Consider the following 288358-nt stretch of genomic DNA (forward strand, 5'->3'; position numbering starts at 1 on the left):
CTATGGACGTCTTTTGTAAAAAAAATGGTCATATAACGGACGTCCAATGGACATCCGTGTGCTGTCTGGGTATTAACAAGCAAAATACATTATAGTATGTGAAAATTTAGTTGAAAATGGTCGCATTAGAAGAATGTGTCCTATAAATCTTCAAAGGACACCTCAGGGATTCTCCGGGCACAAATCTCCAAAAGGCATCCCAGCAGCTAGATTCTGTAATTCGTTATTGGAGTTAACGACACTTCCGTTATCGTTGCGCAGCTTTTCTACGGTATATAAAAGCTGCGCAACGATAACGAAAGTGTCATTAATTCCAATAACGGGTTACAGAATCCAGCTGCAGGGATGCCCCGGAGGTATCCTCAGGACATAAGATGTCCTCTGGTCGTTCCTCGAAGATCTGTACTGTTTGAAACAAGAGTAGAAGTTTTAATATGACAACCCTAACAGCACAGATGTCCAGAGGATGTTCAAAGTACGTCTTAAGGACGTCCTGGGGACGTTTCTTCATCCTCAGGACGTCCATAGGACATCCCCAGGAGATCATGTGCTGTCTGGGAAATATATTTATGACGGTTCAGATTCTTTCATTGTTACAATTAAACACCGATTATTACCGTAATCATTTTGAAAGATATATTTGTCGCTACACGTGCTAACTTTCGTTTACAATTTCACAGATAACGTTTGAACGCTATTTTCTAAACAGACGAAAACACATATGGACGTTGACATTCATAGCATGAAAAATAGGCAGCTGATCTTAGAATATTCACTATTTGGATTATATATGTGAATGATTTTTAAATAAATAATCAGCTGGTCTGTATATATATTTGCATGTAATAAAGGATATGAAAGTATAAGAGACGATTTCAGACATGGCGTTTATATCGATACATCTACGCAGACGACCCGCGTAAAAATAATACTGTAGATAGAGATGTAGGCGAGATGTAAAAAGTTGACCAAGCATGAGTTGCAACAAAGATAACGCATGCATTTCGGTGCGTTTTCAGATCGATCACGTCTCGTTATAACAGATAGGGATCTAGGTTATTTAAATCAGCTGTTGAATGTATGACATATGTTTTGTTTCATTTTGTTGAGTCACATCGGTTCTGTGATATGTCAGATGGAATAACGAAGTAACATCAGTAAGTTCAATGACCGTCTTCCGACTGAATATGGCTGAGAATAATCGTATCTTATAAAAAAAAGAAAAGATAAAGAACGGAGAAGTTAGACTTGCAAGAAGAAATCAATTTTGATAAAGTCACGCTGACACAATCCTCAAATGTAAGTGAAGTAACAGACTCAAGGAACATTGAGAGACATATGCATATATTCGTGTTTTATGATATATAAAAATATATATGGTTTTTAATGATTTATCTTGATGATCTCTTTAGAATGAAACATTATAACTCATTCCAATGTTTTATTGAACTCAATTAATGACAAATCATATTTTTTTGTATTGTTTATTATTCTGTTATAAATTTCACCTAACTGTAAATACTTCTAAAAGGCAAAAGTCATAATACTGATATATATTTAAATATTCTTCTGTGTTGCTTATCATTCTGTTGTAAATTGCATTGAGTCATCAATGTTTTTACAAAACAAAGATCACAGTATAAATGACATAAATTTATATGACTTTGATGTTATAACATGTGACACAATATAACAATTGTAAAAATCTTCCTTGAAAATATTAGAGCTATTTTGCAATTACTATTGTGTATATAATTATTATTATGTTATTTACATGACAAGTTCAATATAAATACAAATAGTTCAAGCATAGTTTTATTATTTTATTGAAAAGAATTAAGTATATATATTATTCAAGTAATCAAATTTTGACAACTGAATTATTTTATTTTAATAGATTGATAATTTATAATATCTATTGATAATCTATGTTGGATATATATTGGATTCTTCAAAATAGTGAGTTTGTCTTACAATTCTATTTCTTTAAATAGAAAATAGAATGATACAACAGTCTTAATGGATCGTTGCAAGAAATTCTTCACCAGAAGGTAAATTTTACTTTAATTTTTTCCAAACATTAAATATTGAATTAAATGTTTATTATTTTCCAAATATAAATGATAACTAGAATATCTATAAGCTTTTTAAAACTTAATTTTTTTATGCTCTAATCTTCTAATTCTTTATCATCTAATATATTTTCAATTTGTAAATAGATATACCAAACTTTTTTAGGCATACCGAACCCTGTCTTGATGATTTAGAAACTGAGTTTGAAAGAAAAGAACGATGGAGAAGTATATATGCAATTTACTTTACAATGTTCTTGATGTCTCTTGGCTTCAGTATTATATTGACTGGTGTTTGGCCATACTTAGACAAGGTGTGTAACAAATATCAAAATATCTATCAGAAAAATCATGCAAGTTATATACAATAAATTCTTTAATATGTACACACTTGTATATTTCAGTTGGATCCTACAGCAGGAAAAGAATTTATGGGATATGTAGTGGCAGCTAATCCACTGGGACAAATGTTGTTTTCACCTCTGGTGGGTTGGTGGGGCAATAAAAGAGGATCAGTCAGATTACCACTTTTAGTGACCCTAGCATTGTTCACTTTAGCATCTGCAGCTTACAGTATCCTTGAGGTGATACCTGGTGACAGAAAAATTTACATGATTGTTGCCAGATTCTTCGTTGGAGTTAGCTCCGGTTAATAAAATTCCCCAATGTTAAGATTATATCAGTGTAGTACAACTACATGTTAGAGAAAACTGTTTTACTTCAATTAATAAGCAACTCAATCTTCACTTTCATAATTTAATTTCACTTCACAAGTATGTATTATTTCTCTTTTGCAGCCAACATAGCAGTAGCAAGATCTTACTTATCTGCAGCTACAAAACTTTCAGAACGTACACATGCAGTCTCCATGATATCTCTTGCACAGGTGATCTTTTACAATCTTTATTGTGAAACTGGCTTGTCTACTTTTATACAGAAAACATAGAAAGCAAACAATATAATATACTTTTAGGTATTGGGTTTTGTAGTGGGCCCTGGACTACAAGCTGCTGTTACACCTCTCGGAGACCATGGTATTACATTTATGATGCTGCCTTTAAACATGTACACAACGGCTGGTTGGATTAATGTAATAATGGGTATCTTTAATTTCATTTTGTTCCTCCCGTGGAATTTCAAGGAACACAAAATCGCCATAAAGGAAGCCATGCGTAACGAGGGAAAGGCTACTGGTAATAGACTTGCTACTTTGTATCGATTGCATACATATGTATTTATATGTAATGAAGTTCACTGCATTTATAGAGAAAGAAACTTGGAAGTCCTTAAAACCTGACTACCTAGCATCGTGGACTTTAATTTGCGCATTCTTCGTTTTGGTATTTAACTTCGTTCTTCTTGAAACGTAAGTATATTTACTTGCATATGAAATGTTGATGTAACATAATAGAAAAATTGCTTACCAGATAAAAGATTTCAATTAATAAATTCTTTTTTCCTCAGATTGGGTACCTCTCTCACCATGGATCAATTTGCTTGGACCAAGCAAGAAGCAATGTACTACATGGGAATATTGATGAGCGTCGGTGCCATAGTAGCATGCATCACATTTGCCATGATTGGACCACTCTGTAAGAGGTAATTGCAAAAATTTCAAAATATATTATCATCCGTTCACTTATTCAACTATAAAATTACAACTTGCATAGTAACAAGTTAGTTATAATACTTGAGTGAATCATTATCATTCATTTCATAGATTATTGAAGTATACAGAACAACTTTTGGTTTTAGATTCGAGGAACGTAAAGTGATGTTATGGGGTGGATTCTTCTTTATGGTGATTGGACGAGTGTTATGCATCCCATGGGGTCCCAATCTTCCTAAGATTGCGGATTTCGGACGTGGGTATTAATTTCAAGTTACACCAACATCTGATAAAACTTACGTTACATTATGCTACACGATAATAATGTAATGTAGTATGTAATCGATGATTCTCTGTAACACATATCTGCTTCAATATCTTGTAGCGTACAATAATATCACGGAAGACGTCAATGGTACAGAGATTGTGGGCTGTCCAATTACTCAGGAATGGTGTCTGTACACTCCACAAATCACGGTTACGCAATTTCTTGTTGGTTACGGCTTTACCGCCGTAGGTTATCCCTTAGGAGTCACTCTGATACAGACGATATTCAGCAAGATTCTTGGACCGCGCCCGCAAGGTGTGTGGATGGGTTTAATGACAGGTGCTGGTTGCGCATCTCGCGTCATGGGTCCGGTTTTCGTTGGTTTTATTTACACTCGCTTAGGTACATATCATACATTTGGTGTTACCGGCGTGATGTTAATCATCTCCATGTTGTGGTTACAACTTGTGAAGAAGCGTCTGATTCCACCAGAGTTGAAGAAAGCCGAAGAGATGCCGAATGAGAACGTAAAGGATGTCGAAACTCCATTAGTACATTTAAGATCTGATAGTACTCAAGCATCGCCTGAACTTCGGAGGTCTAACGGCACATCGAGCGGTGATAAGGTATAACAATCGTTGACGGAATAAATTGATCTTTCTTACGGGTGCAATAATGATACGACTGCCACTACAAATTGTATATAAAGTAGCAGGAGACAATATTGCAATCATGATGCAAATGGATTTTATATTTTTTATGAATATATACATAATACTACGAAGTTACTATTACGGAAATTATACATTCTGTTTCAATGCAATGTAGATATTTTATACAATATTATATATTTTGTTTCGAATGTGAACAAGACGAGGAATACGCTTACTCGGAATTGTTATTAATTTTACTACATTTACAAACAACTTTAAACTGCTTATACACGTTAGATACAATTACAAAATGTTACTTGTATTATAAAGACAAGCTTGCCATAGATAATTTAATCAAAAGTGGCATTTACCGACTATTCTTATTTTGTTTTCTTGAAGGAAATTGTCAATTATTAAATTAATATAATTTTACCGGAGGAATAGTTGGTAGATCAATTTTGATACAAATGACTTTTATATACATACAATTGTATTATAAGTACGGATTATAAGTTGCGGATATGTACAAATCTATTAAGCTGCCATAAAAATGATGATTACATTTAAAAATTTTGCGAAGTTACTGAAAATTGACTAATCGATCGACTGTTAGTCTCAAAGATTCCTACTTGTCAATTTTATACTGCAAATATCAATATGACACATGTTTTTGCTCAAAATATATTTAGATGTTAAAATGTTTAGATCGTTTTGTTTTCCAATATTTTATTAATTTACATAAATAAATGAATGAAATGGTCTATCTTTCATCTAACTTAAAGAATAAAGTCTGACCTAAATTGAATAGAAATCCAAAAAATGTAGCTTTAATTTAGGAAAAATGAAAAAGAAGTTCAAACGATGCGTTTAACAGATATATAAATATAATATTTTATATCAAAATGAGTACTTCAAGAGAGATTAGTATAAAGATTTATAATAAAAATAATACAAGCGCACATAATGTTAGAAAATTATTATTGTTAAAGATATAATTATAAAAAATTATATATAAATATATAATTATATATAAAAAATTATAATAGGAATATATTATATCATGAAAACAAGTACGAATTGTTACCCAAAGTGCAATTATATTTATAGCACACAATGCAATGATTCATAACTGCAGAAAGCAATATTAGAAAGTAATATATGAAAATGTATATTTTTTTAATGTTTCTACGAATAATAAAAAATAGACTTAACGCGATTTGCAAATTAGAATATACATTGTACTTATATATGTATATCTTTCTATACAAATTAGTGAAAAAGAAATGTCAAATATATAAAACTGAGATCAATATTATGCATCGCCCTATATAATGATATAAGTATCTAATTTATTTTTGTTTTATCTATTCCTTCCTTGAACGACGATGAAAATTGTTAAACTGCGTGTATTCATGTAAAATTTTTAACACTAATTAACTATATTCATTCGAACAAATATCAAATATTAAATTTTTACTTTTATTTTTCTGTGATAGAAATTATATTTGGTTATATAAATTCATACATGGTCTTATATATCCTTAACACGAATATAATCAAATTTTAAAACCTAAAAAATGCTGCATTGTCAAAAAATTGACTTATTATATAAACATATAGATTCTCATGGATGTTGTGCTATTACTTATACTGACATAAATGCTAATGATACGATAAAAGTGCATAGTTGTTATGGATTACAAAAATGATTAATATGTGTCCTCTTACATCATATATGAACTGTAGAAATGCAGATCCATTCATATATAAATAATACTTCTAATTACAATTAATCTTTTTTCTTTGGTTTCTTAGGATTACGCGAGCGTGACTTTGCTTTACACAGTGGACAAATTGGTGCATTCCTATGAATTTGTTGATGGCATGAAAGGCAGGATTTCATAGGTGGTGGTTGTTGCCTGTAAAACAATTGAAATTTCTTTGTTTTATCTGCTGCAGCAGCAGTTTCATAGATTTATACTGTGGACATTTGCCATCTAGTTAACTTTCTATTCTTATATAAAAGATATAATAAAGGGGTCGAGATATACCAGTGGTACCTGAATGTTGGAGCTGGGGGCCCTGGAGCTGGTGGCAGTGGTCTGGGTTCTGGTTTGCTAGGTCCTTGAAGCGGTTGTGGAGCAAGGAAAGGTGTAGAACCACCTGGATGTCCAGGATGGTGTAATCCAAGTGATGGTAATAAATCATCACCTCGTACCTCTACTCTCCATTCTGCTTTCTGCATCGGACGCTCAAAGTAGCTATGAACAAATCGTCTACACAATAAAAGTTTAACTCAACGCAGTCTACCATTTGATTTTTAATTTATTAGATGACAGACATTATCTTTCCATTCATAAATTCTGATAGCTAAATAATGGTCAATGTACTTACTCAGGTGAAATAAGATCTGACTCTGTCTCATATAGCTCTGGTAACCTTTCCAAGCCCAAGAATTCTCTCCGCATACGGTCAATATCATGCTTTAATGGCTGATAGTCATTATTGTGGATCAATTTTGCAGTTTCCCTTGCTCTATTGCGAGCTTCTTCTGCTTGTTTAATTACAGATTCCATCTAACAGAAAGAAAAGAAGCTTGTTATCAGTTTATATATATATATTTGTGCGATATATTTCATATTAATGTTGACAGTTTAAAAGTTTATATACTATTTCTCAATGTTACATAAGAAACTTACTGCATTTATATCTGCATGTATCTGACGTAGCTCCTCTACATGTGCCATTTTCTCCTGCATTAGCAGATCCATTTCCTGCTTATACTCTAACAAACATTTCTCCTCCTGTTCAGTCTGTTCCACCTCTTGCAATATTCTTTGTTTCAATTTCTCCAACTGAAGAGTTTTCGACCTGATGGAACATAAAGGAAACTCTTAGTGCATAATATGCTTAATTAAACAAATTTTACTCAAATATTCATATATATTATGTATACCTGATGTCTTTCAAAGCTTCCAGCTTCGCAAATATTACCACCGTCTCGGACGCTGACATGTCGGAAGTTAATCCCGGATATTTATCGCTGTTACGAGTCTCGTGGAATTTTTTAGCAGCGACTTTTTGCTCACCGAATTACCGCGAATACAGAACCGTAGCAATTAAAAAGGTTCAAGGGAATCAAGTTGGGCATGGCATTTGGAATAATAATTCGATTACGGATAGATCCTCGGCTCCACCAGCTGATAACTGTATTTTGGAGAACTATCTGTCAAACCTGTCAAACAATATCTCGAGGACACAACGAACGAGTTAATTAATCGTTTTCGTCGGTTTGGTCTACCCGCATGAGATAGTAAACTTCGAATCTTTTCGACGCGTGAGATAAAGACGCCCGCGCCATCTGGGATGCTGGGACCGGTAATCGCGACCGTCGTTCCGAGATTCGATTTTCTCCATTCGTCTCCGCCCCTTTTTATTCCTAATTATATTTGTTGAAGACTCTCGATTCCGCAAAATCCCCGTGTCATCGTCCCGTGCCCGCAAATCCCACACTTTCCACACGCAACGTTAACAATCACTCATTGACTTTTGTACTCAATCTGTCCGATAAAGAAACATTTGCAATCTCCATCACGAGTCATCGGCCGAGCCCGGTGCCCAACGGGCGAGCTCGTTCCGTAGGGATTTCGGCGATCGCCTCGCGGATCTCCCGTCCGGCGGCGGCCAGAGAACAGCGGAATCCGTTCTCGATGAATCACAATTAATGCACAAAGAGTCGCGCGTGCGTACGGCGGCGGCGGTGGCGCTGCACGAGATTGCGCATGCATGGTTTATCGGCTCTCTGGAGGGGCGTAGAAAGGAGGCCATATTGTACAGTTAAATTGAAAGAACGAAAATAATTGTATCTCCGTGTGATCGTTCATACGTGCGTCCGTGCTGTTCCGCCGACGGTTTCCCCTATTTTTATCGCGCACCGCGTCGCGAGGACGACCCGTCCGCTCATAATCGCGCGTGGCAGCGAGAAAAGCAGCCTACAGGAGAGCCAATCGGCGGCTCTTGGCCACCTCCGTCTTTGTATATAAGCCATACATCGCGCAGTAGTACGGCTCGAGCCTAGAGTCAACCCGAAATCGGCTCGCTGAAAGGTGCTTGTTGCTGCGGTCGAAATGGGCACTCGGGACGACGAGTACGATTATTTATTTAAAGGTAAATTATGACTCTGCTTCTCTTCTCTCTCGTTCTCTTTCTCTCTCCCTCTCCCATTTCGTTCCTCTCCCTCTCTTGCTATCTCTCTCTCTCTCTCTTTCTCTCTCTCTCTCTCTCTCTCTCTCTCTCTTTCCGTACTCCGGGACACGATTGTCGCGAGTGCTCGGGACGATCCTCTTCGGAGCAGCCCTCGGCATCCAGCCGACGAGGCATGCAGCCGGGGGATCGCTTCCATTTTATGGCAGGACCGCGTGCCGTATAACGTCACGGCGAACGTCAGTTCGCACGGGCTTAAACGGTGTACGGATCCGTTGTGTCGCCTGTCGACAGCGATACGCGCGCGCGATGACATCAGAGACGATGACCCACCACACGGAGAGGCGGAGAGGAGGCCGATGCTTGCTCATCGCTGCGGGCGACCTCCCGTCGTCCTCGCCTTCGCGGTGTCTCGCGAATTTGAATTTTCTCGCCGACAGCGGCGACGAGGAGGACGAGGATGTCTTGCCGCATCCGCCGATCCCCGGGCTTTTCCCTCCTCCTCTTCCTCCTCCGCCTCCTCCTCCTCCTCCTCCTTCTCCTCCTCCTCGACGCAGCCCTCCTCCCTGCCTTGGCTCGGCGCGCGAGGGGCTCTCCTCTTTTCCGCCCCGCTTGAAAAAGAAAAATAATGTCGATGTACGGGTCGTGATTATTGCATTACGTATGTAATTGAACGAGTAAGAATATGCGAGCGCGATATATGCGCATGTATCGAATGTATCGAATGTATGCGCGATGCATGATTGCGTGTCCACGGTGTTACTAGCCGCTGTTGTGTCCCTGTGTATGTGTGTGTGCGACGTGTGTATGTGCATGCGTGCGTACATTACGGATACATACAGAAGTTTTTTCGACCCTGTCATGCCGCACTTTCGAAAGCAACGGGTGCTGCCGCGTGCACCAGGGCACTTCGGTCTCGGGGCGATTTTCACGCCCTTCTGCCGGGGATTCCTTAGGCGGCAATTAACGTTAATGGATTAATTGTGCGTCCATGAATGTAGGTTTATTCGACTATTTCGCATTATCATTCACTGGGCGATCCCCATTAGCTTTTCTCCTCCGCTCTTGACCCTTGGCTTCGCGAGAATTTAATATAATCATGTACTTGGACCTATCATTGCCGCGATTTGAATACACAATGTTGTGCTGTCTAGTTAGCCGTGTCTTCCTGCCTCGTTTGAGCGCTTTTGAAACATTTAGCATTGTGTGGAAATTATATATAATTATACATAGCTTTTTGTAAAAGTAGTAGAAGAGATACACAGCAAAGTTCCTATCTCTGAATTGTTTTACTAGAATAAATCATCACTAATTTCTTAGCACAAATAAATAATAATGATTCTTACAACAAATTAATTAATACACTTGCAAATATATATTCATTTTGTGTATTAACTTCATGTGATATATTTATTATTGCATTTATTTGTTGTTATATTATGTTTCTCAATTCTACATGCGTTATATTTCACTAATGATATAACTGGTATCACAGAAAGACCAGACATTTACTTATTTTATCTGTTTTCTTTCTCTGCTTCTGCTATGCTTTACTTCCAAGACATCTGAGTAGTAATCAACAGGAAAGCACATGCATACATATGACTCTGTTGTATGATGTGGCACTGTTTCACTGATTCACTGATTCTGCACTGGAATTTTTAGTCTTGCAGATAAAAAGTTTTATACGGTCAAGCTACTAAGTCAGCACTTTTGGTTTTATAATTTTTTTATTCATGAAGCAAAATGATATATTTGGTCTTCTAATATTTCATCATTCTTTGAAAGAACTTTTCAAAGAATTTCTTAAAATTAATATTATTATCTTCAACTGCTTCATACACAAACAATTTTTATACATCAAGCATCCGAAGTAAAAAAATATTAAATATATGAAGAAATATCTTTAATTTCATTGCATATATCTCAGCAATATAAGAATATTAATATAATAATAAAATAAATAATCTAAATAATTCTTATAGTTATATGCAATCTTGCTGCAGATGCTAAAAGAGAAAGATATCCTTTTTCCGTATATAATTATCATTATATATAATTATTATATTAAATAATTGATAGTTGATATATTATATCGATAGCTATTGATATCTGGGAATAAGAATAACCAAGTATCTTTTTCTATTTATAGCATAGTGTTGATAGGAAGAACAGTCATAATGCCTGAAATATTTCTTATGTTTTCCTTTGTCTTTCTAAACCTGTTGCCTGATTTACTCCTAAGACTCTACACATATACTATATTTCAACAATCAGTTTCACAATATATAATAATATGCATATTATTTTTATCCTTATTATTCGTATCCATATTATATTTAATCAATTCTCTTTGTCTTTTCAGTTGTTCTCATTGGAGACTCTGGAGTAGGAAAAAGTAATCTTCTATCTCGATTCACAAGAAATGAATTCAACTTGGAGTCAAAGTCTACCATCGGAGTTGAATTTGCAACACGCAGTATACAAGTAGATGGTAAAACCATCAAAGCCCAAATTTGGGATACAGCTGGGCAAGAGCGTTATCGCGCGATTACTTCTGCGTAAGTTTTCACACTCACCCTGATTTATCATATTGTTCTTAATAATATCATGTTGTAATGTGGATTATGTATAATATAATTTTATAAGTCACAATCCTTAACATGAGATCATATTGACAAATTAATGCAGATACTAAAGCTGAACAAAAAAGAAAGAAACGCATCCTGTTTCAAGTAAAATTGGCGGGACACTCGGTATATAATTATAAATTTTACATGCAATATTAATAATCCTTTCCGAATTGTTAGATATTACCGCGGAGCAGTTGGTGCGCTACTCGTGTACGATATTGCAAAACATCTGACGTACGAAAATGTAGAAAGATGGTTACGAGAATTACGGGACCATGCTGATCAAAACATTGTGATCATGTTAGTGGGAAATAAGTCAGACTTAAGGCATCTGCGTGCTGTTCCGACTGACGAGGCTAAGGCGTTTGCTGAGAGGAATGGCTTGTCTTTCATTGAAACATCCGCTTTAGACTCTACTAACGTTGAGACAGCGTTTCAAAATATATTAACAGGTAACAGACCTCGTTCACAATACCATCATAGGGAGCTAGTGTACCACTGAGCCGATTGTTGAAGATCGTAGTCCTTGTTAGATCTATAGTACAGCTAACATCATGGTGTATGTTTTCCTGAAGACAATCGCCATACTTTCATATGATTATCAATGCTATATGTGTGTGCTGTGTTATACATAAGCTCCTTTGGATCATAGGATGTAGAATTTATTTTTATGTAATTTTTTTATCAGCATATATTTGTTAGAAGCACATTTTTTATGAATCGCAGGAAGCGATGAACTACTAACATAAGTTTGATTTTAGTTAATCGAACCATGTTTTATTCCATATTTTTATATTTCACATACATATTAACAAGACACACTATTATAATTTTCTTTAATTTTTCAAAGGAAATTTTAATATTGCAATAAAGATAGAATTTAATGATATTTTTCCTGCACCAATGTTAAAATATTTATCATATACTAGATGATATACTAGATCAATATTGCAATGTAATATAACAAAATATGTTCTTTTTACAGAAATATACAGAATCGTATCGCAAAAACAGATACGAGATCCACCTGAAGGTGATACAATCCGGCCACAAAATGTAGAACAAATTGAAGTCAAACCAACGATGAATGCCGAGGGAATGCGTAAGCAGTGCTGCCAGTGACTCACCTTGTTGCTTAAAATGTGTGTACACATAAATACAGTATGAATATCACGGAAGTACAGTTGCATAATATCTAATTTCTAACAAAAGAAAAGATTTAGTCTGTGATGCAGTAAGAAAATGAAAAAAAAAATGAAAGTTTCTGGGATAATTCTTTGTATGCTAGGATAGATTTAATATAAGGAAATTGTGGTTAGTTAATTATACATGTTAACTTGATTGTAAATTGAGTTACTTTTAACATATATCACAATTAAATATTACTAAAGACACTTCCATCACGTTTTTTTATTCCAATAATTTCTGCTCTATATACTATTTCCTTAATAACAAAACAAAAGTCGAAGAGTCATTCACTATTTTTTATTTCAAGTTGGGTTTTTCCTTGGTTCTCTTTCTCGAGATCGCTTCAAAAGCACATCCTTCAGGATCATTGACTCAGATTAAGTTCAAGATTCTGAAGTTATGCTATATTTGTAAGAGTCACTCTTCTTGCTATATTATTAAGCTCTCTCTTTTTTCTTTTTCCATTTCTTTTTTTTTTTCTATATATTTTTGTATGGTATATCTATAGAGATATTTTCTAAACTGTAGCCTTTTCAAGGTCTATAGTCCTCATGACATAACACATATACAATATTTGTTTAATTGGATCAGTTATTTGTACTTCAATAGAGAGTACGTTAACACACTCACACATCTAAAGTATGTTCGAAGAGAGCCAAATAAAAAGGAAAGGTATGTTAATGATACGCTAGAGAGCCAATGTATATTTCATATTTTTATTAAGTGTTATACTTGAAATGCTATGGTTTTTGATTGCGCAGATTGATCTGTATATTTGCGATATATTTTTGTTTTAGATTAATATATTTATTTATAGATGATTCTATATATGTGTGTGAATTATAGGTATAATACTCGAGAGATACAAGATATACAAATATTTTGTTCTAAATTATCTTCTTTTCATAAACGACCTTTGGTAATCGATCAGTCCCATCAGTTACGGCATTAGATCAATTATATTTTTATTATATTTAGAATGACTTCTCAGGCACACCTGTTGCTTGCAGTTTGACTGTTATGACAATTTCGTGAATTTTCTTTTGCAGAAGCGGTTATACGGCGGAGGAGATAATGGAAGTACTAGCTGATGGTAGATATAGCAGGTGCATCACAGAACGAGAGTTAAGACTATGTGCGCGAGCATGTAATCTCGTATGCTAGAAGAGGTTTTATCCTTACTAAATTACCAGGACATCCATCAGACCATATGTGAGAGAGCGTTGTATATGCATTATATATTCATGGTAATAATCAAGTAAGGATAAGCGTCGAAAGAGAAACTGTACGATGTACGCTGTAAACGCGAATACACGCGCGCGCGCGCACCATTCTACCCGCGAAAAAAAAGGGAAAAGAAAGGAAAGATAATTCATCTTTACTCTTTCTGTCTCTGTCTCTCTATCTGTCACGATATAAATTATGTTATAATAAATGAATGTTGTATTACTGCTTCTTTGTAATACATATATAAACAATTCTTCTTAACGCGTAGCGTGATCGTGAATATGTGAAAAAGCAGTTTATGGTTGTATATGCATTGATGAATATCATGAACAAGTTACTATCGTGCACTGCGTAGAAGGAAACAAACTAACGATAAGTAATGGGCTTACGGCGAATACAATAAAACGCGCCTGAAAAAGTAAAAAAAAAATAAACGGAAAGAAAAGAAACCAGTTGACTCGAGATAGTCCTTTCTCGTTGCTCACTCTCGGCTCTTCGTAAATATAGTACTAGTCTGTACAAGCTTGGGCACTACATGCTTCGGGATTAACTTTATTTTTACACACGGAGCTTTCCATCGAGACTTCTTACCAGTCGAAATTGTATTTAAGAACGAAGCTGTATAGTAAGCATTTTCCAAAACTCTAATAACGTTGCTTTCTGTGTGGTTGTATTGTAATATGTTATCGTCACGCGCTTTTATTGTATCCTAAATAAAATGGAGAGTGAGTTGAGATATATAAAAAAAGAAATGTCCATTTCTCTTGATGAGTTACGATGCGAAAAAAAACAGTTCTCAATCTATCACTCTTTGCATAATAATCTCTAGCAAAATTATTGAATAAAATGAAAAAAAGAAGCAAGATTAATAAAAGATAATTATAGTGCATCGTGCGTGCGTTTAACCTGATTTATAGTACGTCTAATTTATATATTATCGCGAATTATATATAAATATATATATATATATTCGTTGTAAGAAAATGAGAGAAATAATACAACGTTGTTTCTCGAAGCAATCTTAAAAATAATAAGGTAATCACGAGCATAATTATTATTTGATATAGCAGGCTTATTACTTTATTATGGACAACTCAGAACTGTAATGTGTATAAGCAATGTCAAAGTGACCATAGTTTTCTACAGATACCTTTGATTTATTCTGTATCCTTAGGCTGTATCGAGCTCTACAAAACTTAGGGAATGCGAATTTTATTTTCTTTTATGCTAAGTGAAATAGATTTATACGGTTGAATATTGAAGAATAATTTAAGCTATTATAAGATTGTTTTATCCTCTCATTTCATTGCATATAAAAAAGGGATATTATATCTACAACAGCATAGATTATTATTAATAATACCTTGTATTTCATTATTTTATTAATAAAAAACCAAATTTGCTTTTAAAAAGGACGGATATTTGTGACGAGTGTATCTACAGAATGCTTGAATGGCGTAAATCCTATTTTCACGTTGTGACATCGTATTCACGTACGATAGAATCAATCGTCGCTGTTTTCACGAAGAAAATATCACACTGTATCAGCTATTCAACAGTCTATACTATACTTTTACAAAGCCACTGTTATCGCGATAGTAAATCACAAGTAAAATATAAAACTTGTGAAGTACAATGTACTGTCAGATATAAAGATCAATTGTAGTTGAAAAAGCACTTATCCTGATAATATATGCATATATATATATACACATATATATATATATATATAATTATTTTATACAGTATATAATATTATATATGATAATAATAATTACAGGACATAGATTATTCATACACCTACACATACAAATAAGTTTGAAACTTATTATATTTTTAAATTAATATTGCAAGAATATACAAGAAGCCACAAAAGTATGGAACATACAGAATACATATTTTATAAAAAAATAAATCAGTATTCTGTCAAAAATGAAATTAACAAGATGTTTATTTACTTTAAATATATATAATATAGTACCTAGTAAATTATGTATTTTTAGTAGTAAATCGCGAAATATTTCAGATATTTAATTAAACATTAATATCAATTATCTAAATAATATTTATAAATAAGATAGTAATAAACACAAACAAAATTAAATAAGATAGTAATAAATACAAAAAAATTATTAAATAACTAAATGAGAAACGATCTATTGCTATTTATTAATTTCCGTTTAAAATGTTATCTATAGGATATCTTTATTTATAGATTTTCTATGAAATTTTTTTACGGAAATCTCGAGCAAAATGTTAAACAAGATTATTTTATAATATATTTTAAAACGTTGCATATCATGTTTTAATCAAACATAACTTGCATCCTAAAATGTTAATACTATAAAGTCAATACCGTTCAAGTTTACTGAAAATATAGAATATTTTGCATTATGTTAAAAAAAGTCAAAACATAGATACCATATATTTTTATACTGCTACTTACAAGTAAAAAAGCTACGGTGGTAGAGTTAAAGATGCTGGTTCCAGACGAATCGTGTTCCTTTGCGAATTACTGTGATTTTTCTGCCTCCATTCGAGCCACCGCATTAATTCTGGGTTTTGAGAGGTTTCATTAACGTCACTACGAGCTTCTAACTGTTGATAATACGCCTCTCGAAGCAATCGGAATGTCTGTATGTTTTTATATGGTAACTGTGTCATGGGATCCAAATATTTAGCAGGCAGTCTAAAAAGCAATTAAAAAATATTGGATATTTTAGGGGTATTCAGTTAATCTCGATATAACTTATTACCTGCTTAATATTATTTTTTACCTTGTGACTGCACATAAAGGTTTTAACGGAGCTCTTTGCTGTGTAGATTTCTTGAATACGCCTTGGTATGATTGATCATTTTCGAAAGTAATAAACGTGCGTTCATAAAACGTCCCAGTTTCTTCGCCAAAAATATCTTTCTTTTTAATAGAGGTCAAGTCTGTTGTGTCAGCAGATTCCTCTTTTTTATCATCCGTACAGTCTGCCTTTGATTCTGTTCTACTACATCAAATAAATAAAATAAAACATATTCCGTATTGTTTTATATATTACATACATATAACAAATGTTATGTAAATATTTACAGAAATAAAATAATTAATTATGTGAGTAAACACATCACTATGATAGTATAAAAAAATGCACTGTATATTATATACATACCTTCCTTCTTTTATGAAGATGATGTCAGAATTTGTATTAGAAACTGTGGTTGTATTTTTGTCACCATCACCTTCAACATTAATTCTTTCATCTTTATCATCTACAATGGTTTCAGATAGCACCATAACTGGCATAGATAGTGACTGATACCTGATCATTGGGCCGACGTGTGTTTTTCTTACAGTCCTGGTGTTTTTCTTTTCACTTTCTAACTTCTGATATTTTTCTATAACAGAAAACAAATCAATTATAGTTATTCTTCAAATAGAAAAGAAAGTACTTAAATAAAAATAAAAAGGATATTAAATGTGTATTTTATGTATACCTAGTGACTTCATATTAACTTCTTCTGTTTGCAGAGCTTCTTCCAGTAATTCCTCCTGCGTTGGTTTCCATACATCATGCCTTACAATCTTTGTCTTCCGCTTCTGATCTTCATTTCTTTCACGCAAGCGTTTTTGTGTAGCTGCAGACTTTGCAGCAGTAGAACGACGTATTGACTTTCTTCCTATGCAAAATATCACAATGAGTGTATAACTATGTGTATGTATACTATGAAAATAAACCATTTTATAATATATGTATATATTATAGTATATGTATACATGTAGTACATATATATTACCTATACTATCTATAAAAGTTTTAGTTTGTTTTGGCTGTTTTATTTTCCTTTCCTTAGGTGTTGATGTAGTATGTGATGCTGTAGCTTTAGGTTCCTTATAAGCCTTTGTTACCAGTCTACGTTTCTTTTTTGGCCCTTCTTGCTCAGTATCAGATACTGGCTCATCGTTCTCATCGATACTAAAATCTGAGTCTACCTCATCTTCTCCTTCATCTTCTTCCCTGAAGAGAATATTTATATAACCTGTCATGGGTTATCACATAGACATTATATATGTGTATATATGTAGATATATGTAACAACATGTAATCATGATCCTGCTCCACTTCGTCAAAGCCACCATATGTAGTTTTATAAAATTCATCCTCTTCCTCCTCATTTAATAATCTTGCCATTTTATTTCCTGCATTTGAACGTCTTTCTCTTGTTGCAGCCATCGTACATAAAACTTCTTGATCTCACTCTTAGTAGAATAAATATGTACACTTAATATTATCTAATTTCACGTTTCGAAACTTTAAGAAGAATAACAGATATTAAATATTTTGGTAATTATTTAGAAGACGAGTCTCACCTTGGATTTCGTTCAAACTCACTTATCTTACGTATTTTGACGTGTAAAAGCCGAAGTTGAAAATTAAAATCACCGCTCGGCTCTACTTTGCGAGAAATAAACTGTTAAAAAATGATACACGCGAGGTTAGGAAATCTGTCATGCCGGTAATATAGAGACTTGTGGGTTTGTAACTTTCCACGCGCAGCTAATGTCCGTTTCTACTGACTGTGGTTGACTCAACCAGCTGTTCATTCCAACGGAATGAACCAATCGCATCTGTCGTTAACCAATATTGGCAAATGCGATTGGTCAATTCCGATAGAGTAATCAACCGATTAAATTAATCACAGTTAATAGAAACGGGCGTAAGACGGGCAGGGTGCGGGAGAGGGGTCGAAGGCCTCCCTTGCACCCCTGTGTGTGTGTGTGTTTGTATGCACTAAACTATATTATGGTACTATATGTATACATATGTTTGAGACATTTTCATTTATTAAACATATGAATTTTTAGCTTATGTATCAGTGGTTATTTTTGTTGTGTAATAACCACTGATACATGAGCTAAACATTTATATGTTTAATAAATGAAAATGTCTCAACATATGTATACATACAGTACTAAACATAGTACACACCACACACACACATACACACACGCGCGCGCGCTCACACACACACCCTCGTGCCGCACGGGAGAGTGCAAGGGGGGCCTTCGACCCCTTTCCAGGTGATGACAAGACGTGGGAAAAGTCGCGCATGCGCACTAAGCAAACGCTGTGGTAGCTTCACGGACATATATATTTGAAGGTATCGTTAGGTTCCTACTATGAAAGAAATGTGAAGGAAATTATAGGGAAGAGAAAAGTTTCTGTTCAATAAATATAATATAGTTTATATATGAATAATAAAAGATAACGGTAATTATCCAGTTTAGGAGCTCCGCCTTAGAATTCGATAAAAATAGACTCAATCAATGCGTTTTTTAATAAGGAGCAACTTCTTCCTCTGCGAAAATCGTCGCTCTTCACTGCGAAATAAAAATAGTTAAAGTTGACTGGTATAACAGGTTAGGAAACCTGTCAAGATTTCGGATGGGTTCGCAACTTTTCACGCGCAACGAGGGGTGGGTGCGGGAGGGAGGGCCGAAGGCCCCCCCTCGCACCCCCGTGTGTGTGTGTATGTGTGTGTACATATGTTGAGGCATTTTTATTTATTAAACCAACGAATATTGTACACTCATTAATTTAGTAAAGCAGAAAATTTTAGTACAATTTCAATAAGATAAATTAAAAAAATTAAAAATAAATGTGGAATCGATAGTTATGATCTTTAATTGTTAATAATTTTTTTATTACGAAACTGATAAGTTAATGACATTTGATGAAAGATATTCACCTTATTAAAATTGTACTAAAATTTTCTGTTTTACTAAATTAATGAGTGTATAATATTTGTTGGTTTAATAAATAAAAATGCCTCAAACATATGTACACACACACACACACGGGGGGTGCGAAGGGGGGCCCCCCGCCCCCCCCCCGCACCCAACCCGTCCTCGTTGCGCGTGGAAAGTTGCGAACCCATTCGGAATCTTGACAGGTTTCCTAACCTGTTATACCAGTCAACTTTAACTATTTTTATTTCGTTTCGCAGTGAAGAACGAGAATTTTCGCAGAGCAAAAGGTTACTCCTTATTAAAAAACGCGTTGATTGAGTCTATTTTTACCAAATTCTAAGGCGGAGCCCCTAAACTGGATAATTACCAAGATAACAATAAAACTTATTAATTTATAATTTTTTTACATCTGCAGCCAATATATTATATTTATTATTCCTATTGCAATTATTATCACTGTTCTTTCTTAACTTATCACTATACTTATCATTACATTTATCGCTACACTTATTATAACATTTTACATTATGAACATACAGGGTGTCCCATTTTAAGTGTCCACCCCAAATATCTCTTATTTTTGATTTTAGAAAAAAATGGTTCAGACACGTTTTGTATGGTTTCGAGGGGGCCATAAGATGGTACCATTGATTTGACCTTGAAGAGTCATTTGAAGGTCACGTGAAGGTTACTTCAATTTTTTTAGATGGCATCCCCTATTTTTCATTACACATTCTTGTAGCTGACTTCGAGAGCTTCCCAAAACACTATAATCAAATGTTTTTTGGTGAAATACTTTTCGAGTTATAAAGCTCCAAATTTACAAAATTTTGATAAAAATACAAAATATTTCGTAAAACATTCACATTCCGATAGTCTTATCTTACATGATCCAACAGTCAAGGCAAGATCCGAGCATGATCCAGCCAGTCAAGGCAAGATCCGAGCATGATCTAGCCAGTCAAGGCAAGATCCGACCATAAACCAGCCAGTCAAGGCAAGATCTTCTTTTGTGTACAATTACTTAAAGTGTTCAAAAACTTGGCCATTTACTTTTATGCATAGCTCTAGTCTATGGTGAAAGTCGTCCCTAACTTTTTCAAGAACACCTACATTAATATTTCTGCAAGCCTGTCTGATCCGGTTTTTCATATTTTCAACGGTTGTAGGCTTTTGTGAATAGACTATATCTCTAATTTAGCCCCAGAAATAAAAATCTAGGGGTGTCAAGTCGGGTGATCTTGGGGGCCATTCTTGAACTCGGCTGCCCATACTAATCCACCTATTTGGGAATCTATTGTTTAAATATTGTGTAACAGCTCGAGATCTATGAGCCGGTGCTCCATCTTGTTGGAACCACATTCGTCTGAGTAAATCATTGTCGACATGTCTCAAAAGGTTGAGCAGGTTATCTTGAAGAAATTTTAGAGATTGCCGCATTGAGATTTTCTTAAAAAAAATATGGACCAACAATAACATCTCCCAGGTTACCTGCCCAAACGTTAATGGACCACTGCCGTTGGAACTCTTGGCTTCTCTGCCAATGTGGATTAGCATCTGAATAATAATGGCAGTTATGTCTATTAACCTCTTCTATTACAAAACGTGGCTTCATCAGAAAAAAGCGTATTAGCAATGAACCGGGGATTTTGTTGGATTTGATCTCGAGCCCAGTTACAAAAACGTACACGGCGTAGTTGGTAGTCCCTCTCTTCCAATTGCTGAGTTAGATGAATGTGATATGGGTGAAACTTGTTGAGCTTGAGCACACGATTGGCTGTTGATTTAGATATACCGTATTACCTCTCAATTTGTCTCGTAGAGATTTGAGGATTCAAAGCAACGGCACCTATAACAGTCAATGATGTGACTTCATCAAGGCCTGATTTTCACCGGTTTCTTCTAAGAATACCCTGTTCAGCTCTGTCGCAGAGTCTTTTTATTACTTTCCTATCAGGATGGCGTCTGTTTGGAAATCTTTCAGCATAAAGCCTTTCTGCTACCGAGTAATTATTCCTGGCCTCACCCAAAATGTAAATCATGTCCACAATTTCATTTGGTGGGTAAGCAGTCATAATTATAAAGAAAAAAAGCGCCAAGAAACCAAAAATTCCTGTCCTACCAAAAAAAAGTCAATGGATAATAATATGCATCTGTCTGAGACTTCGTCCAAATACCGACAGTTGCCCAAGTAAGAAATTTGAAACAAGCCTCTTGATATTTGTTTCATTAAAAGAATTGACAATTGCACTTTCACAATTGTTACAGTTCATTGATTATCAGGCAATATAGGATCTCGTCTTGACTGGCTGAATCATGCTCGGATCTTGCCTTGACTGGTTGGATCATGCTCGGATCTTGCCTTAACTGGTTAGATCATGCTCGGATCTTGCCTTGACTGGTTGGATCATGTAAGCTAAGACTATCGGAAAGTGAATGTTTTACGAAATATCTTGTATTTTTATCAAAATTTTGTAAATTTGGAGCTTTATAACTCGAAAAGTACTTCACCAAGTGAAGTACTTCACCAAAAAAACATTTGATTATAGTGTTTTGGGAAGCTCTCGAGGTCAGCTATAAGAATATGTAATAAAAGATAGGGAGTGCTATTTATAAAAATTGAGGTAACCTTCACGTGACCTTCAAATGACTTTTCAAGGTCAAATCAATGGTACCATCTTATGGCCCCCTCGAAACAATACAAAACGTGTCTGAACCATTTTTCTCTAAAATAAAAAATAAGAGAGATATTTGGGGTGGACACTTAAAATGGGACACCCTGTATATATATATATATATATATGTGACATTCCACGTCAAGTGGCCCCTCCCTCTGTCCAAAAATTGAAGCGAGTTTAAATATTGAGTTTGGGCTTAAAATGTTCGTATAAGCGTTCGTATGGTTTCGATTATAGGGGTTTAGAAGCTTATGGGGCTATATGGTTATGGGGTTATGGGGTTTTGAGGGTTATAAGATCAAGGGGTCATGGGATTAATAGTTTATGAGGGTTTTAGGGCCAAACAGCTTAATTAAAGCGATTATTGAGATGACAAGTCGTATAAATAATATTGTAAGATCACTTCATCAGGTTTTTGAGTTATTTTGCTTATGGAGTCATGGGGTTATGTAGTTTTTCAAAAAGGCCACTCAAATTTCGAAAGCCCTCGCTTATACGAACATTTTAAGCCCAAACTCAATATTTAAACTCGCTTCAATTTTTGGACAGAGGGAGGGGCCACTTGACGTGGAATGTCACATATATATATATATATATATATACAGGGTGTCCCATTTTAAGTGTCCACCCCAAATATCTCTCTTATTTTTTATTTTAGAGAAAAATGGTTCAGACACGTTTTGTATTGTTTCGAGGGGGCCATAAGATGGTACCATTGATTTGACCTTGAAGAGTCATTTGAAGGTCACGTGAAGGTTACTTCAATTTTTATAAATAGCACTCCCTATCTTTTATTACATATTCTTATAGCTGACCTCGAGAGCTTCCCAAAACACTATAATCAAATGTTTTTTTGGTGAAGTACTTCACTTGGTGAAGTACTTTTCGAGTTATAAAGCTCCAAATTTACAAAATTTTGATAAAAATACAAGATATTTCGTAAAACATTCACTTTCCGATAGTCTTAGCTTACATGATCCAACCAGTCAAGGCAAGATCCGAGCATGATCTAACCAGTTAAGGCAAGATCCGAGCATGATCCAACCAGTCAAGGCAAGATCCGAGCATGATTCAGCCAGTCAAGACGAGATCCTATATTGCCTGATAATCAATGAACTGTAACAATTGTGAAAGTGCAATTGTCAATTCTTTTAATGAAACAAATATCAAGAGGCTTGTTTCAAATTTCTTACTTGGGCAACTGTCGGTATTTGGACGAAGTCTCAGACAGATGCATATTATTATCCATTGACTTTTTTTTGGTAGGACAGGAATTTTTGGTTTCTTGGCGCTTTTTTTCTTTATAATTATGACTGCTTACCCACCAAATGAAATTGTGGACATGATTTACATTTTGGGTGAGGCCAGGAATAATTACTCGGTAGCAGAAAGGCTTTATGCTGAAAGATTTCCAAACAGACGCCATCCTGATAGGAAAGTAATAAAAAGACTCTGCGACAGAGCTGAACAGGGTATTCTTAGAAGAAACCGGTGAAAATCAGGCCTTGATGAAGTCACATCATTGACTGTTATAGGTGCCGTTGCTTTGAATCCTCAAATCTCTACGAGACAAATTGAGAGGTAATACGGTATATCTAAATCAACAGCCAATCGTGTGCTCAAGCTCAACAAGTTTCACCCATATCACATTCATCTAACTCAGCAATTGGAAGAGAGGGACTACCAACTACGCCGTGTACGTTTTTGTAACTGGGCTCGAGATCAAATCCAACAAAATCCCCGGTTCATTGCTAATACGCTTTTTTCTGATGAAGCCACGTTTTGTAATAGAAGAGGTTAATAGACATAACTGCCATTATTATTCAGATGCTAATCCACATTGGCAGAGAAGCCAAGAGTTCCAACGGCAGTGGTCCATTAACGTTTGGGCAGGTAACCTGGGAGATGTTATTGTTGGTCCATATTTTTTTTAAGAAAATCTCAATGCGGCAATCTCTAAAATTTCTTCAAGATAACCTGCTCAACCTTTTGAGACATGTCGACAATGATTTACTCAGACGAATGTGGTTCCAACAAGATGGAGCACCGGCTCATAGATCTCGAGCTGTTACACAATATTTAAACAATAGATTCCCAAATAGGTGGATTAGTATGGGCAGCCGAGTTCAAGAATGGCCCCCAAGATCACCCGACTTGACACCCCTAGATTTTTATTTCTGGGGCTAAATTAGAGATATAGTCTATTCACAAAAGCCTACAACCGTTGAAAATATGAAAAACCGGATCAGACAGGCTTGCAGAAATATTAATGTAGGTGTTCTTGAAAAAGTTAGGGACGACTTTCACCATAGACTAGAGCTATGCATAAAAGTAAATGGCCAAGTTTTTGAACACTTTAAGTAATTGTACACAAAAGAAGATCTTGCCTTGACTGGTTGGATCATGCTCGGATCTTGCCTTGATTGGCTGGATCATGCTCAGATCTTGCCTTGACTGGCTGGATCATGCTCGGATCTTGCCTTGACTGGCTGGATCATGCTCGGATCTTGCCTTGACTGGCTGGATCATGCTCGGATCTTGCCTTGACTGGCTGGATCATGCTCGGATCTTGCCTTGATTGACTGGATCATGCTCGGATCTTGCCTTGACTGGCTGGATCATGCTCGGATCTTGCCTTGACTGGTTGGATCATGTAAGATGAGATTATCGGAAAGTGAATGTTTTACGAAATATCTTGTATTTTTATCAAAATTTTGTAAATTTGGAGCTTTATAACTCGAAAAGTACTTCACCAAGTGAAGTACTTCACCAAAAAACATTTGATTATAGTGTTTTGGAAGCTCTCGGGGTCAGCTATAAGAATATGTAATAAAAGATAGGGGGTGCCATCTAAAAAAATTGAGGTAACCTTCACGTGACTTTCAAATGACTCTTCAAGGTCAAATGAATGGTACCATCTTATAGCCCCTTCGAAACCATACAAGACGTTTCTGCACCATTTTTCTCTAAAATCAAAAATAAGAGAGATATTTGGGGTGGACACTTAGAATGGGACACCCTGTATATATATATATATATATATGTACTTTTTTATTTAGCTCTTGATAACACAAATGAGGTATCAGTTGATGCTATGATTGACATGGAACACGCAGAACATGACATATGCTGCAGTATGTATTCAATTATAGTAGGACTTATATTGGTCTATTGTAGCGTTTTAAAAGTCAGATTTTGGACGGTTTGCACATGAGAAAATTTATAGTATATATAACGTGAACTATAGATTTTCTCGTGCACATCTCATTCGCACATCGTCAAGAATCGTTTTTGAGGTAATAGGGTACTTATTATGTTATTTATTTTTATAATTGTTTTTATATAAACGTTATTATATAATTTGTCGGAATCGATTCCGATCGGAATAATTCCGTTTCTCCTAGAAAAAAAAATATGATAAATTCGCAAAAATTTAGTAAAAATTCGTAATGATTTTATTCATCAGATTTTCGTAAATATACTGAAATATTTTTTCTACTCAATATAGGTGCATGCCGTAATATGCAAACTATATTATATAAAAATATTAATAAAATGAATCGAAAAATGGATATTATAAATTTACTATCAAATTCAGAATCGCATATACAAATTGATAATATCGAATCTGATAATACCTCTCTATTATCCGATTTTCCACTTTCCACAATGGAAGAAAGCGTGAACAGTAAGAAATGGACCAACCACAGTTGATTATTTTTGTCATAATCGTCTGTGATTGGTTTATTTCTTACCGCTTACGCTTACTTCTTATTGCTTATTGCCATTGTAGACCACGCTTAAGAGAATGGTTATAAAGAGGATAGCACACAAACGAATTTAAGCAATAAAACGTAAGCAGTAAGAAAGTCGATCAATTACAGTCGAAATTTAAGGAAGCCATTTTAAAACTTAAAGCGTCGTCTACAATGGCAGTAAGCAGTAAGAAGTAAGCGTGAACAGTAAGGCCTGATCACGCACAATACGTGTCGTAAGTTGTAAGCCGTAAGAATTGGCGAATCACAGTCGATTATTACAAAAATAATCAGCTATAATTGGTCAGTTCTTACGGCTTACAGCTTACAACACCTATTGTAGACCAGGCCTAAGAAATGGACCAACCACAGTTGATTATTTTTATCATAATCGACTGTGATTGGTTTATTTCTTACTGCTTATGCTTACTTCTTACTGCTTACTGCCATTGTAGACGACGCTTAAGAGATTGTGATTAGTCAGTTTATTTATTGCTTACGTCTTATTGCTTTTTACGATCTAAAAAAAATCTATTATGATTGGGCAATTTTTTTCCTACTTACGTTTTATTGCTTATGTTTTTCTGTGTGCCATGGCCTTAATTGACTGTAATTGATCAGTTGCTTACAACAACTTAAGTTTGAAGCTTAAATCCTGGTCTATATTCGGTGATTTGTCTTAAGCCTTAAAAATTGACCAATCACGATCGATTGTTCTCTTTACGATCGAAGAATAATCGACTGTGATTAGTCAATTTGCCTACTGCATACTACTACAACCTCGTTGTAGAATGACCTTTAAAGCTTGTCTACAACAACTGTAAAAATATTGCTGTAAGTCTGTAAGCTGTCAGCGAATGAAAATAATTCATTTCGCGTTTTACAGTCTTATAGCCATATTCTTATAATCATTGTAGATGATTGTAGGGCTTTTATAGTGTGTTCGATTGAGACGGGTTTGGAAAGTTCAAGGGCTTCTTGAAAATATATCGCATACGATATTTCATAAAAAACTATAGTTTATGTTAAGTTTACTATAGCTTTTTACTAAATATCGTATGCAATATATTTTCGAGAATCAAGAAGAAATTTATAAAAAAATATATCAATCAAATACAAGAGCTCACTGAGCGTTCAATGATTGATTCTGGATACACCTATTATATAATGGTAAACATATGTTTGTTGGGTAGTTTTCCAGATAGCATGGTGATATCAAATGACATTTTAATGATGTTTTTGTGGTCAATAAGGTGTCATTAAGGCGTCACCGTTCTACTTGGGTATGTTAGCGGTTGGTGTTAGCGCTCAAATATGCTTCAAAAATATCCTTCAGAGATGCGTTTCAAATCGCCTCAGTTGAACATGCTATAATCTATGATTTTGTTGTGTGAGTTACATATTAAGATGCAAAACAATATATATGTTATTTATAAAAAATATTATCTATTTTAGGATATGTTGCAGATTCAAATATTGCAGCACGCTTTCTGAAGTGCAGAAAGTGATTCAAGAGTGGCTATGGCATTCAACCGACCGTATTGGATACGCATTAAAAAATAAATAATATATATATATATATATTTGTATTTAATTGTGTTAATTTGTGTTTAATTTGTGTTTAATTTGTATTAATAAATATCATATATTGGGAGTGAGATTAGTGAGTGACAGGGAGAGAATAGGGAAAGGTTATTAGTAGGAAATAGTGAGAGTGGAGGAGAAGGGAAGGGTGCGGGAGATTGCGGGAGGGAGTAAGGTGGATGGTGAGAAAGGGCAGGAGGGGGGAGTAGCGGAGGAAGTAGGGTGGAGGAGTGAGAAGGAGGAGCAGGATATTGAGGTTAGGAAACGAGGAGAGAGGGAACGGAGGAGGGAGGCAGGAGGCAGAGAGAGGTGGTGCGAACTGGTGGAAGAGACGGGAATTAAAGAGAGTCGCGGGAAATCCGAAAGGAGGTAAGGTGAAGAAGGGGAGGAAGGAGTGAGAAGGAGGATGGAGGAAGAAGGGAAAGGAGGGAAGCGGGTGTAGAGGAGGGGAGGAGGAAGGAGAGGGAGACTAACGAATGTGGAAAGGTTGAGGAGAGACAGCACGAGTAGTATAGGAAGTGTGGGGAGTTTTATAGAGATGATGTAGGAAGGGAAAAGGAAGATAAGGGAGGGGGAGGAAGAGGAGGAGGAGGAGAGGAGAGAGAAGAGGAATGTGGAGGTAGGAAGGCATCGAGAAGGGGTTATGGAGGGAGGAAGAGGGAAAGTAGAGGAGGAGGAGAAGGAAAGGGAGAGAGGAGGATGGAAGAGGGAGGAGGGAGGAGGAGATAAAGGAAATGGTATGGAGATTGATGGAAGAAGTGAGAGGGTATAAAGAGGAAGTTAAGAGGGAGGGAGAGAAGAGAAAGAGAGAGAATAGGGAACTAAGGGAAGAATTGAGAAAGGAGAAAGAAGAGAGAAGGAAGGAATGGGAGGAATGGAGGAGACAGAGGAGGCAGAGGGAGGAAAAAATAAAGAAGATGGAGGAAAGGATGGAGGGATGGGAGAAGCGAGAGAGAGAGAGAGAGAGAGGAGGAAGGAATAGGGGAGGAATAGGGGAGGAGGGAGGAAGAAGGATTAGGGAGCTGGAGATAAGGATGGATAAAAAGGAGAGGAAGGAAAGGAGAAAAAATATGGTGGTGAGGGGGGTAGAAATGGAGGAGAAAGGGGTGGAGGAGGGTATTAAGGAAATATGGAAGAGAATGGAACTGGAGGTAGATATGAGGGAGGTGAGGAGACTGGGGGAAGGGCAAAGAGAAGGGGAGGGGACGGTATTGGTAAAGTTAGGTAGTATGGAGGAAAAAAGGAAGGTGATGGAGGCGAAGAAGAAATTGAGAGGGAGGAAGGAAAGGATAGAGGACGATTTAACGAGGGAGGAGAGAAGGACGGGATGCGGTCTTTTGAGATGCCTACTGTCTCAGCTATCTCGCACACCTTCAATCGGCGGTCTGCCAATACGAGATCGTGGATTTTTGTCATGTTATCCTCCGTGGTAGCCGTTTTCGGGGCACCTGGGCGTGGCTCATCAAAAACCGACGTGCGACCACGTTGAAACTCGTTAAACCAATTTTTGACGGTCGCCATCGAAGGAGAAGAGTCACCGTACACAGCATCCAAGCGCTCTTTGATTTCGCTGCGCGATTTCCCTTCCAAAAACAAGAATCGAATCACCGACCGATATTGCTCTTTTTCCAGTTTTCTAAAATCCGCGGACACGCCCGCTTCCACACGCAGTCAAAACAAAACTACGAGTCCGATTCGGCTGAAATTTCGACAGTAGCCGTCTACGAGAATGTACTACACGATAGTAAATTTCTCTTGCGATAGTGGCGCCATCGGGCGGTGAGGCTAAGTACTTATCGGACCGCCCTCGTAGAAATATTTTATCTCCACACGCTCTCTCTCCTTGCTCCTATAAATAATCTGTAAATAACCTGAAAATAACCTGTAAATAACCTGCAAATAACCTGAAAATAAACACCTCTCACTAAATTAATGATCACTTGCTATCGCACAAAATACACAAAATTCCTACTGCTCCAGAAAACTGGTAAACAGTAAGTGTCCAATATGGCATCCGACGAGTGGTAGTGGGGAACCGACTATGCTGCCCTCGGCCTACGTACCGAAAGAATAAGCGAACTAATCACTTCCGTCACCACTAAAATACGAGGAGTTTGTAACCCCTGGCGGGGAGGAGTGGATGAGGGAGGTGGAGAAGTGGTGGAGAAAGGGGGGTGAGGGAGAGGAAAGAGGGATAGAAAGAGCGGCGGAAACGGAGGTCAAGGTATGAAAGGAAAGGAATGGAGAGTGAGAGGGAGGGAGTGAATGGAAGAATGGAGGAATGAGAGTGGGCGTGAGGAGTGTTCTCTCTCTCTCGCGTGCGGGCGGAGATTAGTTGTAAGAATAGATTTAAGGAAGTAGATTGTAAAAGATAGGGGGAAGGGAAGAAATGTAACCCCAAGGGGAATCAATAAAGTACGATTGATTGATTATTGAATATCATGTATTGCATGTTATATTATATTAAATAAAATCATATTTTATTAAATAAAATTAAATTTTATTATATAAAATTACAATTATTTATTAAAATTATAGTTATCTGTATTACCGACTATTAGATTATAAACGTCTTAAAATTATCTTAAATAAGACGTTGTTTAGACGTCATAAATTAATGTTTAAAAGTCGTCTTAAATTAATGTCTTAAAGATGTCTTAAAATAATATCTAAAAGACGTCTTAAATCGGGACATAAGACGTCTTAAAGACGTCATAAAGGCGTCATTCTGACAACATTTTAAGACGTCTAAAAAATTTTAAGACGTCTTTTAGACGTCTTTTAGACGTCTTTTAGACGTCATATTGTTGTGTGAGTCCCTTTGATGTTTTCTGAACATATTTGCTATCAGGAATGTACGGTGCAGTTAGGGTAAAATATTGAATAAAACTTTTATTTTCAAAAATAAATAATGATACTTAATAATAATAACATATACTAATAAAGTTTTAATATACTTTTCATATTTTATTTCATCATTGATTAAAATATAAGAAATGGAACAAATACCAGGTGGTTCGAATATGAATTTAATTTAATTAAGTAATTTTGTGTGTATATGTGATAAGATATATATATATATATATGCAATATAATATAAAATAATATTTACCCATAATTTCTTTTAAATTCATATGAATTTTCACTCACTTTACCACTCATAATTAATCAAATATTTTAATAGCATTAGCAAGAACATAGATACGCTAAAAATAGAAAACGTACACACGTCATTATACAGGGTTTATTAAAAATATGGAAACTTAAACCCTTAAATAATTTTTGTAAAAATGAAAATATCAAAAAACGGTAAAACATGTATTTTGATTTTTCAAAAATGCTACCCTATGACATGGATACCGATCATTCCTCACCCCCTGGTACGTGGGGGTAAAAGGAGGGTTGAAAATTTTAAATTGGACTAAGGGTCGAATGGGGGCTCATTTGAAAGGTCTTTTCATAACAAACACGCTCTTAAAATTTTAAATCGCTACAACACCCCCATTAAAAATGGCGGCCGTTCAAATTTCGAAATTTCATACACTTACAAATAACACTACTCAACTGATACTCACCGATTTGAATGAAACTTAACATACTTATTAAATACCGAAAAATATTAAACACGTGTTTTTTTGTTTCGGCTAAATACGCTTTTTAGGGGTAGAAAGCACCCCTCAACCCCTGGATGCTTGCTCAACGACAGTCGGGAAAATAATATTAATTGATCATGTCCGAATGAAATTCTAATACAAAATAAAGAGTAAAAGGTATTGTGGATAACTTCAGAGTAGCAATAAAAATTTAAAAAAGTTTGAAAATTTCTAATATAGCATGAAGGTAATGTTTAACTTACAATTAGAGTGACATTTTATGTTTTCTTATCTTTACTTTTATTCTGAAGTTACTTACAAAACTTTTTTCTTCTTATTTTTTCTATAAATTTGCGCCTATTTTCCCATTACGTCAGGTTATTTTCTTTTTTTAGGAAAATAACGCAACAAATCAATTCTGAAAACAGATTTAATCAACGCATAAAATTACTGATTACAGATACAGGGTGTGGTCAAAGTCCGGCAACGGCTAATAATTTCCAAATTTAATTGATCTTGAAAATCGACCTCAAGGTCGACTTCTATGTCGCCATAAAGTGCATCATTTTGAACTCTACAACTTTGGTCCTAAGCACTTTTTTCAGAAAATGTATCGTTTCAGAAACAATTAGCCATAACTGTTTCCACCTCCAAGGGTTGAGGGGTGCTTTCTACCCCTAAAAAGCGTATTTAGCCGAAACAAAAAACACGTATTTAATATTTTTCGGTGTTTGATAAGTATGTTAAGTTTCATTCAAATCGGTGAGTATCAGTTGGGTAGTGTTACTTGTTAGTGTTATCCAAGATCAACCGGCTACTTAAAATCAGTTGTTCTCACTGCTACTTAAAATCAGTTGTTCTCACTGCTACTTAAAATCAGTTGTTCTCACGGCTACTTAAAGTCAGTTGTTCTCACGACTACTTAAAATCAGTTGTTCTCACTGCTATTTAAAATCAGTCGTTCTCACGGCTACTTAAAATCAGTTCTCACAGATCTTTTAGGCAGATTAAAAATTATATGTTTTAAAAATGGTTGGCGAATTGTCGGAACGTGAAAGAATCACTATTCTCATGATGCGTGGATGGGGTGATAACGAGCGGTCGTACGCTGCTGTCGCTCAATTATTTAATGAGACGTATCCGAATTGTCGAATTAATAAGTCCACTGTCTTAAAAACAATGGAACGTTTCAGAGAAACTGGTAGCGTAAACAATCGCCCTAAATCAGGGGAGACCTGCCATTAACGAAGAAAAACAACTTGATGTTCTGCAAACATTTATTGAAGATCCCAATTCTACTATTAACAGAGCCGCTCAACTCACGATATTGCTACCAAGTCCGTCTGGAGAACTTTAAAGAAAAACAAGTTCCATCCATACAAATTACAACATGTTCAAGAATTGCAAGACGGAGATGTGGAACCTCGTATAGGTTTCTGTGAAAGAATGATGGCACTAATAGATGTCCGGCCCATGTTCCCTTATCAAATTGTTTTTACAGACGAGGCAACTTTCACGTTAACGGGAGAAGTTAATAATCAAAATTTTCGTTTTTGATCAGATGAGAATCCGAATTTGGTGCGGGAAACTCACACACAATACCCACAAAAAATAAATGTATGGTGTGGAATAATAGATGGCTACTTAATAGGACCGTTTTTTTTTTTAAGAAAATCTGAACGCTCAAAGGTATGACAGATTACTTGTAGATCAAATAATTCCAGCCATACGAAATATTTTTCCAAATAATTTCAAAGAAATATGGTTTCAGCATGATAGAGCTCCTGCTCATTTTGGTTTAGGGCCACGTCAAATTTTAAATGAGACTTTTCCATTACGATGGATAGGAAGAAGGAACAGAAATGAGGGAAGAGAGGATTGGCCACCTCGGTCAACAGATCTAACTTCTCTTGATTATTATCTATGGGGACACCTGAAGAGTAAGGTTTACAAAACAAAACCTGAAAGCATCCAAGAATTGATACAGCGAATAAGGGATGAAATAGATTTGATACCTTTTGAGACGAATCGTAGAGCCATTTCTGCATTCTATCAAAGATTGGCATATTGTCAGGAAGTAAATGGCAGCCACTTTCAGCATTTACTTTAACACACTGAGTAAAATTTATTTTAAAACACGGAGTAAAAGGCGTTGAATCATTAAAGAGAGATGACAGTTTTCAATCATCTGTTTTGCAACCTATCACGACTATACATACAACACATTCACACTTGTTTAGCCACACGCACGCACATACATACACACGCGCGCACACACACACACAAACACACACACACGCACACACACACACGCACACACACACACACGCACACACACACACACACACACACACAAGGGATCAGATTCATGCCACTTCCACGCAGTTGATCCTGAATAACACTAAGTGTATGAAATTTCGAAATTTGAACGGCCACCATTTTAATGGGGGGGAGGGATCGTAGCGACTTAAAATTTTAAGGGTATGTTTGTTATGAAGAGACCTTTCAAATGAGCCCCCACTCGATCCTTAGTCCAATTAAAAATTTTCAACCCCCTTTTACCCCCGCGTACCAGGGGGTGGGGAATAGTCGGTATCCATGTCATAGGGTAGCTTTCTTGAAAAACCAAAACACGTATTTTACCGTTTGTTGATATTTTCATTTTTACAGAAATTATTTAAGGGTTTCCACACTTTTGACAAACCCTACCTATAAACCCTACCTATAAACTACCTCATAAAGGTTAGGAAATAGAGATAGAAAGAGCTATGAAGGTCTTTCTATTGCCAGCACTTCCGATGACAACCGAAACAGCCCGATGATGCACGATTCTACTTACATAGTTACTTTCTTTATATAGACAGGAAATTTCTTTCTATTTCTTCTATCATTTTACGTAGTTCCATTGCAGGCTTTTGCATAACACATAATACATAACACATAAGAGAATAAACCAATTAGTTTTCTTCATTTCCCTCTTCAGGACAGAAATGAAGAACTCTGATTGGTTGATTCTCTTATGCGTTGTGTATTATGCGTTATGCAGAAGTCTGTGCTCTGGCCCATAAGACTGCGCATTCTTATGGGCGCGCTGAAGACTACATTAGAGGACAGAGCTATTGCGTGAGTGAGGCTCTCTCTCTCGCTCTGTATTAGGAGAGGGGAGAAAACGCAGTGTTACCAGATTGGGGGTTTTTTCCCCAAAATGAGGAAAACTTATGTCAATGGGGAAAATTTTGGGGAACGAAAATTTGTGGGGAAAAGTTTGGGGATCATTTTAGACTTGGGGATTTTTTTGGGGGAAAATCTTTATATAATAGGTTTTCTTCTTTTTCGTCATTTTATGAACAAATAAAATATGATTGATAAATGTAAGGGCCTGAGCATATATTTTTACATAATATATAATGCATAAAGGCTCGTCTACAATAGCTGTAAGAGTAAGGCTGTAAAGTTGTAACGTAAGCTGTCAGCAAATGAAAATATTTCATTTCGTGTCTTGCAACCTTACAGCCTTACTCTTACAACTAATGTAGACGAGCCTTAACGCATAAAGAAATCAACTAATCCCCATAATAGAAATTAAGAATTCTGATTGGTTGATTCCCTTATACGTAATGCATTATGCGTTATGTAAAAGTCTGTGTTCAGGCCCTAAGGGTCTATCAGACAAATTTGCATAAGCGCGTAACGCATATGCATAAGGAAATTGACTAATCGTATGTTTAATACAAAAAATATTTTTTTACTACACGGATCATAATTAGTCAATTTCCTTATGCATATGCGTTACGCGCTTATGCAAGTTTGTCTGGATAGGCCTTAAGAGGCGTAGATATTCTCATTTGTTTTATTTTAAGATGATATGGACTAGATAAGTAAGTTAAGGTTATTTTATATAAACTTATAGTTGAAATTTAATATATTTGAGCATAATATAAAATTTAATATATTTAAGAATAAAATAAGAATAGAGTTTAATATATATTTAACCAAATAATGCCTAAAATAAAAAGAAATTATAGAAAAGCTTGGGAATTACTTGGAAAAATTGAGGAAAATTCATTATTAAATTTGGGGAAATTTGGGGAAAATTCATGTATAAATTGGGGAGATTCAACTTCAGCCATCTGGCAACACTGAGAAAACGACACAAAGGGAAAGGTAATGTCGAGTGCGGTCCAACGACCGCTACAAATGCTTCGAAGCGTTTCTCTGTCCTATTCTATTTTTCGGATAAGTCGTAACAGTGATTAAAGCAACTAGAGTTTAAACTTAGCAAGGTCAATTAATTTGCGAACCATAACCTTTGTATAACTGTCCTCCTATTTGTATAACTGTCCTATTCTCCTCTTCGACTTCTCCCACCAAGACGCATGTTAAACAGGGACACACTCACTCAGCTATCGCTCCCTTCACTTTAATGTTGTCTTCAAATCCTCTCATGGAACGCGCAGTCTATCTGTATAAGGACAGGTTGTTCCAACTCCTTGGTAAGTTAACTGACAGTTAAATCATACGTCTGTCTTCGTTTAAATTGAAGGAAAAACAAAAATAAACATATGATTTAACTATTAAGGCTCGTCTACATTAGCTGTAAGAGTAAGGCTGTAAGGTTGCAAGACACGAAATTAAATATTTTCATTCGCTGACAGCTTACGTTACAGCCTTATAGCCTTACTCTTACAGCTATTGTAGACGAGCCTTCAGCTAATTTACCAAGAAGTTGGTACAATCGGCCCTAAGTCTATGAAATGCACCAATCAGAACGCAGTATTTTCACCCAGCAAGCAATTCAGCACGAAAACAAGCACTCTATGCCGCTGACTTTATGCTACGTCTACAATGGGGTCGTAAAGTCGTGAAGTCGTAAAGTCGTAAAGTCGTGAGCTGGGTCCTATGGCGATGCCTGTACAAAGTTCAATTAGTCGCTGGATTGGAGTGTAAACCAATCAGAGAGCAGGATATTGCCCATACAATAAAACGAATGATCAATTGTGTTTATGTGTGTTATTGAAATAGAAATATAATGGAATTCCATGCAATTTGTAGTATTTCTTTGTTATTAAATGCTTACCATTTGAATTTAATATCGATATATTTATATCTAAAACGAAAAAGACAAAGAAGATAGTGGATAAGACCTATAAATAGAAGCAGAGATTATTTAGGATATTTCAATAAACAATTCAAAGAGGTATATGAGATAGATCATGAAAAATTTTTTAATATGACACGAATGACACCGTCCAATATGATTATTTATGCCATATTGTCAGACCTTTTCTTAGAAAAAGGAGATATATAAAAAGATATATAAAAAGGAGATATATAAGATGATATATCTTATGAAAATCTGTTGATACCACAAAGCAAGGCTATTGTTTCATGATTAAACTGTATGTTCCACAAAAGTATTACTTTTAATATTCATATTGAGTTTTCTTCTTTTAACAGTACAATTGTTGTATAGAGAATATAGAGAAGAAAGTTTTGCAACTGTGTAAAAATACGAGAATCTGATTGATGGTATGCTTTTAATCTTGATTGAATTTAAAAATATATACCAATCAGATCAATTTTATAACATTTACATAACTTTCTCTGCTGATTGCTGACAATATTCCATATAGCATCCAATACATTATAACATATGCTATAATAGGACAATTATATTTTTAATATTTTCTATCAGCATATATAATTATTCACTCATGCTGAAATGATTCCAATATTTCCAACAGTTTGATAAAACATTTTATTCTTTGTTGCATAGGTACACGTTTTATTCCATGTAATAAGACTGTCACCATACTTTTCTCTTCTTCTGTATCTGGCGTAGAAGTTGTACTGTTCAGCAATGTTGGCAAAGCTGAACAGGCTGCAGTAACAGCCTGTGATGATTCCCTAATTAGAGAATTCACATCAAAATTTATATTCTTTCTTATTCTGATATCTGTTTTAGGCACTTTGAGGTTATGTTTATTTGCTGGATCAATATTTTCGCTATTTGAAATTTATTTAGAAGTGTTAAGAATGTAATTAATGATTAAGTTTTCTGTGGAAAATAGTAATTTATCAATCACTTGCCTTCAGAAATATTAATAAAATTTTTATTGCAAGTAGGCGATTTTGCTGATAATTTCTTTATCATTGATCCTTGTGATACTGATGAAATTTGTGAAGGTGGCTTTATCAAAAATGAATAAATAAGTGCCGTCCACACACCGATATCATTTTCCCATATTGTTCACATAGCGTGATATATAAAATCTTTCCTCTGATTGGTCTATTGTAGCTCAAGTCGTTACAATTGTCGCTGAAATTGGATTGGAACCAACTCAAGCGACTGTGCTTGCAAGCATTTTGCGATCGAAAATAACTTTTAAAGGTGCCTTTACATGGGAGCGTCGAGCGTCGAGCGTCAAAGCGTCCAACCAATCAGTTTTTCATTTCTTATTTCAGGGATAAAAACAAGGAACTTTGATTGGTTGGACGCTTTGACGCTCGACGCTCGACGCTCCCATGTAAAGGCACCTTAATACCTCGTCTACAATAGAAGTCGTAGAGTCGTAAGTCGTACAAATTGACCAAACGCAATCGATTATTTTTCTCTTACCGGACTATGATTGGTCAATTTCTACGACTTACGACTCTACAACTTCTATTGTAGACGAGGTATAAAGGTCATTCTACAATGAGGTTGTAGTAGTATGCAGTAGGCAAATTGACCAATCACAATTGTTCTCTTTACGATCGAAGAATAATCGACTATGATTGGTCAATTTGCCTACTGCATATTATTACGACCTCATTGTAGAATGACCTTAAAGCGTGGTCTACAATGGCAGTAAGCAGTAAGAAGTAAGCGTAAGCGGTAAGAAATAAACCAATCACAGTCGATTATGACAAAAATAATCAACTGTGGTTGGTCCATTTCTTACTGTTTACGCTTACTTTTTACTGTTTACTGCCATTGTAGACGACGCTTAATGCCCGTTTCCTTCAAAGTGGTTCAATTCTGAGTTCCTGTGAACTGCGTTCAATTGTGAACGGAGTTTAACTTTCAGTCAACTTATTTTGCTTTCCATCAACTTTACCTTCGCTCCGATCAGCTGAACGTATACCTTAAGCCCGTATCAGACTACGGATTGGGATTGAGTATTGGATTGAAATTTAACCAATCAGGAGTAAGTTTACTATACTTGAGATTATTTTCTCTTTTTCAATTGGTCAAATTTCAATCTAATCTCAATCCCAATCCATAGTCTGATACGGGCTTTATGCGTGCTAACTAAAATTATGTTTGTACCGAGTGATATGATAGGTGCATAGCACTAAGAAGTGTATAAGTAGTGGTGTGAATATATAATCAAATATAAAGGCCCATATTCAAAATGCGCTAACATATACGCTTCTAAATACGCGAGATGTAGATGCGCTTGTAGCGCTCGTATGCAGAACGCAAGAACAGAGCACTATTACCTAAAGACGCAATGGCAACCAATAAGAGTGCTCGTTTCCGAGCAGTATGTAGCTGGTTCTTTTCATATCGCGTAATGTGGATGTGGCAAGAGTACGAGACGCGCGTCATCCAGCGATATTCAAATGTCTGCTGACGATTTTTGCGAAGTGGAGTGCTCTGATATATTGTCAAATTGTGTATAGTAAGTTTATTTATTATATTAATTTACATTTCATTCTTATAATTTTGTTACATTGCTTATTTATTATTCATTGCTTGCTCTTAACAACGGATAATTTTAATAAATATATATGTTCGTATCTTTATAGATGAGTGACAAGAGAAGGGAAAATTTTTCTGCCGAAGAAAATAAAACAATAATTGATTTAAATTATTATTATTATTTAAATTATTATTATTATTTCTTTAAATGTGACAGGAGCTGTTAGTGCACTTATACATGGCTCTGACCACTTTTATCGCGCGCTGCTAAGATATCGATATGTTAGCGCGCTATTACGACTTATTCGTGGTTCTGAATAGGGATTTTGCTCTAAACACGCGTGATTATCGATATGTCCTAACAAAACGCTGCTATCATCGCGTTGAGAATATGCGCGCTAATAAGAGCGCTAACATCTCAGCTTGTTAGTGCGCTAATATCTTTGTTAGCGCGTTCTGAATATAGGCCAATGACTTTACGACTCTATTGTAGACGATCCTAAAGGTCATTCTACAATGAGGTTGTAGTAGTATGCAGTAGGCAAATTGACCAATTACGATCGATTGTTCTCTTTACGATCGAAGAATAATCGACTGTGAGCAGTAAGAAGTAAGCGTAAGCGGTAAGAAATAAACCAATCACAGTCGATTATGACAAAAATACTCAACTGTGGTTGGTCCATTTCTTACTGTTCACGCTTACTTCCTACTGCTTACTGCCATTGTAGACCACGCTTTAAGGTCATTCTACAATGAGGTTGTAGTAGTATGCAGTAGGCAAATTGACCAATCACAGTCGATTATTCTTCGATCGTAAAGAGAACAGTCGATCGTGATTGGTCAATTTGTCTATTGCATACTACTACAACCTCATTGTAGAATGACCTTCAAGCGACTACCGCCACGACTCTACGACCATATTTTATGACTCTACGACCCCATTGTAGACGAGGCATTAAGGTCATTCTACAATGAGGTGTAGTAGTATGCAGTAGGCAAATTGACCAATCACAGTCGATTTTTCGTCGATCGTAAAGAGAACAATCGATCGTGATTGGTCAATTTGCCTACTGCATACTACTACAACCTCATTGTAGAATGACCTTTAGAGTGAGACAACTACACTTTTTCTCATTCCAACTTACTGCACCAGTTCAGCAGTGCAGCTAAAAAGAACAGGCCCATACTTTCTTCATGATATGGCCTGCATATTTGTGTACTTCATCTACTAATTAATATGTAATAAAAAATATATGATGGGATATATTTAATTTATGATCGAAATGTATCACAACATAACTTTATATTTTCTAATTCAGAGCTTGGCAAAATCGGCACTTTTCGTCCGATTTTTAGCTCTTTCCCACTATTTCTTTTATATTTTTCCCCGCGGGCGGCCTCCGAGTCATGCAAGACTCTAATTTAATTTGTGAACTAATTCTGTTATTATAATATTCCATGTAAAATCAATAATAAAACAATTTAAAGTTTTTAGCTTTCTCAATGTATTTTTCAGATTGTTTTGTATTGTCCTGTATTTTTAATCTCTTATCAATGTCATGCCTTATTTGTATGAATGTAGAGGGGGATGATATCACATGTTATAAAAGCTCGTGATAATATAAATTTCAAGGTTATCAGTCAAGTCTCAGACCAGCTATTCAGGAGATATTCACCATCATGTACGAATTAACTCTTGAGGAGATCTTAGAGAAAAATATACCAGAAAAAGAGTTATCTGAAGTAAAGCGTGTTTTATATGGACGTATTTTTGCGTAAGAATTTTTACTTTTAAATATACAATATATTCTATTTTTATAATTGACATAAATATCATACAATATACCAAATGTATTTCTCTAATTTAAGTTTGATGTTGTTAGGCCATTGGTTATACCAGAATGGGAAAATAAAGATTTCGAAGTAAAGGGTTATTTCTTGGATAGTACAATTCAAGAACAACTTCGTGAACAACGTTTTGTGCGTGTAGGATTGGTACAACACTCGATTGTGTTGCCCACATCTAAATCCATCATAGAGCAACAAAATGCTCTCTATCAAAAAATTGAATCCTACATAAACTATGCAGCTAGTGCTGAAGTTCAGATTTTGTGTCTCCAAGAAGCATGGAGTATGTAAAAATATCATTTTGTTATATGCACAAAAATGTATAAAAAATTTTCTAATTGTAATAATTGGTATATAACATTATTGCAGATATGCCATTTGCTTTTTGTACGAGGGAAAAATATCCATGGTGCGAGTTTGCAGAGGATGCTGAGACTGGACCATCGACATTATTCTTGTCTAAATTTGCCCAGCAACATAAAATGGTAATATTATCGCCAATTTTGGAGCGAGATTCTGTTAATGGAGATACTATCTGGAATACTTGCGTGGTAATTGATGCGGATGGCAAAGTCCTTGGAAAACACAGGAAGAATCATATTCCCCGTGTGGGTGATTTTAATGAATCTACTTATTATATGGAGGGTAACACAGGCCATCCAGTTTTCAATACTCGTTATGGACACATTGCTGTTAATATATGTTATGGTCGTCATCATCCATTGAATTGGTTGATGTTCGGTTTGAATAGAGCAGAGGTAAGAGATTTTGTAGGTGAATCTGTATGCCTATCTCAATAAACAATAACTAATAGCAACATTACATCAATATTACAATTCTTCACTCAGCATGTACTGAGCACTATAACGCATGTCATACATAATACAGTTATATTATTGAATGAGAAATTATAATATGTAATTGTTATACGTAATATGTTACATTGCTAGTGTTTACTGGGATATTATTTGCAGGATTGACAGATGCAGATACATTATATTTATTTATAATGTCTGAGTCTGAGTCTTTCCTAGAGATCACATCGAGTTGCTTTATCCTTTCTGATACTTATGTTTTCAGATTTCAGTGTTCGATGTCTCATTTAATGTATTGATAATAATTTTCCATATCTTTTTCATTTCAGATTGTTTTCAATCCGTCAGCAACAATTGGAAATTTGTCCGAGCATTTGTGGGGGATTGAAGCTAGATGTGCTGCAATAGCAAACAGCTACTACACTTGTGCGATCAATCGCGTGGGAACTGAGATGTTTTCCCATAAGTTTACATCTGGCGATAAAGGCGAAGCTCATAACGATTTCGGACCTTTCTATGGCTCTACTTATATCACCGCTCCTGATGGCTCGCGAACTCCAGGCTTAAGTCGGGAGAAAGATGGGTTGCTCATTGGAGAACTGGATCTCAATATGTGTCGGCAGATGAAAGACATATGGGGATTTAGGGTGAATATTCTTAGAAACTTGAAGAAACACACCAGACAATGTAGTTAGAAAATTAATTATCTAATTGCTATTATACTATTATACATATATCATGTTTCATATTTATTAATATGTAGGTTGTTTGATAAGTTAGTGACTCTGACAAGAGATGACACTCAAGTCGCAAGTCTAATTTTATTTTTGACATTTGCTATCTTATTTAAGTATACACACCAAATTTCAAATAGATCTGTCAAATAGAAATTTTTTGACAGTGTTCTCAAGCGGATAAATTTGTTTCTTTGCTATAATGAAAAAAATGAATTCCGTATGCTAATAAAGCACTACTTTTGCGTAAAAAAGTCATTAAAGAAACTAAAGAAAAGCTAAAAATGTGTTATGGGACTCTGCTCCGTCGCATGGAATGGTTCACAAGTGGTTCACTGAATTTCGTTATGGGCGTACAAGCATAAATGATGATAAGCGCTCAGAACGTCCGAAAAAGTCACAACTGAAGAAATGATTAATAACATCCATGATATCATGTTGGACGACCGCCGAGTAAAGATACGTGAGATAGCTAAGAGGCAAACATCTTAGGCGAACGTGTTTTTATATCTTGTACGAACATTTGAACATGAGAAAGCATATCGGCAAAATGGGTGCCGTATTTGCTCACAGTTGACCAAAAACCAAATCACCTGATCATTTCGAATTAGTGTTTTGGACGGATGTTCAAGCGCAATCCAAATGAATTTTTGCGGTGATATGTACTCATTACACGGCGGAAACATGCATCCATCATTACACTCCAGAAATGAAAGAGCAGTTAAAACAATGGCTTCCTTCTGGCGAACGTGCTTTGAAGAGAACAAAAACGGTTCCATTGGTCGGGAAAGTCATGGCTACAATTTTCTGGGATCCGTATGGCATAATCTTTATCGACTACTTGGAAAAAGGCGAAATGGCCAGAGGATTATGCTTCTTTATTGAATCGATTTCATGTTGAATTGATGGAAAAACGCCCCTATTTAGCGAAGACAAAATTTTCTTTCACTATGACAATACACAAGCTCACATGTCTGCAATTGCCATGTCCAACATTGTTGAATTGTGCTACGAACTACTCCCTTATCCATTCTATTCTCCAGATTTAGCCTCTTGCAATTTTTTCCTCTTTGCAAGCGTGAAAAAGCAGAAAAAAATACATATCGAACGAAGAAGCCATCGCTATTTTGCAGAATTTGAGAGATCATATTTTTTGGAAAGCTTAAAGAAGTAGGAAAATTGTTGGGCAAAGTGTATTGAGCTAAAAGGAAACTATGTCGAAAAATTAATTGAATTTCGGTAAAAAAAAATTCTTATTTCCAAATAATTGACTTGTCAAACAGCCCTCATATATTATATAATATATATATTACATAAATTATATATTAACAAATTTATTTACGATTTATATTTATTAAATGCATGTTTTATGGATGTTTCAGATGACACAGAGACTTGATATGTATGCCAAAGAACTTGCTGAACATGTTGGTCAATGAAACCTGTTATTGGCAACGGTTATATGTATTTTATGCGTAAAATGTTAATCAAAAATGCACTGTGTGCATATGACGAGTGCATTTATATATTTTTGTTTCTTTCGTCTTAATAGACAAAATATGCAGAGAATATATCATAAAAGAAAGGGAAATACTTTATATTTTTCTATGTCAAATATTTCGTGTGTATGATTATAACATCATACAAAGGCTTATACCAAAAACAATAAAAATATTTTCATATATTTAGTTATAAATATTTCACCTTGAAAGTCTAATTTTGTCTAAGTTAAAGTTAAAGTTAAAGAAAGTCTAAGTTAAGTTTGTAACCTACCGTTTAGAGTCTGTCCTTACTGTAAACTGTCTGTCCCACAAGAACGTGGTGTGGAATATATATGGTTTGAGAAGAGAAGGTTCAAAAATTTGATAAATAGAAATATCCTTTGCCACACATCCCAGTTATGCTTGAAGTTAGACACTCCACAGGCAAGATGAGTGTAACATATTTAAAGCGTTTCGAAGTAGTGTTCTTGTGTTCTCACCCTGCATATTGGATTGAAAACGTTTAAGGTTTAATAAAGAAGCTTCGGGAAAAATGTATATTCACTGCAAAACAGTTGTTATTACATCTTCGAGAAATCTAGAGCTTACTTTAGAGTATACTGAAAAATTAGTTGAAAGTATGCTTAAATGGTGCCAAACAATAATCGATAACAATGAAAACTGGATTATCTACAAGATGATTGCGTAACAGTCCACAAAGAATACTTTTTTACTATATGCACTTTTTTTAATTGATTTTTTTGCAGATATAGGCTCCATGTTCTTATGGGACAGACTGTACATTGTTTTAACGGTTTTTTCAAGTCTATAGTAAACAAAATTATGATAAATATTTTACATATTTAATAGATTTCCTTCTTATATTAAGGTCTGTCTGAAAAGTACTTGATCCATGGCGATATTTCTATGCTTGAGTTTATTATTACAAAGAACGAGTCTCTTCTCTTTTTGAAGAAACTTTTGTAAGTATTAAGTCAATCGGAAAGTTCCGTCCGTTTTTTGTAAAACGTATGGCTTTATTTAAGAAACAAAATGAAAAAGTACATCATTCAAAATATTGTTAATCGTTAGCATTGACTTTTTTTTATCTTTCGGTCAGCAAGTGAATTCTGCGGCGAAAAAATAACTCATCTTTAGAGGTATCCAGTCAGAGACCCATTTTTCGACGTCTTCATAAGAATTGAAGCATTCGTCAGCAAGTGCATGTGCCATCAACCGAAACAAGTGATAGTCGGAAGAGGCATAGTCTGATGAATAAGCCACATGGGGTAACACTTCCCAGCGAAATGCTTCTAATGTTTCCTTGACAGATTTTGTGACGTAGGCTGAGTGTTGTCTTGAAGCAAAATCACTTTATGCTATCTCGTTTCATATTCTAGTCGTTTTTCACTCGGCAACACTCGGCTCAAACGGATCATTTGTTCTCTGTAGAGATCCTCTGTGACTGTTTGACCACTTTTCAACAGCTCATGGTACAGCACAATCTTCTGATCCTACCAAATACAGAGCATTGCCTTTTTTCCGTAGATATTCCGCTTTGGCGTCGATGTTGAGGGTTGGCCGGGATCGTAAATAGTTTTTCGACATTTGGGATTGTCAAAATAAATTCATTTTTCATTCCCAGTGATTATACGATGTAAAAACCCCTTTCTTTATTGCCTAGCAAGCAGAATTTCGCAGGTAGTTTTTTGCCTTTCTCTGTCTCTGTTTTCGCCTGTCTCTTGGCTTCAGTTCATATGGGACCCATTTTCCTTCCTTGTAAACCTTTCCTAAGGCTTTCAAACGATCGGAAATAACAGATTGAGCACAATTTAATGTTTCTGCAAGTTGCTTTTGCGTTTGACATGGATCTTCGTCCACCAATGCCTGCAATTCTTCGTCTTCGAATACTCTTGGCCGTCCAGAACGTTCTTTATCCTCTATATCAAAATCACCACTTTTAAAGCGTCGAAACCATTCTCTGCATGTTTTATCGGAAGGAGCATTATCACCATAAACTTCTACAAGCATTCGATAAGCTTCAGCTGCAGTTTTCTTCCAATTGAAGCAAAAGATTAATACTTCGCGCAAATGACTTTTATTTGGCTCAAATTTCGACATTTTCGATGCAGTAAAAAATAATGTTATTGATGCAAACATATACCTTTATGTACTGAATATTATTGACAGATGTCAGAACAAACTGTTAAGCTTCGTTTAGTTCTGGTTCTCTGGTTCAATAAATAGCTCTGTGCAGAGCTGTTACAGACAGAGCTCTATCTCCTATGCCAGTCAACGATTACGAAAGTAAAAGAAAAACAGGTACAACACGTACGCAGTCCCCACGATCAAAAATATGCGTAGTTACGAGAATCACATCCAACCGCCATAGATGCGAACAAAAGATTCTATAAAACCAGCAGCACACGATGCTTGTTTTCGTGCTGGATTGCTTGCTAGATGAAAATACTGCGTTCTGATTGGTCCGTTTCCGAAGATGAATGGAAATGCACCAATCAGAACGCAGTATTTTCATCCAGCAAGCAATCCAGCACGAAAACAAGCACCGTGTGCCGCTGGCTTAAGCCGTAAGCTCTAAAGGCTCGTCTACATTAGCTGTAAGAGTAAGGCTGTAAGGTTGCAAGACACGAAATGAAATATTTTCATTCGCTGACAGCTTACGTTACAGCCTTACAGCCTTACTCTTACAGCTAATGTAGACGAGCCTTTATAGCCGATTATTTTTATAATAATTGACTGTGATTTGCCAATTCTTACAACTGACTTTAGAAAAAGTTCCCTAGACTAATCCGATTTATGAAACGTGTCCTCGAAGCAATCCGATCAGATCCGATTAGCTCATGACGAGTAGAGAAGGACGTGGTTTATTTACTTGTGATTTACATTTCAAATCATATTAATACGAATCAGACAAAATATATAGGTATGTACTTTATGAATCTTATAATTACTTTCCTAGCCAAAGCAATCTAATGTGAAAACCAAAATTGTCACTTTGCACTGTGAAATGAAATATGAATAATTAAAATTGAATAGGTTAACACGTTCACTGTCGGACTGAAAATTTGAATTTCGTGTGGTGGCCAAAGTTATTTTTTCTTTTATTTATTTTTAGTTGTTTTTTTGCACGATTGAACTGGCATTGAACTGAGTTTTTTCGAGGGTCCTGGTTTGTCACTCATAATAAAAAACAATCGCATAAACGGCCGTTTGATGAGGGGCCGTAACACGCGATATCGCGTAACCGACAGTGAACGTGTTAAGAAACCTGTCATAATAATGAATTATAGCAGTTGTTTCATTTACTAATTTTTTTTGTAATTAAAACAACAAGGAAATTAGCGGTAGCCGCAGCAAAGTACAAAAGAATTAGGCTAAAAAAGTGCTTTTCTGTTAATTATACAAAAAACAGGAAAGTTGGGTGAAACTAATTAAAAAACTTAACTCTTTTGTCTTTTACTACGACTATCCCAAATCTCCTTGTTATTTGATTTATTTTTTTTGTTTTAAATAGCAAAATATTTTCTTGTCCTAATGACTTTGTACTTTGTTGTGACTATCTGAAACCTTCTTGTTATTAGTTTTATTAAAAAAAAAATTAAATAACAAGGTGGTTTGAGGTAAGTACAAAGTATAAGGGAGTTAAATTTTTTACCGATTAGTTTCACCTAATTTTCTTGTCTTTTGTGCAATTAATAGCAAAATACTTTCTTCTTCTAACTTGTACTTTGCTGCGGCTATCTTTAACCTCCTTCTTATTTGTTTTATTTAAAAAAGAATAAATGAAACTGCTATAACTTGTCGCAATAACAGATTTCGTAATCTGTGATATTAGTCAACTTTAACTATTCATATCTTGCTTTACGGTGTAGAGCAACTATTTTGACTTTCAAATATGATAATACGAGTACCTCCTCGACGTCTAAATTAATAGCTTCTATAACAAGAGATTCTTCGACGTTACTGTCGGATGCAAACCCATTTTCGGCCATTGTGAAACAACATCATTTTAGACATATTTATTTGAACCGTCATATTATGCATGAGCAGCATAGAAACTGTTCCATTACTCAAAGCGCATGGTCAGTGCATGAAGAGTATAAGGCCGGTATTCATAGTCGGATCTTATATTTAAGACCGTCTTAAGTTTATCTTCAAACTCTGTACAAAGCATTTCATTGGCTATAGAGTATCTGAAAGTGAACTTAAGACGGTCTTAAATATAAGACCTGACTATGAATACCAGCCTAGGAGAAACGGAACGGGCTGTGCACTCTATGCCCTGCGCTAGGCATCCATGCGTCTCATGCGAGAAACGGAACGTACCCCTAAAGGCTCGTCTACATTAGCTGTAAAGGTTCGTCTACAATAGCTGTAAGAGTAAGGCTGTAAGGCTGTAACGTAAGCTGTCAGCGAATGAAAATATTTTCTTCCATTATTTTATTGCAAGGCACGAAATATTTCATTTCGTGCCTTGCAACCTTACAGCCTTACTCTTACAGCTAATGTAGACGAGCCTTAAGAATAAGGCTGTAAGGTTGCAAGACACGAAATGAAATATTTTCATTCGCTGACAGCTTACGTTACAGCCTTACTCTTACAGCTATTGTAGACGAGCCTTAATATCTCCGCTAAGCGATGTGGCCCTAGAATAGCACCCTTCACTGAATCGACACTGATACGTGTAAGCGTATAAATCTGTGACTGTCACACGCAGCAGCTCATTCATTTCATCTTTATATAGAATTTTTTCACCAAACACGGCATAACACAAGTTTATCAGTTTCCGTACAATTCCGTATGACTTTTGGCTATTCCCGAAATTTAAATCTCTCTTGAGAGGAAATTTGAGAATTGAGGAAGAATTGAGTGGAGAATGACAGAATACAATGAAGCAGTTGGAGCTGCTCTGAAAGCTAAGTTCAAAAATTGCTTCAGGAAGTGGGAGCAGTGCTGGAAAAAAAGTTGAAGCTTTCAAAGCAGAGTACTTCAAAAAGAATATAATTGCCATTAATCCAGAATTGCTCTTTCTTTTTGTACAGTGTAAGCTCGGATACTGTCCAGACATACTTCTTATATATAAGAAGATAGTCTTATATAAATACGATAGATTAAAAATTTATAAGTATGTGCAAATATAAATATTTCTTATGAATATTAATATTCATAATTAATATATTAAATATTTATATATTATTTAAATGCAAGAATCTTTGTAGATACTTTTATATAATTGTTAATCTTTGATGTTCTTCGAATATAATGAATACATATTTCAGCAAGTCTGAATTAAATTGAAAGGGATACTCGAAAAGTAAAAGTCCATTGTTTTTTTGTGATAAAAATATCATCCTTTTATGTTTATTAGATATAAATCAATATATAAAACTGAGCTCTAATTATTACATGTAATTATTGTATGTAGGAATCACAGAGATAAAACCGATACCCATACGATCTCTCCTTACAATAAATTAACTTTATAATAAATTGGTACAAGAGCTATTTATTCACAACATCCATAGTTTTAACATCAATGTTTATAAAACTTATCCGTTTGACACACTATTTAACATAGTGTTGTGTGTTTGTTTGCGATAAAGTAAAGCTTCATGATAAGCTTTCTTTACTGCTTTCCTATCAGCAGGTTTGCGTGACTCAATCAATTTTGCATCATCCAATTCCTGTGACACTCCAAGTTTTTCTAATTTCTCACCTGGCAACCATTGCCTATAAGATGAAATTTGCCGTTACCATTAAATATTTTCTCGATTTAGTATTCAGTATTCTAAGTTGGGAACTAATAATACTTACCATGTGCGCTTTGTGTCAAAGAAAAGCACAAGGAAAACAGGATCCTTGTAATTGTCTGCAAGCGCTAACACGTCATCAGGCGGTGCTGGGATCGGCACTCCTTTGTGCACGGTGCCCCGAGGTGTGTTAGGATCGATGATCAGAGCTGGGTACCAAGGATATCCACGACACTTGGCCCAGACGAGTTGCAACGCTTCCAGGCTTGTCTGTTTACTTTCGTTCTCTTTCTTCGTTTCGACAATCTCTTGTCGCTGCTTCTCTTCTTCTTGATCGGGGGTAGTAGATCTGCTAGTAGGGCAACTACTGCAGCTCGATGATTGGCTTTCTCCCTCGCCAACGTCGCTATCCATCGTTCCGCTTCTGGAAATTTTAAATGGTCCGGTGCTTGTGAGGCAGTTATTCAAAATACAGATATTCAAATATTATCCAGATAGACTTTTATGATTAATATAAAATATTTATATCAGGTTGTATCTTCTTATGTGTAATGTAAAAAGAAAATCTATTATAAGTAAAACACTTATAATTTTGCTTATTATACCTTACATACTTAATACTTTATATATTATACTTCATATCTAAAAAAAAATTGGATATAATCTAAGACTCGATATTTAGATACATGTTCTCATTAAAGAGAACCAAATTGACTGAGTTTTTGCAGTAGTTTCTTTGCTTAGCTAACTAAAGAAGGATCCGTTTCTGATTCGATAACTGATTGACGATGACAAATGAATTCTCCTATATAATGTCCAATGCAAGCGGACTTGAAGAAAGAAAGATGTATCCGGTCAGTCCAAACCTGACTTGACCTGACTTCAAGAGGTGATGTTATCTGTTTGGTGGCATTACAAAGATGTAATCTTATTTCGATTGCTATCCGTTAATAAAATGATTAATTTGAGCAAATTGTCAACAATAACTGGATAATTTAAAGGTTGTAATCCATGGAAAACGTTCAATTTTGGAATTCAATCGGAAAAGTGTCACTTTTCACCACAATAATGACAGATCTCACGTTTTGCGCAGACATAGCACAAGCTGAAAAAGCTGAAGTAGGATTTTGTATTGCATCCTCATTCAAAACATTTTACATTATACATTGTTTTAAACAAATTGTATTTTTTTTTCATATTGATTTCATATAACGTGATTAATACGATTAATCACCATATGAATTACCTATACAAGGAATATATTTACAAATTGACTGATAAAGTTTCTGCTGAATTTATGTATATCTATTTGGATATAAATTATAGTATATAAATTATCGATCAATATTAATATAGAAATCGAGTTAATTTAGAAATAATTCAGGAATAATCTAAAAACAATCAATTTAGAAAATTTTCGTTATTACATACCTGTACACTTTAAAGCTATCACTTTGTTTTTTTCTATCGTCCTCTGGAACAAATATTTGGCCGCTTCTACTGGCGCGCGCTCTAGCTTTACGTGTAAATAATACCGCCGTTCTTCTGTTCACCCCGCCGCTACCGATCTCTTTTTCGTTGGACTGTGATTCTGTTTCCATGCGGCTACGATTAATTCTTTCTCGTTTTCTGGATTTTGAAGCGACTTGCTCAGGTTCAACGACTGGATCGAGGTCAGGATACTCCTTACGCGCTTGCTCTATTAGTGCTCCACCTTGCTCTCTCATTTTCACTCCAGCTCGATAGAACATGGTATCTTTGCGATTATATTCGAGGCAATTGCTTACCATCAAATTAAAATCTGCCTCAAAAGCTCCGATGGAATCATACTCCTGCCTTTCTAATTTCACCTATAATAAAAAATACATGATTGTATTTTCAAATATATGATTGTATTTTCTTTATTCTCAACAAATTTCATTGGATTTATAAAACTTTGTAAAAACTTATAAAATTTTATACCAACTTTGATAAATATAAACAGATGTGTGATATTATGTATGTGTGTGTATGTGTGTGCGTAATCTTTAATAAAAAATTACCTGCATAGTAGAAAGGTCCATAGGATGTGACACAATCTCGAGATAATCTGGAACTTCTTTGATATTAACTGGTTGTCCAAATACATCGTTTACGTCTTTCGCCTTTATGGCTATGAGTAGTATATTTAAAATGCATTCTAATGGCTGCAATTCGTACCATAAACATCGCTCTTTTCTGCAAACAGATTTTCCTTAAATTGCTATAAAATTCTCTGCGTCATTAACTATTTAAGAGCTACATTTATTTCACTCTGTGAGAGACTTTAAAAGATGCTACATAAATGTAAGTGCACTTATTGATATTTATTACAGAATTAAGTACTAAGATTAAGTACTGTCTCAGTTTCATTTCCTATTTTTAAAATTATCTAGTATTTTCATAACAAAATAAAAAATAAGTAAACTGGAGACAAAGACAATTTCATTTTTTCTTCTTAATTTGCCACTATATACTATTACTATTATACTATTAATATTAGTGAAAGTACGAGTTAATTTCGATATTCAAGCGTTATTTTATTAATGAGAAAAAGTAGTGCTTTATATATAATTATTCATAAGTGTTTTGGTCTAATATGATGTGATTCTTTGTTGTGATTTTTATAACCTTATCCTAAATATCATAAAAAAATATTTAAACATGATAGTTATTTAAACATGATAGTTAATATTTTATTATGTCACCTATTACATTTAATATTTTAATATTGATATTAATATTTTAAATAATTTATTTTTAAGATAATAAAGATAAGAGGCTAACTAGTCTAACAAAGATTAAGTATAATTAACAATCATAAAAATACTCCAGAAATTTCAATGAAGATATTGGCAGATTTCGTTACTTTGTATTCCATATGTTCATAAGCTGTTTAAACGATTACCGCGCAACATCAAAGATCTTGATATTCGCACTTTATGTCGTTTTAAATAATCTCAATATTTTTATGAAAATATATAAAGATAAATGATGACTTCTACAATGGAGTTGTTTATCGAATCAAGTCTAGATTACGACGCGTCATATATATCGGGCAACAAACAAACAAACTAACAAACAAACAACTAATAACTCGTATTAAGGAATACTGCAATCAATTATATCAGATACAGATTATTTAGTTGTGTCTTAAGGTAGATCGGATGGATATGAGCTCAATCAGAATATCAAGATTCTAGACAAAAAATCATCAAACGATACATCAAACGATATCTCTCTCTCTCTCTCTCTCTCTCTCTCTCTCTCTCTCTCTCTCTCTCTCTCTCTCTCTCTCTCTCTCTCTCACTCTCACTCTCTCTCTGTTTTTTATGAAATATTAGATCATGACGTAGATTTACAACAAGATGTTAGTAATCTAAATAAAGATTATTCTTGTTATTGAGAAGTTTCATGTTTAAAAATTGAATATTTATATTCTAAACATTTGGATTTTATCTGTTTTAACTTTTACATGGATTTGCTTCATAATATATCTACTTTTATAAATATTGATGTACAGTATATAGTGTGTTATTTTTTGCTGAAGAAAGTTCAATTAGACCAAAACGTGAAAATATGCTAATCAAAAGTGCATGTTAGAAAAATATTATATATAAGCATAATTTTTAGAAATTTTATAAGTTTTGAATTATAAATTGTTTTTTAATTATATAAAATATTAAAAATTATGTCAAGCATTTGTTAATAACTATATGTTAAGCACTATTTTCTTATACTAATAAAATTTCGTTTACTTGCCTTATTATTTGTTAAACTGACTGTATATCTTTTGAAAAGAGCTTCCTTTATATTAAATTATGTAATAGTTACAATAGTATAAAGTGTTTGATATAGTGAATATATACAACGGTTTTTATTATGTTAAAGGTTAATATTAATAATGAATGCTCACACTCTGATGTACTCTTTCTTCAACTTCTCGCGCTTCCGCACCAATTCACACAATAATCGTGCACGTTCCAAGTCTTGACGCAGGCATTGCCAATACTTGAGTTGACGATACAATTCTCCTCGTAATTCGCTGTCCTGTGTCGGCGAGATGTGTTCCCCGAGCGTAGGCGTAGGTCTCGATTGCGGATGTGAACTTTGCAACCGCCTGAGAAGCGGAACACCGTTCCTGTATTGTCGCTTCAACGTCCAATAGGCAATCAGACGTTGTATCAACTGACTCTTCTTTGGTAATCCGTCGGCAAGACTGTGGTCGGCAAATTTAATAACATAACATAAATAAACTCGGTGATATATTAGATAAGCACATTTCGTTTATGTTATATAATAATTATTACGTAGCAATTATTATATACATAATACATTACGTATAACAAATGTAAATTATATATAAGTTTTATGTAATAAATGTAATAATTGCTATAAAGATTAGAGATAGGTAGAAAGATTAGAATAGGATATAGATTAAAATTACATACGCACAACAAAATTCAATGTGTTCAGGAATGTTAACTTAATTAATTGTTACCTAGCGATTTCTCGGATCCTCTCTGGTGGTATTGTGGGAATAGAAATAACGGGTGCTGATGAGCTTTTCTTATTAGCTATCGCTCTCCTCCTTGCGTCCGTAGGATTCGTGGAGGGCTGATAATCGACGGGCGTGTGAGCCTCGCAATATGCGGTCTTTTGTACCAGCATTGGCTCGCCGTTATTCGGTTGTACTGTCCGCATCCGCATACATAGACCAGCCTGTTGCGCGCAAGTTACATGGAATGCCGCGTAACAGTTGCTCTTATGACACTGAATACATGCGCCGGCTCCTTTGCGTTTGCAGACACAGCATGTTAGTTTCCAACGAGCTTGCGGGATGCTCTCTATGCTATCGATCGGTTCCAAAAATACGGTGTTGGCGAATCTTACTTCCGGTATCCACAGAGCGCATACTACATGCGCCCATTTCGCAGGAACATCAGTTTGCTTGAAAGCACCGCCTCTGTTTGGACACAGCACGCAATCCACGGCTCTAGATGGACTCTGCAAACATCTTCTACATAGCCATTGTCCTTCTGGTATATATGGTACACCGTAGCAATCTTGATGGACGGCTAGATTGCACATGTCGCAGAACAAGATTGCATTACTATTCTGACATTCTCCGTCCATGCAAATACAACAAACTGCATCTTCATCCGCCGCGACACCAGCTCCGCCATTGCTTTGTTGTTGAAAATACGACTCTTTCTCCAGTCGGTCCATCAGTAGCTCAAACGTATCAGCCTCTAATGGAGGTGACAATCCGGAGGCTAGTCTTCTTTCATTAACAATAGAAAGCCATGCAGTATCCTCCTCGTCCAGATCATATTCCACCTCTCCTGTCGGAAGGATAATTTTGGTGTTATTTTTAAATAATAATATAGTAATGATCTTGTATAGCTGAAACAAAACTTTTAATAATTAAATATCTTAGTGTCATAGAAGTCACGTGATATTATAAGTCTGTTTTTTTGTTTTAGTCAAACTAGTATTATACTAAAACTTCATTCAGTAAACTTTCGTATTAATGTTCCTACTTAGGATGAACATGTGTTGTCAAGATTATTGTCCTGAGTAACATTTAAAAGATCTTAGCTCTATATTGCTTATTTATTTTAATAAAATAATATATTATTGAAAATTTATTGAAAAGTTATTAACAAAACAAGTTTAAAGAATGTAATAATTAACTTCAGCACTAAAGACCATATTCTGTATATAGAAACAGTGCACATGTATGAGCAGAGTGAGGCTAAAAAGTCAAATTCAATCTACCGGATGTTTCAGACCACCCGGGTCACCCGATTTTTTCGTTAACGCGACATTTTAGAGAAAAATATTTCAGACAAAAGTTGTAGGGCTTCAAAGGATCTATTTACTGATGCTATGAATTTGACTTTGGAATAACCTTGAAAAGTTCAGTCAAGATCAACATAAAAATTTTAAATGGATACCCCAATTTTTTATTACATCACCTTTTTCTAGCAATTAATTTAAACAACTTTTGTCTGAAACATTTTTTATTTACCTAATATTTTTTGAGATATTTAAGGAGAATTTAATAACTTTTTCAATATTTAACTCACGATACCTCGCTAATTATTTGTCAGAAGAAAAAGTGTTACTAGATTTTTTTGCTCTATTTAGTCTCAAGAATATATTGTTCCAATAGCGCCCTGAATTTGGTTAATTTGATGATTTTGAAATTTCAAAAAATCAGCAAGTTAACAAAAGTCAGGGCACTATTGTAAACATATATTCTTGAGACTAAATAGAGTAAAAAAGTCTAGTACCACTTCTTCTCCTGACAAATAGTTAGCGAGATCGTGAGTTAAATATTGAAAAAGTTATCAAGTTTTCCTTAAATATCTCAAAAAATATTAGGTAAGTAGAAAAATGTTTCAGACAAAAGTTGTTTAAATTAATTGCTAGAAAAAGATGATGTAATAAAAAATTGGGGTATCCATTCAAGATTTTTATTTTGATCTTGACTGGACTTTTCAAGGTTATCCCAAGGTCAAATTCATAGCGTCAGTAAATAGATCCTTTGAAGCCCTACAACTTTTGTCTGAAATATTTTTCTCTAAAATGTCGCGTTAATGAAAAAATCGGGTGACCCGGGTGGTCTGAAACACCCGGTATATCACTGGTCTTTGCCATATAGTCGAAGAAACTTCAAGGTGGACTGAAGGCATTGATCAATCTAATGGTAATCTAATTAATTACACCAGAAAAATATCACTAATATTAATGTATATTGTGAATAGAATACAAATGTATATAAAAGATATGTAAGAAAAAGTATAAGATATATAAAAAATGGAAATATATATATTTTAATGTTCAAGTTAGAGTCATAATATTAATGTAAAGGTTTATCTTTCATTCCTTTTTTTTTAATATTATATTATATACTTATTTCACTCTAAAGATAAAAATGCAGTTTAGTTCAACTAATGAAAATAGATCTCATACAAACTATACTCTATTACATACCATCAAGTTCTTCACCACTACGTTCCATAAATCTGATGTAAGAATTTGGAAGTGGCTCAGCTTCTCCTAATTGATTCTCATAGCCTTCTATTTCTTTGACTGTTGCAATAGGCAAGGTACTAAGAACATTCTTCTCTTCCTTTTCCTTCTCTACTAATACTATATTCTTCTGTACCTTTTCATCCAGCATACTTTCATCTAAGGGAATTATGGGGATAGTATCTGAGATACCTAATTTAATTGGTTTACTGCCTTCTTCTCCAATAGGATTTACCTTAAAATAATAAAATATATTGATGTTATTTAAGACCTTACTTCAGCTTATTTCTCATAAGTTCCATAATACAAACTTACTAAAAGCTTACATCATGGAACCATTATGAGAATATAACAAATGAGTAACATGAAGGAATATTCACATTTTTATTTAAACGTACCAAAACAAATTTTGCTAATTCTTGACTGCTGAGCGTTTCAGCATTTGGAGGACTGGCGCTTTCGTTCTGCATACCTATCCTGTTCCTGCCTTTCTTCTTATTAGAATGTGGCGTATTCATGTTTCTTTTTTACTCACGATAAACGCGTATATCTAATATAATATTATCTTCAAAAGTTAGATAATATTGTGTTGTATTTTACAAGTTACAATGTTGTATTTTACGAGTTTATTACTTTCTTTAATCTCAACTATAGATTTCTAACTTGCGATACGATATAACGATTGACTCGATCAGCGATATTTCAGCGATAAATCGTAGAAGGAATAATCAAATTTTTTCATCAATACTTCATATATCGTGTAAAAGAAATTAATATCAAAAGTTAATATCTAACTTGTAATAATGATACACATAACCAAGATACCATACCATTCGAAAGACAAATGATACACAAATGACCGCTAACCCCTCTTGCACAGAGAACGCGGCATGTTTTCCGTGCGGTGGAAATTGGCTAGGGAATATCATGAGGTCTGTTCTTTTCCTCTACACCGCTGCACTAGTGCATAAGTTCGAGTGAGACAAGTATATATTTGTCTCACTTTAACTTATTGCGCCAGTGCAGCGGTGCAGAAGAAAAGAACAAGGGGTGCGTTCCGTTTCACGCATATGAGCGCATTTATCTATAGTTTATGTCACATATACTATAAAAAATGCGCGCATATGCGTGAAACGGAACGCACCCTAAAGGCCATCACACGTAGAAAAATTTTAACCGTAACCATAAGGTTGTAAGAAAACTGACCAATCACAGTCGATCCTTTCTCTTGTGACATTATAATAATCGACTGTGATTGGTCAGTTTTCTTACAACCTTACGGTTACGGTTAAAATTTTTCTACATGTGATGGCCTTTAAACTTAATTCCTGATGGCCTGCGAGTGAGATACGTATGCGAAAATGTATAGTTCACGTTACATATAATATAGATTTTTGCATGCGCATCTCATTCGCACGCCGTCAGGAATCGAGCCCCAGACCACTAGGCTTAAAGACCGTATCACACTGGCGACTCGCGACTGCGGCTGCGGCTGCGATTGCAATTGCGATTCTTCCTCGACCAATCAGAAAGCAGCGACTCGTGGCTGCGACTCACGACTGTCGTTTGGACGGCTGTCCATTTTTCGAGTCGCAGCCGCAGTCGCAACCAATCACAGAACTCCGTATAATCACGTGACGCACTCGTCATAATTACATTTATTTAATAGAGCCAGAGTACAGACTTCTGCATAACGCATAATATACAACGCATAAGAGAATGAACCAATTAGTTTTCTTCATTTCCCTCTTCAGGATAGAAATGAAGAACTCTGATTGGTTGATTCTCTTATGCGTTGTGTATTATGCGTTATACAAAAGTCTGTGCTCTGGCCCTAAGGTTATATCTAGGGCCGATTGTTCCAATTTCTTGGTAAGTTAACTGATAGTTAAATCATATGTTTGTCTTCGTTTTTCCTTCAACTTAAGGCTCGTCTACATTAGCTGTAAGAGTAAGGCTGTAAGGTTGCAAGACACGAAATGAAATATTCATTCGCTGACAGCTTACATTACAGCCTTATAACCTTAGGGCCAGAGCACAGACTTCTGCATAACGCATAATACACAACGCATAAGAGAATCAACCAATCAGAGTTCTTCATTTTCCTCCTCAGGACAGAAATGAAGAACTCTGATTGGTTGATTCTCTTATGCGTTATGTATTATGCGTTATGCAGAAGTCTATGTTCTGGTCCTTAAGGCCTATCCAGACAAACTTGCATAGGCGCTTAACGCATATGCATAAGGAAATTGACTAATCGTATGTTTAATACAAAAAATATTTTTTTACTACACGGATCATAATTGGTCAATTTCCTTATGCATATGCGTTACGCGCTTATGCAAGTTTGTCTGGATAGGCCTTTAGGGCAAGAGCACAGGCTTTTGCAGAACCCATAATACATAACGCATAAGAGAATAAACCAATTAGTTTTCTTCATTTCCCTCCTCAGGACAAAAATGAAGAACTCTGATTGGTTGATTCTCTTATGCGTTGTGTATTATGCGTTATGCAAAAGCCTGTGCTTTTGCCCTTACTCTTACAGCTATTGTAGGCGAGCCTTTAGACAAAAACAGAGATATGATTTAACTATCAGTTAACTTACCATGAAGTTGGAACAATTGGCCTCTAGTGTTGTTTTATGTGTTACATATTTTTTTTTAAATATCAAAACAATTTAATAAGGAGATAGACTATTATTTAGTAGATCTCATAGAATGTAAACCCCTTCTCTGGGATTGTACGGTCGCAGACATAAAGCTAGCGGCACACGGTGCTTGTTTTCGTGCTGGATTGCTTGCTGGATGAAAATATTGCGTTCTGATTGGTACATTTCCGAAGATGGATGGAAATGCACCAATCAGAACGCAGTATTTTCATCCAGCAAGCAATCCAGCACAAAAACAAGCATCGTGTGCCGCTGGCTTTAATAATATGTGCCCGTTTTTTTGCAACTTTCGGAACGCATCCCGACTCTAAAAGAATGAAAGTCACTGCTCCGCTTGCGGAGCACGCCTGCGTAGTAACTCACAACGAAAGGCGAGAAATGAAATATACGCGGTGAGACATATTATAATAATACAGACTCAGATGAAATGAATACTCCAGCATTAAATGGAAATGAGGGAACACAGAACAGACAAGAATCATCCGATGTAAGTCTTATACTCCGGGGGACATCCGAAAAAGGTAGAGATAAATAAACATGTTTATGTTTTTAAAACAATACGAACTTAATTAAGAGAATTAAGCTGCATTACGATAATTATGATTCTGTTATACATTTATGTGATTTATTGTTTCAGCAACAGCCATCTTCTATAGCAGAAGCAATGCTGTTAGATACAGAAGCAGTTGTTATATAACAGCTGCTTATTATTATAATATGTCCCACCGCGTATATTTCATTTCTCCTTTCGTTGTGAGTCACTGCGCAGGCGTGCTCCACAGGCGGAGCAGTCTCATTCTTCTCGAGTCGGGATGCGTTCCGAAAGTTGCAAAAAAACTGGCACACATTATTGTGTCCGCGACCGTACGTGTAACAATATGTTAACATTATTTAGCCGCAGCCGCGATCGCCAATTGCAAATGTGATTGGAAAACAAGAAATTGCAATCGCAATCGCAGTCGCAGTCGCAGCCGCGAATCATTAGTGTGATTTACTTGCGGTTTACTTGCGACAACCAATGGCCGCATTCAGCAGAAAAAGCTGCTTACTAAGCGCTTAGTGATTATTATCTATGATTGGAGTATTCTTTTAGATCTTTAATAAATCCAGGGGAATGAACCAATCAGAAACGATAATCACTAAACGCTTAAGCGGCTTTTTTTGCTGAATGCGGCCAATCATTCACCTCAGCTATGATTTGCGTATAACAGCTGAGACAACTGATTGGCTGATGCAGTTTACGCATCGCTTTTTACGCTGCATGGAGAGCCAGCTTCACGCATATGCGCGCATTTTTTATAGTATACGTGACATAAACTATAGATAAACGCGCACACATGCGTGAAACGGAACGCACCTTTAGTTGCGAGTTGCGAAGAATGGCAACTACTAGTTACAAAGTGTTATTTTCGATTGTAAGACAGTTGCGGTTGCTAAAAGAGAGTTGCCCAACTTTTAAGCCCGGTCTAGAATAGGTTGCAAACATCCAGTTGCGAGTTGCGAAGAATGGCAACTATTACCCAGACAGCACCGGACATCCAATGGATGTACGTTTCACGTCCAATTTGTGTCCGTATGTCCGATTTACGTCCGTGGACATAAATTGGACATAACAAGGATGTCCTTATTGGACATCGGACCTATAAGACGTCCGATGTACGTTCATCGGATGTCCTATGTCCGAAGTTGTGACAAACGTACGTCCTATGGACGTCTTTTGTAAAAAAAATGGACATATAACGGACGTCCAATGGACATCCGTGTGCTGTCTGGGTAGTTACAAAGTGTTATTTTCGGTCGTAAGACAATTGCGGTTGCTAGAAGAGAGTTTTCCAACTTTTAACTTCTTGGCGACGGCAACCGGCAACCGCAACTGTCTCTTACAATCGAAAATAGCACTTTGTAACTAGTAGTTGCCATTCTTCGCAACTCGCAACTGGATGTTTGTAATCTATTCTGGACCGGGCTTTACAACCGAAAATAACACATTAGGCGATTTCTGATGATCATTTGGTACATGTACGGTTGCGAACATAAAGGTTGTCATTTTTTTTTTAACGACTTTCGGGACATCCCGACACGAGAAAGATGAGAGCTGCTGCTCCGCCTATGGAGCACGCCTGCGCAGTAACTCACAACGAAAGGCGAGAAATGAAATATACGTGGTATGACATAAGTATGTCAACAATCATTGCGTTTAACGGAGAAAACCGCTCAATGAGCGATTAGTGACTACTGGTCCTCACTGTTAGATCCTTACATTCAGACCAATAACGTTGACAAATTATTCAACAGTTGCTTAACCGTTGAGTGTCGTGAACGCACCCAATTCTTACATTTTGAAAAATCAGCAGCGGAGGAATAGATACATAATGCAAGTCATTCAAATGGGAATGCGTCTTTTGCAAGGCATTGAACAGGTATGTATATTAAATTTTAAGTGAAATCGTATTTATTTAGTCACTAATCGCTCACTGAGCGGTTTTCTTCGCTGAATGCAATGATTGTTGACATACTTATATCATACCACGTATATTTCATTTCTCGCCTTTCGTTGTGAGTTACTGCATAGGCGTGCTCTGCAGGCGGAGCAGCAGCTCATCTTTCTCGAGTCGAGATGCGTCCCGAAAGTCATTAAAAAAAAAGTGACAACCTTTATGTCCGCGATCGTACCAGGCTGTCACTGGCCTAGTTTACATTAAACATTTAATATATGTACTAAATATTTTTAAAGCACAAATGTCTAAAATATATTCCACAGATATCCAAATATCTCTGAGACGTTTCTATAATATATTTTAAACATTTATGCCGTATAAATATTTAGTACATATGTTAAATATTTAGTATGAGCTAGCCCAATGACAACCTGGTACATGTACTAAACGATCGCCAAAAATCGCCTTTTGTAACTAATAGTTGCTATCCTTCGCAACTGGGGCCCTATTCTTGAACTATTTGCATATACGTAAGTGGCAAGTTTCGACTAATCGCAATGGAAAGTCCCTAGAACCGTATTCTTGACAGTCGCAAATGAAACGTATACGCAAATTACCATTCGCAATGTAACGAATGGATAGTACCATCCATTTCTCTCGAAACGTATATGATACGTTATGCAAAGTACAGAAAGTGGAATATACATATAGAAGCACACTGTTATTAAGAAGAAGAAGACTTCGACGCTAAGACGGCTAAAAAAGTGGAAAATAATAGCTGACTTTACATATTCGTAAGAGAAATAATAATTACGAAATTTAAGAGAAAGTAGCATATAAATTTCACTGCATTTTAATTATAGAGTAAAGCTGTGTAACAATAATGGATTTAGACGATATAATAGTAAACATACCAGTTATAAATGCGTTAGAACATGCTGAAATAATGGAAGATTTTTTCATATTAGTTCCATATTAGTTCCATATTTTCCATTTTATTCTGCTAAATGCAACCAATTAAAGTTCGTCGTATCGTATTTTTGGTCAATATTTGCAGAAAGTACATATGTTTTCCAATGTTGTCAAACGTAATTAAGCGCAACGGAAAGCGTATACGTTTCTAGTTGCGAATACTACACAATTAAGTTCAAGAATATCGTGTCAGAAATGTATGCGCATTTTTACCGTTTGCAACGTGCGTATACGTCAAGTTGCGTATAGATTCAAGAATAGGGCTCTGTGGTGCGATTCTTTAACTCGTTATTGGAGTTAACGGCAGTTTCGTTATCGTTGCGCAGCTTTTATACGGTATAGAAAAGCTGCGCAACGATAACGAAAGTGTCGTTAACTCCAATAACGAGTTACAGAATTCCACCACTAAGGCTCGATTCCTGACGGCGTGCGAGTGAGATGCGTATGCGAAAATGTACAGTTTACGTTACATATAATATAGATTTTTGCATGCGCATCTCAATCGCACGCCGTCAGGAACCGAACCTCTGGATTTTTGCAACCTATTCTGGACCGGGCTTAAGCTATAGTAGCCATTCATATGGTCTGTTCTTTCTAGCTGCACTGCGGAACTAGTGCAATAAGTTAGAATGAGAACTATATTTTTTCTCACTTTAACTTATTGCACCAGTTCAGTAGTGCAGTTAAAAAGAACAGACCAAATGACTGCGTTCCGATATTCACCGCCAGCACTAAAAAGTATACGTGACATAAACTATATATTTTATAACTATATATTCAAACTATATATTAATTCAAACTATATATTTCAGTACTGGTAGCGAATATCGGAATGCGGCCGGTTGCACATAATACGCGGCATGCTTGCCGCGAGGCGGAAGTTGGCTAGGGAATATCATAGTAGCCAATGAACTGTGCTGTTAGGGTTAGGTATTATAATTTACATTTCTATATATGAATGACGTTTATTTACTTTCCTATGATACTACCTGTTTACAATACAGCATGATTTTACTTTCGATACAGAAGATAAAAACTAACATAATATAAAATTTATAATACTTACTAACTTTTCAGGTTGTTGCATTGGCGCATAAACAGTAGAACAGATCAACAGTGACCGGAGTCAGCGATAAAAAATTACGCTCACAAATATGGCGACTGCTCACTGTGAGCAATTAGAGAGTGTTTGCATCCAGTAAATTGACCTAGAGTGCTCACTGAGCGTTAAGTAAGCGCTCACTGAGCACTCATGGTTCTGGATGCACCCACTGACAGTACTGAAGATACATAAGGTTTGTTTTCTATTGTTGAACTGGCTGCATTAAAGCCAGCGGCACATGGTGCTTGTTTTCGTGCTGGATGAAAATATTGCGTTCTGATTGGTACATTTCCGAAGATAGATGGAAATGCACCAATCAGAATGCAGTATTTTCATCCAGCAAGCAATCCAGCACGAAATCAAGCACCGTGTGTCGCTGGCTTAAGTTGCAACCAATATTTATACTTCTAATCCATTCATACTTTTACAGAAGCGATCTTTTGTAGAAACATGGATGAAATACAATATATAAGACTTTTAAATATTTCTGTATCGTTCTTTCTAATCTCCAGTTTCTATCGAACTTTTCAACGTAAGAAAGCAATTAAGAAATTATGCAAAACCAGAAAATATGTTGTATTATTTATCTCTTTAAGTATTACTCTTATTTATTCAGCTTAATTTCGTAATATTTATTTCTCAGTTTCATTTCTTAAACATCTTTTTTAATTCAATAAAGCTCGACTTCTGTCGGTAAACGGTCGATAAATTGTCATAACGATCACGGTGCAAAGTTAGTTGCATTTGTCATAAGTGGGAACACTGCAAATATCATTATCAACAAAGTCAACGAGTGACTTTTTCGGCAACCTCTGCATTATTATCCGAATAAGGGCAAGCAACCCGTCATACTGACCTGTATGTTGCATTTACCCTGCACATGTCTACCGCTAATCACTCACTCATCGGATGCCCAACTATTGTGCAACTGTTGAATTTCCTAAACGCACCCATTAGCTACGAAGTATCTGAAGATAAACTTGAGACGATCTTAAATATGAGAAATATAAAACCATGAATATATATCGGTCAAAGTCTCAGTGCAGCACCAGTTTAGCTAAAAAAAAATTTACAAAAAATTTACAATTGACATCAAAACGCGACACCGCGTCTCATGTGAAGCGCCCTTAAGTAGTTGATCGGTGTTCCTTCTATGATCCAGTGAACCCGCGACCGTCGCTCGAGGAGGTTCGTGATCGTTCGTTCGCGTCCGGCGAACCGAGTGCTACGCTCGGCCGGAGGAGTGGGGGGAGGAAGGGCAAAAGAGATCTAACTTTACACCAGTCATCAGCAGTATTCGTTCTCGTACTCGCGGTTTCGGCAGCAGTTGGCTTCGTAGTCGAGAGAGTTGGGTGTGAAGAAAGTTTTGCTCGTAACGACCGTCGTTGTCATCGCCGTTCTCGCGGTAGTCATCGCAGTCGTGGTCGTGATTGCCGTTGTTGCCGCAGTTGCAGCCGTAATCGCGTCATCGTCACCGTTGACGTCGCCGATATACCGTTGCCGTCATCGTCGCCCTCGTCGCAACCGTCGCTCAGCTCTGTCTCCCCTTCATCTCTTTCCCTCTCTTGCCACCCCCATTCTCTTTTTATCCCTCTCTCTCTCTCTCTCCCTCTCCCTATCTTTCTACCGTGTCTCGCGCGAGTATTGTGAAACAGTGTGAAACGCGAGGCGGGCAAGTTCCGCGAAGCGATTCGTTTGCGAGCGAGGTGACCGAATGTGCCGCTGAGAATTATGTGGCATACTGACGCAGGATTGGGATCGGTCGCGCGTCAAGTCAGCTGACATATTGCGCCCTGCTACACCGCAACAGCCTTCGGTAAGTGTCGCAATCCGCGCGGAGTGCGCGCTCTTTGCCCCGCCACGCCGCGCCGCGCCGCTCGCGAGCGAGCGCTCTACCCCGATTGCCGCGACTATTTTCGGTTGGGATAGTCGAGAGAAAAAGAGGGAGAGAAACAGCGAGCGAACGAGTCTCAAGTCGACTTGACTGTGCTCCGTTCTCCTCTCTTCTTCTCTCCTCGGCTCTGTGTACGCGTACTTACTACGTTATTCTCGATCGGAGCGCGTTTCACTAGTGTGCGTATGCGTGTGCACATATATGCGTGCGTGCACGCGCGCGCGCGCGCGCGTGTGTGTGTGTGTGTGTGTACGCGTAATCACACGCGCGAGCGCGTATAGCTGATCGGAAGTGAGCGGAACACGGCGGAGCGGACGGTGTGTAGACGGAACCGTTGACGCGTTAGGGGCCGCGATCCGCGACAGCGAGACGGACAAAGGAACGACGCAATTTGCGGCTAAGTGCGTATTCAAGGATGGAAGCCATGTCCCTCCGTCGTCGTCGTCGTCGTCTACCGTGCGTCCGTCCCTCTGCGCTCTTTGCATGCGTGTGTGCCAGCCTATCCTTCTCTTGCGCGCGCCCCCTCCGGCCCCGCGCCGTTCACCCTTGTGCCCCGTCGCTCTCTTTTTGTTCCTATCTTCCTCTCTCGCGCCCCACTTCCCGCCATCGACGTTCCCTCTTTCTCAGTCGCTCTCTTTCCTCGTCGGGCTACACGACGGCGGCGGCGCGGCGCTCCGATCCGATTCAAATGCGCGTACATTAGCCGTCGTAAATGCCTGCCCCGTTAAATTGACGCTTCTTGAGAAAACGAGGGAGAGAAGGAGAGAGAGAGAGAGAGAGAGACCTCGGTACCTGGAAATTCGAGAGCGTCTCTCTCTCTCTCTCTTTTCTTCTCTCTGTTGTTCGTTCGCTATCATTAATTCATTCAATCTTTGTCTTCCGATCCTGCGCTCGCAAAAATGTGTCACACGCGATACGACTGGTCGCCTCTCTCTTTCTCTTTTTCTTTCTCTCTCTCTCTCTCTCTCTCTCTCCTCGTCCCGTTCCTTTCGCTATCGCGCTTTGTCATCGGGCACGATGTGTCTTTTTCCCCCTTATTTTTTATCACGCGCACAGTCACCATCTCGAATAATGCTCGAATAATGCTGAAACGCGCTGTTAGGAGCGCGAACCTTCGCTTCGCGAACTTTCCGCGAACGCGGGCATTTCCGGGTCGACCGCGTGACGCATGAAAGGCGAAATGACGCAACGGGTATGACGTTCGGCATTCGTACATACGAATACGATATCCGGACGCGCGATGTCTCTCGAGGTAGAAGGCAGCCAGCCAGCCGTTTGGTCTAACGAGGGGAGGAGGCATTCGTGACGTCTACTGTACACTCACGCACTTACGCCATCTCTCCCTCCCCCCCCCACCTTTCCCGTGCCTTTCGTATCCCTCCCGAAACGTCAGTCGCGCCGACGTATGTACTTCCCTTCAGGTGTCCCTTCGAGCACTCCCCCCTCCCTCCCTTCCCTCGCGCACCACCGTGCCGTTCACGAGCCGTTGTTTACAATCTTCTTTCTGGCTCGGCGAGAGACCGATGCGGCGCGATCGGTCGTTCTCTTCCACAAGCGGCGGCGGCTCGACGACTCAACCGGGCGAGTACGATCGGTCGAACGGAACTCTCTCTCGCCGCCGCCGCCGCCGTCGCGTATTTCCCAAGCCACGCGCGCGCAACGGCCTTCCCCGCCTCTTATCAAGAATCATTTCACGTATCTGCAGCGCGGCACTTCCTCTCGCGCTTTAACTGACCGATCGCTCGTTCGCTCGGTCTTTCTCTCCCTTCCCCCCCTCTCACTCACACACACACACACACACACACACACACACACACATACACACACACACATACATACACATATACACACACATATGCGCACAACGTAAACCAATTTAGAATGGACTGTGCCCAGCGCGTATACATGCCCTTTCGGTACGACCACGGCCTGTGAATGACTAATCAGAGAAAAGTGACGGTTGCTTCAATGCATGCCGGCGCGCAACACGTTACAGTTGCCGAGTTACTTAACATTGAAAATTAGTCGCGTAGCGCAGCGCGCGTTCAAGGATGAGACTCGATAACGAGGCCTCGTCCCTTCGTTTTCCTTCCCGCAGCAGGATTCTACTGGTCCAACTCCGTCGTCCGGTGTGTTCGATATAAGAGATCAAGCAGGTGCGAATGGGGGGAGGAGGGACGTTCGCGTCAAGAGCGCGAAATCGCGCGGCCTTTCGGGGCGGGGGGGAGGGGCATATCCTGCGCCGCGAACAGGCCTTTCCTATTTTCGCTACGCTCGATTTGACGATGGAGGCATGCCGGACGTGTTTAATGAGCGCTCCTCCTTTCCTTATTGCATGCTCGCTCTCTCTCTCTCTTTCTCTCTCTCTCTCTCTCTCTCTCTCTCTCTCTCTCTCTCTCACTCTCTGTTTCTGTCAGACGTGTTCGCGTAGTTTACATTGCCGTTAACGTTAATCGCGCTTTGCTCCTTTTCGGTCTTTCTCCCCCTCCCTTTCTCTTTACTCCCCGCCCTTCTTTCCTCTTTCACTCTTTCTCTCTCCCTCTTTCTCTCTCTCCCTCTCCCTCTCTCTCTCGTTCGCTCCCTCTTCCTCCTCTTTCTCCCTTTTCTTTTTATAATCGTCATAACGGACCGTCACGAGTGATAATGAATTCTACCCCCCCCCCTCCTCCTCCCCGCCGTTATCCAGCGCGCTCCATCTATATCTATAGATATAGATCAATATGCTGCCCATGCTGCGGTCTGTGTGTGATCCAAGTTTATCTAGCGTGTCTTATTTCACCGTCTTAACCCGTGCACACGACCGCTGAATATAAAAGCTTCGCCGCGCCTGCTGCTGCTGCGCACTGCTTCTTCTTTGTCGTGCCCCCTTCACGTCCGCGCACTTCTATTCTCACGTACGTTGTGTCAAATCTCCTCTTTCTCCTCCTCCTTTCTCTCTTTCTCTCTCTTTGAGGTCTTGTTTTGTCACGCTCGTCCGCGTTTCATTTTCAACATTGTCATCCGAAGACTCTCTTACGCGACGACGACGATGACGGCTAATCCGACGACGGACACACATGCGCGTATGTACAGACATGAATTTTCTTTTTTTTAACCCTTTCAGGTATGTATTTTTCAGAAAATCCGAATCACATGAAAATTTATATACGATGGTTTCTGGGGTCGCTGATGACGAATCCGTTATCAGATTTTCGAAATTCAAGATGGCGGATCCAAGATGGCGGGCGCAAAAATGAAAAATCGCCATAATTTCGGTGACAATAGGTATTGTGGGGTTTTTGGAGTCGCTGATTGCGAATCTGTTATCAGATTTTCAAGATTCAAGATGGTGGATATAAGATGGCGGCGACAAATATGAAAAATTGCGATAATTTCGCTGACAATGAGTTTTGGACCTCGGATTCGTAATCAGCGACCTTGAAAGCTAACCAAAGTACGATATCAGCTAATCATATAAAAATTTTCTGATCTGCCAATTCGGAAAATAAATTTTGGAATTTTGACCTCAGATTCAGTAATCAGCGAGCTCAAAAACTAACCAGAATACAATTTTAGTTAATTTTATGTACATTCTATGATCCGCCATCTGGAATCCGCCATCTGGAATCCGCCATCTTGGAAAACGAATTTTAGAATGTGGACCTCAGATTCGTAATCAGCGACCTCAAAAACCAATCAGAGTACAATTTTAGCTAATTCAATAAAAATTCTATGGTCCGCCATCTTGAATCCGCCATCTTGGAAAATTAATTTTGGAATTTGGATCTCAGATTCGTAATCAGCGACCCAACAAACTCCCAAATCTTGATTTTGAGCAAAAAATTCACCCATAGTTCGTGGAAAATGATTTTTCTCTGTAAAAATGTGTATTTTTCACACTTTGTTTATTTATAATAAATGGACAACTTATGCAAAACACTTTTCAACCTTTCATGTTTGTTCCTATATCATGTAAGAAGCTAAAAAACGCAAAAAACCCAACAAGAATCCCTCAAATATGAAATATTTCATGAAAATGTGAGAATAAGTAGGTGGTAAGTATACTTACCACCATGCCTCAAAGGGTTAAGAAGAGCATTTTCCATTTCGTACGTGCGCGCGCGCGAAGCCGGAAATTGACACACTCGAGAATGAAAGAGTTGGTCCGCGTGCGCTTTCCGAAAGTCTCTCATTGAGAAGCAAACAAACCCAACCGTATCTCGGGAATTCGTGCGCGACCCACGTGCTCTTTCTCTCTCTCTCTCTCTCTCTTCCCCTCCCCTCGTTTCCCCCTTCCTTCTTCCTTTCGCGCGTGTATCGATCACACCCGCGATCCTTGTGCCACAAACGGCGACTTGGTCACGTTCGAAGACCGATCTTCGATTTCACCGCGCCTCGGGAGATAAAGACGACTCGATCGGGGTAACTTTTAATTCCAACTTTTAATTCCAAGAATATGGCGGATGGTTTTTCTGGCAGTGTAAATATTTATCGTGCTGTTCGTCCGGGAAAGTAAGAAGGCTGCTGAGGGGAAATCGTCGTGTTCCATTCATGGATTTTTATAGGTTTGTCGCGTTGCTTGCACTTGGACGCTTTTGTATCTAATGCCTGTTGTACATCGGACGCAACGAACGATATCCAATAGAGGCTCTTTCGTCTAAAAAGAGGCCAGTGTACAATGGGCATGAGGTATAAAAGTGTCATGAGTGCAAGCAACGCAAACGGACCGTACATATCAACTTCGAGGATACGCAATCACACATACACACATACACACGCATGTACAGATAAGATCGATTCGTTCTCTGTCGTACTCTCTGCCTCTTTATATATTTTATTTCCAAAGTTGGGAAAGTTACTTTGTAAAAGTATTGAGTTACAGTTGGTTTTTTTTTTTTCACTGAAAAAGTAACTAGTTACAGTTACAAGTTACTGACCTTCAAAAATAACACGTTACAGTTATAGTTATTTAGAAAGTAACGAGTCGTTACTTTTCAGTTACTTTTTTACAATAATTGTGTTATTATTTTAAATTTCGTAATTGTGTAAGTTCCCTCGATTTTATATAAAAGTAACTTGTTGATTATTATATATATTCCTCATATTGTGCATAATTCTTACAAATTAGATTCATTAATTTAAATAAGCAATTCATATTTATTCTTCAAGACTATTAATAGCAATTAATATAATAAGAAACTGAACGAATTTGATGAGGATAATAAATACTAACAATACTAAGAGTAATCTTAACATCAAAAATGAGATTTTTTCACTTAAATATATATTGATATTTTATAAATAAAGACTTACACTCATACGTTTTCTTAAACTTGCAGTTGAAGTTCTACTTGCATGAATAATTTTTTTGCCAGCGCATTTTTGCAGAGAAATGTCCAGTTATTCTCATTTCCAAATTTTTGCTCGTAACTCGAATATTCCTGCATATGCTGGCCGTGACATTTTACAATCCTTCTTCGAAAATTGAGATGTTTTATCCATTGCTTGAATTTTTTGTATAATTGAAACCACGCAGCGCACTTTATGCACCGAACGCAGGTTATGTTAACAAATAAGGACTGGCGACGCGCGACAGAAATGTTCAATAGGCGTACAATTTTTTTGAAAAAAATACAGGTTGCGTTCAGAGAGGAGACTATCAGCGCTATTGCGTCATTTTATCCTTGTTTTACGTCTAATGAACGATAAAGATAGATGACGCAGTAGCACGTTTTCCAAATGCAATCAGAATAACTATATGCTTATTGGATATCAAGCATCGCACGTCGCGTTAAGGTCGATTCACACTATACGGTACGGACCGTCGCGTACCGGCATATCGACACGACAAATTAATATGTTCAGACTGTTCCGGTAACTGTCCGTCAGTTGACGTTGCAGTCAATGGATGGATCATCCAGCGACGATAAATTGACTCTTACATCCTTCCTTTTAGACGAAGAGGAAGCCGAACTGGAAAAAATAAAAGAAAAAGAAATCGAAAATGGGTACATCCAATGTTAAAAAAGAGAGAATTTGCAGGAAAACATTGAACATTGTTCAAAGACTTACTAAAATATGACAAGTTTTATCAGTATTTTAGAATGCCGTAATGTAAATTTTATGATTTGTCAAAATTAATTGAACCTGTACTACAAAAACAAAATCGTTCCGTGAGGTAATTTCATCGACAGAATATTAACATTGTCAATTAATTTTTCTTGCTCCATCCTCTGCTGCGTCCGTTTTCTACCGCTTACTGATTCAGACTGGCGTGCCAGCATCGACATGTACCGACAAGCACTGCCAAAATATTGTTTGCGAGAATGTCGGTCGATGCCGGTGCGTCCCGTTGACGAAACGTGCAGATCGGTGTCGGTTAGTGTGAATAGTTTCATTAACCCTTTGGGGGGTTTCTGGGGTCGCTGATGACGAATCCGTTATCAGATTTTCGAAATTCATGATAGCGGACGCAAAAATGAGAAATCGCGATAATTTCGATAACAATGATATTGTAGGATTTTTGGAGTCGCTGATTACGAATCCGTTATCAGATTTTCAAAATTCAAAATGGCGGCTACAAATATGAAAAATCGTGGTAATCTGAAATCCGCCATCTTGGGAAGTGAATTTTAGAATGTGGACCTCAGATTCGTAATCAGTGACCTCAAAACTAACCAGAGTACAATTTTAGCTAATTTAATAAAAATTCTATCATTCGCCATCTTGAATCCGCCATCTTGGAAAATTAATTTTGGAATTTGGACCTCAGATTCGTAATCAGCGACCCAAAAACATCCAAATCTTGATTTTGAGCAGAAAATTTACTCATAGTTCGTGGAAAATTATTTTTTTCTGTAAAAATGTGTATTTTTCACACTTTATTTATTTATAATAAATGGACAACTTATGCAAAATACTTTTCAACCTTTCATGTTTGTTCCTATATCATGTAAGAAGCTAAAAAACGCAAAAAACCCAACAAAAATCCCTCAAATGCGAAATATTTAATGAAAATGTGAGAATAAATAGGTGGTAAGTATACTTACCACTATGCCTCAAAAGGTTAAAACGCGCGTTTTTAAATTTTGTTGTGTCGGTGCCGGTACGCGACGGTCCGTGCCTATAAATCGGCCTTATCGTGCTAGTCTGCCAGACAGTTTGACTTAAGTTTGAAATATATAAAGTAAACTATTAGTTTATAAATTAAATTATAAACTATTAAATTATAAATTAAATATATAAAATAAACTATTAAATTAGTTACTAGTCATCGAACAAATGTAGTTAAATTAAGTTACAGTTACAGATGGAAAAAACGGAACGAAGTTATAGTTACCAAAACAAAAAAAAAGAAAATAAGTGCAACTGTAACTTCGTTACAAGTAACGAGTTACTTCCCAATCTTTTATTCCATATCTCCATATCTCATTATATGCGTGTAATACGGCTTTTACACAGCGCGGCACTTACACACACGCGACATGCGTGTCGCTCGCGTTGTGTGCACGAAGGGATTCGTCTCTCTCTCTCTTTCTCTCTATCTCTCTCTCTCTCTCTCTCTCTCTCTCTCTCTCTCTCTCTCTGGGACAATGTGCTCTCCGCGTCCGTGTGTATATGTGAAATCTGCGACGAGGCTGTCCGTGCAAGCTTCGACGCGTCTGTTCAAGAATGGCTCGGCAGAGAGGCAGGTAGACAGAGAGAGAGACAGAGAAAACGGGAAGGGGAGACATGTGTGCGGAGAAATAGTCGCTCGAAGAAAAAGAGACGGAGGCTCATCGGGAGGAAAGGAAGAAGATGGTCGCTCTAGGGTTCTCTAGGCTGATTGTCGCAGAGACGGTGCGAGTAATTAACCGGTAACGAGATCCAAAAAGAGATTACAGATTTGAGAGCACTGATTGCGAATTCGCACGGCGGTTCTTCCCACGGAGCGCTGTGCGGAGGGCTCAAATTCAAATGCCGAATTTTGAATTTCAAATGCCACGTCGGCTTTGAAATTCCTTTCGCCCGTTTTCGGAACGCGCTGTATGTGACGGTCGCGTCGAGCCGCGAAATGAATATGAATCATCTCTCTCTTTTCTCTCTCTCTCTCCCTCTTTCTCGTTTTTTCTCTCTCTCTCTCTCTCTCTCCTTCCGATCTCCCGGCGTGAGTGCGCGAAAAATGTGGAACGCCGCGTCGCGTCGCGGAGTGGATGCGCAGGCACACGTGCACGCGATATATTTCGTACTGTCGCGTTTCCGCGTACGCGTGATCCACGAATGACACGCACGAGGACTCTGCGACACGCGCATGTCGTCGTCGTGGCTTACATATAACCGAGAGAAGAGTGCGTCTCGAGTCGGCGAGTCCTTCTTTCTCACTCTCGCTCTCTCTCTTTCTCTCCCCCCTCTCCCTCTCTCTCTCGCTTTCGCTCTCTCTCGCTCGCTCGCTCTCGCTCTCTTTTCCTCCTTTCCACTAACCCTCTCCGCTCCTCTTCCTCCCCCTTTTCTGAGCAGCTTCCGTTTCGTTACACATTGCGAATTTGTAGAAGATAAGACGAATCTCTCAATTAGTGAGAGTGTCCCAATATGTAACTCTCGTACATTTTCCTTAATAAATCAGTTAATACGGAGCCTATATCTGTATGAAACATGTGTTCTTACTCGAAATTTTACGTGTCATCAAATGTAACGAGTTTCGCGTAAAGATGGAAGCCGTACTTTACCCTTGAACGCCAGGATGTTTTTATTACCTTCTATTATTAGGATATTATTAGGACGGATGAATTTTCACCTACAATTATTTTTTAGCGTACATGAACCATAATATGAACCATAACATGAACCATAAATATTTGATAAAAATTTGTAGCAATGTACAGAACAGTTTTAAGCCATGTACAGCTTTTTAAAGGAAAAATAATATTTTTTACACTAAAAAATATACTTTTATTTGAGTATAAATGGCCTAAGATATTTATGAACATTATAAATCCTAGCGGGACACCGCTGTGTAATGTGCTGCTATCTAATGGCAATAGGTAAAAAATATCATCGGGTAAATTCTCACTCATCCTAGTGGTTAATGTTGGAGTGTCATAATTGCACGTGTATTGCTGACGGCGACTGTTTGAACAGTTAATCGTCGGCGCCTTGAAAGCCGACAGGTTAATATCAGACGTCAAATCAGATTTGCCACGTATGTGCATTTGTTCAAAACTAAACCGCCATGTCGTGTTAAACGGCACTTTGTCATTCTTCTGAGAAAGTATCAATTAAAATCGTTTCACGGGTTAGAAAAAGTATAACACAATTAAAACCCCAAATGTTGAAGCTTCTCGACCAAATTTACTCCGTGCGCCTAGATTAATATTTATTTTATTTTCCGTACACTTATATTATTAATTTATTTTCACCGTGAGGGGTTACGCAGTCACTGGTTAAGACGCTAATTATTCATACATACGTAATTACATAACATAATTATATTCATCGATTACACCTTTAGGCGGAAATAAAAAAGATCTCGGTTCGTACGAATGGAGGCCGGACGAAAAACAATATCTCCGTTATCGCGAGCGAAAACATCCGTTCGGACATTCGGCTGTGTTAAGAGCCGATTGCGATAAACGAGAACAATAGACTGAATAGAAACTTCAGAACCCGCAGAACTCTTTCTGTCGTGTAACCGTGTTTTCGTCTGATCGTCTGATAACAGAAGACCAGCTTTACGACCGAGTCTTTTCTCTCATGCGTCGATATTGAATTCTCACGGATCGCGATGTCAGATTGCGGTTAGATTGTTAATTAGCAGCGAGCTATTTTTGTCAGATGCTATTGTTGTAACATTTTTCGTGTCTCGTAGTCGCACGCAATGGTAACTCTATACGAGAGATTGCGTCAGACGCAGAAAAGATCTCAGCTCGCGTGATCTCTGATATCTTCGTTAGCACGAGCGAGAACATCCGCGAGTCCGAATAGTCAGCTGCTTTAAAACTCGATCGAGATAACAGAACGATTGACTGAATTTCTTCGGGAATCCTTCTGTTCCTGCAACTGAGTTTTCTGTCTGGCCCCTGCTCGTCTTAGCCATCGGAACATTTAGTTACACTAACGCACTTGTTTTTCTCGTGAACACACAAATACGCTGTCTCTTCGTATCAGTGAAATAATTATCTCGGTTTGTTGCAACGATTATATCTGAAGAGAATTAGTTCCCACTAAAAACATTTACTCTATTTGATTATGCAGGGTGTATAAAAAGTACTGGTACTGGCGCCACTTTTGAGATATTCACTGATCGTTACTTACCTTAAACAGAAATCCCAGTTTTTTATTATATCATCTTTTTCTACCAATTAATTTCAACAACTTTTGTCTGAACATTTTTTTTCTAAAATGCTTAGTTTTCGAGATATTTGGCTGTCGCGATACTTTTTATACACCCTGTGTATCATAAATATCTAATATATTTAATTGATTTAATGTCCAAAGTGTAAGAAGTAGAAGTATGGGATTTGACTTGTTAGGGGAAGGTTTAAATAGTAAATGAGAGAAAGATTGCAATGCTTTTTTATTACGATAAATTTTTAGAACGCATCCGGAATCCAGTAAAAAATTTATCTTCAGATTATTGAAAGATAAATTCTATTAGATATACAGGGTGTCCCATTTTATATGAGCCGAGAAAACTCTTGGTAACTTTTTCAACATTTAACTTACGATATCTCGCTAATTATTTATAGATTTATAGAAAGAAAAAATAGTACTAGACTTTCCTACTCTATTTAGTCTGAAGAATATATTGTTACAATAATGCTCTAGCTTTTGTTAATTTATCGACTTTTAAAAATTTCAAAATTATCAAATTAACAAAAGTCGGCGCTATTGTAACAATATATTCTTACAATACATTCTTGACAATATATTCTTGAAACCAGAGTAAAATTTGAAACCATACAACTTTTGTCTGAAACGTCTCTTAGTATCTTTTATATTTTTCGCGATTTTTGCCTGATTCATTTAAAGTGGGATACCCTATATAGAACAGAAATTGACACCTTAATTTCCCTGAACAATTCAGTTCTTATTTTCCCTCTGCGAAAATGGGGCATCAATATTTTCCGAGATACAAGTGGGAATGTTTGTAAACTTCAAGAGTAAAAGGTTTCATACGAACGACAAAATTACGCTCGGTTTCAGATAAACTACTTTAACCCTTTCACTGCTGAATTAACTTCCCTTGAGAAAATTATTAAAATATTTGGTGATCCTACGTTTTTTGGGTCGCTGATGACGAATCTAAAATCAGATTTGCAAAATTCAAAATGGCGGACTCAATATGGCGATCATGATGTACAAAATTAATGAAAATTCCAATTATTATTGATGGTGTATGGGTTTTTCAGGTCGCTAATTACGAATCTGAAGTCAGATTTGCAGAATTCAAAATGGTAGAATTTATGTGGGAAAATGTTCAATACTGCATATTTATGCTTATTAGAGATTAAACATTCATTTTTTAGTAAAATAATATTGATACGAGTATGGATATATAGTATGGATAAGAGATAGAGATACAGAATGAGAAAACTAGGAAAAGAGAACTAAAAAGTGTAAAAAAGTCAAATTTCGGCTGTTTTGGTAGAAATATTTGTTCATAAAAAAAAATCTAACCTGCAAAAAAATATTGAAAAAAAATATGTTTCTGTATATCAGAAAAATATTTGGTGAAAATTTCAAACCTCTACATTCAATATTCTCCGAGGAATTCCTAAGAAAAGCATTTTTCTCAACTTTGATTTGTTATAAATAATCACAAATGAATAATTGGGTATAAAAACCTATTGGGGTATGTTGAACAACTATTCAGTTATCTGGAAAACTCAAATCCCCGATTAGTTTTTCAAAATTATGTGATTTACAACGCAAAATTGAATCAAGAAAAGGTGGGAAGTATACTTCCCACTAACAGTGAAAGGGTTAACAGAATTTCGACATGGACCCTAACTACGTAAGGTATTTTATAATGAGAAGTGGAAAGTAACGATGTACCTTGATAGTTGTATCAAGGAAAAATGTCATTATCTGCAAATTGCTCCGGGAACAGTCAATAAAAATAAGGTCGCGAGTTATGAGACGTTCTGTACACATGGGACGTGCCGCAAGGCTCGTTAGGGAAAACAATTTTGCAATCTTTCCGCCACTGACCGTATTGTTGTTCCGTTACGCCGTGCCATTGTGAACTGCGCTCGCGTATTGAACTTGAAGCGTTTATCGCGAGAACGTGAGGGAGATATCTTTCACGTCTGCGCCGCGGCAGCGATATCGATATGCGCAAAAATATCCGTTTTAAGCAGAGAAGCCCGATGTGAATAAAATGTCGATACCTCACCGGGCGCGCGTCTATATCCGCGATCGCGCTCTCGTGTCCGTTACACCAAAGCAAAACGTCATTTTGACTTTGATAGACGAATCCTGGATCCGTGCTCGCCTCGGCTCGCGCGACAAAGAAATTAGTTGGGGAAACTCATTTTACGTGTCGGGAAGTTGACGCTTTTAAAAGGCAAATGCGTCGCCTTCGTTTCCTGCACGATTCGCAACGGCACACTAGGCGATACGACGGAGCAAGAAAGAGAGAGAAAGAGGGGGGGGAGAGAGAGAGGGAGAGAGAACGAACGAGCACTAGTCTATCACGCGAAAATATGTCAATTACGATAAAACCTGTTTTCGTCGATCGAGCCGACGATTCCGCTGATTAAATGCGCCGCAAGTTTGCGTCCGTATAATTCAACGCGGGAGAATGTTTACCGCTCGCAAAATGCATTTTCGTACGTGATTGCACGTAAACAATCGTGCAAACAACAATAGCGATCCGCGTAATAGCGGACGAGAAACCGCCGCGCGTTTCCCGAGTCAATCGACGACTCGCCTCTCGCGTTTTCTCGCTGGCTATTCACCGCGCGAAATTTGGTTCACGGTCAGGTCGCGGATTAGATTAGGGTCAAAGTCGCCAAAAATCCTGCTCGTACATTCCCGTCTTTCTCCCTCCCTCTCTCTTCGCGTTTCCCCTCCCACTCTCCGTGTGCTCGTCGCGAAAAACTCGGCAACTTTTCGGGACTTGGTTGTGTGTTGATCGATTAATCGGTCTGTCCCGTCGTTGTCGTCGTCGTCGTCGTCGTCGTTGTCGTCGTCGTCGTCGTCGTGGTCGTTTACACCTACACACATGCGTGCGCGCGCGCGTCACGCTCTCGCACGTAAAACCGAACGAATATATGTAACGCTCGTTCTCTCTCCTCGCAGAAACAAAGAAGGAAGAAACAAAGTTCGGCAGACGCGAGCAAAACGAACAAGAGGCCTAATGCTAAAGTTGGCAGCGTGCGCGTGTGCGCCATGAGACACGTGTCCGATGTGCGCGTTTCTCCTCTCCGTCTTTCATCGTCTGGACTCGCGAGTTTGTTGTTTACGACTCTGTGGGTAGGGTCTATTTTTAAATTCTCGCGATCGGTGCAAATTACATTCTCATGCGCCTTATAATTCCTCCGCCCCGATGATTTCCCGGTTTTACCAACGGTACATTAAGATCGGGTTAAGAAGAAACATCGATAAGAGGGAGAGGGGGAGAGAGAGAGAGAGAGAGAGAGAGAGAAAGAGAAGATTTGTTTGGCACTCTAAGAGGAAACTTTCCTAAGCGTTCTAAGCGTCGTACTAATTACGTATTGAACTAACAGTCCTAACTCGATGCGCACGGCATGCAGTAAAACATGCAAGTATTCAAAAGTACAAACTCAGTATCTATAATATGGAACATATATAAAAAGATAAAACTTGAAAAATAAAAGGGATACACAAAAATATCGGAGGTACGATTACCTTGATGTATTTGACAGATAAGAATCAGAATATTGGAGGAGATACACTTGGAAAAGAAATATTTAAGAAATAAAAAATTATTTATCTTTATGTTAGATATTGATAACGTATTTACTTAAAAATCTAAGTTCTTAACACTCAAAAAGAAGTATTATATTTGTAAAGTGATTTTTTCCAGTCTCATATTCTAAGCGAAGCCTCTACAGAAAAAGGATTCCTCTTTCGATAAAGCGATTAAAATAAACCATTCATCTAAAATTTATTAGATATTATTCTAATTGTTTTCCTCTTATTTATTAAGAGGATTTTCTCTTGTATCAATTAATTTTCTTATGAAGAGGCATATGTTGATTTGAATGTCGGCTTCTTTTGCTCAGTCATGTTCTACCTCTAGACATAAAAAAATAACTATACGCTCATGGGTCAGAATATTTAGAACGTTTTTTAACCTTTCGTGCCTAGTGGGACATGTACATGTATGTCCCAGAACTTCAAAAATTCATATCTTCCACAAAAATAAAGATAGCGACTTCTTCTTGAGCTGATTTTAAAGAAGAAAGATAGAACTCTTCACACAAAAATCAACACCCTTGTTTCATCCTCCAATCTACATATCTCGTTAAATACTTGTAAAATAGGGTAAAAGTGAAAAATACATATATATATTCCACAAAAATTAAGATAGCAAGTTCTTCCTGGACTCATTTTGAAGGTCAACGTAAGGACTATATGAAACAAAATTGCTATTTAATTTCAAAATAGTGGACTCAATATGGCGGACCAAAATATGAAATTTTTCTGGATTTGTAACATATTTTTCAGGGGTTTTTTGAGTCACTGGTAACGAATCTAAAGTAAAAATTTTCAAATTCAATATAATCATATCTAATATAGCTGACAAAATGTAAATAAAAAAGGTCGACTAAGTTTTATTCACATTTCGCGGAATTTTTTGAAGCACAGAATGGGACAGAGTGGAACTTTATACGCTGTGCATATTGAATTCGTCATTTTTAATTTTGAAATTTTGACTACAGATTCATAATCAGCGACTCCAAAAATCTCTGGAATATGAATTTTATTCAAATCCAAGAAAATTTTACATTTTGGTTCGCCATATTGAATTCGCTATTTTGAATTTTGAAATTTTGACTACAGATTCATAATCAGCGACCCTAAAAACCTCTAGTAAAACGTCAATTATTTATAGATATAGATGCAAATTATTTCTAGAAAAAAGTCAGGCACGAAAGGATTAGGAAAGTATGTGTGTTGCTGTAACATATAACGAAGATAATTTATCTATATTTGGTCAAATACAGTTTATTGTCACGCTGTCTTTTTTTTTCGTTGGCAACACTACCGCACAAATGGCGCAAAATTTAAATCTTGCGTGAATTTTGGGACACCCTTTATATATATATATTACTTTTCATCTAAATTTCGGTATATATTATAATAATTTTTTCAAATTAACTAGTATAACCAGTAAGAATAAAGTATAGTAAGAATAAATAATAATCCTCTTAAAGAAAAGATTAAATAATCTGCGTATAAGAGGAAATTTATATTAAAATTAATAAGATTTGCATTATATATACATATATAACATATAATCCCTCTAACTTTAAGAATAATGTGTTTATAATATTTTTCTCTTAATCTTAGAGGAATCCTCTTGAGGCCATATATGAGAATAAAATCCTCTAAAATTTAGATGATTTTGCTTGTCATGAAATTACTTTTTCTTGGGTATTATATTAAATTTCTAAGGTTAGACTCCGCTAAGGGTTACTCAGCGGGCGCTGGTAACATATTTGTTTAAGTCCGAATTCTTATTAAATTTCCAAATTCATTACGTAAGAGAGAGAAGCAACAATGTTGTTTTAATGTAATGTATTTCTTTATGAGAAGGGGAGAGTTGTGGTTTCAAGAAAATATATAGTTTTTAAGATGTGACTTCTTGGAAATTTTGCTCGGTGCAAGGACGTGTATGTCAACACAAGTATAAATATGTCGTTAGCACTCGCACCGAGCAAATATTTCGTATTCTTCAGATATTTTGTTCCGCCGGTGCGTAGGAAAGAAGGAAAAAGAAACCGAGGATGATCGCGGCGGGCCGCGATGGCTCGAGAGCGATATACCGCGACATTATTAGCGTCTAAATACGAACTCAAGCAGCACACTTTTGGTCTCGTAGCTGTGTTACCTGCTCTAAATTTAGTGCGTCTTGGTGCATATACAGGACAAGGAATATACACAACTCCCCGGTGGTTCTCTCGGGGTGGCGCGCGGCACTCCGAAAGCGCGCAAATTCTCCGCATAATTCTCCCACCTCCTGCCAATCTCTGTCGCCGTTTTGCCGTCGTTGCCCTACGATAATGCGATTAATTTCGGCTCCGTTCTATTTCCGAGCCCGGCTTCTTATCGCGCCTGTTAACCTTCTTACCTCCTTTCCCGTTCGGCCGTCTCCGTTCTCTTCCTGTTGTCCTTTGTGCTCTCGATAGTCGTACCCCGCTTAACGCCTAACGGGAGCGGAGTAAACAAATCTAACGACGTGCGCCGCCTCTCCGACGTCTTGTTTTTCACGCGAATCATTCATGGAAGGTTCCCCCTCCACATGCACTTCTCGAAAGAAAGCTCGTCGGCCGATGCGACCATTTTTTTCCCGAGACGGTCGGCGGTCTTTGTCTCGCTCCTTCCGCTTGTTCGCGGACCTTCTGGCAGCGACGTTTTCCGCGGTATTCCGAGTCGAACGCGAAAGGAAATGAATACACGCCGCGTCATCAGATGCCGCTCGGGAGTTTCGCTGAATTCTTCGTTTCCTCTCGATTCGTTCACCGTCGTGGCGCGAAGAAGGCCGAAGTATCCTCAAGGCTGTGACTTACGGCCGAGTGCCTCTCTTCCGAAATCCCGACGTATATTCTCGGGGATAAAGCGGCATCCTTGTGTGTATGTGTGCACATGAGTGTGCGACGAGTGTGAGGTGCGCGCGGGCCTGACCGTACGACTTTGCGAAGGTCGCCGCACAACACCGTACAACCTCAGCGGCCATTGTAGAAGAGGTCGTTTACTCTGCGGAGTAAACAAAGCTCCACGAATCTGACGTGGTGGTGGCGCGAGCTATCCGCGCCTTTATTCGCTACACCCGATATAGCCGCGCGCTAATCCTGACGACGATGACGGCGAGCGACGGCGGTGGTCGCGTTCACGCGTGTGTACGCGAAGGTGTGTACGCGGATGTGAATTGACTGCGCGCCATACACACGCATGCATACAGGGTGTCCGAGATCTTTTGGAAATGAGAAGTTGTGAAGATTAATCGGAGCAAACTGAGAAGAAAAGTCATGTACCATTTTGCAAAAATCACAATAGTTACTAAATTATTTGTGATTGAAAATGACTATATCTAGAGGCTCTTTTAACCCTTTCAGGGTTAGTGGGAAGTATACTTCCCACCTTTTCTTGATTCAATTTTGCGTTGTAAATCACATAATTTTGAAGAACTAATCGGGGATTTGAGTTTTCCAGATAACTGAATAGTTGTTCAATATACTTCAATAGGTTTTTGTACCTAATTATTCATTTGTGATTATTTATAACAAAACAAAGTTGAAAAAATGCTGGGTTTTTTTTTTTCTTTTTTAAGGGAAAAATCGATTCCTCGGAGAGTATTGAATGTAGAGGACTAAAATTTTCGCCAAATATTTTTCTGATGTACAAAAGCATATTTTTTTTAGTATTTTTTTTGCAGGTTAGATTTTTTTATAAACAAATATTTCTACAAAAACGGCCGAAATTTGATTTTTTTGCACTTTTTAGTAAGTAGTCAGAAGAAATTAATTTTTTTTAAATTATTTGTAATATAATTAATAACGTATTGGACCTCCCTTTGTTTTGAATACGGCTTCTAGACGCTGTGGCATGAAATCAACTAATGTTATTAAAACATTAGATTCGATTTTAACTCACTGTTCAAATAGCGCAGCTCTATATTCTTTAAGATTTCGTTTCAATTTTGGCACTCTACGATCTAATTCATCCCATAAGTGCTCTATGGGATTTAGATCTGGACTTTGAGGGAGCTATTCGAGGACATTAATATCATTCTCTTCTAAACATCTTTTGACAATGGACGAAGTATGCTTAGGGTCATTGTTATGTTGAAACGTAAAATCTTTCCCGAGACCTATATTTCGAGCGGAGGTTCGTAGATTATTTTGAAGGATATTGCGATAATAAGATCCGTCCATTCTGCCACTGATCTCTTTTAAATTACCAAGTCCTGTACGAGAGAAACAACCCCATAACATAACATATTGAGAGTGTTTTACAGTTCCAACAGTATGATTTGCATTATAAGCTGTATTTTTGCGTCTCCATACTATCTGCCTTCTTTTGGATCTACACAGTTCAAATTTGGATTCGTTGCTCTAAATAATATGAGCCCAGCATTCATTCGGTTTATTTATACGCTGTTTTGCAAAAGCGATTCGTTTTATCATGTTCACTTTTGAGATAAAAGGGACACGGCGAGCGACATAGGCTTTTAATCCAGCTTCACGAAGGCGACGGCGGATTGTTGAAATTGATGCCTTAATTTCTGTTGATTCTTTAATGATCTGGGCAGAGACTTTAGGATTGGCAGTTGCTTGAAGTTTGATAGCACGATCTTCACGAACTATTGTTTCTTTCGTCCCGATCTATGAAGATTTTTTACAATACCATAGATTTCCATCTTTTTAAGGATTTTACGAACCTCTTTAAATGAAAGATTGCGATCTCTGGCAATAGCTCGAATGGATTTTCCAGCCTTGTGGTCGGCTACAATATTAATTCGAGTAACTTCAGGAATTTCCGTTCTTTTCGGCATTTCTTTATAACTATTAGGTTATATTATGCAAGAAATTATTAGGTTAGAAAGATGTCGTTAAATAAAATATATTTACTTAGACATTCTTACCTTTACAATAATTTTAACACAAAAATAAGAACGAAATAATAGTAACCACTTATTTTTGAAAATATTAATTTCAAATACTATCCGGCTTTTTTTCGTAGAAACAGACCTATGTGTTTGTTTTATAACTACTATGTACACTTTTCTTTTATACTATTGGCTATCTGTATTAAGCCGCAGACAGTTCTATTGATAAAAAATCTTTCAGATAATTGTGTGGCGGACAAATTGATTCTTCAATGTTACTGTTTCAATGTTGACTTACTTTTGAATCCCACTGTATATATATGATATATATATATATATATATATAAATACACAGGGTGTCCCATTTTAAATGCTCTAGATAAATATTTCGAAAAATATGGACGACACGGGAAAATATTTCAGGCAAAAGTTGCATAATTTCAAGGGAGATATAAAACAACTATATCAATTTGTTTACAGATGGCACCATTTTCGAGATATTCCCTAATTATTACTTTTTTAAAAATGGAAACCCTAGTTTTTTTTATTATATCATCTTTTTCTACTAGTTAATTTGAACAACTTTTGTCTGAAACATTTTTTTACTTACCTAATATTTTTTAAGATATTTGAGGAAAACTAACTTCTTCAATATTTAACTTACAATATATCGCTAACTATTTGTCGGAAGGAAAAGTGTTACTAAAATTTTTTATCGTATCTCAAGAATTTGTTGTTACAATAGCGCCTTGACTATATCGATTAAAAAAGCTTCTAGATGTGATTATTCTCAATTATTAATAATTATTGCGATTAATAACTATTGCGATAACTTAATAACTATTGTGATTTTTGCAAAATGGCACTTGACCTTTCTTCTCAGTTTAATTCGTGTTTAATTTCCATAATTTTTCGTTTCCGAAAGATCTCGGACACTTTGTATATAATATATATATATATATATATATATATATCGTCGAACTGTACTCGCTAATCCGGCGATTAATTAAATGACCACTTGGAGAAGATTTTTTGCGGCCTTGTGCATCTGCGAGTGTACAGCCGCCAGTCTAAACTCAGCCGACGCGCTTGGCTCACTGATAAATTTCAGATTGATTTCTTTTCTTTTTGCTCCGCACAGAGAGGAGAGTGAGTGGGCTCTCACTTTTTTCAGATCTTCTCACTTTTTAATATTTAATATTGAAAATTTCTCTCTCTCTCTCTCTCTCTCTCTTTCTCTCTTTTTCATTCTCTCTTTTGTGAGAGAGATATGACCTGATGAAATTCCGTTGAAGCAACCTGTGATTCGCTTTCTCGCTACTTTTTATCTTTAGAAGAAGAGGCGCCACACGGACGAACGAAAAATTGATTACCGCGTTACTGACGTGGGCGTCAGTCCTGTCGAAATAAAAGCAGGACGATCGGTGCACGGGTTTCTTGGAAATTAACGATAATCGTCATATCGTCGCCGACTAGTTCGCTCTCCCACATCTTCTCCGAGAGCGAAGGATCACACTTGTTTCGTTAAGCGACTTTCGATCGATACGCGCTTTTTCTCCCTCGTTCTCCGTCGCTTGACGTCATCCTCTTTTTATTCTAATTTATTAAAATCGACGTTAAGGTCGCGCACGCGTTGCACCTTTAACACGATCATGCGCCCAAGAAATGTGTGAGAATTTGCGAAAAAGGGAGAGATAGGGAGATAGAAGGAAGGAAGGGAAAAGAAAAAGGAAAACATCGTTATTGAATTCCGAGGTGGTAAAAAGTTATGTAATCAGGAAGTGAGACATTCTAACATGACCGGAGCGAATTAAAGATGTCAAGGAGAATTTCCGAGTCATGGTGTATCACGGAACACGAACTTTACCGTGCCTCTGACCGTTCCTGCGCGTGTATGATAATCCCCCCCCCTCTGTGGTAAATTGGCGCGTGCCGCTTGCGCGATTCACCGCCACAAAAGGGCGAATCACGTCGCGACACGACCCGAACAATAATTCGTCACAAATTATCGAAGAGTTGCTCATTATCCTGCGAGATTGGACCTAGGTATGCACTTAATCTTCAGAACACGTGGGAGCATTCGAAGAATGCGAGTTCTGCGCCTCGATCCCGTGGTTAATTTAAGGGGAAAAATATTTTTATAACGTGTGTGTGTGTGTGTGTGTGTGTGTGTGTGCGTGTGTATATATATATATAAATGTACGTTATAAAAATATTTTTCTTTAAATTAAATTCTTTATACTATAAATTAATTCTTCCTTAAATTTATATGTACGAGGTGAGGAAAAAATACCGGGACCCCGAAATATATCGAAAAATATAATTTTTATGAAAAAATGTTTCAGACAAAAGTTGTAGAGTTTCAAGTAATGCATTACATAGCAATATCAGTATGACCTTGAACAGCATTGTCAAGGTCATCTTAAATTTCTTAAATGGAACCACCTATTTTTCATTACATATTGTTATAGTTTATTTCGAGGGCTTTCCGAAACACTATAACTGAATGTTTTTTGTTAAGTATTTTGCGAATTAACTGAAAATTATTAGACAAAAGAATTTTCAGTTTCAGTCAAAAGTTGTTTAAATTAATTGGTAGAAAGAGACGGTGTAATAAAAAATTGGGGTTTCCATTTAAGAAAAGTAATGATCAGTGAATATTTCGAAAGTGGTGACATTTGTAAACAAAATAGTATAGTTGTTTTATGTCCCCCTTGAAATCATACAACTTTTGTCCGAAACATTTTTGCTGAAAATGCTTCGTTGAAGAATTATCGAGGTGCGTTTTTTAAAATGGGGCACCCTGTTTATATGGCTATTTCGGATCGCGGACGTTGTTTCGAGGACAAAACCCGCGCGGATAAGTAATCGGGAAACGCGACTGCGTCATCATTGCTGGCATGATTCAAAAGACGCTCCGTGGTTAGCGATTCATTTTAATACGAAGTCCCGACCTAGCATGGGCAATTACGCGCTGACTGTGTATGTCACTTTTGTTACAGTCTTTCCTTCGTCGAATTGTAACTTTCTAGGTAGATAGACGCATGTAAATTTGCTGGTCTTTACTCTCGTTGGTGTGCAGAGGATATCCTCGACCGAAGTTGCCTTTTTCTACCTCGGCGGAAACCCAAAATATTTTTTTTGTTCGATTTCCGAAACTTGTGTGGGAGCTTTACGCGAGAGTTTCTGCCTCTAAAAAAGAAGTCAAGAAATGAAATTTATAATGAAAATATATAATTATAACAATACTTTGTTAAATTGTAGTTTTAACATTTAAAGCGACTTTTTGTTATTTCAATACTAACAGATGTAATAAAAAAGAGAAAAATAGATTAAAATAACAATCTTTAAATATTTTTTAAAACATACTTTTGGAAACTTATGATTAGAAATATTTTAGTTAAATTAAGTGATATTAATAATGATAACTATTACAATGCGGCTGACACATAAAACGTCTGAAGGAGCAAGGATCTTCGGGGTTTGCAGCCGACTGTGGCCGACGTTTTGCAACTTGATCAGTTTCCGCATTCGTGAGACTCTTTCAATTTGAGACGAAACCAAATCTAAGATTAAATTGAAATTTTTGTCCGAAACTAGTAATTGAGATCGAAACTTTTGTGGAAATTTTACAAAAGCCGAAAAGAAATTGGGAAATGCAACATTAGTTGCATCCCTTATGAGGATTTCACATGGCACTCACATTTATCATACAGAATGACGACATGGACATACGAATGAAATTAATAAAATTTACCTAGAATTAGTAGAATTTAAAGAAATTACCAGAACACACAATATATTGTATAGAATGAAATAACTTAGTGAATTTTGGTAAATTTGCTATCTGCATTGCTATGCTGCATCAATATAACAAAACATTACGTCATTGTATGGTGTAAATTTAATAATTACCTCATCACAGTATATCTGTTCCATAAATGCCATTAAAAAAAGTCATCAATTTCCCGTCATCGCTTGTTTTACATGCGTGACAATCCGTGAAAGTGTATCCGGCTTTCTAGATAAATAGATGTACATATAACCTTGACAACAATTATATTCGTCGATGTCCAATAGGATAACGAGCGCATACTTCTATATATAAGCTAAACTGATAACTTCCATTGGTTTTTATATATAAAAGCGTCCTTAATGTAAAACGTAATGTAAAAAACATAGAATCGTGCACACATGCGCATTGCAAGGCCCCGAAAGGAATGTAACTGCATCGTACAGACATTTTTATTCCAGAAAATGTTAATATTTATCCAATATTTAATATTTATGTGAATATTGAATGTGTCATTGAATGTAACATTGCAAGAGAAAATATTAAATATTAGATAAATATTAACATTTTCTGCAGAAAAATATACGGTGCACAGTTACATCCCTTTCGGGACTTTGTAATGCATATGCGAATGAAATTTTAATACATACTTTTAGGAGACGTATTAAAGAGACAAGTTATCGGTCTAGTGTATAATATAGAAGTCTCTGATAACGAGGCAGAGATACGAAGGAAATTATCAGAATTTGCTCAGAGCAATATGTCGTTAAAATCCACGCGTGAAAATCCGAGAGTTATCTTTTTAGTGCGTTTGTGTGTTCAATACAATGAAAAATTTATATCATACAATTTGAGTCGTCATTTTAAAGAAAATGTAACTCGCCGATATTAACAATCATACGATATGATTAATTCGATAAGATATATTTGCTCTGTAAATACGATTAAACGAATTGTAAAATTCCCGTCATCAAAATTGTGACGAATGTCGAATTGTGACAATTACGAAGGTCTGACTGGGTCACGATCAAAGGTCTCTTGCCAAGGTAAGAAAAAAAACCAAATTTGCCTGCCGCACACACGCGACATTGGCCGTCCTCTCGACGGTGTCACCTGCGACGTCTCGCGTCGCAGCTGTCAAAATTTTACGTCCGCGTTGTTGGCCCAAGCGTCAGCGAAAGAGCGCGAGTGGGGTTAAAGCCCGATTAAGCCGAGATCGGAGGGTAGAGGGGCCTTCCTGAAGGAATTACTCTTCGACGGGTCGGGCGAGCGGGCTGTTTACTCGCATGTACTCTCTAAGCCTCATGCTGCGCAATAACTGCGAATAAACAGAATGAATGGCACTTGCAGCCACAGATTTCTATATTACACACTAAACCGATAATTGGTCTCTACAGTCCGTATCTGACTATGGATTGGGATTGAGATTGGATTAAAATTTGACCAATTGAAAAAAAGAAAATAATCTCAAATATAGTAAACTTAGTCGTGATTGGTTAAATTTCAATCCAATATTCAATCCCAATCCGTAGTCTGATCCGGGCTTTACCGTGTCCCCTAAAAGTATGTACTAAAATTTCGCGCATGCGCATTATAAGATTCCGAAAAGAATGTAACTGCATCGTACAGGCATTTTTACCCCACCCCACCCCAGAAAAAGTTATATTTATTCAATTATTATATTTATTCAGTTAATATTTATTCAATATTTATTATTTGCTCTTGCAATGTCACATTCAATGTTCACTCAATATATAGAGTACTAACGGGATCTTGCAATGCGCATGCGCGCACGATTTTATGTTTTACATAAGGGTCACTTTTATACATGAAAACTAATGGAAGTTCTCAGTCTAGCTTACATACAGAGTCTATGGCAATAATTACGAATAAACAGAATGGACGTCGCTTGCAGTCGAATATCTCGAACGCGACACGCAGCATTGGAGAAACGCGATACGTTCCGCTCTCCTCCTCCATGACAGATTTTTTTCCCGCGTTCTTCACCCTCCTACCCCGTGCGGTATCTGCCAGTTTTCCACGTTCCACGTTTTAACGTCCAAGATCTCGCAACTCGTTGCGAGACACGTCTGTCACATGCCGTTGATTGCCAACTCGACGCTCGACTCTCTCGAGCTCGAGTCATCGAATTCGCAACGAGTTTTCCCGCAAAATGCGCCGAATAACGTAATGGGTTCTTATATTATTATATTATGTTCTTTCTACGTGGATCAATGAGAGACGCGGTGACATTGCAGCGACCACCGTGGCACCGTTAAGAGAATAAAAGAACAATCGAAGGGACGAGAAAAGGAAAACGCGGCGGAGGAAGCGAAAAGTACACTGGGTTTCAAAATGACCATTGCGACACTTTCTTCCGGTGCATAGTGGGGTCAGATGATATTCTTTGGTTCAAAATTTTCTAGAGATCTGAATTTCCAATCGGTCATCGACACCAATGGATGAGGTTGATCCTGAATAAATTCCGAAGATATCTGTCTTGCCAAAATTAAAAAAAAATTTCTCGAATTACTAGCCCCAAAAGAGGAAAAATTATCGTTAAACGAGAGAAACTTGTGAAATACTCACTATTCGACACTTATTTCTATCTAATAGCGTATTCAGCGGATTGAAACTATTAAAGATATTTCCTATCTCCGTATGATGGCTTATGAACTGAGGTTTATCAACTTTGGGCTCATGGACCATCAGGTTAGAGTTGGATGTTCTGTTTAATGTTCTCCATGTTTTTACTTATTGGGTCCATATGGCTTAATTCTTTCTTAAGGTGGGCTGAAATGATGAGTTTTGAAATTCTGAGTTTTCTAAAAGGTGATTATAAGTTCTGGGGTCTCGCGCATTTAATATCCATAGGCTTGAATCCATTGAGGTCGAACCCAAGACACTGTACTTTAAACGATAAACTTTCAAGACAAACCCTAAACCCATAAACCCTGAACCGATAATTTTTTCAAAATTTCGGCTAAACAGATCTCTTTGGAATTTATTCAGGATCAACTTCATCCATTGGTGTCGATGATCGGTTGGAAATTCAGGTCTCTTTTGAACCAAAAAAATGTCATCTGGCCCCACTGTGCGGCGTCCGAATTCGAAGAGCAGCGCGACCGGCTCCAATGAGAGACCTCGACTTCCGGGAACTTGTCAGAGACACGAGTTTTCCCATTGAACGCCACAGGTCGTCTGCGTCGAAAAACAGGAGGCTCTTCGAGCCATGTTTTCAAAGTCAGTCTCATTCCGCGAGAATCGCGTGTCCAGCGCACTTTGTCCCCTCCCCCTCCCCCCGGTGTGTTTGTCTTCTCATGGCGTGCGGCACATACGCGTTGCGCTGTGTCGTCGTCCCCGAGCGAGCGCGCGCGGAGAATGATAACGAATTAAACGCCGAGTGATCGGCGCGTTCCGAGCTCGCCAACTCGCGTGTCGTGCCACCTGTCTCCCCCGCCCCGCCCAACCCGCTTGCGTAGGAGTAGAGCGTGTGGCGCGTCAGGAACACCTTACGGGAAGCCTGTGCGGCGCGCGATCCGCGCCTCTTAGTACTAGAAAGCGCGTACGGGGGCGTCCCGAGCGCTCGCAAGTGTGAACGAGCGAGCGAGAGAGCGAGCGAGCGAGCTCCCCTCCACCGCTTCCCACGTGACCCCTGTCGCTCCTGCGTCCCCACTCCACTCCACCGATCACCACCACCTGCCATCGTCGTCCCGTTTTCCTCGCATTATCACCTCACTTCGGCTCACTGTCCGCGAACTACTGTAATGCTCGTCCGTGTGTGTACGCGTGTGCAGCTGCTCTCCTCCGCTTGATCCCGCATTCCCCGTCGTCGTCGGCGAGTGATTTTTAACCTCCGTACTCGCACTCGCGCGAGCGCGCGCGAGCGAGCGATGCGCGAAATTTGCGTTGCGCGACAGAGAGAGAGAGAGAGAGAAAGAGAGAAAGAGAGAGAGAGAGAGAGAGAGAGAGAGAGAGAGAGAGAGAGAGAGAGAGAGAGAGAGAGAGAGAGAGAGAGAGAGAGAGAGAGAGGGAGGACGGTTTATATAAGAAGGATGTGCCGCGCCGCATGTGTCCGCCGGGGCCGAGGGAAATGTTTCTTTTCGACACACATCTACGATCGGACGCGCAACAGCGGCTTAATATGTCGCGCTGTTTACCCGCTCACGTTGCTCGGTAGAAAGCGAAGTTTGCGCGCTCCGTGGATTTTTCCGCTGTGAGATAACCGCGCGCGCAACCGCGAGCAGCTGTCCGGAGCGCTCGCGCGCTCGGGGACGGGCGTTTAGGATTTGACTCGGAAAGAGGCGGAGTGGGGGTAGAGTGGTGATTTATCGCGACGGCGGTAACCTCATGCGACCGAAAATCCGCACGGGAACCAAGCGCGCCACCCGTTGTTTTCCGCGCGACTTCCAGCGGCGCACGCGTAAATATAGCGAATTACATATTTCAAAGCGTGTCGCGCTCCTTTAATTCACCCAGATTCGATATCGATGGAAACTCGCCAGACATTCGAGAACGCGCAGCAGGCTTTCAACCTATTTCGGTAACGCATATGCGCGTTCTAATAACTTTTTTTCGATCAAGAGGGGGGGGGGAGAGAAAGGAAGACAGAGAGAGAGAGAGAGAGAGAAAGAGAGAGAAAGAGAGAGACGGGGGTGACCTAATTCTTAACCTCTTCAGACTCCGCGTAATCTATATAGGTGCAGTATTTGCCTCAAATAAAAACACACTGTCTTTATCCACAAGAACCGTTTCAGCTCGCGATGAAACCGAAAGGAAAATAGGCCGCTAGGAAATTAGGTCGCTCCGTTGTTCGCTATCCTTTTTTTCTTTCCTTTCTTCTTTTTCTAAGTTGCTCTTTCCCTTCTTTTCCTAAGTTGCTCTTCGTCGGTCCCTTTGTGCCGCTCTCACGCAGATCTGGACAGGTAATATTTGAAGTAGGTTAAGTTTCCGATCGGGATCGTTCAATTATTCGCCAGAATCCTGCGTCTTGCTAAGGGAAACGAGATCATTCCAATGGAGAACCGTTTCGAATAATTTCGCGGCACCTGCCCTGGTGATTGTGCGGATTACGAGAGAACGAGATATCAATTTAACGCCTCAGCTTGGGCAAGAGATCTAAGAGAGCTACGCGCGCGTGTGTGTATGTATATGTGTGTGTGTGTGTGTGTGTGTGTGTGTGTGTGTGTGTGTGTGTGTGTGTGTGTGTGTGTGTGTGTGTGTGTGTGTGTGTGTGTGCGCGTGCGCGCGTGTGTGTATGACCCACTTTTGAAATGACAAAAGTCGCAATGTCCGATATTTATCGCAACGTTTTGGAATCCGACTTGAAATATCTCGATATAATTAATTCGACGGCAGTTGTATTCTCGGTCATTTGCTGGAGTGCAAATTGGCGGTCCACTTCGAGGCGGAACGTAAATTTAGGAAATGCCGATTTCGAACTGACCGGGAAACTTAGCTCGTTGAAATTAAGGTCAAGGTCTTTGGGCAGCCCGCGCAAGTAGATAAAACAAAGTTGACCCGAGATATCATAAGTGACAAATACTGCGTTCACCGTGTCTTTGTGACGCGGCGTCAATCACACATCCGGATTAAGTCCTGCGAGAGGAACTTGTAGGAAAAGTGACATGCTTTTACTAGTCGATCGACGCTCATAAGGCCGCGAGCTACGCTAACCTTTCACTTGCGAGCGTGCTCAAAAGACACAGATTTAAATATACCCCCAATTTCACCGTGTTTAATTATGAATCCGGTCGTATAACGAATTTGCCGGAATTAAATGTACTTATTCCCTACTTAGTCGGAATAACGCTAATAATAAAACCGATCGATAACCCAGCTAGGTGTTTAAATATCCCGCATAATCCCGTCTTCAAAGAGAGAAAGGTTAAAGGGCTCGCGAAAGAGAGAGAGACAGAGAGAGAGAGAGAGAGAGAGAGAGAGAGATATGATTCAAGGATTGTCCAAAATTTCAGGGGCGTGTTTAAAAATTTACGTCAATCTCTTCCTCTTTTCCTCATCTGCGATTGAGATTCAAGTTTCGGAATTTGCGGCTACCACGGTCCTTTAAAATTTACGGCTTCTCTCTCTCTCTCTCTCTCTCTCACTCTCAATTGACTTTAATTTATTTAATGACTTCAATCGCACAGCCGAAATCGTCTGTCTGCTGTAAAAGAGGCCGTGAGAAAGGATGAAGCTCGGTCAGATTTCGCCTAGAAATTCTCATCGAAGACTTCATAGACGAGAAAAAGAGAGAGAAAGAGGAGCGAAAGAGAGATCAAGAGGGAGAAGGAAAGAAGCTACGCCGGGAGAGGGAGAGAGATAGCGATCGAGAGAAAGAAAGAGAAAACGAGAAACCACGTGACGCCAGAACACTTCGTATACCGAGCGCGCTCGCGACGAGGCGCGTTTTAATACTGCCGACGGTCACGCGGTATCGGCGTCGCTGCGTTCGTCGCGCCGCGCCGCGCCGCCTCGTGTCGCGTCGCGTCGCCGCTTACGCGTCCGCCCAAAAGCCAGCGCGCCTGGGCCGATCGCCATCATGAAAACATTCGCCCGTCGTTATCGTTGTTTCTCCTCCGTCCTTGCGGGCTCTTTCGACTGAAGGACGTAATATCGAACGTGCGAGCTTGAAGTCGAGAGAGCGCACGTAGCTTTCGCGAACACGGTTCCCCACGGGTCGCCGCTGGAACGGCGACGACACAGCCGGAGCTCGCGGTCACGGAGCGCGAGCCTGAACGCGCTGCTCGCTGGCCGATTTTGCGTGCCGCGCGAAGTGCGCCGCGAGACCGAGGATTATTAAACGCGAGCGAACCAGCACGACGGCGGAAAGAGACGGGAGATATATTTCGCCGACGGTCCGACGGTATTGTGCGCTAAGTGTTCGTCGCGATAAGGATACGAGACGGCTGCCACACTTAAATGCCTCGCACAAATTCCTACTCCATGTTGTGCATCGGTTGCGACACGGCTGCGTGTTGGAAAGTGAGTAATATATTCGCGTTGCCCCGTGATCACGCCTCTCTCTCTCTTTCTCCCCCCTTCCTCCCTCTCTTTCTCTTTCTCTTTCTCCGTTTCTCGTTCTGTCTTTCTCTCCAGCTCGCTCGCTCTCTCTTTCTCTCGACGCGGTATCGCTATCGCGGCGGAAAGAAAAAAATCAGATCGCCAAGATGACGTAGTGAAAATTCCTAGGAATTATTTTCCTCTTCCTCGCGCGCTCTCTCTCTCTCTCTCTCTCTCTCTCTCTCTCTCTCTCTCTCTCTCTCTCTCTCCTCTCTTTCTCTCTCCTACCGATTCCCTCTTCCTTTTTCCGCTCTCTAGCTCTTTCGTTTTCTGTTTCTCCGTTTCCTCGCGCTCCCTCCGCCGCTTTCGGACACGGAAAAGCACTATACTCCGTTTTTTTTTACGTTTGTGTGTCGCGGTCGCTTGAAATTTCGGTTGTCGTCAAGTCTTTTGACATGTCCATGGAATGAGGAAGGTACGCTTCGTCGGGAAGATGATCCGCGATCTGACCTTGCACGGCGCAGAAAGCGCGATAAATAATTGACACATTCGTTTTTCGTGTCACTTTACATTCGATTACGTGACGTCTTGGAAGGATCCGCCAGTTATTTTTCCTTAAACGAATCGCCGAGTGATTGCGGTCGCCGCTACGACTACTGTGCTCGACAATGCGACAGCTCTTATATTTATGCAATTTCTGCGATTTAAATTCTACGATGCGACAGTTCTTCGCTGAGTTGTTCGTGTATTGTACGTGAATGTGTACTTTCGATACGGTACGTGGATATTGGTAGAGAATAACTGTATTATCCGCGGATGTAATCGAGGGATTTTCTTGAGTGATCAGAATTATGACATGAAATCTTCTGTGAGTGGAGTAAAATAAGCTTCAACTTTTTGAATCACAGTACTGTTTTGTGCAATATTCCACAGTGATCTGGAATGCTTTGTCATCCTATGTGCTTTGTGTATTTCACGTATGTGTGTATTTCACAAAGAGCTGCATCTCCCTGTTTGTTCTAGTACAAATTCACTTCATAAAAGAGAGCGAATTTATGTTTAGGGTAAAAAATGTCAAAGTTGACTCAAAGTTCTACTCATTTCGCAATATAATAATTTTACACCAACTTTTTATCACTGACAGACCTGTATTGACTTCATAGTTGTACAGAAATAATTCCTCTTGGTAAATGGTGACTTTATATTAATCCCTACCATTAATTCTATTATTTACTCGTGACAGGTGAGTACATGGTGACACGCGGTTGTAGAGGAGCAACTGGGAAGAGAGCCGTGGCAAAAGACACCTAGTTATCCTGCACCAAGCTGACTGCGACTTTCCACTGTTTCTTAAGACAGTGACAGCAAGTAGAATATAGAAGGACATCTACTTGTTTTGTGAAGAGCGACACAGAGAAACAACAACTATGGAACGAGAGTCCAATCCTATGCAAGCCCTATGCCGCAGCGGCTGCGGATTTTATGGCTCGCCGGCTACCGATGGCCTTTGTTCTCTTTGCTATAAGGAAAATTTGAAGAAGAAGCAGCAACCACCGGTATCAGCAGCTACTGTACCAACCTCACAGACTGTCTCCAGCAACGCTGGCACGTTGCAGGGTAGTTTTGGTAGTCCAGCAGCTACCGGAACAACAGCCCAACCTACCATTCCTACCATACCTCAGCCAACGACAGATCTGCCCAGTCCCAAAGAAGTAAGTGCCGTTGTGTCTCTACTAGCTGGTTGTCCTGCATAAATGTAACGTCTTTGTTCTTTCAATTAATTTGCAGAAGGTAGCACTTATAAGCTGTCCCGAACCTGCAAGGTCGTATACATCAAATTGTTTTTAGTCTAAGATGTATATTTTTGGAAACAGCAGGGAAAGAATATTAAACTGTTAGAGTGAATCTTTCTCGTGAATATCTATCTTGATGCAACACACAAATATATTTTAGAATATTGCTATTGTGTCTGAATGAAATTGTCTATTTTCATGAAATTTGTATTATCAGGAAAATACATGAATTTTAACAAGTTACTTATTTTTAAAAAATATTGGTCAGCTGCCTGTATCTAAAGAAAATAATAATTCAGCTTCACATTGGATTTATTTCTGACTTGACTATATGTTAGGAATTGATTATATAATATACTACATAACTGCCATGCTCAAAAGAAAAACTTCATATTGTGTGATAAAACACTGACGGAATTGCACCAAAAATAATCTGAAAGAAGAAATTGGTTACATTTTATGTAAAACACTGATTGCTCATCTATTTTATATACATGTGCAATTTTATACTTTCATATACCTAAGCTTTGTCATAAGGATTTCTTTACATATTACACCCGTACCTAATATATATACTTTACATATACCTAAACTTAATTAACATAGTGGTCATGTGGAACAAATATTTATTTTGCATTTTTACAAGCAAAGAGAAAGATGCAATTATATCCACTAAATCGTTAAGATAAAATATCTCAGAGAGGAGACTCAGGGAAAGATATCAACGACAAATAATTATAATGTATGCGTGTTGTCCTTCTGTCGATCAGGTAAGCAGGGAAGATCAGGAAAGTGAAGTAGGTGTAAGCAGTGCAGCAGCTGAAGGATCCGTGAGTAATTGCGAGGCAGACGATTCCTTCGATGGCAAAGAGACTGATAAAGAATCTAAGAAGAAGAAAAATCGTTGTGCTGTATGTCGCAAAAAAGTTGGTTTGACCGGTAAGTGCAAATATAGTCGTGTTAATGTGTGCATAATGCTTTTAACGGCGATTCTCGTAAAACGGTGTGTGATAAGACTTGAAGCTGCTTCTTGACCTGGTGGTGAACCTTTTCAGGATTCGAGTGTCGTTGTGGCGGACTATTCTGCGCGGTGCATCGATACAGTGACAAGCACGACTGCAAATTTGATTACAAAGAAATGGGCGCTCAAGAGATTCGGCGCAACAATCCAGTTGTTGTTGGTGAAAAAGTGCAAAAAATTTGAACTATTTAGTGTGTAGTCGTTGGGAAAATGGTTATATAACTATTATAAACAAACAGAATATAAAACAGGAGAAAACGAGATAAATTATCTGGCAGCTGATTCGCACGTCAAGGGGTGAAACGAGCGAGAGCGAACGAAAGAGAGAGAGAGAGAGAGAGAGAGAGAGAGAGAGAGAGAGAGAGAGAGAGAGAGAGAGAGAGAGAGAGAGAGAGAGAGAGAAAGAGTGTGTGTGCGTGTATATGTTGTATATGTTTGTGTGTGTGAGTGAGAGAGAGAGAAAGAGGGAACGAGTGTTACAGAGTGAGAGTGAACGCGCGAGATTGAAAACAAAATTGTTTTGTAGCCGAAAGCCGAGGAAAGTTAGAAGAAAAAGAAGAAAATGAAACGAATATCAGAGAGAACAAATAAACGAAAGATTGCAAATTTAGAATGTGTGCGTATGAATGAATGAGTTCTTAATTGGATGCCAGTGCCATGTAAGTTTCAGATTGTCATCTAGTGAGAGTTTTAATTGAGAATATACCTGGTTACTAACTGCTGCCAGCTTACTACTATTATTATCTATTATTATCTTCATGATTATTACGGTTTATAATTATTCTATATTATGTTTATTAATTTACTTAAAAAGCGAAATTCGCATATAAGGCTCGTTTTACATAAAGGCAGATAATTTTTTGGTGCGGTCAGTCAGTCCAGGGCATCTCATTAGGAGTTTTGGTTTGTTCGAGAAATTTTATACATTTGCTGTTTTGTTTATATATATATCAGAGAGAAAAATATGAAAAAAGTGGAGTGTTGCTTAGATAAATGGCTGACGTTGATGGGTGATCACAATCCTAGGTTTATAATTAGTCTAATAATTATTAAGTATATATTAGTCTATTGATTCATAAATAATGCAATGAAGTATAAGTAGTACTGTGTGTTTATGTCCAACTTCACGTGAATATAACCACCAATTATTACTCATTAAATATGTTTCAACCTATATTGCAAATAATTATTTACACTACGGCCGCTGGTCTGCGATTTGTAAATTAAATCCCTCTGTAACGTATATACTTGGAGGTCTCTTAGAATGTAAACGAATTGTTAATGTTTGAAATCGTCACTTAGTTTACTCGTTTTCTTTTCTTCTTTTTTTTTCTTTGCTTGTTTTTTCTGCGAGTTTCGAGTAGGATAGCTGCGCGAGGTATTCCGGTGCTGCATCGCAGCGCATAATATAAGAGTAAATGATTAATAAAATGTCTAGAGAGGCCGCGGGCATTACGTGAACGATGAAGTGGAGAATTATTGACGTTTGTAAAGCGTTGAACGTATACTAAAACCGCGCGAGCGAAGGTGGATATTACATTGATAAATTTTATAAGCCACGTATATAACATCTCTGACCGTTTCTTCTCTCCGCGCTTTAAAAACTCGTGCCGAAAACTTCGTTGTTTTTTCTTTTCCCCTTTTTTTTTCTTTTCTTTCCGTTTAGCTCACTCGTAAATAGTTGTATACATGTTTGTAAAGTTGTAGCATACCGGAAAGGTGCTATGGCTGTCCAGCTTTGTTATATTTCTGTAAAACCAAGCGAGATAATGGAGACGAGACGAACCGCAAATTATGCTCCACATGTAGGTCAATTTCATGAGAGCTTCAATTTGCATTCGGCTTTGAAGCAAATGAAAAAAAAATAATATAAAAAAAGATACATATATACAAATATATATTATATATATTACGGCTCGTCGATTTGACGTGAAGTAAACGAAACAATAAAGTTCTTTCTTTCATTATCGTATCCTGGGACAAGGCACCTATTTATCCGAATGCCGTGCTGCCGTTCTTTTATTCCTTATTTTGTAATTATTAGAACTTATATTCTTGTATAAAGTAGACTTATTCTCGTTATTTGCTTATAAGATTTATTTTTCTTCCCGTCGTACTCGAAGAATGTACAGTGATGATTCCATTTATTTTCGAGAAATATATAGAGCTTTCTGTTAAAAAAAAAGCAAAAACTGCAATCGCAAGGTCTATTGAGTCGCATTTTTCTTTCTGCGAGATGGAACAAACACGCGAGCACTGTATTCAGTTCCTCCCGTTACCAAATATCTCTCGCGTATGTATTGCCGCCGAAAAGAAAAAAACGGAGAAAATACTTCAGCTGAGAAAAAAGGAAACTCGATTTTATCCGTCGGATGAAGTGGAGCGTTGAGGACGATTTTTTTCATAAAATTTGCGACCCTCGACGATATCTAGAAATTAAGGCCGTCGAAAAAAAAGCCCGAATCTTATCTTTCGACACGATAATTCGAATTCGTTTGCGGGATGACGATTGTGTGTTGATTTCATAGACAATATATACCTTATCTCGTATCAAGGTCGCCTCGTCGATGAGTCTGTCGTTCTTTTTTTTCTTTCTAACGCACCTTTAGGAACGCTGACGCTGAGAGAAATCGGAATCGTGTAAAGAAAGAAGAGACGCGCAAACAGATACACACACACATACATACACACACACACACATACAATACCGAAATGCGAACATACCATACGCGAACGTACACATACATGAGTTACACAATAGACAAACACACCGATTATCAGTAATATCGACGGAATGGTTGCCTTCAGGCCTTCATCCTATTTTAGGCATAGCATATTTTTCTAACGTATATCGCAATATCGGAATAATCTTGCCTAGCGAGAGCGATCGAATGATAGAGAGAAAGAGGGAGAGAAAGGAAGCGAGAGAAAGGAAGAGAATGAGGGAGAGAGTGACTGAGGGAGTGTGTATTGAGAACAGATGCCTGTGAGTGAGGTAGAGGAATGTATGCGGGAATAAAAATGATTTATTGAGTTAAAAAAGAGTGTGAGAGAGCCAGAGAGAAAAAGAGATCGAGAGATTGTGAGCGAAAGAAAAAAAAAGGGAGAAACAAAAATGAGGATTATCAGCGACGATCGTATTCGGCTGACTATATAAGGACGTAACGATGCTTGTAATTATTACGATTGATATTAGTACGTTTAAGCTATTAAAAAGTAACATCAACTTTAATATATTATATGATTACAATTACCATCCTTTGAAATGCTTTAGACATTTAGGTTTCACGTAAAAGGAAAGTTAGTATACTCCTATACGCGGAGATCCCTACCTCCTTTCTTTCCTCTTCTCCATTTTATCCTCCATCCACTTTGCTCTCCTCCTCGTCCTCGTCCTCGTCCTGTCATTCTTCTCTTCCCAGCCCTCGCGGACCTTTTAACAGTTCTCTTAAAACGTTTATAATTATATAATATAGTGGACTATATTTATGTATATTTAAAAACAAATATATATAAATGCATCGCCCTTAAAACGCGAAAAGCCGGCAATCCGTTTTTGTGTGTTCTTGACTTTATATAGAGAAGACTCTAATCTCGGCACCTCTCTTCTACGAGTTACATTGTAGCCACTTGTACAAAACATCTCCCAGACGTAAAACGAGGTGCGACTTTATTTTCTCTGTAATGAAAATTTCTGCTGCAATAAACGGTTTATCTTTTATCACACGCTGGATATTTGGATCTGACACTATGACTGAAATTTACGCGCGCATACCGCGTTCTTTTGCAAAATTATTCAACACGAACGTGAATTTTCGAAATCCACTCACACACGCGTATCTAATGCCTTGTTATCGATTTTAATTATTTCGAATATATACGAATGAAAAGTTTGCCGTTTTTGTTTTAATTTCATCGAGCATTTAGCTTTCACGGATTTATTAAATTATTCTTGAATCGTGTTCTGCGAAGCGAACTTCAATTTTCAGTAGTAAAATTCAGTCGAGCATGTTATGTGCGCATCGAGCAGAAAATTAAGCCATTTTTATTTTATGTTGGCAAACGAAGACGAAAGTTTGTACGATTCGTTACTTTGATGCGTTAATGATGAATAAAATTTGGGTGACTTGTTGTTGAGTTGTTCTACTTGAAAATGTGCTATGCGCACAGACTAGAAAAATTATTTTTTTTTCAATTATGGGAAGTAGACGAAGTTCAATAGTTTATAACTTTGGCGACAATTATAACAAGATGATTTGAGAAATGTACAGTTTACAGTCTTTAGTTTTCAAACGTATTTTCGGATATGATTGTTTATTTATGTTTCACTGTGTTACACGAGATCTTTCAAGTGAAATCCTCGTGAAGTTCATCAAGTTAAATCGAGACATAAGATGTCTAAAAGACGTCATAATGACGTTATTATGATCACTTTTTACGTCTAAAAAATTTTATGACGTCTTTAAGACGTCATAATGTTGTCTGGGAACATTCACGCCATTTGAGAGCAAAAACCTGTCCCTATAATTTGACTATGAGTAAATCGTTGTGCTTCTTCTCAGAGTTGTTCAATATTGAGATAAAGATATTCTTTGAGTAGCCGCTAAGAACGATTAGATATTCATTAGAAAATATAAAGAGGGAGCTTACAAAATTCCTTCTTTAAAACGCACCTGTTATATTTTTGATATAAATAAGTCGTAAATGTGTAAAGAAACTCACTTAAAAAATAAGATTAAATACACAGAATCATTAAAACTTTTCATTTAATTCGATATATCTTGATCTGAAATAACGGCAACGTTCTCGTGTTAAGCTTAACACATCTGCACAAACTGAAAACTCCAAGTTGTAAAATACTTTTTGAAACATATTATCATGACTTACAATATTATAATCACAAATATGTCGATATAGTTTATCGTACTTTGCTTCTATCATAATCTATCATAATTTGATTCTATCATAATCGAGAAAAGTAATTCTCGAATTTTTATGTGTAAGAGCATACTTGACATATCATTAATTTGTGCTATATCAAAGTAAATAGTTCGCCAATTTTTTACTCTGTTCAACGATATTTATTGAATTGCAAATTTTGAAAGAAATCATTTGATCTATCACTGAGCAGTATTACGTATTCGATTTGTGAAGATGGTGATGGATCGTAGTGGAAACTTCAGAACTAAAAGGAAAATAACGTAAAAGTCTTAGCTTTGGTAAAAATTACAATAATATTGCGATCGAGCAGCAGATCGTACGCATTTGTATTTTTATTTATTAACAAGAACAAAGTTCTGTGACGCCAAAATATATTGTGCAAACAAACATATATATGCACGTGCAAAGTATATAAATTTTACTGATAATATATAAATAATACAATTTCTTCTTCATTATTTTGGCCTGACTTTTATGCCCCACTTCAACTGAAATAATACAAATAATCTAAGTTACATAAGTATTTACATAAGTAATCAAACTTAAGCTAGCGGCACACGGTGCTTGTTTTCGTGCTGGATTGCTTATTGGATGAAAATACTGCGTTCTGATTGGTACATTTCCGAAGATGGATGGAAATGCACCAATCAGAGCACAGTATTTTCATTCAGCAAGCAATCCAGCATGAAAACAAGCACCGTGTGCCACTGGCTTAAGAAATATTTAGAAGATAATCGGTCGCTGAAGTTAGCGGTGCTTGCTGGATCTAGTGAAGTTCATTTACAGACTAGAAATACTAGTTTTTGATTGGTGAACTTTTAATATTACTAGATTCCACTAGATTCAGCACGAAACAAGCATCGTGTGCTCATAGCACAGTATGCACAGTAGCGACATTCTCTGTCGGCACCTTTGATGTTAGCGCTTCCAAAAATGAACTGCGCATGTACAATCTTATTATTTAACTAATAGCAGGCAGGGACCACTTGAGACTACAAACGCTTAACGTTATCTAGAGAGAGAAGAATGTCGTGAGCGTAGAGCGTCAGGTAGCTCAGTGGTTTAGAGCAATCGTCCAGCAAACGAAAGACCCGGGTTCGATTCCCGGTCTAACGACTACCGCGCTCTCGATAGTTTTCTCTCTTCGGAACGAAAATAAAGCCAACGGCACACGGTGCTTGTTTTCGTGCTGGATTGCTTGCTGGATGAAAATACTGCGTTCTGATTGGTGCATTTCCATCCATCTTCGGAAAAGTACCAATCAGAACGCAGTATTTTCATCCAGCAAGCAATCCAGCACGAAAACAAGTACCGTGTGCCACTGGCTTAAGATGCAGGTCCCGAACGCACGGCGTCCCGTCGCCACCTAGTACGTCCTCCCTCCTTTCATGGTTCCACTTCAGACTACAAACGCTTTAAAAGGCTATTTTACGGTGTTCAAAGTATTTGAACATTTAATGAATTGTACTCTATACGATTTAATAAAAATTTAAATAAATATATATATAAATAGAAAAAACGAGAGAAAGAGAGAGAGAGAGAGCAGAAATTGAAATTAACAATTGTGACAGAAAGATGGTTTGCGCTTTTTAGCTGCACTGCTGAACTAATACCCGTATTCATAGTTCTTCCTTATCTTAAGGATGAAGGAAGTCTCCATGAACGATTCCTTGAATCTCCAAGACCGCCTTATTTCATAAATGTACCTCGAGTCTTCCTTCCAGAAGGAAGGAATATTTTAGGGATTTTAGTGATTACTGGATACAGCATTGTTTTATGGCGTCAGTAACCTAACCTAGCACCAGTTCAGCAGTGTAGCGAAAAAGAACAGGCTTGTAACTTGTCAGTTCTGTCACTATCTTATTTACAATAAAACAAAAATCATATTAGTCAATAATGGATAAAAGTGTTCATTATACGGATCAGGAGAGAATGCTCTTGGCGCAGCTTATTTCAGAAGAAAAAGCTATTGAAAATAAAAAAACCGGTGCGACAAATATGAAGAATAAGGCAGAGGCATGGGAGAGAATAACAAAAAAATACGCTAGCGAAGGTTGTACACCTCGTTCCAACAAACAACTGAGGAAATGCTGGGATAACATATGAAACAAGTAAGTAATAATGATCTTATTGATATAATAATAATCTTATTGATAATTTATTAGTTTATTATATATACTTTTGTTAAGTGAACTTCTTTTTACATATGTCCTAGACAGCACACGGATGTCCATTGGACGTCTATTATATGTCCATTTTTTTTACAAAAGATGTCCATAGGACGTACGTTTGTCATAACTTCGGACATAGGACGTCCGATGGACATACATCGGACGTCCTATAAGTCCGACGTCCAATAAGGACATCCTTGTTACGTCTAATTTATGTCCACGGACATAAATCGGACATACGGACATAAATTAGATGCGAAACATACATCCACTGGATGTCCGGTACTGTCTGGGTTGTATGTTCTTATATTCGGTTCCTTTTTATTATATTTTGATACTTATTATCTTATTAATTTATCATTTCAGGAAACGAAAATTAAACACGGTGATTCGGCACCACCAGCTTATGACAGGTAAAGGTTCTGCACTAGTATAACCGAATGACCCAGTAATGGAATTCATGAATGCAACACATGCTAACTTAGACGTAGAAATTAATTGCCCATTTGGCAGCACTGCAGTATTTGAGAAAGAATGTAAGCACTATACGTAGATCTTATTTTTCTTTTATATTACAACATTCAATTTTGACTTTTCATTTTTCAGATAATGTACAGATATGTTCTACGTCCACACAAAGACCATCCACACAAGTGATCATCGAAGATGAAAATGAAATGGACGAGGAAGATACTAATGATGTATTTCTGTATGATCAGAACATCCCATCTAAATCTCATAGCATATCATTGGAAAAAGGGGCCACTTTAAAGAGTAAAAATCTAATAATAATGAAAAATCTTACAAATTAAGTTTATATTAATTATTAATATTCGTTAATATGAATAATATTTCGTTGTCATTTCAATAACTTGCTGGTAAAGCAAATATATCCCAGTAACATTACATATTAAACTTTGTATATTACAACATTAAATGAACACATAACTTCAACTGATTTGTGTATGAAATTAAATACATAAATATTTCAGCAACAGCCTAATGTATAATGTTTATATATTAGGTAAATCAGAAAGTTCCGTCCGTTTAGCGACAAGTAGCTATAGCTAGAACTGTAACTGTGTTAACCTGTAATGTCTAAACGAAGCTTAATAGTTTGTTTTGACATCTGTTAATAACATTCAGTACATAAAAGTATATGTTTGCATCAATAACATTGTTTTTCACTACATCGAAAATGTCGAAATTTGAGCCAAATAAGCGTCATTTGCGCAAAGTGTTAATCTTTTGCTCCAATTGGAAGAAAACTGCAGCTGAAGCTCATCGAACGCTTGTAGAAGTTTATGGTGATAATGCTCCTTCCGATAAAACATGCAGAGAATGGTTTCGACGCTTTAAAAGTGGTGATTTTGATATAGAGGATAAAGAACGTTCTGGACGGCCAAGAGTATTCGAAGACGAAGAATTGCAGGCATTGGTGGACGAAGATCCATGTCAAACGCAAAAGCAACTTGCAGAAACATTAAATTGTGCTCAATCTGTTATTTCCGATCGTTTGAAAGCCTTAAGAAAGGTTTACAACGAAGGAAAATGGATCCCGTATGAACTGAAGTCAAGAGACATTGAAAGGCGAAAAACTACCTGCGAAATTCTGCTTGCTAGGCAACAAAGAAAGGGGTTTTTACTTCGTATCATCACTGGGGATGAAAAATGGATTTATTTTGACAACCCCAAACGTCGAAAAACTATTTACGATCCCGGCCAACCCTCAACATCGACGCCAAAACAGAATATCCACGGAAAGAAGGCAATGCTCTGTATTTGGTGGGATCAGAAGTGTGTGCTGTACTATGAGCTGTTGAAAAGTGGTCAAACAGTCACAGGGGATCTCTACAGAGAACAAATGATCCGTTTGAGCCGAGCATTACACGAAAAACGACTAGAATATGAAACGAGACAGCATAAAGTGATTTTGCTTCATGACAACAGTCGGCCTCACGTCACAAAATCTGTCAAGGAAACGTTAGAAGCACTTCGCTGGGAAATGTTACTCTATACGGCTTATTCACCAGACTGTGCTCCTTTCGACTACCACTTGTTTCGGTCGATGGCACACGCACTTGTTGAGGAATGCTTCAATTCTTATGAAAACGTCGAAAAATAGGTTTCTGACCGGATAGCCTTAAAAAATGAGTCATTCTTTTGCCGCGGAATTCGCTTGCTGACCGAAAGATAGGAAAAAGTCATCGCTAACGATAGATAGTACTTTGATATACTTTTTCATTTTGTTTCTTAAATAAAGCCATACATATTGCAAGAAAACGGACGGAACTTTCCGATTGACCTAATAATAATAGGATTTTTATCTTATTGGCAATATTCAAATCGCAACGAAACGAAAGTGGAGGAAAGTAATCTTCATTTCATCAAATTAATGATAATAAAATACTAATGGTAAAATAATTGATTTTCAGAACTCTAACGAAAAATAATTAAGATTAATAAAACTGTGAGAAGCAATTGAAGCAGCGGGAGCTTCATGCTAAAAAATGGCGATTGCTGAAGCAGAAGAGAAGATTGTTATGCTAAAACTGTTGAGGGAGGAAGAGACACTCAGGCAAACATAGTATAATATAAAATATTTATATGATAAAACAACCTTTTTAAAGTTATCACACAGATGTAAGTTTTTAAATATGTAGTTATTGTTACAAGTATAAAATATTTATATAAATTTGTTGTTTATTACAAAATATACTTATTACAAAAGATGAAATCTTGTGTTTTTAAATTTTGAAACGCCACTTTAAATAAGAAACATTTTAGTTTAGTTTTTGGTAAATAAATAAAACATTCTTCAAATAATTATTAATTTTTAATCTAAGCATATGTATAAGTGTAAATTTGTATGAATTTATCTTGATTAACATTATTAGAACATGCCATTTATCGTAGATATAAACTTGATATAAAAAATATAATTGGTTCACAGTACTGTTTCATATTTAAGAAAAATGTCTTAAAATAAAAACATTTCTGTGCGCAATCCTATACCATCTTGTTCTCGATTTATAATATCCTTAAATATATTCTCATTAAGCTCCTCTCAGACCACCCAAATTATTTTGTATACACATTGTGCAAAACGGTAGTGGCACATACAATTGCCACCGATGTGGTCAACGTTGTTCTTAAGCCGTAGTACAGGCATGGAAATCGACGTTTCCAAACTCCGAATAGTTGTTCAACTATAACTCATATTTTGGTACGTGCAATATTGTATCGAATTTCTGCGTCTGTCTCAGGTCTTAAAACAGGCGTCAGTAGATAGCTGCGGCACGCATATCCACTATTACCAAGTAAAATGCCGTCCAGGTGTCCTAGCTCGAAACGACAGGCCGCTTCGATAAAATATTACGGCATCGTGAGTTGAACCTGGATGCCTGACAACTATGTCAAGAATTTCTTGTTGAGGTCCAGCTACATCTCACCACCGGATGCCACCACTGTCGGGCGAACGAGGACACGGCGGAACATACGTTGGGTTCATGCGGGGCATAGATTCGACAACGCCGTGTTCTCGCCCGAGCAGTGGGGTGCCGGGTGGAGGCCCTCTAGCTCCCGCGCATGATCCAGGCCATGTGCGGGAGCGAGGAGGCGTGGGGGACGGCGGTCTTCTTCTGCAAGGACCTTATGTCCCAGAAGGAGACCGCCGAACAGGCCGCCGCCACGTGTTACAACAGGTGTTACAAGGAGCGGCGGGGCTGACGGCGGGACTGGCGACCCCGAGGATGGGTAGTGGGCCCGAGGTGGCGCCAGCCGAGGAGCCGCCCCCGATTCGTCGGGGACCTCCTCGGCCGCTTCAGACTCGCTTCCGTACGCGCGGGGGAGGGCGACGGGTGTAAACCTGCCTTCCCCGCGCGTCGGGAAGGATTGATAAAAGGGGAGTGGAGGCCCGTTTTGGGACGGGCCTCACTCCCCTTCCCCCTCAGGTAATGAGGGGGGTCAGGAGAAAGGGTGGGTCCCCCCTCTCCTTAACTGTAACCGGAAGGCCAACCCGGCCGGGCAACCGGCCAGGGTACCGCGCCCCGACTCCCTGTGTGGGAGGGGCGCGGTAGTCGAGCGTGGGGCTCTCGGTCAGTCCTGGGGCCGGAGTGTTGGGGAGAGAATGCAGAAGTAGTTCGCCTGACTTCCCTCATCATGGCCCGATCGGTAGATATCCCGGTGGGGTTTTAGCCGATAAGAGTCCGACATAACCCCCGCCCTTCCAAAGGGGTGCGAGTATCCATGAAGATTTCCCCATCGTTATAAAAAAAAAGGTCCAGCTACAACCTATAAAAACAAATCATAAAAATTAACTTATTATTAACTTATTCATAATTATTTAACATACGAAATTTGACATGCACACAAAATAAAACAGTTGAAAAAATGTACCTGTACATTTAGAGAGAACCATCTTTCCGATTCCGGAATATCTTTCCCTTATTTCCTTCAGGATTCGCTATGCATATATGGATGCAATCGATACATCCTATTATGGGATGGAAAGTTGGCCACATCATAAAATTTATTTTTATTATCTCGACGTTTTTGTTCGGTGGAAAAATTAATATATACATTCAAATGTGATGCTAAAATTCTGGAAACTCGTGCAACAATTCTCGATACTGATGCTTGACTATATCCTTGCAAGTCTCCACTAACAATTTGCAATTAAAACAGCATACAAATGAAATGAAAATTAATTGTTTACTATGGTGTTACAACAAAAGTTTCAAACCTGAAAACTGCATGTTGCGTGAAAATGCAGTGCCATTAACAATTGCATTAATGCCCTGATAGCACATGTTCTCTTTGAGACGTCCTAAGGATGTACTGAGGATGAAGTAACATCCCTAGGACGTCCTCAAGACGTCCTCTGGACATCTGTGCTATTAGGGTGGAGAAACTACAGTTGTTCAATCGCCTCAACCGAGCATTTACCAAAGATAATAAGATCTCAATCACAACTCTTTTGTTGAATCTGTACTTTTTCCGAAAAGGAACATCTTCGAAAAATTCCAAGGGATTTTCCCAATCACGAATGTACCTTTTTACAAGTCGATACAGAATCGGATCCTCTGGATTTTCGTCCTCAATCCCTCGTCAGAATCATTTAAAAATGCATTGTCCATGATTTTTTTTTTATTTATACACTGTCTGAAAATGCGACACCACAAGTAACTACAAAATTAAAATGTAACAAATTTTTATAGGTTATAATTGGTTGTACTCTGCGCATCATGTGCTAAAAGTAGTCTGTTCATTTTTGCTGCACTTCTGAACTAATACAATAGAGTGAGAGAAAATATATTTATTTCACTCTAACTTTTGTGATAGTTCAGAAGTGCAGCAAAAACGAACAGATCAAAGGCGGCATCTCCTCAAGGAAGCTCGTGACGTCCCTTGAGATAAGAAAGTCAATAAGGCTCCTTATTCGGTCAAGGAAGGTTTATGAAATGTGGAATAAGGAATAAAGGATCCTTATTCCTTAAGGAAGGACTATGAATACGGGTATTTGTGTAATAAGTTATAGTGAGACATATAGTATATTTGTTCTGCGAGAAAGTGAGATAGAAAAAGATGTCTGTAACGCTATTGGTTAGGTAACACGGCTGCGCATGTGCAGTTTATTTTTGGAGACGCAAATGGAGAGTGTCGTTACTGTGGCCGTGTTCCAAAATTCACTACCAGCGCTGAAAAGTTATAGTTTGCGTGACACAAACTATATATTTTCAGTACTGGCAATGAATTTTGAAACACGGCCTATGTATACTGTGCTGCTAGTTTAATAGAAGGAAGGCACCTAATTCGACACAGCCACGATTGGAACAACCAATCGACGTAAAATATTATCTAGTAAATTACTAGATCAACCAATCAACCATTTACTTTGTGTCCAATCGTGTTGTGTCAAATAGATGCACGCCCGAACAGAAATATCGAATATCAATTTATTATTTGAATGTTGGTCAGCTTTAAATTCCCTTTATTTACAGTGTTAGTGCATGCCAACATGCAAAACATCTAACGTATGTAGTTGTGGATAAACAGAAGAATCATCTTCTGATATTTTTCTAAAAACCGCGCGCAAGACGAGCGGAATTATATTTTTGAAATTGAGCTGAATCTTTCGAGCACACACGGTATCGAAGATGTCGATTGGAGTACCTATTAAGGTGCTTCACGAGGCCGAGGGCCACATCATAACCTGCGAGACCAATACCGGCGAAGTGTATCGCGGCAAACTGATAGAAGCTGAAGACAATATGAACTGTCAGATGCAAAATATAACAGTGACTTATCGAGATGGTCGGGTAGCTCAACTGGAGAATGTGTACATACGCGGTTCGAAAATACGATTTCTTATACTACCGGACATGCTGAAGAACGCGCCCATGTTCAAACGACCGGGTGGCAAAGGTTCCGGCACTGCCGGCAGAGGAAAGTCCGCTATATTGCGTGCCCAAGGTTCGATCATGTATTGTGTTTCTATAAACATTAGTTAAAAGTGCTGTTTGCTGCAAATACTACTTTGCACGGTCATCATCAGTGATCATCATGTAATAAATATAAGACACTAATACTGAACAAGCTAAAAATTGAGTAAACTGAAGTTAGCTGAAAATTGAGTAAACTGAAGTTAGCTGAAAATTGAGTAAACTCACTATTATTATACAAGTGGTACAATTATTGATAGATAGATAAATGGTCTGTTCTTTTTAGCTGCACTACTGAACTGGTGCAATAAGTTAAAGTAAAAAAAAATATAGTTGTCTCACTCTAACTTACTGCACTAGTTCTGCAGTGCAGCTAGAAAGAACAGACCAATTGTCAGTGGATGAATGGTTCCAACATTTTTATGTGTAAATTTTGCAATTCAATAGGAGAATTTATTTTTCAATAATGAGATACATTTTTATATTGTATATGGAATACATTGGAATCTATGATGAGGTATAAAAGTATTGCAACTTTTGATCTATTGACTGTATTTATATATTAATAATTGTATCACTTGTAGAACAATAATAAGTTCATACAATTTTACTTCTTCAATATTAATATTTTATATGCAGCATTATAATTAAAATTTGGAAAATGATAAAAACATCTGAGACAATCGAGATATACTAACAAAATAGAGTTAACAAAATAATTATTTTTGTGGATTGAATAATCTTGAAACATAAGATGATATATTTCTTAGAATTATAAATGATAAAGTAAATTGTTATAGCTCGTGGCAGAGGAAGAGGACAGAATCAAAGAGGCAAAGGCACTGGTTCGGCACCATGGCTTAATCAACAAGGTCAACCTGGTGGATCTCAAGCTGGAAGAGGCAGGAATTAAACTTAATTATAAAATGTACATATATTTCTAATATTAAATATAATTGTGACTTTATTTAAATATTTTCAACCATCTGTAGAATACATTTATACATTTACTCATTTTCATCTTAAGACACATGCATGTGCATTTTTTAGAAACAATAACAAATTTAGTCACTGATAGAGTAGTTATTTATTTTTGTGGTCAATGTTTAGTCTATTAGCATACAAGTCTCCCCATTTCCTAATGTAACAAGATTCTAAAGTAAAATAAAATAAGTATTATTATTTTATAATAAAACATATATCTTTTCAATAAAGTGTTTGTATATATTTTATTAATAGCTGTGCAATGTTATATTGTATTTAAAATATGTTTGTGAAGTAGAATTAAGTGGAACAAAAAAGGCACGAATTTATAATAAAATCCTAAAAACTAAAGACCCAAACTTGACTGTTAAAATCACTTTGACTGTTAAAATCACTCAATAGCCACATAAGTATCTGATGCAATTTGGTCACTCAGAAATGTTTTTGTTTTAATTCGAACATTGTAATCAATATATAATAAGAAATGTTTAGAGTTTCGGAATATTAAATGAAAAATATAGACAAAATTTATACGTAACAGCAATACCTTGTTAAAACAATAAAGTAATATTATTATTATATGACATTTGTTCATTATCTAGGAACTAGCTCATTTTGTTAATAATATTACAAATATTAATTTTGTAATATTTCCGAGTATACATAATTATATGGGTCCAATTTGCCTTTTTGATTGGGGTCGCGGTCAACCAATCAGCGAGCGAGTTTTCCGTTGCACTTCTTTGATTGGCTACATTCAGCAGAGAAAACTTAACATAGTCTGATACGTGCTTAAATCAGCTTTTTCTGCTGAACGCAAGCATTATTTAGGATTCTATTTGTAACAAATTGGCGACGGAAATGATCCATTAGATATGTTGCAAATGTTTTGAAACGCTTAAAGAAAAATCATAATTGGTCTACATCACTCTTCAAAGTATTTGTAACGACATGGATCGTACTCTAGATTAAGCCGAAATAGCATTCGATGACTATCGTCTCCGATTGGTATATATTTCTGGTTGATTCGAGTTCTGATTGGTTTATTTATCCAGGCTGTAAAAGTATACTCCAATTACAGACAACAATCATTTAATGCTAAAGCCAGCGGCACACGGTGCTTGTTTTCGTGCTGGATTGCTTGCTGGATGAAAATACTGCGTTCTGATTGGTGCATTTCCATCCATCTTCGGAAATGTACCAATCACAACGCAATATTTTCATCCAGCAAGCAATCCAGCACGAAACAAACACGTGTGCCGCTGGCTTAAGTTCGATCGAACGTAGCTTTACTACCCAACGCAGCTGGCGAATGGCGTATATGTACACCTTACTACCTAACGCCATATACCGTACGAACGAACGAACGAGCTTTGCTACTCGCGCATTATCTCGTCCGGAGCCAGCAAAGAATTGCTATTACTATTACTACTACTACACGCGCATCTTATTTATTTACCGCTAGCTGTTCAGAGTATAAACGCAGTATCTTAAATATTTTTCTACGAAACAAATTGTCGAAACAAGAGTCGAGCGAAGCTATATCTGAAGCTACAGTGAATTTTTTGAGCCCGCCCGTTCATGATGTCGATTGGCGTTCCTATCAAAGTGCTTCACGAAGCCGAAGGCCATATCATAACCTGTGAGACGAACACTGGTGAGGTTTATCGTGGCAAACTGATAGAAGCCGAAGACAATATGAATTGTCAGATGCAAAATATAACAGTGACTTATCGGGATGGTCGGGTCGCTCAACTGGAGAATGTGTATATACGCGGCTCGAAAATACGATTTCTCATACTGCCGGACATGCTGAAGAACGCTCCCATGTTTAAACGACCGGGTGGCAAAGGTTCCGGTACTGCTGGCAGAGGAAAATCCGCTATATTACGTGCTCAAGGTTTGTATATGTAACCCGAGATTGTTCCGTAAACATTAATTGTGTATGAAAGCGATGTTTGTTACAAAATGTTTATTATGATTATTAGAAAATAGTTCGTTTGCATCTGAAGATGTACAATACAGATAATTATTGCCAATATGCTATTGGCACATTGTATATATTGTAAATATCTTCATTTGTGAAATAAATTACAGTTCATGGGTATTCTTACATTTAGATACAAAATATTTTGATCACATTCGATATTGTTTCAAATTGTTAAGAACATGCATCAAGATATTGCTGTTTTCTTTCAAGCCAGTGATACTTGTCATTAAGTTGAATATAAACATGTTGAAATATGCGAGCTTTTTACATCAGAATGTAAATGTATATTCTAGGACTATTAACAGTATCTATTACAGATAAAGATATTAAAATATATCTCTCAGATGTATTAGCTCTAATTATTAGAATATTGTAGTCATATTTGTCCATGTTGTATTAATACTTGTCTTCTATCTATATCGCTATAACAACATTGTTAAATTTTGCCAGAATATATATATAATATTAGTATTTTATATGTGGTAATGTATTATATTGAAAAGAGATTTAAAGATATTGGGAAAATATATATATATATATATACTTTAACACACGAAATGAAATTTTTGCAGAAATATTTTTACAGATAAAATTATTCTAACATATAAAGGCAGTATATTTTGTGATTGAATATGACAAATAAAATTGCAGCTCGTGGCAGAGGCAGAGGACAGCAGCATCAAAGAAACAAAGGTACTGGCTCTGCACCTTGGCTTAATCAACAAGGTCAATCTGGTGGACCTCAGATTGGAAGAGGCAGGAGTTAAACTTATATATAATGATAAAATGTATATATTTTTCTAATATCAAAATAAAATTGTGATATTAAATGTTTTTGAAATATTAGCAGAGTATATCTGTATATTAGTTGAATACATCTATACATTTGTTTATTTTTATTTCGAGACATGCATGTGTATTTTTGCAAACATATTTGGTCGCTAGATACATTAATTATTTATGTGATTGCGTGCCCAGCCCACTAAAAAGTAAGCTTTCTTCCTTAACATTTTAGTTCTAGTTCTGAAGAATTAGAAAAGTTTTATAAAATTAAAAATTTTAATGAAATAATATAAATCATTCTTGTGATATGATTAATATATATTTGAACAAAAGAATTATGTATTTTATTGAAGGGCCTTTTCAGCGCTGTGTTATGTTATGCTTCCTATATTTAAGTTGAAATAGATACGTCTGTGAAATTGAATGAAAAACAGAATTATGAAGACATATGTTGTAAAGAAAGCCAAAGGAAAAGATACCTCTTAACAATTCAATTATTAGAAATATTGTTACGCAATCTTATTATTCTCTATTCTTTGTTTATGTGTATGAAAAAATATTTTTATGCTGTATGTTTCACTAGATTTATGTAAAAGATAAGGCAGTCTAGGCTTTTTAGAATTTATTTATTTTACTATTAAAGATACTCTTACGTGATCTTATTATTTTTTAATTTTCGTCTTATATCTATTTTTAAGAAAATACAGTTTCGAAAAGATACGTATTTTATTATAGATTTATATGGAAAATAACGATCGCGCGCGCGCGTAGAAAATATACAATTTTTTAAAATCTACATATTTATTTATTTGACATCGCTTTTTATTTTCACACATGCGCGAAACTTGGAGTAAAAATATTATTTCATTTCAAACACAACGGGGAATATAAACAATCGATTGTTAGCTAACCGAGCGACATACAACCTTGAAAAGTCTTCCTAGGTAGAACAAGAAATTATGATGATATCAAAATTACGAGAAAATGATCGAATCAATGATGAAAAAATGAATTTTCCTCATCATTTTGATGTCATCATGATTCTCTGTTCTGCTTGGGTTGTTTCCGGCACGGCTGTTGGAATATCTGTAAGATTCGATCAAATAATTCAAGGACATGCTATGTACATTTTTCAATTGAAACAAGACGAGTTTGAAATTCGAGTTAATTTGTGTGGCAAATTCGAAAGAAAGAAAGGAGAAATCTCATTCCGATATGATCGGAGAATTAACACTGGAATGTCCGACGGGGTCATTTTGACTCCTTTAACGTTTTTGTTGTTGCCATTTCTATTTTTCGTCTTTTAGGAGAAACGGTTTCACCATTTTCATATGACTTAATTGTTTTTAAAATAGAACACATTGGAAAAATAACGGAAGATTGATGAGATTCTGATGAATTATTTAGTGATTTACCATGGATACCCAAGGGAACCATTTTATCCTTTATTTAGTTGTTAGTTTTATAAATGCAGTATGCTAGCAGTGTTATAAATGTAATATGCTAACTATTCTTCGACATATCAGTTTCTTTCTTAATCCAAATTAAATCAGCATTTTATTTTGTATTAATTTTCTGTGCTCACCAATTTCCTTTTTGTGCTAATTATAGAGAACAAGTAAATATGATTTATGATATATCTTACCGTAGGAAATTATATCCCAGATAGACAGACATGTTGGCAATAGCATGCATGCATTCAATGTATATTTTATGATACCATTGAAGCGGCATAACATGTTCGTGATATGCTTGCTGTAAGAAATACATTTTTATTATTCCATATTCTGCAGCAAAATATTTGTTTATTTATATTGCTGATTAATGGCGTTCTCTTGCCGATATAATTGTGGTATGTGCAATTTTCATGCCATCAGATTGTTTCTTTTATATGCTGCTACTATGTTTCTCATATGAAGACGAATCTTTATGCTGCTATTTTAATTCTCGAATTCATTCTCTATGCAGACAATCTGCCGAAATTTGTCTATCGGGTATACGCTTGAGAAGTTACGAAAATTATTTTTATCTTGACGGAAAACAGTCAAAAATTTTCGCTTAGTTATTATTAGCTATTATTAGATCGTAACTGTAGATGTAAACACGTAACTTCCCTAAAATTGGTTATATGTTATGTGTGGTGTTTTTTTTTGGAATTTATTAAATTATATATAGGTTTACATAATAGTAATAAAACTTTTTATTTACATATACACATATGCTTACTTTGATCAAGGCTTTATCTTATAATAATTTTTATAGTGTAGTATTCTAGGCAGCACAAGACATCCTCGGGGTGATTCTGAATATGATCCTATATTTGTCTAGAATATTTAATTTCTTAAAATTCTAAAATCTTTTGATTCTAAAAGAAATCGAGCTTTATATATAAATATAAAAAAAAGAAAGCATTCAACTCGATCCTAAATCAGACTTAGCAAATTGAATACCCATACATTACCCATACAGCACACAAAGTTGAAAAAACGTTGCTGCAATATTGCTGCAATTTCTGTGTTGTATGGGTTAATAGCTCGATTTCTTTTAGAATCAAAAGATTTTAAAATTGTGAGAGATCAAAATTTAAAAAAAATTCAAAAATATTTTGCTTATAAAAGTGAAATTAAACTATAATGTATTCAATCTATTAATTCTGATTTAGAATCTGATTTAGGCAAGTACTTTTTTTTCTTATATTTATAATTCAAATAGAAAATATATAATTCGACATAATCCGGAGTCAGCAAATTCAATAAACTATGTTTTTTCTTTTCCTTTAGACGCCTAAGAAAGATGTCCGATAGGATTTCCTCTGGGTGTCCTAAAGACTAGTATCATTTTCTCTTCTTCAGGGCTCTTTCTCCAAAGTACATCCCGGTATATAAAAGTATATAAAATGAAATTTGGATATCCACAGAATATCCGTCTTGCATGTTTTTAGAATTTCCGGAAAATGTCATTGTGCTATCTGGAACAGGTATTAAATAATTAAGGTAATAAATAATTAATAATTATTAAATAATTAATATATATACATTTTCACGTTATGTCTACAATTTGCTAATTATGTTCTTAGCATGTTCAGAAGTCATCATCATTGATATGAGTAACGAGGAATAGGGAGTGTTTGAAAATATTAGGACTGCAAGGAGTCAAAATAACTCTCTCTCTCTCTCTCTCTCTTTCTCTCCTTTTTGAGCATCCAAGAAAGTTGTTTCCGGGCATTTTAGTATTAATTGCACTTCTGCGCATCTGCTGTCGTCTGTTTGAAGAACAGACGAAATTCAGTGCTCGCCGCTCGGCTCCGAAATGCAAGAAAGTCACAAAAGGGCGAGCAGATGTAACAATTAAGGATCGCAGTTTAAAGATGTGTTCAGGGAGACGCTATTTAGTACTATAGGCTGTTCGCGGAGCTAAATGATGACGCTATCAAACGCTATTACAACGTCACTAATAATATTGCCATAATTACGCGCTATCAACGCTATTTCTTCTAAGATAGCGTTGATAGCGTTTGTAAGCATCGTGAACATTCGAAACATTGTGAACTGTACATTTGTAACTGTACATGATCGTCAAACGGTACTAGTATGTCGTACCTATTATTTTTATATTATTTATGTTATTTTAATATTATTTATGTACGTATATAATGGATAATTGCATTTAAATAAATCTTCAGAGTGTTAAAAGTGAAGAAGTGTTTAACACTAGAAGTACCGGAGGGGGTCATTTAACACTTCTCGATTTTTTAATGGTCATAAGTTCTGTTATGATACAAGCTAGAAATTTGTTGACTTTTATTACTTTATACTATAGTATCTTTAAAAAAATATAAAAAATTATATATTAAAAAAATATAATATTTAAGGAAATATATACGATACAAATTTTCAGAGTGTTAAAATTGAAGAAGTATTTAAGGCACCCTTTTAGTACTGATTGAAAGAATTGTACCTAAGCGAAGAATACCGAGCCAAGTTGATGTAATTATTTTATAGTATTTAGTAAGGTTGAGAAAAAAAGTATAAACATAAAAGTAAGAATGATATTTACCAAATTCAAAAGGAACATATTATGAAATAAAGAGAAAATAAATTAATGCCAAATGTATTTCAATATTTGTTGAAAATCGTGTACTAATAATATTTGTTTAAAATCATGAGCAAAAATCAGTTATTTTTTATAAATAGTATTTGCAAATAAGAAGAATCGTCGTTTGGTTATAGTTTGATGTAGAATACGTAGTATAAAGCATAAATATTGCATTTTCAATTATTCGTACCAAAATTACTAATATCAAAACACAAACCTAAATGATAATCCCATGATACGCAACAAGCATCAGGAGTATCGCGGAATATAACAGAAAGTTAAACCCATAAACAATTTTTTCAATTTGTGGAACATTTCACATCGAATTTCTGAAGAGGAATTCAACCATTTATAATGTTTTATTAAATTTTATTAAATAACCATTTATAATGTTTTATTAAATAAAATTTATTTTAAGACAGAGTTCTCTCGCGATGCGCATAGTAAGGCGCCATCGCATGCCCAATGATATATCATCATTGGCACTTTTTGCAAGTGTTGTTAACAACGATATATCGTTGTTCGGCACTATAAGGATTAATACTAGAAGTACTGGAGGACGTCGTTTGATCTTTCTTGATTTTTAATGGTCATAAGTTCTGTAATGATACAAGCTAGAAATATATTGACTTTTATTATTTTATACTATAGTATCTTTAAAAAATATAAGAAAGTTATATATTTAAAAAATAATAGGGGAGACCGGGGCTAGTTGATACAGTTTTTTTTAATGAACTTTTTAAGCATAAGTAACAAATGGAATATAAGCGGTATGAGAATTTTTTAATAGCTACATGCTTATACAACACAAAAATTATTTTCTCGATTGAATATTTCTATTAACTTTGTTGCGTCAATGAAAAATATAAGGCGACAACATTTGTAATAAGCAACCTCATATATGAGGTCAATTGTTACAGATCTCTGTATTTCAAAGAATACATTTAATTATTAGAAATAAATTAAAAATGTGCTTGACATAATTATTAATATTTTGCAGATAAAACATATCATGTAGCATTCATGATGTAAACATAAATATGTTTATCAATGTCATAAACATAAAAGCATATCTGTCAATTATTTTAACTGCATTAGTGAATTAGTACACTTACTGAACTAGTGCAGTAAGTTACAGTAAACAGCTGACAGCCGTAACAATCAGTTTCAGCTCACCATATTTACATATTTTGGTTATTGTATAAACAAAAGTATATTTCAAGCCGTCAGTATAACTAAAAATGATTACTTTTAAAATAAAGATTTTAAATAAACTGTTGCAATCATAATGCAATGACCAGATTTATTAATATAACATAATACATATGTCTGATTTATTTTATTTTTGACTATCAAACATTAGAAATGTTTTTTGTTTCTGAAAATACACTAGTTAGCCTGAAATAATTTGTTACAACCTGACCACAATGTTTTTGCAGAATTACTATATTTTTTATGCAATTTTACCGTTTGTCATTTTGCAATAATTTTAAATGTATCAACGTGTTCCATGTATCAACTATCCCCGGTCTCCTCTACATGATACAAATCTTCGGAGTGTTAACCTTTAGAGGACCGGGGTGGCTCCTATAGGAGCCACATATAAATCGGCATTCAGTGTTTTCTTAAAGGTTATATTATAGTTATTTATGCATTTATGTCGATGTTTATGTGCTCTAAAAATATATTTGCATATGTGTTCGTGTGATTTTTACCTTACTTGTAAATAAATATTTATTAACAAATACACATTTTAACTGCATAGTAATTTGCATCTCAGTACGTTTTTATTTATAATAGACTCACTTTTTCTCAGAATTATATAAAATCAGCATACAACACTATTAGAATTTTGATTGCGCACAGTGCGTGACAACAATAACTCTAAAAGTAATAAATAAGTATAAAAAATATACAGAAAAATAGTTTTAGAAACAAAATAATTTTAATTATTTTTTAAAACCAAAATTAAAAAATTTATAAAAAATTAAAAAAATAAAAAGAATTAAAATAACAAAAAATATAAAAAAGACAAGGGAGCTACATAACTTTCTACGTCCATGTCGTTAGCTTTGGGTTATGCTAAAGGAAAGTTTTATTACCGTATGAGATTACTTATAGTAATATAGATTTATTTTAGGTAAATAATTGCCTTTCTTTATAAAATTTCGATAATCTGATATCAAAATGATGATCAGCGATATAAAAAAAAAATCCCTAAAAATGTCAAGATTCAAATTTTGAAAATTTTTTATTTTGGCCGTTTCGTTCTGGACCGGGGTGGCTCCTATAGGAGCCACTAACAAAACTCGAAAACTCTACGCGACATGATGGTTACATGATGGATATATATATAAATTTTTCGCGGAAAAAATTGCAAATTTTAAAGGAAAAATGCCGGTCCTCTAAAGGTTAATATCACATAAAGGTTAAAACCAGACTTGCACAGACCACAGTTCATGAAGTTCGCTATTACCATCGCGCTATTGGCTATTGAAGGGTTTGGTAGCGTTAATGGGGAGTTTTTGCAATACCGTCTCTCAGATACGGTAAACGTTGATCGTGAATGCTATTGGTCGCGTATATTGCGACATTATTTCTGAGCGAATAACGTTCACGATTTACGTTTACCGTATCTGAGAGACGGTATTGCAAAAACTCCCTATTAGCGTCTCCCTCCCGAACGCGCCCTGGGAAAACGTATGGGACCGCAAGTGGAACGCTATTGCTCCAGCTCGAGTCGCATCGGCGTTCGGGCGCGCGGGCGCGCGGCGAGATGGCGCTACGCGATTGGTCGGCCGGGCAGTAGCATGACAGCTTCCGCCCCGCACAGTGTTTTTAAAGGCCAGGTGTGCGCGCACCGTCGAATAGATTGACGCTCCGCGATTCCTCCGTCGCGAAGGATCGCGTGCGACCAGCCGACCGCCGCTCGCGAACATTGTGCCTTGCCTGTCGTCGGCCCCGTCGGAGTGCGTCGCGAGAGAGTGTTGTCTGTGAGAGTGTTCGCCGGGAGAGATCAGGGAGAGATCACCCTCTTCTTCTCTTGTGAGCCCTGTGTCTGTCTCTCTTCCTCGCTCCCTGGCGCCGCATCGCGCGTGCCGTGTCGCTCCCGTTTCTACCCTCGTGAGAGGGAGAGGGAGGGAGGGAGAGAGAGAGAGAGAGAGAGAGAGAGAGAGAGGGAGAGGGAGAGAGAGAGAGAGAGAGAAAGAGAGGACCGACCATATCACCCGTGACGGAAAGGTTCGAGGTAAACTTCCTCCTGGGAATGTTGAGGGACTCGCTTGTCGTTCGAGCGTTCTGCCAAGAGGTGGGTAAGTCTGGTTGATGATCTTCTTCGTTAATGACGCGCGGACGGGTGTGCGTACGGTGTATGCGTCTGCTGTGGGTGCATGCGTGTGTATACCGTGTGGATGTGTGTGTATGTGTGTGTGCGCCGCGACGGTACCGCGTCGTCGGCGCGCCACCCTTGGACGGCGACCTCCAGCACCGCCGCCGCCGCCGCCGCCGCCGCCGTCGCCGCTGCCGCCAGCGCTTTTTTCCCCAGAAGAGCGTCGCCGGTGGCTTCGCCGCCGCGCCGCGCGGTCCGAAGCTCTTGTGTTATACACATCGAGGCTCGCGGGCACCAAGGAACCCTCTCGCTCGGAGCACACAGCGTCGAATACATTGTCTCTTTGGTTTTTATACTCGTGACTTTCAAATTTGAACATACGAGTTTGAACCGTCATGTCAAACTGTCACATGGCCGCTTCTTGTAATCCAAGGTGTGTTAACGCAGTTGGAATCACCTGGGACGTAGCTCGAATATCGGCTGCGAATGTGCACTTTTCATTTCGCTCTTTATTTCGCATTTTAATCGCCTTTTCGATCGAAGCGAATTTGCACAGCTCGTGGGAGGTTAATGAGTGGTGATGTCATGAGATCCGTTTACGCGAAGAGAATATTGTAGTTTTTCCTCGTATAAATTCTTTTCGGTTTTGTCATGTTTTCGAATGGCGCAGGGATATGGTATTAATAGTTCATCTTACTGAGATACACATAGAAAATTTGTTATTAATTATTAAGATTTTAATTGCTGAGAAAGATACATTTATTGAATCCTCGGAAAAATATATTTGTATATATGTGTTTTGGAAAATATACAAGGTGTCCTATTTTAAATCCTCCAGGCAAATATCTCGAAAAATATGGAAGGTATGGAAAAATGTTTCAGACAAAAGTTGTATGGTTTCAAAGGAGACATAAAACAACTATATCAATTTGTTTACAAATGGCGCCATTTTCGAGATATTCACTGATCATCACTTTTCTTAAATGGAAATCCCAATTTCTTATTAGACCATCTTTTTCTACCAATTATATTGAATAATTTTTGTCTGAAATATTTTTTTATTTATTTAATATTTTTTGAGACATTTAAGGAAAACTTGATAACTTTTTCAATATTTAATTTATGATATCTCGCTAACTATTTGTCGGAAGAAAAAATAGTACTAGGTTTTTTACTCTATGTGATCTCAATAATATATTGTTACAATAGTGCCCTAACTTTTGTTAACTTATCGACTTTTGGATATTTCAAAATCATCAAATTAACAAAAATCAGGATGCTACTGTAACAATATATTCTTGAAACTAAATAGAGTAAAAAAGTCTAGTACCATTTTTTCTTTCGAATAAGTTAGCGAGATATCGTAAGTTAAATATTGAAAAAGTTACCAAGTTTTCCTTAAATATCTCAAAAAATATTAGACGAATAAAAAATGTTTCGGACAAAAGTTGTTCAAATTAATTGATAGAAAAAGACGATATAATAAAAAATTGAGATTTCCATTTAAGAAAAGTAACGTAAGTAAGTAAAGGAAAGTAAAGTAAGAAAAGTAATCAGTGAATATCTCGAAAGTGGCGTTATCTGTAAACAAACTGATATAGTTATTAGGTGTACAAATGAATAATCCAAATTATTTTAAGCAGTTATGAAATCAATTTTAAATTGAATAGATTTTCGCGCTCTTTTGTGATTATGCAATGTTGACATATAGCTATTAAAAAGAACATATAGTTTGGTGAAAGGCCCAACATAACCTTCAAAAGTATTCAGTTCAGTACAGTCGAAAATGGCAACAAATAAGGTGCATATCCGACACTGCATTCTTTACGAATTCCAACAAGGAAAAAAGCTGCAAGAGCGCGAATGCGAAGAGCAAGAGTGCGAATCGATTTGTTCCTTTCTTGGCGAAGGTGTTGTATCGTACGATGTGTGCGCATTTTGATTTAAGCGGTTTAAAAGCGGTAATTTCAGTCTAATCGACAAACAACGCTCTGGAGACTCTCCGAAGTGCGATAATGATGATTTGGAACAACTGCTCGCTGAGAATTTGGCACAAACACAAAAAGAGCTTGTAGAACAGTTGGGAGTAACGCAGCAAACGATTTCCAAACGCCTACATGAGATGGGAAAGATCCAGAAAGAAGAAAAATGGGTTCCGCATGAACTCACTGAAACCAATAAAAATCAACGAGTGGCAGCGTGTCTTTCTCTTCTCAATAAGCAGCGTCGAAAGTCTTTCTTGTGGAAAATCGTTATGGGCGATGAGAAATGGATACTCTATGACAATCCGAAACGCAGAAAGTCATGGGTAAATCCCGGCGAATCATCAAAATCGGTCGCAAAACCCAGTCGCTTCGGAAAGAAGGTTCTTCTCTGCATTTGGTGAGATATCAAGGGCGTGCTTTATTATGAGTTGTTGGAACCGGGTGAAACAGTTACTGCGGATTGCTACCAACGTCAATTAATCTGCTTAAGTCAAGAATTGGAACGAAAACGCTCGTATACTGGCAAATTGGGAGAACGTCCAGTGAAATTGTTGCATGACAACACCAGGCTTTCAACACATTGCTTTCAATACAAAAGACACCATACTGAGTGGCTGGGACGTCTTGCAGCACCCGGCGTATTCACGAGACATTGCTCCATCCGATTATCACTTGTTCCGGTCGATGCAACACGCCTTGTCCGATATGCACTTCCAATCAGTGGATGAGATCCGAAAATGGCTTGACGACTTTATCGTGTTCAAAGACGTAACATTTTTCCGAGATGGAATTCATCAACTGCCTGAAAGATGGCTTAAAGTTATAGAAAGCAAGGGCGAATATTTTGATTGAACAATTTAATTTACTTTCTTTTAAAATAAACCTTGAATATAGTTGAAAAAATTGGATTATTCATTTGTACATCTAATATATAGATATGCATGGTTTTATGTCCCCCATAAAACCATGCAATTTTTTCTGAAATATTTTTCCGTGTCTTCTATATTTTTCGAGATACTTGTCTGGGGGATTAAAATGGGACAACCTGTATATATTATATGCGTATATGCCTAACTAATTTTTTGGATTATGGTTAGTAATTTTTTTTAATATAATTTTTATTTCATTTTATATACATATACACACACACACACACACACACACATATATATATATATATGTACGTATATATATATAATTTTTATTTTATCATACAGGCTATTCCATTTTAAAAAAAAACTCGATACTTTTTCAACGAAGCATTTTCAGCAAAAATGTTTCCAAAAGTTGTATGATTTTAAGGGGGACATAAAACAACTATGCTATTTTGTTTACAAATAGCACCGCTTTCGAGATATTCACTGATCATTACTTTTCTTAAATAGAAACCCCAATTTTTTATTACACCGTCTTTTTCTAAAAATTAATTTAAACAACTTTTGTCTGAAACATTCTTTTATTTGCCTAATATTTTTTGAGATATTTAAAGAAAATTTGAAAACTTTTTCAATATTTATCTCATGATATCCCGCTAACTATTTGTCGGAAGAAAAAGTGATACTAGATATTTTTGCTCTACTTGGTCTTAAGAATATATTGTTATAATAGCATCCTGACTTTTGTTAATTTGATGATTTTGAAATTTCTAACAGTCAGTAAGTTGACAAAAGTCAAGGCGTTATTATAATAATATATTCTTGAGCTTAATAGAGCAGAAAAGTCTAATACCACTTTTTTTCCGATAAATAGTTAGCGAGATATTGTGAGTTAAATATTGAAAAAGTTATCAAGTTTTCCTTAAATATCTCAAGAAATACTAGGCAAATAAAATGTTTCAGACAAAAGTTGTTTAAATTAATTGGTAGAAAAAGACGGTGTAATAAAAAATTGGAGTTTCTATTTAGGAAAAGTAATGATCAGTGAATATCTCGAAAGTGGTGCCATTTGTAAACAAAATAGTGTAGTTGTTTTATGTTCCCCTTGAAATCATGTAACTTTAGTCCGAAACATTTTTGCTGAAAATGCTTCATTGAAGAATTATCGAGGTGCGTTTTTTTAAAATGGAACACGTTTCTATATACACACACATGTATATGTATATATAAATTTATATATATATGTATATGTAAATATATACATGCACATACATGTATATAATAAAACAAAAATTGTAGATTTATAAGTTAAAACATTAGAAGTGCATTGTAATATTAATTATTAAATTTTAATATTTTTATATTGAAATATATTTTTAATGTTTTAATTATATATTAATAATGTTTTAAATATATTTTAATATTAAATCATTAGAAATACATTTTAACATTAAAATATTAAAAATACACACAACACATATGGAATAAGTTAAAGCAGAATGTCGAGGAGTTTCTCGGCCACAAAATGTCACAGCCACTTTTACTTTTAAGATTCTTTTCGTGCAGCATACTGCAGAGTTTTCAACGTCATTAATCGCTTCCGTGGCAAGCCAAATCCTCTCTTCAGTCTAAAATACTACATAGAAATACCACAAGAGAAATAATAGATCAGCGAAGAGAAGTGCGCGAAAGGAAGATTGAGAAGCATTTTGCCAATTGCTCGCGTCGACTAGTCATTAATTCACATGTGACTTCTCCAACGTTCAGGGTTTTCGCATTTTCTCTTTCCTCGAGGATGCTTCTCTCTCCGACGCGCAATGGATGACGCGCAACAGCGAAATAAGCGAGGAAAAGAAAAAGAGAGATAGAGAGGGAGGGATAGAGAGAGAGAGAGGGAGGGGGGAGAGAGGAGGAAGAAACAATGGGTGCGTTCAGGAAGACGCTATTAGTGCTATTTAGTGCTACAGGCTGTTTGCTGAGCTAGATGGTAGCGTTATCAAACGCTATCATCTGATGTCACTAAAGAACGCTTTACACGGTACTGCTTTTATTCTCTCTGAGCAAGGTTTTTAATTCACCAACGAATCCGCTGGTAAAAACTTCTTCTGAACGCTAGATTTTGAACATGTCCAACTTTGTTGCAGCGATCATTAGATCGCCGCGTGTTCTAAATTTTAGACGCTAACGAATAAAAATCGAGCGCCTAGAAAACATTTTTACCAGCGATTTCGCCGCGGAATTAAGAAGTTTGCTTAAAGCGAATAAAAGCAGCACTGTTTAAGGGTGTTTTAACCGCCAATGAAAAAGATCGAGTGTCTAGAAGAATCTTTTATCATCGATTTCGCTGGCGAATTAAGAAGTTTGCTCAAAGGGAATAAAAATGGCATCGTGTAAAACACCTTTAAGCTTCCGTGAACGCTCAAAATAATATAAACTGCACATGATTGTCAAATCTTGTACTGGTGCATCTTATTTATTATTTTATTATTATTTATGTACGACAATTACGTTTAAACAAATTCTTGGAATGTCAAAACTGAAGAGGTATTTAATACTAGAAGTGCCGGAGGGGATCATTTGATCCTTCTCGATTTTCTAATGGTCATAAGTTCTGTAATATACATGATATACTAGGTGCGCAACTAAGTTTCCGGGTTTCACACATGGATGGCGCTAACGACATATGTAGTCGACATATATGTCTGAAGTTGTGTTTTTTTTATAGCTTGGACATCTGATAACAATAACCAATCGTAATACCAACACATATCTCAACGCAAAAATATTTTTTCTAACAACGAAGATGTCGAGTTTTGTGCCAAATAAACAGCATTTGCGGGAAACTTTGCTTTTCTGCTTTAACTTGAAAAAAAGTGCAGCTGAAGCACGTCGTTTGCTTGAGGAGGCCTACGGCGAACATGCACCATCGAAAACTACCTGTGAAAATTGGTTTAAATGCTTCAGAAGAGGCGATTTGGACACTGAGGACAAGGAACGTTCCGGAAGACCAAAAACAATTGAGGACGCCGATCTGCAAGCGTTATTGGATGAAGATGATATGCAAACACAAGATCAACTTGCGGAGGCATTAAACATGATTCGCCAAGGTATTTCCAAACGTTTACATGCCATAGGAAAAATTCAAAAGGAAGGAAAATGAGTGCCGCATGAGTTGACTGAGAGACAGATGGAAAATCGAAGAGCCACTTCCGAAATTTTGCTTTTGCGGCATGAAAGAAAGAGTTTCCTGCATCGAATTGTTACTGGCGATGAGAAGTGGATATATTTCGAGAATTCCAAACGCAAAAAATCGTGGCTTTCACCTGGCGAAGCATCAACATCGACGACCAAATCGCTTCGGAAAGAAGACAATGCTCTGCGTTTGGTGGGACCAGAAAGGAATCGTGTACCATGAGCTGCTGAAACCGGGCGAAACTGTCAATGGGTATCGCTACCGACAATAATTGATCAATTTGAACCATGCATTGCTCGAAAAACGGCCAGAATGGGACACGAGACACGAACGAGTGATATTGCAACACGACAGCGCTCCGTTCCATCGCACTTCCATCGTCCAGGACATCAAAACGCTGAAATGGGATCTGCTACCGCACCCGCCGTATTCGCCAGATCTGGCCCCTTTCGATTATCACTTGTTCCGATCGATGGTGCATGGCTTGGCTGGGCAACACTTGGCTGATTTCAAAGAAGTGCAAAATTGGTTGGATGAATGGTTTCGGTCCAAAGACGCGTCGTTTCATCGTCGCTGTATTCATATATTGCCAGAGAGATGGCAAAAATGTGTAGTTCGTGAGGGACGATACTTTGAGTGAACCATTTTTTGTGTTTCTCTTGAAATTTTCCATTTTCCATTGATCAAAAAAACCCGGAAACTTAGTTGCGCACCTAGTACAATAAATCTGACATTTTTTGACTTTGTTACTTTATAAACTGTAGTATTTTTTAAATATAAAAAATATATATTAGTGTGATTTATTGTAGTTTTGAGGGTTTTTTCTCAAAAACTGATGATTTACTTAAACAAGGTAATAAATGAATACCTTAATCAAAATATTTTCCTTCGTTTTCTACAACTTTTTCCCAAGAATTTTCTCGCAAGATATGGATTCGGCGACGATAATAAGATTCTTCTTTGGAGTTGATCCAATTTTCAGCAAATTTTCGCACTTGTTCGAAATTATGAAAGTGTGTATCCTCTGGAGTATGTTGCATCAACCGGAACAAGTGATAATCGGATGGAGCAACGTCTGGAGAATACGCGGGGTGCGGGAAGATTTGCCATTCCAGCTCTAATAGCGTTTGCTTCACTGATAATATAACATGAGGTCGAGCATTATTGTGAAGAAGGATCACTTTGCGTCGTTTACTCGCAATTGGTGATCGTTTTTAGTCCAGTGCTCGTTTCAATTTGTATAATTGTTGTCGATAACGATCAGCGGTGACAGTTTCATTCGGATTTAACAGTTCATAGTATACAACACTTTCTTGATCCCACCAAATATACAACAATGCAGCTTTGTATCATGAATATTGCACCTCGAAGTGGATGTTGCTGGTTGGCCTGGACCAACCTATGATTTTTTTCGTTTTGGATTATCGAAATAGATCCATTTTTCATCTCCAGTAACAATTCGATACAAAAAACTCTTCATTTTTTGCCTGGCGATCAACGAAGTGTAAATTCAACTGGTTCGCAATGGCATTTTCCGATAATTAATGTGGAACTCATTTTCCTTCTTTGTGAATCTTTCCCATATCATGCAAACGTTTAGCAACTGTTGTACGATCAATATTTAATGCTCTGGCAAGTTCTCAAGTAGATTGTGCGGGATTTTTGTCCAATAGTGCTTGCAAATCTGCATTTTCAAGTTTTTTGGCTTGTCCCGAGCGATCTTTGTCGTCAACATTGAAATCACCACTTTTGAATCGTCTAAATCAATATTCACATGTCTTAATTGATGAAGCAACATCACCGTAATTTTCTATCAGAATTTTATGACTTTCAGCCGTTTTCTTCTGATTAAAAAATAAAAGCAATGCATGTCGAAAATATTCTTTATGAAGCTCTATTTTTAAGATGGTATTAACACGATGTTTACTGCGTCTATGTTTGTTAATAAAAGACTAAATATCATAATATTAAAGCATTAGGACTAATATTAAAGCATTAAAAAACAATACCTGTGATTGGAATGTCTTCGACAAAATTGACATTAGTGCCATTTCTTGCAAAACCCTCAAATCTAAATCACACTCCTAATATATGTAAAAAATATAATATTTAATCTTTTTACTGTTAGTGGAAAGTATACTTTCCACCTTTTCTTGATTCAATTTTGCGTTGTAAATCACATAATTTTGAAGAACTAATCGGGGATTTGAGTTTTCCAGATAACTGAATAGTTGTTTAACATACTTCAATAGGTTTTTATACCCAATTATTCATTTGTGATTATTTATAACAAATCAAAGTTAAAAAGAATGCTTTTTTTTAGGGACAAATCGATTCCTCGGAGAGTATTGAATGTAGAGGTTTAAAATGTTCATCAAATATTTTTCTGACGTTATACAAAAACATATATTTTTTTTCAGTATCTTTTTGCAGGTTAGATTTCTTTTTATAAACAAATATTTCTACAAAAACGGCCGAAATTTGATTTTTTTGCACTTTTTAGCTCTATTTTCCTAGTTTTTTCATTTTATATCTTCATCTTATCCATACTATCAATATTATTTTACTCGAAAATGAATGTTTAATCTTTAGTAAGCATAAATATGCAGTATTGGACATTTTCCCACATAAGTTTCTTCCAGCTTGATCGAGTTCCATCGTTTAGAATCATATATTCTTATTACGACCTGGTCATTATTTAATAATAATTGCAATTTTCATTAACATTGTACATCATGATCACCATATTGAGTTCGCCATTTTGAATTTTGCAAATCTGACTGTAGATTCGTAATCAGCGACCCAAAAAACGTAGGACTACCAAATATTTTAATAATTTTCTCAAGGGAAGTTAATTCAGCAGTGAAAGGATTAAGGGAATATACGTGATGTACAAGCTCGGTACTTCTAGTGTTATCTCTGTGGAGACCTACGGATACGACGCTATAATGCAGTACTGCTAACGCTATGCTATTGGAATTCTTGCGGAGCTCGCTATCACCGCATCGCGCTATTGGCACCACGAGCAGTTTCGTTAGCGTTCGTGTTGGTGGCGTCCTCCCGGGCGCACCCCGTGCGAAACGCGAACCGGTCGAACGACCGATTCGCTGGCGAGTCTTCAACAGCCGCTTTTGTTGTCCTCCTGTCGCATGACGTGGTGTTCCACGGCGGATTTAATGGCGAGTAAGCGGGCAAACGGTCGAGTGACATCTGCATCGTGCTAGAGCGAACGGCGGTGCGAATATCGATCCTTGAGACTCTCCGGCCGCGAGGCCGGCTCGGTTTCGAGGTCACCGGGACTGAGCCGCAATCCTCACTCTCGATCTCGTTAATCCCTTTGACTGTGCACCCTGCGGTTTGTGGGTAGCTACAGTCCTACCTGTATCCGACATTCCAACTTGTCTTGATCCCCATGTCCTGACCACGCACGTCTCGCGCTAAACATGTCCTTTCGTTTATCAGGCTGGATTGGCATTACATGTGGTCTTCGTGTACACCGTAAAGAGGAGGACAAGTTACCTGAAACAAGCCGGATCGAGTGAAACGAACTCAATTTCAAGATTGCACACGGCGAAAATAGACTGTGGCTTTCTTTTTGATTATTTTTTCGTGAATTTTTTTCGACAATTTTCGTGTCCTTTTAATCTTTTGTCAATCTCGTTTTATAAACGAGTTCAAAATTTTGTTCAATCGGCAGAATTTCAGCAGGATCTGGATGTTTTCTTCTTAATCTCTTTTTCTTCATCTTCTCTTATTCATTTTCTGTTTATGTATTTTACTCACAAACTCCGCACGAACTTTTGCACTCACCCAATAGAATAAGTTCAAAATTTAATAGCAATAAGCTACTAAATTTTTATAAATAGCAATAGGCTACTAAAATAGCTCATAAAGTCGCTCTAACGTGTTACAACATATTGATTTTTATTGTCTGATTTAATAAATCCATCACCAGAGGTATAGAATTGCTTGTATTATATAATCGTATTATATAATCTTTTGATAATTAAAAGAAATAAAAGTAGGTTATACATACAATTCCGTTTCAAGTTCCTTAATATTTTATTGCTTATCTAAATACCATATTTAAAATTTCTTTGTTAGATTGCTGATTTGACTCAACTGTAGTATGCGCAACAAAATTTGTGTAACAAATTTGTGAAACAATTTGTGAAACTTGGTTCTTTCCATCTGATTTTTTCAATGTAACTAAAAAGAAATTTTTTAGTATAACTAATCTTTTCAATAAAATTTTGATCAAATCTTTTGTTTGTGTAAAAGAAGCACACTATTAGTCACATTAATCATCTGGTTTACTTCATCTTCTACCGCGTGGAATTATGCAATTAGATTAATTGTTTGATAGTTGAAAGAACATCTATGTTACCTACGTACCACTGTGTTCCAATCTTGCGTGAATCTTTTATCGTTGATTACATTTTAAAATTGAGGTTCCGATATCGGGGATTGGGGGTTAATCCCATGCGCTTTTTATTCAATTTATCAGCAAGACTTCTGTTTAGGGAGGCATTTCCAATGACTTTGACCTTCATATTATACGAATTCACATTATTATACAGGGTGTTCCATTTTAAAAAACGCACCTCGATAATTCTTCAACGAAGCATTTCCAGCAAAAATATTTTGGACAAAAGTTGTATGATTTCAAGGGGGACATAAAACAATCATACTATTTTGTTTACAAATGGCATCACTTTCGAGATATTCACTGATCATTACTTTTCTTAAATGGAAACCCCAATTTTTTATTAAACCGTCTTTTTCTACCAATTGATTTAAACAACTTTTGTCTGAAACATTTTTTTATTTGCCTAATATTTTTTGAGATATTTAAGGAAAACTTGATAACTTGTTCAATATTTAATTCACAATATCTCGCTAACTATTTGTCGGAATAAAAAGTGGTACTAAACTTTTGTGCTCTATTTAATTTCAAGAATATATTGTTATAATAGCGCCCTGACTTTTGTCAACTTACTGACTTTTGGAAATTTCAAAATCATCAAATTAACAAAAGTCAGTAACGGCGCGATTATATTTTCTACCACATGAATGGCTTAGTTGACATCAATTTTCTTAGATGGCACATCGAAAAATTCGACCCTATAAATCGCGGCGACCGCTTCCAGGTTTCTCTTTGGTACCAGTTATTAATAGAAACGTGAGTGTTATGACTTTGTTGAAATTCTGATTTTCCGGGACAGAAGACAAATTCCTGGGCACGGGACAAGCTTAAGAATTTCGGACATTCCCGGCCAACCCGAGATGGGAGACATAGGAAACATGCACATATGTGTACAGTTGACCGTATTTAAATGTATACTAATGTCGAAAAATTACGTTCCATCCATAAAACTTTTTTTTTTCAACAGTTTAATAAGCGAATTTAGGATTGAAGGTACGAGAAGACACGCGTGATTTTTCAAAACAGTGTACATTTAATATGGTAAATAGTACACATAGTACTCGGGCGACGGGCTCCACTCCTGCCCTCACACCCCCACTTCGAAGTACATAAACCTAACCTAACCTATATTTTTTGTACACAGTGTTAGATTGAATTAATATATACTAAGAGTATAGGTTGAATACGACGTAACTTTGTACATGGTGATCCAATCTAACACCATGTACAAAAATCTATAGGTTAGCTTACCTAGGATTGAGTGCGAGGGGAGATACAGAGGGGACACGCATGCACGTATACAGTTCACCATATTTAAATGTACACTGTGTCGAAAAATTACGTTTCATCTATGAATACAACTTTTTTTATTAATAATATTTTAACAAAATATTTTTTGTCCGATAAGCAACGGAGGATTAAAATTTGTTAAAGAGTGTTTAGGAGTATCGGGAGAAGAATATTTAGGAGGATAATCATTGATATATGTGTGAAGAGAGGAATAAGTCACATATTAGACGTGTTTCTCCTAAACGACAATTTTGTCGATTTTTGCTTTGTGAAAAATAGAGTTCACTAAGACTATTCTGTAACCTTTATTGATAATGTCGTTTTCGTTACGTTATCTCATTTCTTCGACTATGTATCATACCTACGTGATGACAATTTTGTTAAAAATTACAGAATTTGTTTACGATGTCGGATATTCGCGTTTAGCATTAAACACTCGGTCAGAGCACAGAACTTTATGTTCCGATACAAAACAATAAAAAAACATGGAGAATGAGCGTTTTTTATCCGTGTCGTTTGAAGCACGAAGTTGAGCTTAGAATATTCAGAAGACAACTTCATCCGATTGAATTTTTTAATAAAATTTCTCTCGAAGTTTCGTTGTTTATTGCTCGGTAACGTCAGACGTTTATTGGGAAAACCGTTCTTGCCGTTGAAGTTGTTTAATCTCTGTATTAAATATTGAATCAGTCTTTCAGAGCAAAGCTTTGTCGACGATCCGAGTTCTATCGTTTTCACACGAGCGGCTTTTGCGATCGAGTGTGGTCCGATTTCGTTCTTCACTTCGATTTGAGTTAGTAGCGCACAGACGAGCCATTACAATGATAACAGTGCAAGTGAATTGTTACTTCCTGCCTGCAAGCGCGTCGTTACGGCAAGAATTCTGTACTTCCGTCCAGTCAGCTGAACTCGTGAAACGAGGCGAGTACATTTGCGCAAATGCGCGTTGTGATTTTCAAAAGCGAAAATCTCTCTTTCTTTCTCTCTCTATATACAGAGTGTATAAAAAGTACCGGGACGGCGAAATGTCTCGAAAACTAAGTATTTTAGAAAAAAATATTTCAGACAAAAATTGTATGGTTTCAAAGGGGATATAAAACAAATATATCCTTTTGTTTACAGATGGCGCCACTTTCGAAATATTCACTGACTATTATTTTTCTTAAAAATGGAAGGAACTCCAATTTTTTATTATATCATCTTTTTCTATCGATTAATTTAGAACAACTTTTGTCTAAAATATTTTTTTATTTGCTTAATATTTTTTAAGATATTTAAAGAAAACTTAGTAACTTTTTCAATATTTAACTTACGATATTTTGCTATTTGTCGAAAAAAAAGTGGTACTAGATTTTTTCATTCTATTTGATCTCAAGAATATACTGTTGCAATAGTATTTGAACTTTTGTTAACTTCTGGAAATTTCAAAATAATCAAGCTAATAAAAGTTAGGGCACTATTGTAACAATATATTCTTGAGATTAAATAGAATAAAAAGGTCTAATACCATTTTTTCCTCCGACAAATAGTAAGATATTGTAAGTATTGAATTAATATTGAAAACATTAAGTTAAATATTGAAAAAGTTATCAAGTTTTCCTTAAATATCTCAAAAAATATTAGGTAAATAAAAAAGTGTTTCAAACAAAAGTTGTTAAAACTAATTGATAGAAAAAGATGATAATAAAAAATTGGAATTTCTATTTATGAAAAGTAATAATCAATGAATATCTCGAAAGTGGCGCTATCTGTAAAAAAATAATATAATTATTTTATGTCCTCCTTGAAATCATACAATTTTATCAAAAACATTTTTTCTAAAATGCTTAGTTTTCGAGATATTTCGTCGCCTCGGTCTTTTTTATATACCCTGTATATATTTGTTTCTGGACATCTACGGTTTCTGTACGCATTGGAACGCATTGAAAATTTGCGTACCGAATAGTATTCGTGAATTTTTCGAAATACATTACCAGTATCGGAATTCATTTCGACGGTAATTATTATAGAAATGGTAGACTGTAAATTAATTGTCGTAAAATGAAAATGTCGAGAATATTTATCGTTGCATTGGTACATGGAGAGAAATTTTATAGCGAGAATTACTGTAGAATTGAGGAATATGTCAACATTCTGTTTTAATTCGTTATTCTACTGTATTATATAAAGTTTTTATATACATATAGATTAGGTCAAACTGAAAACGGAAACTTCTTCTATTATTGTGTGAGCAGCCATGTGAAATTTTGAATTGTTAATTAAGTTTTGTGAATAAATTTACACGATCTATTAAATGTGATGGCGACGTCTGCTGTCGTATATTTGTAAATTAGGTCAAAGTGAATAAAAAAGTTCTGTATCTTTCTCTTATTTTGTAATAAAACATGCAAAACTCTGAATCAATAACTTGAAAAGATTAGTATATAATCATTCACAATCATTCACAAACATTCTTTTTATTCAAGTATTTATATATTCAAATATTTTTCTATTGACGGAGTAAATAATTTACGGGACATTTCGTATTTTTTAGTATCAACATAAAGTGTAAAAAAAACTCATTTATATAAATATAAAATAAATGAAAAATGAAAAATATAAAAAGGATTATTTATACAAAAAAAAGTATTCACTTTTCAATGATTTTACTTCAGTATTTTATACGTAGAATGACCAGAAGAATCGATTTATATTGAATAAATCATATAAATTTGTTAACAAATTGAAAGTAATCTTCACATGACCTTAGCGAAGTGTATTCATAGATGAAACGTAATTTTTCGACACAGTGTACATTTAAATATGGTCAACTGTATACGTGCATGCGTGTCCCCTCTGTATCTCCCCTCGCACTCAATCCTAGGTAAGGTAACCTATAGATTTTTGTACAGCGAAGTCACTGAAGGTTAAGTGAATCGTCATACGTCTTCATCTTATATGACCCCCTTAAAACTATAAAATTTTTATTTGAAATACTTCTTATTTTTCTTAATTTCTGAAATATTCAAAGTAGCAATATTCATTGCCTTACCTTGTGTTTTACTGAAATGTACACGAAGAAAAGAAATTAATTGAATTAACACGCCAATGAACAAATCCAACACATTTTGGCAGAAGGAAACAAAATTTCTGGTTATCAGAGTCGAATTTGGTTCATAAAAACCAGAAATTCTGCTTCTGTCGATTGAAAGACATACACAGTTTGACTCCAAACTCAACTATAATTTTTTTTCTATATTCTATTCAAAACTTCAGTATATTTCTCAGGAAGAAAAATTTTGCTAACAATTCCTGCATTGCTAGAAGATATAATAAAGCTGAAGAAAAAATTTTTATGACGAATGAATAATATTCTCTCCGTGCATAAGTATAAACAAAGCATATGGATATTATTTTTACAGCTAAAATTATAACAGAATTGGGAATATGATAAAGTTGGAATTATAATATAACGAAGTTGGGAAAAAAATATACGTGTTTGGTTATCGCGAGGCGATGTGAGATCGCGGTGCTCGTTCTACTAAACGTTATAGAACGACTCTGACATGTTTTGGACGACGACCAGTTACCGTGAGAAATATTTTGGCGCACGAGTGATGCGTACGACCTGAGGACTGTACGTCTCGTGACGTATTATTAGAATTATCGTTTGGGATTCGCGTCTCGCCGCGTGATGCAATTGTGACCCATTTATTATACGCGATCCTCTTTTTCCCTTCCTCTCTCTCTCCCTTTTCCTTTCTCTCTCTCTCTCTCTCTCTCTCTCTCTCTCTCTCTCTCTCTTTTGCGTACATTCGAAAGTAAGATAAATTATCTCTGCATAGACGGAATACGTGAGAGCGGCGCGTGGGAAATATTTTATGTACGGATTCTTTAACGAATTCACCGGCGGATTTTTCTCGGACGTGAACGGCGCGAAAGTTGTCACACTTATTCGATATTCAATACTAGCTGTTGCGACAACTTTAAGCCTCAGATTTGAAGTTCCGTCGAAGTAAAATCCGCTTGAAATTGAGCGACAAATAATGGCCTTTCAGCATTTCCGTCTGCTTCAACGAAACGAGACTTCGCCGCATCAGAGTTCGCGCGGCAGATTTTTCTCTAAAAAATTAGAATTCGAGAACAGTTAATGCTTCAGAATTATTGTTGAGGGAAATCAACGAAATAATGCATGTTATAGAAAAAAATCAATCCGAATAACTAAAACCGAACTAAAGAAATTCAAATTTCGAGATTGTGTATCGCGAATTGCCTTGATGTCTCTAGACAAATTCTGATTTTTTAAATTTTCTGTTCGTGAAGGACAAGCTTCTCAGGCTTGATCAGCCGATCATAAAGTTGTGCCAATATATTATTGTTTATACTTGTATTTACTTGAACAAATAGTTGAAAAAAGACAGAGATAGAGTCGTTCGTATTATTCAGTTAAATTAATCTTTTGATATTTGGAAAGACACGCTCTTTAAATTTGTTGAAGTGAAATTTCATTTCAAAAGTACAGTGACAGCCGATTTATTCGAGTCCGTGTGCTTTTTCACTCATATGAAGCGAATTCTCCGACCTGAATCGTTGAATGAATATTTCCATCCGAAATTGAAGCATGAATCTAATATATTTCACTGTCATAGGAGCAAATTTGCTCGAGTCGATTGAGAAACTTTTGTTTATACAAAGTTAGAATCCATTCTAAGTTTGAATAAAACATTTGCTCCTGCGATTGATGATGTTTTTGTTATCGTTTTCAGTGAATCTTTACTCATTTTCAATAAGACTTCAAGCTAAGAAATTTACAGAATACATACAACTACGTTTCAATTTTGCTAACCTTTGCCGTTTCAATTTCATAGAATTTCTTAATCAAAATCCCTATGTTAGATTGTTGATCTGACTTGATTTTTAATCAGCTCGACTCGACTGCGATAAAATTTGTGTAACTTTGAGACTTATTTCCTCTTGTCTGTTTTTTAACTTATTTTCTAAATTTCTTGAAATAAAATTTCACTCGAGAAATAGAGTGAACAATCGAGAAACTTTAATCCAAGTGGTTTTACCACTTATGAAGATTGAAATTCTTTATTCCGAATCATTGAGCGAATATTTCCATTCGAAATTGAAGAGAGCTCGATATATTCCACCGTTATAGGAACAAATTCACTCGAGTCGATTGAAACATCCGCTCATACGGAGTCAAGATCCACTTTAAGCTTGAGTGTAACGTCCACTTTTACGAATTTGCATGGCAGTATTCTCGCTACCGTTTCGAATGCCAAATACTGCCACTTTTCGCTCGTTTTGAGTGATATCCCAAAAAATTTAGAGAGTAAAGTCGCGCATCTTTCGGAGCAGAATGTGAAGTTTATGAATCTCCGCTCTACAAAGAGCACGCAGTTTTACGAGTGAAAATCGCGCATTACGTGATTTCATGACATTGAGAGCCGGACGATCGCATTTTAAACTGAGTGCGGACTATGATTACGGACTATGTTGATCAGTCGATTTTGTAGAACGTCGGAGGAATCTCGGAATTAGTTACACGCTGATGAAGAATTGCGCAATGCGTTCTCGAATTCCCGCGCTCCTCTCATATCATCGTTATTAACCTCTGATGTCATCTAGATAAAGTTATACAGATTATTATTCAGATAAAGTTCTGGCGCCAATTTATTTTTCATCTACATAATACAGACATATATTAGCTGCTTTCCATTTACATTCAAGTGAAACTGAGACACTCAGTTATGTGAGTATCTTATACTCAGATAATGACGTCACTGTTCAGTGAATAAAAGGAACGCGCAATGTGAGTTACTAACCTCAACCTTGTTGTTATAAGTGAGTACCAGATAAGTTCGGCTGACGGCACGTTAAATACCCCACAAAAAAGTCATAAGTGAGTTGACTAAAGACGACTAAAAATGACCACTTTTACTGTTTCAAGTGTTATTACGAAGGTAAGTTAATATTGGGTGAGTGCAAAAGTTCGTGCGGAATTTCAATAGATGGAGTTATAAGCGTCGTAAAGTGTTGTCATTAATACTTCCATCTACATATTATATAACGTTGGAAAGGTGACGTCTTCAGCTGTTATTAAAAAAAAATCATTTGTTTTCATACAAACTGCTTCGAGAAATATCACTTTAAAAATGAGTATCGATAAGGTGCATTTACGGCATGTTATGCTTTACGAGTTTCGGAAGGGAATAAACGTTGCCGCAGCCGTAAAAAACATTCAGGATGTTTATCAGGATGAAGCACCAGCTAAACGAACTGTGGAAAAATGGTTTGCTAAATTTCGGCGCAGAGAATTTAACCTTGAAGACGAGCCACGCTCTGGTCGACCTTCTGACATTGATGACGATGTTTTGCGTACTTTAGTGCTCAATAATCCGCGAATTTCAACAGAAGAAGTTGCTACAGCACTATGTTGACCGATCAACCGCTTTTCGGCGTTTAAAAAAGATGGGATTCGATTTGAAGCTCGATATACGGGTGCCCCATTTGCTGACCGAGAAGAACAAAATCAAGCGAATTTCTGCAGCCGTTTCTTTACTCGGGCGGCTCAATAACGAGTCGTTTTTGGATCGACTAGTGACGGGCGATGAGAAATGGGTCCTCTACAACAATGTTCAGCGCAAACGGACATGGAAACAATCAGGTGAGCATGGTGACGCAATGCCAAAGGCCAGTTTGCACCCGATGAAGGTGATGCTCTCTGTTTGGTGGGATTGCAAGGGCATAATCTATTTCGAGCTTCTCCCCGCTGGCGAAACGATTGATTCGGACAAGTACTGTCGCCAATTAACCAATCTGAATCGAGAAATAAAAGAGAAACGTCCGATTTTGTCAAATCGCAAGGGAGTCGTCTTTCATCACGACAACGCCAGACCACACGTTTCGAAAAAGACGCTGCGCAAACTGAAGAGCCTGAAATGGGATGTCTTAACGCATCCACCGTATTCTCCTGATATCGCACCATCTGACTATCACTTGTTCCGGTCATTGCAAAATTATTTAAATGGAAAAAACTTTGACTCTTTGGAGGCCTTAAAAAACGGCGTCTCTTCGTTCTTCGAATCTAAACCGCGCAGTTTTTATGATCGAGGCATCCGTATGCTGCCAGAACGTAGGGAAAAGATTATAGAAAACGATGGAGAATATATCATTGATTGAATAAGGATTTTTGTTTGCCTAATCACTGTGTGACTTTTACTCACAAACTCCGCACGAACTTTTGCACTCACCCAATACATGCTACATGCTATTGTATATAATTATTCATTACTGAAATATATACGTAATTATACGTTAAATATCATAACTATTAGATTTCAGAAGACGATTCAGAATCAGATTGGGCCAGTTCAGATTCGAATGAATCTAACATTTTTTCCAGTTCTGAATCATCCTCGAATTGCTCCTCCGACTCATCAAACCCTTCCAGAAGGAAATTACACCGAATAATTACTTTTATGGATACAGTGCAAGAATACGATGATCAAGAATTTAAAGAGCACTTTCGACTAAATCGTTCAACTGTTGATCTAATAATAAGTATGTGTTTATATCTACTGATAAATTGAACTACAATGTTTAACTTGCATACTACAATGTCAAATATTTCAGATATGATTGAAACTGAACATGTTTTACCTCAACATAACTTTGAGAGAGAGAAGATATGTGCACGAAAAGCATTTTTGATGACCTTATGGTATCTTTGTAATACAGAGACATTTCGACAATGTTCCGATAGATTCAATGTTACTAAAAGTTCCTGTCATCATATTATCATAAAGATAATAGAATTTCTAGTAAGAAAAAGTAAACAGTATATCACATGGCCTACTGATCAACGACTGCACGAAATAAAATCTGAATTTTTTAAATTACACGGGATTGACGGAGTAGGAGCTCTGGATGGGAACCACATAAAAATTAAAAGGCCAAGTTCCAAACACCATTACGTATATTATAATAGAAAAGGAGATTATAGTCTGCTTGTACAAGGAATTTGCGATCACTAGAAAAAATTTTTTAGTTTTTTTGCGGTGAACCAGGATCCATTCATGACAGCCGCCTTTTAAAAAAATCAGTTTTGTACAGGAAGGGTATAAGTGGATTTTTCGGCAAAAATTTCTTATTGGTAGACTCAGCCTATCCCTATTTAAACTGGCTGATCTGTCCATTTAAAGATAATAGCAACTTAACCCAAAATCAAAGAATATTTAATTACCGCCATTCTGCAACTAGAATTGTAATAGAAAATGCTTTTGGGATTTTATTAAAAGGAAGATTCCGAAGGTTAAAATTTTTCGAAAACAATAACTTAAAGTTTGTAGTGAAATGTATTGTAGCTAGTGCTATGCTTCGTAATATTTGTTTGGACAACTATGACGAATTTGATGTCAATAATAATGATGAGGATAATAATGATAATGAGTATAATAATATGATGGATTTAGAAGTTAGTGGTATAGGCGAAAATGTTCGCAGAAGAAACGAAATTTTTGCAAATATGTTTATTTAAATACGTACATTTAAGAAAAATAAACAGCTAATAAAGCATTTCATTTTGAAATAAAACTAATTTGTTTTACTTTAAATAAACAAGAAACACATATCTTTCTTTTCTTTTAGTCTTTACTCTTACATTTATAAAAAAATAAAATAAAAATATTACATTTTATATAGAGCAAAGAAAAAATAATAAACAAAAAATAAACATTTTTAATACTTCAAAATTACTGATATAGGTAACAAAAATAAGATAAACTTTTAAATGTCAAATACAATAGCATTCTGATGGCTCCTACCCACTGGACGCGGAAACTTGCCGTGTGACAAAGTGCGACGCGGTAACCAATCAATAACCCGCTTTTCCATAAGAGCAAAAGAATGATTGGCTACTGCGTCGCAATTTGCCGTGCGGCAAGCGTTTCCGAGTCCAGTGGGCAGGAGCCATGTGTGTTCTACTGGAGTAAAATATTTTGAGATCACTAGTGCTAGTACAAACTAAAATTAATAAAATTAACTAAAATTAACTAAAATTAATAAAATTAATAAAGAATTAAAACTTGTGTGAAAACTTAACTGAAAGGAACTCTTCGACTGATTTTTTATAATACTGATCATTAATATTCTATGTATTTTTTCTTTTAAAGTTTTTTGTAAGTCTTCTAATACCTTTACTTTTTTCTTTTCTATTTTCAATTTTTTTTTATATAGATCTAACTTTTCTTTTTTGTATTTCAAGCTTTCTTCAAGATAATGTTTTTTGATAATTTCTTTTTCTTTTGCTTTCTCCATTTTTTCTTCAAAAAATTTCTTCTTCACTTTTATTAGTTCCATTGATGAATTCTTTCTTTTTTGCGTATAGGAAGAATCAGTGGAACATGAAGATTTTTCCAAATTGCTGTCAAAATTCGGCGTTGGTGTTCGGTATTCAATTTCGGTGTTTTCCAGTTCATCGACATCTAATGAATGTGGGCTTGTGTTCGATGGTGAATCACCCAATAACTCATCCAATCTATCGTAAAATGTGAATTTTACAGGACCTCTTCCTGTTCTAGATTTTATATCTTTTGTATTTTTATATGTATGCACTAAATTTAACCATTTTTTTTTGCATGCCGATTCGGAAAACTAAAAACAATATTTTAGGAATATTATTATGTTCAACATAACATAAATATATTAGACATTCATAAAGCAATGTTTGAAATCATAATAACAATAAGGCTGTGTTCCGATATTCACTGCTAGTACTGGAAATCTATAGTATACGTAACGTGAACGTATTACAGATTTTCAGTACTGGCAGTGCATGTAAGAATACAGCTTAAAACTAATTTGTTAATTACTTTTTAATTATTATTAACAGTTTCAATTTGCTATTTATTTGACTGTTTTATTACAGTATTAATATACTTTCATTTCTTTTTTAATTATTATTAATTACACAGCATAATTTCACTTACTTCAATATTTTGACTGCCAAGTTCTTCACTAATAACTGATCAAAAATTTTTTCTCTTCTGTATATGATATATATCATCATAACGTGACTCTATAGCTGTTATTAAGGCACGAGTTTCATTTATAGACCAGGATATTTTTTGTTTAGTCTTTGTGGAGTTTTCAATTGTGCTCCCACTATTTGTTCCTTCGAACTGCTCCGAATTTTCGGAATTTTCAATTGCACAGTTTGCGCTCACACTTGTTTCATTAAATTCATGGCTTATGTCAACAATTTTTACAGGTTTTTCAACGTTGTTGTTATCATTTCCTTGATTTTTAAAATATGGTTCATTGTTTGGGTAAAATCCAATTAAATTATTTGGAACCCATATTCTGTATTTTTGCTCTGAAATACATTAACATTAAGAATAATATTGTACATAGATTATTTAGGTTATGTTCCGAAATTACTTTTCGAGGAAAAATTTTACTAAAAAGCTACAGTTTACGTGTCAAGGATACTATAAGCTTTTTAGTAAAATTTTTCTTCGGAAGGAAGTTTCGGAACGTAACCCTATTCTGTAAATATTTACCGGTGTCTTCCACATAAAAATCACCATTATAATTGATGATCCAACCGTCTGTTACTCGCAGCAAAAAGTACGACATAACTAAAAATTATTTATAAGATTACATCAATAACTGTTTGCAATAATTTGGCAGTGTATACTTACTTGCTTATTTTGATAATAGTTCTCTGACAACATGAGGTTCATAACCTCACTTTTCATCTGAGTTTACAAAACTCACTAAAGCACACGGTCTCAAGCTTGTGCAGATTGTAGGTAAAAACTCAGTTAAGTCTCACTTGTGAAACAGAAAAGGAACGTGCATTGAACTGAGTTATGATGTCACAAGTGTGAATTATCTGAGTTTTGCTGTAAATGGAAAGCTATAATTATCTTCATCTACATCTTAAGTTGAACAAAGTGTTATTTTTACGGAATTATTATTACTAAAATTACAGTTATTTTTTGTCCCCAACTGAGGCAACCCTCGTTGTTATTCTAGCAAAAAAGTAATAGTTGCAATAGTTGCACATACATGTGGTTATTATCGCTAATATTAAATTCAGGTAGAAGAAAAATATGGCCACGATTATAACTTCTCCAATAATTATTAGACAGAATTCTTTTTTTGTAGTTCTTCTCAAGAATAATTGATGTTTACAACGTGCACATACTATTCGAAATAATAATATTGTGAATATTATATCATGGCAATCTTACCGAGCTTACCCTATTATAAAAATATAAAACTGCTATAAAAATGATTCTCCTGTCTATAACTCTTTCATTATGCGATTGTAGTTGAGAATATTAAGCACATCTTTTCCACTGCAGGACGCAAAGCGCCAAGAGAAGTTTGTATATTTCATCTTATTAAGAATATGCAAAAGTTTCCATCGTTCATGTATAGATGGCATTGTGAATTATTTACATGAAAGTTGCAACGCATTTTTGTTAGATTGTGTCAGTATTGGTCAATCTGCATAGAAATTGATGCATAATAAGTCATATTCATTGACGTAAACATTTTTAATTCGTATGAAGGTGTAAGTTGATGGGACGCGTATTCGTCATTGTATGCTTTTTTTATTTCATCAGCGAAAAACAACTGTCGAAGCAATCAGAATCATTTGCGAAACTTGTGATGAGGGAACGATAGCTGAAAGTTCATGTCGTGAGTGGTTTCGGCGCTTTAAAAATGGCGATTTTTACTCGAAAGACAAGGAGCGTGCCGGGCGACCGTAAGAGATAAGTTTGGATGACTTGGAAGCGTTATTGTAAGAAAATTCGATTCAATCGAGTGTAGAACTTGCGAAAAGGTTACATGTTAATCAGAGCACTGTAATTTGATGCTTGCATGAGATGGAGAAAATTCTGAAGGAAAGAAAATGAGTTCTTCCCACGAATTATCCGAGAATGCTATTGCCACTAGCTATAGTAACCATTTGCCTTCCGCTACTCAATATACATAAATACAAGTCTTTTTTGTATCGAATTGTGACCGGAGACGAAAAGTGGGTTTATTATGACAATCCCAATCGCAAAAGATCGTTGGTAAATTCCGGAAAACCCTCTACGTCACAGCCAAAACGAAATATTCATAAGGTCCTCCTGTGAATCTGGTAGGACATGCAAAGAATACCGATGTGAACCTGGCAAGCAACTTAATAAAAAAAAAATTCGCAATAGGGTTTGATTGTACTTTGTTTGTACCTGTTTGTACCACTTTTTGTTTCGTTTCTCGTATCTCGAAGAATAAAAAGATAAGAGAGGGGGGAAAATAGCCAGCAAGCAAGTATAAGATATCGCAAAACGCCATTCGAAAGAGAATTTGTACCCGTTTGTACCTCTCTTCAAATCGTTTGTACCTCAAAGGGACCGGAAGTACGAGAGTAACGAGAGTAAACATATTTTGAAGATTCTGTATTTCCAGTTCTTTTGAAGTACAAACGATTTGAAGAGAAGTACAAACGGATACAAATGATTCTTTCTCGAATGGCCTTTTTGCGATATCTAAAAAATTGGCGAAAGTACCTTTTGGACGTTTTTTAAAGATCCTGTATTTTCGGTTCCTTTGAGGTACAAATTATTTGAAGGGAAGTACAAACGGGTACAAACGATTCTTTTTTGAATGGCGTTGGCCGTTTTGCAATATCTCAAAAATTGGCGAAAGTACCTCTTGGACATTTTTTGAAGATCCTGTACTTCCGATTCCTTTGAAGTACAAACGATTTGAAGGGAAGTACAAACGGGTACAAATTTTTCTCTTTCGGATGGCGTTGGCAGTTTTCGGATATCTTATACTTGCTTGCTGGCTATTTTTCCCCCTCTCCCTATCTTTTTATTTTTGGAGGTACAAACGAAACAAAAAGTGGTACAAACAGGTACAAACGAAATAACAATCGAACCGTATTGAGAATTTTCTTTTTGATTAAGTTGTTTGCCAGGTTCACGTCGGTGCAAAGAATGCTGTATTATAAGTTGTTAAAATTATCTCAGATTATCACCGCGGAATTATACAGTCGACAATTGAGGCAGTCGAATGAGCAGTTGATCGAGAAATGGCCATATCTTACGACAAAGCAAAACAAAGTGATTCTGCTGCGCGACAATGCTAGGCCCCATGTTACATTGACGACCCGGGAAACTTTAATAGAATCGCAATGGAAAGTCCTATCACGCCTGGCATATTCTCTAGATATTGTCCCATCGGATTTTCACTTATTTCGTTCTATGTACAGTCTTTCTGGTATATGATTTCATGAATGTTGAGGAAGTGCCACAATTCATCGATAACTTCATTCATTCTAAGAGCAATGACTTCTTTTATCGCGGTATCCATCTTTTGCCCGAAAGATGGCAAAAAGTAGCAGGCAATGCCGGAAAATATTTCGATTGAAGATGCCATATCATTTATGATAATATTAATAAAAAAACGTTGCCTTAAAAACAATGGAAATTTTTGCACAGCCCTGATATCTCTACCCAGCTGGATTCTAAAATCATCCAAACGCAATACTTTTATTTCATAATATCATTATTACGTATGCGTACGCTGTTTTATTTCGTATTGTACGGCGTGATAGCGGCATATATTCGTGCGAGAGCCGATAATGATATCTTGTGACACGTAGGGTTTCACTATCGCTAAAGTGCTTATTGAGTGTATCCCTTGGTTTCTTTCGCACATCTGCATGACGACAGCGTCGATGATCCGACTATTTCATGATATCGATTATCATACTTGATCAACGCGGGCGTTACGCAAAGCGAAGCGGAAGGGCCACTTGGAACATTCCGAGCGCGACTCGCTGAATCGCCCGATTTTTATCTCGCACGGCGACACCTCGCGTGCATTTCGAATTTCGCATCGACAAGTGGCACACACCAGAGATTTTTGCGAAGCGATTTTAGTCCCTCTAGCCGAGTTGCCCGTGCGCGGAAAATCTCGTTTTTCTCGTGACGCAAATTCGCGCTTGACGACTGGCCGATTTATTTGTTGTCCACGTCAGGATGAATTCATTCGAAACCGCCGGTGCTCTTATCGGCCGACCTCAATTTTGAAATCGAACCTTCAGTCTCTTATCGTGGATTGCGAAAGCCAATGACGTACGGAAATGTATTAATCGTCTCGTGAGAAGATAGCGCGACAAATAATATGTACACAACGGCACGAAGTTATGTCCGGTGTATGCCGCTCGTTCGCCTGCTTAGTTACTTACCTGAGTACAAATGAACACGAAATTATATTATTATGCCACGCACCATTATGTAAGTTATTATGAGACTCGGGATTTTAGCTGGACGTCATACGGGAAACCGAAATACTCGCGACGATATTCAAGCCGTCCTAATTTTAAGCCGCCTATTAATTTCCGAATTATATCGCGTCTAGACGAGAATGCCATTCATTCATTATCGTTCGCGCGCGATTAGCGATTTATTGAGGATTGAATCGACTTTGTCGTTATGATGGCTGGAGTGAACGGCAAAAATTATATTTTCACCACACCGTGTACAGATCCGCTTTCGTTCGGTTACCGCGCGTTATTACGTGGAATCTAGGCCGACTGTCATCTGCTTTTGCGTTTCTCCGTTTTGCTCTGATTTCGCTTCTCGATTGCTCTTCTCACTGAGTTGGCCGATGAAAGTAGAATGCTAGAAGCAGGCTAAGGTCAGCGATCTGCACCATCCACGAGCGAACAACCGGCGGAAATTTCGAATGGAATCGCGTAGCAACGAATCTCAAAGTCGACTATTCGAAATTGATCGATATGACAATTTGTCAGAAATTTTCTCGCGACGTTTCCACGACGTCTTCATGATATGTTCAATAAGAATGCTGGAAATAGTATAGAATCAAAGAATTGTGCTATCCGATTCTATATAGAGAAAAATATTTTGCTGTTAAGAAAAGCGATTATTTTCAGTTACTTTTCCCCTTTTAACGTTTGAGTAATGTTTATCTTCAATAAAAAATATTTTCTTGATAGTGGTCTAAAAATATACTCGTCACAAATTTTAGAAAAATTTATTTTCACGTGCATAAAGAAATTTATTATCTTTTCAGAAATATAATGTAAAATTTACTAAATACTTTAAAGAAGAAAAGCAAACTTAATTTTTTTGTTTTAAAATTTAATACTTTTGTTTTATTGTAATATTTGTGATAAAAGTATTAAATTAAACGAGCAAGGTCTTAAAATTTTGGTCTTAAAATTTAACATTTTTGTTTTATTTAAATATATAAAAGTTTATCAAGATTTAGAATGTAATTTGAGTGAATTTGTTATTAATGACGAATTTGTGATAAATTTGAGGACATGTAAATTTAGAAGACACTTAAACAAAATAACATTTACTTAAGTGTTTAATATATATTTTTCTGTGTGTACGACTGAAGAATTAGCGAATATTTCAAAACGCATGGTAGCGAATTTCAAAGTCGATTATTCGAAATTGAACGCCACGAAAATTTTTCGGTAATTCTTTTCGCAAAATTTTCATTATGTTTTTTATGAGATGTGTCTCACCGGATGTTTCAAACGTCTGTTTCGTTTGCCAATGTGAATTTGGCACTTCATATTTTAGCGCCGTAGATTTAATGATAGTTTTACATATATTTGTACCCATAATAATTCTACAATTCCTGACAGGTTATATAGTTCCGCTGAGTTAGTTGAAAAGAAAAATGGCAAATCAAAAATATGAGATATCACTTCTCATAGCAGCTCAATTTAAAAAAGTCATTCTACTTATAAGGTCTTATAGCTTTAGAAAAGTTTTGTAGTTCCTGGTCTGTTTTAGCCAGAATTCCGGACTTTAATTATTTTTAAACAATTAAACTTCGAAACTCAGATCTGTCACCTCACCACAACAATGAAATATCACCGGCTCTGCCGGCAATTCCAGCCGACTTTTCGATATTTCCTTGTAGTTCTACAATAGTTCTTGCGCTTTCATCGAGAGTTCCGGTCCTTTAACTACTTTTAAATACTTTTTGGAGCTTGAAGTTGGTACCGCATTATATAAAGATGAAGTACTACTTTACTGTCAGTTCCAACCGACTTTTTGATATTTTCCGATAGTTTGTAATATTTCTAATATTTTCTGTAGGTTACGTTCATAGCTCCGGTTTTTAGCTATTTTTATACGATTTTTGAAACTTGGAATTCTCTACGAGAATAAAAAGTAAGTTATCTTTTATAATATTATTTATTTATTGCATACGTTTATTAGATATTGACGAATTTCCATTCATTATATCAACGATATTTTTGCTTAATGCAACATTTAATATGGACTCCATAAAATGCAGTTCTTCCAAGGAATCTACTTGATACACTTGGTAGCGAAGGTAAAATGTTCGCACCAATATCTTTTCGTTTACTCTTAAGTACATATTTCCATCTTGTTATCGTGCGAATGAGATGACTGACGTTTAATCTGATATAACAAGATAAAATCATGTTCATATTCCTCATGATTGCAGGTATATGGTATTTGTGTATGTAAGTAATCTTGCGGAAATCATTGCATTTCGCAAAAACATTCGTAACAGTCAAAATAGTCCATTTAAAACCGGTTACATCTATATGTGAGACAGAAATACCTTTGGCAATAATATTCCATTATTGGGAAGGCAATTATCATTATTCTATGATCGGCTGAAATCATTTGAAACACTGAAATGCCATCTATGTTGAAGAATGTATTGTATGTGCGTATTGATATAAGAATATTGATAGATATTGCAATGTTTCGCGTTTAATTATATCGCATTTAGCGGAATTTAGTGTCGCGAATGCTTCTGGATTTTTTCTGCATCTTGCAAACGTATATAAAAGCTTCTGTTTAAGGATCCAATAAATATAAAAGAATGAGAAGTAAATAAGAGTTTATAGAATTGCTAAAAATTAGATCATGTTGTTTCAATAATCTTTCTTTCTTTATTTTATGTAAAACTGCCAAAGACAGAACAGAAGGATTTTATCTCTCTTTTATACTCATTTTGTTTGCTTCGTCGCTTCTCAGCAAAAAGAAAACTAAAGTTTGTAATAAAGTTACGTTTTATTTTTGTAGTGCTGTGCCAACTCCAAATTTCAAAAGTTATTTAACCCCTTCCGTGGCAGAGCAAAATTCAGTAAAATGTACTGAAACCGCCCCAAAAAAAATGACGGGGCGGATTTTTTCAATAATTTGTATACTTCAGTTTTTTTGGTCGCTGAAGCCGAATTTGAGGTCAAAATATAGAAATTCAAAATGGCGGATCGAATATGGCGACTAAAATGTTTAGAAATGCTTAATATTATAAATAAAAGTAATTGGTCATTTCTCAAGTCACTAAATTAACGATTTTTATATAAAATCGCTCTTAACGCTCTTGCTGCTCGCTGCGAACTGACTCGTTCGCTGCTCGCTCTTCGTCGTACATCCTCTGTTTTTTGATACTACCGAACACTCGGATTCCTTTAGGCGCTGCGGTCAAACGACGTCGAACGTCGCGCGAAATCCACTGATGACGCCGCTGCCCTGTTCTAACGACGCCGATCCCTCCATCGGACGTCGCGGTCTCTCCTCAGTTTCTCCCTCTCACTCTTTCACTCTCACACTCTCACACATCTCATGTGTGAAAAAAAATTTACAATTTTCCGACATTTTAATTTGATTATAGTTTTTTTATTAACAAATTATAAAAAACTAAGTTGAAATTCGTAATCAGTGACCCAAAAAATACTTGATAAAAATTCTACAACAATAGTTATTACACTTAAAATTCAATACAACACGAAAATGATCTGGACGCACCGGTGCGTCCGTGCCACGGAAGGGGTTAAAGATAATTGAAATTTAAAAATAATTAGCTAAATTTTATTTGTAATTCATCTTAAAATTAAATTAATAATTTAATTTAAACACAATTAAAAGTTCTGAGACTGTCTGGACGAAACCTAGCGAATGTGTTGGGACTATTATGGAATTATTGAAAAATATCAGAATGTTAACTGTTTGCAAATTGATACCTTATTGAATTGATACCAAGCTCTCTAAGTTTAAGAAATTATTTAAAAATGGTTAAAGACCGGAATTCTCGTTGAAATATACTAGAAACTATAGATTTCTTCTAGAATTGCAAGATTAAGATTAGTTGAAACGTCTTTTTTTTTTTAAATTGAAGTATTATGGCAAATTGGCATTCTATATTCTTGATTTGCCATTCTCTTAAAATTAATTTGGTGGAAATACTGATAGAACCTATCAGGGATTGCAGAACTATTGTGAATGCAAATAAAATTGTCGTTAAAATCTGCGGTGCTAAAAATTAGGTGTCAACTTTACATCGGCCGTCCTCGCGCAAACGTTATTCGTGAATGTGCAGTATTACATATACAGGGCGGGGGGTTATAAGTTTACAACCCGAAGTGTGAAGGTAGATTAGGTTAAGACAAACATAAAAGTCCCGTTTTGCGAGATTCGCAATAATTATCGAGTTATTAATGACAGAAATCTGAGGAATGGGAACGCGCCGCAAGACGTAGGTCCGGCGAGATAAAACAACGAATAGCAGCGCATTGTCTTTCCCCTCGCCGCGCACCGGCAACAGTTTCTGGATCAACTGGGCCGCGCTGCGGTCTAAGCAGCTGCAACGCTTCTCCAATTACCTATGTCGGCGCGCTCCCATTCCTCAGATTTCTATCATTAATAACTCGATAATTATTCCGAATCTCACAAAACGGTATGGGACTTTTATGTTTATCTTAACCCAATCTACCTTCACATTTCGGGTTGGCAACTTATAATCAACCACCCTGTATAATACTTATATGATACTCAATAGCGCAATGCAGGTGGCGAATATTTCCGTCGATCTTACGCTGATCGATTTGAGTGTCAGATTAATTTGGTAACTCACTTTGCATGCGCTTTCGACATTCGTAGCGAACAGGCCGCTGCTTTTGTTTGTACACTGAAAGAAAGTCGGCCATAAAAAGAACCGAATCTCAGAATTACACAAATGTTATTTGTGTACGAACTGCAATTGGATAAGTCAAATTGGAGATTAAGAATCTAGCCGGATTAACAATTCGACGTAAAAATCCCAACTAGATTAGCGGTAAAAAGTTAATGAAACTAGAGCCTAGTTACATATACGATATTAATGTTCTTTCAACTATGAAAAAGTTAATCTAACTGCATAATGTGAATAATTTTATTTATAAAGGAAGATTATGTAAATCAGATGTTGAATATGATTAATGATGTATTAAGGCTGCGTTATGATCGCTTCATTGAACTGCATTTTGAGTTTGTTCTATATAAACAAGAGATTAAGAGGAAAATTATATGCTGAAACAGTTAGAAATAATATATATATGTATGTGTACATATAAGGTGTACCAAAAAGATAGATTAACTTGAAGGGATGATGTTCTTGAAAAAAAAAATGTTAAATACAACAATTTGAGGGCTTGAAAATGAGCATCCAATGGTGAACTTGAACTTGATTTAAGGATAAAATTTAGAGGTCAATTCAAAGTCAACTTTAAAATCGTAAATGGAAACCCTCATTTTTTATCACATCATTTTTTTCTACCAATTAATTTGATTTTGGAATTTCTAAAGGTCATTAAGTTAACAAGAGTTAAGGCATTATTGTAATGGCATATTTTTGAGACCAAATAGAGTAAAAAAGCTTCATACCACTTTTTCTTCCGACAAATAATTACCGAGATATCGTAAGCTAAATACTGAAAAAGTTTTATCACATTTTTCTTAAATATCTCAAAAAATATTAGGCAAATAAAAAAAATGTTTTAGACAAAAGTTGTTCAAAATAATTGATGGAGAAAAATGATAATAAAAAAATAGGGGTTTCCATTTACGATTTTGAAGTTGACCTTGATTTGATCTCTAAATTGAATCCTAAGTTCAAGTTCATCACTGGATGTCCATTTTCTAACTCTGAAATTTTTATATTTAATATTTTTTTTTTCAAAGACATTATCCTTTTAAGTTAATCCGGAGTACTTCTGGAGTATCTTTCTGATACACCCTGTATATCAGAAATTGAGTTGGTTCAATTCGAATTATTTGGACTGATTTTACAGTTATTATATATCATAGACAAAAATCGTGTTTCACAATATAACACACGTAATATATAGAGTTTCTTTCCTTTTTCCTGAAGTAAAAATTTGATCGAGATGCTCTCACTACGAAAATAATAGAATAGCTTGGCCCGCCAGTACCAAACGGAAGAATCATATCTTATCAGTGAGAGTAAAGACTGCGAAGTGCTGTCAGGCGAGCATAAATCTTTATACTGGAGAAAATCGGGTAAAAGAATCCAACATTCAGGACTGTACAAATTTTGTTGCATAAATTGCAATCGAATTAAATTGAATAAAGATTTAGTCGAATCAATTTACGTAGGAATTTCAAATAAAAAGTTTAATAGTCATAATTTCGATGGTAAAAGTTTAACAGAACTAAAGCGCGTAATTATTTGTTAAGGGTATTCTTTAAACTCTCAAGATATTGTTCTAATTTATAATTCATAATATAAACAATTTTATCTCTGGTGGAAAGTGAAATAAATCGTACGATACGATCATAATAATGTGTCGTCCTAGTCTTATGATTATACAATAAATAACTAAATATCGTGTTTGTTTTATGTAAATAAGAGATTAAAAGAGCAGAAAATTTCGCCAATAGGAAAAAAAAGGGCAGCCAATTCGCTGTGTTTAGTCAGATGATTAAAAGGTTGCGATATTTTTATCTCGATCACACAGGCTCTTGCAACGCATTCTGTATCCAATAGGGAAATGTATATCTCCTGAGAATTACTAAAAGAAAAAAAGAAAAAAATACCCTATTGGAAACGTCGCGTCGCGGAAAACTCATCGAGGTAAAAGTGTTGCAACCTTTAAATATCTGCTGCATTGAGAAAAAAGTATTTTATATTTATTATTATCATCGTACAGAGTAAAAGGATTATACACTGGTATTCATAATTGGATTACATATATATTCAATATTCATGCTTTATATCCCATTTCTGAAGCGGTTGGTCACTGGTGATGAAAAGTGGATCACTTACGACAACGTCAAGCGAAAACGGTTGTGGTCGAATTGCGTTGACCCGGCGGAAACGGTGGCCAAGCCAGGATTGACGGCCAGGAAGGTTTTGCTGTGTGTTTGGTGGGATTGGCAGGGAATTATCTACTATGAGCTGCTCCCCTACGGCAAAACTCTTAACTCGGAACTGTACTGTCAACAATTGGACCGTCTGAAGGAAGCAATCGCCCAGAAGCGGCCAGCTTTGGCCAATAGCAGAGGAATTGTGTTCCATTAGGACAACGTCAGGCCATACACATCAATAGTGACTCGCCAGAAGCTCCGGGAGCTTGGTTGGGAGGTTCTTATGCATCCACCTTATAGTCCGGACCTGGCACCAAGTGATTACTATCTGTTCCTGTCCATGGCGAACAATTTTACTGGTGAAAAATTCGCTTCAAGAGAGGCTTGTGAAAATCGACTGTGTCAATTTTTTGCCAATAGGGACAAGGGTTTCTATGAGAGAGGCATAATGAAATTACCTTCAAAATGGCAACAAGTTATCGAACAAAACGGCGCATATTTGACCTAAATCGGATCATTCTAACTATGGTAATTAAAGCCTTCAATTTCATGCAAAAATAATGGATTTCTTTTTACTACACCTGATATTTATTTAGTAGATTTTATATTTTTCATTAGATTTAATTATTCTCACTATTATATATATTTTTTATATTTATTTTTTATCTTATTAACATTGTTTTTGAAGGTCATCTTCAGATGTTTCGTAGCCGATGAAGCAGTTCGCGCAGAATCTTAAGATGAATTTAAAAGATGAATTTAAAATCTTAAATACAAGAGATCTATTCTTTTAGCTGAACAGAAACTTTATTCTTTTGCTCTTCAAATGATAAATTATAGTGTTGGACATGAGTCGATTAAAATTTTAATTAACTTTATTTTAATTAAATTTTAATTAAAATAATTAAAATTAATATCGAATAAATTACAATTATATAATTGATTGACATATATATGATTGTTTCAATCAATTATTTGGATTTAATTGATTATACATTAATTATCCGGTTTACTGGTTATTTTTATCATTTAATACTTTATCATTTAATTAACCAACTAATACTTAATGCCCAACATTGCCAGGTTTAGCTATTATATTTATTTCACTCTAAAGGTAAAAAGTGCAATCGAGTTCAGCTTAAAAAATAAAAAACAAACCTAAAGTCTAATTATGTATAATACAGCCAGAAGAATCATTTTCATAGCAAAAGTATAATATAAAAAGTTACAATAAGTCAATATAAAAAAGCAAAAAGTGTTATTATAGTGTTAGAGTGAGATTAAAGTAGTAAGATTAAAATAGTAGTGAGATTAAAATAAAATAGATATTACTACTACTATTGTTTTGCTAGAACAACAAGAAGATATAATTGACATAATGGAAGATGAATTTTATTAATGTAATATAATGAATATACGATTAGATACGATGGACAGACAAATTATCAGAAATTTTTCGTGCGAGTTTTAGAACGTACACAGATACAATTTTTCCACGATTAGAAAACAAGTTCCCCTATTGACTTAGACAGATATATTCCGAGATTCACATAAACAATTATGAACAACCTTTCTAATCACGAGCATATAGAAAAATTACAACAAAATACATACAGAAAATCAACATGCATTGTGAAACAAATTTTTAATATTTATAAATATAATCATATAGTGAAAGAATTATAGTGAAGAAAACTATTTTTACAGCAAATGTTACTATAATGTTAGTGATAATAGCTACATATGCATATCGTAAAATTGCCACATTTTTATTAAAACAACAAGAAGATAGGAAAAACTAAGACTATAGATAATTATAGTAAAGACAATAATTATAGTAACGTTAACTCTTGGTGACTACTTGAAAAAAAAATATTTAGTATTTGTAATTATAATCGCACAATGAAAGAATTATAGTCAAGAGAATCATTTTTATAGTAAATTACTATCGTAAAACGGCAAATTTTTATTAAAACAATACTTTTTTATTAATACAATTTATTAATATAATTAAAACGGTACTTTTTTTTAAACCAACAAGAAAACAAAGAGCTGAGGCTAAAAATAACAATAATTATAGTAACGTTAATTCTTGTCAATTACTTGAAGGAAAAAATATTTAGTATTTGTAAGTATAATCGCACAATGAACGAATTATAATCAAGAGAATTAATTTTATAGCAAATGTTACTATAATGTTAGCGGTAATAACCACACATGTATATGTATTGTAACTGTCATATTTCTGTTAGAACAGCAAGAAGACAGGGAGAGTTGAGGCTAAAGATAACAATTACAGCAACGTTAACTCTTGTTAACTACTCTTCTCTCGGTGTACAATCGCGAAAGTGAGTTTGTTTAACCCTTTAACGCCTACTGGTAACTATAGTTACTAGAAACGCATTTAAGAATCCATAACTTAGTCAAAAAAGGAGATATTTTCGTTTTCTTTGCACCACTGTAAAGGTGAATTCTTCTTCTAAAAATGGTATATAGATTGTATGTAGATTTGGTTTAGTCTGTTTTTAGCTCAGTTTGAATGATAACATATTTTGTCAAATTCCAAGTAGGCGTAATTACGTATAACATTGTTACTAACATCCAGAAGTGCACTATAAATGAACAGATTGGTATCTGTTATAATTTTATACATTTGGGAGCTTTCTCAGATGCAAAATGTGAAATTAAAAGAATACAGAAATTCAAAATGGCGAATCCAATATGGTGGACATGAAAATCAAGAAATCAACCTATTTTCGTGAAACCTGGTGACCTACAGTTTTTTATGCGGCGAAAAATGAAGGGACGATTGACTATCTAAATGGTGATCTATAAGTGATATTCCTCTGAAATAGTAAGCTTGACGATCTGAATGATAAACTTCACTCACAAATATAGTAAAGTTTCAGCTCAAAAATGTCAAGCTGACTATCAGAGTTATGTCGTATAGATTACCCTTCATTTTTCTCTGTATAGGTTGCTCATTTCGTATATGCTTTTAGGATCCAAGTCATATTTACCAATAAACAAAAAACGAACGACAAAAAAAAATCAAACTAACAAAACCAACAAACGAAAAGCGGAAACTTCATGTATTCATTTATTCAGAAGGTAGTTTTCCGTAGATATAAAATTCTGATATCCTTTTTGGTTATCATTACTTATAGTCTCAGTTCAAAAAGACTCAAATTTTATTCTTAAAATATATATAAAAAAGTCGGGCGTTAAAGGGTTAACTCGATTCGAGTTGTTCCTCGGACGGACCTTTTCCACGGTGCGTAGGCGTGTCTCACCGGGGGGGGGGGAGACAATATGCCAAGATGCGTCATCTAATGAAGATCCGCTCGCGTAATATCGGATAGCGCTCGACGCTCGTCGGTGATCGTCGGCGCACATAGAAAAACAGCGGACATGTCGCGGCAGCATATGCGAGGATGACAAGGATAACAAAGCGATAACGAGGATCGTACGCCAGCGGAAGCGTCGTCCCGATTATCGAGGAATTTTCTAATCACGTATACGCTATCAATCTCGCGCTCACTGCGTGACAAGGACTGCGCTCCAAAGACGGAACCTGATCGATGTGTGTGTGTTTATACGACGGATTATGAGCCACGCGTGATTAATGGACTTCCTGTCGCGGGGGAGTTTATATCTCGGTAACAGCATAAGAACCAACGAGCCGCGCTCGTTGTATTTGCGATGATTATACGCGTGATAAGATTGTAGTGACTCGGTCATCAAGTGGGGCGAATCGAGTAAATCTCGGTCCGTAATAGCCGTGGTATGCCTTTAATCTTTTGCTTTAACAATAAGTTTCAACATTTAATTGTTGGACAGAAACGTTTCCTGCCCGTGCTTGAAGTCGTAATCTTTCAGCTTTAAACGAGCTCGTTAGGTCTCAGCTACCAAGGCAGCGTGGAAAATTGTTTCTAATCAGAAATTGTAAGACTAAGTGCTACACTTTGCTACACTTATTGCAGATTGGTTGTGATGAATTTATCACAGATGGGGCTTTCGATGTCGGTGTTATCTCGTGTGCTTTTTCGGAATATCGCTTTTGATAACGAGAGTGGAAGGAATGCTGAAAGTTTCATGCATATCGTGTATCGGCATTTCGATCATTCAGATCCTTCATAGCACTCAACACACTCGTCCTTTCGTCACGCTCGCGTAATCGTGTATATTTGGTCTGTGTGTGTATTTAAAAAAAAATTTCAGGAACATCGGGAAAGGGCACGGGCGAGCAAACATTTCGATATTTTCGTATTAATTTCGATATTAATTCCCGATAAAGTCTCCTGATAAAAACGAGCGATATGCTCTCGCATGCGCGGTTTGTTTGCGAATAAAAATTTATCATCAGAAGTCTGAAAATCTCCAGATAGAGACAAATGTACATTGAAAAACAAAACGGTTTCAAAACGATAGCTTTTTTCTTAGTGACGGTAATCCGTATAGTTGTGAATTTGAAAATTTTGAAAATGTTGAAAATATTGTCATAAGCAGGGAATTACATATGGAAGATTTTCAAGGCTATTTATATAATATTAATAATTTATATATTTTTTCAACCGAAACGGTAGGATCAATGGATTTGCAATTTTCACAGTGTATTCGTTAATGTTCAAAGTATAAAATAAATTTTATTGAATCACGAGAACCGATCCAATTTGTAATTATAGGTAAAAATGTAATTATTCGCTTGTGAGCTTTGTTTGCTACCGATAAAATTCCAGGCCTCCTATTACTCTGAAACCAAAAAATGAGAAAGATTTTAAAAATATATGGTTGCCATTATAGCCCATACTAAAATGAAGACAGTGAAACCAAGTTTGGAAAAATAATGTCTGTAAAAGAAAAAAAAGTATCGAAAATTAAACTTTTTTCAACTTGTAATCATGTTTAAAAAAATAAATAAAATAAAATATAATTGTGTGCGAGGTAAGGACGAAAACTACATGTCTACTGTATATTGTATAAACATTTCAAGTTATTCGGTTCAGTAGTTTTTGCGTAATCGTGTCGACAGCTTAAGACAATGGTGTTTCCAGATAAACGAGTTTAAAGTTTTATGTGTACTTTCCATATAGATAGTAACAAATTTATTTTATACTTTGAACATTAATGAATACACTGTGAAAATTTCAAGTCCATTGATCTTACCGTTTTTGTTAAAAAAATTCGTAAAAATAGCCTTGAAAATGGCCTGCTCCGTAATTCCTTTAACCAAACTGCGTAAATCAAAAGATCGCGGGTCTCTCTCTTTCTCTCTTTTGCGCAAATTTGATAACTAGACTAGTTACTAACGTTAGTAGAAAAAACTGTCGAAACCGTTTTGCTTTCCAGTATATGTAAATTTGGCAGCAACTTCATTCGGCATAGGTTATGCGATGGGTGAATATTGTATTCTTAGGTTTGTTCTCGCGCTACTAGCGTTTTTAACACTCCTGCACTAAATGTTCTGCACTAATTCGTCCGAGTTGTCGGAAATGATGTCATAATCGCTGTTCGTGTCACGGAAAAGAGCAAGGCTTCCATCTTTGAGCAAGGCTGCACAAAGATGGAAAAAGATCAGTAGCCTCGCAAAAAATATACAAGTTCGTTTAGCAAAAAATATATGACCTCTTGTTTGGTTCTGAAACCTCACAGATAATTTGGTTCTACCGTGAAGATCTATTTTATATATTTATTTCTTACAATAGGAATACAACCTTGATGTTATTATCATTTTTATGCTACCGACTTTTTATGGGGACCGACTTAGAATTGTTCTTCACGGAATAATTTTAACGAAGAGTTTCTGGGTGTGTTAAGACAGTCCATGTGTGTTTATCCCGATAATTTTTTCAAACCAAGCATTTATCCTGTAGTGCACTTATCCTGATACTACTTTTGACACAACTGTAACGCTTCAACGACCGAAACGCAGATAAAAAATTGATCGTAACAAGAGCTCGCACAAGAGCGCTTGTTCTACCGTGAAGATTTATTTTATACAAGGTGCTAAATTTCAAACGTAACAGGTAAGAAATCTCGAAAACTATGGAAGGTATTAAAAAAAGCTAAAACACGTGTCCTATGATTTCGAAGAGGAAAGAGAATGGCATTATCAATTTTTTATTTGAAGGGCTTTTTCAAAGTCAGTTGAAGGTCAACTTAATTTTTTAAAATAGAAAGCCCAATTTTTTATTATATCTTCTTTTTCTACCAATTAATTTTAACAACTTTTGTCTGAAACATTTTTTTATTTGACTAATATTTTTTTAAATATTTAAGGAAAATTTGGTAACTTTTTCAACATTTAACTTACGATATCTCGCTAACTATTCGTCGAAAGAATAAATAGTATTAGACTTTTTTACTTTATTTACTATCGATAATATATTACTATAATAGTGCCCTAACTTTCGTTTATGTGTAATCTAATAATTTTGAAATTTCCAAAGGTCGATAAGTTAACAAAAGTTCAATTGACCTTGAGAATGGCCTCCAAATAAAAAATTGATAATGCCATTCCCTTTCCCCTTCGAAATCAAGGAACACATGTTTTACCTTTTTTTAATATCTTTCATAGTTTTCGAGATAATTAGCTGGAAAGTTTTCAAATGAACACCTTGTATATTTATTTCTTCCAATAGAATACAAGCTTGATGTTATTATCATTTTTATGTTACGTTACCGACCGACTTAGAATTGTCTCTCCTTCACGGAATAATTTTAACGGAGAGTTTCTGGGTGTGTTAAGACAGTCTATGTGTGCTTATCCCGATAGTTTTATCAAACCAAGCATTTATCCTATAATGCACTTATCCTAATACTACTTTTGACACAACTGTTTCGGTGCTTCAACGGCGCCGAAACGCAGGTAAAACATTGCTCGTAACAAGATCTCGCACAAAAGCACTCCAAGAGAGGAACTTCAAACGTCGTCGAACACGAGCGCAAACGTCCGTTTTGAATACCAGAGCCTTCGCGAGATGCGACATACAGAATGTATTAAAATACGCGTGGAACGAACGCATTTCGCCGTCGGCTAGACGTAACACGAGGCGCCCACTGCGACCTACATCCGCGACCTACGCGATCGTCCTACGAAAATAAATGACCGATCGCGCTGAAAAGTCCGCGTGTGTGCACCATCTCCTCCTCCTCCTCCTCCTCCTCCTCCTCCTCCTCCTCCTCCTCCTCCTCCTCCTCCTCCTCCTCCTCCTTCTCTTCTTCTTTCTCCTCGCCGCCGTCGCCGATCTCCGGCTATCGATCCCCCCCCCTTAGCTCGAGCCTCCGGGGATGATCATCATCTCCCCACGAACGAGCGGACCCCCTAAAGGTGATTTGTCGCCCGGGCCCGCGCCGCACGTACACCTGTTCCTCCTCTCGCAGAACACTTTTGCTATCCTGTTCGGTCTATGCGGGTCGAGGACCCCGTGGAAACGCCGCGGGTAGCGCGGCACCACCACCTCTCCTCGTTCCCGACCTGCCTGCACGCACCAGTTGCATCGTGAGTCCATCGCGGTACGTGCGCGCGGCTGCGGCTCGAGTTGACGCGTCAGTGAGATCCGGACGGTGATCGAGGTAACTCTCTCCTCTCCTCTCCTCTCTCTCTCCTCTCTCTCTCTCTTTCTCTCTCTTTACTCCTTCGGGCTGATCCGGTTTACCCCGGATGAGTCGGATCGTTTCCGCGCCTTTCATCAGCCGGTCGCAGATACGGCCGATGACGAGCGCGCCAGGAAGCGGCTCCGTCGGCTGCAGCGGTTTCTTCTTTTTTCTCTTCCTTTCTCGTCACAGCCGAAAATCGTCGCTCGACACGCGGACGCGTGACGGATTCGCTTCTTCTTTTTCCCTTTCTCCGGTCTCTTCTTTCGGAAGGAGGCTGCGGGGTTTCCTCTGTTCTTTGCCGCAGCGAAGCGGGCTTCTTGAATTATTCGCTGACCCTGACTGTGCGCGCCGGTGCACGTCGGGATTTAACCGTGATTACTCGCCACACCGTTCCCTTCCGCGTTAAAACGAGCACCGCTGTCTCACGAGGGACGAGGGACCGCGAATCAGCGGGGAGCGACGCTTTCCCGATGTCGCTTGTTTTTACGCACTCGCTCCGAGCGAGTGCGTGCTTGAAAGCGCGCTAAACGGAAATGTGTGCTTCTTTTTCTTCTATTCTCCAAGTTGCCGGGAAGAGACGTGTCGTGCGCTCTCCTGATCGTCAGGCGGATGTGTAATCCATTGTCGAGTGTCTTCGAATCGATACTTTTGTAGGAGGGAGAGAGAGAGAGAGAGAGAGAGAGAGAGAGAGAGAGAGAGAGAGAGAGAGAGAGAGAGAGAGAGAGAAAGAGAGAAGGGGGACGTTTGTGTGTGCTTGTTTCTTATGCGCGCGATTGCTTTAATAATCGTTCGTACGCGGTAAGAACAAATGGCAAAAACCGCGCAGTAAAATACCGGTTTCCGATAGCACGAGAGTACGTGAGTGCGCGAAGATGCGATTTCCGTCGTAGTGAGGCAGATATCGCGCAAAATGTCGCTTGAAAATATGTGACTCGATAGACGATGATCCGATCGGCTGCGTATGAACGGAAGGAAGAATGATGCACAAGAAGAAGAACGGGGAGCTCGACGAGGTCAGCACGAATCCCTTATTAATGCTATGCATTGTTAATTGCCGTCGACACGGTCAACTAATTAACGCGCGCGACGAGCGTCTCGATGATTTTGTTTTCGATAGTTTTTGTTGTTTTTGTGCGCAATAGTTTTGTTTTCGGGACAAACCTGCTTTATTGTCTGTTATATTCTTTGTTACCTACTATTTTTTATCTATGCAAAGTGTAATGCGAAATTATCATACAGTATTTAAATATCCTGTCTCGGAGCTTGAAATCGGAAATTACAATACGAAAATGTCAAGAGGGCAGTTATTATTTACCGTAATATTTCAGTCTTTAATATTTTGTATGTGTTCGTAACAAATTTTTTGATTATAATTCCGTTCGAATGCAGGTCGCTTGACATTAGCTGGAATTGTAATTTTGTTATTCAACTTCCTGAAGTTTAATTTGCGTAAGAATATTTTTTTACGGAAAATGTTGCTGCCTCATAATTTTTAATTAATTAATTTTTAGTATTAAGATTTTTAACTTCGATTAATTTGTAGAATATGCTATTAACATGTTGAGCATCGTGTCACTTATATCTGAATGACCAGTTTTCATGCACAGAGGAAAATATCATTCTACTGCTAAAAAAAATAATTGCTTAATTACTTTTTTTTAAATAATGGTTGTCTTCAACAAAGAACATTTTTTTTCTTGAAAATAGTTTTGGAATATATTTGTCACACATTTTAGAAAAGCTTATCACCATGTATATAAAAAAGAAGTTTATTTTCTTTTTATGAGAGATTTATACTTTACAGGGTGTTCAAAAGGAGAGCACTAGATTTACAAGATATACAGGGTGGTTGATTATAAGTTGCCAACCCGAAATGTGAAGGTAGATTGGGTTAAGACAAACATAAAAGTCCCATACCATTTTGCGAGATTCGCAATAATTATCGAGTTATTAATGACAGAAATCTGAGGAATGGGAGCGCGCCGACATAGATAATTGGAGAAGCGTTGCAGCTGTTTAGGCCGCAGCGCGGCCCAGTTGATCCAGAAACTGTTGCCGGTGCGCGGCGAGGGGAAAGATAATGCGCTGCTATTCGTTGTTTTATCTCGCTGGACCTACGTCTCGCTGCATGCCGCCAACAGTTGCTGGGTCGAGTTGCTGGGCCGCGCTGTGGCCTGAGTAGCTGCAACGCTTCTCCAATCATCTATGTCGGCGCGCTCCCGTTCCTCAAATTTCTGTCATTAATAACTCGATAATTATTGCGAATCTCGCAAAACGATATGGGACTTTTATGTTTATCTTAACCCAATCTACCTTCACATTTCGGGTTGGCAACTTATAATCAACCACCTTGTATACCAGGTATGTAAATATGAAACCGGAATTTTTATATAGAAAATACACGTTTATTGTATGAAGATGATAAAAAATATTTTATTCGAAATATTGCCCATCGCTAGCTATACATTTTTCCTACCTGTTTGACAATTTGTGAATGCCACACCAAAAAAACTGTTGCTCTTTTGAGGCAAACCAGTCATCGAGCCATTTTCGTACATTTTCGTAAGAAGTGAAGCGCTGCTCAGTAAGTGCGTGTCCTATCGATGCAAATAAGTAGTAATCGGACGAAGCCAAGTCTGGTGAGTAAGTCTCATGCGAAAGTATTTCCCAACTAAACGCCTCAATCGTTTCCTTGACCAGTTTTGCTGTGTATGATGGTGCATTATCATGAAGCAAAATCACTTTGTGTTGCCTTTTTTGATATTCTGGTCGTATTTCACGCAAAGCTTGATTCAAATCGATCATTTGTTGTCGGTAACGTTCAATATGAACGGTTTCGCCAGCTTTTAGCAGCTCATAATAGATCACACCCTTCTGATCCAAACACCAAACACAGAGCATTGTCTTCCGTCCATAGCGATTTGGCCTTGCAGTCGATGTCGATAGTTCGCCTGGAGTTACCCATGATCTTTTACGCTTAGGATTCTCAAAATATATCCACTTTTCATCGCCAGTCACAATTCGATAGAGAAATGACTTTCTTTTGTACCTGGCGAGCAGCATTTCGCAAGTAGTTTTTCGGTTTTCCTGCTGTCTTTCATTCAGTTCATGTGGAACCCATTTTCCCATCTTCTGGATCTTTCCCATGGCTTTCAAACGTATGGAGACGGCTTCTCGTGTCACATTTAATTGATCCGCGAGTTGTTGTTGCGTTTGAGCGTCATCCTCATCCAACAATGCTTGCAATTCGCTATCTTCAAACTTTTTCGGTGGTCTTCCGTGTTCTTCGTTTCTCACGTCAAAATCGCCATGTTTGAATTTTTTAAATCACTCAAAACACTGTGATTTACCAAGAGCATGCTCACCGTAAGCTTCGACAAGCATTCGATGCGATTCTGCAGCAGTGTTCTTCAAATGATAACAGAAAATCAATGCTGTCCGCAAATCGTAGCTTCCAGGCACAAAATTCGACATGTTCAACGCTATTACAAATGCTGTTGTATGAAACTTGTATTGTTGTGAGCTGAAAATCTCTGTCAGATGTCAACAAATGGAAATGGCGCCAATGACGCGGTTTGACGGTAACTACATTGACAGCTAGGACCATCTATGGGCTAATTCCGGTGGGTATGTGAAGTTAGCAACCGAACTTTAGTTCTCGATAGTTCTAACTAGAGTTCTAGCTTCCTTTTGAAGATTTTAAGAGTTCTTTTATATTAATAAAAAGAGTTCCGGCGATTAACAGTACTAAAATAGCAATTAAAAAATGGGGTGCTAACTTCACACCCGACTCCAAGATCAAATAGTTCTGAATAGCTCATTCGATGTCTTTTGACAAATACTAGAGTTCCTGATAGGTAAAAAGATATTCTGATTTTTTTCCAAAAAATTAAAAATTTCGAAAAATTGAACATCAAGCTCGAATAGTTCTGAATGGCCTATCTGATTTCTTTCGATGAGTTCTAGAGTTCCTGATATAAGAAAAAAATTAAATTCACAGAATTATTTAAAAAATAATTACTAACAGTATTACCGTAACAGACGTTTGACGTCAAATAACTTTTTAATTACTGGTCGGATCGCTTTCGACCGTTATGATTTCTTTTAGAACTCTTAAAATACTATCCAAAACTGCCCTCAGAACTCCTGAGAACTCTGAAAAAAATTTCGCTCAGGACTTAGCCAAATATCGCTCGCCGCATAATTAAGGTGGAATAAGTTTTAAACGGTTCGTCGGATCGCTTTCGACCGTTATGATTTCTTTTAGAACTCTTAAAATACTATCCAAAACTGCCCTCAGAACTCCTGGGATCTCTGAAAAAAATTTCGTTCAGGACTTAGCCAAATTTGGCTTGCCGGATCTTTAAGGTGGAATAAGTTTTAAACGGTTCGTCGGATCGCTTTCGACCGTTATAATTTTTTTTAGAACTCTTAGAATGCTATCCAAAACTGCCCTCAGAACTCCTGAGAACTCTCAAAAAAAAATTCGCTCAGGACTTAGCCAAATATCGCTCGCCGTATCTTTAAGATCGAATAAATTTTGATATTTCATTGTATGTATGACTACACGAACACGTGCATGTCCAGGTCTGTTTATGTGATACATTGAACTTTCATATTGAAGGAAAAAACGAAAAAATATAAGGTAAGGGATTAGAAGGAGATTAACAAGTAATAGAAGTGTATAAACTAAATGAAAAGGAAAAGTTGCATATTATTTAGAATGTAAAAATACAATATAAAATTAAAATATTATTTGATATACATTATCGCATGAGATGTAATGGTTTTTTTGGGAGGTGACATAACTTTTTGTTTTTTTTCAAATCATCATATTCGTACCAATAGATTCCGGTAAATACAATAGCCACATAATGACCTTGGTTATTTTGTTTTAGATTATCCCCATAAGATATATAATTTTGTTATGCCACAAAGAGTATAATCCTGTTTATTAAATATAATAGTCTTTAGTATGCTATTAAGGTTTGATTCAAATCGACCTCTGTGTTTATAATTTGGGTCAGTTATTAAACTGGTATCCAAGAATATATGCGGACCATGTTCTATTTCTAATGTGATGGTTCCATTACATTTTATGCACGTATAATTTCTATTATTTACTTCGGCGTCAATAATAGCTTCTTGTATCATTCCTAGACCGTTATCAATAATCATACCAATATTTATATATAATATTGAAAAATGTCTAATTTGATTGTTATCGCAATTATTGCACTTTTTAATTCGCGTTACGGTTGGTAATTTATAAAAAATAATATCAATCAAATGACTTGCATTGCAATTTGCATTTACAAATTGAGCGTATCTTGTGGAAGTACGTTGTAAAATACCTATATCTAAAAGTATTTTTGCTCGAGTAATATAATCGGACATAACAACTTTCCCACTACGCAAAATACTTATGGCTAATACTATTAAGGAGTTATCTAGATGTTCAACACTTTCTTTATATCGGCAACTTTTTCCAATGGCATATAAAATTAGTTGTAGAAGTGAATCAAAAGCACATGTCTTTTTTACAGAAACATGTGTTCCGTCAATTCGTATGCTATTATAGAGATTACCGTTTTTTAAAATTGGTATATCAATAACATTATGAGATTGCACATAATCCCAATCAGAACAGATATCTAAATAATTTGATTTCGTTTTTTTATTATTTTGTGGATTTCCAACACCGCCCCAATTTTCATATTTATTTAAAATTGTAGCGGGATGTGAAGAATTATTTGGAGAACTCTCTATTTTCTTATCTATAATATTTTTTGTTACAATATTATTATTTTCTACGTCTATCTCTTCCGTTATAACCGAGTTGTTAGTCGACGCTTCTTTGATGCGTCCATCTATATAATCAAGATGTTTTATTATAAATTTATCGACTCGTAACGGAAGATCGTTTTTGAATAACCGTACTTTTAAATTAGCAAATTCTGATTCAACGCTAGACGAAGTAGCAATAATAGCAGTAACTTTAAAATATGGTGACATAATGTTTGTCCAAATAGGTAAATAACACATTAGTCTTCTTATTTTATATGCAATCTCCATGTTATAAAAAGCATTTAAGATTTCTCCATCTGCACATATTTTTATAGCGTCCGAAGCTCTTTGATAAATTGATTTAGACCATTCTAACCATCTGGTATGAGAATCAATTTCGAGATCAACTTCATCTAAATGAATATAATAATCATTCGTATCTTCTTCATTGGTTTCTATACCTTTTATAATATAGGCCACGTAAATATACCGCGTTTAGGATTCTAAATTTTTTCCATGCAATGTGCCGCTGCTCTCACTCATTGCCACGATTAGTATCGACTCTAATAAGTATTCTAAATCGCATAAAGTTTGCATCTTATATGCCTGACAAATAGCTCGAATAAAGAATTGTACTTTAGGCAATGAATGTCGTTTTAAACAATCCCATCTACATATTATTGATACTAAATGACTTACTTCCAATCTAATATATGTGCCAGGTAAGTAGTGAGATTTTCCTATTACTACATCGTAGCAATTTTGCATATAGTCACGTAAATTGCGCTTATGAGCAAATACTATTGAAATGGATATCAAAAGTGCATGGCTTAGAATTTTTTTCAGAGTTCTCAGGAGTTCTGAGGGCAGTTTTGGATAGCATTCTAAGAGTTCTAAAGGAAATTATAACGGTCGAAAGCGATCCGACGAACCGTTTAAAACTTATTCCACCTTAAAGATCCGGCAAGCCAAATTTGGCTAAGTCCTGAGCGAAATTTTTTTCAGAAATCCCAGGAGTTCTGAGGGCAGTTTTGGATAGTATTTTAAGAGTTCTAAAAGAAATCATAACGGTCGAAAGCGAACCGACGAACCGTTTAAAACTTATTCCATCTTAATTATGCGGCGAGCGATATTTGGCTAAGTTCTAAACGAAATTTTTTTCAGAGTTCTCAGGAGTTCTGAGGGCAGTTTTGGATAGTATTTTAAGAGTTCTAAAAGAAATCATAACGGTCGAAAGCGATCCGACCAGTAATTAAAAAGTTATTTGACGTCAAACGTCTGTTACGGTAATACTGTTAGTAATTATTTTTTAAATAATTCTGTGAATTTAATTTTTTTCTTATATCAGGAACTCTAGAACTCATCGAAAGAAATCAGATAGGCCATTCAGAACTATTCGAACTTGATGTTCAATTTTTCGAAATTTTTAATTTTTTGGAAAAAAATCAGAATATCTTTTTATCTATCAGAAACTCTAGTATTTGTCAAAAGACATCGAATGAGCTATTCAGAACTATTTGATCTTGGAGTCGGGTGTGAAGTTAGCACCCCATTTTTTAATTGCTATTTTAGTACTGTTAATCGCCGGAACTCTTTTTATTAATATAAAAGAACTCTTAAAATCTTCAAAAGGAAGCTAGAACTCTAGTTAGAACTATCGAGAACTAAATTTGGGTTGCTAACTTCACATACCCAATTCCGGTTTCATATTTACAGACCTGGTAGTACTCATTGTACTAAATACAATGGCTGCAAAATGCTTAGTAAAGAACATATGTCAAAAAACCAACCCCTTCAGAATTGTAAATATTTTTCGATTTTAACAACGTAAATTGGTTGTGTGCTTTTATTGATCACGATAAATAAACGTAACGAAGAATATCTTATCATATTATTATTTTCATTTTCGTATTCATTATCATATATTATTATCATTTTATTATTGCTTTGTTTACAAGTATTCCAATTTTCCTCCATTTTCTACGCTTGATATTTTCGAATTGCAGAACTCTCTTTTAAAAATTCTGATCTTCGAAACTGGTCAGTTATATCTTGATTATGCTGATACAATTCTTTATAGGTATTACTTATGTTTGGAGAATAAACTACATATAGAGTGTATAAAAAGTATCAGAACGATGAAATATCTCGAAAACTAAATATTTGAGAAAAAAATGTTCAGACAAAAATTGTATCGTTTCAAGGGGGCATGAAATAGCTATACCATTTTGTTCACAGATGGCGCCACTTTTGAGATATCCACTGATCATTACTTTTCTTAAACGGAAACCCCAATTTTTTATTATCATCTTTGTTATCATCTTTATTATATCATCTTTTTTTACCACTTAATTTGTTCTAACATTTGTAACCTTAATGATTTTAAAATTTCCAGAGATCAACAAGTTAACAAAAGTTAAGATGCTGTTATAACAATATATTCTTGAGACCAAATGAAATAAAAAAGTCTAGTACCATATTTTCTTCCGACAAATAGTTAGCGAGATATCGTAAGTTAAATATTGAAAAAATTACCAAGTTTTTTTTAAATATCTCAAAAAACATTACTCAAATAAAAAATTAGTTCAGACAAAAATTGTTAAAATTAGTAAAATTGGTAAAAGAAGATGATTTAATAAAAAATTGGGGTTTCCATTTAAGAAAAATAATGATCAGTGAATATCTCGAAAGTGATACTATCTGTAAACTGATATCATTGTTTTATATCTCCCTTGAAGCCATACAACTTTTGTCCGAAAAATTTTTTTCTAAAATGTTTGGTTCTAAAATGTTGGTTCGAGATATTTTACCGGTCTGGGACTTTCTGGTCACCCTATATATATATATATATATTTACAAGTTTTTCATATATCTCTATAAATATAAATTCTGTGGATTTAAATCGGAAGTAACTCCGAAATGGTTGATTTTTCGATCTATATATTTTAATAAATATTTTTTATTCAAAATGATAAATACTATTTACGTCGTAAATCGAATATTTTTCGGACATTTTGTACATAAGAGAAAAGCAGGATTTTTGTTTCAATTTGATATTCTTGTTTTAATTTAATATTCTTAATTTAAGTATTAAATATTTACACACCCATTTATGAAATTATGAAATACTTGAAATAAGTAATATTTACTTGAGAATGTAGCGTATACAGGGTGACGGGTTATAAGTTTACAACCTGAAGTGTGAAGGTAGATTGGGTTAAGACAAACATAAAAGTCCCATACTGTTTTGCGAGATTCGCAATAATTATCGAGTTATTAATGACAGAAATCTGAGGAATGGAAGCGCGCCAACATAGATGATTGGAGAAGCGTTGTAGCTACTCAGGCCACAGCGCGGCCCACTCGATCCAGCAACTATTGGCGGCGTGCGGCGAGACGTAGGTCCGGCGAGATAAAACAACAAATAGCGGCGGATTGTTTTTCCCCTCGGCACGCATCGGCAACAGTTGCTGGATCGACTGGGCCGCGCTGCGGCCTAAGCAGCTGCAATGCTTCTCCAATCATCTATACCGGCGCGCTCCCACTCCTCAAATTTCTGTCATTAATAACTCGATAATTATTGCGAATCTCGCAAAATGGTATGGGACTTTTATGTTTGCCTTAACCCAATCTACCTTCACACTTCGGGTTGTAAACTTATAACCCGTCACCCTGTATTTTTCTGTATGGGGGCCCCGTCACTCATGTGCAACTGACAATTTTACTTACTTGATCAGGAATGATTTTATTGGATATTTAAACAACTGTCGAGTAGATATTTAGATGAAACAACGAAACACATATACAACACATCGAGAATTTGTATCTGGCAGAAGACTCATACATATCAGGTGTAGTAAAAAGAAATCCATTATTTTTGCATGAAATTGAAGGCTTTAATTACCATAGTTAGAATGATCCGATTTAAGTCAAATATACGCCGTTTTGTTCGATAAATTGTTGCCATTTTGAAGGTAATTTCATTATGCCTCTCTCATAGAAGCCCTCGTCCCTATTGGCAAAAAATTGAGACAGTCGATTTTCACAAGCCTCTCTTGAAGCGAATTTTTCACCAGCAAAATTGTTCGCCATGGACAGGAACAGATGGTAATCACTTGGTGCCAGGTCCGGACTATAAGGTGGATGCATAAGAACCTCCCAACCAAGCTCCCGGAGCTTCTGGCGAGTCACTATCGATATGTGTGTGGCCTGGCGTTGTCCTGATGGAACACAATTCCTCTCCTATTGGCCAAAGCTGGCCGCTTCTGGGCGATTGCTTCCTTCAGACGGTCCAATTGTTGACAGTACAGTTCCGAGTTAAGAGTTTTGCCGTAGGGGAGCAGCTCATAGTAGATAATTCCCTGCCAATCCCACCAAACACACAACAAAACTTTCCTAGCCGTCAATCCTGGCTTGGCCACCGTTTCCGCCGGCTCACCGCGATTCGACCACGACCGCTTTCGCTTGATGTTGTCGTAAGTGATCCACTTTTCATCGGCAGTGATCAACCGCTTCAGAAATGGGTCGATTTTGTTGCGATTCAGCAGCGATTCGCAGATGGAAATTCGGTCCATGAGGTTCTTTTGCGTTAACTCGTGTGGCATCGAGCTTCTTTTTGTATCCAGCCTTATTCAAATGGTTCCAAACGGTTTTTTGTGCAATCTTTAGCTCTTGGGCAATCGAAACAGTGCTTACATGACGGTCGGACTCGACAATATCCATGATTTTATCGATATTTTCGACAATTGGCCTTCCAGTGCGTGGTGCATCTTTGACATCGAAATTACCGGAACGGAATCGACGAAACCAAAATTGCGCGTGATTGGCTGTTACAGTATCAGGACCATAAACACTATTCACATTTTCAGCCGCCTGGCTTGCGTTTTCGCCTTTATCGAAGAAACACTGTAAAATGTAGCGTATTTTCTCTTTGCTAGTGTCCATCTTTGACGCGCGCTCAAACAAAACTGAGTCAACTAATCATAAAACTGTCAGAAAAGTTTTTTTAGTACGAAATCTTATCTTTCTGACGCCATCTAGTGGAACCCGATCGGACTTATACAACGCGAGATACAGATAACTAAAGTCATCTATTGGAGAAATAATGGATTTCTTTTTACTGCACCTGATATATGCATTCACTGTGGTAGTTAACGTGTTAAAGTATCGCGCGATGGTTTGTGGAACACTTTGTATATTAGTAGAAATGAAAGCCAATGTTTCCGCGAAGGATGTACGATGTAAAAGTCAATGCATATTTTAAAAGAAATTATGAGCTTATTATTTAACGTACGTGTATTCGTATTTCCGAGCTCGAGTGTTATCTCGTGTTGATATCGATCAGGTCTGAATTATGTATCGACTCATGTATTTCTGGAATTCCTTTAATCTTACATCTACATACACATACAGTACCGGCCAAAAATATATCACCTTTAAGATTTTTTAGCATAACTTGGTTTAAAGTGTATGGATATCTATTAGGTCATAACATGTTTTGGCAACAGGTGTAGCTTACCGAACAAAGTACTTTTCATCAAATAATATAAACAACTCGTGAAAAAAATAACTTTATTTCAAATGTCCAAAGTACGTGAAAATGAATAGTAAACTTTAAATAGCCATAACTATGTTCAATGTCAACAGAGGAACACCAAATTCATAATTTAAATTAAATAACTCTAGTATTTTGTAGCAAAGCCTTTTGCATCGATTACAGCTTGACAACGTCTGGGCATGGAATCAATGAGTGCGTCGATTGTAGCTTGAGGGATCTTTTTCCATTCTTCTTCAAGTTGGGAGAATTTCTGGGCCGCATTCGTAGCTCGCTTTCCTGCCAAACGTCTCTCCAACTCTTCCCACAACGATTCTATAATATTTAGATCGGGCGATTGATTTGGCCAATCCATGAGAATTACGCGATGGCGTCGGAACCACTCCTGCACTTTAACTGCTCGATGTTTCGGATCATTGTCTTGTTGGAAGATGAAACCGCGACCAAGGAAACGTTTTGCATATGGAAGCATTACATTCTGGAGGATGTTAATGTACACTGTTTGATCCATGATGCCGTCGATTTTATGAAGGGGACCCATTCCTTTTGCGGAAAAAGCACCCCACACTATAACCGAACCGCCTCCATGCTTCATTGTAGGAAGTTGGTATTTGGGGTCAAAACGTTTGCCTTCAGGACGACGAACCCACTTTATTCCGTCACTACCGAACAGCATAAACTTACTTTCATCGCTCCAGAGAACGTCAGACCATTGCCGTGATGTCCAGTTAAGGTGTGCTTTGGACCACTCTACTCGCGCCTTCCGATTCTTCGCAGAAATGAATGACTTCTTCATAGGTCTTCGACCATGTAGTCCTGCGTCTTGCAGGCGACGGCGTATGGTACGTACAGATGGATTAGACTGTCCTGGAGTCAATATTTCTTTAGCAATATCCGGCGCCGTGAGATGTGGGTTGCTACGAGATGTACGCAAAATGTTGCGATCGACGAGAGAAGTAGTACAACGCGGTCGGTCACGTGTTTTCTTATTAATAGAACCTTCCTGAACCTTTAAACGCTTAAGCAACTTGGTCACCGCTGATTTGGAAATGCCACATTGCTGGGCGAGTTCTCTATGCGTCCGTCCTTGTTTGCGACCCTCTACGATAGCTTTCCGTTGTCGTTCGTCCACATTTCGAACACCACGAGTCTTCGCCATCTTCTAAGATACTAAACTAATGTTTACAGCCGTGTAGAAGTAGCGACAGAATACATAAACATAACGAGTACACAAAGGTTGTCAACGGACGATTTTGGGACAATCAATAAATAACTTTGAAAATCATAGTATATTATGTCAAATTTTCCCATACATTACACACACAGTGTACATGATACCAGCTATCTGCTGTAAAAATTTGAATTTATTTTCTTTACTGTGAAAGAAGTTATGGTCAAAAACCCTGAAGGTGATATATTTTTGGCCGGTACTGTACATACACGTTCATATACATACACATACATATACGTTCATATACATACACATTTATTACGACATTATGTATATATTATATTACAAAATAATCACATCATGCAGCGGACGTGTATATTTGGACTTTTGCGCGAGCACAAGGTGTTTTCATTGCATTCCGTAATTTATTATCATTAATTGGGTCAAATCTGGCGAAATGGCGAGATTTGTGATCTCTGTTATTTGGGAGAAAACTTGGAGATTCTCAGCGTGATTATCTGTCGGCGCGATGAAGAGCAAATATTTTAAAATTTTACACACATTTGCAGCAATGTAGACTAAATTATTTCCGGACGTCGCAAAGTTGGATGTTTGGCCGGAAAAGGTTATTTAGACATGAAGTTTCCTTTTGTTTCTTTTTGCTTTTTTTGTTTCTTTTTGTAATATGGACATGATCAACAGACTTCTATTAAGTTCTGGCCCGTTGCTAACAAATATGAGACATATCAAGAAGAGAAGATTTTTGAGAAGATTAGATGAAAATGATGTCGATTCTAAAGATGGAATACACTCATTAGATGAAGAAATTTAGAGTTTGTCTAGTTGAATACTTATTGATGTGCAATATTATTCTTTCTTAATTATTAAAGTATTTTTATGTATACATTTGCACTTTATTTCATGAAAAACTTATACGAAATTTTTATAATGATTATACAGGGTGTCCCATTTAAAAAAACGCACCTCGATAATTCTTCAACAAAGCATTTTCAGCAAAAATGTTTCGGACAAAAGTTGTATGATTTCAAGGGGGACATAAAACAACTATACTATTTTGTTTAAAAATGGCACCACTTTCGAGATATTCACTGATCATTATTTTTCTTAAATGGAAACTCCTATCTTTTATTACACCATCTTTTTCTACCAATTAATTTATACAACTTTCGTCTGAAACATTTTTTCATTTGCCTAATATTTTTTGAAATATTTAAGGAAAACTCGGAAACTTTTTCAATATTTAACTCATGATATCTCGCTAACTATTTGTCGGAAGAAAAAGTGGTACTAGACTTTTCTACTCTGTTTAATCTCATGAATATATTGTTGTAATAGCGCCCTGACTTTTGTCAATTTGATGATTTTGAAATTTCCAAAAGTCAGTAAGTTCACAAAAGTCAGGGCGCTGTTGTAACAATATATTCTTGAGTTAAGATAGAACAAGAAAGTCTAGTACCACTTTTTCTTCCGACAAATAGCGAGATATCGTGAGTTAAATATTGAAAAAGTTTCCGAGTTTTCCTTAAATATCCCAAAAAATATTAGGCAAATAAAAAAATGAAAGTGGTGCCATTTGTAAACAAAATAGTATAGTTGTTCTATGTCTTCCTTGAAATCATACAACTTTTGCTCGAAATATTTTTGCTGAAAATGCTTCGTTGAAGAATTATCGAGATGCGTTTTTTAAAATAGGGTATTCTGTATATATAATTAGTAGCACGTTTTAAGCCGAAATTCGTCAAAAAATAATTTTGGCCAACTTTTTGATACAAACATCCCACTTTACTACGCAATTTTACAAAGACGACACTTGTTTCAATTTAAGATACAGATGAAGATACTATATATCTGTATTATCTAGATAAAAATCTGCTGGTGTCCGAACTATATCTGTACGCGATATCGTCCGCGTAATTTTATCCAATTAAGAGCAAACGCTGCTGGCAATTAACAGCGAGCGGGATGATTCGACATAGCGCTTCGTGGTCTGTCAAAACAGCCCACCTACGTGTTTGCGACCTACGAATTTTGCTGGGACAGGGTGGACTCGGATAAAATGGCCATGACATAATATTCACACAATATTGTTACTTCGAATAATAACATAGGCATACAAAAAAAAAGTTGCTTGTTCGCTAAACTACACCACCATACCTATATATTTTCGGGGTCGTTGAATCTGAATCCGTTGTTCATTGTACCTCATCACGTCAGGTTTCGTCCCTAACCTCAAAAAATACCTTAGAATCGCTAAAATAGCGTTTTTGAAGCTAAACAGTGAACATTGACGACTGAAATCTGTAGACAATTCCTTTTCAACTCCAAATATATTACAATTCTCTATTCATTTTTTCCTATTATATCTAACTCTTTTACTCTCAAAAGATCTATGGAATGGCTTTCTTTTACGTTTGATTCGAGTCAAACGTAAAAGAAAGCCACTCCATAGATCTGTTGAGAGTAAAAGAGTTAGATACAATAGGAAAAAATGAACAGAGGATTGTGATATATTTAGAGTTGAAAAGGAATCCTAACCTGTTAAGATTGATTCGACTTCAAAATTCAAATTTAATATCCCCAAAAACCTAAGTAGTCTATTGTCTACAGATTTCAGTCGCCAGTGTTCACTGTTCAACTTCAAAAACGCTATTTTAGCGATTCTGAGGTATTTTTTGAGATTAGGGATGAAACCTGACGTGATGGGATAAAATGGACAACGGATTCGGATTCAGCGACCCCGAAAACATATAGGTATGGTAGTCTAGCGAACTAGCAACTTTCTTTTTTGGTGTGTCTGTGTAATGTGCGTACATAAGCTACTGTGCAGGTATCAGTTATCTTCAACGATGACTTGATAAAATTCACTCAGCAATTATCGCAGAAATTGCAGTCTGTTTCACCTCATTGGCCACTTTTACTTCATCGAGAGTGCATATTGCGCGAGAGAAATAAAAGTCATACTATCAGATACTTCGCCATCGTGTGCGCGCGATATCAATACCGAGTGGCGCTGATGATATCTCACGATCTCACTATCTGGTAACCACGGGTAAAACTGCCGGCAAACTCACACCGTGCCGACGTGCACGTCGCACCGGTTGGGCGCTCGCAGGTCAAAGGCAGTCGCTCGCACCTTTTTACCCTTCACCTCCGGCTACTGCAGCGAGATCCCCAGAGGGATAGCGGCAGAAGCCGCGGGCGGGAAAGAACCGGTCAACAACCAGCTGAGCAAAACGACAGAGACGAATTTAAGATGAAGACCAAGGAGGGGATAGAGAGGACATCTCTCGCTCTCTCTCGCTCGCTCGCTCGCTCGCTTCTCAGCCGTATCAGAGCGGCTAACATTCAGTCTCTTCGTGACTTTGGCGCGTGGATCGCGCGTTGCTGCGTGTACGCGTCGTCGTGTTGTCATCGTTCGTGCCCTTTCGCGCTCGGGTCGACACGTGTATCGTCCGCAGGTGTATCGCGTGATATCCTGGGCACTTCCCGGAGGCAAGAGCGTTCGTGGTTCTGTCGCTTCCGTGTTGTGTTTCTGCGGTAACTTCTCTCCTAGCCGTGTGACGTCGCTGTCGATGTCGTCACTCTTGGCCAATCCTTGTCGATAATCACAGGATTCGGGTTGTTCGATTGGATCAGCTTAGTTCAGCAGCTCGGCAGCAACGGTAATACCAGCACCGACAGTATGCCGACTTCGAGAGTACGTAATACCTCTCTGTTCTACGTAGCTTCTTTTCTCAGCCGATGGACCTTGGCGTCCTCGAGCCTAAAGCGCACCGCACAACGGCGAGTGCGCCTGTGACCTTGAGCTTGGAAAAACATACGATGCGCATCAGAGGCGAATTGAAGCGAGCACTTGTAGCCTCGACTTGAAGAGCGCCTCTCCTGAATAGAATTCCGCTGGCCGACGAGTCAGGTAGTGCCGAGTGTCCAAAGGACATCCTGGTTATTTGAGATATCCTTCGGACATTTCCGACACAGTTCGAAAAATGGGAGAGCCTATTGTACACGTAGCTAATCCCAGAGAAAGTATTTTTTCCATCTCAGCGGAAGATGGTCTTTTAACCTTCCTTGGGGAGGATATCTATGACCTTCCTATGTCAAGCTGTGAGACTCGTCTCTCAAAGTGAAGCTCTTCTCACCGCTGCGATCGCTCCCGGGCGAGGCTTTCTCGGAGGCATAGAGCATCGGTCGCATCGCTCGTGTTCGATTTCCTGCAGGCCTCGGCGAATTTTTCCAACGCGGATTCTTCATTCAGACGTCGGAGTCGACGTCGGTGATATAACCCGTCGGCAATGTCGGACGAAGCTTCACGTTTGCAGAAATGTACGGACAGTCGCTCAGCACGGACCCACAAACATCGCGCGCGGCGCTACTTTGTGGAACTTCGCCCGCGGAAAGTTGGAGCGCGTCCCAGATTCGGTCGGTTGGATCACGCGATTATGACAAGGAGAAAAGGCGAAACGGAGACGGTGTGCACTAACCTTTAGCCGCCGCCGCCGCCGCCGCCGTTAAGCCGCGTTCCCCCTGACTGGCAGTTTGCCGGAAAGGCCGTCGGTCGCGTCCGTGACAGTGATGCAGGACACGCTCCAATCGTCTCTCATAACTTGCTTCGCCGACTTCTGCTACGAGGAAGCATCCTGTACACGTGACGCACGTGAGAATGCCTCTCACGCAGTTCCGGAATATTCGGCGAGTTCACGTCGCAGAGTCGACGTCGCTTTGTGCTGTGACGAGTCCCGCGGCGGTGATAACATCGCGCTTCCAAGTTACTTTTGATAAGAGCGGCTGGTTACTACCGGGTGACTTGGTTTTTATTGAGCAGAAAGGCTCGTCAGGCCGCAGGTTTACCGCAACAGTAACAGTTATCGTCTCCGATAACGACAGTTTTCTGCTAAGGAAAATAACTCCTTAGCCGAGAATTGCTAACTGATAATATTATTGCTAACTGATAATATTAACTTTGATAATATTAAGTAATATTAACGTTGAAGCTAACGACTTCTCATATTGTTGATGTTTCTGGCGTATTAATGAATCAGTCGATGGTTTATTTATTGTTAGGTGTATAAATTAATTCGGTTTAATTAATTTTACATTCCGTGCCTTATAACTCCGTTTTAAGACTATTAGGAGGTTGAATTAGTTCTGGTTCCTAGCAATAGATGGCTTTGGTAACAGGTTAATGGTTACTACGAACGTTGAAATCTGGTAACACTGAAAGATTAGATATTTCTCTATGATATGACAGTTTGCGCGCTATTGTTACTGATAGTTTCATTGTTTATACGCGTCTAAAATGGATCGTAAAATTGCATTTTCGACATTCATTACTTTTTGTTTGAAAAAAATCGGCAACTGAAGCTCATGAAATGCTTGTTACAACTTATGGTGATCAAGTTCCATCGTACTGTCAACTGTAAATTTTGGTTTTAACGATTCAAAAATGATGATTTCGATTTGAATGATAACGAACGTACTGGTGAATCAAAAAAATTCGAAGATTCTGAATTGCAAGCATTATTGAATAAAAACACCGCTCAAACGGAAAAACAATTGGCTGGACAACTCAACATCGATAAATCAACAATTTCTAAACGCCTACACGCCATGGGAAAAATTCAAAAGTATAGATGTGTGAATCAAGAATTTTTATGTCGAATCGAATCGAATCGAATGAAATCGAATCGAATCATTAAAAAATTTAACATGACTATTAAACATGCAAATAATGATGGAAGATTTTAAGGGATTTAGATTTTATGAAGGGATTAGATTTTAGAAGGGAAGATTTTATGAAAGGGAATATTGATATTGTAATATCATCTTAAAGTAAAATATATATTTAAATAATTAAAGTAATTTATAATTAAGTTATTAATTATAAGTTAAGTTAATTACAAGTTAAGGGTTCAAACATACAGGTCCAGTTGGCCCGTTTTGTAGCTGATGCATGCAAACGATAATGTATTTGATTCCTATTCGAATTATTCGAATTCGAATTATAGGGATTCGGATTCGAATCGATTCGAATTCGAATAATTCGCACATTTCTATTCAAAAAGAAGGCAAATGGGTTTCACATGAATCGAGTGAAAATCGGCCATTGAATATCGCCATGTCTTTGCTTGCCAGACAGAGAAAAGAGTTTTTTGTGGCGAATTGTAACTGGAGATGAAAAGTGGATTTATTTTGATAATCCAAAACGAAAAAATCATGAGTTGATCCAGGACAACCATCAACATCAACAGGGGACATTCACGATCATAAAGCAATGCTCTATTTGGTGGAATATGGAAGGTGTGGTGTACTATAAACTTCTAAAACCAAATGAAATAGTTACGGGAGGAAGCGATACCAGCAATAATTGAACAGATTGAATGATGAATTGATGCAAAAAAGTCAGCAATAACCAGCAATAGACGCAAAGTGATCGTTTTGCATGATAATGCTCGTCCACATGTTGCTTCAATCGTTAAACAAATATTGTTAGATCTCGAATGGGAAATCCTTCCGCACTCAGCGTACTCTCCAGACCTAACACCATCTGACCGATTTTACCATTCATTCCGATCAATGTAACACGCTTTGGCAGATATACACTTCAATAATTACGAGGGTATGCAAAAATTGATATCTGATTGGATTGCTTTGAAAAACAGATCGTTCTATCGTTGTGGAATCGCTGGAATGTTGCCAGAAAGATGGGAAAAAGTCACAGCTAACGACGGGAAATATTTTGACTAATATAAATTTAACCATTTATTTAAAATAAAGATAAAAAATTGACAAAATGAGACTAGAATTAATTTAATTTCCTAGTAAATAATTTAGTCTCTTTTTTTATCGGTATATCGATAAGCAGCATTTGAAATATTGCATTATTTTCGCACTTCAATTGAGGAAAAATTCCGAAGCTATGGAGATGATTCGAGCCTCTCTGGGTGAAGACGTTGTAATACATAAAACGTGTGAAAAGTGATACCAGGTTTCGGATTTTGATCTTTCGGGTCGACAATGTCAACCATAAAAATTCGACGACTCTCGAGGAACTCGAGCAACTATTGGCTGACATGAGAACTTCGCAAGCAAACTCAAACTCAACAGGAGCTTGCGTTACAATTCGGAGTTACTTAACAACGTATATTTCATCTACATCAATTCGATAAAATTTAGAAGGAGGGTCGGTGGGTTTCGCACAACCTGAGTCCGAAAAGCAAAGAGTGAAGACTCGGCACGACAGTGTCTTTGCTGAACCGATTTAAAAGAAAAGATTTTCTATACAACATCATCACGGGTGATGAAAAATGCGTATTATACAACAACCTTAAACGCGGAAAAATCGTGGGTAGATTCCAGCTAACTGTCGACATCGACTCCAAAGCCCAATATCCATGCAAAAAGTGTTTTGCTGAGTATTTGGTGAGATATGAAGGGTGTAGTGCGTTACAAGTTGCTGGATCCTGGCCAGACTGTTATCGTGGAGTGCTATCAACAACAGCTTATCCGTTTGAGCGATGCGTTGGAGCGAAAAAAGCCTTATACTGGCAACGGAAGTAGGTACGTGATGGGTTGTTTGATAAGTTTCGAGCCTGAACATGAAGATGACATTGCTAGTCGAAAACTGTTATAAGGTGTGAAAGGTATATCTTTTTAATAAGTGCTCCCAAATGTTCAGCCATATGCGACGCTTAATTTTGTTTTGACAGTCAGTTGCAGCACGCGTGTTAGTATATTTTTCAACGATGGGAAAAATCGAATACCGTCTCATGATTAAATACTTGAATCTAAAAGGAAAAACCCCAACGGAAATCAAAACTAAATCGGATTCTGTTTACGGTGACTTTGCTCCTTCGACGGTGAAAGTTTGGGTTGCCGAATTTAAGCGTGGCGGTACAAGTGTACTTGATGACGAGCGCCCGGGTCGCCCTAAAAGTGCAACGACTGAGGAAATGGTTGACAAAGTGCGTCAAAGCGAACTGGATGATCAGAGACTGAAGGTCAGAGAGATAGTAGAGATGCTGCAGGCATATCTTCTGAACGTGTTTAAAATATTACACGAAGATTTGGGTATGCGTTTGTTGACGTTGAATCAAAAACGCATTCGACATTTCAAAGGACTGTTTGGATCGGTTCAAACGGGACAAAGGATTTCTTGCGTCGATTCGTGACTGTGACGAAATATGGATTCACCACTACACACTTGAAAACAAGGAACAGTCAAAGCAGTGGACTTCATCATTTGTTCCAAAGGAGGCGAAGATGTTTCATTCGACCGGAAAAGTTATAGCGACTTCTTTTGGGATAGTCATGGCATATTGCTCATCGATTACCTTCAGAAAGGAAAAATTATCACTGGCGCATATTATGCATAATTATTAGAATATTTGAAGGAATATATCACAGAAAAGAACCCACCGCATTTGAAGAAGAAAAAGGTGCTTTTTTAACGCACACATCTGCAATCGTCATGGCCAAACTGCATGAATTATGCTATGAATTAGTCCCCCCCACCTCTCTATTTGCCTGATCTAGTCCCCAACTTTTTTTTATTCCCGAACATGAAGAAATAGTTGGTAGGAAAAAAATTCACGACCAATGAGGAAGTAATTGCCGCCGTAAACGAACATTTCACAGAGCTTGACCTAACCTACTCTGCTGACGAAATGAGAGGACCAGGAAAGAAAGGAATGGGCAAAGTCGAGCTAAGAGGAGACTACGAGGAGACTACGTATATTGAAAAATAAAACCCAAAAATTTGCCCAAAAATATAAGTGCTTCATTGTCAGATGCTCGAAACTTATCAAACAGCTCCCGTGAGTGATTTCGACCGCAACAGGGACTAAGAACGTCATTTATACATTGAGTTGGGAAATTCTTCTTCATGTGATTTATTCACCAGATTTTACCCATCGGACCCTATCATCTATTTCGGTCGCTTCAACATCACCTGGCGGATGAGCACCTTAAAACAGTTGATGAAGTCTGAAAAAATATCGATGACTTTGTCAAGTCAAAGCTGCCAAGTTTTTTCTGCGAAGGCACTCGTCAATTGCCCGAAAGATGGAGTAAAGTCATCGAAAATAGCAGAGATTTTTTCGAATATTAAATTTATGCTTGTCCTTTTATGAGTAAACTTTGAATTTTATGAGAAAAGACACTGAATTAATTTGTACACCTATTATTACATCGTTACTCAAGGAGTAACGAGTCGTTGCAATTTTCATTACTTTTTTCATCAAGTTCTTTTTTCTTCACGATTTGTCGCCGTGTTTATCTCGTGCAGTATTCTGCGCGCAAAGTAACAATAAAAGTAGCGATTGTATCTATTAATGTTACACACAGAGAATGTAATTCCGTCTTTCCGTTATTGTTTCGCTCTGAACGAAGAGAAACACCGTTACTGAGTTGTTATCGGAAAAAAGTAATTTATAACCGTAACAGTGTTATAAATAACATGTTATTTGTCAATCCCGATGAGAATCGAACGATTACCATCACGATTTCCGTTTATTCCCATGTGTGACATGTGGAAACAAAATATGTGGGAAGAAATGCACTGTAACCTTTCGTCGCTCACTATATGTGCTTTCTAAATCTCTTTGACCGGTCTCTCACTCGAAACACGTAAAAATTCATTCGATGCGATAGTGAAAATACTCGTATTAACAATGTGAATGTCAAACGAATGTTTAGAACGGATTTTTTTATGTGAAAACATTCATATGATATTTAATTCATATGAATGAATATTTAATCGATTCGGGTGAATTAATTTTTATTTCATAACGGTGTAGTATATTAAATTTTCTGTAGCATATTAAATTTTTTTGTCAATTTCGAGTGAAAATATTTCCCCGAAGATTGAGAATAGACCATCCATTTGAGAATTCTATGATAGATTAATGAAAATAATCATCGTTTCGAAATACATGGAATAATATTAGGAGTGTGATTTAGTTTTGAGGACTTTGCAAGAGATGGCACTAATGTCAGTTTTGTCAAAGACATTCCAATCACAACTATCGTTTCTTAATGTTTTAATATTAATCCATGATATCCTAAAAATGGAGCTTCCTAAAAAACATTTTTAACATGCGTTGTTTTTTAATCAGAAGAAAACGGCTGAAGGTCATAAAATTCTGATAGAAAATTATGGTGATGTTGCTTCATCAATTAAGACATGTGAATATTGATTTAGACGATTCAAAAGTGATGATTTCAATGTTGACGACAAAGATTGCTCGGGACAAGCAAAAAAACTTAAAAATGCAGATTTGCAAGCATTATTGAATAAAAATCCTGCACAATCTACTTGAGAACTTGCTAGAACATTAAATATTGATTGTACAACAGTTGCTAAACGTTTGCATGATACGAGAAAGATTCACAAAGAAGGAAAATGAGTTCCACATTATTATTATATCCACGTAATTATCGGAAAATGCCATTGGGAACCGGTTGAACATTTACATTTCGTTGACCGCCAGACGAAAAATAAAGAGACTTTTCTATGGAATTGTTACTGGAGATGAAAAATGGATCTATTTCAATAATCCAAAACGAAAAAAATCATGGGTTAATCCAAGCTAACCAGCAACATCCACTTCCAAGTGCAATATTCATAGTACAAAGTTGCATTGTTGTGTATTTGGTGGGATCAAGAAGGTGTCGTGTACTATGAACCATTAAATCCGAATGAAACTGTCACCGTTGATCGTTATCAACAACAATTACACAAATTGAAGCGAACACTGGACCAAAAACGATCATCAGTTGTGAGTAAACGACGCAAAGTGATATCCTTTATATATCTTTCTTCACAATAATGTTCGACCTGATATTGCATTATCAGTGAAATAAACGCTGACATTAGAGCTGGAATGGCAAATTTTTACCGCGTATTCTCCAGACATTGTTCTATCTGATTGTCCGATCGAGGCAACATCGAGGCTTCAGAGTATACATACTTTCATAACTTCGAACAAGTGCGAAAAGGAGGAAGGTCCCTAAGGCCTGTTTTCGGCACTCTTCAAAATTGGACCAAAATGGCTGGAATCAGTTTCTTATACCCTTGGAAGTAATATTTAGTCAATTCCAGCCTAAACGGAAGTATTTAGAGTGTATACTTCAAGTATACATGGTGCATCAGCGCGCCCGTATCAAGCATTTCTTTGGAAAACTAAGCGTTTCTGAGAAAAATGTTTCAGGTAAAAGTTGTATGGTTTCAAGGGGGACATAAGATGGTGTCATTGGTTTGACCTTGGATAGTCATTTGAAGGTCACGTGAATGTCGATTTCAATATTTTATATAGAACCCCCTATTTTTACATACCTTGTAGCTTATCTCGAGAGCTTTCCAAAACACTATCGTAGATCACGTAGAAACACTTATTACAAATACTTCTGAAAGAAATGACTGACATATTTTCTGCCGCAAGGCTAAATACGAAGTTTTGAAAAGAACTGTTTTAAGAACTGTATGCACCGTTTTGAGCAACTACGATCCTTTAAGCTTTTAATTCAATAGACCAAGTTCTGCTTATGACCATGGCCTTATATCGGACCGGATCTCACATCTTAATGTCAGAGATACACAAAATGCGTATATTCGCGTACCCAGGGACCTAGTAGACGATAAAAATAAAACTAGTTCTTGTCAGAGCTGCTTCTCGAGATTTTCTTATTACGCAAAAAGATATCTTGTTATTTTTGAGTTTTTCTTCTTTATTTTTTCTCCTTCTTTAGTTTTTAATCTTGCATAATTATTCAGATTTGTTCTACAGTGAATTGCAATTTATAATTAGGCGTTTCCAATATGGCAGAAAATATTAATGTTCCTGCAAACGAAACAATAACTATTCCTTTTAGTAGACCATCTATACACATATAAATGTATTATCTACAAAGCTAAGTCGCCGCTTGTTGTTGTACCTTCCCTGACTAAACTTCGGGTTTTTGTTAAGCGTGGGTTGATAATTGATAAAAAGTGACAAGCAAGGGGACTCACGTAAATCCAACACCCCATTCTACGTGGCTTCTTAAAGGAAGATTACGTTTACGATTTTACTGTTCACGGAGAATCAACAAGAATAAATAATATGATTTAAATCTCGGATTTCCTTAAACAACGTTTCTACAACTCTATCTGTAAGAAGTTTCATAACTCACAAAGTACTTAATGAAAAATGACTTAGTTATAAGTGTTTTGGAAAGCTCTCGAGATAAGCTACAAGATATGTAAAAATAGGGGGTTCTATATAAAATATTGAAATCGACATTCATGTGACCTTCAAATGACTATCTAAGGTCAAACCAATGACACCATCTTATGTCCCCCTTGAAACCATACAACTTTTACCTGAAACATTTTTCTCAGAAACGCTTAGTTTTCCAAAGAAATGCTTGATACGGGCGCGCTGATGTACCATGTATACTTGAAGTATATACTCTAAATACTTCCGTTTAGGCTGGAATTGACTAAATATTACTTCTAAGGGTATAAGGAAGTGATTCCAGCCATTTTGGTCCAATTTTGAAGGGTGCCGAAAACAGGCCTTAGGGACCCTCCTCCTTTATTGAAAATTGGATCGACTCCAAAGAAGAATCTTTTTATCGTCCAGTGGAATCCATCTCTTGCCAGAAAGATGAGAAAGAATTGTAGAAAACGAAGGAAAATATTTTTATTAAGGTATTCGTTCATTATCTTGTTTATGTAAATCAATTTTTGAGAAACAAAACCCACGCGAAACTAAATCACACTCTTAATAATATATTAACAATATAATTAACAATATAATATACAAAATTAAAAGAATATATATTTTTAATAATCAATAGATAAATTGACAGGCCAATTACAGATTAACCAGTAGATAAATGACACGACGATCATTTAACACGCACGTGATGATTTCCATTCGTCATTTCGCCGTGTGCGATAAAACGGAAAGAAACAATTTCTACACACTCCCGCGGACCCGCGGTGAGTGCGTTATTTCATTCTCGTGGCGATATTTGCTTGTCGGTTTGGCGAATATTTGTCAAGCGAACGCGGCTGTCTTCATTAAACAGGGGACGACGGGTCCTTCATCGTGTCGTAGTTATGTGTAATAGGTGGACTGTTGCACACTGGCATGCATATGCATTAGATTAAAAGTTCCTGTCGTCATTAGAATTCCGGAGGAGCCGATTTGGATTTCGGCAGCAAGCGTAGTCAATGTCAATGTTTGTGTACATCCGAGTGCATCGTACCGGCTTCCTGCTTTTGCACGCAGAAATCCCTTATCGATTTCTTTCTCGAATTCGAGAAGTCAGCGCGAGATATTAGCAAGGAATCAATGAGAGCGGCCATTTCCCGCTGCAGTTAATCAGAGGATCTTTACATCATATCCACGAAAACATAGGGTTGAGAAAGTACAAATTACAAAAGTATCTAGTTACTTTTCACTGAACTTTACTTTTCTAGTTTTTTCATTGAAAAAGTAACTAGTTACAGTTACAAGTTACTGACCTTCAAAAATAAAATATTGCAGTTATAGTTATTTAGAAAGTAACGAGTCGTTACTTTTTAGTTAGTTTCTTACAATAATCGTTCTATTATTTTAAATTTCGCAATTATGTAAATTCCTTCAATTTTATATAAAAGTAGTTTGTTGCTTATTATATATTTCTCATATTGTACAATATATAATTTTTACAAATTTGATTGATTAATTCAAACAATATTTATTCTTTAAGACTATTAATAACAATTATAAAAAAGTGAATGAGTTTGATGAGGATAATAAATACTAAAAATACTAAAAGTAATCTTAACATCAAAAATTAGATTTCTCCACTAAAAAATATATTGATATTTCATAAATAAAGACTTGCACTCATATGTTTTTTTAAGTTTGCTGTTGATGTTCTACTTGTATGAATAATTTTTTTGCAAATTTTGCAGAAAAATGTCCGGTTCTCATTTCCAAATTTTTGCAGCAACTCGAATATTTTTTCATATGCTGGCCATGGCATTTTACAATTCTCTGAAGATTGAAATGTTTTATCCAGTTTGCTTGAATTTTTTATATAACTGAAACCACGCAGTGTACTTTGAACGCAGGTTATGTTAGCAAATAAGGATTGGCGACGGAAAATATCCAGGTTGCGTTCGGAGAAGAGACTATCAGCGTTGTTGCGTCATTTTATCTTTGTTTTACATCTAATGAACGATAAAGATAGATGACGCATTAGCGCGTTCTCCAAATGTAGCCAGAATAATTGTATGCTTATTGGATATCAAGCACGGCACGTTATCGTGCTGGTCCGCCAGAAACTTAAGTTTGAAATATACAGGATGTTTCAGACCACCCGGGTCACCCGATTTTTTTCATAAACGCGACATTTTAGAGAAAAATGTTTCAGACAAAAGTTGTAGGGCTTCAAAGAATCTATTTACTGATGCTATAAATTTGACCTTGGAATGACCTTGAGAAGACCTGTCAAGATCAACATAAAAATCTTAAATGGAAACTCCAATTTTTTATTACACGGTCTTTTTTCACCAATTAATTTGAACAACTTTTGTCTGAAACATTTTTTTATTTGCCTAATATTTTTTGAAATATTTAAGGATAACTTGGTAACTTTTTCAATATTTAACTTACGATATCTCGCTAACTGTTTGTCGTAATAAAAAAATGGTACTAGACTTTTCTATTCTACTTGGTCTCAAGAATATATTGTTACAATAGCGCCCTGACTTTTGTTAATTCAATGATTTTGAAATTTCGAAAGATCTATAAATTAACAAAAAATAGAGCATTATTGTACAAATGTTTCAGACAAAAGTTGTACAAATTAATTGGTGGAAAAAGACGGTGTAATAAAAAATTGGAGTTTCCATTTAAGATTTTTATGTTGATCTTGACTGAGCTTCTCAAGGTCATCCCAAGGTCAAATTTATAGCATCAGTAAATAGATTCTTTGAAGCCCTACTATTTTTGTCTGAAACATTTTTCTCTAAAATGTCGCGTTTACGAAAAAATCTGGTGATCCGGGTGGTCTGAAACACCCTGTATAAAGTAACTATTAGAGTAACTATTGAATTAGTTACTAGTTATCAAACAAATGTAACTAAGTTAAGTTACAGTTACAGATGGAAAAAACGGAACAAAGTTAAGTTATAGTTACAAAAAAAAAATAACTAACTGTAACTTCGTTACAAGTAACGAGTTACTTCCTAACCCTGATGTGAAAGCGGGCAAACACCCGAAAAAGATAAGACGATATCGCGCGAGTGTTGCAACGATTGCGTCTTTTTACACGCACACACTCGTTTGCGAGGCGGTTCGGAAACACATTTCTTTTTGATGTAGTCACGCAGGAGCGCATCAAGTGGTCGCAATGGCGAGCTGCCGTTCACGAGTTTACGTGCTAAACGATTATGACAGAGGCCGAGGTGGCAATATGTGATGTAAGTATCCGCTCTCTTTGTTGCACTTTTATCTAATAGATAAAAATGCAGCGGAGATACTTACATTTTCTCCGACAGCCGAAGCTGCCGTTGCAGTTGGTGACTTCGAATGCCTCGTACGTTGTCTCACTTCGGCTGCTGCTTACGGAGAGAAATATCTCTGTAATCGTGTAACCGAATGCGGGTCAAACGAGAACTCGGTAGCGAGAAACGATATTTTTGTATCGTAAGCAAAACACTTGTTTGAACACTCCGCCGCGTTAACGATGGAATTACCGAGGATTAATTAATTTAATCTCTTCCTAACAGAGCGATCGAAATGACAGCTGTTTGAGAGAATATGTTACGCATGGACGAAGAGATGTTCATTTATTTCTGGTAGATTTACCCCACGTGCGCTAAAAGTTAAATTTAAAATTAACTTAATTCATTTAATACATTTAAAAAGCATAAAATGCATCTCGTTACGTCACGTAGTTGTGTAATTGCGGTAAACGCATTATGAATAATTTTTGTAAGGAACTACGAGCCGGCCATTTCGCGTCGTCGCTCGCCGGATTTTTAGCAGTTTTTAACAAACTCCGGAACAACCGAGCGGGCAGGAATCTCCCGTAGGAAGTTTTCTGCTCCCGCAACCGAGTTTTCGTCTGGTCCCAAACGACGGAAAATTCAGTTACATTAATGGACTTGTTTTTTACCGTGTACTGTAACGAATTGCTCGTGAGCAGTGGCTCGCAATCATGACAATTTAATGCCTTCCTATTAAAAAAAGATATGTTCAAATCGTTTCGCAGATGAATGTACACACGTACGAAGGAATTAATCTCGATGTTAACGAAATACGTAGAGTAATATTTATTTAACCCTTTCACTGCTGAATTAATTTCCCTTGAGAAAATTATTAAAATATTTGGTAGTCCTACGTTTCTTGGGTCGCTGATTACGAATCTACAGCCAGATTTGCAAAATTCAAAATGGCGGACTCAATATGGCGATCATGATGTACAAAATTAATGAAAATTCCAATTATTATTAAATAATGACCAGGTCGTAATAAGAACATATGATTCTAGACGATGGAACTCGATCGAGCTGGAAAAAATTTATGTGAAAATATTCAACACTGCATATTTATGCTTACTAGAGATTAAACATTCATTTTTTAGTAAAATAATATTGATAGTATGGATAAGATGGAGATATAGAATGAAAAAACTAGGAGAATAGAGCTAAAAAGTGCAAAAATATCAAATTTTGGCCGTTTTTATAGAAATATTTGTTTATAAAAAATCTAACTTGTAAAAAAATACTGAAAAAAATATATATTTTTCTATGACATCAGAAAAATATTTGGTGAAAATTTCAGATCTCTATATTCAATACTCTCCGAGGAATCGATTTTTCCCTAAAAAGAGCATTTTTTTTCAACTTTGATTTGTTATAAATAATCACAAATGAATAATTGGGTATAAAAACCTGTTGGAGCATGTTGAACAACTATTCAGTTATCTGGAAAACTCAAATCCCCGATTAGTTCTTCAAAATTATGTGATTTACAACGCAAAATTGAATCAAGAAAAGGTGGGAAGTATACTTCCCACTAACAGTGAAAGGGTTAAGTGAACATTGCGCACTGTTCAAGCGGATTCAATAATTTAAGTAAATGTCATTATATGTGCCTCTCACGTTGACATTGAAATTCGTTCTTTCGATCTTCATGCAACTTTTTAATTAAACGCTTTTGCCACTATGTTTATCAGAGCTTTTCTGCTTGTCTTTGTGAAAGGAATATGACAGCTAGCTAAATTGTGAAAGGAATATATACATACAGCTAGCTTACTCTTTTCGAAGCACCCTGTATATTTGTATACGCAATGCACACTGCTAGCCTTTTCCTCGGTCTCTTTCTCTCTTTTCCTCTCTTTTTTTCTTCTGTCGCGGATTATTGTGTTAGATAAAGTTCAAAGGTAAATCTTATGCGCACAGCGCATTTCCTAGCGCCAAATCTAAATATCGAAGGTCGCCGATGCGGCGATACCATTTCGCAGATTTATGGCTACGCAAATCATTCAGCGGTTAGTATACTCCGATGTCCTTCGCCGACTGTTGAGTCAGTCGTTTTTTATTGCAGTTGAAAAGTGATTTTCTTCGGTCTCTCGGATGCTGCTGCGCGCTGAGAAATTTTTCACTGCGATATAAATTACGGTGCAGGATTGAGCGAAATTTGATCGAACGGGGGATTAGTGCTAATTAGTATCGATGTAGCCGGCCGTCATTTATTTCGTTTAACCGCGCGCGTTGCTGCACGTTATAATAAATAAAGAAGAGAGAGAGAGAGAGAGAGAGAGAGAGAGAGAGAGAGAAAAAGAGAGAACGAAATAGTATATATAGCGGGATACATGTGTGCATTAGTTGCATGTTATTTTTGTCACGTCCTTATGGCGGTGCTCTATATATCTGTGTTGTTCGCGTTTCATTCCGCCTCGTTAGAGTGACGATAATAACTAGATTAATTATGAGGCGCTATTTATATATCGCAATGCGCGCAACGCGCCGGACGGCGCTCGGAATTCGATCGAATTTAATTTCATTATTTCGACGTCCCGTAAGTGGCGACGGGTCAGGCTCGGGGGGAGGGGGAATGCTGAATATATAATATAATTCGATTCCGGCATGCGTTTCTCGAGTGTGCATATGCCAATTTGCCTTTGTGAGTGTTTGATAAATATGCAATTAGCCTTGTAGGCGAACAATTAAAACCGACCAGATGATTACACTCTCATGATTACTAGATGATAACTCTTATACAGGGTGCTTAAGAAAAGGATTTAGGATTTTAAGAGCAGACAGTACTTACAAAATGAAGGAAAACTGTCCTAAAAAATATGTATCGAAAAATTAATACTATCGAAATTATGAACAATTATTTATTTAGTTAAAGCAAGTGACTTACTTGTGGTGCACGACCATGTATGCAATGTATTTCTTCCGTTTTTTGATTAGAGTAATACGAAGTTATTCTTACCGTACCGTGAAAATTTTGTGATAGCTCTTTGATAGCAATTGTTCACGAGGATATGTGGCTAACAATTGCTTGGTGGAAGTGTGTATATGAATGGGAAGAATAAGCAAGAGCGAAGGGGGATTTTCTTTTTAGGGATTTCTTTAAAATATAGTACTCTCTCTTTACTGATAAATGACATAGACAAATTACATCAGAGAATACAAAAGTGCTAGACTATTAGAGTAAGTCAGTTTAATTAAAATAAATAATTGTTCATAACTTCGATAACATTAATTTTCGACCCATGCTTAAAATGGTTTTCCTTCATTTTATCTGCTTTTAAAATCTATCTGCTCTTAAAATCCTGAACCTTTCTTTTTAAACATCCTGTATATGGATATATTATTATGGACAATATATTATATATTAATTTCATTAAAATTTGCTTATTGTATTGGGTGTACAAATTAGTTCGGTCCGTTTTCAAAAGATGGTTCCGGCTGTTATGAATGGTTCATAGTGACTGTCGATTTTGGCGGTTTCAGAGAGGTTAGACATCTGCCAATAATATTCAGTTTATATCGCTTTGAGTTTCATACAAAAACCTTGCTTTTTACAGTGTTGAAAATGTCGAATTTTGTGTTAACCAAGCAGCATTTGCGGGTGGTTTTAATTTTCTGCTTTAATCGGAAGAAAAGTGCAGCTGAAGCCCATCGAATGCTTGTTGAAGTTTATGGTGACGCTGCTCCAACTGATAAATCATGTAGGGAATGGTTTCGACGTTTCAAGGATGGAGATTTCAGCGTCGAAGACAAGCCTCGCTCTGGACAGCCAAAAAAATTCGAGGACAAAGAATTAGAGGCATTACTCGAAGAAGATCAGAGTCAAACGCAAGAGGAGCTTGCAGAATCATTGGGAGTGACTCAACAAGCCGTTTCCGTACGATTGAGACATGGGAATTATTCAATAACAAGGAAATTGGGTGCCTTATGAACTGAAACCGAGAGACGTTGAAAGGCGTTCTTCATGACAATGCTCGGCCTCATGTCGCAAAAGTCATAAAAAAATATTTGGAAACGCTCAAATGGGATGTTTTACCGCACCCGCCGTATTCTCCTTCTGATTACTGGACATTGCTCCTTCTGATTACTGGTTGTTCCGAAGGATGCAGCACGATTTGGCAGGTCACCGGTTCACTTCTTTCGCAGATATCGAAAATTGGCTTCAAACTTGGATCGCCTCAAAAGACGAGTCATTTTTTCGAGATGGAATTCGAAAATTGCCTGAGAAATGGGAGAAAGTAGTAGTCAACGATGGAAAATACTTTAATTGATCTGTTCATTCATTTTGTTTTGAAATAAATACATCTTTTAGCACAAAAAACGGACCGAACTAATTTGTACTCCCAATATATATTTTATTAATTTTATTAATTTACTTATTATATATAAATATATATAAGTGCTACAGAAAATTATATATGATTTATATACAGAGTGTATAAAAAATACCGACGGGAAACATCTCGAAAACTAAGCATTTTTGAAAAAAATATTTCAGACAAAAGTTGTATGGTCTCAAGGGGAACATAAAACAACTATATCATTTTGTTTACAGATGGCGCCACTTTCGAGATATTCACTGACCATTATTTTTCTTAAATGGAAATCCTAATATTTTATTATATCATCTTTTTCTAACAATTAATTTTAATAACTTTTGTCTAAAACATTTTTTTGTAAAATGCTTAGTTTTCACCGTCCCGGTATTTTTATAACTTTGTATATAGATATATTATGTGGATTATATAGGAATTATACATAAATTTAGAAAACCATGATATAAAAATGGATAAATACAGGGAAAATATTTAGAAACTATGTGGAAATATTTGAATTTTTTGAAGAGGAACCTTATTTATAAAACGAGTGAATATTTACTTTATAATAAAAGTACCGAATTGCAAAAGTGGATGTTTAATTCAAAGCTAAAATGAATTCTAATTTATATATATGAATCTTTCAATTGATTAGAATGAATTTGGTCCACTAACGATGGAGAATATTACATCCTACTTACATTATATCCACTCCTTAATTCCGAGCGGAAATATTCATTTTTTATTAAATTGTCTCACAAACAGCGACTGACCCTTATATAGTTGCCCTATGTATTAATAATTAATAAAAATATTTAACGGTTCAGAATAGAAAATTTATACGAATGGAAAGTCTTTCGAACTCGATTAATTCGTCATTTTACTTTTCCAGTGGGATTTCAAGAAATTCAGATAACAACGTATTAATAATATATCACATACGCCACGTATACAAATTAAATATCGATAATGTTAGTGGCTAACTGAAAGAAGTAAAAAAGAAAACAAGAAAGAAAAAAGAAAAGAATATATATTATATTCAATCGTTGCTATCTCTTTAGAGCCATCTTGCAAATTAATCGACAGATAAACAGCGTGGCTCAGCGATTATATAATTAGTAATATCGAACTAACATCTGCTGATATTGCTGTAGTGGTGGGGGGAGAGGAAGGGGGAGAAGTACCACGAGACAGGGCCGTGATCTTAATTCGGTTACGGAGACAGTGTGATGCAACTTAAGTGCGCCCCCTCTTCTCTTGCCTCTCCCCCCCCCTCCTCCCCTGCCATCCATGTCCTTGATACCCTCCTGAGCTGTCGAGAAAGCTGTCGAGGCGGTCGACCTCGCGCTCTGCCGGGTTATCGTTTCCGCGTGAGTTCGCGGGCGCGCGTAACGACTCTCCTGCACTGTGCGTCGACCGGGCCGTTAATTATTAATTATTTTCCGCGTCAGACTTGTTGCTGGAGCGGAGTGGAGTGTCTCGCGGCCGTGAGCCGTGCGCTGCATTTATCGCGACCGGAAGTACAAGGTGTCGTTTCATGCGACGGGCACGTGGGAAGCACATGCGTCGCGGAGATATGTTCGCAGAGGCGAGAAGGAAGCAAGAGAGAGATGGAGAGAGGGAGGGACAGCTTTCCATTTCGGCGAGCTTTTGCTCTGAGTTCGGAGCAATTCACGTGATTTGTCGGATAGGCGGACGGACGTAAATTTGTTGGTTTTCTGGGCTTGATGTTGCAACAATAATGATGAGGAATGTATCCGCTTTGTGAGTGTTATCTATTACAAAACATGACGAAATAAAAATACATAAGATATGTAAAATGCAATATGGAAGTCCGCGAGAGACTTTGCTGCTTCAAGGTAACGAGAAATTTGTGTCACTGTACGATATAAATTTAGTGATTAATTCAATACGGTATATACTTTACAGTGTCTGTGTATTATTCATAATAGTCATAATATTATTAAACTCCCGTTACCGATTGTCTCGCACATCTTGATAATTATGAAAATCTATCCGACTTCTTTCTCCCTTTGTTTTCGTGTCGCTTTTGCTGCGATCGATTATTATACAGTTGGCATTCGTATAGAGTTTACAGTAAACGCATTCCATTTAGTAACACAAGTCGGTAGAAGCATCATTTTATTTTTGTTGCGATGGGTAATCAAGGATGATGCTTGTGTCCATTTGTGTCATTTAATGCGATGAATTCATCGACATATATAATAACATTGCATATATTATTTTCATAATTTCTATTAGGTTGCGATCGACGTGCGGAATGTTAATTTCTGTTTTTTTCTTTAATTTTGTCCGCCACAAGAAGGAAGGAAAGTTCACAACTCACGATCGAGAATCGAATGTAAAATCGAAAATAAAATTCTTTAATATTACGGAAACTCAGGTGTGCTAACAAATGGTAAAAGCTGTCATTTTCAAAATGAATTATTTTTACAAAGGAATACAAATTCGTCGGTTTTCTTCAAAATAAAGGTATCTTGCTCTTCTCAAACCGTGGATAATACTCTATCTCGTTTTTATTTTCCGTTTTTCTCTCTTGCTGAGACTTATCGCTTACTTTTCGATCACTCCCATATTTTTAATCTCAACTAACATCTTAAACTTAAATCTTAATGTTTTAAATGCTAGCACGTCTATACGTAACATTTCACATACATCCATCAGAATAAAAAATATTAGTTTTTCAGGAGTTATATTTGAAGCAAGAAATATACATGGTTTTTCGAAAATATTTTCGTATTAATTTGTCGTTATACAATATATGTAATATGAAATAAAAGCATATAAATTTGCGTTCCATTTCTTAACCTAATAATTATCTTATATACCTGGAAAATATAAAACTGACAAAATATATTTCTAGAATTACATTTATTAGCATAAATTACAACTAATAATCTATATATCATTGTTAGTAACAGCATTTAACGCGATACATAACACCTTTTTACAATTATTTATTATTTATTTATAATTATTTATTAAAATCAAGTGGTTATATATTACAAATTTTTTTATAAAACTTATAAAAATTATTAAGAATAATTAATTATTAACGATAAAATTTTATCGTTCATATAAATTTTATCGTTTTATTTAAAATTAACGATCAAAATTTTATAAAAAGAATTATAAAAATTTATGAAAATATAAAGATTGGGAATCTAATATTAAAGTGCATTCGTCAATTGTTCGGAATAATAAAGTGCTTGAATTTCTTATGTTTCTTTGACAACTTATTTTAGTAACGGCGGATAATGCCTAATAATAGATAATGAAAATTCGTAATACGACGAAAATTCGAAATATTATCAAACTCCGTATTTTTATTGTCCAGCATTACCGCCTATAGTTGTCAAAAGATTGTCAAGAGATCCATATTATCTTGAAAAAGATTTCACTTCAAAGAGTTTATCCTATCGCATCTTGCATATTTATTTGTGAATATTCTTGCATTAAATTGTCAGTAATAAAAATAGGATTTTTTGTAATAGTAAAAGATATTTCTATTCCGTTTGATAACTTTCACCTGCATCTGAGCTCTCATATAACATATAATATAAATTTAGATGCAATGTATTTACAAAGAACATAGTACATGTGATAAGTTGTACGTAATATATCATGAAAAACCATCAAAATAAGAAGATGTATAAAATGTAATGAAATCCATATGTGTGATGTAAAGAAGTCATTTATTTGAACGAAAAAGAAAATACGTTTATTATCAAATGGTTTATGTACTTTTTGAAAAATGTATAACACATGGATACACATACATAGTTTCAATAAGGAAATTTTAATTTATTTACGTAAACAATTAACTTAGCATACTATTTATTCGGAAAATAACTGATTTAATTAACAAGACAAGGGACGCGACGAACATATTTCACTCTGTTTATCCTTACGTTGAATCAACCAATTTTTTTCCTGTCACCAAAGGAGATTTAATTACGTATATGCAATTTTAACTACTACTTTCAGTTACGCTGGTTGTATTCTTTAATGTTTTGAAGACAATCACAAACGAATTACGATAATAGATATATTTAAGGTCCCTGTATGGTCTTAGAGACCTGAATTTATTTTTAATGTTAATAACAGGACACACATCTCTACCCAAAACTTTCTGAATCTCAGCTATTTCTGTTAACGATGTACTCTCTATTGGAATGGTTAAAAGTACCGGACATTTCTGAGACTGCATTATCCTTAAATATTCGTCCCATAATACAGTTTCGAATACTTGAAAACCTACGATTAGATCCGCTCTTCCATACATCGGATTGGCCATGTAATCGCTGTACAACATACAACAACATTCATAGATAAATTTCTTCTTATTGTAATTGCAACGGGGACAAATCTCCTGCGTACTAAATTCAAATTGTAGGTCTGTTCCTACCAATACAACTATTAGCACTTTTATATTTGGGAAAAGATGTAACAATATTTCCCAAGCTGGTAAACCGTTTCTTTCCACGGCTTCTGCTTTTATAATATGAATGATAGAGATAGATCTTGTCAGTAGAATATCAGATAATTCTGCCTGTGACATACCATAATATACCGAGAGCGGCCCTGACACGTAATCGGTATAGATATAATCCAAGACGTTCCATACGCCCTTTTTGTCTTGTACATATTCTTCTATAAATTTTGCCATCTTATCGAAAGGTCTCATATCGTTATCGGGAAACTTTATAAATTTTAACGATAATGAGGCTGTACTTTCATATTGAACATTTGAGAGCTCAAGATTGAGCCACAGTATCAAAAGGTTGCAAGAAATTTGTTTATGATGCTGTTCGAATTCTTCCTTGTGTTCTAGACAATAGTCGATGGACAAACATTTTTTGCAGGAATACAGTCCGGTCTGCTGATGACAAATAAAGCATAATTTAGCGAAAGTGAACATTTGCTTTTCGTAATTCTCAGGAATACGCCTTAGATCTTGTATAACTGAAAGATAAAATTCACCCTGTGCTTCCAATAGTTCGTCGTAAGTAGAACGACGAGTGAGATATTGCGGGTTGTTCTTTAGGAATTTTTCTATAGCTATGCAAATCTCTCGATGTTGCGGAAAATGCAGGTTTTTGTGATCTTTGGAGCAATAAGAGATGGAGGAACACCGATCACATGTGGTCGAACTTATTATTTCTGTAGTCTTCTTGCAAATGTGGCAAAAGTTTGGATGAAAGATCTTATTGTAATGTACAGACATCCATGATCCAGAATATGGAAGTAATGTTTTTGTTATGTCCATATTAATATGCCTGTGTAACTAATGATATATTACTGAATCTACAAGATTAATTTAGAAATAATATATAGTATTCGGCAGCTTAGCAGAAATAATAGAGTCCGCTATATACACAGTACTGGTGACAGTATGATTATTTGTGGATTGCTTGAATGTCACTAATAAATTGCTTACGTTTGCTTCTAAGCATTTTGACAATTATTTACAGTTTGAAACGTAGTCAATCTGAACTGAGGGCATAAGAGGGCATAAGAGGTATAAATATTTATTATATTTATTACCGCAAGTAATATTGTGAATAAATTTCAAACGTACGGCGAATATCGCGGAACATCATGTTGTCGTCAATATTTTTCAAAATAGAAGTTGAAGAAAGCGTCATATTTTCTCATTTTTTCGTTCCATTTAAACAATATGAAAAAAAAATATTTACATATGGGAAAAAAGATTTTCTAAAAATTGCCGATGGATGTGTTACATAAAGGAGGAGGGTCCCTAAGGCCTGTTTTCGGCACCCTTCAAAATGGCTGGAATCACTTCCTTATACCCTTGGAAGTAATATTTAGTCAATTCCAGCCTAAACGGAAGTATTTAGAGTATATACTTCAAGTATACATGGTGCATCAGCGCGCCCGTATCAAGCATTTCTTTGGAAAACTAAGCGTTTCTGAGAAAAATGTTTCAGATAAAAGTTGTATGGTTTCAAAGGGGACATAAGATGGTGTCATTGGTTTGACCTTAAATAGTCATTTGAAGGTCACGTGAATGTCGATTTCAATATTTTATATAGAATCTCCTATTTTTACATATCTTGTAGCTTATCTCGAGAGCTTTCCAAAACACTATCGTAGATCATGTAGAAACATTTATTACAAATACTTCTGAAAGAAATGACTGACGTATTTTCTGCCGCAAGGCTAAATACGAAGTTTTGAAAAGAACTGTTTTAAGAACTGTATGCACCGTTTTGAGCAACTACGATCCTTTAAGCTTTTAATTCAATAGACCAAGTTCTGCTTATGTCCATGGCCTTATATCGGACCCGATCTCACATCTTAATGTCAGAGATACACAAAATGCGTGTATTCGCGTACCCAGGGACCTAGTTACGATAAAAATAAAACTACTTTTTGTCAGAGCTGCTTCTCAAGATTTTCTTATTACGCAAAAAGATATCTTATTATTTTTTAGTTTTTCTTTATTTTTTCTCCTTTAGTTTTTAATCTTGCATAATTATTAATTATTAATTATTAATTATTAATAATAATTAATAATTAATATATTATATTATTATATACAATATATTAATTATATAATATATTATATTATTATAATATAATGTATTATATATTATATTATTATTAATTATTAATTATTAATTATTAACAAATATTAATTATCCAAGGTCAAACCAATGACACCATTTTATGTCCCCCTTGAAACCATACAATTTTTATCTGAAACATTTTTCTCGGAGACGCTTAGTTTTCCAAAGAAATGCTTGATACGGGCGCGCCGATGTACCATGTATACTTGAAGTATATACTCTAAATACTTCCCTTTAGGCTGGAATTGACTAAATATTACTTCCAAGGGTATAAGAAAGTGATTTCAGCCATTTTGGTCCAATTTTGAAGGGTGCCGAAAACAGGCCTTAGAGACCCTCCTCCTTTCTACAAAGGAAAGTGGGATGAAAATTAAACCAAGTAAAGGAAAGTAAAGAAAATTAAACCAAATAAGGATAATTTCTGTTAAAATCTAAAAAATATTTCATGTTAAAAAAATTTATATATAAACTTCAATAGCTTCAATAGCTCTTTATATGGAGCAATTCAGAACAACTTGCTGTGCTTGAAACGACATGTTCTTCATTCAACGAATTCTAAGATAATTTTTTCTTTTACCAAATGTTATCTGAAGCTTAGTTTTTGAGTTTAAAGATAAATAGTTTAATTATTACGGGTCGGATGTATGAAGTAGGTAGGGAGAATACAACTCATCATTAAACGCAGGCGCTTACGTTGAGCGCCTAATGCAATGAATTCATCGACATATGTAATAACATTGCACACATCATTTTCATAACTTTTGTTAGTCTGCGACCGACACGCGGCGTGTTAATCTCTGTTTTTTTTTCTTATTTTGCCTGCCACAAGGAGGAAGGAAAGTGCACAACTCACGATCAAACCGAAGTAAAATTGAAAATAAAATTCTTTAATATTACGGAAACTCAGGTGCGCTAATAAGTGATAAAAGTTGTTATTCTTAAGATAAATAATTTTTACAATGGAATACAAATTCGTTGGTTTTCTTCAAAATTAAAGGTATCTTCTCTCTTTTGAAACCGTTATCAATACTTTTTCTTGTTTTCATTTTCCGTCTTTCTTGTTTATATCTTCAAAGTTTATTTTTCAACTTTGGAATGTTCGCATAATCAAATATTTTATCGTCAAAATCTAACACACTTTATTTTTATTTAATTATAATTTCTCTACTTTAAAAAAATTTTATATAATTATCTTTATGTAATAATTAATTCGAAATACTTCATTTGCTAGTACGGTTATATTAATACGTCTATTAATCGGCCAGCCATTTCGGCTCAATCGCATGGGACTAACACAGAAATTTAGTGCTTTTTTGTTGCTAATTTGTTGCTCTATTCCCGATTTTGTTGCTCTAGCCATTTCGAAAAAAAACAGTGGCTGTGCTAGCTTAACATTAAAGTTAGCACAGCCACTCGAAAAAAAAATAAAAAACGAAAAACGAACACATATTTTTAAACTACGATTTTGTTGCTAATTTGTTGCTCTATTTCCGATTTTGCTGCTCCAGCCATTTAAAAAAAAAACAGCGGCTGTGCCAGCTTAACATTAAAGTTAGCACAGCCATTCGAAAAAAAAATAAAAATCGAAAAACAAATACATATTTTTAAATTACGATTTTGTTGCTAATTTGTTGCTTTATTCTTGATTTTGATGCGCCAGACATTGCGCCAAAAATCGGTGTGTTAAAAATAGCCGGGGACCTATAGATGTGTGCTAGCTACCATGAAAGAAGGAAGGCGTACTAGGTGGCGACGGGACGCCGTGCGTTCGGGACCTGCATCTTATTTTTTCGTTCCGAAGAGTAAACTACCTGGAAAAATTTGTTGCTCGCCCAATTCCAGTCTTAATATGTTGTCTGATTTTGTCGCTCTTAAGATATCCCAGTTTCAAATTTGTTGCTCACGATATATGTTTAAACAATAGCCGAGAACCCATAGGTGTGTGCTGGCTACAAGAGTAAACTACTCGAAAAAAATTTGTTGCTCGCTCAATTCCGGTCTTAATATGTTGTCTGATTTTGTTGCTCTTAAGATATCCCAGTTTCAAATTTGTTGCTCGCGGTATATGTTTAAACAGTACCCGAGAACCCATAAGTGTGTGCTGGCTACAAGAGTAAACTACTCGAAAAAAATTTGTTGCTCGCCCAATTTCGATCTTTATATGTTGTCTGATTTTGTTGCTCTTATGATATCCCAGTTTCAAATTTGTTGCTCGCGGTATATGTTTAAACAATAGCCGAGAACCTATAAATGTGTGCTGGCTACAAGAGTAAACTACTTGAAAAAAATTTGTTGCTCGCCCAAATTCGGTCAAAATCAGGCAACATATTAAGACCGAAATTGGGTGAGCAACAAATTTTTTTCGACCAGTTTAATCTTGTAGCTAGCACACACCTATAGGTTCTCGGCTATTGTTTAAACATATACCGCGAGCAACAAATTTGAAACTGGGATATCTTAAGAGCAACAAAATCAGACAACGTATTAAGGCCGGAATTGGGCGAGCAACAAATTTTTTTCGAGTAGTTTACTTTTGTAGCCAGCACACACCTATGGGTTCTCGGCTATTGTTTAAACATATACCGCGAGCAACAAATTTGAAACTGGGATATTTTAAGGGCAACAAAATCAGGTAACATACTGAGACTGAAATTGGGCGAGCAACACATTTTTTTCGGGTAGTTTACTCTTGTAGCCAGCACACACCTATGGGTTGTTGGGTATTGTTTAAACATATACCGCGAACAACAAATTTGAAACTGGGATATCTTAAGTGCAACAAAATCAGACAACATATTAAGACCGGAATTGGGCGAGCAATAAAATTTTTCCGGGTAGTTTACTCTTGTAGCTAGCACACGTCATAGGTCCCCGGCTATTTTTAACACACCGGTTTTTGGCGCAATGTCTGGCGCCATCAAAATCAGGAATAAAGCAACAAATTAGCAACAAAATCGTAGTTTAGAAATGTATTCATTTTTCGATTTTTATTTTTTTTTCGAGTGGCTGTGCTAACTTTAATGTTAAGCTAGCACAGCCACTGTTTTTTTTCGAAATGGCTAGAGCAACAAAGTCGGGAATAGAGCAACAAATTAGCAACAAAAAGCACTAAATTTCTGTGCTGGTCTCATGCGATTGTGCTGAAATTGCTGTGCCAGCTTAATAGACGTTGTATTAATCCTTCTTGCCTACTTCCTGACTTCCTGTGCCGAACCCGCAACAAGCAAACACCTTATCTTTATAACAAAAACTAAGCTTCGGATAATATCTTGCAATAGATCTTTGCATATTAAATAAAATTTAGCTTAAAGAAATCGTTCCGTCGCATTATGAGCACGCTTTTGAAAAGTTTCTTTTATTAATATCTCAGTACTTACCGTGGTAATACAGTTTACAGTATGCGCATTCTATTTAGTAACACAATTTGGTAGGAGTATCATTTTATCATTGTTCCATGCGATGGGTAATTAAGGATGACGCTTGTATCCGTTTGTGCCATTAAATGGGAATCACTCAGCACACGGAGAGAGCACACGTAGCTCTTTTCTCGTATAAATTTTACTCTGACTTGTATTCCTTAGTAGTACATAGTCAGTAAAATTTACCTTGCTAAGGACTATAGGAAATTTTTCAACAATATATAGTGCAAAACGATTGGTTGAATGAATGTAACAATGAACGTAACAATGGATGAGTCAAATGCGTTTTGGTCGAAGGAAACAGAATTTCTTAGGACCGAATTTGATTTATAAGAATTAGAAATTCTTCATAATTTAAATTATTAATAATATAAATAAAATTAATTATTAATTATTATTTAATTATTGTTATTATTGAATTATTAATGATTATTTTATTATTTTAATCATTAATTATTATTTAAGTTTTTAATTATATTTCAAGATCTGCAATCTATAAACGATTGATTGAATTTACGCGACAATGAGCGAGTCAACATGTCATGCCCGAAGGAAACAGAATATATAGTCCTATTAATTGAAGCAATTTTTTCTTACTCATGTAGATCTTAATTTTTAAAATATAAGTAACGGATATGAAACGAAAGGGCGAAAAATTCGGGCAGAATGACGATACGATGTCCTCGGTTATAAAATTCTCTGGTAATCTTTATGCTCGAAAATTCTCTCTGTGCAATGAGTATCCTTCAGAAGGTTTTAACCAGTGATGGGTAATATACATTTCAAATGTATCTCGATACAGATATAGACACATATGAGGAAAATGTATCTAGATACAGATACTCAGATGCTTTGGAGGTATCTCGGATATATATCTGATACTTTTAAATTATATTTTATCATAGTAATGATAATGTGTGTAAAATATACTGAACAAATCTTTTATTATTTATTAATATTGTTTGTTTACATTAAAATTATACAAATTAGTCGATAGTCTTACGTATCAAAAGTGCTTCAAACATATCGTCACTTAATCTATTTCGCCGCGGTATTAAAATTTGACCTCCAATGTTAAGTAAACGCTCAACCGATGCTGATGATGATATAATCGTTGAGCTTTAAAAACAAATGTTTCATATGAGGATAATGTGTTGTCAATACGATATCTTTCTGCTTGTCTATCAAATAAGAAAAAACTTTCATGTCGATGGCACTATCAATTGTTTCCACGTTATCTTTGTCTTTTAAAAATTTAAAGAATTGTTCATCTTCCACGGAAGATGCCGAAGAGCCATCAGAAGATATTCTAGTTTTATTTTTTAAATACGCATATTTTTTTGCTTCTGTAATAAGCAAGTTTTTACAATATTCATGGTTCAGGGTCGTTTTTGAAACAATCCCTGCTTCTGGAATTAAGTTTAGCCATTTTAATTTAAGTGTAGGAACAATCATAGATGAAATAATGTAAAGTTTACTGCATATATTGTCAAAATTCAATACAGTATTCCAGAATTTTTTGTTAATGCCATCTACTAGAGCATTTCTCAAGGGTTCGCAACTAGGTAATTCGTGAAGTATCTGCAAATTAATTTTAACCCAGATAGCCAAACCTGCGCGAGCAGATTTCGAACAAAGCCTGCTATCATAGTTTGATGGCAAATAGGCAACAAATATAACGCAGAATCTGTTATATCAAATTATGCCGCCAATCTGCGGTCAAATATGCGCCTGTTATAAGATCCTGTTGTCAGATATTTGACGGCAGATTTGTAGCAAAAACCGCGCAAGACTTGCAGTAATTTGACGGCAGATTGGCGGCAGAAACCGAGCAAACTCTATGCGCAGACTCTACGTGTAGTTTGGCAGCAGGACCTGCGCGGTTTCTGCCGACAATCTGCTCGCACGGCGTGTCACACAGGTCCTGTCGACAAAACACGAGCCTAATGAGGACACAGATGGCTATGGTTTTGATGTGGAGATCTGATCGAAATTGGCGTCAATCTGCGCGCATTCTGTTAGCATTTTGCTTACTGGGAAGTTGCTGCAAAGTTGGCAAAACATATCCTAAATAACAATAGTTTTCTCCCTGTAGCAAATCAAGAGTGCATGCTAAACTTTTCATTACCACGATAATTTTTTTCCATTATCGACAAAAAATACGTGAAAATGTATCTGAAAAGCCGTTCAGATATTATGTTTTATATCTAGTAGAGATGTGCGAATCAAGAATTTTTATGTCGAATCGAATCGAATCTCATTTTTTAAATTCCAATTTGAATCGAATCGAACATCTATGAAATTTCATTCGAATCCGAATCGAATCATTGAAAAATTTAACATGACTATTAAACATGCAAATAATGATGGAAGATTTTAATATGAAAGGGAATATTGACATTGTAATATCATCTTAAAGTAAAATATATATTTAAATATTTAAAGTAATTTATAATTAAGTTATTAATTATAAGTTAAGTTAATTACAAGTTAAAGGTTCACATATACAGGCCTAGTTGGCCCGTTTTGTAGTTGATGCGCCCAAACGCTAATGTATTTGATTCGTATTCGAATCTGTGATTCGAAAATTTCGAATTATTCGAATATCGGATTCGAATCATAGGGATTCGGATTCGAATCGAATCGAATTATATTAGATTCGATTCGATTCGAATTTGCACATCTCTAGTATTTAGATACAGATACAGATCCTTCAATTCGAATGTATCTCAGATGCAGGCTTAGATGCGCAGGGTGTATTTAGGTACTGTATTTAGATACTATCCAACACTGGCTCTAACGGACCTTTTCGTGAGAGTCATGTTGCTCCTGCGATCGCCGGAAAATTCCGCGGCTCAGTCGAAAGTGACGGTTATTTACTCTTGTTAGGTACATGTTAAGGGGGCACATATGTTTGTCGGATCAAAAAAATCGATGTTTTTTTATTTGTTTATTTGTATTGTACATAGTTTCAAGAATTTATGGTTAAAAATGCATCTCGGTACTCGCAAAATTAACGAAGATACAGATGAAAACGTGCGAGCGCGCGAACTCAAACGGAGCGCATGCTACGACTTGCTACCGACCGGAATCGCGCGTGTTCAGACAGGTCATAGATTCGCTTTTGTTAGATAGTCTAATGGAAATGACAAGAAAGCGTAGAACCAGCGTGTTAAATATGGAAAAAAGTGAGAGTGGTCGCATCGGTAATGACCGAATCGCAACACGATCTAAGTTCCGGCCCTGAAGGCTTCTCGACCAAAGACTAATGCGCGCAAGAAGCTTCCAGAAAGTTCGACCGTCGATACATGTATCCTACGTCACGGTTTGTTGTTGTTGGTCTTCTAAACATTCGATTGTGTGCGTTAAACGGCAACGTGATGTATGTCTATTATTCGGATCAGCTGACTATGAAAAGAAGGCCAACGACAACAAAGCTTTTTTCCTTCGATGACATCGCGGAACAAGTTTTGGGAGCACAGCTCTCGCACGTATAATTTGACGGAGCCAATCACAATGGCCCACCTATAATATTAACAGCTATAACTTTATCAACAGCTATTACTTTATTAAAACCCGTGTTGTTGAAATTCACGTTGTTACTTCATTTAACCTGCATCGAGTCGAAACTTAACTTTCATCTGTATCTACCGACTTCCACTTTGCCGCCGTTCTCCTGAAAAGCTTTCTATTCTGGCTATCAAAGAAATTTCTACACGCTGGACTCGATGCAAAAGAAGTGAAGTACGAAACACAGCGAGCTTAGTAGCTCGCAGCTCTTCGAACAGTCCGCGAAAAACGAAATGAAACGTCGAAGTATCGATAGGAAAGGAAAGGCGTGTAACTCGCACTACACGGCCGAAGAAAAAAAGACCACCTCCAACGAATGTAGAGATGGAGAGCGAGGAAACTTATACAAACAAAACCTCGGAAAAGCTACACAAAAAATCGAACGTTACGTTTGATCCTGAAATGTCATTTTGTATTCTGCAATTCTGCGCTGTGTTTACAGCAATATCTGAATGTGTCGTTTGTAAACAATGTGGAGGTGCAGTTAAATTTTTACAATCGAATGTTCGCGGACTCGGTTTTAAATTAAATATTAAGTGTACTACGTGCGATAAGATAATTAATAGCGTATATTCGTCACCGCTAATAGGGGCTGCATACGAGATCAATAGACGATTGGCTTTCGCTATGCGTATTCTTGGTAAGGGACTACAAGGAATACAACGTTTTTGCGGCATAATGGATTTGCCGAAATATGTCGCACAATGCTCCTATGATAAGATTATGGGCAATATACACACTGTCGCGAAAGTCGTTGGAATGCAATCTCTGAAAGAGGCTGCTGAAAGCTGCTGAGATCCAACAAACCAACGATGCTGAACATTCAAATATACCAGACGGCTTAAAAGTATCCGGAGACGGCACCTGGATGAAACGCGGCTTTTCGTCGTTATTTGGTGTCGCGAATATTATCGGATGGTACACGGGAAAAGTGATCGATCTTCTTGTCAAAAGTTCGTATTGCAAGGAATGCGAAGCTCATGAAAAAGATAAGGATTCTGCGGAATATGAGCAATGGATAAAATCTCACGAGGAATAATGCTCAGCAAATCACACTGGAAGTGCAGGAAAAATGGAATGTGACGCCATGGTTCAAATGTTCCAACGATCAGTCGAATTATATAATACCGCATACGCATATTATATTGGTGACGGCGACTCTAAGACATTTTCCGCCCTTCTGAACGCGCGTATATATGATAACATAATACCGAAAAAATTGGAATGTGTGGGCCATGTGCAGAAACGCATGGGTAGGTGGCTTCGCAACATAAAAAACACATATAAAGAAGCAGCGAAAGCTACGAAGTCGAGGTCGGCAAGCCTGGAAGGCAAGGGAAAATTAACGGCATCGTTAATTGACAAATTAACAGTGTATTATGGTTTGGCGATCCGAAATAATTGTGACTCGGTACAAAATATGAAGGACGCGATTTGGGCCACATTTTATCACAAAATTTCCACTGACGTCAAGCCACAACACGTATACTGTCCGCCCGCAGCCAATAGTTGGTACACGTGGCAAAAAGCGAAGGCTGAAGGCTCTGTAAAAAATTACAAACATCAACCTGCTTTACCGGAAATTGTACAGACAGCCATCAAATCCGTGTACGAAGCTTTAAGTAAAGAAGATTTACTGCAAAGATGCATGGGTGGTTATACGCAAAATAATAACGAAAGTTATAACCAGATGATTTGGAAACTTGCGTCCAAGATAACCTTTGGTAGCCTGCGCATTGTTGAAATAGCTGCTTACGTGTCTGCGAGCGTTTTTAACGACGGAGCCGATTCATATTTACGCATAATGGATTTGTTGGACATCCAAGTTGGACGAAATGCGTATGAATATTGTCAACAAGAGGATTCGAACCGTCTCAAACACGCCCGCATCAAAGCGCAACAAGCGACAAGGGAGGCTCGAATTGCTCGTAGACTTTCTTTATCGAAGCAACACATGACTAACGAGGCACAGGAAGGTACTTCTTATGGCGCTGGAATAGCTGAGTAATAGTAAGTTTGATTATACAAAAGTTATATTATGAAGTTCTTATATCAAAACTTTAAACGCTAACTTTAAACGTTTTTCTCGAAACGCTATTTTCCGTCAGTGTTTGCACAATAACTCATCGAGTTTTCAATATTTCTGGATACGCCTTAGATGAAAATATTCGTAATTAAATTCTCTGTCGTCTGTCGAGGGCGTTTTTCGATTTTCCGTTTCGTTTTTTTTTTTTTAACAACAAATGTGACGAAATTTTGAAGAAAATGTGCATTTTTCTTTTTAAAGTTACGCCATTTTGTTAATTTTGCGAAATTCAAAAATTCCCCCCGAGGGACCATAACTACAACCTTTATGTTTAAAAAAATATTTTTGTTTTGCAGATCGCACGAACGTACAGGACGGAATCATGCAGACATTGCAAAAATCGGGTTTCACGCCATGTTGCGTCATTTTCACAATATTTGCTCAATCGAACTTTCGTTTACATTTTTTTGTACTGAAATATATGTTATATAATCTGAAAAACACCCCGTATTGATATCTTTATCCCAGGCTGAGAAAAAATTTCTCGAAAATTGGCTTTTTTTTACGAGTGATGAACATATGTGCCCCTTAAAAGCGTATCACACTAGCGATTCGCGACTGCGGCTGCGACTCGCGACTATCGTTTGGACGGCTGTCCATTTTTCGAGTCGCAGCCGCAGTCGCAACCAATCACAGAACGCCGTATAATCACGTGACGCGCTCGTCATAATCACATTTATTTAATAGTATGTAGAAGTCGGTGATCATTAGAATAAGGTTATATCCAATGTTGTTTTATATGTTATATACTTTTTTTAAAATGTCAAAACAATTTAATAAGGAGATAGACCATTATTTAGTAGATCTCGTAGAATGTAAACCCCTTCTATGGGATTGTACGTGTGACAGTATGTTAACAATATTTAGCCGTAGCCGCGATCGTCAATCGCAAGTGTGATTGGAAAACAAGAAATCACAATCGCAATCGCAGTCGCAGTCGCGAGTCGCTAATGTGATACGGGCTTAACGCGAAATAGAAAAGTCGCCGGAGATAAGATAAGCACCGCACTTGGACGCTACTGTAAACTTATCGGTACCTGCGACGAACCTGATCGGCCGCGCGCTCGTCATCTTTTTTTTCCCAATAAGGAGAAAAATAAAATTGGAATATTAAATGTGATCCATCCTTAGCGCCGCTTATCGTTGAGAATTGTGACTTTCGTCGGTATCCATTTGTGTGTTGCGAGAGTATTGTGTGTCAGTCCGGGTTTTACACTCAGTGATCTTAGAAAATCTCACCGTAGATACTTGTCCCATGGTTCGAAAAAAAAGAAAGAAATTTATCGAAATGCGTGCAGAATAAAAGTCGCTCATCCACGATGTGTCGTGTTTCAGGGTTCCGGGTACTTAAAGCGTGCGAATACTGAACGCCTCCATGAAATTTTTAACCAGGTAAGCGAAAACGATACGACGCTCAAGTGAGTTGCGTTTCAAAGTGGTCGTTGATTCTTACGATTGTCACGAGATAGTTTGAGATGACACGCGGTACTTTTACCCTGAAATTGCAAATTCGGTAATCCGGCGCTTGGCGATTTGCAGTACGCCACACAGGAGAAGAATGGCGAGAGGTTCATGACCGCATCCGACTTCGTACGCAGTTATCTTGGCCTTTACACGGATGCCGATTACAATCCCGATTCTGTCAATTTACTTGCTGGTATCGTCGACACTAGCAAAGATGGGTAAGTAAAGCACCGGCGTCAGCGCGGGAGAGAAAAGTGATTATTTAATTTAACTAATGTCTTCAAATCTCTACAGGGTAGACTACTTAAATTGACAATGCGAAATATTTAAAAAATAAAGCGTTGAAGAAAGAAATGTTTTAAATAAAAGTTGTATGGTTTAAAGGGAGACGTACAATGGTGCCCTTGGTTTGATCTTGAAACGTGTATTTAACCTTTAGAAGACCGCAGTTGTTTTTTCCGACTTTTTTATTTTAAGTATTAGAACTTTATTATTAACATCATTGGGTTGAATAACGAAAAAGATGGCGCCACTTTCGCGCTAATATATTGGCTTCCGGTCCGGAAAAGAATCAGGATCCTTTTTTTTTTCAACTTAATGTTATTAGATATTATTAGAATAATTGTTTAACATCATTTTAGAGAAAAAGTTTGACAAATAACATGTATAAAAATTTTTACACCGCAATTTATGAAGTAGAAGACAGTCAAAATGCATCATATGTATTTATATACATTAATTTATTTCGCAATAAGTACATATTTTGTCGAAAATATAAAAAGAGTAATTGAAAAAATAAAAGGACTAATGCTTTTACAATACATTTAGTAATTTTTCATGGTATGGTACAGTTTGAAGCACGGTACAACGCAAAGAGGTGCATCGCATTCACCGCAAATGAATAACAACAAATATAACCATAAGTATTATCGGCTCGACAGTCATATCACACACAGAGAGCGTTTGCCCGATCCTGTTTATAAATCGAAACTGGTACAATACAAAGTATAACGTGTAAGCGAATATGAAATATAAAAATAGAATATTAATAAATTAAAATATCCTACAATAGTAAGTTAAAACCTGATAAATTGGTTTTCGGGCCTCCAAAGGACCACCACTCAAACACATCTAAATCCAGTTTATATAAAGCAGTTAAAAGCCAATAAATTGATTTCTGGTCCTCCAAAGGTTGAGGTCAGATGAAAGCTAACTTAATTTTTTCAAATGGAAATTTCAATTTTTTATTATATCTTCTTTTTCTACCAATTAATTTTAACAACTTTTGCCTGAAACATTTTTTTATTTGCCTAATATTTTCTGAGATATTTAAGAAAAACTTGGCAACTTTTTCAATATTTAACTTACGATATCTCGCTAACTATTTATCGGAAGAAAAAGTCGTACCAGATTTTTTTACTCTACTTGGTCTCAAGAATATATTGTTACAATAGCGCCTAGACTTTTGTTAATTTGATGATTTTGAAATTTCCAAAAGTCGATAAGTTAACAAAAATTAGGGCTTATTATTGTAATAATATATTCTAAGTAGGTTTAAAAAATTAAGTTGACCTTTATCTGACCTTAAATGCATGTTTCAAGGTCAAACCAAGGGTACCATTGTACGTCCCCTTTTAAACCATATAACTTTTATTTAAAACATTACTTTCTTTAACGCTTCGTATTTTACATTATTAACTCAAATAGTCCATCTTGTATAATTAATACATAATTATATTATACATATATTAATCAACATCATTTTATATAGGCTGACTCTTTAAGTGTTCGCCTAAAACATTTTGGAAGAAATGTAGTATTCGAAAAAAAGTTTTAAGCGAAAGTTACTTGGTTTTAAGGGGGATAATAAAACCATGACCTTGTACTGACCTTGTTTTTCTCGAATACGTTTTTAATAACGCATTTCTCTCGAGTTTTAGGTGGCATTTAAAGCGAGTCACTCTATAATGATGTTAATACAGTTAATTAATACAATTGATAGATTTGTCTTGGGAGTGACATTATTCAATTAAACCTTTCATTGAATTGAATTACGAGACAGTCAAACTCTTCGTGAAGCTGAAGTTCACTTCACTGAGAGAAAAAAAACTGATTTTCGTTTCAGGCTTATATCGTTTGCCGAATTTCAAGCCTTCGAAGGTCTCCTCTGTGTACCAGACGCTCTATACAAAACAGCTTTTCAGCTCTTTGATACTAATGGAAATGGAATGGTTGCATTTGGTAAGAATCGTGCGGGGAAACCGCGATTTTCCCTTAGAATCATCCGCTTGTGCTTTATATTTATGTGCCCTGTGATCAATCTGTAGACGAGTTCGTTGAGGTGATGCGGAAAACTGTGCTGCATCAAAAGATGCCCTTTAATATGGATAGTAGCTTTATCAAACTTTACTTTGGGAAGGATAAGAAGAGGCTGATCAGCTATGCGGAGTTCAGTCAATTTTTGCACGTAAGTCTCTCTATCGCACGCCTGATTGCAGACTCGGTTATTATTTCCGTTTCAAGGAAACAAAACATCTGATGCGAACCATGTGTGACATAACGAGTGGCGATGATTACGAAATACGCTCTATGTCCGCCTCGCCTTTTGCAGCGACTTTGTACGCAATTCAGGAGCCGACTGGTATTTCATAAAGCTCGCGATGACAATTTGCGTTTTTTGAAATGTTCCGAGTATTTTATTAACGAATGGGATAGAATTTACCGAGCTTTAGAAATTTTAGTTTTGGGGGAAGAGAGATTTAGAGTTAGAAAAATGAAAAAACCATAATTGTAAGATTGCAATATAAAATATAATATAAATACAACACTGCAGTTGTTCAATATAAAAAATAAAATAGGAATATATCGCCTTCTATTAAAAAGAAAAAAAAAATTCTCAGGACTTTCACGAGGAGTATGCGACGGAAGCCTTCAAAAAATTCGACAAGGACGGCGCAGGTTTCATTTCCGCATTAGATTTTCAAGACATTATGCTCAGTATTAAGAGTCATCTCCTGACGAAAGACGTGAGAGATAATCTGATCGCTGTAAGTATTTTTCCGAACAGGTCTTGGGAGTGTGGACAATTGAATTTTCACTACTTTTTTATTGCGGTATAAGTTATTTGATTATCGATCTTAGCATTTGAGTTTCCAATATCATAAATAAATAATATTGAAATCTATTGAAATATAATTAATATATATATGAGTGCTCTCTAAAAGCTTCATTTTTCCATGCGTTGCAGGCAGTCGGCGCCGGCCAGAGCGGGCGAAAAGTCAGCTTCCCGTACTTTATGGCGTTCAATTCTCTTTTGAATAACATGGAACTTATCAAACGCATCTATTTGAATGCGACTAACGGCCATAGATACCAAGAAGTTACTAAAGGTACGCGACGAAGTTTGTTATTGCGGCAAATGTAGGGGAGACCGGGGCTAGTTGATACAGTTTTTTTAATGAATTTTTTAAGCATAAGTAACAAATGGAATATAAGCGGCATGAGAATTTTTTAATAGCTACATGCTTACACAACACAAAACAAATAAAACAACAAAAATTATTTTTTTGATTGAATATTTCTGTTAACTTTGTTGCATCAATGAAAAATATAAGGCGACAGCATTTGTAACAATTAACCTCATATATGAGGTCAGTTGTTACAGTTATCGGGATCAGTTGTTACAGATCTCTATATTTCAAAGAATATATTTAATGATTAGAAATAAATAAAAAATGTGCATAACATAACTATTAATATTTTACAGATAAAATATGTATTCATGTAGCATTAATAATGTAAACATATATATATTTATCAATGATATAAACATAAAAGCATATTTGTTAATTATTTTAACTGCATTAGTGAACTAGTGCACTTATTGAACTAGTGCAGTAAGTTACAATAAATAACTGATCGTAACAACAGACCCCGTAACAACCAGCTCCAGCTCACCATATTTACATATTTTGTACATTATTGTATAAACAAAAGTATATATATTTCAAGTCGTCAATATAATTAAAAATTATTACTTTTAAAATAAAAATTTTAAATAAACGGTTGCAATCATAATATAATGACCAGATTTATATTAACCAAAATTTAATATAACATAATATATATGTCTGATTTATTTTACTTTTGACCATCAAAAACTAGAAATGTTTTTTGTTTCCGAAAATACACTAATTAGCCTGAAATAACTTATTACAACTTGACCGCAATATTTTTGCAGAATTACTATATTTTTTATGCAATTTTACCGTTTGTCATTTTGAAATAATTTTAAATGTATCAACGTGCCCCATGTATCAACTATTCCCGGTCTTCCCTATATTTTTTTTCTAGTTGACATTATCGAAATCATCGTCTCTTTCTCTCTCTCTCTCTCTCTCTCTTTCCAGAGGAATTTCTGTATTCTGCACAAATGATGTCCCAGATAACCCCGTTGGAGGTAGACATCCTGTTTCATCTATGCGACTTGCTTCACCAAACTGGGTGAGTATTCTCGATTTGTACATTAGTATCTAGTTCTTGTTCTTGGTAATTGATCACGAGGGAAGATCACATAGTGTGGGATGGCATAATCATTAGCTTGTTAATCGTAAGAAAAAAAGTTTTGGGGATTGATTGATTCAAAGAGCGATTTCGCTTCCACGCTGATTTGGTCAACGACAAATATGCTAAAAAAGAAAAAAAGAACGAGAGAGAGAGAGAGAGAGAGAGAGAGAGAGAGAGAGAGAGAGAGAGAGAGAGAGAGAAAGAGAGAATGAGAGCGAGAGAGAGGAGGATAGGGGAGGGAGATAAAAGAGCGAATGAGCGCAAGTCACATAATCCTATCGTTGCACCAGCAAGCACATCGTCATCATCCAAAAAATGTCGAGTGTATCTCGTTGTTGGCAATGAAGATGGAGACTACAATTTTCTACCGAGCAAACCATTCCTAACCGCCTTCTAATGCCTACAGCGCTTAACTGCATTATTATTTCCGTATATTTGAATCCGATGCTCCGATGCGACTCTCTTCCTGTATTGAAAGCATTTGTTTACGTGTTTACGCTGCCTGGATCAGACCTACGGAAGATGACGAGGCAGATTCGCGGCTTGGGTGCGTCTTTGTATTACAGATTATCACGTGATAATTTAAATATGTCCTACATACGTATCTCTTAAGACACACTTGTTCTCACCTATTCTCTTCAGCATCTATATCTTAGGGCGATGGTTATATGCGCAAAATATCTGCACGCCGTGTGGACACACTAACGACTCCATTACTTTGTCCCGTTGTTAAGACAGATAAAGGTCTGAGGATACGCCATGGATCGTATCTCGGCAGGAGTTTGTTTAGTATCGCTTCAAACAGTGCCATCGACGCCAAGCAATCTGTTATCCTAACGAACTCACTCGTGTATCTCCTCACGTTTATATGCTTTATAGGCTACAGCTTCGTTCCACGTTATTGAGCTCGCATTTCTTCTCGGATTTCAGGAAAATTGTATACAATGATCTCGTGGCTATTACACCTGAGCAGTATTTCAAGCAAATAACAAAACGCGTTGCCGAGATTAAGGCGGTGTCGGTAAGTGTGGTGATGGAAGAAATCTCTCTCTTGTGAGCCGAGACATCGATTAAACGTTCTCGAAATCAACGTTTGCGACAGTGTCAGATGCTTAATTCAACAGTGAGTACTGTTACTTTACAGAGCCCGGACGAGCGCGGTATTATCGTGCAAATGCTCGAAAGTGGATATCGGTTCGTGCTCGGCTCCATTGGTGGAGGTACGTGTAAAGTGCTTTATATTCCTTAATTAATGTTAATTTTTACTTTAGCTGTTTTTTATTTCTGCTTTATGTTTCATATCTATCAACAAAATGAAAAAAAAATTAAATACGATGACTTCCATTTCTTCTTATTTCATATATAAGGTATCTGGAATCCTTCAGAAACGAAAAATTGTGAAGATTAATCAGATTGAACTGAGAAGAAAAGTCAAGTATCATTTTGCAAATAAATATGTAATTTTCAAGTTATTAAAGAAATCTCTAGATGTGTTGTCATATTCAATTATTAATAACTTAATAATTATTGCGATTTTTGCAAAACGGTACATGACTTTTCTTTTCAGTTTGATCCGATTAATCTTCACAATTCTTCGTTTACAAAAGATTCCGGACATCTTGTATATAAATTCAATTTGTATTTATTTTAAATATTATATCCATGTTTGATGTATAACGCATCATGAGACTGCGTTTATATTATTACTTCACGATGATGAAATTGAAGAACAAAAATGAAGATTCTATGTTGTAAGAATCAATATCTTTTGTGTCTCGTTGAGCATGTTTTCTTCCGAACTGGGCAAATGCCAAAATTTAATAAAAAGCTGCGATTTTTGCAAAACATTTGCATCATTTGGAAATTGAGTCTAATTGAGTTTGAATAATAAATCGACTTAGTCTCTTACTACAATGACATATTTTAGAAATAAAGCAATGGTATGCTTGTAGCCGTCGGCGCCACGGCCGTATATCCGATCGACTTGGTGAAGACCAGGATGCAGAATCAGAGGACCGGGTCCTTCATAGGCGAGCTGATGTATAGGAACAGCTTTGACTGTTGTAAAAAGGTTGGAATCGAAAAGTCTCGCCGTGTAACACTCTCTACATTGTTAATCATGAAGCTGGTATTCTGCGTTTGACAGGTGATACGGCACGAAGGCTTCTTCGGCCTTTACCGAGGTTTGATGCCTCAGTTAATGGGGGTAGCCCCTGAAAAGGCTATCAAGCTGACGGTCAACGATTTCGTCAGAGACAAGTTCATGGATAAGAACGGAAATCTACCGGTGTACGGAGAAATCATATCTGGTGCTTGTGTAAGTGTTTCTCCTTACGCTTGTTGCATGTTCAGTATTTTAAAGTTACTTGCTAGGTGAAAAATAAAACAATATAAGATATGAGACAGGCGAACGGGAAAGCAATTAATTTAAAGTACGGACAATGTGTCAAGCTGTCCATAAGTGATCAAGTATTTCAAAATGAAATTATTTAAAAGTCTATAGATAGAGCTTTTATTTTCTGATAAATGACATAATAAGTTGAATACATTATCTACGAATAATACACTGAGAAAATATTGTTTACAACCGATAAGAATAAGCCTTGCAAACACTCGGTTACTTATGAGTGCCTTTGATAAATATTTGATTTTTAATAATATTTCTATCTTTGTGTATATATATATATGTGCATGTGTGTACGTTGGGAGAGGCAACAGAAGACATAACGAAGTGTTTCTCTTTTCTTTTCAGGCTGGAGCGTCTCAAGTGATATTTACTAATCCGTTGGAGATAGTGAAGATCAGACTACAGGTGGCTGGAGAGATCGCAGGTGGGTCAAAGGTGAGAGCGTGGACTGTCGTCAAGGAGTTAGGTCTTTTTGGACTGTACAAAGTGAGTAGTGATCGATCTTACTTATATGATCTTATATACATTGAGAAAAAAGATTGGTTGAATTAATATAACAGCAAACTATTTTGCTTAAAGCAAACTTCTTATGAATTTCTTATGAAAGAATTTCTTAGCCGGCTCTTACGAATTAAATGATGAACCAAACGATGTTAAGAATTTCTTATTTGGCTTTTATTATGAATTTAATTTTATTGTGAATTTATTTATAGAGAGTCTTTTATTTGGTTTTCATGAACTTATTAGATTTTTAAGAACCAGAAATTTTCTTTCCTTCAACTAAGATGCATTTAGTTGTGATATTGTCCCCTTAATTCAATCAAATTTTTTTCTTCATGTACGTTCTTCTTTCTCTTTCCTTTCCTATCTCTTTCTTTCTTGTCAAATCGTTTTAATGGTAGACGCAATCTCTTCGTAGGGTGCTAGGGCCTGCTTTTTACGAGACGTGCCGTTTAGCGCGATATACTTTCCTATGTACGCTCACACAAAAGCGAGAATGGCCGACGAAGGTGGTTACAATACGCCGTTGTCACTTCTCGCTTCCGGTGCGATCGCCGGCGTACCAGCAGCAGCGTTGGTCACTCCAGCGGACGTAATAAAGACGAGATTACAGGTATGATTTTGTTCTGAAAACAATCGCCGAAATATCGTGGGATCTTTTCATCGCTCGTAATTTCATCGCTCTTTCGTTTCTAGGTTGTAGCTAGAGAGGGTCAAACCACGTACAACGGGCTGTTGGACTGCGCGAGAAAAATATATAGGGAAGAAGGCGCCAGGGCATTCTGGAAGGGTGCAACAGGTATATCATTTTACTATGTATTCCCTATGGGCGAAGTTCTCGAAGCAGTTAATGCAACTTTATCATTCTCGCCATAGTGCACTGGGAATTTTCTCGAAAGATCTGTAAATCTGTTATTTATGTATTGGGTGTACAAGTAAGCTCGGTGCTTCTTTAACATGGTTTTGATGTTTATTTACAAGAAACGAAAAACGTGTTAATTTTCGAAGTAGTCCCTATTATTTTCTTCTCTCATTTTTCGGGCAACTGGCGAATCCGGTTTCGGTAAAAAGATGGTGGTTTTGATTCAATAAAATCAATGATGCTTCTTTCGACGTCTGCGGGAGATTTGAAGAGATCGATCAGGTGATATTGCAGTGATCAGAACAAGTGATAATACGAGGGAGTAAGATTTGGAGAATAAGCCATATGAGAGAGAATTTCTCAGCCCAGAGAAGAGATATTTTTTGCGTTTAATTGCGTCACTCAAATTAATCATTTGTTGCTGGTAACGCTCAGAAGTAATCGTTTCACCAGGTTTGAGCAACTCATAAATAAAGAACACCTTTAAAATCTCATCTCAAATATACAGTAACACTTTGTTAGCGTAAATATTCGGTTCAACGATACTTGTTGATGGCTCGTCCGGATAAATCCGCGACTTAGATCTTTTTGGGTTGTCATACAATACCCTCACTTTCAATTTTATGAAGAGAATCTTTTTTTTTTAATCGTGACAGCATTGTTGTGTCACAGTGTCTCATTTTGTTTTCGAGGCTGAGCACCTGAGGAATTCAACGGCTTGCCTTCTGTATTTTCCCAAGCTTCTTTAAGCGAATAGAAATAGCTTGTTGAGTTACACCAAGCACCTTAGCAAGTTTCTACTGTATCTGCCAAGAATTTTCGTTCAATAGCTGCCTTAGTTCTTCCATTGTTTTCGATATTCCACTACTTTCTGCATCAGTAAGAGCAAAATTGCTACTTTGGAACTTTTGAAACCATCGTTTGCACGTTTTATTGGCACAGCACCGCTTAAAGCAGAACAAATGATTTCGGAAACCTCAGCAGCACTTTTTTTTTTCAACTGGAACGCGAAAAGAATACAGTGCCTAATGTGCTTCTTTTGAGATCATTTTCTTTTGAGAGCCATAGTGCAAATTTGTTTTTGGAAGTTATGTCTCGAGCAGAGTAAAGTTACATGGTGCGTTTAAAGAAGTAAAGTTGATACTTAAAAATGCCAAAGCAACGGCAGGAAATTTTAATTTAAAACCGAATTACGTTTAATTGAATGTAAAGGCATCGAATTTATTTGTACACTTAATATGATTAGGGTGACTATCGCGGGAAAAAAACAAAAGGAAATAAATAAGAGGAGAATAATTTCTTTTTCCCAGAAGTAGTCTCGTAGGTCTCTCTTGCTCATTAAACTGATTGTATACGATCTCATTCTTCTGTGATATAAGCGATAACTTCCATTTATAATTAATTCGCTTCTCTGTAAAAAGTAGAAATAAACGAGAAAGAGATTTTCATGTTGCTCTCGCTTGCGATCACCGAGAGTGCAGTTAGTAATATATTCTGCTTTGGTCGATTGCATGCGCGGGGGATCGGCCCTGCTGCATCTTTCGATCTTTCTTCCCCCTCAATATGACCTGGCGATTTACTTGTCAGTAAGTACCTCTTTCTCTTCATCTGACCCTTTTATTATGATTTTCGTCCATCGCTCTGTGTCCTCGTTTTCTCCAATTTGCAGTCAGCATACTTACTCTCTCTGTGTACTCAGTGCGATGTCATCGAATGTAACGTATCATCTTACGCATTCACGCATCTTGCAGCTGTAACTCCGAAAATGCAGGTCAATAAGCCATGTATGAGTCTTCTTTTCAGAGATACGATATATTGTTGAAGTTGCGTCGCAGAGGTGATATTCTTACGTGTCAATGTGTCAAGCTTAAGCACACATATATATATATATATATATATATATATAATTATTAATAAGACATTGTAAGATAATTGTTGCTCTTAGGAGATATCACTGTCTTCCTTTCTGTATGAAAAAGACTTTTTAAGCCCCGCATGTCATATAGAGTCTTCAATTTTGGATTCCGGATTTTGACTGGCATTTTCTCGATTTTGACTAATATATATTCACAGATGCCTCGTGAAATTAACTCCATAATAAGCGAAAATAAAAATGTATCGATGTAAAAGTGAACATAAGTGGTCAGCTATGTGATTATAATTTTCAGTATTGTTATTATCGTTCATGATCTTCATTCATCTTGCTCTCTCAGAAAGGAGATAAACAACCACATTATGCCGAACATGCTTGCCATCGGAACGTCCTAAATCTTTATTTGGACAAAGAATGCGAAAGTTAACTTTGAAAACTGTGCATCCTGTATCATGCGCTTCTCTGTTTTTACAGCTCGAGTGTTCAGATCGTCGCCGCAGTTCGGTGTCACTCTTTTCACGTACGAATTGCTGCAAAGGCTGTTCGTTGTCGACTTTGGAGGATCGTAAGTATATCTTTCTATATACGTTTCACAAATAGTAATTCGCAATAGTAACACTATGCGTTAAACTTTCTATTCTTAGGCGATTACGCTAATGTTTTTAGCTATAGTTTAACGATTGTAATTAGAAAACTTACTGAAACGAAGAGACGTCGATGTGTAAATTGAAGATTGAAAGAATAGCGTTGGCTAATGTACAATGCAATGGTAGTTTTGTCAAAATTATATCAAAGTTATCGAGTTTCCGATGTCGATTTAATCCTTTGAGTGCTGAGAGCGCATATTAGGAGGTTGAATTAATTCTGATTTTATTTTGCCAATTTTTTAATTTTTATTTTAAAGAAATAGTTAAATTTACATCAATCAAAATATTTTCCGTCGTTAACTATGACTTTTCCCATCTTTCTGCCAACATAGCGATTTCACAACGATAGAACGATCTGTCTTTCAAAGCAATCCAATCAGACACCAATTTTTGCACATCCTCGTAATCATTGAAGTGTGTATCTGCTAAAGCGTGTTGTATCGATCGGAATAGATGGTAAAATCAGTCAGATGGTGCTAGGTCTGGTGAGTACGCTAGGTGCGGAAGGATTTCCCCCATTCGAGCTCTAACAATGTTTGTTTAACGATTGAAGCAACATGTGGACGAGCATTATCATGCAAAACAATCACTTTATGTCTATTACTGGGTATCGCTGGCCTTTCTTGCATCAATTCATCATTCAACTTGTTCAATTGTTGCCAGTATCGCTCTCCCCGAACTGTTTCATTTGTTTAAAACCTCATTTTTCCAACCTTTTTTGTATTTCGCACCCCTAAAAATTTATTAATGAACCTTCGCACCCCCTATAAGAAAAAAATTATTCATATGTTTTATGTAAAAGTTAGTTGTTAGGGTTTTAAGGCAAAGAAGTTAATTTATAATAATTATTTATTACACAGTATTGTTTTATAGAAATTAACTATCATTTTAATATTATAAAATTATTATCCATAATATTAAGCTTCGCATAGTGACACATAATGAATATACGTATAGATAATGAATATACGTATAGATATGTAAAAAATATATAATTTTAATAACGTTTTTAAAATTTTTAAATGGTAAAAATGCCGGATTATTTTAGAATTCATCTGAATCATTATTAATTACAATCACTTTTTCTCGCACCTCCAAGAATGTTTTTTCACACCCCCAGCGGGTGAACCCCCGGTTGGGAACCCCTGGTTTAGAAATTTATAGTGCACCACACCTTCTATATTCTACTAAATACATTGCTTTGTGACCATAAATGTTTCCTTTTAGTATCGATGTTGTTGTCCTGGATCAATCCATGATTTTCTTTAGATTATCAAAATAAATCCACTTTTCATCTCCAGTTATAATTTGCCACAAAAATCTCTTTTCTTCTGTCTAGCAAGCAAAGATAGCATTCAAACGATTTGCAATGGTACTTTCACTCAATTCATGTGGAACCCATTTGCCTTCCCTTTAAATTTTTCCCATGGCGTGTAGGCATTTAGAAATTGTTGATTTATTAACGTTGAGTTGTTCAGCCAATTGCTTTTCCGTTTGAGCGATGTTTGCATTCAATAATACTTGCAATTCAAAATGTTTAAATTTTTTGGTTGACCAGTACGTTCTTTGTCACTCAAATCGAAATCACCACTTTTGAATCGTTGAAACCAAAATTTACAGTTGTACAGTGATGGAGCTTGAGCACCATAAGTTGTAACAAGCATTTCATGAGCTTCAGTTACCGATTTTTTCAAATCAAACAAAAAAGTAATGAATGTCGAAAATGCAATTTTGTACAATCCATTTTAGATGCGTATAAACAATGAAACTATCAGTAACAATAGCGCGCAAACTGTCATATGTCATAGAGAAATGTCAAATCTTTCAGTGTTACCAGATTTCAACATTCCTGGTAACCATTAACTTGTTATACTAAAGCCATCTATTGCTAGAATCTAGAGATGTGTGAACTATTCGAATTCGAATCGAATCGAATCTAATGTAATTTGATTCGATTCGAATCCGAATCCCTATGATTCGAATCCGAATAACTCGAAAATTTCGAATCGCGAAGATTCGAATGCGAATCAAATATATTAATACCTAAAAAGTATTGAGCCTTTGGAGGTCAAAATTAAGAATACATTTATTGTTATTTGAAAATAACATTATGAAACCACATATGTACCGTTTTGTTCGATGACCTTCTGCCATTTCTCCGGCAATACCATAATCTCGTTGTTATAGAACTTTTGTGGTTTCTGGGTACTATGGACCTATTATGGAGCTCGTCGGAATCGATTCCGACAATAATCGAATTTATTCCGTTATTTCCCAGATATATATTGTCTTTTCTAGGGGAAACGGAATTATTCCGATCGGAATCGATTCCGACGATATTCCATGATAGGTACCTGGTCAAAAAATTGTGACACGTGGTTTTCACAGGCCTCTTTTGGAACTAACTTAACACCATTCAAGGAGTTCTGCAGAGACCGAAACAAATGATAGTCTGACCGTGCCAGGTTCTGGCTATACGGTGGATGCATTAAAACCTCCCAGCCAAGTTCTCTCAATTTCTGACGGGTCGTTAAAGATGTATGCAGTCTGGCGTTGTCAACGTGGTATACGACACCCTTTCTGTTGACCAGTTCCGGCCGTTTCTTTTGAATTGCTAGGTGCAATCGCGCTAATTGTCGACAGTACAGGTCTGAGTCTATCATTCTGCTTGGCGGCAGCAGCTTGTGAAGCACGATGCCCTTCCAATCCCACCAAACACACAGCATAACCTTCCTGGGCATCAGTGTGGGCTTTGCCACAGACTGTGGAGCTTTTCCTCGCTTCGACCACGATCTTTTTCGCACATTGTTGTCGTAGGTTATCCACTTTTCATCACTCGTGATCAACCGCTTCAGAAATGGCTCGATTTCGTTACATTTCAGTAGAGATTCGCAGATAGAAATTCGATCGAGTAAATTTTTTTGAGTCAGATCATGTGGTACTCAAACATCGAGCTTCTTTTTGTAGCTAGCTTTCTCCAAATGATTTAACACTGTTTGGTGATGGATGTTTAGGTCATTGGCGATGTCATGATTGCTTACATGCCGGTCTTGGTCGACTTTTGCCAGAATATCATCCACTTTTTCTGTGATTGGTCGCCTACGCGAGGAGTATCTTGGATATCGAAATTTCCAGAACGAAAGCGTCTGAACCATCTTTTAGCTGTTGCTTTTGATACGTATCTTGTCCATAAACAGCACAAATTTCTTCACGGGCCTGCGCAGCATTTGCGCCTTTATCGAAATAAAATTATAAAACGTAGCGCAGTTTTGCGGAAAGTTCACTTATCTTCACGACACAATACCTTACGTCTGATTATAAGAATTCCAACACTTTTTGTACGTCTACTACCTTCAGCTGTCAGCTGTCAAATGACGTTAGGCCTGACCTGCTGCGACTCATATACCCTGAGATTTGGGACACTAACGCTATCTCGTGCGCAAAAGGCTTAATACTTTTTAGACAACTTGATATTAGCGTTTGCGCATATCAGCTACAAAACGGGCCATCTGGGCCTGTATGTTTGAACCTTTAACTTGTAATTAATTTAACTTATAATTAATAACTTAATTATTTTTTATTACTTTAAATATTTAAATTACTATAAAAATATACTATTAAATTACTTCGATTCGATTCGAATTTGAATGAAATTTCATAGATTCGATTCGATTCGATTCGAATTCGAATTTAAAAAATGGGATTCGATTCGATTCGACATAAAAATTCTTGATTCGCACATTTCTACTAGGATCCAGAATAACTAATTCAACCTCCTAATATATGCGCTCAATATAAGTGGTTCGTTGCGGCCTACTGACGCTCAAAGGTGCTCTGTTATAAAATGTCAATCTTTCCAAGAACTTTCATTTGTATGTTTCTCTGTACGTATTCTCTGTCTTTTTATCAGGAACAATTTTAGTTGTTTGTTACTTTCTCAAAGTAAATATGTTTCTTAGAATAAATTTTTAGAACAAATTTATTTCTCTCAGGCTAAATTTTCTTAGTGTTTTGTCTTGTGAAATAATTCTAGTAAGTGAATGAACTTTAGTAAATATATTTACTATATACTATATACTTTAGTAAATATACTACTAATAATTAAGACAATTAACTTCAGCTCTAAGGTAGTTTACTCGAAATAAATTTATTAAATAACTAAAATAATAAACCAATGGATTTACATATTAGAGATAATTTAATTCTCTTCTGTCTGATATCACCAGTCATAGATGAATTGTCAGTTTTCCTGAATTTCGGCTATATAGAGCCACTCTTCGTAGCGCACTCAAAGGGTTAAAATTTATCTATTAATTTATTTATTAATTTATAAATTCGTCTCATTATGGGATATTTAAGAAGAAGATCAGCGGAGCGATCGACGAAATTTCGTTTCTATTGTTACCAGATTATACTTGCGAATCGACATCGACGAGCGTAACGATCTCTGATATTCTTCACAGTCGACCTGCCGGGTCGGAGCAAAAGGTGCCTACTATGGGAGTTGCGGACGAGATTCGATCAACGAACCCAGATCACATAGGTGGCTACCAAGTGGCTTTGCCCATCTTCACGGGTATAGAAACCAAGTTCGGTCTTTGCCTACCTAGGTTCCAGGCTGTTACCGGGAAGTAACGGTGCCATTAGCAGCTGCTAGAAAAATGAGAGAAAGCAGAAACGAGAAAAAACAAGCTTGTAGCAACCCCTGCCATAAAAAAGGAAAAAAGCAACCTGCGAGTCGCTCTCCACCGAGCGCGCGTGAAGCGAGCGAGGCGCGATGCGAGCTTCACGAACTACAAACTTGTGACAGTTCGCTAAAGCGTTCCCATCTCTTCTCGACGATCGGCTCGGCCATTTCGAGTTGGGTACCAATTGTACAGATCGGCAGTAAGAAGGAACGGCCGCGTCGGTCCGTTGAACATGATGACGCGCGCACGGTCGCATGCATGCATGCGTGGATGTGTAAATTTGTAGACCGGTCGAGGGAGAAGTACAAAATCCGTCGTTGCGGAATGGAAGGAATGTTCGTTCGTGATAACTGAGTCGTCGATGTCATAGTCAATTGATAAAACACAAACAAAAGGAAAGAAAAGAGACGTAGAGCAGAAAGAAAGGAGGAAGAAACTCGGGGTGGCATTGAGAATTATTTATTTTGATACTATATAGATACGTTATATCAAATTTAATGCCATCTGCGCGTAATTATTTTACAATGCGAGAGAGAGAGAGAGAGAGAGAGAGAGAGAGAGAGAGAGAGAGAGAGAGAGAGAGAGAGAGAGAGAGAGAGAGAGAGAGAGACATTTATCGACGGTTTTGCGTTGTTACCGGCTTGAAACGCGTTTGCCGTCAACGCGTGCGTGTAAGCGACTCAACTGAGTGTAACGCTCGTTAAGTCACAAACGATTAAACGCCAATGGACATGAGTGTGATGTTCTAGCAGAGATTATTAATTCGCGATGGGCCCCGTAACGTGTGTACCGGATATAAATATATATTTATATAGATTTTAACGTAATATACATAAATATAAAATAACGAGCGAGTTAGGCCTTTGTAATTGCGATTTATCGTTTATCTGAATTCGCCTATTTGTACAGAGCTGGTGAAGGGAGAAGAGGCGGCAGTAAATCTGTTTTAAATCGTCGCATCGTCGGCCGTAATTGCGAAGCACTTTATCGACAAATAAGATTCACGCATAGAGATGCGTCCACTATTGAACGACGACGAGAGAGATAGAGATAGAGATAGGGAGGAAAGGCGAGAGAGGGGGGAGGGGGAGAGAGCGAGAACGGGCGGAATTATATCGACACCATCACCACCAACGTTATCCATCCGAAATGCCATGGATTCTATATTTACGTCCTGCGGAATGAATTAGAAATGTACAGTACGAAGTTTGCCACAGCAATGTACAAAGTTTCGAAAGACCGAGTCCTATATTTTTAAACATAACGAAAGTCGCAGCGGGAGCGTTTTCTTTCCGTTCGTGTTTCAGGGCTACTGAATGATCGAGGAGAACGAAAGAGGATGGGATTTTCGTTCGATATTGCGAGATCATCGCGATGACAATTGAAACGGATTTATTGTCATTCGACGAGCGACACCAGTTCTACAATTACGCGCGTGAACCGTCGACATAAGAATATCTAGACAGAGTATTCTAGCAGAGGAAGGTCTAATTAATGACAAGGGGAAAGTTAGGTCTCGCACATATATGAACATGTGTAACTGTATGCGTCTATGCGGAAAAATGTTGTTAACTAAAGAAAGGAAAACATCGTTTTATTCAGTTAACCGGATATATATTATAGGTTGCCACAAATATAAGTATGATTACATAGAGACAGATTTCATATAAGGTGTTAAAAGAGAAAGATTTCGGACGGGCTAAATAATATCCTGATCCCAGATTAATGGAAGCACACAAATTATTTGCGTTATCAAAATCGAAAATGTTAAAAACTCTGAAGTTGATCCTCTGGTTTGTTTACTATACACTTTTCACTTGGTACAATAAGTATTGTCTGCCCTGTCTGTAAGTCTGGAATTTTTTTTTTCTTTTTTAACACCCTATATGCATAATTATTCACATCTCACTTATGTAATTATTTTTTCTTGTCATTTTGTTGTTGAACAAGAATTATAACACAAGCTCGCGATTGCGTGACTATTTGATATTTTGTTTGCTTCTAATTTCATCGGACAAAGTATAAAATCTGTTATATAAACAAGTGTACAGTCAACTGATTAAAGATTGCGACACTTTATTTCGATGAATTTTGTTTCACATTTCGTATCCAATAGCAAAAAGGGATCTCTTGAAAATTGCTAAAAAATAAATGACCATATTGAATGCAGAATGCGTTACTAAAGTCATTTCGAAGAGAAGTGTTACGACTTTTAATTAGCCGATTGTATATAAAGAAAAATAAGTTCATGCGAGATGAATGGTGGAGAGTCCAGTCAAACGACTCGAACTATTGTAACTTTCCCTTCACCGCAAATTGGTACTACATTCCCTTACCTAAATTATTAATATAATGCTTAACATAGATATTTTTATGTCGATGGTATGAATGTACGGCGAATATAAAGATTTTTAACGAACATTAACGCACACAACCGGGAAAATTCGTTAGCAATGACAATTGATTAAGAAAATGTACATATTGAAATGCATTTCTCTGTAATCATCTTCTCTTTCATTTTTTGATTCTTTTTATTGCGGAAAGGTATACGCAGAACGACAGTGTGGCGAGATAATTTCTCGGTAGGGAGAACTCCAGCCCGCGAAGTAGACAATATGCAGTTTGTTTGACGCGCGTGCTCGCGTGAATTTTTATTTTGTATCCGTATTATTAATTGCGGAGACAGAGCGAGAGAGAGGGAGAGAGAGAGAGAGAGAGAGAGAGAGAGAGAGAGAGAGAGAGAGAGAGAGAGAGAGAGAGAGAGAGAGAGAGAGAGAGAGAGAGAGAGAGAGAGAGAGAGAGAGAGAGAGAAACGCGGATGTTGTGGAGTGAATTGAGAATACAAGGTGCGAATCATCCTGGTTTACATCAACGACACAGACCTGCCGAGTAATTTAAATTTGTAACGGGATTTGTTTTTTTAAAGAGAAGAAGAGATTTTCTATTTATAAAAGTTATCGAAATAGACGTCGACTGTAAAGGTGCGACTCTCGAGTGTTTTTCCGAGGCGATTTTTAATTTTCACGACTTTGCACGGACGTTTGAGCGGAACGACCGGTTTCTTTTTATTCATCATGTCGCGGAGAGAAAATAAAGACAGTTTGTAATTTTTTATGGCATATCTCACGATACGCTATTGATATACTTTAATATTCTCGCCAGATGATTTTTTACATTTAAGCGAGTCCGAATGCACGACTACGTTGAACGCGAGTGAAGGAGGAGATGCGTTGAGACGCTGACGTCCTTTTTACGCTTCGCTTCTTGCGAATATATCTCACAGAGACTCGACAGACTCGAGAACGGTTGATTTGCGAACGAGTTGTGAATTCAAGAACTAGGATATTTTTGTAACGTTTATATTCATGTAGAGAACGTAGAGAGAACCTAAGAAATTTTCTCAGTAAGGGGGAACTTTTCCCTTTTCTCGTATATAAACGAAAAAGAGGGAAGACAGGAACAAAGAGGAAAGGAAAATGAAGAAAATGGAAACTAAGACGCGTTCGCCGGTCTTAAAACGAAAATTTATCACTCTTAGGCAAAATTGCTCGTCTTCAATGGCCCGCTTCACGAATCTAACAGTTTGTAGTTTCGTGGACTTCTCTAGTCGATGTTCTTTCTACTACATATTAAAAATATATTTCTTCAAATATTCGAATGAAGTCAACACACTCATAGAGACGAGGAGAGACAGTCATACATATATATTCATACATCCATGCGCGCTACTGCACAAAAATATAGCACTGCGAGCGGAGCCTTCTCTTCTAGTTGCAACTGCCACTCGTTTTAACTTCTTTGTAAATATATCATTGACAAGCGTATATTGTATATAAATATTTATATACAATGTGTCGTTCGTTCATCGATGATGTGCGAAGTGCACCATCGCCGCTCGATCAAGATCATTCGCGTTATCAAACATATTTTGACGCTTAACCTTTTGCGGTCCTGTCGAGGCGCTGACTCGACATCAATTTTCTTTTTCGTTCGTTTTGACATTTCAGAGGGAAAATATTCTACGGGAAAGTTGCGTGGATTTTCATGACGTGTGTTATGTCACTGAATAAACTTATGGCTATTGATGATATTAGTCAAATCAAACGATAATTATACGACACTATGCGAAAGCCGTTGATCGGTTAGAATGAAATAGCGAAGATAATTCGAATCGCAAAGGGTTGTATTCTCATAAACGGAAAGAGAAGATTGTATATCTTCGGGAAAAAAATGATTGTGCATGAATTTTGTTTATATGATCACATAGTTATACAATTGTATAGTTGTATATGATACATAGTTATACAGAGTATATAAAGAGTATATTGGGACGGCGAAATATCTCTAAAACTACGCATTTTAGAAAAAAATGTTTCATGTTACAAAAGTTGTATGGTTTCAAAGTGGACATAAACAACTATATCATTTTGTTTACAGATGGCGTCACTTTCGAGATATTTACTGAGAATTACTTTTCTTAAATGGAAACCCCAATTTTTTATTATACCATCTTTTTCTACCAATTATTTTGAACAACTTTTGTCTGAAACATTTTTTCATTTGCCTAATGTTTTTTGAGGTAATTTAAGGGAAACTTGATAACTTTTAGGGAAAACTTGATAATATTTAACTTACTAATATTTATCTCGTTATCTACTGGTCGGAAGAAAAAGTGATACTAAATTTTTTTACTTTATTTCATCTGAAGAATATATTGTTACAACAGTGTCCTGACTTTTGTTAACTTATCGAACTCTGGAAATTTCAAAATCATCAAATTATGTCCCCCTTGAAACTATACAATTTGTCTGAAACATTTTTTTCGAAAATACTTAGTTTTTGAGATATTCCCTAATAGCAATATTTCAGCAGACTGATGGCAGACTGACGGCAGAATGAATCAGAGGTTTACAGTAGATTGGTACCAACTGCTTGTCCATTGTGCCCGCATTCTGACGGCAGAGTCTGGCAACATTATTTGACGGCAGACTGATGCCAGAAACAAAGCAGATCCTGATGTACACAGTCTAGTGACAGATTGACGGCAGAAACGTAACAGATCTTGCTGTTCACAGCCTGACAGCAGACTGGTGACAGAAATACAACAGATTCTGCCATATTCATTTTTACATCCCCCCTCTCCCCTTCCCATTCAGTCATGCACATTACGTGAAAGTAATTATTAAAAAACAATACAATATACGAACGTAATTGTTTTTATTTATCACACAAGACAAAACGAGACAGCCAATCAGATTCACAATGGTGTTTACCGTAAATGGCGGAACACGAAGGCGATGATGTTTCTTCTCACAGCCTCAGGAAGTGACGACACACGGTGACTTCGAGACGATGTTGGACTAACTGATAAAAGGGTTTGTGAACGGTGAAGTGGAAATTTGCTGCGATATCTGTAAATTGAAATTATATTACAGTTACATTTTTCTAATTACAGTTATGTATAATATATGTTTAAGTAAATACATGAATTAAAAGTTACATTGTATTAATGTCACAATTTCCCACAGTAAATACAATACACGTGTCGTATTCATAGTGGCATAGCAAATTGTAGCATCGATTGTAACTCTTAATAATTGCTGGGATGAGACGGGAAAATCAGAGAAATCTGGATAAAAATATTTACCTGTGTCTCTTGCGTTCTTCGGTAGATTCGTCAATCCTCCATGACATCCGATCCTCCCGTGATGACCTAAACATGTAAAATGTCCGGGAGACACCGTAAAGTCGACACAGAGTACCAATTGTCTATGCCCAGAAGTTGAAATTATTTGCCCGTTTCAACCGATTTTTAGGAGCTACGCCTATTTCTCTTGTGTCTCCGCTCGTCCAAAGGTCCCTATAAGGGAGGACGGTCACACCGCCCAGGTATAAGTTGTCATGTATCATTTGTAGGGATCTTCAGAAAGCGATCTTCAAGCGTGGCAATAGAAATGAAAGACTCTGATTGGTTCATTTCCTTATGCGTTATGCATTATGCCTTTATGCAAAAGTATGTGCTTCTCGCATTACTTGCCCGATTTAGCCGATTTTTTAAGGCTACGCCTACTTCTCTTCTCTTTTCTTTTCGAAGACCCCTACAAATGATACATGACAGCTTATACCTGAGCGGCGTGACCGTCCTCCCTTGAAGGGATCTTTGGATGAGCGGAGACACAAGAGAAATAGGCGTAGCTGCCAAAAATCGGTTGAAACGGGCAAATAATTTCAACTTCTGGGCATAGACAATTGGTACTCTGTGTCGACTTTACGGTGTCTCCCGGACATTTTACATGTTTAGGTCATCACAGGAGGATCGGATGTCATGGAGGATTGACGAATCTACCGAAGAACGCAAGAGACACAGGTAAATATTTTTATCCAGATTTCTCTGATTTTCCCGTCTCATCCCAGCAATTATTAAGAGTTACAATCGATGCTACAATTTGCTATGCCACTATGAATACGACACGTGTATTGTATTTACTGTGGGAAATTGTGACATTAATACAATGTAACTTTTAATTCATGTATTTACTTAAACATATATTATACATAACTGTAATTAGAAAAATGCAACTGTAATATAATTTCAATTTACAGATATCGCAGCAAATTGCCACTTCACCGTTCACAAACCCTTTTATCAGTTACTCCAACATCGTCTCGAAGTCACCGTGTGTCGTCACTTCCTGAGGCTGTGAGAAGAAACATCATCGCCTTCGTGTTCCGCCATTTACGGTAAACACCATTGTGAATCTGATTGGCTGTCTCGTTTTGTCTTGTGTGATAAATAAAAACAATTACGTTCGTATATTGTATTGTTTTTTAATAATTACTTTCACGTAATGTGCATGACTGAATGGAAAGGGGAGAGGGGGGATGTAAAAATGAATATGGCAGAATCTGTTGTATTTCTGTCACCAGTCTGCTGTCAGGCTGTGAACAGCAAGATCTGTTACGTTTCTGCCGTCATTCTGGTGCCAGACTGCGCACTGCAGAATCTGTTGTATTTCTGTCGTCAATCTGCCGCCAGACTGCGTACGTCAGGATCTGTTAGTTTCTGCCGCCAATCTGCCGTCATAGTATTAAACCGTGTTTGTTTGAATTCTGCCGCCAATCTGCCGTCAGACTGCGCACGGCAGGATCAGTTTCCTTTCTGTCGTCAATCTGCCGTCAGGCTGCTTAACAGAATCTATTCAAATGTTGACGTCAATCTGATATCAAACTTCTGTATCAGATTTTGTTTCAATGCTGTTGGCATTCTGCCAACATCATCTGATATTGCAGGATCTGTATTAATTTTGACATCAGTTTGTCATCAACTCCTGCAGCAGGCGTCTGGCAAAATCTGTTTCGGACAGATTTGGTTATTAGGGTTTCGCCGTCCCGGTACTTTTTATACACCTTGTATACAATTATCACACATCTATATTGAAAGAAAATATTGCATAGATACAATTGAAATAAATGCTTATGTTTATAGCAGTCCGTGAGAACGATATTTAAGCGAATGAAACTGCACGGAGAAAAATATCATTCTGATGTTAAAAAAGGCGATTACTACGTTTACTTCTCTTTTTTATGTAATGATTATCTTCCGCAAAGAATATCTTCTTGATAATGGCCTATAAATATACTTACAAAGTTTAAAAAAATTGATATTATCATGTACTCAAGAAAAGAACATATTCTTTTTTTGGGAATATTACACAACTACAATTTTGGGAATATTGGAGAAAAATTATATATTCTATAGATATATATAGGAAAGAAAAAATCAAATTTTTGTTTCGAATTAATATTTTTGGTCGAAATATTAAACTTACTAGTATCCACAATAAGTTTTAAGTAAATTTGACGCTCATAATGAATTTATGATAGACTTACGGATATACAAACTTATGAAATCCTTGAAACACGTAACCTAACCTTGAAACACGTAACATTTACTCAAATGCAGCATATATTTTTCTGTGTATACAATTTTTTTCTTATTCATTCAACAGCCTTTTGTTTCTGTACGTAAAAATAATTCCATGTGACTTTTTATGTAGGGATGCAATGGCAAAATTCATGCACGGATTATATATAATTATATATAATTTGATATAATTACTTTTATATAATATTATATATAATTTATATTATGTATAATTATACATAATCATTATATGTAACTATTTTTTTCTATACCACACGTAACGCTTGTCGCGGTCACTTTCGTTGTATTTTAATCAAGATGAAGACGCAACGGGGAACAATCATATTGACCGGCGCATCTTTTATGCGCCATAAGCAAAAACGAAGCGCGAGCGACTAGGATTTTCTTTACTGATTTGCTGATTAGCGCTTCGTGATTTTCACACGCGTTAAATACCGCAAAATAATACTCGCACGTATCCTCCGAAACTTGTGTACGGTACTTGAGACATTTTCGTTCAGTTTCAGCCCGCATTGCGACTGAGAAAGTTCGAAATATCGGAGCAAGCGCACTTTAAGACTCTCGCTATCGATATATCTTGTTGACTATCGGCGTGCCACGCCTATGTAACGCAGAGCTTTCAGGGTCATGTATATAAGAATAATTACGTACAGATAATTGCGAAGAGAGACTGCGAGAGAGAGAGAGAGAGAGAGAGAGAGAGAGAGAGAGAGAGAGAGAGAGAGAGAGAGAGAGAGAGAGAGAGAGGCGAACCTACGGAATCGCGCGGAGAACGAGGAAGAAGATGTATTGGCGGTCCACGAATGTTCATGTTCGATGCATCAAGTCTGAAAAATTCTCATTCGCTAAATCTCTCCTGTCGAAACGTCTCTCTGAGAACTTCCGTTCGGCGATTGTGAACTCTGTGAATACGTTCATCGCCGCGATGTTCGATACCGGCACTACAACATTGCCGTGCATTATTGAGTGTAATTGATTGCGTCCGAAAGACTGGTTGTACACTCGATAAAGAGCCAACAAAAGGAGGTGAAGAACACAAGAACATCTCTCTCGAGCAGGGTCGAGAAAGTTATTTTTTAAAAGCAACTCACACTACTGTGACACTGTGAAAAGTAACTCGTTATCGTTATTGTCACTAGAGAGATAATTTTTCGTCATTCGGTGAACATCAAGCGACAGTAATATTATATGAACGCTATACTTTCCAATTCTTGGCAATATAAGCTCAATATAACACACAGCATACATAACAGCTACATTGTTAACTGGGAATTATACGTCGCGTTGATGTAATATTGTTATAGTTTGATGTTTACCGGTTATATCGTCACAATATCGTCACATATTTTTTTTCATCAAGTTTTGCGACTTTTTCACTATCTTTCAAGTTCTGAGGATCTTTTTCTTTCGTTATTCGTTGCCGTCCATCCCATATAAATATGTTCTATATGTGGAAAATAACGATGAAAAAAGTAACAATTACATTTCAAAGGATTATTGTACTCATTATCATTGTTCAAAAGTATAATTGAATTAATGTTAACGCAATCGCTACTAGTGACAAAAAGAACAACTTTACTCTGTTAAAAAATAAGCTTTGTTAAGAAGAAAGTAAAATCGTTATCGAGAAAAGTCAACTTATAACATATATAGAGTATGCGAAAAATATAGAAACCCCTTGATATCTCGGAAAATACGCATTTTAGAAAAAAATCTTTCATACAAAGTTAGTAGGGTCTTATAAGGCGCATTACATGGTAATATTGTTATGACCTTGAATAACGTTGCCAAGATCACGTGAAGGACATCTTAAATTTCTTAAATGGAATCTCCTATTTTTCATTATATATTCTTATAGCTTATCTCGAGGGCTTTCCAAAACACTAATTAAATGTTTTTTCGCTAGATATTTTTTGAATTACAAGATTCAAAAGTTGCAGTACCGCCGGCATTAGCATTACCCAAAGTATACCGCATGGAAGTTGCATCGCACGCACGTACAAAAGAGATGTAAATCCGACATGCAACCTCCACGCGGTACACTTTGGGTAATGCTAAAACCTGCGATATTGCAACTTTTAAGCCTGTAACTCGAAAAATACCTAACGAAAAAACATTTAATTATAGTGTTTCGGAAAGCTCTCGAGATAAGCTACAAGAATATGTAATGAAAAACAGGGGGTTTCATTTAAGAAATTTAAGATAACCTCCACGTGACCTTGACAACGCTATCCAAGGTCATAATAATATTACCATGTAATGCGCTTTATAAAACCCTACTAACTTTTTATGAAACATTTTCTCTTTAATAAAAAGCGCATGTCAACATTGTGAATGTATTTCTTATCAAAGCGTTGAAGTCTTTATATCGAAGTGTTGAAGCCTTTTTTCCGCGATGCTGATTGGCCGTCTCGATGTTGCGTTGCGGCCGGCTTTGTGTCGTTTGCGGTTGTGATCGCGGCGAATGACAGCTGAGTGACAGTTTTTGTATCAGGGGACCTCTTTTAAAGAAGGTGCGTGAAATCTCGATCTCGAATATATTGAAGCGGATGAAGAAAGAGGGAGGGAGGGAGGGAGGGAAAGAGGGAGGGAGGGATGAAAAGAGTGAGTGAGTGAGCGAGCGAGTGAGTGAGTGAGTGAGTGAGTGAGAGGAGAGAGAGAGAGTGGGGAGGGGGGAGTTCGGCGGCAGGGTGGAAGAGGAAAAGAGTGAGGGAAAGTGATAAATTGATGGAGGGAGAGGGAGATAGGGCGCGGAGAGGGGATTAGAGAGGGAGTGGTGTGGGGAAGGAAAGGTGAGTCAACTTCTATATTTAGGAGCGTCTTGAATTCATCTTCAAATGCTTTTTAGCCAATAGAACGATGCATATTGCATCTGAAGATAAACTTAAGATGGTCTGGAATAGAAATGTTAAACGTAAAAATTCATCATTGGTTATACGGTTAAACGTAAAAATTCATCATTGGTTATACGGTTACGCGTTATTATGCAGAAAATATGTCATGGAATTTCGAACTGTATGTGCCTAATACATCGTATGTTAGAGTCAGATATTATTAAACTTATATTATACTACAGGGATTATTTTTATGATTTATAATATTTATTCTAAACTTTAATATAAATAAGCTAAAATGGCGCGCTCACAGCGCGCGCTTGTAGTGTCCTAGTAAAATAAAAAATTAATGAATAATAATAAATTATGAAGTCTTATTTAATTTATGGTTTTATCACTTTAGTTTGAATGCAGTTTACTGTAGCGTTTAAATGTTTATAACTTTTAGCAAAAGTATTTTTTAAAGGTATGTTCCTGATAATTTATTTGTTTCTTTCCGTAGAATCCAAATATGTAACATTTTATAGGAGGTCCCATTTGAGAGGAAAGCGGAGGCAGACTTTTGTTTATATAATTAGAAAAACTTCTTGAATACATGAAACCTTCTCATGAACATGAACTTTTTGATACAACAAATGTTTTTTATAGTTTTTGAGTTGTCACACGTTTCATAAGCCGCCCTATATACAGAGTGTACGGAAAGTATTAAAACCCTATAATATCTCAGAAAATATGCATTTTAGAAAACTAGCACACTACAAGCGCGCACTACGCACGCGCCATTTTACCTTATTCAAATTAAAGTTTAAAATAAATATTATAAATCATAAAATCTCTTTCTCTCTCTCTCTCTCTTTCTTCATCCGCTTCGATATATTTGAGATCGAGGTTTCACGCACCTTTTTTAAAAGAAATCCCCTGGTACAAAAACTATCACTTAGCTGTCATTCGCCGCGATGACAACCGCAAACGACACGAATCCGGCCGCAACGTGACATCGAGACGGCCAATCAGCATCGCGGAAAAGAAGAGGCTTCAACGCTTCGATATAAAGAGGCTCCAACGTTTCGATAAGAAATACATTCACAATGTTGACATACGATTTTTATTAAAGGGATTAAATGTTCAAACTGTTCCCCATTCACAGTTAAACACTTATTAATATTTTTTTACAAAATTTTGTCTAATTTTAGATATTTCTGGGGTCACGTGCAAGCATTGGATTTACACCATTGGATTATTTTTGATGGGGATATATCAAAGAAAAAATTTTTTCAACCATCTACGACAAAAGAAGATTTAAAATTAAAAATACGTAAAGTTTGCGCTAGCATGACCCCAGAAATGTCGTCAGACAAAATTTTATATAAAGAATTAATAAGTGTTTGAGTGTGAAAACAGTTCGAACATATAATAAAATAAAAAATGTGATCAACTATGAAGTCTTTTATTTAATTTATGTTTTTATTACTTTAGTTGTTTATGTTAATATTTATAACTTTGGGTAGAAGTATTTTTTAAAGAAATGTTCCAGATAAAGTTTACTTGTTTCTTCCCGTAAAATCCAAATGTGTAACATTTTATAGGAAGTCCTGTTTGAAATTACAAAGTTACCTTCCACCCCCCTTCATGGCAGAGTGGGGAGAAACTTTTGTTTATATAGTTAGAAAGACCTCTCGAATACATGAAACTTTGTTATGAATAACTTTTTGATACGACAAGTATTTTTACAGTTTTTGTGTTGTCACGTTTTACATGGGCCACCCCGTATATATATGCATATACAGGGTGATTTTCCGTGATTTAATCGTCAATCAAGCTTTTATACAATCAATTGCGCGGCATTCCATGTGTTGAGCATTCCTCGACCGTCCCGTAAAAAATAATTCTTACATATTTTCACGCTCATACGCGTCGAATGATGGATCACACACATTACAAAGGTCACACACGATTCTGCGCATACATAATAAGAGTTTTAATACCTAACACAATTCGCGAAGTTTTCAGAGGACGATTTGGCGGATGACGGCGATAGCGTTTGCATTTCGGCCCGGGATATCATCTCTGACCATCCTGTTCATAGATAAATAAATATATGTATATATATGTTGCGTATGTGATATAATAGTATATATATATATATATATATATATATACGCATATACGCGGTGTCCTAACAGTACCTACGCTACTGTTTTTATGAAAATTCATCATTTTCTTGGCAAAAATGTCGAGGCATCGATCATATCCGAAGTACGAGCGATCAGAGACGCAAGTCTTTTCGCAAGCTAATTTTCAGACGACCAACTGGGTCATTAAATTATTCTCTTCGATCAATTTCAAGCGGACTTTATTACAAGATTTTAATTTGAGGCTTAGCTTCAATGATGTGTTACGTTGGAAATTGAAAAATCATCATAAATAATGATCTTCCTCGATATTTTCGTTGAGGAAAAATTGTTAAAAACCTTCAAAAGGAATAGCGCTTTGTAGATAATGAGCGCGAATTACGGAACATCTTGTATATATATACTATATATATAGGGTGTATCTGAAATCTACCGACGAATTCGCAGAATAGATTTTACAGAAAAGAAGAAGTAAAATGGTCTTAAAGTTTCCAAAAAATATATTTTATTCATTCAGTCGTATTTTTTACAAATTAATAACAACTAGACATATACTGTTATAAAAATTGTTGAAAAATTTTGTCACATTTGCAAGCTTTTTGGAAAGAAGTTAAGGTGAAATAATTCGTTTTCTTTTTAATTTCACTCGTAATAATAATACATGTATGTCGAGGAAATATTAACATTAACATTTTGAACTTATTAATCGCGATACATTTCTTTTCATTGTAAGTGTTTTGAAGGCTATATCTCAAAAATCAAGTTTTCGCGGATATATGTTTACCAAGACTTTCTTACTTATTCTTCAACATAGAATCTGTTCTATAGGTTTGTCGGTAGAATTCAGACACACACCCTGTGTATATATATGTGTCTGCATACGTGCGTGCGTGCGTGTCTGTGTGTGTGTGTATAAAATATAAGTTCGAAAATCCGTCGTGGGCATTCACAGCTCAGCAATCCTTGGTTTCTCGCGATATCGTCCCGCCCGATTAATTCCGCACTCGCCGTTATCACTATTGAATACTGTTATTGTCATCACCGCGATTACGTAACTTTCAATATCACCACGAATATATCTCTATACGATGCGATTTAAGCCTATACGTACATAGCAGATTAAGTTCTATCACTGAAATTTCGACGTGTACGCCGTGGGGGAATGTGAACTCGATGTACGGACAGTTTGTAAATTTGAATTGCGATTATGCAGGGTGTCTTAAAAATACTGGAACCCCCGGATAACTTTGCAGGATCAAGTTTTCATGAAAAACTTTAAATACAAAAGTTGTAGAAAATTGAGAAACGGACTTGATGGTGACCTTGATGAATTTGACCTTGGCCGTGACCTTCAAAGTCGTTTGAAGGTCAACTTGCGTTTTTTAAACGGGAACTCTTATTTTTTATTACATTTTTTTTCTACAATTAATTTGAACAATTTTTGTCTAAAACATTTTTTTACTTGACTAATATTTTTTGAGATATTTGAGGAAAACTTGATAACTTTTTCAATAATTTAACTTACGATATCTCGCTAACTATTTGTTGGAAGAAAAAGTGGTATTATGCTTTCTTGCTTTATTTAATCTCAAGAATATATTGTTACAATAGCGCCTTGACTTTTGTTAACTTACTGACTTTTAGAAATTTCAAAATCATTAAATTAACAAAAATCAGAGCACTATTGTAACAATATATTCTTGAGATTAAATAAAGCAAGGAAGCATAATACCACTTTTTCTTCCAACAAATAGTTAGCGAGATATCGTAAGTTAAATATTGAAAAAGTTATCAAGTTTTCTTCAAATATCTCAAAAATATTAGGCAAATAAAAAATGTTTTAGACAAAAGTGTTCAAATTAATTGGTAGAAAAAACAGTGTAATAAAAAATAAGGGTTCCCATTTAAAAAACGCAAGTTGACCTCTAAATAACCTTGAACGTCATGGCCAAGGTCAAATTCAAGGACACCATCAAGTCCGTTACTCGATTTTCTACAACTTTTGTATTTAAAGTTTTTCATGAAAACTTGATCCTGCAAAGTTATCCGGGGGCTTGGATATTTTTAAGACACCCTGTATATACACCATCACGTGTTTATTGCAATCGATACAAGCATAACGTCAACGGTAAGTCGGTGGATTGATAACAAGTTCATGCACGAAGAGAATTTTGTAAGAAACATTATTGTAGAATTTCGTAAGTCAGGATCATATCGACAATCTGACCAAATTTTTTATTCTTCTGTTTCGTGTTCGTTACTTATCTATATTTTAGGAACTGGAAGCTTAAGAATTAACTGTGTTTCTTAGCCAGTTGATCGGTCTGTCTATACATCGCTAGAAAATATGAGAAAATTCGAAAGAATGTGCATGAAGGAGAGCTACAATATTCTCTCCGTGTACATTATCTACGTCCACATTAAATTCGTGTTCTATCGCCCGGTGACCTGACGTAATTTTCGGCAAATTAGCGGCGTGAAAAAAACCGAGAAGGATTTACGGTACGTTTCATTTAAATACATTTCAAACATCCCACATGCAAGACTAATTTTATGTAACTATCATCCATACCGTTTACCCATGTTGTCATGTTTTCTTTTAATGTTTTTGGTTACCACCCAGTCGGAACCACAACATTGGTTCAACGTCAATGAGGGTTGAATTAACTGATTAATTGATTCAACGTTTCATCGACCATTTCAACGTCAAATTAATGTCGAATCAACAATTATGTTTCTGATTCGGTCACTGTAGTGGTTTCTCACTAAAGGATTTCTTTTAGGACAAAATGCTATTATAATGGGTCTATTCTTTTCGGCTGAACTAGTGCTGCACGGGAACTGCACTGGTTCAGAACTAGGACTGATGAGTACAACAAAGGTTCATAGGTGCAAAAATGCCAGATAGGATAGAAAAGAACACGCCATAGTGCAGGAAACAACAGCGTAATACGCGTTATTGCAGCTATTAATTGGTCTGTTCTTTTCAGCTGCACTGTTAAACTAATGCAATAAGTTAGAACGATACAATTATGTTTTAGCTCACTTTAACACACTGCACCAGTTCAGCAATGCAGTTAAAAAGAACAGACATAGTGCCGGTTGTTTCAACTCCTTGGTAAGTTAACTGATAGTTAAATCATTTAAATTGAAAGGAAAACAAAGATAAATATATGATTTAACTATTAGTTAACTTACCAAGAAGTTGGAACAACCGCCCTCAAGCCCTCAATGATTCTTCAGATGAAGACTTTATTTTACCTTTATGTATCTCCGTTACATACAGAACTTATCTGGGATAAAGAACATGATGGGAATATATTATTATTTCATGTGGCATAATTGATTAATATTAATAAAGTAAAAACTGCAGAAGTAACCTAACAACCTAACAACTGCAAGTCTGTTCTTTTCAAATATACTGTCTGAACTGGTGCGAATGTCGCCCTCGCAATGTATTGAATTGCTTGTACTAACTCTAGACTTAGTGCAAGCAGTGTAGCGAACTGTTGCACTAAGTTCTGCTGTACTAATGGAAAGAACAGTAACATCTGACGTCACTTCTGTTAGAAAGAACGTTTCAGGGTCGATTTTTCAATAATGGTTTAAATTTAGATCGAAATTTAAACTTTATTCAAAAGCATTAGACTGTTTTTCAATGGATAGATCAGGATAAAATAGTTTAAAGTATAGTTTAACTAAACTGTGAATGATGGCCGTTTAAACGTCATTTAATGAATTAGTAAACGTCGTTACACAATACAATGACTCTATTATTATATTTAAAATTATATTGTTAAATATTTATAAAAGTATAAAATATTTGTTACGATGTTTGATGAAGAGTATTATGAAGAGAGTAGTGAAGATGAGGATATTTTAGGATATATAAAACATATCAATATGAGAAAAAATCGTGTTGTAAGGCGAAGTCTAAATCATTTTGAAGTTTGGGATGAAAAAGAATTTCTTTAAAGATTCCGCTTGTCCAAAGCTACAGTTCATATATTAATAGAAAAAATTCAAGACACTGTTCAATCACCAAGTGAAAGGTATTAATATATTTCATATAAATTAAATGACATATATAGGATATTTTTCAATTATACTAGTTTTAACCAATTAATTAGTTGCAAAATATGGTATATACTAATAATGAATATTTATACGAATAGTATAAAATTTATTTAGATTGTATTTTTTTTATTTTTCTCAGAAATCAGGTTCTTTCATTTTTCTTATTTTTCTCAGAAATCAGGTTCTTTCAGTATGTATAAAATGATATTACTAACATTAAGATTGTATGCTAATGGATTTTTTTTATAAGCATAAGTGATTTTGTCGGTGTTCATAAAAGTACAGCAAGTAAAATAATTAATAAAGTTTCGAGGGCGATTGCTCTACTTTGACTTGTATATGTAAAATTTCCGAATACAGAAGAAGATATTCAAAGACTTCATGAAAAGTTTTAAAATATTGTAAGATTTCCACGGTGTCCTAGACTGCACTCGTATTAGAATTAAATCTCCACGTGTCTAAAAGTGACCTGCATAGCGATGACTTTTCGTTGCGAACTTAAGAATAACAGAGGTTTATCTAAACTGTCTTCAGCGTATGCTTGAAAGACACACAAGATGTAAAACTAAGTTCATGAATCAAGGAAGGATTGGATAATCTTTAGTTTAAACCACGATTGAAAAACCGGCCCTCAATGTACGCTTCTTGTACTACAGAAAGTTCAAAAACTGGAAAGAACAAACCTATTTTCCTCCTAAAACTAGCAACTCGAGACATAGCGGAGTTGGTCGTCGTTAAGCAACAGTTTTTTGATATCATGGATACAAATTTCATTAATTCAGCATCATATTAGCGCTATTGTTCCACACTAACGCGATTACAGAAACAGTAAAGTAACAGAGTCGTTTGCGCTGCTATTGTCCATTAGACTCGTTCAGCGGCATACTGCCGAAGTTGAAGTTTTGCCTCCAGCTATACAGCTCCAGCTTACAGTCGTAATTAGGAAGCTAAATAATAATTATGAGAGTATATCATGATTACTTTGATCTGGAGTCAAATATATAATGAAACACGTTCAATTAAAATATCAAACAACCTGAACAGAGCTCAGCGTGAGTCACCAATGTCCCACATGGTACGGGTCGTTTTAAATGACTTTGAAACGACAAATCCTGATCGGTTTCCGCCACCAATTTGCCATCGTATTTTGTTAACAAGATCTTGTTGTATTTTTGCTAACAAAGTGCCGACAAAAGTTTACAGTGGATGCTGTGCAAAATCTGTTTCCGCACATGTGACTATCTGGATGAATGTATACTTTGATAGCTTCGTTTGATCCCAGGAATTTCTAATCAGAGATTTGTGTTAAATCGCACATAAAGGCGTGATCGCATGACGATATTGAACGTTCAGCTTTACATTCGAGTTATTCTCTTGAAAGTTCATCATGCTCGAGAATTTGTTTTGACAGTTTTCATCGAGCTCACGTTCTTCCGCTTCTATGAGCTTATTGTTACGGTCATTATTAGCAAGAGTCCTAATAAAGGAATAAAGAATGAGAGAGAAAAAGAGAGGAGAGAGAGGAAAAAGAAGGGAAGAGAGCGAGAGAGAGAGAGAGAGAGAGAGAGAGAGAGAGAGACAATGCACAAAGCTATAAGCAAATAAGAATTAAATCTATTTTACAAAATATAAGAATCTCATTTAATATTAAATTGAATCGATATAAAAGAAGGAAAAAGAAGGAAAATAAACAGGAAAGGCGAATAACCAAGTATCGTAAATTTTAAGCTCGTTTCCATATTCATCTGTCTCTCATATCCATGCCGGCGTCACAACTGTCGCGGTTCATCCATAGACTTGGGGTATGGGATTCATTCGATGCTACAATTAAAGAAAAAAAGATTACGATTGGTCTATATGATATTTCAAGGCATTTGTAGCATCAAGTGGATACTACCTTTATATACATAAACTGAACATTTCGCGAGGTGCTACGAAATCTCCATTGAAAAGGATAACTTGTGCAGGCACAGGCACATTTGATCTTTGTTTAGCTTCTGTCCTATTAGAGCAAGCTAGATGAAGATAAAGTGTTTGCGGATAGTGGAAGAAGGAATATGGCCGCCCTTTATATCTCGACTTCAACCCGCTCAGAAGAAGACACAGTTCACGTATATAAGTCCATGGGTTTATCATTGCCGGTTGGTTCTTTTATCCGTTCAAACATCGCCTGCGCGACCGCCAGCACGACAAACGAACAGGCAGGGACGAGGAAAATGTTTTCGCGCGACAACGAGGCTTGCGTCCGCACCGATAATTGTAGCATCGTGTTCGGAGAGCTTTAACGAGAGCTTAACAGTGAGAGTCCTCGAAGCAGATGCTATTGTGAAAATACAATCTAGTAACTATTAACTATGTTTTGGCAGCCCGTGATGTAGACGTATAATAGAACGAAACAATTTCGCCTTTTCTTCGTTTAACAGCGTTTTCCTTGAGTGTGGATATACAGGGTGTGTAAAAAGTACCGGGACGGCGAAATATCTCGAAAACTAAGCATCTTGGAAAAAAATGTTTCAGACAAAAGTTATTAAAATTAATTGGTAGAAAAAGGTGATATAATAAAAAGTTGGGATTTCAATTTAAGAAAAGCAATGATCAGTGAATATCTCGAAAGTGGCGCCATCTATAATTAAGACGATATATATTGTTTTATGTCCTCTTGTCCCTTTTTGTCCCCTTGAAACCATACAACTTTTATCTGAAACATTATTTTTCTAAAATGCTTAGTTTTCGAGATATTTTACCGCCTTGGTACTTTTTATATACTTTTTATATACTTGGTACTATTATATACTCGTACATGTACATAATTTCTGTACATAATTTTATATAATTATATGTATGATCATATATAATTATTGACAATATATATATGATCAATATAAATTTTCATTTTATCACCGGTTTTTTTTAAAGACTAAAGAATTTTATAATTTTTTCTGTTCAAATTACTTTTCAAATAAAATTTCCGAAACACTATTTATCTTTATTCGACATCTTTCTATCAACATAATACTAAATTTCTAAGTCAAAATATTGTTAAAGGATTAAAGAATTTACAAGTAAGATGTAACTAATTACATCTAACGAATCAAATGTACTCGACAGATAGCTGACAACAACTGATAGCAAATAGGTCAGAAAATATATGTGTTTATTTAGTTTTGGTCATCTGTATATCTTAATTTAAGCTTTGGAATAAATCATGAACCTCAGTCTGATGGTCAATATATTAATCACATCACGGATGTAATTCATTCGAGGTAAATTCGACGAGTCGTTTTGAAATTTCTTACGAATGACTTTTTATTACCGTTACAAGAATTGTGCATTCTTCACATGGCGTAGCTGAGTTTGCGCAAGAACGTTTTCTTTCTCGTCCAAGCCGAACAAACAAAACGACGTTCTACGATCTGTGATTACAATCACTATCATTCTTGACCGCATACCGGAAGGCCGTAGTTAGGCAATTTTGAATTCGAATTCTTATTACGAAATATGTGGTCATAATCTTTGATAAACTTAGATTTACCGGATTGTAAAGATATATATACTTGTAAATCAAAAACCTAATTACGAATAATACCTAAGCTGTTGTGCATATATTTTAAAATAAGAATAAATATTATTTAAGAGAAACAAGCTGTGCATTTATTTTGTGCGATTTTTTTTTCATCGGAGTTTATTTTCCACTTTGGCAATCCCTTAATTACAGTTATAATAGATTGATACAATGTTATTATTATATAATAAAATATTATATATATTATATATATAATATTATTATATATTTTATTATTATATATATATATATAATATTATATATATATATATATTATATTATTATATATATTATATAATAAAATATTTGTGAGCAAGATCCGAATTAGGAGCAAAACAACTAATTGTCGCAATACCAGCATCGTTATGACTTTAAGCGATGCCGAGCTTGCGAGATATTGATCACGAAAGTTATAGTAGATCGATGCACAAATAACAGTACCATAACAGTGCCATCAAACCATCGAAATACCGATAATTAGCATTCAATCTGGAGGTAAAATAACTAATTTTTGTGAAACCCACATTGACGTGGCTTTATTACGTGAGGGACATTAATTACACAAGTTAAAATAGAACGATGGAATTACACTCCGGGCACACATAGCACTGAAATGACTGTAAGCAAAATTTAATTGCATCTTATTTTGTAGATGCGATGTCAGACGATTGTTTGGAAGATGGTAGAACATATTGCATACTGATGACAGATACTTTGATTGAACATAACAGTTACTAACTTTTTACTATTAATAAAAGAGCTAAAATATGACTAAAAATCCGACGAACTCTTGCGAGCACCTAATAAATAACATTTAAAGCTTAAACATGTAACATTTATTTTTATTCTGTATTATCGATTGTATTTAAAATCATCGGTGATGTTCCTCAAGTCGGTCTCAAATTAGATTTTCAGTCCCGAGGATTCAAGATATAGTTAAAAATCAAGGTAAGCTAATATGATCGAAGACCATGATCGAAGACTGAAAAAGAAACCAAATCTTAAATTTCAGTTCGAAAGTTTTGAGTTTTGAACTGTATCATTTAAATCGAACGAGCCAGTATTCGCAGTTCGCTATCTTGTTGCAATCTCAATCTCTCATGTGTCATCTAATGTCGACTTTAGAGCGAGCGTTATCTCGATTCTCATCGTTATATTTCTTTGGTACATTGCATTTCTATATATTTATTGTTTACGTTGCATTTACATTATAATGATATGAGCAAAATTTGCTGCGTTACTCTTAATAGCAATTTTGCTGAGAGAACTTGAGAATAGTTTGTAAACATGCAAGCTGTTAACTGTCCGTAAATAAAAGAAACAACAGATGACATTCAGACACAGAAAATACAAATTGAACATAAGTTGCTAATTGCTGTAAATTTGAGTAATGTCAATTATTACAGTGTAACTATCTTTTTGTCTTATCACGTTATAAATAAAGATATAAAATACTCGATTGATTGATGAGCTGGTCAGCTATATGTTATTGCAAAATCGGATAGACAAAGAATTTATACATAAATGTTTATGTATAAACCAGACGCAAATTTCAGCGTAGAAAAGATGAATAGTAAAATATGTGTTAAATTTACATTAATGATTGCGTATTAACCCCAATTACGTTAAGTTTCACAAAAACTGAAATATATTTATAAAATATTACTAATGTCATATGCTACTTTTAGTCTATTTTTCCTGAGATGAGAAAGTTGCTATATTATCGTTATTGATATGTTATCTTTCTTTCTCCTTCTCAATTTTTTTGTTTCACGTTTGTCGCGTGATGGTTATGCTTCAGTCAATTACACGCTTACATGTATGAAAATAACATACTCAGGTATGTAGTATAGAAATAGGAGGATACGTAGAATAATTATTGGAAATAAGCAATAATAAAATAGTATTAATATAATAAGATACTCGTCCGTTTATATTCATCGTATGTCAATAGAAGCACATATATAATTTGCGTTATCAAAATCGAAAAACGTTTGTAGTTTTTAACGTTTCATTTGATTTTTCGAGTTATGTTTATTAAGCATTTTTTATGCTCAATCCAATAAGTATTACCTTATAAATATGTGATACATTTCTTTTTAATACCTTGTATAATACGGGTCTATCGTATGTCAATCTTTTAGACATTTACATTTCATAAATATTTTTGTTATGATAATTCATTTAATATAATCATATATATAAGGTGTTTGGTAATTCATATAGCCATAGTCAGTGTGGAGGCATAGAACTGATTAAAATAAACATGAAAGTCTCATTTGCGATATTCGCGAAAATTATCAATTTTCAATCAATTATCAATTATCAATATTAATTAAAAATCTGGTGAATGTGCGCAGGACGAGATGGATAATTGAAGAAACATTGCAGCCAAGAGCGCGACTCACAAGGAAACATAGGAAACGCGGAAATTTAAAAAATTCTGAAACTTTGTATGGAAGTAAAGTAGTTCATTCGTAATGCAAAACTATTTTTTGTTCGTACGGAATTCTAGTTTGACGGGATAAAACCCCCTTCAGACAAAAACCATTTTCCTTTTTAACGTATATCTTTTAAAATACGAGGCATAGAAAAATGTTTTATATGAAAGTTATAGTGTATTTCATACTCTTTGCAACTGTATATTCAGATTTTGCAGAATTGAAAAATTTTTGAAATCCTCCCTCTAATTTTGCAAAATCTGAATACACAGTTGCAAAGAATATGAAATACACTTTCATATAAACCATTTTTGCATATGCCTCGTATTTTAAAAGATATACTGTTGAGAAATCCTGAGCAATTCAAACGAAGCCAGTGAATAGTATATTTTTAGTAAGAAAATGTTTCGTTTTCTACTCATTTTTTTATTATTACAGGAGATTTTTGATAAAGAACTGAGCCTAAGGACTCGTTCGTTTAGCCCACGGCGGTGAAAATTTTCGAGGAAAAGGTGAATCTAAGGATTCGTTCGTTGGTCTACGGCGGTGGAGATTTTCGAGAAAGAGTTGAGTCAAATGACTCGTTTCGTTAGTCTACGGCGTACAGTGTTGCAAAAATCGCTAAACGTGGCCAAAATAGAAGAAAATAAAAAGCGAAATTTTCGGTTCCCGTTTTCAATATATTTTCTAAAAGGTTCAAATTAATAAGTTATAGTAACATTTTGATGAAATCCAATTGTATCACGAAGATAAGTGAATTCAAATATACGTGATGCGAAATAAAGAATAGCTGGGTTATAACCCTTCAAATAATATAATTGATTTTGCGTTGAAACAATTTTTTATCATAAAAATGATGTTCTCTGTCTAATTCTCACCTGTGTAGTTTTATTTCCAATAAAGAGTATATTAGACAGTTATAAGTATATACAATAAAAGTTAGATTTACAAGATTTACAAGACTCACTTTTTATAAACAGTTAATCACTTATATCGTGATATACAAAAATTGCATCATTTCGTACCATGTTGTACTTTGTGAAAATAAAGATAAAATATCTATTAATCCTTACGCAAAGGTAGAAAGAGCGACATCCAGCGCTTACAAAATTACGATAAATTTTATGAGCAGAGTTCGACATTCAATGCGCTTACGGTCAGACGCTATCTACTGCAGGTAATATTGTTCAACACAAAAATTATATCCTCTATCAAAATCCTTCATTCTAGTTAATTTTGCTAATGTTTTGTTAATGTTAATTACAAATATAATAATTAACGATAATATTTAAGCTCTAATTAAATAATATAGTAAACAATAGTAAAAAGGCAATTTTTTCAAAATTATCCTGCTAAAACCGTTTAGTTATATCGAGCTAAAATAGATGATAGTTATGTAAATGTTTATAAATAAAATATGGGGATAAATTGTAGAAAGATGGAGACCCCGCGCGTGTGCGCGAGTACTAATTTTCCACCATACATATATACATACATACATCTCACAAACACATGTGTGAGAGTGTGCGTGTGTGTTACATTAATAGTATATTTGCATTATACAGGGTGTTTGATAGCTGATCATGCAGACGAAAGTTGGAGATAGATTGGGTGTAGCCGAGAAGAAAAGTCATGTACCATAATATCAAATTGGCAATAGTTATCGAGTTATTAATTAAAACATGTGAGCCAACGAGCTCGTAGAGAGTGGAGGGCGGCCGCAGTAAGCACGTAGACATTTGATACAGGCGGAGTCAGTGAGTGTCGGTAGGCAAGCGCGCGCGGCGAGGGGCAGCGTAAGCGACAAGAGGCGATCGCGCGCGACGAGGAGCGAGCGAGCTTTTTCTTTATAGGTTTTTCCTTATAGCTCGCTCGCTCTTCGTCGTTCACGCTCGCTCGTTCTTCATCGCGCTCGCTCGTCTCTTGTTGTTTACGTTGCCCCTCGCCGCGCGCGCTCGCCTACCGTTACTCGCTGACTTCGCCTGTATCAAATGTCTATGAGCTTACTGTGGTCGCCCTCCGCTCTCTACGCGCTCGTTGGCTCACATGTTTTAATTAATAACTCGATAACTATTGCCAATTTGACATTATGGTACATGACTTTTCTTCTCGGCTACACCCAATCTATCTCCAACTTTCGTCTGCATGATCAGCTATCAAACACCCTGTATATGTTGCATTAATAGTATATTTGTCAAAATTTTTACGATATTTAACTTGCTTTTTCTTAAGTTTGGACACGAATAAACTAACGCATCTTCGTAAAACTTCTTTTATCTTACAAGGGGAGGACGCATGGACCGGGAAACGGTTTGGAACGAAATTTACGGAGTTAATAGTATTTGACTACTAATAACTCATAGTAATAGCATATGACGCAATACCTTTTCGTTTTCAAGAAAAAACGGTCTAAAAAAAAAGAGCCAACGAAGTGTACGAATTAGTAAGAAGGATATTCAATGAAGCAGCGTAGCACAGCAGCGAAGGTAACGGACTACCGAGCTGACGACTGAGGTTTGATCCCTGCTGTATGGTTTTTTTTATTCTGTAAGCATAAAAATGAAACAGAAAACATTAATAAGTAATAAAACTGCGTTTCTTAAATGTATTAGTATTTGTTAAATATATTATTAATGATTTAAATTGTAAAAAAGCCGTAAATCTTATCTATAAAATATATAGTGTATGAGAAAATTTTTATATAATAATTGCAATGGAAATAGGAGTAAAAATATATTATATTTTCGCTGGAAGATTTTTCGATAATAATTCGTTCTTCTCGTAAATAGAATTCACATATACGAGAGCATTAGTGAATTCACCTTTAAAATCTTCATTTTCAAAAGATCTTTCTTTTAGCGATTCTACATCAACTATTTTGCTTGTTAAAGGATTCCCTGATATTGTTATGATATATGTAATTTAAATATGATCACCGAACTGCTCTGTATCACTAGTAAACGCGCTTGCTCTACTGACGACTGTTCCGATGCTCGAATCATTTCGTCATTCTTAACGATCGTTTAGAATGACACAAAGGAAGATTTTGGAGGGGGATTGCCAGAAGAGATAAAGACACAACACAACTTCAACACAATACGACTTCGACACAACATTGAGAGTTGTAACAGAAACAAATATTTTATATATACGATATAAGATTACGAAAAATTATCTCATACTAGTTTAACTCTTTGTGGTCGGCTGATTTCGAAGAGATCGATAAACATTGATATCTGTAAGTTGATCTAAACATTTGAATCTAGCATCGAGAGGATAGTTTTCTTTCATTATCGCTAGCCACATTTGCCGTGCCGCACGCCAGGCGATCATGAATGCCAGCCTTTTTTTTTTTTTTTTTTGACGAGGAGGAAATCCATCATGGATACCCTGACCCTCGGGGAAGGGCCAAGGTTATGTCGGACTCCTACCGACTAAATCCTCCCCGGGTGGCGCTGCGAAGGGACTGGCATCGGGGCCCCGGAGCCGCGTAACTGCTTATCGAGGCCTCGAGTCCAGGTGTAACACCTTCTGTCCCTGAGGGGTGGGGTGGGGGAGGGGGAAGTCAGCCCGAAGGTTCGCTTCGATGTCTAACGACACCGCCACCGCCTCCCTGCCCTTCTCCACAATGGCCCCCGAGAGGAGTCTGAGATCGCGTCTATCGTCGATCTCCCCTCTCGGAAGCCAAATTGGCCGTCACTGAGGTTCGGTCTTTCCCGGGACATATGCCTCTTGAGGCGGGCCACAATAATCCTCTCAAAGACTTTGCCCGCCTCGTCGAGGAGGCATATGGGCCGGTACGCGGAGGGGGAATCCTCCGGCTTGCCCTCTTTACAGAGAAAGACCACGTTGGCCCTCCCCCAGACTGGAGGGAACCGCCTTTCCCTCAAGGCTCTCGTGAATATACACCAGAGCCTTTCGCATATATACCCCGAGGTAAGGACTCGGCCGGGGATACCATCGGGTCCAGGAGCTTTATTGCTCTTGACCCCCTCGATAGCCCCGGCCACCTCCTCCTTGGTGACCCCCGGTACCCCCCCTGTTCTTTGGGGGTAGGGATTCTATATGGGGTCAGAGGGAGCCCCTCCCGAAACAGGAAAAGGGCCCCCATGACCCGCTCTAGGAACCGGGGATCCAGCGTCACCGTTAACGGGGGCGCCCATGATTTGAGCTTCTTCATAACCATTTTATACGGACGCCCCCACGGATCCGCATCCAACGAGAGGAGGAGGGTGTCCCACCCCCTTCCCTTAGCCGCCCCTATCGCTTCCCGCAGTGTGATTGCGGCTCTGCAATATTCGATACGGGAGGCCTGGGTGGCTTCGGGGTTTTGATCCGGATTGTTCCGGTGCCTTCTGAAGGTCCGCCTGAGGTGGACCGTCCTTTGCCGTAACTCCGCAATATGGTCGGTCCACCACCAGGCGGACCTTTTGGGGCAGGACTCGACTTTGGGCATGGACTCGTTTCCATAAAGTCTGGGCATGGAAACGATTTCCATAAAGTCTGATACCTCAGAGTCGAGATCTTGCCCCTCCTTTTGCCGTGGCCAGATGGCAACCTCCAGAGCTAACTCCAGAGATTCTCTGTTCAGTTTGCTCAAGGCTCTAGGCGAAGACAAAGACAACAGACGTCGTTTACTCTTGTCTAAAGCCCGACGCCGGCCGAAGCACCGAACGCTCACGGACACGGAGTCGCTCGTTGTGTGCGCTACCCCTCACGCGCTGTGCTGTTCTACCGGATTGCTTTTCTGGCATCACTGGTCTCAGGTTCGAATCCAGCAGAGCTTACAAAGTTTTTCACAAATGCAGTATGTAAATTAAGTAAGTTGGTTAAGAGTCAAAATCGCCAACTCCCTAACAATGGCCGCTATTTTACTAGCCCCGGCCATAATTTATTTATGTCAAAAGTTGATTAGTTTTTGCCTTTGGGGAGATATGGGCCGTCAAAACATGCCCCCTCCATTCGACCCGCCGGTGCCGATGAACGTGGTTTAATGGCGCCGGCAGGTCGAGTGGAGGTGGAATGTTTTAACGGCCCATACCTCCCCACATACTACTATCGTAGGACAAATTGCGCATCGAATGCGCTCGCGTTGTGTGCGATGCAGATGATCTGTTTGAAACTTTTCCTCGGTCTCGTAACAAAATCGACGAATTGTTTCACCGGATTGTCTCGAAATATTAATACGCGTATCCCACATCAACGACATCACAGCATCATATCGTCTACATTCATGCAATTTCACATATCTGCTGCGCAACACAGAGCGTTACAACGTGAGTTCTAACGTTTTCTGTGCCTTCAATCGTATCGTCTTGACGCGTCTCAAAATCATAGAACACAAACGCGATGCGGCCTTTTATGCGCTTACTTGTTTCTGTCGCTCCGTCAATGTCATTAACGATGTTTTCGTTTCTTACTCGTTGCGGATTCACCGTGTCGAATGAACTAGTGTCGCATCGAAGTGGTTTCATATAACATAGATGATTCATTGGTTGCAACGAGTTGCAAACACGACAAAAGATCTCATTGCAATTGTGATTGTTCCTCAAGTTTCGCAAACGACCACAGTCGCTGCAAACTCTCAGGATATTACAGATGCTCAAAGAGGAAGCACCTCGGAGCGATTTTTGCGCTCGATGACGCTCGAAACACAACGACCCGTAAAATTCACGTTGACACGCGGCACAACGTATTAGTTCCTGATTCCGCGCACGATGGAACATTGTGACACCGTGGACATGCGTTTGAGCACTGATGCCCTGTTTCCGACTTATATCCACTATTATAACGCACGCAATAACCTTTACTGTCCGATGCAGCTCTTAAATTTAATATTGGATTGTAATGTCGGGATTTTTCATAATACATAATATTCAATGTCTGTTTAGCTTCGCGCCCGAGAGAGGTAAGTGTGCTACTACTATCGTACATCCCCATGTACGGGGTGCAAAAGAACTTGAGTAACAAACAACGATCTTGATATCGTTGCTGGCCAGATAATGTTGGAAGTAATCGATCTCAGGAATACTGTATCCTTCTTCAGGTATATAGACATCAGTTTTACGTGTCAGTTCGACCGCTAGGTTTCGTTGTAGTGTAGAATATTGCTTCCTCACTGAATTCCATTTATCATATATTTCTCTTGTGCATATATTGTCGCGTTCGTTGTACACTATCACAGCGACGAGCGAGCGGGGAAAACACAAATTGTCAACGTTGTTTATAGTTTATAGGATCGAGCGCTTCGCTATATCTTGGTGAGTTAGTTTATATGATTTCTTCCCACGACCAGAAGGTGCCGCGATATTGAAAATATTAATTTTGAAATGTTCTAAAATATCATGACCTCCGGCATTCTGCGCTAACGAATTCACGAGATTCCAAATCTCGTTGTAGGTCAAGTCCTGAATGGGACGAAGTGATAAATCTGCCGGCCCCCGCGTTAAGTCCGAAAAAGCAAGCGTCAACCCCACGTAGTTGTTCGCACCACCCGAATTTACCGTGGATTAGTCGTGGATTTCCCGAAAAGCATTTTCTAAATATTCTGTAATGTTGACTCCTTCGGAAGGTGGAAGAATTCGAATATTCAATTCCCTCCTGAGAATATTAAATTTTTTATAATTATGCGACTTTTCCCCGAGTATTTCAATACATTATAAAAGGGCTCACAATTGTTGACTGTGTCGGCTTTTGCTGACGCTTCGCACACCCTTTGATCGTCGCTTTTGTTCTCCCGATGTTCTTTCGACTATCCGTATCCGTTACCCTGTTGTACTGTAAATATAAATTGAAATGTTTTACCAGTATAAATTTTACACGCAATTATTTTACACGCCGAGGAGACGACATCCGTGTAACGTGACGATCAGAAATTTGACCACGAGGGCACGTACTGGGCAAATGACATGTCAACGTCGTCATCACGAATATGACGAGAATGACGTTCGAGTGCTGACTATTTTGGCATCGGTCTATCTCGATCCTCATATTTGGAGCCGTAGACTGGAGGTATCCACAGGAATACCGAAGTCCACAATCTTGCGGATTTTGAAGGCTGGGAAGTACCAGCTTATCATATCACTTTGACCCAAACATTATTACCTGCCGATTTTGATCGACGCCTCGAGTTCTGCCGGTGGGCCTTACAGCAGATCGATCGGGACCCTAATTTTTTTAGATTTGTGATGTTTTCCGATGAAGCGACGTTCAAGAACACAGGGGAGTTGAACCGGCATAATTGCCATTATTGGTCCTATACTAATCCGCACTGGCATAGAGTGATTGACAATCAACACCGCTGGAGCCTCAATGTCTGGTGCGGGATTGTTAATGGATACTTGGTCGGTCCATTCTTTTTCGAACGTACTGTGAATGCAAATACGTACCTCGATTTGCTCACAGACCAATTGCCTCATTTGTTGGAGAACGTAGACTTGGAAACCAGGCGAAGGATGTTCTTCCAACAGGATGGTGCACCACCGCACTTTGCACGTATAGTCAGGAGGTTTTTAGATGAAAGGTACCCGAACCGATGGATTGGTCGAGAGGGTCCGATTGCATGGCCTCCTCGTTCTCCTGATTTGACGTCACTCGATTTTTATCTCTGGGGCTATTTGAAAGACGTTGTTTTCAAAGAAGAACCAACAACAAGAGAAGATATGGAAAATCGCATAAGACGAGCTTGTGAAGCGATTCCACGAAATGTCTTGCTCAGCACAGTGGCCTATTTCCAAAGAAGGCTCAATTATTGCATAAATGCTAACGGTGCAACTTTCGAAAACCTTTTGAATAGCTAGATTAACAATAGCAAAGTATGCATAGTGAGAGGCAAGGGGACTCACTCTAAACAAGCACCCCGAAAGAGGCAGAATTCTACCACGTCCACGTCGTTGTCTCTGGGTAATGCTAAGTGTAGAAGATAATTTAGAAATCCCCGTATACAGATACGATTTTCGCATGAATACACGTACAAGTTCCTTTTGACTTTGAAATGACCTCAAAACATGACATTTGATCTTATCGATCATACCATATCCTATTCCAAAATTTTCCCGCTCTTTCCAAATCCGGGGTCGAAAATAGGCAATTCCATTTAAAAAATGTTATTTGACCTTCAAATAACCCCTAAGGTCAAAGTAAAGGTCAAATTCAAGGATATGGTCATACGTCCCCCTCCTTGTCCAACAACTTTTGTATGAAACTTTTTTCATTATTTCGCTCACCGGTCGAGTTATTCTCCATTAAAGGTTAAAATGGTCCACCCTGTATCTGTTTAGTTTATTATGCTATATATTGTGTAAGAACTCTTATAGTTTTAGAGTTGAATGTAAAGAAATGTAAAAATATAGGAGAAAATTAAGTTACCTCTTTAGAGTTTAGTTTAACGATCTTTGAAGTTGTATTGTTTTTTATTTTTGATGATGTCGAAGGTGAACTCGAACTGTCGAGCTTGATTTTTTTAAGAAATGGTTATGCGCTTTCTTCACTCGTGTTCTTTATAGCTAACACTTCATCGTTATCAAGATTTTCAAGATTCTCATCCCCTTCTTTCAAAGCATGTACATTTTTCCAGTCTACTTCACTAATAACTTCAATTATGCAGTCACCTTTAGGAATCGTTTGTTCACTATTTTCGACTGAAACTTGTATACCTTTTTTAATTATATTACACGAAAAAATCAACGGCAGTAATTCATTAAAAATAAACGTTATAATCTCACCTTTCCTTTGTAAGTTTCGACAGCCTTCTTGTACCGTAATTGATCACCGATTGGAGCAATGAATAAAGGAAGAATATCTGCAGTAATTTCTTCTATTTGATTAATTTCGATTTTGTTTTCTGCAATGATATTACAACACGTTGAAACTGAGGATGTGCTCATCTGGAACGAAAAAGTGCCACTTCCTCGGCTCACAGATTAGCTAACCCGATCCTCGCCAAAAAAGTTCGTGAGCGCGAGTTTACATATTCACGGAATCTTCACGTGCGATCCCTGACCACACGACTACCGCAGAGGCCTGCGAGGTTCGCCGTGAGGAACCCGTGGCGATGCGACTACAGAACATTCGACTCTCACACAGCTTCAAACAATTGGAATTTGCAATGTACTTACGTATGAAAATATCCGAGTAGTTTCCTAATCCCGTACTTTCTAAAAATGTTTTTATTTGAGCAGCCATTGTACTTTTCACAATTAATCACTCACGTACGTACCCGTACCCGTAGCGGATGAGAAACCGGAAAAGACGAGCGTGAAGCGAGACAAAACAGAGAAACATTTGAACGTCGAAGCACATAACGCGCTTGTATCCCTGTCCGTAAATTGGCGATTTCTTTGACTTCAGTATAGCATTTATTTGACCAAAAGAAATGCTTATTTAAATTTTCAATTTTAAATATCGCATTTATTTCATATCTAAACAATATGTCTTTACGTGGCATAATTATACGTAAATAAATTTATTTATTTGTATCATGTAATTCTTATAGCCTAAATCTAATAAACATTTTTTTCATACAAGTAAAAGTATTATGAATTCAAATAAATAGTATTCTAATATACTAATTTATTTGAATGTAATAAATCATTTCTCTGGGTGTATCCAGAATTTATAATGCATTGTGCATTAATTGAATTTTAATTTATTATCTTGCATTCATTTCTTGCAATTATTTATCTTGCATTTATTGTTTTAGCTAATCCTTCGCGGGACTTAATTTGCAACCGATACCAAGGAAATGAAGCTAAATTAGAAATGTTTTATGCGTCTGATGTAATAAATATTTTGCATTGACGCATATGAAACTATGTTCCTGTTACGTCCTAGAGGAGGAACGCAACCTTTTCGTTCGCGAGTAAGGCGAACCTCGTTCATACACGTGTGTCAGTGGACGGGTCAGGGATCCGACGGGTCCCTTTATTCGGGCACCGACGTACGACGAGCGGTCCGTTTTTCGGTCAGGGACGCGAATCCCTTTACCGGGGATAGGACCATGAGTTGACTGTTAGAAGGGTGGGGTGATTTTGAAATTAACTGATGGAAATAAATTAATACCAAATTTATTAAAATAAGAGTGACAACAGAAAGTTATGCGGCGTGGTTTATTACAATTTACTTGAATGATGTTGTGTGTATGTGTGTGTGTATGAGAAGTGAAAGAAGGAGGAAATAATAAAAAAAAAAGGAAGGAATATGAATAAAGAGTTAGTAAGCAAAGAAAATGTAACTTACTGGTGATTCCTGGGATGCGAGAAATGAACAAGATATAACGGTTGATAGGCGGCTCCTGCTCTGTAGGTTGGGATGGGTTGTGCGACTCCCTTCCAATTGTCCAATTATGGCACAATAGCACTGATTCTAAATTTTTATTTTTGTCCCCAAAAAAAAATAAGACAGAGGACGTAAGAGTATGTATAGTGTCGAAACAAAACCGAAGACGAATTTGAGTCTAAGGACGCGTTTTACAGGTCTGACTTTTGAATCTAGAATCTAAGTAAATGTGAATCTGCTCTTTTTCCTGTCTCTCAGAATAGAAGTAATGTCGCGGAGGCGGATTACCGTGGTTTTTATAGTGATAATCGGAGGCAGAAGCTATCAGGGTGGGTAGAGAGATGGCCTTTGAGGAAGGGGTGAATTGGTCTTAGTGGGAAAAAGTCTCAGCCATTAGCGAAGTTAAAAGACATCGTGGGAGGAGACAGTTAGTTTTTGGAGATATGAATATGGAAGGGCTAAAGGGTGGAGCGTGGGTGTCTCATAGTTTTAGGTGGATATGATATGATTGGCTGAATGAATTAGGCGCGACAAGCGTGGAGGTGGTGGATTCTTGAGATAGAGAAATGTATACAAGTGGCCGGCTGGAAAAATCAAAATGCCGTAAATCAAAGGCTGAGATCAGATTTTACGACTATCAGTGAAGTAAGCTTTGTTGGTTGATTGATAGGGCACATATGATTTTGGATTGGGAAGATGTAAGTTTCAAGTTTTAGAGCAGGAATGCTCTATGTTGCTTTGTTTTACTGAAGGTTTGTTAGCTCGGAGTTTCAAATTTTTATAGCTAGGACGACGGACACACTTGGCGAACACTACCCAGATATAAACTTTAAACGAAGACATAGGTTTTTACAACAGAGCGCTGTTTCCTGTTATGGAATTTTCCCGAATCGCCTTTCATTTAGCGCGACAGCTGTTCGCCAGATGGGTCTGTTTCCTAATTTATATTTATATATGTATATATTCCTATTATAGTTATATTAGGAGAATATAAATCCGCGAGAAGAAAGAATTTTTACTAATTAAATCTACAGGACGTAACATTCCAAATTCACATTTTCGTATAGGCACTAAATGGTATGATCAATACGACGCCAATATATCAGGTGATCGTATAGACGTGCTCGCGCCAGAAGATAAGATTTATTTACAAATAGCTATACGATAGAACAATTGCTAGAACTGGTTGAATTGTATGGAAATCGAGTAAAACAAGTTAGGACTACCATCAGGAGTGCGGAAAGTCGTCAGCACGACACACTTTCGTTGAGTGTCGTGCTGGCTCAAATATTTAAAATAGTACAAAGTTGTTAATTGTTGGAGTTTTGTTCTGAAATGGTTTATTATTATGGAACTAGTCTAGGACTAACGAGAACTCTCGTCAATAAATATATTATGCATTTGCTTCTTGTACTTTAGGGAAGGCTTGTTGTGTTGAAACGTGAAGTTAGCACATTTTTTCATTTTCGATTTTTTGGTATTGTAAATGTGGAACATTTTTTTCTTTTTATCAGGAAGTATAGAACTATGAAAAGTGCTACTGGAACTAGTATTGTTCTTTTTTAATTAAAACGTCGTGCTAATTTTACAGACATCTGTTGCGCGGCGTCAGAGCGCCAAGACGTTATCGCGACAGTCAGCGCGAGACGCGTTTATCGCTCAGCTTTGACGCACACAGCTCGCTGCGGAGCGTCTATAGGCCGTGATGGGCATGACAGAAGCCAAACTTTACGTGGTTATTACTAAAAAATTATATGAAATATCGCTAAAGAGGACTTTTCGTTCCTCTCGCTTAGCTCTGTGCCTCTATGGAGTTGATATGTTACAATTATGAGACACCCTGTATATACAGGATGTCAAATTTTAAAGTTTACAGTGCTATATTTCGCGAACCAATGATTTTATTGAAAAATGTTTCAAACAAAAGTTCTATGGTTCAGAAGGGGACATCTGACGATGACTTTGGCTTGACCTTGGATTGTCGTTTGAAAGTCACGTAAAAGTCAAGTTTAAAATTCTAAATGGTACCCTCTATTCTTTATTGCATATTCTTGTAGCTTTTGTCGAAACGTTTCCAAAATACTACCTACTTTTGTCTTTTGCGTAAGTCATTTCCAAGATATGAAGCTTCAAAGTTGACATACTACCGACATTCGCATTACCCGCATTCGCATTGTAAATAAAATAGTATAGTTGTTTCATATCCCCCTTGAAATCATACAACTTTTGTCCGAAACATTTTTGCTGAAAATGTTTCGTTGAAGAATTATCGAGGTGCGTTTTTTAAAATGGGGCACCTTGTATATACATAGTGGCGTGCAAAAGTTTCGAGCCATAGTATCTTTTTAAGATACATGACAATATATTGATTTGCTCTAAAAATCAATTATATAAAATAGTTGATATAACACTTTTACAAATAATAGTACAGTTACAAAATTTTGAAATTACAAAGTTTCTATTTATTTAGTTATACAGGGTTTGTCAAAAGTGTGGAAACCCTTAAATAATTTTTGTAAAAATGAAAATATCAAAAAACGGTAAAACACGTATTTTGATTTTTCAAAAAAGCTATCCTATGACATGGATACCGATCATTCCCCACCTCCTGGTACGCGGGGGTAAAAGGGGGGTTGAAAATTTTAAATTGGACTAAAGGTCGAATGGGGGCTCATTTGAAAGGTCTTTTCAACAAACACACCCTTAAAATTTTAAATCGCTACAACCCCCCCATTAAAAATGGCGGCCGTTCAAATTTCGAAATTTCATGCACTTAGTGTTATCCAGGATTAACCGACTACTTAAAATCAATTGTTCTCACTGCTACTTAAAATCAGTTGTTCTCACGGCTACTTAAAATCAGTTGTTCTTACTGCTACTTAAAATCAATTGTTCTTACTGATACTTAAAATCAGTTGTTCTCACGGCTACTTAAAATTAGTTGTTCTCACGGCTACTTAAAATCAGTCCTCACAGATCTTAGGCAGATTAAAAATTAAATGTTTTAAAAATGGCTGGAGAATTGTTGGAACGTGAAAGAATCACTATCCTCAAGGTGCGTGGATGGGGTGATAATGAGCGGTCGTACGCTGCTGTCGCTCGATTATTTAATGAGACGTATCCGAATCGTCGAATTAATAAGCCCACTGTCTTAAAAACAATGAAACGTTTCAGAGAAACTGGTAGCGCCCTAAATCAGGGCGATCTGCTATTAACGAAGAAAAACAATTTGATGTTCTGCAGACATTTATTGAAGGTCCCAATTCTACTATTAACAGAGCCACTCAAACTCATGATATTGCTCTCAAGTTCGTTTGGAGAATTTTAAAGAAAAACAAGTTCCATCCATACAAATTACAATATGTTCAAGAATTGCAAGACGGAGATATGGAGCGTCGTATAGGTTTCTGTGAAAGAACGATGGCACTAATAGATGTCCGGCCCATGTTCCCTTATCAAATTGTTTTTACAGACGAGGCAACTTTCACGTTAACGGGAGAAGTTAATAATCAAAATTTTCGTTCCTGGTCAGATGAGAATCCGAATTGGGTGCGGGAAACTTACACACAATACCCACAAAAAATAAATGTATACGAGGGTGGTCCGATAAGTACTTAGCCTTCAAAAGAAAAACGAAAATTTTGGAAAAGTGGCGATTTATTTCTCAACATAGTCTCCTTTTAGCTCGATACACTTGACCCAGCGATGCTCCAACTTCTTTAACCCGTCTGAAAAATACGTTTTCTTGAGGTCTGCAAAGTAGGCCTCCGTGGCGGCGATGACCTCCTCATTCGACTCAAATTTCTGCCCGGCGAGTGACTTTTTCAAGTTTGGAAACAAAAAGAAGTCGCACGGGGCCAAATCTGAAGAATACGGTGGATGGGGCAGCAGTTCGTAGCCCAATTCGACCAATTTGACCGTGGCGAGGGCGAAGGTGTGAGCCGGTGCGTTGTCATGGTGGAAGAGCACTTTTTTCTTCGCCAAATGGGGCCGTTTTCTCTGCAATTCGGCGTCGAATCGGCCCAATAATTCGGCATAGTACAGCCCTGTGACCGTTTTGCCCTTCTCCAGGTAGTCGATGTAGATCACACCTTATGAATCCCAGAAAACGGTGGCCATCACCTTTCCGGCCGATAGGACAATCTTCGCCTTCTTCGGAGCACGTTCGCCGGGTGAAGTCTACTGTTTCGACTGTTCCTTGGTCTCTGGTGTGTACCAGTGGATCCATGTTTCGTCGACGGTCACGAAACGACGCAGAAACTCCTTCGGATTGCGCTTAAACAGCGTCAAACACTGCTCTGAAGTGGTCTCACGGTTGCGCTTGTTGTCCGGAGTGAGCAAACGCGGCACCCATCGCGCCGACAGCTTTCTCATGCCCAAAATTTCATGCAGGATATGACCCACGCGGAATTTGAGATGCCTACTGTCTCAGCTATCTCGCGCACCTTCAATCGGCGGTCTGCCAATACGAGATCGTGGATTTTTGTCATGTTATCCTCCGTGGTAGCCGTTTTCGGGGCACCTGGGCATGGCTCATCAAAAACCGACGTGCGCCCACGTTGAAACTCGTTAAACTAATTTTTGACGGTCACCATCGAAGGAGAAGAGTCACCGTCACACATCCAAGCGCTCTTTGATTTCGCTGCGCTATTTCCCTTCCAAAAACAAGAATCGAATCACCGACCGATATTGCTCTTTTTCCATTTTTCTAAAATCCGCCGACACGCCCGCTTCCACATGCGGTCAAAACAAAACTACGAGTCCGATTCGGCTGCAAATTTCGACAGTAGCCGTCTACGAGAATGTACTACACGATAGTAAATTTCTCTTGCGATAGTGGCGCCATCGGGCGGTGAGGCTAAGTACTTATCGGACCGCCCTCGTAGTGTGGAATAATAGATGGCTACTTAATAGGACCGTTTTTTTTTTAAGAAAATCTGAACGCTATGATCTGAAAGGTATGACAGATTACTTGTAGATCAAATAACTCCAGCCATACGAAATATTTTTCCAAATAATTTCGAAGAAATTTCGAAATTATTTGGAATATATATTATATATTTCGAATATCATATATCATATATTTCGAAATAATTTCGAAGAAATATGGTTTCAGCATGATGGAGCTCCTGCTCATTTTGGTTTAGGGTCACGTCAAATTTTAAGACTTTGACAAATTGAGACTTTTCCATTACGATGGATAGGAAGAAGGAACAGAAATGAGGGAGGAGAGGATTGGCCACCTCGGTCACCAGATCTAACTCCTCTTGATTATTATCTATGGGGACACCTGAAGAGTAAGGTTTACAAAACAAAACCTGAAAGCATTTAAGAATTGATACAGCGAATAAGCGATGAACTAGATTTGATACCTTTTGAGACGAATCGTAGAGCCATTTCTGCATTCTATCAAAGATTGGTATATTGTCAGGAAGTAAATGGCGGTTACTTTCAGCATTTACTTTAACACACTAAGTAAAATTTATTTTGAAACACGGAGTAAAAGGTTTTGAATCATTAAAGAGAGATGACAGTTTGCAATCGTTTGTTTTGTAACCTATCACGACTATGCATACAACACATTCACACTTGTTTAGCCATACACATGCACACACATACATACACACACACACACACACACAAGGAATCAGATTCATGCCACTTCCACGCAATTGATCCTGAATAACACTAAGTGCATAAATTTCGAAATTTTAATGGCCGCCATTTTTAATGGGGGAATCGTAGCGACTTAAAATTTAAGGGTGTGTTTGTTATGAAAAATACTTTCAAATGAGCCCCCACTCGACCCTTGGTCCAATTAAAAATTTTCAACCCCCTTTTACCCCGGCGTACCAGGGGGTGGGGAATGATCGGTATCCCTGTCATAGGGTAGCTTTTTTGAAAAATCAAAATACGTGTTTTACCGTTTTTTGATATTTTCGTTTTTGCAAAAATTATTTAAGCGTTTCCACACTTTTGACAAATCCTGTATAATATTTACATGTGTTCAAAAGTATTGAGCCGTACTCTTGTTGTGACTTTATGAGCCCGGTTTGTTTACGTTTCTTATGAAACTCCTTTCTAAATATTTGCTTTAACTAAGGTTCAGTCTATTGTCTACCGCAATACCGAAACATACAAGCCTTCAGTTATGCAAAGCTGTGATTAATCTTTCTCAACAAGGGAAGGTTTCTCGCGAAATTGCTAATTGCTTATTAATTGATAAAAGTACTGTAAATAGGATTGTTGCTAAATATAAGTTGATGAAGTCTCTAGCTGATAAACCACGAAACGGTAGACCTCGTAAAACTACAAAGCGCGTCGATAAAATGATTAAAAGAAAGCCGATAGTAGATGTTAGAAAAACTGCCATGAATATTTCTCGAGAAGAAAATCTTGCTGATGTTAGTCGAAGTACAATATCTCGACGTCTAAAAGAAATAGAATTTTTAGGACATGCTGGTGTAAAAAACCATTAATTAGTGCAAAAAATAAGAAAGCTCGATTAGATTTTGCAAGGAAATTTGAACATTGGACTGAAATTGATTTGCGATAAGTACTTTTCTCTGACGAGTCAAAGTTTCAGTTATTCAGAAGTGACAATAGAAAGTATATACGACGCCCAACAGGCACAAGATATGACTCAAGATACCAAATTCCTACCGTAAAACATGGTGGAGGTAATGGTGATGGTTTGGGGATCATTTTCTTATAATGGAGTTGGTCCATTGGTTGAGATCACGGGTAATATGGATGCTATAATGTATCGAGATGTATTGACACAGCATATGCTGCCATATGCAACTCGAAACATGCCACGTGGTTGGATTTTCCAACAAGATAACGATTCCAAACATTCATCAAAACTAATAAAAAAATTTTTTATCATGAAAAAAATGCAAGTTCTTGAATGGCCCTCACAATCGCCGGACTTGAATCCTATTGAGCATTTGCGGCAAAAATTCAAATTACGTATAGGAAATAAGAAACACTCCAATAAAGCTGAATTGTGGCAAGATTTGCAAACTTAATGGCAAAATTTACCTCACGATTGCACTTCTAATTTAATAGCATCAATACTTCGCCATTGTGCTGCAGTGATTGCTTCTAAAGACATGGCAACAAAGTATTAAGTTTAAAAAAACGTTAACAATATTTTCTGTTATTATTTTTCAATAATATATTTTTTTTATGCATAAGAAAACTTTTTGGCGTAATACTTTTGCACTGTTTGTAATAAAACATTGTATAAAAATAAAGTATTTAGAATTATTAAGAGTTTGTAAAGTTTATATAATTGTAGGACAAATAAATATATTTTGTTTATATATATGTGTAAAGTTTTTAGCGCTCATTATGAAATGAATATATAATAATAATTGTGTGGCTCAAAAGTTTTGCACGCTGTAGATGCATTTAGAATGAAAAATACTAACTTTTTCCTCCATACAATGAATTTGATAAATTAATAATTAAGCCTGATATGATTATTTTGTTAATTGTTAAAAATATTTTTTTATCTTGATCAAACCTATTTTATTTCTCATAAAAAACCATACAATTTTTGTTTAAAAAGTTTTTTTCTACCTGCAACAGTTATCGAGGTAGCATAAAAAGGATGAAATTTTGAGGGGCAGTTTCACCCCTTAAACCTTCCTTTACATTGCCTGTAAAAAAATATGGGTCTCTTATTTTTGGCTACTCTATAAATATGCCAAGTTTTGTCGAAATCGGTGACACACACTTCATGGATGTTCATTGTGAGTTATAGGACATCCTGTATTTTTTTCTTAGTAAATAATATCAAAAATTCTAATATAATAATAGAGTATTAGAGTACCACTGCTTTTCTAGTCAAAACAAAAGGGAAGAAAATTGCGAGGTTTATTATTTCTTCAGTTTTATTATATTTAACTTGAGTTGTATACAAATGATGAAATGTGCCTAGAATGAGCCGTAAAAATATTGTATAATAGAAATATAATTTATTGTTGTTGTTGTTATTGTTAATGCTCCGCATTTTGAAGTATATAACTTAGAAGTACTCAAATGCAGGATTTAATGTAGTAGTAAAAACACTAAAAATAAACTATATCGATATATCTTTATTCGCAGTCAAAATATGAATTATAAAATTTATAACAGATCGGAGAAAATATTTAGAATTTCGAAAGATATAGTATTGAAATGTCATTCTGTAAAATTAAATTTATAAGCAAAATGAATAATAAATTGTGAGTGTAGAATTCACTTCGTTGTATTTTTACTTTTACTGACGTATGCGTGTTGCGTATTTTTATTTTGTAATTTAATTAAATTGATTTAAATGTTATATTCTTCTACTGGATGAGAGTCGAAATTTATTTAATAGTTGATACAGGATATATTAGGCAAGGGTTCTGTATCTTGAGCGTTTAGAGATATCGAGGTTACATTTTAAATTTTAGTTAATTTAATTGAAATTTGATTTAAATGTTCATATCTCCTTTACTGGGAATTGAGATCGAAATTTATGGTGGAATGTTGATACAGGATATATTGAGGCAAAACGCGTTCTGTATCTTGACCGTTTAGGAGATACCAAGTTACATTTTTTAAATTTTACGTTAATTTTAATTGAATTTGAATTAAATGTTCATATCTCGCTTTACTGGGAATTAAGTCGAATTTATTAATAGGTTGATACAATATATTGAGGAAAACGGTTCGTATCTTGACCTTTAGGAGATACGAAGTACATTTTTAATTTTACGTTAATTTTAATGAAATTTAATTTAATGTTCATATCTCCGTTCTACTGGATTGAGATCGAAATTTATGTAATATTGATACAGGACTAATTGAGCAAAAGCCTTTGTATTGAGTTAAGATATCGAAGGTTACATTATTAAATTTTAAGTAATTTTAATAAAATTTGTTTAAATTTATATTTTTTACTGGAAATGAGAGTAAATGATTATTAATAATAAGTAACATAATTAATACAATAACGTGATTTTTTAGTTAATGATGATAAAGACAGTTATTTTTTATCGGTTATATTATATTTTATATTATTAATAAATGCCATTGAGTCTTAAAAAAAGTCTTTAAGACTTGGTGATAAAACATAACGGAAATTGTAACGATTTGTTACTTTATGAATGACAGTAATGTTAATGAATAACGGTACTTAACAAATTATTTTCAGAAAGTAACTTCTCTCTAATCCTGTTAAAGTGATCTTACTTTGTTGATGCTCGTACTATTATTAAGATCAAAAATAGTTTACAGATGTTTTTTTGTTTATTCGTAAAAAAAAATATTTTGACGTGTAAAGACGAAAAATTGAGGAACATACCGCAGAGATTGGAATATACGTTCGAAGCTTCCAGAAATGACAAATGATGACAATTGCGGTTGCCTACGATGTACGGTGGCTTGCCGATTTCGTTGCCACTTTAAACATCAAACAAAGTGAACGTTATACGATTAGTTCAAGAGATGACGTGTATTAGTGTGCACGTGACGAACGATGTTCTAAATTATGAAATTAATTTTTCTCTATGATCATAACATGATTTTAAATGTACTGCTTATTTTTTATGATTACTAGAAGGATCTTCAGATATGATTTCTATGTTTAACACTTACGTTGGTCCATAATGACAGACATAGAGCTGGAAAATCGTACGATCCGACGCTTTATAATGAGAATATCCGCATCCGATTAAATAGGTTGCCGCCCAAGCGAGCTGTAAAAATAATAAGAGAAGCGTCTCAAAATTTTTGAAGCCTTGTTAGGATTTCTTCGGTTTATCCTCTGTCTAACTATATATTACATAAATCCATGTCAAAAAATCTCACGTCAAAATCGCCACGTTTGAATTTTTTAAATCATTCAAAGCACTGTGATTTACCAAGAGCATGCTCACTGTAAGTTTCGACAAGCATTCCATGCTATTCTGCAGCAGTTTTCTTCAAATGGTAACAGAAAATCAATGCTGTCCGCAAATCGTAGCTTCCAGACACAAAATTCGACATGTTCAACGCTATTACAAACTATGCTGTTGTATGAAACTTATATTGTTGTGAATTGAAAATCTTTGTCAGATGTCAACAAATGGAAATGGCGCCAATGACGTGGTTTGACGGTAACTACATTGACAGCTAGGGCCATCTTTGGGCAAATTCCGGTTTCATATTTACACACCTGGTAAGTATACAGGGTCCTCAAAAAGTTCGGGAACGCTAAAATATTTCGAAAATATGAAAAATACGGAAAAATGTTTGATACAAAAGTTATAAGGTTTGAAAAGATCTATTTAGTAGTCATATCAGTTTGATCATGGTGGCGTTGCTAAGGTCATATGAAGGTCCCTCCCCGTTGGTGCCACCTTAACGTGGTGGGGAGACTTGAAGGTCCCAATGATGTACAGAGCTGTGCCGGCGGGGGTTTCGGCCCCTGGCAGGTTCTACCATGCCGGAGTGGTCTGTACGGAGGGACTGGACCAAGAGCACTCGACTGGGCTGGGTGACCAGCCTGGTCTTGGACCAGAATGGTCACAGAGCGGGTGAGAGGAGATCACCACCCCTGAAGGCATTGCACGCCGATGCTCCGGCAGGCGACAGAGATGGCCTCCTTTGCACTCGCTCTAGGAAGGGGACTTCTCTCTCCGAGGCATTGCACGCCGGTGCTCCGGCAGCCGAAGAGAGAGAACACTTTCCTCCTGCCTCGGTTGGACCGTTATGGTTAGACCGGGGTGGAGGGACGTACCCGCACCCAGGACTCCACCCCATGGGGATCCTCCCCCCATGGGCCTGGGTGGCGGAGGAGTGCTCCGAGCCGCTCGGACGTTTCCGAGATCGGGGTTGGGGTACCCTTGATGCGTCTTAGGAGGACCCCTTTCTCTGAGGCATTGCACGCCGGTGCCCCGGCAGCCAAAGGGAGAGAGGACCTCCTTCCCTCATCCGTCACGGTCATGACTGTGCAGACGGAGAATCCCACACCCGGGTCTGCACACCATGGGATAATTCCAATGGTACCTGAGGGGTAGAGGGGTGTCCCGGGCCGCTCGGACTTACTCCGAGGTCGGAGTCGGGGCACCCTGGGGTGATGAGGGGAGAGGACTCCATCTTCGTTCAAGGTGGATCTCTCCGACTTCCCTCACCCGTTCAGCTTCGGCCGGACGGACAGAGAAACCCACACTCGGGTCTGCACACCATGGGGCTTGCCCCATGATACCCGGGGGGTGGAGGGGTGTCCCGGGCCGCTCGGACGTATTTCGAGGTCGGGATCGGGGCACCCTCAAGCGCCATCTAGAGGACTCACTCCCGGAGGCATTGCACGCCGGTGCTTCGGCAGCCAAAGGGGGTGATCCTCTCCCTCATCCGTCCCGGCCACGGCCGGGCGGAGGGAGGTACCCACACCCGGGTCTGCACACTGTGAGGGTTTGGAACCCTTCACGGTACCCGGAGGGTGGAGGGGTGCTCCGGGCCGTTCGGATGTACTCCGAGGCAGGGCCGGGCCCCTATGGCCCCGAGGGAATGCGATCACATCACCCTAAAGCGGACCCTCGGGCGGCGCGAGTTCGCTGGCTACCATGGGGGAGGCGTTCCCGGTGGAGTGCGACACCGGTGAACTACTTCCTTCCATGGGGCCCCACGCGTCGCGGCGCTCTGCACGGTGCCCATATTGTCGGAGTGTGGGACCCCCGAAAGCGGTCTGGCCACCAAAAATGGTGGTCAGGGCGCGTGTAGGGGGCGGGAGGCCAGTGCCGACGATGTCATATTCCGTCGGCCCGTGCCATATGGTGCTCCTCTGGGGGAACCCGGAGGCTCCCCCTTTCCGGGGGGATACGGGCATGCTCGGGCACTGGAGCCGTGCAGAGTTGTGGGTTTGAAACCAAAATGACTGATTCCTCTTATGACATTTCGGACCTGGAACATGATACGACGACCTTGGCAGGAAACAAGGACACGAATAATCCGGAGCCTATTTATGGCTCGAAAGGGGACACAGTCCCGGAAAATCAACCGAGCAGCAGCCGGCTGACGAGAAGGGAGGGACTTCGTAGTGCCACCACCAGCAAACAAGCTGCGAACCCCCGATCCAGGTCGAGATCGCCCATCAATGTGGACGAATCCTCGTCAGATACTGTATCCTCGGATGGAGGGAACCCCAACGGGAAAAAGTGGGACATCCCCAAAAAATCCAATGGAGAGACTGACGAGGAAAAATTTGCTGAGAAAGCAACCCGGAAAAGAGGAAGGCCCGAAACTATGGGCGAATACAGAAAAAAGATAGAATTTATGGCCAGGAAAAAGAGCTACCTGGAAAAGAAAATGGAGGAAAACCTTATACAAGGTTTAGAGATCCCCGCAAAGATATTCAGAGATTGTACATCAAACAGGAAATACAAAGCGGAGGTACATAGAGTAATCAAGTACCTCGAGGATGCCCCCTATAGAGACGTGGCTGTTTCAATCCTAGAGGCATCCATGAAAATAGACATTAACGGCCTAGGGATCTCCAAGATCAGAACGAGACAGGGTGTCACAGGAGCCCTGATCTTGGAGATCCCGGGAGAGAACAGACATGCGCAGGCAGATACCCTTACAAGCAAATTGAGGGAGGTCTTGGCTGATAAAGCCAGAGTCACCCGTCCGCAAAAAATGGGGAAATCCGACTCCGAGGTCTAGAGATATCTACCTCGGAGGAGGAGGCTGCGGAACAGATAGCACAAGTCGGGGGATGTGGAGTGGCAGAAGTTCAAACAGGATTGATGAGGACAATGCCATCAGGGTCCAGGTCGCTATGGATGAGGTGTCCTCTAGCGGCGGCAAGGAAAGTTGCTGAAAGAGGTACGCTGTCCATAGGATGGACGCAAGTTAAAGTGGAATGGCTGGATGTAAGGCCACTGCAGTGCTATAAATGCCTCGAAAGAGGGCACGTACAGCAAACTTGCGACAGCAAAGCCGACAGACGGCAAAATTGCTACAGGTGTGGGGAAACGGGCCATTTAGCCCGCAACTGCACTGCATCGGCAAGATGTGTAATCTGTGCTGAGGCGGGCAAACCGGCGGGTCATCGAATGAGGGGCCAGCGTGTCATCCCCCCAGTAAAAGAAGAAGAAGGAGAAGGGAAGAGGAGCAGAAAGCGGGGGAATCCGCACCGAAACTACCCGCGCTCCCTTCCCTCCCTGAAGGAACGAGGGAAGAGGGCGGAGTTGAGGGACCTGTACTCCCCCCCTCCTCTACTAGACGTGGCAAACCCAGTCTCCCCTGTAATCGCAACGCAGGAGGAGACGCAGGAGATGGAGGTGGAAAGGAGAGGAGAGAAACGTCACCGGCCCATTGAAAGAAGTGGGAGCGAGGACGAGGAGGGACCAGCGGAGAAACTTCTAATCCAACTATAATGGATACAAGGCTCCTCCAATCGAACCTGCACCGCGCTCGGCAGGCGTTACCACTCTTTGAGCACACCATGACCGAGCGCGGTGCAGGATTGGGAATTGCGGCGGAGCCCTACAGAGTCCCCAAAAACCATCCAAGATGGTTTGGGGATAATCAGGGCTCCGTAGCAATAATATGGAAGGCGAGCGGTAGCTCACCTCCTGCTACCCATTTGAGTAGCGGGATAGGTTATGTCGTGGCCAGGTGGGGGGTCCTGACTGTGGTCGGGGTATACCTCCCCCCAACTAAGAGCCTGGACTTACCGAGCTTTGAGTCCAGGCTCCGAGAAATAGGGAGGGCCGTTAAACGGTATCTCCCTGAGCCTGTCATCATCGCCCGGGATTTCAACGCGAAGTCGGAGTTGTGGGGATCCGGCGAGGTGACAGGCGGGGGGAGGAAGTGGAGAATTGGGCTGCGGACCTTGACCTGCACCTGCTGAACGTGGGGCGTAAATCAACGTTCGTGGCGGGGGGAATCGATCATCGATCTCACGTGGGCTTCCCCCGCGGCCCTGAAGCGGGTGCGGAGTTGGAGGGTGGCGGATGAGCTTGAAGCTCTTTCGGACCATTTTATCATTGAGATGGTTCTGTCCGTCACCCCCAGGGCCTACGGCCCCAACGTCCTAAAGTAGAGCCCCGACCAGGGAGATGGTCTCTGAACCAGCTGGACAGGGAGGCCCTTGAACTCTCCCTGGAGGCTGCCACCTGGCCACGACAGATGGAAGGGCGGGACCTTGACTCTGAGGTTATGGAAATAATGGAAATGATCGCACATGCGTGCGATGAAGCCATGCCCAGAGTCAAGTCCTGCCCAAGAAGGTCCGCCTGATGGTGGATCAACACCATAACCGATCTCAGGCAAAAGTCGGTCCACTTCAGGCGGGCCTTCAGGAGGGTCAGAAATGACCCTGATTCGGACTCCGAGGCTGTTCTGGCCGCCCGCAGGGAGTTCTGCCTTGCGGCAGCATCTCTGAGGAATGCGATTGGGGCGGCCAGAGGAAAAGGGTGGGACACCCTCCTCCTCTCGTTAGATGCGGATCCGTGGGGGCGTCCATATAGGATGGTAATGAACAAGTTAAAGCCATGGACGCCCCCATTGACGGAGACGTTTGACCCCCGGTTTCTAGAGCGGGTCATGGGGACTCTCTTCCCGGTCAGGAAGAAGGACCCCCCATAGGCCCGTATATTTTTCCCACCCCTGAACTACAAGGGGTGGTACCGGGGGTCACAGAGGAGGAGGTGGCCGGGGCCATCAAAAGGGTCAAGAGCCGTAAGGCACCAAGACCCGATGGAATCCCCAGCCGCATCCTTACCCTAGCCTCGGGATATCTGAACGACAGGTTCGCGAGAATTTTCACGCGAGCCTTGAGGGAAGGAAAAATCCCCCCAGTCTGGGGGAGGGCCAATGTGGTCCTCCTCCACAAAGAGGGTAAACCGGAGGACACCCCCTCCGCATACCGGCCCATAAGCCTCCTGGACGAGGCGGGCAAGCTCTTCAAGCGCGTTATAGCAGCCCGCCTCGTGAGGCATATGTCCCGGGAAGGCCCAACTCTCGATGACGGCCAATACGGCTTCCGAGAGGGGCGTTCAACCGTGGATGCGATTCAGCATCTACGGTCCCTCTGGGAGGCCCATCACGCAGGAGGGCAGGGTGGCGGTGGCTGTGTCTTTTGACATCGCCAACGCCTTCAACACCCTGCCCTGGGGTAGGGTGGTGGAAGCCATGAGTGGCTTCTTTCGCTTCCCACCCTACCTCGTGGCCGCCATCGAAGATTACTTCCGGGGTCAGCATCTAACTTGGAGGGACGCCGACGGCAGGGTATGCGAGAGGGGCATGAGTTGCGGGGTTCCACAGGAGTCCGTTTTGGGCCCCCTCCTATGGAACCTCGGCTACAACTCGGTCCTCCAAACTGCCCTCCCCCCGGCTGTAACATTATCTGCTACGCGGATGATACGCTCATCCTGGCCGGGGGAAAAGACTGGGGGGAAGCCGTGAGAACGGCAAACTTTGCGGTGGCATACGTCGTGCGCTCCATTCGCAGTCTGGGTCTGGTGGTGGCGGAGAGAAAAACAGAGGCTATATTCCTCCACCGAAGGGGAATGAAGCCACCCCAGTCCCAGATCAGGGTAGGAAAGGTCAGGGTCCCATTAGAGGCCCAGGTGCGATATCTGGGCCTCACTTTGGACGGCACCTGGTGCTTCAGAGAGCACTTTAACCGTCTGGTCCCCCGGCTGAGAGCGGTCTCGGCCAATGTGGGCAGGCTCATGCCCAGAATCGGGGGACCAGACGGGAAGGCACGTCGCCCCCACGCGGGGATACTCAACTCGGTGGCCCTGTACGGGGCGCCGATTTGGGCGGAAGCCTCAGCCGTCAGTTGCCCGATACAAGCTACCCTATGTAGGGTGCACAGGGCGCTGGCGGTCAGGGTGGCCCGATGTTATCGTACCGTATCCCACGTGGTGGCGACAGCTCTGGCGAGCATGCTCCCAATTGAGCTCCTGGCAATTGGGCTCCCTGATGTACAAACGTACGTACATCAGGAAGCGGAAGCTCATCGAGCAGGAGGGGGCAGACATAGCGCTCGTCAGAGCAGTGCGGGAGATGAAGCACCAGGCTCGACAGGTCCTCCTCCAGAGATGGCAGAGGATTCTGGCTAATGCCAGATACGGGAGGAGGACCGTCGAGGCCGTCCAGCCCTGCCCAGATTGGGTGGGCAGGGCATATGGGACCCTGACCTTCAGGATGGCATAGATGCTCACCTGGCATGGCTGCTTCGGTGAATACCTGTGCCGAATAGGAAAGGAGCGTACGACGCAGTGCCACCATTGCGATCACGATCATGACTCCGCGCAACACACGCTCCAGGATTGCCCCGCCTGGAGCACTGAGCGCGGAGTAGTGATACGGGAATTAGGTCACGACCTCTCACTCCCCACGATAGTCGGGGCGGTCGTGGGGAGTGAAAAGAAATGGGAGGTATTTGCCTCCTTCTGCGAGGCGGTCCTCTCGCAGAAGGAGGCCGCGGAGGAGATCCGCCGGGAAGCAGAAGGGCGCGGAAGAAGACGGAGGCGGAGGGAGCGCTACCGATTATGGAGAGCTGAGAGGAGTAGGAGCAGGGAGGGGGACGTCGACTCCTCTGAGGAGGAGGAACTAAGGAGGATGGTGCAACCGCCATCCCCCCTCCACCTTCTCAGCCTGCTCTTCCCCCTCCAAGGGGGAGACCCCCTCCAGGAAGGGCGCAAACGAGGCGCCAGGGCGCCTGCTCGAGGGCACCCGGACGCGCGTCACCAGCAGCGATGGCGGGCAACAGGCAGCCGGCCAGGGGAAGGAAGAGAGCGGTGACGGCAACGACACCGCAGCCGACCACACAGGCAGTGGCGGGAAGGACGAGGAGGAGGGAAACGACGGTGAGACGCAACCCACCTCCCCTCCCTCACCAGCCACCCACTCCCCCTCAAACGGGAGTAGGATGAGGATAAGGGAGGGGAGAGGGTGCGACTGTGGCGATGTCACGGTCAGTTAGCACCCCTCCCCCCATTTAACAACGGGATATGAAGGAAGGGGGATGGTAACTCCCCTTCCTCCCCTTTCTCCCTTAGGGGAGGGAGCGCTCGGCGGCTAGGAAACCTTTTTCCCCCCCGTAATCGCCGGGTGGGAGGGGATTCCCGGTGCCCCAACCAGCCCTCCAACGTAGGGCGGCCGGCTGAGAAGGTGAATCAGTCGGCCGCACAACATGCATTGGCGGCGCCTCGTCTGGTCAGGAACGATGGTTGAAGCGGGCTTCGGCCGGCTTCCCCCTTCCTGACCAAGAGACGAGGTGTGAGGGGTGGGAAAGGGGAGCGGTGGTCGAAGCGAGCCTTCGGGCTGGCTTCCCCCTTCTCCCAACCGACCCCTCAGGGACAGAAGGTGTTACACCTGGACTCGGGGCCCCGATAAGCAGTTACGTGGCTCCGGTGCCCCGATGCCAGTCCCTTCGCAGCGCCACCCGGGGAGGTTTTAGTCGGTAGGAGTCCGGCATAATCCTGGCCCTTCCCCGAGGGTCAGGGTATCCATGATGATGGATTTCCTCCTCGTCAAAAAAAAAAAATATGAAGGTCCCGGCTGAGAGCAGTCTCAGCCAATGTCGGTAGGCTTATGCCCAGAATCGGGGGACCAGACGGGAAGGCACGTCGCCTCCACGCGGGGATATTAAATTGGTGGCCCTGTACTGGGCACCGATTTGGGCGGAAGCCCTGGCCGTCAGTCGCCCAATGCAAGCAACCCTGCGCAGGGTGCACAGGGCGCTGGCGGTCAGAGTGGCCCGATGCTACCGGACTGTATCCCACGTGGCGGCGATAGCTCTGGCGAGCATGCCCCCATTGAGCTCCAGGCCCTGATGTACAGAGGAATGTACAATAGGAAGCGGGAGCTCATCGAGCAAGGGGGGGTAGACATCGCGCTCGCCAGAGCAGTGCAGGAAATGAAGCATCAGGCTCGGCAGATCCGCCTCCAAAGATGGCAGAGGATACTGGCAAACGCCAGATATGGGAGGAGGACCGTCGAGGCCGTCCAGCCCTGCCTGCCGGATTGGATGGGCAGAGCACATGGGACCCTGACTTTTAGGATGGCACAGGTGTTCACCGGGTACCGGATGCTTCGGTGAGTACCTGTGCCGAATAGGAAAGGAGCGCACGACGCAGTGCCACCACTGCGACCACGATCACGACTCCGCGCAGCACACGCTCCAGGACTGCCCCGCCTGGAGCGCTGAGCGCGGAGTCGTGATACGGGAACTTGGTCGCGACCGCTCACTCCCGACGATAGTCGGGGCAGTCGTGGGGAGTGAGAGGAAATGGGGGGTGTTTGCCTCCTTCTGCGAAGCGGTCCTCTCGCAGAATGAGGCCGCGGAAGAGATCCGCAGGGAGGCGGAAGGGCGGGGAAGAAGACGGAGGCGAAGGGAACGCCACCGCCTATGGAGAGCGGGGAGGAGCAGGAGCAGGAAGGGGGACGTCGACTCCTCCTCCGAGGAATTACGGAGGATGGTGCGACCACCATCCCGCCACCCCCTCAGCCTGCTCTTCCCCCTCCAAGGGGGAGACCCCCCCAGGAAGGGCGCAGGCCAGACGCCGGGACGCTCGATCGAGGGCGCTCGGACGTATGCCAGCTACAATGACAGGTAAGAAGCAACCGGCCAGGGGAAGGAAAACAGCAACGACGGCAACGACACTGCCGACACTGCCGATCACGCAGACGACGATGGCAGGAAGAACAAGGAGGGGAAGGGCCGTGGGAAGCGACCTACCCCCCCTCCTTTGTCAGTCACCTACTCACCCATAAACGGGAGTAGGGCGAGAATAACGGGGGGAGAGGATGCGACTGTGGCGTTGCCATGGTCAGTCAGCACCTTTCCCCTCAGTAATTAACCCGGTGTGAAGGAAGGGGGAATGGTAACCCCCCGTCCTCCCCTCTTTTTACAGGGGGAGAGAGCGCCCGGCGGCCAGGGGACTGTTTCCCCTCCGTAACCGCCGGGCGGGAGGATGGGACATCGGGCGGGGACTCCCGATGCCCTAAAAAACCCTCCAAACGTAGAGTGGCCGGCTGAGAAGGTGGATCAGTCGGCCGCATAACATGTACTGGGGGCGCCCCGCCTGGCTGGGAACGGTGGTCGAAGTGCAGGCGTTGTCGGCTTCCCCCTTTCCAGCCTAAGAGGTGGGGCATGAGGGGTGGGGAAAGGGGAGCGGCGGTCGAAGCGAGCCTCTGGCTGGCTTCCCCCCTCCCCTGGGAGCGGCGGTCGAAGAGGAGCCTTGGCTCGCTAGAGCCTTGGCTCGCTTCCCCCCTCCCACCTCACCCCTCGGGGATCGACGATGGTCGACATCTGGACTCGGGGCCCCGATCAGCAGTTACGTAGGCTCCCGGGCCCCGATCCAAATCCCTTCGCAGCGCCACCCGGGGAGGTTTTAGCCGGTAGGAGTCCGGCATAATCCTGGCCCTTCCCCGAGGGTCAGGGTATCCATGATGGATTTCCTCCTCGTAAAAAAAAAAAAAATAATAAGAAGGTCCCCCCCGTGGGCGCCACCTTGTCGTGGTGGGGGGCTTGAAGGTCCCGATGACGTAACAACAACTAGTGGATCAATTAAATGTGATACGAGAAACCGTCTCCATACGTTTGAAAGCCATGGGAAAGATCCAGAAGATGGGAAAATGGGTTCCACATGAACTGAATGAAAGACAGCAGGAAAACCGAAAAACCACTTGCGAAATGCTGCTCGCCAGGTACAAAAGAAAGTCATTTCTCCATCGAATTGTGACTAGCGATGAAAAGTGGATATATTTTGAGAATCCTAAGCGTCAAAAATCATGGGTAACTTCAGGCGAACCATCGACATCGACTGCAAGGCCAAATCGCTATGGACGGAAGACAATACTCTGTGTTTGGTGGGATCAGAAGGGTGTGATCTATTATGAGCTGCTAAAACCTGGCAAAACCGTTCATACTGAACGCTACCGACAACAAATGATCGATGATGAATCAAGCTTTACGTGAAAAACGACCAGAATATCAAAAAAGGCAACACAAAGTGATTTTGCTTCATGATAATGCACCATCACACACAGCAAAACTGGTCAAGGAAACGATTGAGGCGTTTAGTTGGGAAATACTTTCGCATGCGGCTTACTCACCAGACTTGGCTCCGTCTGATTACTACTTATTTGCATCGATGGGACACGCACTTGCTGAGTAGCACTTCACTTCTTACGAAAATGGCTCGATGACTGGTTGGTTTGTCTCAAAAGAGCAACAGTTTTTTGGTGTGGCATCCACAAATTGTCAGACAGGTGGGAAAAATGTATAGTTAGCGATGGGCAATACTTCGAATAAAATATTTTTTATCATTTTCATACAATAAACGTGTATTTTCTATATAAAAATTCCGGTTTCATATTTACATACCTATATCTTAAAAGAAAAATAATTTGATACATTTTACTTGTAAAAACTTATGTTATATACATAATATATATATATCTTAAAATAAGGAAATAATTTGAATTTCAGATTTCTAAAAATATTAAGTAAACAATAATCATATATATATATGTTAGGTTTCTCAGTTAGCGCTACTGTTCTAATATATCACTTTTTTTATATAGTAGAATAGTATTGTAGAGTTTTATTATATTAGGAATACAAATGAGTTTCCGCCGTTTGACAAAAGATGGCCCCACCAGAAGGTTATGTTAAAATTGTCAGATGTAAAACGTAATATCGTAAGTTTGGACATCTGGTAACAACATAACTTTGAAGTATTAGTGACTCCGTATCAGCATCACATAATTTTTTTCGTGCGAAAATATCAAGTTTTGTGCCGAATAAGCGTCATTTGCGGGAACTTTTGATTTACTTCTTTAATTTGAAGAAATCTGCAGCTGAGGCGTATCGACTGCTTGTAGAAGCATATGGCGAGACTGCTTTAAGTGAGAGAAGTTGTCGTGAGTGGTTTCAAAAGTTTAAAAACGGTGAGTTTGACGTGGAAGACAAAGAACGTAGTGGAAGATCGAAAGTGTACGAAGACACGGAATTGGAAGCATTATTAGAGGAAGATTCGTGCCAAACGCAAGAAGAACTTGCATTTACATTAGAAGTGACTCAACAAGCAATTTCACATCGTTTAAAATCGTTGGGAATGATTCAAAAACAAGGAAATTGGGTTCCATATGAACTGAAGCCGAGAGACGTTGAACGCCGATTTTGCACGTGTGAAATGCTGCTTACCAGGCATAAAAGAAAGGGTTTTTTGCATCGTATAATCACTGGTGATGAAAAATGGATCCACTACGATAACCCAAAGAAGAGAAAATCATGGGGACCACCTGGCCATGCTTCAACATCGACAGCCAAATCGAATATTCATTGAAAAAGCTCATGCTATGTATTTGGTGGGATCAGCTTGATGTCGTGTATTATGAGTTGCTCAAACCGAGCGAAACCATTACTGGAGCTCTCTACCGAACACAATTAATGAGATTGAGCCGAGCACTCAAGGAAAAACGCGTCCATTATTACTCCAGACACGACAAAATTATTCTCCTACATGACAACGCTCGGCCACATGTTGCAAAATCAGTCAAAACCTATTTGGAAACACTTAATTGGGAAGTCCTACCCCATCCGCCGTATTCACCAGACATTGTCCCTTCCGATTATCGCTTGTTCCGGTTGATGGCACATGGCCTGTCTAAGCAGCGCTTTACATCATATGAAGATACTAAAAATTGGGTCGATTCGTGGATAGTCTCAAAAGATGAAGAGTTCTTCTGACGTGGTATCCGAATGCTGCCAGAAAGATGGGAAAAAGTAATGGCTAGTGATGGACAATACTTTGAATGAAACATAATGTACCGTTCTTTCACAATAAATTCCTAATTTTTGATAGGAAACGGCGGAAACTTATTTGTACTCCTAATAATTATAAGTTTTACTTGTAAAAATTTATGTACACACATATATATATACCTTAAAAAAATAATTTGAGTTTGATATTTTTAAAAATAACACAATACGTGTTGCGCTTGTACTTGGCGCCTTTTTTTTACCTTTTTGTTTAAAAAGGTAAATTTTATATAAGTTTTACTTGTAAAAACTTATGTTATGTATTATCTTTAGACATTCCCTCTCTCATTCTGCCCCCTCACCCTCTTATCACTCTCACTCTTTCTCTCTCTCCCTCTCGCTTCTTCCCTCCCTCCCCCTCCCCCTCCCTCTCTACTTCTCTCTCTCTCTCTCTCTCTCTCTCTCTCTCTCACTCCTCTCTCTTACTCATCTCTCTCTCACTTTCACTCACTCACTCATTAGCATTACCCAAAGTGTACCGCGCGGAGGTGCGATCGAAGATCTCTTCTCGATCCACATATTCTAAAAACGAGTTACGCTCGCTCGTATCTCGCTCTTTATCTCTTTTGTTCCTTTTTCCGATTATAATATCACATTTTTCTCTGAAAAATGTTGACCGAAAAAGAAAGAATATTGCTATTTATTTATTTATCGAGGATTTGGTGACCGTATTAGATCATATCAAGAAGTAGCTGATCTACTTAATGTTACACATCCTGATCTCGATCCTATTTTTAAATCCATCGTTTGCAGAACAGTGACTCGTTTTTTTGAAACGGGAACAGTTAAGGACTGATCTCGCAGCGGAAGGCCAAAATCCGCAACTAATGATGATAAGACTTTGTTCTCCAATCATTTCAGGAAAATCCTCATTTGTCCGTATCAAAAACAGCACAAGCCCATGATATTAGGGAAGGCAGCGTTTCTAACATTTTAAAAGAGCATAAATATTATCCGTATAAAATTGTTATCGCTTAAGAACTTATGGAAGATGATTCTGATAGAAGAATTCAATTTTGTGAAAAACTGATGCATCGGTGTGATAATCATGCTAACTTCTTGAATTTTGTTATTTTTTCTGATGAAGCTACATTTCAAATAAGTGGTGCTGTTAATCGCCACAATTGTAGATATTGGAATGACGAAAATCCACATTGGATGAGTGATCTTCGCACACAATATCCACAAAAATTGAATGTTTGGACAGGGATCTGTAGTTGCAGTATTATAGGCCCATTTTTCATAGATAGTGATTTAAATGCTGAAAAATATGAAAATTTATTGCGAGATCATATCATTCCTGAAATTGAAAATTTATTTGACGCAAACATGCAAAACGTTTGGTTCCAGTAAGATGGGACAGGACTTCATTTTGCGGTACGAGTTCGAGAATTTTTAAACTGTTCTTTTCCTAATCGATGGATAGTTAGAAGGGTTGCTATTGAGTGACCTGCTAGATTACTTGATCTATCTCCTCTTGATCTATCTCTTTTTTTTTTGGAGACACATCAAAAGTAAGGTTTAAGCGACAAAACCATGTAATTTGGAAGACCTGAAGGATCGAACAATGCAGGAAGCATCTCTGATCACTTTAGAACAAATAAGCCATGCGATCAATAGTTTCTATGAATAGTTTAGCTCATTGCCAAACAGTAGAAGGTGACATTTTGAACATTTGATTAATTGAAAAAGTAAAAAACAATAGACTTGAAAAATGTTACCTACACACACACACACACACACACACACACACACACATTACGGAGAGGGTTTGGAGTCTGAAAATATTGCGGGAGTGACGAACCGTAGGGTCCTGATCTCTGTAGTGCCACACACACACACACACACACACATACACACACACACACACACACACACACACACACACACACACACACACACGCGCGCGAGGTGTAAATCCGACCGTGCAACCTCGCGCGATACGCTTTGGGTAATGCTAATGCCGGCGGTACTGTAACTTTTATCCGTATAAAATTGTTATCGCTAAGAACTTATGGAAGATAATTCTGATAGAAGAATTCAATTTGTGAAAAACTGATGCATCGGTGTGATAATCATGCTACTTCTTGAATTTTTATTTTTTCTGATGAAGCTACATTTCAAATAAGTGGTCTGTTAATCGCCAAATTGTAGATATTGGAATGACGAAATCCACATTGGATGAGTGATCTCGCACCAATATCCAAAAATTGAATGGATTTGGACAGGGATCTGTATTGCAGTATTATAGGCCCATTTTTCATAGATAGTGATTTAAATGCTGAAAAATATGAAAATTTATTGCGAGATCATATCATTCCTGAAATTGAAAATTTATTTGACGCAAACATGCAAAACGTTTGGTTCCAGTAAGATGGGACAGGACTTCATTTTGCGGTACGAGTTCGAGAATTTTTAAACTGTTCTTTTCCTAATCGATGGATAGTTAGAAGGGTTGCTATTGAGTGACCTGCTAGATTACTTGATCTATCTCCTCTTGATCTATCTCTTTTTTTTTGGGGACACATCAAAAGTAAGGTTTAAGCGACAAAACCATGTAATTTGGAAGACCTGAAGGATCGAACAATGCAGGAAGCATCTCTGATCACTTTAGAACAAATAAGCCATGCGATCAATAGTTTCTATGAATAGTTTAGCTCATTGCCAAACAGTAGAAGGTAGACATTTTGAACATTTGATTAATTGAAAAAGTAAAAAACAATAGCTTGAAAAATGTTACCTACACACACACACACACACACACACACACACACACACACACATTACGGAGAGGGTTTGGAGTCTGAAAATATTGCGGGAGTGACGAACCGTAGGGTCCTGATCTCTGTAGTGCCACACACACACACACACACACACACACACACACACACACACACGCGCGCGAGGTGTAAATCCGACCGTGCAACCTCCGCGCGATACGCTTTGGGTAATGCTAATGCCGGCGGTACTGTAACTTTCAAGCGTCGTAACTCGGAAAAAACTTAATAAAATATGACTTCATTATAGTGTTTTGGAAACCTCTCGAGATAAGTTATAAGAATTTCTAATCAAAGTAGGGGGTTCTATTTAAAAACACAAAGTTAACCTTCATATGATCTTAGCAACGCCACCTATGGTCAAACTGATATGACTACTAAATATATCTTTTTATGCCCTACAACTTTTGTATGAAACATTTTTTCGTATTATTCATATTTTTCGAAATATTTTAGCATTCTCGGACTTTTTGAGGACCCTGTATATAAAATTAAATTTTATAGTAAGTATATATATTCATTACTCAACCTGTGTATAATGGCCAACTGCTGGTAAAGTTTTTTCGTCAATCACGCCGAACTGGTACACGTTATGCTCGTCAAACCAATTATGTATCTGCTTAGGAAAATCAATTTTTACGCTATCTTGATTTTTTCGCATTGACTTCATCAAGCCAATATTCTGTCCAACGGGGAATCTCGCTGATATGGAAAAAATATATTTAAATAATTCGCTATATTTCTTCTTTTGACATTATACGAGCTTGCTTCGCAAACACAAGATCAACTTGCGGAGGCATTAAACATGACTCGCCAAGGTATTTCCAAACGTTTACATGCCATGGGAAAAATTCAAAAGGAAGGAAAATGGGTGCCGCATGAGTTGACTGAGAGACAGATGGAAAATCGAAAAGTCACTTCCGAAATTTTGCTTTTGTGGTATGAAAGAAAGAGTTTCCTGCATCGAATTGTTACTGGCGATGAGAAGTGGATATATTTCGAGAATCCCAAACGCAAAAAATCGTGGCTTCACCTGGCGAAGCATCAACATCGACGGCACGGCCAAATCTCTTCGGAAAGAAGACAATGCTCTGCGTTTGGTGGGACCAGAAAGGAATCGTGTACTATGAGCTGCTGAAATCGGGCGAAACTGTCAATGGGCATCGCTACCGACAACAACTGATCAATTTGAACCATGCATTGCTCGAAAAACGGCCAGAATGGGACACGAGACACGAACGAGTGATATTGCAGCACGACAACGCTCCGTGCCATCGCACTTCCATCGTCCAGGACATCATCAAAACGCTGAAATGGAATTTGCTACTGCACCTGCCGTATTCTCCAGACCTGATCCTTTTCGATTATTACTTGTTCCGGTCGATGTCGCATGGCTTGGCTGGGTAACACTTGGCCAATTTCGAAGAAGTGCAAAATTGGTTGGATGAATGGTTTCGGACCAAAGACGCGTCGTTTTATCGTCGCGGTGTTCACGTATTGCCAGAGAGATGGCAAAAATGTGTAGCTAGCGAGGGACGATACTTTGAATAAACCATTTTTTGTATTTCTCTTGAAATTTTCCATTTTTCATTGATCAAAAAAACCCGGAAACTTAGTTGCGCACTTAGTATTGGGTGAGTGCAAAAGTTCGTGCGGAGTTTCAGTAGATGGAGTTATAAGCGTCGTAAAGTGTTGTTAATACTTCCATCTACATATTATATAACGTTGGAAAGGTGACGTCTTCAGCTGTTATTAAAAAAAAATCATTTGTTTTCATACAAACTGCTTCGAGAAATATCACTTTAAAAATGAGTATCGATAAGGTGCATTTACGGCATGTTATGCTTTACGAGTTTCGGAAGGGAATAAACGTTGCCGCAGCCGTAAAAAACATTCAGGATGTTTATCAGGATGAAGCACCAGCTAAACGAACTGTGGAAAAATGGTTTGCTAAATTTCGGCGCGGAGAATTTAACCTTGAAGACGAGCCACGCTCTGGTCGACCTTCTGACATTGATGACGATGTTTTGCGTACTTTAGTGCTCAATAATCCGCGAATTTCAACAGAAGAAGTTGCTACAGCACTAAACGTTGACCGATCAACCGCTTTTCGGCGTTTAAAAAAGATGG

General features: G+C 37.3%; 13 protein-coding genes and 1 non-coding gene across 30 annotated transcripts in view; 9 read left to right on the forward strand and 5 right to left on the reverse strand.

The window, feature by feature from the left end:
* Positions 1-688: 688 nt before the first annotated feature.
* On the forward strand, positions 689-5556 carry Cln7 (CLN7/MFS domain-containing 8). Of its 2 annotated transcripts, none has more exons than XM_011136903.3 (10): positions 689-1299; positions 1995-2051; positions 2239-2386; positions 2477-2720; positions 2870-2958; positions 3046-3265; positions 3339-3438; positions 3537-3671; positions 3828-3937; positions 4067-5556. In XM_011136903.3, exons 2-10 carry the CDS (start codon positions 2020-2022, stop codon positions 4579-4581), a joined length of 1593 nt encoding a protein of 530 aa, XP_011135205.1. In that variant the 5' UTR covers positions 689-1299; positions 1995-2019; the 3' UTR covers positions 4582-5556. The 2 variants fall into 2 exon arrangements, with proteins under 2 accessions (XP_011135205.1, XP_011135204.1); XM_011136902.3 differs by having other exon boundaries at positions 690-1299; positions 1898-2051.
* Positions 5557-6108: 552 nt separating this feature from the next.
* Positions 6109-8266, reverse strand: LOC105180685 (zinc finger C4H2 domain-containing protein). 4 transcript variants are annotated; one of them, XM_011136898.3, is made up of 5 exons: positions 7559-8266; positions 7302-7473; positions 6997-7178; positions 6654-6878; positions 6109-6521 (listed from the first exon to the last, which is right to left on the reverse strand). In XM_011136898.3, exons 1-5 carry the CDS (start codon positions 7615-7617, stop codon positions 6392-6394), a joined length of 768 nt encoding a protein of 255 aa, XP_011135200.1. In that variant the 5' UTR covers positions 7618-8266; the 3' UTR covers positions 6109-6391. The 4 variants fall into 4 exon arrangements, with proteins under 4 accessions (XP_011135200.1, XP_011135202.1, XP_011135201.1 ...); XM_011136900.3 differs by having other exon boundaries at positions 6110-6521; positions 6654-6863; positions 7559-8264; XM_011136899.3 differs by having other exon boundaries at positions 6114-6521; positions 6663-6878; positions 7559-8259.
* A 112-nt stretch (positions 8267-8378) lies between these two features.
* On the forward strand, positions 8379-13724 carry Rab11 (RAS oncogene family member Rab11). The gene is made up of 5 exons (XM_011136897.3): positions 8379-8769; positions 11171-11366; positions 11616-11890; positions 12424-12580; positions 13676-13724. The coding sequence occupies exons 1-4, from the start codon at positions 8730-8732 to the stop codon at positions 12558-12560; spliced, it is 648 nt and encodes a 215-aa protein (XP_011135199.1). The 5' UTR covers positions 8379-8729; the 3' UTR covers positions 12561-12580; positions 13676-13724.
* Positions 13725-16078: 2354 nt separating this feature from the next.
* Positions 16079-18557, reverse strand: YL-1 (Vacuolar protein sorting-associated protein YL-1). Of its 2 annotated transcripts, none has more exons than XM_019840262.2 (8): positions 18214-18557; positions 17943-18102; positions 17640-17860; positions 17340-17522; positions 17015-17240; positions 16631-16849; positions 16300-16542; positions 16079-16221 (listed from the first exon to the last, which is right to left on the reverse strand). In XM_019840262.2, exons 2-7 carry the CDS (start codon positions 18074-18076, stop codon positions 16311-16313), a joined length of 1215 nt encoding a protein of 404 aa, XP_019695821.1. In that variant the 5' UTR covers positions 18077-18102; positions 18214-18557; the 3' UTR covers positions 16079-16221; positions 16300-16310. The 2 variants fall into 2 exon arrangements, with proteins under 2 accessions (XP_019695821.1, XP_011135196.1); XM_011136894.3 differs by having other exon boundaries at positions 16631-16852; positions 18214-18556.
* Positions 18558-40460: 21903 nt separating this feature from the next.
* On the forward strand, positions 40461-43971 carry pyd3 (beta-ureidopropionase pyd3). Of its 2 annotated transcripts, none has more exons than XM_011154764.3 (5): positions 40461-40665; positions 40774-41021; positions 41108-41496; positions 41883-42240; positions 43670-43971. In XM_011154764.3, exons 1-5 carry the CDS (start codon positions 40571-40573, stop codon positions 43684-43686), a joined length of 1107 nt encoding a protein of 368 aa, XP_011153066.1. In that variant the 5' UTR covers positions 40461-40570; the 3' UTR covers positions 43687-43971. The 2 variants fall into 2 exon arrangements, with proteins under 2 accessions (XP_011153066.1, XP_011153065.1); XM_011154763.3 differs by having other exon boundaries at positions 41883-42200.
* Positions 43972-49021: 5050 nt separating this feature from the next.
* On the reverse strand, positions 49022-57306 carry Br140 (bromodomain-containing protein 140). Its single transcript, XM_011154762.3, has 8 exons — positions 56997-57306; positions 56560-56833; positions 54059-54902; positions 53474-53776; positions 51582-51756; positions 50971-51389; positions 49604-49963; positions 49022-49519 (listed from the first exon to the last, which is right to left on the reverse strand). The coding sequence occupies exons 1-8, from the start codon at positions 57114-57116 to the stop codon at positions 49339-49341; spliced, it is 2676 nt and encodes an 891-aa protein (XP_011153064.1). The 5' UTR covers positions 57117-57306; the 3' UTR covers positions 49022-49338.
* A 7637-nt stretch (positions 57307-64943) lies between these two features.
* On the forward strand, positions 64944-101764 carry drn (zinc finger AN1-type doctor no). Of its 6 annotated transcripts, none has more exons than XM_019845167.2 (5): positions 64944-65594; positions 96468-96936; positions 97013-97015; positions 97788-97956; positions 98073-101764. In XM_019845167.2, the coding sequence occupies exons 2-5, from the start codon at positions 96652-96654 to the stop codon at positions 98219-98221; spliced, it is 606 nt and encodes a 201-aa protein (XP_019700726.1). In that variant the 5' UTR covers positions 64944-65594; positions 96468-96651; the 3' UTR covers positions 98222-101764. The 6 variants fall into 6 exon arrangements, with proteins under 6 accessions (XP_019700726.1, XP_025163146.1, XP_019700725.1 ...); XM_025307361.1 differs by lacking the exon at positions 64944-65594 and adding an exon at positions 65914-66073; XM_019845166.2 differs by lacking the exon at positions 64944-65594 and adding an exon at positions 94685-95206.
* Positions 81258-82800, reverse strand: LOC105191395 (uncharacterized). The gene is made up of 2 exons (XM_019845165.2): positions 81952-82800; positions 81258-81875 (listed from the first exon to the last, which is right to left on the reverse strand). Exons 1-2 carry the CDS (start codon positions 82098-82100, stop codon positions 81407-81409), a joined length of 618 nt encoding a protein of 205 aa, XP_019700724.1. The 5' UTR covers positions 82101-82800; the 3' UTR covers positions 81258-81406.
* Positions 101765-104022: 2258 nt separating the features above from the next.
* Positions 104023-104095, forward strand: TRNAA-AGC (transfer RNA alanine (anticodon AGC)). Its single transcript has one exon. It is a non-coding gene; the product is annotated as a tRNA-Ala (tRNA).
* Positions 104096-111158: 7063 nt separating this feature from the next.
* LOC105191393 (small nuclear ribonucleoprotein Sm D3) lies at positions 111159-112740 on the forward strand. Its single transcript, XM_011154755.3, has 2 exons — positions 111159-111624; positions 112394-112740. Exons 1-2 carry the CDS (start codon positions 111309-111311, stop codon positions 112504-112506), a joined length of 429 nt encoding a protein of 142 aa, XP_011153057.1. The 5' UTR covers positions 111159-111308; the 3' UTR covers positions 112507-112740.
* A 1156-nt stretch (positions 112741-113896) lies between these two features.
* Positions 113897-115409, forward strand: LOC105191391 (small nuclear ribonucleoprotein Sm D3). The gene is made up of 2 exons (XM_011154754.3): positions 113897-114477; positions 115219-115409. Exons 1-2 carry the CDS (start codon positions 114159-114161, stop codon positions 115332-115334), a joined length of 435 nt encoding a protein of 144 aa, XP_011153056.1. The 5' UTR covers positions 113897-114158; the 3' UTR covers positions 115335-115409.
* A 6842-nt stretch (positions 115410-122251) lies between these two features.
* aralar1 (calcium-binding mitochondrial carrier protein Aralar1) lies at positions 122252-230034 on the forward strand. Of its 6 annotated transcripts, XM_025307348.1 has the most exons (19): positions 163208-163287; positions 164159-164324; positions 212708-212764; positions 212912-213054; positions 214962-215077; positions 215164-215303; positions 215737-215883; positions 216084-216225; positions 217246-217339; positions 217914-217949; positions 218333-218423; positions 218547-218622; positions 219355-219473; positions 219549-219719; positions 220155-220295; positions 220729-220923; positions 221007-221109; positions 223520-223610; positions 228156-228327. In XM_025307348.1, the coding sequence occupies exons 2-19, from the start codon at positions 164289-164291 to the stop codon at positions 228325-228327; spliced, it is 2070 nt and encodes a 689-aa protein (XP_025163133.1). In that variant the 5' UTR covers positions 163208-163287; positions 164159-164288. The 6 variants fall into 6 exon arrangements, with proteins under 6 accessions (XP_025163136.1, XP_019700722.1, XP_011153052.1 ...); XM_025307351.1 differs by lacking the exons at positions 163208-163287; positions 164159-164324 and adding an exon at positions 122252-122756 and having other exon boundaries at positions 228156-230034; XM_019845163.2 differs by lacking the exons at positions 163208-163287; positions 164159-164324 and adding an exon at positions 122252-122752 and having other exon boundaries at positions 228156-230034.
* Positions 208428-212131, forward strand: LOC112590520 (uncharacterized). Its single transcript, XM_025307352.1, has 2 exons — positions 208428-211296; positions 211669-212131. The coding sequence occupies exon 1, from the start codon at positions 210359-210361 to the stop codon at positions 211292-211294; it is 936 nt and encodes a 311-aa protein (XP_025163137.1). The 5' UTR covers positions 208428-210358; the 3' UTR covers positions 211295-211296; positions 211669-212131.
* A 40836-nt stretch (positions 230035-270870) lies between the features above and the next one.
* LOC105188674 (venom allergen 3-like) overlaps positions 270871-288358 on the reverse strand; it is a 23558-nt gene continuing 6070 nt past the window's right edge. The window contains exons 5-8 of the mRNA XM_025307371.1: positions 286758-286930; positions 271280-271380; positions 270987-271084; positions 270871-270890 (exon numbers count right to left, since the gene is read on the reverse strand). Coding sequence (XP_025163156.1) covers positions 270871-270890; positions 270987-271084; positions 271280-271380; positions 286758-286930 — 392 coding nt within the window. The remainder of the gene's footprint in view (positions 270891-270986; positions 271085-271279; positions 271381-286757; positions 286931-288358) is intronic.

This window comes from Harpegnathos saltator, unplaced genomic scaffold (genome assembly GCF_003227715.2).
Source record: "Harpegnathos saltator strain DR-91 unplaced genomic scaffold, Hsal_v8.6 scaffold846, whole genome shotgun sequence".
NCBI lineage: Eukaryota > Metazoa > Arthropoda > Insecta > Hymenoptera > Formicidae > Harpegnathos > Harpegnathos saltator.

What these genes read in the sequence shown, in the direction of transcription:
- LOC105191395 (XM_019845165.2), bottom strand. Translation starts at nt 82,100, where the DNA reads ATGATTCGCGTGAAAAACAAGACGTCGGAGAGGCGGCGCACGTCGTTA. An exon ending in ACGGCCGAACGGGAAAGGAG is followed by an intron (nt 81,876 to 81,951) that starts GTAAGAAGGTTA and finishes GCATTATCGTAG; the next exon opens with GGCAACGACGGCAAAACGGC.
- pyd3 (XM_011154764.3), top strand. Translation starts at nt 40,571, where the DNA reads ATGTACGAATTAACTCTTGAGGAGATCTTAGAGAAAAATATACCAGAA. An exon ending in TTATATGGACGTATTTTTGC is followed by an intron (nt 40,666 to 40,773) that starts GTAAGAATTTTT and finishes TGATGTTGTTAG; the next exon opens with GCCATTGGTTATACCAGAAT. An exon ending in GTGTCTCCAAGAAGCATGGA is followed by an intron (nt 41,022 to 41,107) that starts GTATGTAAAAAT and finishes ACATTATTGCAG; the next exon opens with ATATGCCATTTGCTTTTTGT.
- LOC105191391 (XM_011154754.3), top strand. Translation starts at nt 114,159, where the DNA reads ATGATGTCGATTGGCGTTCCTATCAAAGTGCTTCACGAAGCCGAAGGC. An exon ending in CGCTATATTACGTGCTCAAG is followed by an intron (nt 114,478 to 115,218) that starts GTTTGTATATGT and finishes ATAAAATTGCAG; the next exon opens with CTCGTGGCAGAGGCAGAGGA.
- LOC112590520 (XM_025307352.1), top strand. Translation starts at nt 210,359, where the DNA reads ATGGAATGTGACGCCATGGTTCAAATGTTCCAACGATCAGTCGAATTA.
- YL-1 (XM_011136894.3), bottom strand. Translation starts at nt 18,076, where the DNA reads ATGGCTGCAACAAGAGAAAGACGTTCAAATGCAGGAAATAAAATGGCA. An exon ending in AACTTTTATAGATAGTATAG is followed by an intron (nt 17,523 to 17,639) that starts GTAATATATATG and finishes TATTTTGCATAG; the next exon opens with GAAGAAAGTCAATACGTCGT. An exon ending in CCTTTATGTGCAGTCACAAG is followed by an intron (nt 16,543 to 16,630) that starts GTAAAAAATAAT and finishes ATTGCTTTTTAG; the next exon opens with ACTGCCTGCTAAATATTTGG.
- Cln7 (XM_011136903.3), top strand. Translation starts at nt 2,020, where the DNA reads ATGGATCGTTGCAAGAAATTCTTCACCAGAAG. An exon ending in AAGAAATTCTTCACCAGAAG is followed by an intron (nt 2,052 to 2,238) that starts GTAAATTTTACT and finishes AAACTTTTTTAG; the next exon opens with GCATACCGAACCCTGTCTTG. An exon ending in CTTCGTTGGAGTTAGCTCCG is followed by an intron (nt 2,721 to 2,869) that starts GTTAATAAAATT and finishes TCTCTTTTGCAG; the next exon opens with CCAACATAGCAGTAGCAAGA.
- aralar1 (XM_019845163.2), top strand. Translation starts at nt 122,711, where the DNA reads ATGTTGAGGGACTCGCTTGTCGTTCGAGCGTTCTGCCAAGAG. An exon ending in AGTTCAGTCAATTTTTGCAC is followed by an intron (nt 215,304 to 215,736) that starts GTAAGTCTCTCT and finishes AAAAATTCTCAG; the next exon opens with GACTTTCACGAGGAGTATGC. An exon ending in GCTTTGACTGTTGTAAAAAG is followed by an intron (nt 219,474 to 219,548) that starts GTTGGAATCGAA and finishes TGCGTTTGACAG; the next exon opens with GTGATACGGCACGAAGGCTT.
- Rab11 (XM_011136897.3), top strand. Translation starts at nt 8,730, where the DNA reads ATGGGCACTCGGGACGACGAGTACGATTATTTATTTAAAG. An exon ending in GTACGATTATTTATTTAAAG is followed by an intron (nt 8,770 to 11,170) that starts GTAAATTATGAC and finishes TTGTCTTTTCAG; the next exon opens with TTGTTCTCATTGGAGACTCT. An exon ending in GTTTCAAAATATATTAACAG is followed by an intron (nt 11,891 to 12,423) that starts GTAACAGACCTC and finishes TTCTTTTTACAG; the next exon opens with AAATATACAGAATCGTATCG.
- Br140 (XM_011154762.3), bottom strand. Translation starts at nt 57,116, where the DNA reads ATGAATACGCCACATTCTAATAAGAAGAAAGGCAGGAACAGGATAGGT. An exon ending in AAGAAAGAGTACATCAGAGT is followed by an intron (nt 51,757 to 53,473) that starts GTGAGCATTCAT and finishes ATCTGTTTGCAG; the next exon opens with AAAAGAGCGATGTTTATGGT. An exon ending in TGGACCTTTCTACTATGCAG is followed by an intron (nt 51,390 to 51,581) that starts GTAATTTTTTAT and finishes TTTTTATTATAG; the next exon opens with GTGAAATTAGAAAGGCAGGA.
- LOC105180685 (XM_011136898.3), bottom strand. Translation starts at nt 7,617, where the DNA reads ATGTCAGCGTCCGAGACGGTGGTAATATTTGCGAAGCTGGAAGCTTTG. An exon ending in GAAGCTTTGAAAGACATCAG is followed by an intron (nt 7,474 to 7,558) that starts GTATACATAATA and finishes ATGTTCCATCAG; the next exon opens with GTCGAAAACTCTTCAGTTGG. An exon ending in CCAACATTCAGGTACCACTG is followed by an intron (nt 6,522 to 6,653) that starts GTATATCTCGAC and finishes ATTGTTTTACAG; the next exon opens with GCAACAACCACCACCTATGA.
- drn (XM_019845167.2), top strand. Translation starts at nt 96,652, where the DNA reads ATGGAACGAGAGTCCAATCCTATGCAAGCCCTATGCCGCAGCGGCTGC. An exon ending in CAAAAAAGTTGGTTTGACCG is followed by an intron (nt 97,957 to 98,072) that starts GTAAGTGCAAAT and finishes GAACCTTTTCAG; the next exon opens with GATTCGAGTGTCGTTGTGGC.
- LOC105191393 (XM_011154755.3), top strand. Translation starts at nt 111,309, where the DNA reads ATGTCGATTGGAGTACCTATTAAGGTGCTTCACGAGGCCGAGGGCCAC. An exon ending in CGCTATATTGCGTGCCCAAG is followed by an intron (nt 111,625 to 112,393) that starts GTTCGATCATGT and finishes AAATTGTTATAG; the next exon opens with CTCGTGGCAGAGGAAGAGGA.